At 41.0% G+C, this 270,270-nt stretch overlaps 6 protein-coding genes and 1 long non-coding RNA gene across 10 annotated transcripts in view; 3 read left to right on the forward strand and 4 right to left on the reverse strand.

The window, feature by feature from the left end:
- Positions 1 to 33,229: 33,229 nt before the first annotated feature.
- Positions 33,230 to 37,506, forward strand: LOC307127903. Its single transcript, XR_013816695.1, has 3 exons — positions 33,230 to 33,464; positions 33,542 to 33,673; positions 33,754 to 37,506. It is a non-coding gene; the product is annotated as an uncharacterized lncRNA (long non-coding RNA).
- A 1,419-nt stretch (positions 37,507 to 38,925) lies between these two features.
- LOC307127904 (CD48 antigen-like) lies at positions 38,926 to 57,497 on the forward strand. Of its 3 annotated transcripts, none has more exons than XR_013816696.1 (7): positions 38,926 to 39,079; positions 49,453 to 49,761; positions 49,929 to 50,195; positions 50,370 to 50,486; positions 51,121 to 51,161; positions 53,144 to 53,374; positions 53,592 to 54,909. XR_013816696.1 is itself a non-coding variant. In XM_079819406.1 (7 exons), exons 1-7 carry the CDS (start codon positions 39,025 to 39,027, stop codon positions 53,766 to 53,768), a joined length of 1,023 nt encoding a protein of 340 aa, XP_079675532.1. In that variant the 5' UTR covers positions 38,926 to 39,024; the 3' UTR covers positions 53,769 to 57,497. The 3 variants fall into 3 exon arrangements, 1 of the variants encoding a protein (XP_079675532.1); XM_079819406.1 differs by having other exon boundaries at positions 53,318 to 53,374; positions 53,592 to 57,497; XR_013816697.1 differs by lacking the exon at positions 51,121 to 51,161 and having other exon boundaries at positions 38,938 to 39,079; positions 53,592 to 54,400.
- A 763-nt stretch (positions 57,498 to 58,260) lies between these two features.
- Positions 58,261 to 86,006, forward strand: LOC307127951 (natural killer cell receptor 2B4). Its single transcript, XM_079819449.1, has 7 exons — positions 58,261 to 58,359; positions 60,197 to 60,505; positions 70,737 to 70,991; positions 71,091 to 71,213; positions 84,876 to 84,934; positions 85,014 to 85,160; positions 85,299 to 86,006. Exons 1-7 carry the CDS (start codon positions 58,311 to 58,313, stop codon positions 85,446 to 85,448), a joined length of 1,092 nt encoding a protein of 363 aa, XP_079675575.1. The 5' UTR covers positions 58,261 to 58,310; the 3' UTR covers positions 85,449 to 86,006.
- Positions 86,007 to 105,114: 19,108 nt separating this feature from the next.
- LOC307128228 (NACHT, LRR and PYD domains-containing protein 1 homolog) lies at positions 105,115 to 116,258 on the reverse strand. 2 transcript variants are annotated; one of them, XM_079819929.1, is made up of 7 exons: positions 115,931 to 116,258; positions 115,812 to 115,838; positions 112,575 to 112,721; positions 112,326 to 112,376; positions 107,499 to 109,205; positions 107,067 to 107,153; positions 105,115 to 106,978 (listed from the first exon to the last, which is right to left on the reverse strand). In XM_079819929.1, exons 2-5 carry the CDS (start codon positions 115,825 to 115,827, stop codon positions 107,857 to 107,859), a joined length of 1,563 nt encoding a protein of 520 aa, XP_079676055.1. In that variant the 5' UTR covers positions 115,828 to 115,838; positions 115,931 to 116,258; the 3' UTR covers positions 105,115 to 106,978; positions 107,067 to 107,153; positions 107,499 to 107,856. The 2 variants fall into 2 exon arrangements, with proteins under 2 accessions (XP_079676055.1, XP_079676056.1); XM_079819930.1 differs by lacking the exon at positions 107,067 to 107,153 and having other exon boundaries at positions 106,851 to 106,978; positions 115,812 to 116,242.
- A 1,307-nt stretch (positions 116,259 to 117,565) lies between these two features.
- LOC307128572 (uncharacterized protein) lies at positions 117,566 to 145,696 on the reverse strand. The gene is made up of 28 exons (XM_079820483.1): positions 145,670 to 145,696; positions 143,074 to 143,134; positions 142,782 to 142,922; positions 142,597 to 142,617; positions 140,775 to 142,467; positions 140,483 to 140,566; positions 137,869 to 138,036; positions 137,376 to 137,459; positions 137,101 to 137,268; positions 136,855 to 137,016; positions 136,684 to 136,764; positions 136,527 to 136,601; positions 136,250 to 136,402; positions 134,582 to 134,740; positions 134,327 to 134,395; positions 133,945 to 134,127; positions 133,662 to 133,820; positions 132,085 to 132,156; positions 124,829 to 124,882; positions 124,475 to 124,558; positions 124,284 to 124,364; positions 123,807 to 123,956; positions 123,346 to 123,504; positions 122,682 to 122,765; positions 122,434 to 122,583; positions 122,163 to 122,321; positions 118,398 to 118,496; positions 117,566 to 118,311 (listed from the first exon to the last, which is right to left on the reverse strand). Exons 2-28 carry the CDS (start codon positions 143,090 to 143,092, stop codon positions 118,104 to 118,106), a joined length of 4,719 nt encoding a protein of 1,572 aa, XP_079676609.1. The 5' UTR covers positions 143,093 to 143,134; positions 145,670 to 145,696; the 3' UTR covers positions 117,566 to 118,103.
- Positions 145,697 to 146,251: 555 nt separating this feature from the next.
- Positions 146,252 to 242,882, reverse strand: svilb (supervillin b). The gene is made up of 41 exons (XM_079820575.1): positions 242,387 to 242,882; positions 212,496 to 212,559; positions 207,325 to 207,404; positions 207,174 to 207,231; positions 206,657 to 206,820; positions 201,448 to 202,168; positions 199,310 to 199,393; positions 195,550 to 197,736; positions 194,638 to 194,808; positions 194,454 to 194,488; positions 194,230 to 194,294; positions 193,899 to 194,035; positions 193,231 to 193,326; positions 190,177 to 190,441; positions 189,743 to 189,829; positions 186,967 to 187,552; positions 184,764 to 185,352; positions 180,482 to 180,617; positions 174,622 to 174,666; positions 169,134 to 169,214; positions 167,438 to 167,582; positions 166,571 to 166,666; positions 166,370 to 166,450; positions 165,957 to 166,137; positions 165,541 to 165,713; positions 163,315 to 163,470; positions 162,913 to 163,049; positions 162,669 to 162,816; positions 162,428 to 162,573; positions 161,775 to 161,950; positions 161,532 to 161,679; positions 160,069 to 160,366; positions 158,081 to 158,235; positions 157,890 to 157,995; positions 157,027 to 157,234; positions 156,236 to 156,369; positions 154,873 to 155,028; positions 154,627 to 154,770; positions 154,396 to 154,517; positions 151,030 to 151,185; positions 146,252 to 147,139 (listed from the first exon to the last, which is right to left on the reverse strand). The coding sequence occupies exons 4-41, from the start codon at positions 207,179 to 207,181 to the stop codon at positions 147,053 to 147,055; spliced, it is 8,610 nt and encodes a 2,869-aa protein (XP_079676701.1). The 5' UTR covers positions 207,182 to 207,231; positions 207,325 to 207,404; positions 212,496 to 212,559; positions 242,387 to 242,882; the 3' UTR covers positions 146,252 to 147,052.
- A 13,621-nt stretch (positions 242,883 to 256,503) lies between these two features.
- The window catches only part of jcadb (junctional cadherin 5 associated b), a gene marked incomplete at its 3' end in the record, with an annotated part of 25,968 nt that continues 12,201 nt past the window's right edge, over positions 256,504 to 270,270 (reverse strand). Inside the window, exons 3-4 of the mRNA XM_079820484.1 lie at positions 256,993 to 262,454; positions 256,504 to 256,538 (exon numbers count right to left, since the gene is read on the reverse strand). Of these exons, the coding sequence (XP_079676610.1) occupies positions 256,504 to 256,538; positions 256,993 to 262,454 (5,497 nt within the window). The remainder of the gene's footprint in view (positions 256,539 to 256,992; positions 262,455 to 270,270) is intronic.

The following is a 270,270-nucleotide window of genomic DNA, read 5'->3' on the forward strand; positions in this document are numbered from 1 at the left end:
ACAGTTTTATATTATGTGTGTGTGATTTTAGGGACTAATCTCACCTGAAAGCAGAGACAACAACAGTGAGAGCGTGTCCGTCCGTTACTGTGGTGTTGTTGCTGCCAGTGCGACTCTGCCCGTTTGTTTCCATGGTCACGATGAACGGACACGAGCAAACAGATAAGCGCGGCATCGGCCTCCAGTAGTGTGCCGACCCAAAGCCGACGAGCTGGAAATAAAGCGCTATTCGCCTATGCCTGGCCGATACTTATTAGATGTTATAGATAGGAGGCCGACGTCCCACTCTGCGGCCGACGTCGGCCAGACGTACGTGTGCTATCTGGGGATTTTAACTGACAACAAACAAATCACTGTACAAAACCATGCAGCAGCAAAAGTCGCATTAATGGTAAGTAGTGTTAAATTCACTTGTATTTATGTATATTGATACACCGTTTACTATTTCATGAAACTATCAAAGTTAACAAAACCCAAGTGCCACCGGCACCTACAGGCCTATTATGTATCTCACCACAGTGGCTCTACAATAATTTTACGATGCGACGACAATAGTTTTTGTGCGCAAAAAAAAATCAAAATAACACCTTTAACCAACTTGTTCTCGACTTCCGTGTGTGCCTCCACGACGCATGCGCGAGAATATGACGTAGCGCCGGCGTTTGGGAATCCATGAAATACACACTTTAACCGTCTTCCTCTGCTCGTAAACAAATCGCTTCTGGGTCATATGTCCGAACGCCGGATCTGCGTCATATTCTCGCGCATGCGTCGTGGAGGCATACACGGAAGTCGAGAACAAGTTGGTTAAAGGTGTTATTTTGATTTTTTTTTTTGCGCACAAAAACTATTGTCGTCGCATCGTAAAAGTATTGTAGAGCCACTGTGGTGAGATAGACTTTTTAATGACGTTTTAAGTGCCTTTCATGGATCTTGGAAGTGTCAATGTACTGAATGCCAATGGAGGCCTGTCTGAAGCCTTTCTCAGCCATCAGCTTTCAACTAAAATATCTTCATTTGTGTTCCGAATATGAACGGAGGTCTCACGGGTGTCCAACGACATGAGGGTGAGTAATTAATGACAGAATTTTCATTTTTGGGTGAACTAACCCTTTAAATAAATGCAGGCTTGATGAGCATAAGGATATATATATATATATATATATATATATATATATATATATATATATATATATATATATATATATATATATATATATATATATATATATATATATATATATATATATTGTTGGGGTAACAGCTTAGGACCCAGGACCAGTAGTGAAAAATGAAGACCAGGAGTCAGATTAATTAAAGAAAATTTTACTGAAGAATAGTTTGCAGTTTCATCAGCAGAAGCCAGCTCAAGAGGAGTTCGTAGGCCGCGCTCCCTCTAACAGTCTCCCTGCCTCCGTCTAACGTACATACAATTTTCTGAACAGTTATACTGTTTTCAAGGTCTAGACACGTCATTATTGCCATGTGGAATGATTCTGATTGGTTCTAACAACATGCACTGTAAGCAACTTTCCACACGTAGACAGATAGGAGCATATATCTCTAAAAATGCGTAGACTTGATGTCGCCCAGGCCCAGATTAGTCTCCAGTGACCTCGGAGGTCATAGAAAAGACGCCTCCAAGTCTAGAATCGTCTGCCGAAAGGACCATCTCCAATACTGGATCTGCACAAATCATACAACGCACACACACAATACTCCAGAGAATACCAGTTTCCATCAAGGTCGGGACATCTTAACTAACTATCAACAAAGTCCTTCTCCAAAACATGCTGATACTAACTCTAATTCAGAAGTGACTTTATTCTATTCTATAAAGAAAGAAGATATATCAAAGAGGTACATTTTCCCCTGAGTCCCCAAAGAATCCCATAGATGTTTCGGGGATGACCCCGGGGGGTCACCTCAGGAAGACATATAGTTAACATATGCTGATCTCGTTTGACTCCCTGGAGTGTTATTACTGCACCAAGGACATCTGCCTGCCAGCACGTCTTGACCCAGACATCAGAGCAGCACCTCAATAATAGGAATTCAAAAGCACACAGCAAAAACACTTCAATCATCAAAAACACTCATTGAATACAGAGAGGATTAAATATAAAGAGGTTATATGTAAATTGATTTAGTAAAGGTAGGAAATGGTTATAAATTGATTATCATTAATTCTTATTTTGATATTAGATCATAAAATCGTTCATGAAGGATATGTGTCTGATGAAGAGACAAGTGATGTTTGGCTTGACCCTTGACCCTTCATTCCCCCCTTTTAGACCATATGTGGGGGTCCCATACCGCCACGTCTGGTCTACAAGTGAGGTCACTACGGAAGGTCAAGTGGTGACGCATGTTTCCCTTTAGGGTCACAATTGTCTCTTCACCTCATCACGGACATGCTGGCCACTAAAAAGACCAGTCCCCATTTTGAGGCTCTTTACCCCTTCCACTCACAAACAGGGCCCCAATGTTCTTTTTTTCTCAGAACTCCTGATCAACATGCTGATAACGTGCTTTCTCTCATTTAGAGGGGAACAGACAATATAGTACAATAGTATTCATACAATTCTTTAGGGTTTCAGTAAAAGGAAATATAAAATAACATAAAATAAAATGAAAGACAAATCCATATTTAATCTCTGGAAGCCGGGCTAAATGAGCAATCTCTGTTGCTGCATTCCCATCAAGTTAGAGGTGTGTGATGCCTCTAAAATCTGAACACATGACTGAAATTTGCAAGGTTAAAGTGACCAGAATGATCTCAGCTGACCCTTGAATGCCAATCTTTAAGGTGTTTCCTTGCTCTAAATTTATGCGGTATTTGGTGAGCGGTATAGAGGGGCCAATATTAGGGCAGGGGCTGCTGTGTCCAGTCTTGACCTTGGCCCCTACGAAACACAGCTTCCCCTCCCCACAGTGATGCTGCTGGCCTCACAGACATCTGCCTCACCTCTCATACACACCTCACATAAAAACACCCCCCTTCTTGGAGGTGCCCCAATGGCGGTGACCCCCATTGGCTTAGGTTGTCCTCCGCTGGCCAAAAGAAGAGCTTACCCGTCATCGGGGAATCACCTCATGCTCATTGGTCATCGCTTAAGATCTTTGACCCTCAACAGGATCCGATATTCTCTGGAACCTTTTTGAAAGTGCATTCAAGAGTCAGCAGAGCCCCAGGTCTGATTTCAAATGAGTAAAAACATGGAGACAGGTTAATAATAGTTCCTGATCACACAGTTTTCCTGATACGAGTGTCCTCGTGAGACATCACACACGCCTAGGACAGACCCTCAGTCACCACTCAGAGAGCAAATACAAACTTTAGAAAATATAAACAGAGGTGTCAAGTAACGAAGTACAAATACTTCGTTACCTTACTTAAGTAGAAATGTTGAGTATCTATACTTTACTGGAGTAATTATTTTTCAGCCTACTTTTTACTTCTACTCCTTACATTTTCAAGCAATTATCTGTACTTTCTACTCCTTACATTTTAAAAATAGCCTCGTTACTCCTATTCCATTTCGGCATGTTTTCATTCCGGCTTGTAAAAAAAAAAAAAATATCCAGATAAATCGCGCCATCCGGACAGAGTGAATTTGATTGTGGTTGGATGAGAAGTATAAACACAAACCATTCCGACACCCTATTGGGTTGTACGCGATCAATCACGCCTGCACCTGCACAAATCACACACCATGAGCCAGATAGGGCGGGTTCTCGCCGACGAGCACGCACTTTCAGCCAATCAGCGATCAGCAGGCAGACGTGCTCAGCCGCATTCATGCCTTTAGCCGGGTTTTTAGCGCGATAACTCATAGCTGTATATTCCAGTGATCGCTATGCCAGTGGCATAAATACACAGTAAGTTGTATCTACAGTAAAGAGTGGGAGAGTGACTCAACTCTCAAACGTGAATTACACCTGTGACACGAAGACTCTTTAAATATAACCGTGACTCCTGTCCATCGTCATATACACACTTAGGACATCTGCAACCCCGACAGCTGCTGAAAGAGGTTTAAATCAACGATTAATCCGTGTTGACTGTGCTAAGTGCGTGTGCCATGTACTTCACAAAAGACGTACTGTAGTTTTGTCAAAGCAAAGTGCAACACAAGGGTAAGCGCATTGTTGTTATTTATTTGTTGACGGATTATTGTACAGTATCAATGAATTACACATTTTGACATTGGTGTGTGCATTAACGTGTGAAATGCCTGTTAATTACATTGCTTTTTCCAATCTCTATATTGGGCACTTTTTGCACGTAAATTGGCTTCTTACTGTTGACATTGAAAATCTTGTGTTTTTCTAAGGGATTGCGGTTTTGACAGTTTCTACATGGACATATAGTCATATTTGAACCGTTTTACTGGGATTTTTTTTTTTTTTAATCATCAATGTTATGCTTTAAGGAGATAAAATGGTAACTTACTTATCAACATTGATTGGTATGGCAATACAATAATATCACATTATTTTGGCAGTTAAAGTTTAGGGTTTTTTTCTTGGAGTGACTAGTTGCCTATAAGTATTGTAAGAGGTGCAAAATTGTTATCAATAACCAGGCATGTTATCAATAACCATTTTTTTTAAAATATAAATGTACATTTGGTGAGATTTTTGGGCTGGAAATTGTTGACCCAATCTGGCCACACTGATCACACATTCAAAAAATGGTTATTGATAACATGCCTCTGAATTTTGACTTTTTGCTCCTTTACAATATTTATAGGCAACTAGTCATCAAATCTTCCGCTCCATGAAACACGTTAATGCTCAGTAGTACACAATATGGTTCTTTAATGTATTTGCATTGTCCTAAAATGCGTTCATTTTCAATGGGAATATATGCGGCTGAAACGCGTAGTCAAGTGCATCTAAAAATGTTCAACATTAACTTTTTAATATAACATTATAGTCATTATGGCCTTTAGAAATTTTTTTTTTTGAGGAGGTGGGGTATGCACTGTGGCGCGGCCTAATCTTTTGTCCTTAAAGGGATACTTCACCCAAAAATGAAAATTCTGTCATCATTTACTCACCCTCAAGTTGTTCCAAACCTGTATGAGTTTTTGTTCTGAAGATATTTTGAAGAATGTTTGTAACCAAGCAGATAGAGCAACCATTGACTGCCATAGTAGGGGGAAATGCTATATGGCAGTCAATGGTTGCATATAATCTGCTTGGTTACAAAAATTCTTCAATCTCCAGAACAAAGAAACTCATACAGGTTTGGAACAATTTGAGTAAATTATGACAGAGTTTTCATTTTTGGGTGAACTACCCCTTTAATGGCATTTTTTCCCCTTACATTACTTTTACTTTTATACTTTAAGTAGTTTTGAAACCAGTTACTTTTACACTTTTACTTGAGTAAAAAGCTTGAGTTGATACTTCAACTTCTACAGAAGTCTTTTTAAACCCCAGTATCTATACTTCTACCTGAGTAATGAATGCGAATACTTTTGACACCTCTGAATATAAAGGAAGAAACAAAATCATACCTAGGGAGGATCATTCAATTCATGATAATAATATAGAAAGATAAATATTGACTGAGTCTTTGATTATAAATTTAATTAAGATATATATACAATTATATTGGAGAGGCAGTGGATTCTAGAACCCACCCTTTAAGTTTCTGAGGCTAATGTTGGGGTATTAATGGTTTACCAATTTAGGCTGGTTCCTAATTTCCAATGCAAAAATAGGATTGTAATTACTTTTTTCAAAACCTTTTCAGGTATAAAACTCAATAGTGGCCTGAAATAAAAATAAAAAGTAAATAAATAAAAATAAACAACAGAATAGTCCATCCAATTGCATTCAGTCTTATATAGCATGCACCACCTTAATTGCATAACACTTTATACATTTCTTTCTCAAAAGAATAGAAAATAAAATAAAACAAAATAAAATAAAACATTCATATCATCCATCTCATTATTTCCCCTTAAAACATAAACTTGTTCCTAATTTTTACTCAAGAACCCTTTTGCTAAATTTACTTTTTCCAACAGACTCATTTTCACCCCTCATAGCCCACATAACTGTTGATGAACTTATCATTAAACAGAAAATAGTTAATGTTAACCTTTTCATCAAAATTACTTAATTATCAATTCGTATTCCATTCAATAAGTTTGTTCACATCTTTATCTTGTTGACATTATGCTTAATCATACTAAATACCAAATTATTAATCACCATGTTATTAGTAAAACATTTAAGATCATTCATCAGGGTTTTCCTTAAAGTACCCTTTTTTTAATTTTCTTTTATTCTCAATGTCTTGTTCATTAAAACTCTTCAGGTGTAAGCTCCAAATGACCAAAATATTAAACTTCTTAATTCATGTCACTTGGTAGTGATACTTCATCAAACCTCACTAGCCTTATCTTGCCACTTACACCCAAACGTGTCATAACTTTACAAAGAACTTACAGATTTCATAATTTCCCATATTACTTTAAATTTGGACTAGAAGTCATCATCAATTTCTTTAAAGCTGTTTTTCCATTTAACTTTACGGGTGTTCCTAAATTCTATTTCACATCATTAATCTTTGGGCTGTTTCTCATTATTGTTCTATCAATCTGCAGATGCCACACAATATCGTCATTATGGTTTCTTATCTCTACTGCTCTGCAGAAACCAAAATATTATATTCCTCTTATCTCAATCCCAGTCACACAGAAAGACTTAAAGTCACTTGCTTCTTTAAAATTAATTGTGGTTCTCTATATAAATCAAAATATCATAAAAAAATTAAAATAAAGTAAAAATAAAACTTTTCATTTTTAGAAGTTATCTCTTTGGTCGCCCTCCGGCCTTTCAGAATTTTGAGGGAGTCTCTGGATAATTTAGATAGTGACTTCAGCCAATTTGTCATTTTGTCTCCGCCGTCAAGTCTATAACATTTACACTTACCATTTTTAATCAATTGACATTATTAAATTTAAGCCCTCAGTTGAATTTAGACAATGGTTTTAACCCATGATGGACGGCAATCTTTAACTTTACAATTCCACTTTAACTAATCCAGAGAGTAATTCAAATCAACATCATAAATGACAAAAGTCGTCATAACAGACAGAGCTGGATAACAATCCATTTAAAGCTCGTCCCGTGTTCTGGATCATCTTTTCACCAGATTCCTTCAAAATTATAAGTTTCTCTAAAGTTTGTCGTTTACCTTAACCCATCTGTAATGGTCAAATACTCATTCCAGAGGTTAATGACACCCAATTAGGACAGAACAGTTCTAGGAACACATACAACACATACAAAACATAAAGAGCAGTCACACCCACACACACATTAAACATGAATTGCTCATTCTCAAATTTTACTTTTAGGGTTTACTCAAATTATTATTTAAAGGTCCCATGGCATGGCATTTTTCTATTATTTTATAATGTTTCCTGAGGTGTACTTATATTGTTAGTATGACTTTTACATCATAAAATGTCATAATTTAGAAATAAAAGGCATTTTTTCTATACTGCTGTTTGCCCTGTGGCTGAATGCCCTGCTTCAAGAGGCGTGTCCGCTGTGAGACTTCAGTAAAAACGCCCACTGTTGTGATTGGCTGACATCTTTGCATTTTAAATGAGCGGAGGGGGCGTGGTTTAACGAGGCACGAGCAGGCACGAGCTGCTGCCAGAGAGACGGATGGACCTGAGTTCACTTCACATCAGTTCTCAGCATGTCTGAACTGTAGTAGTTACTGCATATACTTCAGGTTATTAGTCTATTTCTAGTCGGAGGGACTGTCACTCATGTCAGAAAGTTAGTAACTTTAGTAAATTATGGATCAGCGCTGACTGGAGACGCGAACCGTTTAGAACGATTCAGTCCGATTTGGTGAACTGATTCGGTTCACTAAAAAGAACTGGTTCAAAAGAAAGATCGTTCGCGAACAGGACATCACTAATGTACCAGAGACTGAGCTCAGCGATTGCTAACAAAGTTATTTATAGTAACTACTGAGTTATGAGAGCGCTGTCAGTCAGCGCGAGTTTATTGTGTTTGTATCTGAGAGTTCTGAATAAACACGAGTCCCAGTCACACAGAGTCCGTCTTCATCATTATTACCAACTTTGTAACACATGCAAAGTACCATTACAGCTGTCGAGATGAACGAGTTAAAAGTAAGTGTTGATAATAGCATTATTTTTAAAATAAAATAAAAGCGTCAGTGACGCGCGTTGAGGACACAGCGCAAACAAAGACACAACAGCAGTAATCGAATGTAATCCAGTTTATTGTGGGGAAAGCTAGCTAGCCTAGCCGGATACCCTCACGCTTACCCCCCTTCTGCTTAATCTCACGCCGCGTTTGGTGCCTCCGCTGTGGGCCAGATGCAGTACTGGGGGTCGGGGATGTTGAAGGCCGAGCTTCGGCGTGTGTGAGGTTTATCTCTAAAGATGTGCTGATGTTGAGCAGAAACTCATGACTGTATGCACATTTTAGAACCGATAGACGCGACGAGGACGTACAAAAACACTGACTCACAAGATAGAAAACACGAAAACACCGTTCTGTCGGGAGAGAGAGAGAGAAGCCGCTGCGTGTGCACGAATAATAAATAATTAGCTACACATCAGAAATCACTGATCAAAGATCAGAAGGAACTGAAAAAAGACTTCTGTTTTCATTTGTACATCCAAACACTGAGAAACTGCCAGCGTTCACTCGTTCACAAGCAATGATGCAATGATCTCTCGAGCGTTTGCATGGGCGTGCCAGATTCTCTGGGCGGAGGAAAGGGAGGAAACCGTTCCCGCTTGGACGTCAAACCAGGAGACTTCAGGATTGGCTCGTCTGGCCTGTCATTTTCTCAAGGGCAGAGAGAGACAGCCAGAACTCGGGTTTACACCGATCAACATTTCTATCCACTTGGGGACAATATTCAGGCTAGGGGAACTCATATTAATGTTGAAAAACCTCATAAAATGAACATTTCATGCCATGGGACCTTTAAACTCAGTTTTTGCATCTGCTCATTATTAATTTGTCTCTACAAAAGTCAGCTGGATTGTTTTGGTTCTGATATAATTTCTTTGTTTTGTTTCAGCTTTAGCAGGTCGATAACAAATTGCACCATCCCTGCTACCACAAGCAGTCTCTCTCTCTCTCTCTCTCTCTCTATAACCTTTTTAACAGTCTTCTAAGACTTTAACTTCAATGTTAAATTTATTCTCATACCTTTTTAAACACTGTTTTCCCTAAAACATGTCTTATTATTTTCAAGTGATGCCATGTGCTTTTACTCTTCTATCATCTTCTATATCATCTGTGGCACAGGCTTAGATATCAACCGTGAGCTGGTTTTGAAATAGAGAGAGACTTCTATGCATTCAGGACTGGTATTGCATTTTCATAAACTTTTAACTTGTCACTCTAGCACAGCATAAGACTTGGCTAGAGATCACATTTATCTTCCAATAAACATCAGACTTCACACTATCTCAGCGTAAGACCTGGCTAAAAATTAAAATTGTTTTCAAATAAGCGACAGACATTTTCCTTTTAACTCTATCTTTTGCCAGGATTGACGGTTCCAAATAACCATAATTTTATATTTGTCTTTTGCCCAAACAATAAATTTAAACTTCAAACATCTAAATTGAGTCTGAGTTACTCTTCCAATTTTAGCCACAGCACCAGAAATGACATGGTGGGGCCAGATTCAGATAAGCGAATTGTTTTATTACAGCTCAGCAGGAGCTTATCTTTTGAAACCAAAACATCAGCTTCTATGGTTTTTAGCTTTTAACCATATTCTCCTCAGGGCCGGCCCTGACCAATTTGCTGCCCTAGGCAAGATTTTATTTGGTGCCCCTTGTATCAAGGTTTAGCACTACACGTTATCAGTCTAAGTTGTGGAAACACTCGTACAGTTTTATTTTTGTAATGCATTGATGTTTTATTTTTATTGTTGTTGTTTTATATGATGTCCAGTCCATTCTACCCCATCATTATGTTCATGATATTATTATTATTATTTTATTTTTTAAAGGCTGATGATAGTTAAACTATACAAAAATAGCACCTACGCCACATTACAGCCTAAACACAAAGAGCAAGAGTAATAGCATCTAGCATTCATGCACAAACTATTCATTGAGAACTAGCAAAAGTGTTTGTTTTCCAGTAGATGGCAGCAATCTTACACTTGACTATGAGCATTCATGTTTTCACCAGGAATTAAACTGTGAAATTTAGATATTTAATGTGAATTTTACCTAAAATGTTGCTATTTTGTTATTCTGTTGCCTCTGGCTTGGCGTGCTCAGTTGGGGACACTCAATTTTTCAACTAAACATCGAAATAAATCTAAATAATAAACTAAATTAACCATTTAAACTAAATTACTGATCGAATTATTGATCTAAAGCCCACACTGTTACTGTATGATAATTGAAATGAACTGATGACATCAGCGTTTTTTCCAGAATGGCTATACAGCTGTATAAAATTATGTTGCATTATTTTCCTGTTTAACACTGTAAAGCTGCTTTGAAACAATCTACATTGTTAAAAGCGCTGTATAAATAAAGTTGACTTGACTTGACTATTTTAAATGAACCTGTATATAAATATCATTACTAATTTTGGCAAATACATTTTAAAATTGCTATATATCCCCTTAAAACTGCACAACTGCAGAGTAAAAACATTAAGCTATTAAAAAAAGTCATATTACATGCGTATAATATTTATATATAGGTATATAAAAATGTTTTTTTTTTTTGTTTTTTTGTACAAAATCACACTGGCTGTGTGGCCTCTGGAGAACCCAGAACAGCTGCTTGCATAGTTTAAGGTAAAAATAACGAATTAAATTAGCGAACATTAGTATTTTACCACTGTGCAATTAGATACACTGTTCATTCATTAGCCTACATCACTTTACTTCGGTCTTTACACTGCAAAAAAATGCTCTTCTTATTTAGTATTTATTTCTTGTTTCCAGTATAAAATCTAAAAATTCTTAAATCAAGATGCCTTTACTAGATAAGTAAAATAACATTAGATATTTTTTCTTATTTTCTGGGGGAAAAAAATCAAAATGAAGTGAATTTTTTGCTTAAAACAAGCAAAATTATCTGCCAATGGGGTGAGAAAAATAATCTTATTTCTGTTTGGGAAAGAAACAAGATTTCAATCAGGAACAAGATTATTTTTCTCACCCCATTGGCAGATCATTTTGCTTGTTATAAGCAAAAACTCACTTCATTTTGATTTTATTTTCAAGAAAACATATCTTATGCCATTTAACTTATCTAGTAAATGCATCTTTATTTAAGAATTTGTATATATTTAGACTAGAAACAAGACACAAATACTAAGTAAGAAGAGCAGTGTATTCCTTATCTTCCCATCATCAGAGGGCTTCTGTCTTTTTTGACACTAAATGATCAGGTCATAAATGATCAGGCAACTTTCACTGAGTCTACACCTGGCGCGAGCGGCCAAGCACCCTAAAAAATAAAAGCAATCCTGTCTGCTTTGGATGCGGCGAAAGGCGGCGCGACACAACAAATTCCCCTAACGTTAAACTGATTGCACGTTATATTTCTGACGCACTTCAAGTAGCTCGGCGGGGGGAGATTGATGCGGCGGACTGGGAAGAGGCGGGGGACGCTTTTTTTGCGCTTTATTTGGTAATATTTCAAATGAATATTAATAAAATATCGGTAATACATTTTGGCGCCCCCAAGGATGAGTGGCGCCCCTAGCATTTGCCTATTCCGCCTATGCCACGGGCCGGCCCTGGGTGAGACTTCAGAATAAATTATATTTACAACACAGTAAATTCTGAAAAGAAATATTCCAAATTATTATGGATTATTAATTTGCCTCTTCCCTGACATATTTCTTGGAAATAGAGAAATGCAAGAATTAATATATGCACACACGCGCACACACACACACACACACACACACAGAAATGTTAAATTAAATAAAAAAAATATATCATTATTTATTTATTTATACAAATTAGTGTCATTTTTCAGATCAGAACCTCGTCCCCACCCAAACCCCTGCTGCCGTCTCCAAAATCTCACTCTGAACTCAGTTCAAAACTTGAGAGCCCTGATATCGTCTTCATTGCACCTTGAACAAGCAAATAAAACACTATCACACGTAACAGCTATTAAGCTCACTCTGAAATGTCGATCTGCATGAGGAAGACCCCATTAATGACTTCCTTTTACACTGAAATGCCTTCCGTTTGCACTGAAAAGTTCACGCACATCTACATATGAAATCACTCGCATACATATACACAACTAAAGCATGCATCCACGTTTTATTTTGTATGTGTGCGCGAGTGTTTTATGGATGTGTATGCGCGCATCGAGTTTATGTGTGCGAGTGTTTATTGGTGTATATGGAAGTTTATATGTATGTGCGAGTGTGTATAGGTGTATGCATGGAAGTTTATATGTATGTGCGAGTGTTTAGTGTATATGCATGAAAGTTTATGCGAGTATTTATAGGTCTATGCGTGCGTCAAGTTTATATGTATATGCAAGTTATTCACAAGTGTGTATGCATTCATTACTAACATAATATTGGTGTGGATTTCATATTAGTGTGCACGTGGATTTCATATAGGCTATGTATTTTGAACATCCAATAGTATACATGTAAATGCGAGTAATTTATAGGTGTATATGCACGTGTGTTGTATGTATTGATAAGCGAAGTTTGATTTAAATCCTATACGTGACGCCTCATACTTTTTTACATTTGAGCCCCTGCCCCTGAAGAACTCTCTGCACGGCCCTGGTAGGGATACTCTCATGAAGGATAGGCCTACTCCCTTTATGACGACTGGTTTGTATGCACTAACACAAACAAAGATCGAGGAGATGTGGTTCTAATACGTTCAAATGAACCGCACAATGGGTGCATTCCATTCGACAGGGTCCCTACGCACTGTTCACTGCTCCCTACTCCCTGAGCACGGTATATCAGTTGAAATGGACTTCGCTGACAATAATCGCTCATTTGGAACGCCCTGCAACGTCATCAAAGAAAGGCAACGAAGGGTGCAGATTATGATATAGCCTAACATAAATTAATATTGTAATTTACTTTACTTTCAAATTGAAAACCATATAATAAGCATATACATTTACAAAACACACAGTATAGGCTATCTAAAACATATAATCAAAACTTTGTCCATTAGTTTTATTAGTTTACTTATAACCTGTATTGACTATGAACAGATTTGAAGCTGAACCTGTCATTCAATATGAAAATACTTTGATTTGGTTAACTATGTTTGTAGGCTATTCTTAATGGGCTTTGTAGCGTCTCATCTCGTGCGCTTTCTTTCCCAAGTACAGCTGCACAGTAAACATTCCTGAGGTAAATAAAGTAAAATATAAAACATGACAGCCCTCAGGTGCTTCTCAACACTTTTAATTTGTTTACACATTCATAAAATATAATATACAAATGTAACAGTTATTGCCATAACCATTCATACATACTCTAGTTTGTATAATAACTAATATTCAAATGCATATATAAACTCCTCAATCGCAGAGCTGTTTAAAAACTCTTCCAACCAACGGCTCTGCACCATCATTAGTTCAGACAGGTGATGCACGCGACGCGCAAAGACAGTTGGTGATTTTCACTCTCTACTTCCTGTGAAGTGATGTATCGATGTTCCCTTCTTCCCTGCGCCGTTCGCAGTACCCTTCAGACTGAACATGTTCGCTCCCTTTGGATTGGAATCTCACTTGAGATGGCGGAATACCCTCTGATTTCATTTCACCCGTCATTTCACCGTCTAGGCTAACTATAGACCCGATATAGTCCGGCTATGAGTAGCCCACTTTTAGCCAAAATAACCTTGAATTTGGTTACATGTAATTTTTGCCCAAATAACTTGTGAGATGTATGATATTCCATCATGTAAGCAAACTCAACCATGATTACAATGTGTTTGGTTTCATTTCTTTAACATGTTCTATGCGTAGGCTGTGCGTAGCCACGATTTAGCCCCTATACAGACCGGATATTTGTAGCCCACTTTTAGTCAAAAGACAAAACTGATTAATTGTAGTTTTTGGCAATGTAGCGCATGATATTGTTGATATCCTATCATGTTCGCAATGTCAATAATATCTGCAAGATGTGTCATTTCATGACATGGTCTATCTGTAGCCACGATTTAGCTCTGAATTGGACGGGCTACGTGTAGTCTGCTTTTAGCCCACCCATTTGTAAACATTTGAATTAGTATTAGCTTTGCTGTCCCGCATAACATTCACTTAAATTGTAAGACAGACAAATAATATTGTATATATTACTGGTCTCTCTACCATTTTAAGTTAAATAAAAAATGCAATTACAACTCTCAACCGCTAGATGGCAACCGTATCCTGTACTACTGGCAAACGGCAGCTATCGCGAAAAACATTTCTGTCGTGTCAGTTTGATGGGGTTTTTTTTACACCAAAGAAGGAGGAGAACAACAACGGGCAACAGCAAACGTTAAAGGACATTCTTTGGCCTTGTAAGTATGTTTTTTTTTTCTTTCGTTTTGACGTGTTCATTGAGTACATTATTTGTTATCATGTGTAGGAACCGTGAGATTTTAGCTAGTAATTTTAGTATATAAGTCATGTCGTGGTTAGCTTAACATGCTACATGTACCTGTAGGTAGCCTACCTCCAAGGGGATAAACATGAAACATGTGCAACCTATTATAATTTGTTATGAAAGCTACAAATATACTTTTACTCTTTGGATCATTATATGAAAATTTGTGTTTTTAACTTGGCATGGCAAATTTGTATAGCACATTTCAACAAGCCAAAAGTGCTTTACATAAAACATAAAATCAACATTGGGTATTGTAAAAAAACAATATAAGAAGACATTTTAACACTTTAAAATATTCCATCCATCTTCTTCCGCTTATCCGGGGCCGGGTCGCGGGGGCAGCAGTCTAAGCAGAGATGCCCAGACTTCCCTCTCCCTAGACACTTCCTCTAGCTCTTCCGGGGGGACACCGAGGCGTTCCAAGGCCAGCCGGGAGACATAGTCCCTCCAGCGTGTCCTCGGTCTTCCCCGGGGCCTCCTCCCGGTTGGACATGCCCGAAACACCTTCCCGGGAAGGCGTTCAGGAGGCATCCGGAACAGATGCCCGAGCCACCTCAGCTGTCCCCTCTCGATGTGGAGGAGCAGCGGCTCTACTCCGAGTTCCTCCCGAGTGACTGCTCATCTCTAAGGGAGCGCCCAGCCACCCTGCGGAGAAAGCTCATTTCGGCCGCCTGTATCCGGGATCTTGTCCTTTCGGTCATGACCCAAAGCTCATGACCATAGGTGAGAGTAGGAACGTAGATTGACCGGTAAATCGAGAGCTTCGCCTTACGGCTTAGCTCTTTCTTCACCACGACAGACCGGTACATCGACCGCATTACTGCAGAAGCTGCACCGATCCGTCTGTCAATCTCCCGTTCCATCCTCCCCTCACTCGTGAACAAGACCCCTAGATACTTAAACTCCTCCACTTGGGGCAGGAACTCTCCACCAACCTGGAGTGGGCAAGCCACCCTTTTCCGACTGAGGACCATGGCCTCGGATTTGGAGGTGCTGATCCCCATCCCAGCCGCTTCACACTCGGCTGCAAACCGTCCCAATGCATGCTGAAGGTCCTGGTTAGAAGGGGCCAACACGACAACGTCATCTGCAAAGAGCAGAGACGAAACCGTGTGGTCCCCAAACCTGACACCCTCCGGCCCATGGCTGCGCCTAGAAATTCTGTCCATAAAAATTATGAACAGAACCGGCGACAAAGGGCAGCCCTGCCGGAGTCCAACATGCACCGGGAACAAGTCTGACTTACTGCCGGCAATGCGGACCAAACTCCTGCTTCGGTCATACAGGGACCGGACAGCCCTCAGCAAAGGACCCCGGACCCCATATTCCCCCAGCACCCTCCACAGGACGCCGCGAGGGACACAGTTGAATGCCTTCTCCAAATCCACAAAACAAATGTGGACTGGTTGGGCAAACTCCCATGAACCCTCCAGCACCCTGTAGAGGGTATAGAGCTGGTCCAGTGTTCCGCGACCAGGACGAAAACCACACTGTTCCTCCTGAATCCAAGGTTCCACTATCGGCCGGATTCTCCTCTCCAGTACCCTGGCATAGACTTTCCCGGGGAGGCTGAGAAGTGTGATCCCCCTATAGTTGGAACACACCCTCCGGTCCCCCTTCTTAAAAAGAGGGACCACCACCCCGGTCTGCCATCCCAGAGGCACTGTCCCCGACCGCCACGCGATGCTGCAGAGGCGTGTCAGCCAAGACAGCCCCACCACATCCAGAGACTTGAGGTACTCAGGGCGGATCTCATCCACCCCCGGTGCCTTGCCACCGAGGAGTTTCTTGACCACCTCGGTGACTTCAGCCCGGGTGATGGACGAGTCCTCCTCTGAGCCCCCAGCCTCTGCTTCCTCAATGGAAGACGTGACGGCGGGATTGAGGAGATCCTCGAAGTATTCCTTCCACCGTCCGACAACATCCCCAGTCGAGGTCAACAGCCGCCCATCGCCACTGTAAACAGCGTTGGTAGGGCACTGCTTCCCCCTCCTGAGGCGCCGGACGGTTTGCCAGAATCTCTTCGAGGCCAGCCGATAGTCTTTTTCCATGGCCTCACCGAACTCCTCCCAGGCCCGAGTTTTTGCCTCCACGACCACCCGGGCTGCAGTCCGTTTAGCCTGTCGGTACCTGTCAGCTGCCTCAGGAGTCCCACAAGCCAGCCAGGCCCGATAGGACTCCTTCTTCAGCTTGACGGCATCCCTTACTTCCGGTGTCCACCACCGGGTTCGGGGATTGCCGCCTCGACAGGCACCGGAGACCTTGCGTCCACAGCTCCGAGCAGCCGCTTTGACAATGGAGGTGGAGAACATGGTCCACTCGGACTCAATATCTCCAGCCTCCCTCGGGATCCGGTCGAAGCTCTGCCGGAGGCAGGAGTTGAAGATCTCTCTGACAGGAGACTCGGCCAAACGTTCCCAGCAGACCCTCACAGTACGTTTGGGTCTACCGAGTCTATCCAGCTTCCTCCCCCGCCATCGGATCCAACTCACCACCAGGTGGTGATCAGTTGACAGCTCCGCCCCTCTCTTCACCCGAGTGTCCAAGACATACGGCCGCAGATCAGATGAAACGACCACAAAGTCGATCATTGACCTACGACCTAGGGTGTCCTGGTGCCATGTGCACTGATGGACACCCTTATGCTTGAACATGGTGTTCGTTATGGACAAACTGTAACTAGCACAGAAGTCCAATAACTGAACACCACTCGGGTTCAGATCAGGGGGGCCGTTCCTCCCAATCACGCCCCTCCAGGTTTCACTGTCATTGCCCACGTGGGCGTTGAAGTCCCCCAGTAGAACGACGGAGTCCCCAGTCGGAGCACTCTCCAGCACCCCTCCCAGAGACTCCAAGAAGGTCGGGTACTCTGCACTGCCGTTCGGCCCGTAGGCACAAACGACAGTAAGAGACCTATCCCCGAGCCGAAGCCGCAGGGAAACGACCCTCTCGTTCACCGGGGTAAACTCCAACACATGGCAGCAGAGCTGGGGGGCTATAAGCAAACCCACACCAGCCCGCCGCCTCTCACCATGGGCAACTCCAGAGTGGTAAAGAGTCCATCCCCTCTCGAGGAGTGTGGTTCCAGAGCCCAAGCCATGCGTGGAGGTGATTCCGACTATCTCTAGTCGGAACCTCTCAACCTCACGCACAAGCTCAGGCTCTTTCCCCGCCAGCGAGGTGACATTCCATGTCCCAAGAGCCAGTTTCCGTGTCCAGGGATCGGGTCGTCTAGGCCCCCGCCTTCGACTGCTGCCCGATTCGCTTTGCACCGGCCCCTTACGGTCCCTCCCGTGAGTGGTGGGCCCACGGGAAGGTGTCCCCACGTCGCTCCTTCGGGCTGAGCCCGGCCGGACCCCGTGGGGGAAGGCCCGGCCACCAGGCGCTCGCATACGAGCCCCAACCCCAGGCCTGGCTCCAGGGTGGGGCCCCGGCTGCGCCATACCGGGCGACGTCACGGTCCTCCTTCTTTTTGTCATCATAAGGGTTTTTGAACTGCTCTTAGTCTGACCCGTCACCTAGGACCTGTTTGCCTTGGGAGACCCTACCAGGGGCATGTAGCCCCGGACAACATAGCTCCTAGGGTCATTCGGGTACTCAAACCCCTCCACCACGTTAAGGTGTCAGTCCATGGAGGAGCACTTTAAAATAGTTCAATAGAAAATAAAAACATGATAAAATAGGAGAGTAAACGTTACAGTGGAGTGTAAGAAATTTATCATTATTCCTTTTCCAGTTAATAAAAGGCAGCGGCAAACAGTAAAGTCTTAAACCTTTATTTTAAATAATTAAGAGTTGCTGCAGAACTGCAGTTTTCTGTGAGTTTGTTCCAGATAAATTGTGCAAAAAAAAAAAAAAACTGAATTCTGCTTCTCCATGTTTAGTTTTGACTCTGGGGACAGAAAGCAGACCTGTTCCAGATGACCTGAGAGGATGGTTCATAATGCAGCCGAAGATCAGAAATGTACTTTGACCTTAAACCATTCAATGCTTTAAAAACCAGCAATAGTATTTTAAAATAAATTCTTTGACAGACTGGAAGCCAGTGTAAAAACCTCAGAACTAGAGTGATGTGATCCACTTTCTTGGATTTAAAGACAATAGGTTGATTGAAAATTATCCAGCAATCAGTCAACAAAGCACAACAATAAATATACAGAACACTGACATGCACAGCACATTGCACACACACAGGAATAAAATCAGCTTTCCCAATTGTCTATCTCGTTGTGTTAATGCAACTTGGTGGCTAAAACATGTTTTAAACCCAAAAATGAAAATTCTGTCATTTACTCACCTTCGAGTTGTTTCTTTCGTCTGTTGAACACAAAATATATTTTGAAGAATGTGGGTAATCAAACGTATTTATTTTCCTACTATGAAAGTCAATGGCTATCAAATGTCTGGTTACCAACATTCTTCAAAATATATATATATATTTGTGCGTGTTCAACAGAGGAAAGAAACCCATGCAGGTTTTAAACAACTTGGGGTGAGAAAAGGATGGCTCTCTCTTTAAACATGCCACACACATGTATCTAAAGAGAATGACTTTGTCACAATTACTGTAAATAAAGTAAAACATTATGATGTCAACAACGCTTTTCTTGTGCAATATTTTGCAGATGCCGTGATGACCGACTTCCCAGCGGCAACAGAGTTTGGGTTAAGGAATGCAATAAAGCCAACAATGATGTTTTATAAACCAACAAAAGGGTTAACTTTATATTTTGTCATTCTTTATATTTTTTTGTATTATTTTACGTCGTTAATATTCCATATTTCTTATCCTAATTTTATATTTAATTGTATTTTTAACATTTTATTTGGTCATTTTTATGTTTTGATCTTTTTGTATTTTGTTATTTATGAAAACCTGTTATATTTGAGTGAAAAGAATCCTTTAGCCATGTTGTTGTCTTTTAGATGTATATGTACTAGTAGTCACTAGTCATTCGTTGGCCGTCTAATTGATGACTATTCTTGGGCTATGATTAGACGTCTATTAGATTTTCACTGACAGCCCAAATTCAGCCTTGTTTTAGCCTAGACCCATATTTGCTGTCTATTAGACGTATATATGTAGTCGTTCAATAGCCGTCTAAACTTGGGCTATGATTAGACGTCTATTCTTGGGCTATGATTAGACGTCTATTAGATTTTCACTGACAGCCCAAATTTAGCCTTGTTTTAGCCTAGACGTCTGGGCTGTGTTTTGACGGCTATTAGACGTCTTTTAGACGCAAAATTGCTTGCTGGGTACGAAGGGTGTCCCAATGTGAAGGCTGCACCCTCTGAAGGCCACATTTGAAGTGTGATTGCGTCACAGCGGCACTACGAAGGGTGTCCCAATGTGAAAGCTGCACTTCCGAAGGCCACATTTGAAGTGCGATTGCGTCACAGCGGCGCGACGAAGGCTCCCGCAAGTCTAAGCGACTTCAAAATGCGCCCTCCGTTTCTCAGGCAAAGGAAGGGTACAGCAGATGGAACCTTACCACAACTTCGCAGCCTACCCTATCCCAGAATTCATAGCACACTGGTGACTACAGGATTTGACTGGTCCGCATTCCCGCGGCACTCGATCAGATTTCTCGCGGCGCGGGATTAAATTTCCCAGTGAAAGACGGTAGCGGTCGGCAAGTCTAGCCTGCATACTATTGAACACAACATTGCAACCGCTTGAACTTGGAAGTAAACAAAACGTTTAGTGCATTCGCACAGTCCCCAGTTCCCTGCCCTGAGCAACCTGGCAAAACTTTAATTTCCCAATTTTAACTTGCATAAATGTTATTTATTTCTCAACCATTCTCTCAAGAAGAGGAATCAGTCCATTTTCTCCCTTTTCGCTCTTTCTTTATTTTTTCTTTTACCTTTCTTTTTTCTGCACTTTCTTTAAATAGCCTACAAATTACCCCCAAGTTGTAAGTCGCTTTGGATAAAAGCGTCTGCTAAATGCATAAATGTAAATGTAAATGTAAAATTAGATCTGCGCGGGGCTGTTTTTTCGTCCCACTGCCGCAATAGGATCTATTGCGCAACGCACCCTCCCGCTCGCGCTTCAAATTCACTCCGCGCTCACGCGCTATAAATTATTTTATTCCCGACCCGACCGATCCAGTTAAATTTAGATTTCGTTTCCAGGATCTCTCTTTTAAATTTCCCCTACAGAAAGAGAGAGATTGGGGATAACAACAGTAATAGGCTATGTTGGCCATGTAATAATTTCTTTGTTTTTCTTATCATACTGTCAACACCGTAGCTAAAAAATATCACAGACAAAAATAGGCTAAATCAAATGCGACGTCACTCAAAACTATAAGTCAAAATGCAAATAAACGTCTCTTCCAAAGTCTTAATGTAAAGTCGTGGCCGTGATGCACCGAACAATTTCTCTATATTATTATTATTATTATTTTTTAAGCAAGTTATTTGTAAATGAATCAAAGTAATTGCTATCTATTGTTCATTTTCGTTAACTTGAAATGTGTAGGCTATAGGCTAAATAAAAGAGAAGTGGTTGTTCTTTACATTGTTTATTTTTGTAATGCAAGTTATAATTTGTACATTAAACAAATTCATATATGTTCATACATATATTTTCTTGTCATGTAAATTAAAATGTGTAAATTAAAATAAATTGGTCTATACATTACATAAAGAAAGCTACTTTTTACAACTATTCATACATTATATCTTAAGTTTAACATCAGATACAACAGAAGTTTAAACTAACAGCTAAAACAGAAGAAAACATTTGTATGTAGGCCTACATTTTAATTGAGCTGAGCGGGAGACGCTGGTGGAGCTGGACCGGGATGGGGAATAATGCACAATAGAGACCAGGCCTGTGCCAGCGGGCAGAGCCGGCTCTCCCTATAAGCGAACTAAGCGGCTGCTTAGAGCCCCGCCGCCACTAGGGGGCCCCCTAACTACAGATTGCACTCGCCAGCGTCGCCGCAGTTTATCACGCAAGACGCTCTCGCGTCATTCGCACCGCGCGAAAAGCGTATTCCGCGCCGCGGTACCTCCAGACGCTCGTCAACGCGCCTTAACCATTGACTTAACATTGAAATCAAATCACTCGCGCCAGACACTCTATTTGCGTTTGGTGTGAACGCAGCATAACGTTAGCTGTCCGTCAATTATGCTGAATCAACATTGCTTGCGCTATGATCCAGCCGTCGGCCCCAGCTCTGGGCTACAGACCGCGTAGAGACAGACCCACCTCCTATGAATGTATTTTCTTTTTAACAGTTAACGTTACATGACCTACACTAGTTCTGGGAAATCAAAAAACGAAAAATCTTTGTCTCAATAGACGCTCATTACAATAAAAAATAGTTTAGTTATTGAACATTCGAGAGAAAGAAAATAAAAAGGAAGAGAAAGAGCAATCATTTGACAGTCAAAATCAAAATGAAGTTTAAAATAAAGCGGTTAAATACAAGCTTTTTATTATGGTCTTAACTGAATAGGCAATTAAAGATTATTAATAAATATTAATCTATATACTATTATGAAATAATTTATATATTGTTAAGCTAAATCGCCCAGACTATTTAAACCTAAAGAAAACACAGTGTCCTCTATGAAACATTGAATGATGATCGATACAAGACACCTAAAAGCAAAATGGATTTGTGGTAAATTTTAGTAAAGAAAACTGTAAAAAAAAATCAGGTGCCCAATTTAAAATTTTCTAGTGAGCGATCACGTCTAAATTTTTCAGTTGGCCAAATTGAATTAATGTGAATTGATGCAATTTAATTCAATTAAAATTCAAGAAATTAAATTTGGCCAACTGAAAATTTTAGATGTGATCGCTCACTAGAAAATTTTCAATTGGGCACCTGATTTTTTTTTACAGTGAATGTGTAGAATGTAGGCTATGTAATCATAAAAGGTAAAAAATATCTCACTCCATGCTGTGAAGGTTTAAAATATGAACAGTATGTAAGAGTTAATCAACCAATAATTAAATAATATAATTTAACATTGGATTTCTTTTAATTTACCCTTAACATAATTGTAAAAAACAAAATGTCACTTTCTCAGGAGGAGCCATTCTTAAATATTTTGGTGGTCGTGGAGAAACATTTCAGGAGGCTGACACCAGAGATGACACAAGAAAATATTTCCCACTGCCTTTCTTTTGAATAGTTTTGTGCGCAACTTCAACATAGCTAATTTTCCTCTTGCCAATAAAAAAAATCGTTTTATAATCATAATTCACTATGTTGTCTAATTGTACTTTAATATTAATTTAAAATTAATGTGTTTTATCTACTCTGCATACTGTATTTATTATTGTAATCTCAACAGCTGGAGGAGGTGACTCTACTGCTGCTTCAGTATACACTCTAAAAAAAAAAAGGTTCTATATGGCACCAAAAATAGTTCTTGGCTCGTAATCATAGGGGAACCTTTTTTAGTGCTATATAGCACCATTTTTGGTGCTTCAGTGGTTCTTCAGCGGTTCTTCAGTGGTTCTTCACCGGTTCTTCAGAGGTTCTTCACCAGTTCTTTGACTAAGGTGCTATATAGCACCTCTGAAGAACCACTGAAGAACCAAAATTGGTGCTATATAGCACTAAAAAAGGTTCCCTTATGATTACGAGACTTTTTTTTAGAGTGTAGAGCATAGCGAGCCGCATATACCACTATGGCTAATGTTGTAAGTTAGCTATATATTGTTAATGCTAAATTATTAATATTTATTTGTTTACAACAAATTGACCTTATGTATGAAAGAAATTAGCAAATCTGTAATCTTTACTTTTACTGTTTCAGTGAGTGTACTTTAATAAGCAGTAAAATAATTGTAGGCAATCATGTTAAAAGATATACAGATGAAATGTGTAAGTGTTAGATTGTATACAGTTGCTGGTTTGCGGTGCAATACTCCATTATTCACTGCAAGGCAGGGCCCCAAAATGATCCTGCTTAGGGCCCCCAGATTTACAGAGCCGGCCCTGCCAGCGGGACATCATCTTCATCTGGGATGAGTTCATATTTCCACTGTCCGCAGGTTTGCGGGCCTGAATCGGTCGACGGCTGCCATCAGTGCCATAAAAAGTAGCCTACAATGCATCTGAGATGATGTGAGTTGAATAAAAATAAGTACTTAAATAAAGACTTGGACGTAAATGTATAAATGTTTAAATTATATTGTAACAGTTACATTAAACATAATAAACAATAGTTGCAATTTAACGATTAAATATTTCACCATAGGCTACGTGCCTGTGGTCCGGTCTTCCATCACAGGCTTTGAAGCATGATCAAAATCCAATAAAACTTATAAAAAAAAAAATGTTCTGCTCCATTTCTCTTTGTAAAATGTCCTCGCGAACGTCCGCTGTCAGTTGTCACACACCTGCTAGCCCAACCCTATCTCATGGCAATTCGTACATATTTTACGAGGTGGCTAATTCGTACGAATCTGTACGACCTCAGTCGTACGAATTCATACGATTTTTGCTAAATCGTACGTATTTGACGAGTTGCCAAATTCGTACGAATTTGTACGAATGACTTACCTCAAACCCCGCCCCTAAACCTAACCGTCACTGGGGATTAGACAAAACGTACAAATTCGTACGAGTGAGGTCGTACAAATTTGTACGAATTAGCCACATCGTACAAATACATACGAATTGGTTGTGAGATAGCGTTGGCTAGCCCATTCAACAACGCTCGGTTCAGTGTTGCCAAGTCTGGAATTGGGCTGCATTTACTGTTGATGTGGGTTGTTTGTAGCCTATAGCCTAAGCCTACAGGTTTAAGTTGTCTTTACTTTAGCAATATTTCTACCGGGCCCCCGCCGCATTTTGGCATATTTTACCACATTTTGGCCGTGATTCCGCTACTTTTGATTCGCAATTGGAGGGGTTTTGTTGTGCAGACCTGGCAACCCTGTCCCTCGGTTCGCCCTTCGTGCACTTCGAAGATGTGGCCTGGCCTGGCCTTCGAAGTGCACGGCCTTCGAAGTGCGCACCCTTCACTTTGGGACACAGCTCATGACTACTGATATGCGTGAGCATTCTGCCCTTTTTAGAGTCTCAACTTCCTGTTTTTGGTTCGTTCTGTAGTGAAGTGCTGCAGTTGGGTGGCATCTTCTCTGCGGAGTAGTATGAAGCTGCAGACTCGGAGCCTGCTGCATCTACAGTCCCGCACCCAGAGTCCCGCATTCTCAGGCCCCTCGTTTTTCGAGACAGCGCCTTCTATCAAATTGGATCGGGTAAACAATGCAATTGCAATGTGAAGGATTTAGGCCGAAACGTGAGTATCATCAATTTTTATTTAACACATTTATTTTTTAATCAAACCACTTTATAGCTCATCGACACCAACATGAATAGCTCATTTAATATTTGTAAAGATAGTTTTTTCCCGAAAATACTTTTTATAGCTTAGCAGACTTTTTGTAGACAAGCCATTGTAAAATCCGATTAAAATTAAGGTAGACCAATTAAATACATTGAGTGTGAGTGTATTAATATCAAAGAATGTCATCATTCATTATTTAATCAGATTTACAGTTTGACCTTTTTTTATTACCTTTTATCTTAAAACTATAAATTGAATTAATTAATGTCAAATGGAGTAATTTTTTACTTTATATAATTTATGTAGCCTACTTAAATGAGTAGCCTATACTTATAAAACTTACATATTAAAATTAATCCATGTTAATTAAACTGTGATATGAAGTTGTTGATATGAAGGATCCTGCAAATGGTGAAATAACTGTATCTGAATATATAAATATGTGAATATATATATATATATATACACATATATAATGAATATAAATATAAATGTATATAATATGAATATGAAATAATGTATATAAAATAACACTTTTTGTTTACCCCACAGGATGTTCTCAATGGGAAACCAAAGTGGTTCCCCCCAAAGCCACGTGTGCCAGTCTACAAGGACAATAAGCAACAGCAGCCATTCTTTTTGAACCCCTCAAAGCTCTGCTGGTTAAGTCTAAAACTCAACTGAACTTCACAGATGAAGTGGAGTTAATTTGTAGTTCTCTTACGAGAGGTTCTCTCGTATTGCGTAAGTTCCTTACGCTACGGGAAAGTATTCTTTCTTCGAGATTTCTGAAAAACCCAAAATTATCCTTAATTTTGTAACATTGTCAACGCAGTGCGGCAGCCTGGCAGACCATAGCAGGCTATTCCAGCGTGCTATTGGCTGCTCTGCTGGCAACTGCAGCAGCCTATCGGTGAGCCCGCGTGACGTGGCGACCAATGAGGGCGCTTCGCGCCCACCTGGCTTCATTTGCCTACAGGTGGGGCGTGGCCACGTGTATATAAGCGGGGCTCACGGGCTGCATATTCGATTTTCTTTTCTTCAGCGAAGCCCTTCGCATCGCTGGATCTGGAACCCGCCGCCGTTGAACGTGCAGACGAGCAAGCAGAGGACAGCGCCTGAAGAAGCCGGCAGCATCGCGCCACCTTCAGCCATCCGTGCCTGCTCTGCTATCCGGCAGCATTATATCCTTTCATTGCACGTGTTCTCGCCGTTGCGTCACACGTTTCATAAAAGAGCACGAGCGTTTTTATCAAAACGCCTCGTTCCACCTGCGGCTCGTGCCACGTGCAGCTCAGCACCAGAGACCGCCATGTGTCTGCGCTCTCTGTCTGGGCCGTGACCACGCCGCCGCCGCACTCCTCGCGGGCGATTGCCCCGAGTGCGAGGAACTCTCTATGTCGACCCTGCGGGCTCGACTCGAGCAGTTTTATGATGACATCACTCCGCTGTTCCCCCCCTCTGTTCAAGCCGCGCCACCGCGCCGCTTATAAGGGATGGTTGAAATGAACGGTCTCGGAGCGAGCCTCCTCCCCCTCTGTTCAAGCCGCGCCACCGCGCCGCTTGCAAGGGATGGTAGAAATGAACGGTCTCGGAGCGAGCCTCCTCCCCCTCTGTTCAAGCCGCGCCACCGCGCCGCTTGCGAGGGATGGTAGAAATGAACGGTCTCGGAGCGAGCCTCCTCCCCCTCTGTTCAAGCCGCGCCACCGCGCCGCTTGCGAGGGATGGTAGAAATGAACGGTCTCGGAGCGAGCCTCTTCCTCCTCTGTTCAAGCCGCGCCACCGCGCCGCTTGCAAGGGATGGTAGAAATGAACGGTCTCGGAGCGAGCCTCCTCCCCCCTCTGTTCATGCCGCGCTAATGCGCCGCTTACATACAAGGGATGGCAGAAACGGACGGTCCTGCAGCTCTCTTTACGTTACAAGAGAGCTGTTCCACCCTCGCGCACATTTCTCAGTCCCCTCATGAGTTCAGGCGACTGGAATTGTTCATATTGCTGTACACGAGCCTGTTAAGACACGCACGCCAGCGAACAAACGCCGTCATGAGACATGACGCTGACATATGCTCTCCAACGAACCCGCACTCCCCCCTGTTGGACCGCGCAGATTGCGCCGTTCGCAAGGAATGAGAGTGCGCACGGTCACGAGCATGTTCAGCGCGCGTGTGCGCGCCGCACTCACCGGAAAATTAACAGAGGGTGTTTTCGTCCCGCTGTGGCCGGACGAACCGCCTTTCTCTAGCATTTCTCAGCCCCCTCTCCAGTTCAGGCGGCTGGAAATATTACTATTGCAGTAACGAGCCTGTCTTTTATGCACGCACGACTGCCAATAAGCACGAGGACGTACTGCCGTATGCTCGCGCTAACTGAACGCTATTGTGTCCCTTCCGGTAGCACAGCGGCAAAATCAGCGGCTGAAACGCCGGAGACCCGAGTTCGAGCCCAGCTCTCGCGGCAGATAAAAATGTTTACTGTCCGCTTCCCCGGGCTCGCGGCCAGCTTTTCTTACATACAGAAAGCTAACTTGCACCACGTGGCGCTCAAGTATTTTTGGGCGTCTATACATAAGGAGAGAATAGACGGTTAAGTCCCGCTGCGGCCGGACCACCGTTAAAACTCTGTTTTCCTGTCAGTCCCCACTCCTGTGGCTACTGCAGATGTTTTCCACACAGCCTACGAGCCGGCGGACTCGCCCTCTCGCCTGTTTCCAACTGAAGCCCCTCCAAAGTCCTCCTAGCAGAAGGGGGAAGTGACGGTTAAGTCCCGCCGTGGCCGGACCACCGTCAAAACTCTTCTTCCTGTCAGCCCCCACTCCTGTGGCTGCTGCAGATGGCTCTCACGCAGCCAACGAGCCGGCAAAACTGCCCTCTCGCCTGTCTACAACCGCCGTTTTACGACGAACCAGAGAAATCACGAAGTTGCTTTTATTTCTGGTTGCACGGCTCACGCCGTATGTGTTTTCAAATGCAGTAAACGTGCCCACTTTTGTGTTCACCCCTGCACCCAAGCACCACAAATCCCGTGTCTCTCACTCACATAAAGCGGCCACCGGCCGCTCGAGTGCTAGAGTTAGGTCACGTGTCCGCTTATTTGCGCCCACGCCTAATCACCACACGCGCTGTCACACAGCCACTCTTAACCGGTCATGTTCCACGCGTAAGAGTTGTGCCCGCTCAAACGCGCTCACACATTTTCGCGAACATTCTGCCCCCGGCGCCATGCGCCGCGCCACACACCATTTGTTCTCCGCCCAAGGTGGCCGGAACGACGAGTGTAGGGCCACACACAAGCCACTCCCCGCTCGAAGCGGCAGAGATACAGTGTGTAAGGCGGCCAGCCATCGAGAGCGATCGGCTGGCCCACAGCACAGAGAGCGCGCGCACGGCGCCCGCCCCTCCTATACAGGCCGTCAAACCCGCGAAGCGCGGCGTTTTGAGCCCGGAGGCCGTTCTATCCCGTGTGGCACACGCGAGAGCGTGGGAAGCCATTCCAGGTGTATCAGAATGGGTGCTGAAAACAGTGAAGCACGGCTACACTCTGCAGTTCGCTCGCCACCCTCCGCGCTTCTGTGCGCGTACAGAGACGAGAGTGAGCGAGGAAGTAGCACATCTACTTCGAGCAGAAATAGCCACGCTGCTGTGCAAAGGGGCTATAGAACCGGTTCCCCATTCTATGAGCGAGTCAGGCTTTTACAGCCGGTATTTTCTCGTGCCAAAAAGGGATGGGTCGCTCAGACCGATTCTGGATCTGAGGCGTCTGAACAAAGCTCTTATGAGAAGATCGTTCAAGATGCTCACGACCAAGCAGATCCTCGCGCATACTCGCCCGAGAGACTGGCTAATCTCCCTAGATTTGAAAGATGCATATTTTCAAATCAAGATAACGCCACGTCACAGGCCATTCTTACGATTCGCCTTCGACGGCCAGGCTTATCAATACACCGTCCTTCCGTTCGGCCTGTCACTAGCACCCCGTACATTTACGAAGTGCATGGACGCGGCCCTCGCTCCTCTGAGAAAAAGAGGGATGCGAGTGTTGAACTATCTGGACGATTGGCTCATCCTGGTGCAGTCAGAGGCCGAGCTCCTCGCCCACAGGGCAATGCTGCTCAGCCATCTGGACAGCCTGGGGCTCACGGTCAATTGGACCAAGAGCTCATTAGTGCCCACGCAATCAACCTCATTTCTGGGTTTGAATCTGGACACTGTGGCAATGTCAGCCCGCCTGTCACCCCAACGCGCGCGCCAAGTTCAGCGCATGGCTGAGTACTTCCGGCCGGGCAAAATCGCACCTCTCAAGCTCTTTCAGAGGATGCTGGAACGTATGGCCTCAGCTGCAGCTGTGCTCCAGCTGGGCTTAATGCGCATGCGCCCGCTGCAATGCTGGTTAAACGCCCGAGTGCCTCACAGAGCCTGGGCGTCCGGAGGCTTCAGGATCAGAGTGACTCAGAGCTGTGTTTCAGCCTAGAGCCCTGGTTAGTAGCCGACTGGTACCAGAGGGGAGTGACGATGGGAGCCATCTCACACCGCAAGGTCATCTCGACGGACGCCTCCACCACGGGTTGGGGCGCCGTTTTCGAGGGCAGATCAGCCTCGGGCCTCTGGTCGAGCGAGGAAAAACTCCTACACATAAACTGTTTGGAGATGATAGCGGTAGAGAACGCGCTCAAGCAGTTTCTCCCGCTTATACGAGGACACCACGTGTTGGTCCGGTCGGACAATACCACAGTGGTGTCCTACATGAACCGGCAGGGCGGTGTCAGGTCCAGGTGTCTGGGCAATCTGACAGAACGCCTGCTCGTGTGGGCAGACAGCTCGCTGCGCTCGCTGAGAGCTGCGCACATACCGGGCCACCTCAATGTGGGCCCGGACAAGCTGTCCAGGGGCCTCATTCTCTCAGGAGAATGGTCCCTGCACCCCCAGACAGTCCAGCTGGTATGGCGCCTATTCGGCAGAGCGGAGCTTGACCTCTTTGCAACAAAAGAGAACGCCCGCTGCCCGACGTTTCTGTCCAAAAGCGAGGATGCGCTGTCCCAACCTTGGCCCAGCCTCCCGCTGTATGCTTTCCCGCCGATTTCCCTATTGCCCCAGGTCATAGCGAAAATCAGGGAGACGCGCCGCCCGGTGCTCCTTATAGCGCCGCGCTGGGAGAACCAGATTTGGTACCCAGAGCTGGTGAAGCTGTCGCACTCACCCCCCTGGCCAGTTCCGCTGAGAGCAGACCTCCTCTCTCAAGCAGGAGGGTCAGTTTGGCATCCCCATCCAGAGCGATGGTCTCTGCATGTATGGGTGACCAACGGATACCCGTTGACCTGCCCGAAGGGGTTATGAACACGATTTCACACTCTAGAGCCCCCTCGACGAGGCGGTTATATAGTTCTAAGTGGTCGGTGTTCACTGAGTGGTGTGTTTCCAAGGGATTGGACCCACAGCAATGTGGGGTCCAGCGGGTGCTCTCCTTCCTCCAAGAGCTTTTGGAACTGGGCAGGTCCCCTTCCACGCTCAAAGTGTATGTGGCGGCTATAGCAGCGTTCGCTCAGACGACGCTAGGTAGCACGCTAGGAAGGAACGAGCTCATCATCCGTTTCCTCAGAGGAGCCAGACGGATGAATCCCCCGCGGCCCCCTTTGGTTCCTATATGGGATCTGGCCTTGGTCCTAGAGGCCCTGAAGGCGCATCCCTTTGAACCGCTCGAGACTGTGGAACCAAGGTTCCTTTCGCTAAAAACCGCGTTCCTGATAGCTCTGGTTTCAGTGAAACGCGTGGGGGATCTACACGCGCTCTCAGTGAGCCCGACGTGTATGGAGTTCGGTCCTAATGACTCTAAGGTCATTCTCAGACCGAGGCATGGTTATGTCCCCAAAGCGATCGGCACTCCCTTCAGGGCGCAGATTATCTCCCTCTCGGCTCTGCCAGCATCCGACGAGGGGGACGGTGGCAATATCCTCTGCCCTGTCAGGGCATTGAGGGTTTATGTCACACGCTCCGCCACCTTCAGGCGTTCTGAGCAGCTATTTGTTTCGTTTGGAGGGCGCGCTAAAGGTCTCGCCTCCTCGAAACAGACCCTGTCCAGGTGGATAGTGGACGCGATTGCAACTGCATACGCTTCCAAACACCTGCAGTGCCCGCTAGGTGTCAGAGCACACTCCACCAGAGGCATAGCCTCTTCGTGGGCTTGGGCCAGAGGGATTTCCATCCACGATATCTGTATGGCGGCAGGCTGGGCCTCCCCGTCTACGTTCGTGAGATTTTACAATCTGGAAGTTCCTGCCTTACAGGCGAAAGTGTTATCAGTTCAATAGGGCTGTTGGTTCTGCCCAGTGATTCTGCGCAGACATAGCTCACATACTGGTAGTAAGTTCGGTACTAGGCTCATGTGAATTTGAAGGAGACCGGCGGTGCCGTTCCCTCATTTACGAGACGAGCTGTTGTGAGTTTGAAGGTGACCGGCGGTGCCGTTACCTCACTCATATAACAAGATATTGTGAATTTGAAGGCGACTGGCGTTGCCGTTCCCTCATTCATGAGACAAGGTGTGGTGAATTTGAAGGAGACCGGCAGGTGCCGTTCCCTCATTCATGGGACAGGGTGTTGTAACCACCTGTTGTAACCACCCGTCAGTTCAAATGAAGTGTCCGTATATGTGGTGGCCCGTTTCCTTTACCGGCCACCCTGCCCGAGCAGTGTTTTTTCCCCGGTTCCCTGGGATACATATGCTGTATGCGAGGCGCGCACGGCGTTGACAATATGTTCCCGTAGCGTAAGGAACTTACGCAATACGAGAGAACCTCTCGTAAGAGAACGATACTCGGTTACTTAACGTAACCTCGGTTCTCTCTAGAAGAGGGAACGAGTATTGCGTTCCTTGCCGTGCGCCCCGCGGGCTTTTACGCTTCAGAACTACGAAAACCGAATATGCAGCCCGTGAGCCCCGCTTATATACACGTGGCCACGCCCCACCTGTAGGCAAATGAAGCCAGGTGGGCGCGAAGCGCCCTCATTGGTCGCCACGTCACGCGGGCTCACCGATAGGCTGCTGCAGTTGCCAGCAGAGCAGCCAATAGCACGCTGGAATAGCCTGCTATGGTCTGCCAGGCTGCCGCACTGCGTTGACAATGTTACAAAATTAAGGATAATTTTGGGTTTTTCAGAAATCTCGAAGAAAGAATACTTTCCCGTAGCGTAAGGAACTTACGCAATACTCGTTCCCTCTTCTAGAGAGAACCGAGGTTACGTTAAGTAACCGAGTATCGTTTTCTTTTCCTGAGGTGGGCCCAAACATGTTTGTCAATTGAATTGTTTCTATTATTGCCATATATGCAATGTTTTATATGTTAATTAATTAATTACTTTATATGGACAGGCCATCATTCATGGCCTATGTGAGATGCAGGCATTGTCCTGGCAGGAGCTGAGGAGGTGTTCCTCAGTGGCCTTACTTATAACCCTAGGTATGCTTGTAATTTGCATTTGCAAAAAATATATAATTTATTATTACACACTATTTTTGACAATGGCAATTATTTTAGTGAAGTCGAGGAATTTGACAGAGCGATTGCCAAACGAATGAAAAAACAGTCACCTAGCTACCAGAAAGTAAAGTTATTATTTTACCTTATGCAATTGAAGATGAAAAGTAAAGTCACTAACAAAATTCTTTCTTACTTTTTTCTTTTCTTTGTCCTTTTTACAGCAACATGATGTTTAGGTGATCGTTAAATAAAGTACAGAATTGTTTATTATTGGTGTTTTGTCTATTCTTATTTGAGTTTTGAGCTTTGCATTGCATTCAAAATATAAAAAAAAAAACGTTTTTGGCATGGTATATGTTAATTAGACCATTAGGTTGAACTGAAAGAAACATTGGAATTTGAAAAACATTGAGGCAATATAATAATCACACAATATTAATATTGATAATAAGATAGTTCAATCTGTAATTGTATCTCTTCCATCAGTAATTTTCTTTCGATTAGGCTAGCCTACCACCCACACTCAAAAAATAACTACTGGGAAATTTGTTAGTCAGAGAACACAGTGTGTTTTTTGGAACATGCACATATGTTCCAACGCATAACGCAAATATGTTATTTTGTTATTATTTTGTGTTAATTTATGTGAAAAACTTTAAAAGAAGCGAGACCGTTATATTGCATCCGGAGTCTGAGAATGCGGGACTCTGTGTGCAGGTGTTATACAATCTTCCGAACAGCAGGAGGCGCTGTCTCGAAAAACGAGGGGCCTGAGAATGCGGGACTCTGGGTGCGGGACTGTAGATGCAGCAGGCTCCGAGTCTGCAGCTTCATAATGTTGTCTCTGCGTGTGACTCCGCCCTAGCGGCTGCAGTTAATCAGCGTCTCATTCATACGGGTATATTAAGGTGGCTGTATTGTCACCCAAATATGGCGTTAATGTGTGACTGCCTTTCTAGCGCGTCATTTTTCTGCTGTCGTTCTGGTGTTCTGGCTGGAGGTGAGTGTGGTGACTGTTTGGGATTTGTTGCTCAAACTTACGGGACTTTAAACGGTTAACAGTGTTACTCGTGTCAGGTGCTGGGCTGTTTGCGGATAAGCGCACGTTGTGCTGAGTTTTTGCAGCTATTAACAAATGCGCCGTTTGCCGGAAATAACTGTTATACATACCCTGCCTGCACTAAGCATCCCTGGCGTATTGGCTTCCTGGTAGGTCTCTTTTCTGGCTTTCGTAGCCGCATTTATTTGAAGAAATATACATATTAATGGGGTTTATCTGTGTTTTCCAGCTTGCCTTTGTAAACCTTGTTCAGTCTTGCTGCCGGACGAATGGCGCGATCTCTACATGTTTGGTATGTGCGATCATTGTATAAACAGGATGATTTAATACGATGCACATTAGCTTATATTTAGGCTGTTTGCAGGTGAATTAAGTTGCTGGTATAATGCTGCCTTCACGTGCTATCGGAATTATCGTAAATATGAGTTTCCTAGGTAAAAACTGCACATGAACGCCCTCACATTCTGAAACTTGAATGCAATGAGCTCGTAACCACGACTTCAGAAGTCGGAATTATCAAATTTCCGATAGCACGTGAAGGCAGCATAAGAGCACCTGAAGACTGCTGCTCGGATTTGGACGTTATGACTGCTGTTCCTGATATTCTAACCTTTTTTGTTGTTTTGGTTTGTTTTATTAATCAGTTTGAGTGCGTTTATTTTCATGTGAGCAATTGCAGCTTTGCTGGTGTTTGTTTTGCTCGTTTATTTTGAGTTATTTTCCTTTATTATTGTGTGATTTAATTTATCTTTCTTTATTACAAGGTGACTATTGCATTTATTATTTTGCTCGTTTCTTTTGGGTGCTGCCCTTGTATTTTTGTGTTGTGAATATTCCTTTTTATTAATTGAGTGATCCTCGACCTGTCTAAGCGGCTGTGGGTGATAACCGGCCTGTGAAGTTGGTGACCCTGGTCAAAATCTCTGTAACTGAGTGCAGGTTTGAATAGATCGTCTCTTTTTGTCTGTTGATGGTGTCTTGTAAATTGGGTACCCATGTGTAAAAGAGGATCATTATTTCCATTTTCTTTGTAATGGTTTTTTTTTTCTTGTGTTTCAGGCATTGTGAGTCCGGAGCAGGAGGGCTAAGTGCTCTATGGTGGTGGGTTCTGATGCACCGTGTGTGTGGTCCACAACCCATAGTGATTGATCTTGGTTGGCGTGAGTGTGGGTGCTCCTTGACCATCGCTGATGTTGGCGAAGTCTGGCGCTAGCTCGTCCTGCTCCGGGTAGTCACAAGCCCTGATAAGCATTTCTTGTTATTGTGTGGTAGTTATGATTGAGCCAAATTGCCTTGCATTTTAGTATTTTATCTTTGTCTAATAAAGAATATTTTTGTATTTTCATACCCACGTCTCAGTCTCTGTGTAACGGAGAATCGAACCTGTGTCCTTAATAGGATACTTCCCTGGTTTAGTGACCAGGGTGGCGTAGTCGACTCTTTTCCTTTTTTTTTTTTCTTGCTTTCAAAGTTGTCAACGAACCTTCCGTGTGCCACAGTTCACATGTCTTTGGTCCATGTTGCGTTCATATATCATTCAAACCTCACCAGAGTTAATTTGGAAGCGGACCGAGACCCATCTTTTCAGCGGCCTCGGTCCATTTGTTTGCTGCACACCAGGGTTCAGATGTGAGCATTCACACATGTTCAAATGAACCACACTAACAGAGCAATCGTACCAGGGTTCATTTTAATTGAACCAAACATGCCAAGTGTGAACACACCCTAAAACCCTCAAAATAACATCTAATAATATAGCTGCCACTTAGAGATTTATTGAATCATAGGCTGGGAATGAAGAGTGCAACCTTGGTATGACCACTTGGCCAAAAATGATGTTCACAAAATTAGGTATGTTTCATTGCATCATGATAAATGAAACAATTGAAACATGTACATTAGTTTTACACTCACATCATGCATACAAAATATTCAATAGATATTTAATCTAAATATCTAAGTGCAAAAAGTAGTTTAACAAGTGTTTTATTCATACTACAGTAAATAAGTGTCTTTACAGAAATGTTATAATGTTTTAATGTATAGCCTATTAGCCTATAATGTATAGCCTCCATCTGAATTGCAGAATCACTGACAGCATTCAAACGACAGCTGAAAACTGACCTCTTCCGCGAGCACTTAACCTTATCTTAAAAAAAAATTAATTCCTTTTCCTTATTTTTCTTTTTTCCTCTACTTCTTCCCTGCCCTAGTGTGTGATGCTCTGTGCAATGTCCAAACTTAGTACTTCAGGTACTTTCTGTGTTTCGCTGCCTCCTCATGACGGATCGATTCCTGTACTCCTCAGTTGTAAGTCGCTTTGGATAAAAGTGTCTGCTAAATGTAAATGTATTATCTTGAAAAAACACAAAATTGTCTTTTCATTTTAAATGGACAAGAATATATTTAATCATGTCTGGCAACTCTAATTATATAAAAATATATAGTCAGTACACCATAGTAAAATGAACTAAAGCTACATTTATTTTTTGCATTGAAAGGGATGGAAACTGATGAAAAATAAGGCTTAACAGATTCCTCATGTTCTGGTGAAATGGTTGATCAATTCATGAAAATAACTATGTCACGAACTGCCGTGAGACTGGGTTGAAATAACATGTTTGGTCAGACTTGTTCTCCATATGATCAAAGTGAGAACTTTGGACTGTATGCACACAGGATAAAATTAAATAAATGCAGAAGAGGAACCAGCACATAGGCATCTTTACAATTTTGTCTTTTAAAGGTGCAGTATGCGATTTCTCAAAATCGTTGTTGAACACTTGATATTTAAAATCAACTACAGATGTAATTAAATGAAGGTATTTGTAAAAATGTAAGTACAATGTAAAAACATGTATGTACACAATAAGTGCAATTTATCAAATTCTTAATTAAAATGTTAGTACATAGGTTAAGGACACCTAATATAAAGTGGGTCCCATTTTTCTTAAAGAGTGCGTTTGTAATATGCGCCTATATCACAACGCGTGTACACTTTGCTTATTACACACACAAGGACATGCAGCAGCTCACAAACATTTTAAAATATACACGCCATAAGTTTACTTGCGCTTTAGACCATGCGCTTAGACCATTAAAATAGAGCCCATAAATGTCTCTTTATCATAGCTGAGGCAAAGCAAAATAATGCTTCATTAAAAAATAAAGTGAAAATGACAAACAAGCAACAAGGAAGAGCAAAAATTTACATACAGTACAAGAGTATAAGGAAGAATTCACTGTTATTTGCCAGCAGCACAGCAGCTCCAGACAAACAATTACACTCAAAACCAATGTTACTCATGTATGGAGCAGAAACAATGCAACATATGCGTCCATTTTCAACCCTTCCCGCTTAGGTCTCTCCAGCGCTGGAAAGCTGTTCTAATATTAACGCTGGTCCTAAAGCTCTAGCCTGAACATAACCCTTCAGTGATGTTCCTCCGACCTTTTCTCTCTTGTAATGTCTCTCAGCCATCTCTCTTTCTTCATTCTTTAAATTTCCCTCTTGCTCACTCTCTCTCCTCCCCCATCATAAGTGGACATGTCCCCTACTGCTGATTGTCTCACTACCTCTCCTCCCCCATCATGAGTGGACACACCCCCTACTGCTGACTGGCTCACTCTCTCCCCCATCATAACTGGACATGCCCCGTACTGTTGATTGCCTCTCTCCCTCTCCTCCCCAAACATCAGTCGACACGCTACCTACTGCTGATTGTCTCACTACCTCTCCTCCCCCATCATGAGTGGACACACCCCCTACTGCTGACTGGCTCACTCTCTCCCCCATCATAACTGGACATGCCCCGTACTGTTGATTGCCTCTCTCCCTCTCCTCCCCAAACATCAGTCGACACGCTACCTACTGCTGATTGGCTACAAGTTTTGTCCTTCTTTTACCTCAATTACATGTGTTGTACTGAATTGTGGATGGATTTATACAAATTGAGAAATAAAGTTGATCAGAAATAAACATGACTCTAAATAAAGAACAGAAAAAGAAATATTGCATATAAAATTAAACCAAAGTATGAACTAACTTGCGCAATACAGTAAATATGCTTGCTTACACTACCCTAAATGATTGAAAAGATGTGCTGTCCCAATCACCCGAATGTTACCTAAAAAGGGCTTTGGTTCAGTTTACATAAAATTGTATGTCACGCATCCTTTCATTATAGTATAAACTTGTTTCCTGTTCAGATGGATAGGTAACATCTTCAGTATTCAGTACAGAAATGTGGCATGTATTGGGTTATTTTAAATTCATGGCAAGAAAACTTGCACAAGGCAAAAATTCAAAAACTTTCCCAATCACCCTTAAAGGATTAGTTCAGCTCGCCAGTAATTGCGCAATCACGTCGAAAATGTCACACTAGACGTAGGCAGAAGTACCGCCCCGTGTTACAAAGCGCACATGCGAAGACTAATACAAACGCCCTTTAGCAAAAAAAAAAAGGTAAAACAACAATGTCGGACGATTTTGAAGTTGAAGATGGAGTGTTTTTTGGTAAAGGCCGTTTGTATTAGTCCTCGCACATTCACTTGGGGCGGTACTTCTGCCTATGTAGTGTGACGTTTCCGACGTGATTGCGCAATCACTGGCGAGCCGCAGAGCAGCGCAAGATGAGCAATTTAGGTTAAAAATGTCCTCGGCTGGGATCGCGCAGAGCCTCTGAAAGCCCTTCAAAGCACTTTGAAACTGCATTGATTTGGACCTTCAACATTTTGGTTGCCATGGAAGTCAATGGTGTGGAGAAAAATTCTGGAAAAATTTGAGGAAATTGTGTGTGCCATACCAACAGTATATGTTTGCCATACCAACAGTATATAAAAATTCTAGAAAAGTTTGAGGAAATTATGTTTTCCTCAAAAAACGTATTTTCTTTTCGACTGAAGAAAGAAAGTCATGAACATCTTGGATGAGATGGGGTGAGTAAAATATCGAAGTGTTTTAAGTGAACTAATACTTTAATTCACCACTGAAAGTATTTCAACTTTTAAAGTCCTACTTGATGTCACTGCATTAGATAACAAAATATCATAACAAGTGACCTGTTTTTTAAAGAAATATAGAACTTTTAAGCAAAACATTTCACAAAAAAAAGTTTCAATATTTATAAAATAGATACACAGCATTCCTATAGATCAAACATGCTCTACATGTAGGTCATGGGTTTGATTCCCAGGGAATTAATAATCTTATCAAAAGTACAGTATGCCTTCAATGTAATATCACTTTAGAGAAAAGCTTCTGACAAATCCATAAATGTTAAATACATATATTGTTCAAAATACAAGACAAAATGATTTGGCACTTTGTGGTTGTGAAACGTTATAACGTATAATGGGAAGTGAGGGCAACACCCCAACCCTCGCCACCTCTACCGGAAGCATCGCTACCGGAAGTATTAACTGGTTCCCTTTTAAAAAGAAAACCACGCCAGTCTCTTTGCGTTTAGTTTTTTGTTTTTAATCTTTTTAGTTTGTAACAATGGCAGTAAATCACCTACTTGTATTATTATTTTTTCTTCTGACCTTCAAAACAGGTAAAAAAAAAAGACATGTTTGTTATACAACTGTTGATTGTTGATTGTTGATTATTGCGACAGCGATGATTGCGAAGGGCAAGGCTCAGATCTATATTTATTAGCATGTTCTCTAGGCTCTAGGCTCTAGTTCTCTAAATGTACACTTTTGTTTAATGTAGGTTTTTTTAATTATTCATTGTACAAGAATATTCTGAAATAATGTTATACTCTAGTTCTTATTTTAGACTTCTATTACAAGCAGAATAATTTTGTATTTAATCATAACTGATAGGCGTGTAGAGTGTTGTGTAAGTGAGAGCAGAGATGTATAAAGTACTAGACACATTCTTGAGTAAAAGTACAAGTTCCTTATCAAAAAAGTGACTTGAGTAGAAGTTGAAGTGCTCTTTAAGCACCACACTTAAGTAGAAGTACTAAAGTATTCAACATTTTTTGTACTTAAGTATTGCAAGTAGTTTATTTTAAAATGTACTACTCAAGTACTGAAAGTAAAAGTACAAGTATTGTGTTATGTAGTTTTTAAAGAAAGTAGTCAAAAGTTTGAACATCATATTGTTTTTATTATTTCAAATGATTAAGCTAAGGACAATCACAATGTTGGTAGGTAATTTTTCTACATATTGTCATATAAATAACCTGAAAATACTGTAGTTCATTAAGATTAAATCTTACTATAACCACTCTTACTAAAAAAAAATGGGGTAAGCACACTTATATTCTCATTTCAAGAGGTGTTCTGAGTAAATGATTTGTTTGTAACACTTTACAATATGGTTTGATTTGTTAACATTACATTAGTTAATGTATTAGACTAATAACTAACATGAACTAACCATGATCAATACATTTGATACTGTATTTATTAATCTTTGTTAATCTTAGTTAATAAAAATACAGCTGTTCATTGTTTGTATATGTTACTTCACAGTGCACATTAACTATGTAAACAAATAGGGAGCAATTTGAGCGCAAGACGTTCGTGTTGTTTTAAAGGGGTGGTAAAACACATTCTTTTGAAGGCTTGACTGTGTTTGTGGGATGCACTGTGACATGTGTTCATGCTTCGTTTTAAAAAAAATTGCCTTATTTTTCATATATTTGACCTTTATTCTACACTGCTCTGTCCCTCCTTGTAAAACGGTCTGATGCTTTCCGGGTTGTATGAAGCCAGTCCCTCAAAAATATGCAGTGGGCTCAGATTGGTTAGCTGGCCCAGTGTGTTGTGATTCGCTAAACGCCTAGTGCACGTATGTCGGAGACGTCACGCCCCTTACCGGAGGCTGTGCTTTGGTCAGTGTTAGAAACAACGGCGTCAATAAAACCATACCAATCTGAGCCCGAATCAGACCCAGAACATTTGAGTGAAGATGATCGAGCAGAACCTGTTCAGTCCTCAAGAGTAAAGACTGCGGATCTATAATGATCGCTACTGAATGGCACTTTAACTTTTGTATTTTTAGAACGATTATAGCCAAATATCTGTCGCAAGAACTAACCCAAAACAAACACTAAGCACTGGCTTTAACTAGTAAGTTAGCCAAATCACACACAGAACCATGTTTAGCATGCCTGTAGATAAACAATACATAAAAGTTCTAATCAAAGAATCATTTACACTAATGCCAGGTTCGCTGTTGAGATTTTAACGTTAGTGTTTGTAACGTTAGGTGTTCGTCGGATAACGTTAAGTATGAATGAGCATTTAACAGACTGGTTTGCAGAACAGCGCTGTCATCTGTTTACTTCCTTGCTACAACCTATTACAGGAAAACACATCGATGAAATATAAATCAGACTTACAGGTTGTGGCCCGTCAACAGCTTCTGTTTGTAAATCCAGCTTTCAGGACAAGCCGTTGTGCATATCCTGTATTGAACTCGCGAAGTTTGTGGAAGTTTGTGTTGTCCTCCGTGAAATGTGCAGCGCGCGCGTCGTGCATTCACGCACCGGCAGTGTTTTTTTCACGCAGCTGACGTTGTGCAAATCTGGCATTGAAATCGCGAAGACGGTGGATGTTTTCCTCTGTTAGATGTGCTGCAGGAGCCCTGCGCGCGCCTGATTCCCCGCTGACTCAAACACACGTGCATATAACATGCTGTATGTTAAACGCTCTGCAACGCACCCCCGTCCCTATGAAGGCTGAACAGAGCAAGTACCTCAGACCTGCAATCCGGATGAAAATAACAGCGTTTCCTCGGCATCGCGGCAACAACACTCCAGCCTACTATACCACAACAGCGCCGCGATACAAAATGGCCTCACCCCCCCTTATTTAATATTCTCGGAGGAGGGGTTTATGTAAATATTGAGCCTAGTGAGGTCACCAACCCTGGAGGAATGTCTGTAGTCGCCTACTGGCCGTTTGCTGTAGTTCTTAGAAACTGATTTCTTTAAAAGCAAATATCTCCCTTTGCTTTAAACTTTGAACGTTGTAACTTTGCAGATGTTGTTTATGCTCAAGCAGCAACATTACATGCTAGCTAAAGTTAGAATAGTGAAATCGTGGTTTACCACCCCTTTAAAGACAGTGAATGCGCGCTCGCGGGGCTCTCTCGCGCGTTCTCTCTCGCGCGCTCTGTCTCTCTCTCGCACTCTCGCGCGCGCTCTCTCTCTCTCTCATGCGCGGTAATGTGGGTTTGGAATGGAATGATTCGTAACATTTTTATAATTGTAACGAGTAACGATGCAGCACATAAAAAAAATATCGGAGTAAAAGTATTAAACTCATCGAAAATATGTACAGAAGTAAAAGTGGAAGTAGGAGAAAAAAATAATACTCTAGTAAAGTACAGATACTGCCTTTTAGTACTTAAGTACAGTAGTGAAGTAGTTCTACTTCGTTACTATACATCTCTGAGTGAGAGTGGTTAGTCACTAAATGGTTAGTCACTAAATGTTTTGTAGTTCTGATCATAAAAGCAGTTCAGTTTCCAGAAGGATTCTGTTAAAATACAGCAAATAACCATTTCACAAAATTGCATGCATAAAAAAACGTAAAAATACAAAGTAGACTTTAGTCAAAAAAGATTACAATTTTAGTACATTACTGTTAAAAATCCCTTATTAAACTGTGGAAAACTGATAAATTGTGTCGAATTACATGGAAAACAACTAACTTTCAAGATAATCTCTTCAAATTTAAGGCAATGATCTATTTTATAAAACAGCCGATATTTAAAAAATGGGATATGTTGAAAAAAAAAAAAAAATACAATGAGTGTGGTAACAAGCAAGATAAGAAGATAAGAAACATGCAAACAAAAACACGCGTATCTTGTGCCCACTTCACTCGATCAAACGGAATGGGCGGCGATCAAACGGACAAGGCTGCGCTGTCAAGAACGGAGATAGGCACTCCACCATTCATGACAGTTGGTTGTCATAAATTACGCTGCCACAATATAGGCTACTCCATTAATTGACACTATAAATATATTACCAGGTTTATGAAAAAGCTTTTCTATAGCTCAAACAGTAGAGCATGGCGCTAGCAACGCCAAGGTCATGGGTTTGATTCCCAGGGAAAGCAAGAATTGACAAAAATGTGTACTTTGAATGCAATGTAAGTCGCTTTGGATAAAAGTGTAAATGTAAATGTAAAATGTTATGAAATTAAAATAAATCCTATCGAGAGGATAGGTAAGTTAGGGCGTGAGAAACACTGAAGACTTGCTTTTCTTATTTTCTTTTCATCAGTTAGGTTAGAGGTTGAACGTCTCGGTTACGGATGTAACCCTCGTTCCCTGAGGAGGGAACGGAGACGTAACGTTAGTGACTAACGAATGGGGGTTTCGCTTAGAAGCCTATCAACTTCGAGTTTAGAGAAAACGCCCAATGGCGTGCCAATGCCATGGGGCATGCGGAATTTGCATACATAACTCCGCCTCACCGCGTGAGTATATAAGGAAGTACGTGGCAATATCGCATTATGTTACCTGCTTGAGGAGCCAAGACTGAACTCCTGCGTTCCAGGTAGCACAGCTGATGTGGCAACGGGACCTTACGTCTCCGTTCCCTCCTCAGGGAATGAGGGTTACATCCGTAACTGAGACGTTCCCTTTCGTTCAGTCACTAAGACGTAACGTTAGTGACTAACGAATGGGGGTCCCAATATAATCCCGCCACTCAGCTGTCTTCCAGTGCCCTGCGTAAGTGTGAGGCCTCTGCAGAGCACTTAAAACTACTGAGAGATCCCAAGAGGGTAAGAGAGGAGAGCGAGGAGGATTCAGTCTCCTCGCCCCCCTCAGGAACCTGATGATCAGGTCGTGCTGACTTACCTTTTACTCTGCCCTAGCGGAAGTGATGGTGGCGACCACCGTAGGTGGCAGGCCACTCAAACCTGCCGCGTCCCGTCTAGGAGCCACACGTGGAGGTTCCACAGGTCGGGACGCGGGTGCCCCGTCTCTGAGTAAGGAGGTCCGGTCTCAGAGGAATAGGCCAGGGAGGGGCTGTAGCAAGGAGTATGAGTTCGGGGAACCAGGTCCGGCCGTGCCAGTACGGGGCGACCAAAAGGACCTGCTCCTTGTCCTCCCTGATCTTGCACAGGAGCTGTGCGAGTAGGCTCACTGGGGGGAACGCATATTTGCATAGGCCCCGCGGCCAGCTGTGCGCCAGTGCATCCGAGCCGAGCGTGCCCTCGGTCAGGGAAAAGAACAGGCTGCAGTGGGAAGAGTCGTGGGAGGCAAACAGATCTACCTGTGCGTCGCTGAACTGTTCCCAAATCAACTGGACCGTCTGGGGGTGGAGTCTCCATTCTCCCTGGAGAGGCTGAAACCGCGAGACCTCGTCGGCTGCGTGGTTCAGGACCCCCGGAATATGGACAGCACGAAGGGACCTCAGGCGCTTCTGACTCCATAAAACGAGATGGCGGGCGAGTTGAGACATACGGCGGGAGCGTAGACCGCCCTGGTGGTTGATGTACGCTACAGTGGCCGTGTTGTCTGACCTGACAAGCACATGTTGACCCTTCAGCAGCGCTCGGAAGCGGTGCAGGGCGAACCGTACTGCCAGCAACTCGAGGCAATTGACATGCAGGAGGCGCTGGGGTCCTGTCCAGGAGCCCGCGGCTGCTTGTCCATTGCACATGGCACCCCAGCCCGTGGCAGAGGCATCCGTCGATACGACAACATGCCTGGAAACTCGTTCTAAGGGCACACCGGCCCGTAGAAAATTGAGGTTCGACCACGGGGTGAGCGTCTGTAAGCAGGCCCGAGTCACTTGGATCCGGGGCGTGCCAGACAGCCATGCCCATCTCGGGACTCGATCGCGAAGCCAGTGCTGAAGCGGTCTCATATGAAGCAATCCGAGCGGCGTTACCGCGGCTGCAGATGCCATATGCCCCAGGAGCCTCTGAAATAGTTTCAGTGGAACCGCACTCTTGCTCTCGATTTGACGGAGGCAAGCCAGCAGAGACTGCGTGCGCTCGCTCGTAAGCTGCGCGCACATGGCGACCGAGTCGATCTCCATACCGAGAAAAGAGATCCTCTGCACGGGGCAAAGTTTGCTCTTTTCCCAGTTGACCCGAAGGCCCAGACGGGCTAAGTGGTGGAGAACCAGATCTCTGTGTCCGCAAACCTGCTCTCGAGAGTGGCCCAGTATGAGCCAGTCGTCGAGGTAGTTCAGGATGCGGACCCCGTGCTGCCGAAGGGGCGCAAGGGCTGCCTCGGCAATCTTCGTGAAGACGCGAGGGGACAGAGATAGCCCGAATGGGAGAACCGCGTACTGATATGCACGCCCCTCGAAAGCAAACCGTAGGAACGGTCTGTGTCGAGGAAGGATGGAGACATGGAAGTAGGCGTCCTTCAGGTCGATCGCTGCAAACCAATCGTAAGGACGAACGCATTCGAAAAGGCGTTTCGCAGTCAACATCTTGAACGGAAGCCGGTGAAGGGATCGGTTCAAGATGCGAAGGTCTAGGATTGGTCGTAATCCACCGGTTTTCTTGAGTACAATGAAGTAGGGGCTGTAGAACCCCGACTTCATCTCGGCCGGAGGGACAGGCTCGATTGCACCCTTCGCCAGTAGAGTGGCAATCTCCGCACGCACGACGGGGGCATGGGCCCCGGTCACGGTATAGCGGACTCCCCTGTAACGGGGAGGAGCCTGCGCGAACTGAATCGCGTAGCCGAGCCTGACGGTCCGCGCAACCCAGCGGGACAGCCCCGGAAGCTGAAGCCATGCTTCCAGAGACTGCACCAACGGGGTCATACGGACGGCAGACGTACCCAGGGTGGGGCAGCGAGGCAGCGTTACCGGCCCGGACAGGGGAGGCTGTTGGGCGTCCCGGGGTCGGGGCACGGTTAACGGCTGCGTCCTGACAGAGGAGACCAGGGAAGGACGCACGTTCCACTGGGGTCTGCTCTGCCAGGGGGCTGGCGACAGAGAGGGATGCGAGTGGTGAGACCCGAGGGTGGCGCGCACTGTCATCACCGGTCTCTGGGTCCTCAGAGACAGGAACATGAGTTCTTCCCAAGCGCTGCTAGCCCGGGGGCCAGCAGCGGAAGGATTTTCCCCCGGCCCTCCACTGGGGGAAGGAGAGGCCCTGCTACCATCCCCTGGGAAGAACTGGAACCCATCTCTGAGTTGTCCACCTCCAGCCTGGCATTTAACCAGTCTGGGGTGCGGACTGGGCGACATCCTCAACCACCTCCACGGCGCGGCCCAGGTGAAGGCTGCTGCTGGGGCCGGGCGGGAAGAGGGAGGGCGCCCTCAGCGGCGAGCGGACTGAGGCGACTGAGCCGGCGGCTGGTGCAGCAGCTGGCCGCCGGGGCAGTACGTGTTGCAGCCTCAGTCTGCTCTGGGGCGGCCGAGAACTGTTGGGCGCAGTTCTCAGCCGCGCTGCCGAAGAGGCCAGCCTGGGATATGGGTGAGTTGAGGAGGCGGGCCCGCTCAACGTCCTCCACATCACCAGGTAAGGCCAGGTGTTCTCCCGGACCACAGCTGTGGACATCGCCCAACCCAGGGAGCGTGTGGCCACCTTCACCGCCCGGGGGCGGGGTCAGTTGCAGCACGCAGCTCAATGAAGAGCCCTGGGTCGGCTCCACCCTTGTGCATGTGCAAAGGGGCGGCGGCCTGCCCGTAGCTCTGCGGGACCACGCCACCGAAGTAGACGAGCCCACAGGCTTTGGGAGGGTGCTTAGGACAGCCACACCACGCCACGTCAAAGCCCTCTGTGGACACCGTAGTGCGCAACAGAGAGTTCAACAGTGGGGGGGAGGGGGCCCCAGTGTACCCAAGGCCGCGGCCCCATTAAGGGTAGAGAAGGCGGAGGAGGCCACCAAACGGTCGCGGGAAGCACGGGGACTTCCGGGACCGCGTGATCTCCTCATGCACCCCGGGAGCGAAAGGCATTGGGGGCGGGGCCCAACAGCTGTCGGGTGCCGCCCCCAAAAACCAATCGCGCAACCAAGAGCACCCGCGACTGGGCGGAGTTCCACACCAGCGCGAGACTCGCGGCTGCCCGAGATAACATGGCTGTCAACTTTAGGTCAGATCAGGCAGTGCTGACACACCCGGAGGCGGAGCACAGCCTAAATCGTCATCCCCAAAGGACTCCAGCCCACCTTGGGATGCGGCGATCGACATCTCACTGCTATCCGGAGCGTGAACTGAACGAACGGGGCGTCAGAGACGGGCCCTAGATTCAATCCAACACTCGCGGGAGCGATGTATAAGAGGGGGGCGTGGCCCGAGGAATGAACGTCGGGGTTCTTAATACCACAGCACCGCCCTCAGGTCACCCTGGCCACCAGCCAAAGTACCATCTCACTCGGGGACGGTAGATTGGGGTGTGGCAGAGGAGACTCTCTCTCCTCACGGAGATCATTGAGTCTCGACCGCGACATCGCGATGGTCACGCCCCCGCAATGGAAACGTGACACATCCGCAAACACTGCCCGAACGTGCTGAAGCCCAAACACGCTCGAGCAGTGAATGCATCCATAGACAGCAGCGGAAAATCGATCGCACCCGGAAGTGCACGGGCGAGCCGTCTTGAAAAAGACGTGCCACGCGCAAGCTCTTTTTGTGAGAGGAAAGCCTTGCAGTCGATGCCGAAGCGCCCAGGGAAACACACCAGCTGTCAAACGGACCACTGCACAGATCAGCAGGCAGGAAGTATGCGATCACTGGAACGCGCCGTTACACCAACACCGACTGGAAAGCTGCTCGTCTCGAAGAAGCTGACAGAGTCTCAGAAGGCTGTAAGAGTGAAGAGGTAGGTTCTCTTGGCTCCGAAAGCAGAACATAATGCGATATTGCCACGTACTTCCTTATATACTCACGCGGTGAGGCGGAGTTACGTATGCAAATTCCGCATGCCCCATGGCATTGGCACGCCATTGGGCGTTTTCTCTAAACTCGAAGTTGATAGGCTTCTAAGCGAAACCCCCATTCGTTAGTCACTAACGTTACGTCGTAGTGACTGAACGAAAGGGAACTTGAGTTAGATTGGTTTTTGTTTTGTTCTGTTCTGTTCTTTTCTTTGGTGCCACTTTTTGTCCTTTTCCCTAGGTTGACTATTTTTAACATAATTTTGTAAAGTTAGGGCTCTTGCAGTGTAATGTCAAAAAATATGCGTACCTTGCAAAATTTCATGGCAGGGGTGATTTTTTTATTTTTTTTATTTCTGACATCCATGTTAGAAGTGTTGTCGGTTGTGACAAGTGCTGTTGTTTGACACAGTGACATCTAGTGGATTTTTTTTTTTTGCATAACATAGGCCTACCTCAACCAGATGGTAGAGATGGCTCAATCAGCTTGCATTAAGTTAGGTAGCCTACTCCTCTCAATAAACCATTATGATGACTCAAAATCTGTTCAACCATTTGGTCGAACAGGCAGTTAAAGGGTTAAAGTTAATTTCTTTTAAATTAACAAAATGCATTAAAAGGGTTAATTTTTTTTCTCTTCTCCAAAATGAATATATAACATTGTATAAAAATACTATATGAAAAGTCAACGCAGGATTTAAAATGTTTTAAAAAGACATAAGGGCACAAATTTAGTAAATAAAGTGAACGTTTCTTTGACTGTTTAAAAAAAAAACGGCTTTTTTAACATTGCGTCATATTACGTTAAGAAAGGGAGTTGTTTGCCAGGCTCTGCAAGTATAGGTCTCTGCAGGATAGTAATAGGAGTTCAGTGTTCAGTAGGAGTCAGTGTGCTTTCGGTCGTATTTGTATTTCAATTTATCAACGTCATGGTAAATGATTGCGTTTGTTGTGGTTGTATAAACTCCAGCCTGTCAGGACATCAAGTCCACAGGTTTCCTAAGAAGAGAAAAGGACAGCGATATCTTCCGTGCCTGGTGCGTTTTGTGCAGGTGAAGAGACGGGACTTCTGCTTCTGCTTCAAAACACGCCCACCGCGTAGAATGTGTTGCATTCACTTATTTGTTTTTAAATTAAGTTCGAGCAAGACCATCAAAATATTAGGAAAATCTCTTTTTTATATTTTAAAAAACATTTAAAATTTGAATACTAAAAAGACTAAACTTGGTTAAGATATTTATTTCCATCTGCATCTAAATGTTTTATTTTACTATGCAAATAAAAAAAAAAGAAATAAACAAAAAGCTCACAGGAAAACACATACATTGACTTCAGTGTAATCAGTAATTCATATTTTATGTTATGTGCTCGTTTAAATTTAAATTGTTCATTCAATTTATTTGTACAACAGCCTGTGCAAAGATGATGTTGCACAATTTGGCATGTTTCATTGCGTTAATATAACAAATAAAACAATTGACTCCAACCTAAAGTATGCGATATGCGAACAGAATCTTTCACAAATGTTAAATAACATTTGAATAAAGGGTGAAAATTGTATTTTCCTTGGCTGGAAATGTTTTGACCTCCACATAATAACAAGCATAACAATAAATAAGAATAATACAAATAATAGGAATGGCAAAAACAAATAAAACTTAACTAATCCAGGAGTCCTTTAAACCTAATAAAAGAAACTAAGGAAAAGGGCTCTTCCCTTTCTTCCAATCAGTGAGTGAGAAACCTGTTACAATGCTGTTAAATTAAAATTATTTAAATAACATGAACAGCGAGGAAAAAAAAACGAAAAAAAAAAAACTTTTTGAGTGTTGTATTAAATTTAGCATAATATTTAATTTCCATAATTATGTCACCTACATTAATAACCATCATACATAACCAAATACAGTAAATATATATTGGGTAAGCTGCAGTGACAAATAGCTCCAGATACGTGCATTATACCTGTATTACATATTTATTATTCCATTCTTATTAAAACAAATAAAAAAATGAACAAAAGTTTTTAATGCAGAACTTTTAAATGTAAATTAAAAAAATTACCAGCTGCAAAAAAACAGTATCTCTGTCTCTCCTCAGGGTTCAATGCTGAGATCCCTGTGTTTGTGAAGACGGGAGAATCTGTTCAACTGGATATACAGAGACAAGAACTACCAAAGTTTGATGATTTATCCTGGATAAATGATAAATCAGAGAATATAGCTAAATACACAAATGAAACTAAAAAAGTAAAATCCCACTCTTCCTACAAGGACAGAGTGGATTTCAACACTGAAACCTTCTCTCTCACACTGAAGAACATGCAGAAGACAGACAGTGGACTCTACAGAGCAAAAACAATTGAAGAATCAGAGAACATTATTGTTACATACAAAGTATCTGTTATAGGTGAGTGTGATTTTACTTGTTCAGATCATAAGACTCATTAATATCTTTTATTCTGTGCAATGTTCTACAGTGCGTAAAATAACATTCTGTAAACAGTTAAAGGAATTTGACAGCTCACAATAGAGGGAGGATGTTTGATGTTGTTAAAAAACAAATGTGTGTTTCAGATGCTGTGGAGGCTCCTGTCCTGACTGTAAACTCAAACTGGTCCAGCAGTGACTCCTGCACTGTGAACTTCACATGCAGAGCTCAAAACCTCACAATAAACTCTAGCTATCAGAACAACATATGCTCTCCAGAGGAAGTGACATCACATGAGAACTACACTCTCATCCTGAACTGCAGTGAGGAATCCATCGTCTGTAACCATTGCAACCCAGTTAGCAGCAAAAAAGACAGAATAGAGATTAAACCACTTTGTGTTAATAAGAAAGGTATTTGGCCAAACACACACACACAAACAACGCATTCACAGAGCAAATGAACATCTCTCAAATCAAATATCTTGTTTTATTTTAATAAGTGTAGTCTAACTGATGCATTGTTGAGTGAACTCAGAATACATTAATTGACAACTGCAGTTCTTAATGACGTGTCTCATTTTCCAGAGAACGGCTCAGTTGCTCACCAGACTGACTCATCGCACAAGTTATGGGCATGTACAGTGTGTTTTTTGGTGCCAATTACAATAATTATCCTCTTTCTCTACCGCAGGTATAAAACAGGTATGTCCATGTTGCCTCGTACATATTTTCTATATGGAAAATTGATATTTGTTCATCAGTTTGATCTAGTAGTTTTGTACTAAAATAAGTCATTGAAAATTTATTTGAAAATAGATACACAATTTTTCTCTTTTGGTTAATTTTAATTATGTAGAATACTTTTTTCTCCCAAATTTAATTAAGTATAGAGACCTTCTTGTCTCAATATCTTCTGATCACATCATTTGAATATCATAAGCTAGTAACCAACAACAACAAAAACATATATTCATCTTAAAAGGCATTCTATTTGTTCTTTGCTGGTGCCCAAAAAGCAGGAATGGCAAATAATAATGCAAGAATATTCAGAATAAGATATTCAAAGGAAGATCAAATGCAATACAAATGATTACTTCTAAAAACTAATGTAATCATTATCTAATAACCAACATGGTTTACATTACACCTGTTGTTTACAATGAGCACACGAGGAAACCTTTTTCTATACAGTCAGATGCAGAAGGTCCACAAGTTAGGAGAGACTCTGTTTAGAGTAGTTTGGCATTAACAAATTGGCATTTTAAAAATGAATATATTCCCTTTTATTTGATACATGTCAATGTTTATATATTACTGTACATTCTGAATCTTGTAGGTGCCCAAGAGGCCGATAGTACAGTCTATGCTCAAGTTGAGGTAAGCTTCAAAATTCTATTCATCATTTTGCATGCCGACATTATGGATATGTCATGCTGTTCTTTGATGTTGTGTTTTTATTCATGTTATCAACATGAATAATTGGTTTCATATTTCCTTGTTATATTTGATGTCAAAATTGTCTAGCAAACGTATTACTATGCATCATACCATCTAAACAAGAGGCATAACCACATTATTTAACTCATTAACACATTATTTGCCTTAAGGCAATGTTTGACTTTGCATAGCAAAAAGTATTTATACATATTTTGGTTATAAATAAGAACTATTATTGCTGCTTACTTTATAATTAAACCTTCACAAGAAAACACTGATATGCCCAAACCCTGAATCAATCCTGCAACCAAAATCAATCATCTGAATTTATTACAATTTAGCTTTTTTGGCACCAGCAAAGATGATCAATGTGTTTCTCTTGCTAATAGAACAAGAGTAAATCAACATCATGCATACAGGTTCAGTTCACAGTGAAAATAATTGTTGATAAAACTTTCCGATTACTAAAAATGTATGTTCTAGAGCATTAATGTGAGTAGTTTAAATGTAATCCAGACGTTCTGTATTCGCCACATTGTCACTATCATGTGTCCTACCAATAATAAAGTCTACATTGTACGTGCACTTCAGAACCTTGGTGGAAGAATTGAGTCATCTGTGTACTTTTTGTCTACTCTTTTATGAGTACTGTTAATTTTGGATTTACTGTTTTTACCTACTATATAGTTGAGAAGTATGCGATTTTGGACACAGCCGAATAACAGTACCCGTCCCAAACGGGTGTCCTGCCTCCTTGTTTCCCTTTGCTAAGCTCACTCATTTAGTATTTTGCTGAATTTGGAACAGCATACTACAGTCACTATTGCTGCCATAGAAAAATAGTAAGAGTAGTATGCAGTTCCGAATTCAGATGCCCTGTCCAAATACCCACACTTGCGGTCTTTGCACTTGACTGCAGGTCTACTTACATGACGTACTTCCTGTATTTGGCCCAAGTGTTCAAGTAGGCATGGAGACTGCAAGTGTGTGTATAACTTTTGATTACCCAATGGGACACACTAATAAAAATGCAAGTGTTTACAGTTTTAAAATAAAATGTCTGTTCAGTAGTCGCTATGTAACTAACAGAAGACACCATTTTAAAATTGTGGTGCTTCTAATTAAGTGATAAAAAGCAGTTGCAAATACTGTACAAAATACACAGCCTATCTTTGCACTAATAAAACGCGCAACAGTTTATGTTTTACTACCAAATTATATGTAATATATAATTAATTTAACTTACAGTGGAATGTTTTTCTCGACATTTCACATAAAGCATGATGGGATACGCTTAGCCTTGAATACCTCTCCGAAGCGGTATTCGAGATAGTGTGGGTTTACACCCTTAAAAATAAAGGTGCCAGGAAGAACCAAAAAGGGGTTTTCACAGTAATGCCATAGAAGCACCATTTTTGGTTCCCTGACTAACTGTTTTGTGAAAGGTTCTTTAAATAACCATTTTTTTCTAATAATTTTATAGTCTAAAGAACCTTTCTGCACTACAAAGAACCTTTTGTGCAATGGAAAGGTTCTTTGGATATTAAAGGTTCTTTATGGACCCATACACCCCGCCAAAAAAACATTTAAGAACCTTTATTAGTGTGCATTAAGGGCACTGCACTTTAGCATTTTTAAGACATGGGACAGTCTTGCGCATTTACTTCCTGTTGCGTACACACGCTCTCAAGTTGCCAATACCGCAAGTGTGGGTATTTGGACAGGGCAAGAATTTGTCTAGTCCTCGCCTGACTCTGTGCTCATCTGTTTCTCATGTGCTTTTCACCCTATACATTGGGCGTCCTTGCTTCATGTGTTTTCTGGACTGCATTGTGCCTGTTTGTTCTGTGCTTTGCACCTATTTAGTCCTTGCTATAATCTCAGTATTACTCTTCTTGTGTTGTGTTTCCATGGTTTTTCAGCTACCTGCCTTATTCAGTGGAGCCCAACCAGAGAATCGCTTCTCAGCTGGTGTTGCCCTCTTTTCAAGCTGCCTATCACAGCGTGACAAGCCAAAGCCAGTGTCCATGTACTCCATACACATACTATTATTTTAGATAGAACTTTGTAAATAAAGTTTTGTTTACAAATTTCAGCCTCAAGAAATGCAGAAAATCAACAGTGACGCTCATACATATGATGTTCCAGAACGGGTGAGAATAATCTAAAAAGTTAACAAGATTATGAAAAGGGCTTTTATAAAATGCTTGTTCTATAAACTGTAGGTTATTGAATGTTTTATGTCTTTTTTTATGTCGAATTGTTTTGTCTTTCATATTTTAGTAAATGTTCAGCTAATGTTCAGCATGATTATTCAAGGGACTTATATTCAAGGGAATTTAAAAATACCACTTTTCATATGCATTTCAGAAGGCTCAAGACCAGATGCAACAGGAAACGGGAGATAATCTACCCAACACAACCTACTGCACAGTAGGACAACACCAATTACCTGCAGTCCCCATTGAAACAGAACATACAATTTATGCGCAAGTGTGCAAACAACCAACCACGAAACCACCCACCATTTCATCTGATGACACATAAATGAAACTGTGGCTGTTCGTCACATGGGGAAGTTTCACAAGGGCTAATCTCAAAATGGTATCCTAATCTTACCAGCTATGTCTGCATATGGTAGAAATAATAAGAAAAGAATACTATTATAAAATTCAGCCTAATTTTGTCCAACTTAGTTTTATCTAGAATTGGTTTAGTTAGTATGTTGGTTTCAAGCATCAAGTTTGAAACTGTCTTAATTTTTTGTGTGTATTAATATAACTTCCAAAAATAAATAAACATTAACCCCGGTCTGCCCCACATGAAAGTCAGAAACTGCAGATAGATGTAATATTGGCCTCACTTCCCATGTTATATTTAATAATTATGCATTTCGATATAAATAGGTATAATGCGAGACAAGCTAATGCAGTACAAACGCAAATCCTTATCTTTCTTACCTTACGAGTAGCCTAATCACAGTCTTCCTGGTGCATTTTGACTGATAACCACTTGATGGGGACTGTTTCTTATTTCTATGCATAGTTCCTGAAGGGCCACAGCCCTGCAGAGTTTAGCTTCAACCTTAATGAAAAACACCTGATCCAAGTCCTTCAGGCTTATTTGAATTCTAGAGGAATATATGTTGAGGGGCCGTTTACACGACACCATTTTTAACTAAAAACTGAAAAAATGTTATGCGTTCTTGCCATTCATACAACAACGCCGTTTTGGGTGCCTGAAAACACGGGTTTCAAAGTGCACGTTTTTGAAAACGAGACCGTTATTGCCCACAAGTAAACTACAAAAACGTAAATCTGTGCAAACTGTGACGTCATGCATATGCATATTACATGTTTAGTCTATACTATAGGCGTGCGCATTTAGCATAAGTCTGCTCTGTAAAAGAATGCGTATGTGTGCGGACAATCTGCTCCGGTCCAGAGACACGATAGCACAGAGCGGATCATCATATGCTCGAGTCGGCGCAGACCACAAAACGAGGTTCATTTAAAAAAAAATTCAGGTGTGACAGACATGGTCACTTGGAACTGACGTATAGAAAAGCGCAATTCATTCTTCAGAAATAATCAATATTAAGTGACATTGTTAACCGCTGGCCTGGCATTCATAACACACTATGGATCGGTATGAACCGGGATTGTTTCAATAACGTTGTCATCTATACAAAGAAAAAAGTGTGCATTTTTAGTACATCGTTGTCGTGTAAACGTACCCTGAAGCAGGGTTGGGACTAAACTCTGTTAGACTGTGGCTCTCCAGGGGCTGAGTTTGATACCCATGTAAGACAATTATTTATTACTTTATGACCTGGTTTCATAGACAGGTCTTAGATTAAGCCAGGATTATGCCTTAGTACAATTAGGATATTTAAGTAGGAAAAAATATGCATGCTTATGTAATTTATAAAAACATCACTGATGTGCATCTTGAGACAAAACAATGGCATTGACATATTTTAAGATATACCAACCCGATCTCACGGCAATTTGTACATATTTTACGAGGTGGCTAATTCGTACGAATTTGTACGACCTCACTCGTACGAATTTATACGATTTTTGCTAAATCGTACGTATTTGACGAGTTGCCAAATTCGTATGAATTTATACGAATGACCTACCTCAAACCCCGCCCCTAAACCTACCCGTCACTGGGGTTTAGACAAAACGTGCAAATTTGTACGAGGTTGTACAAATTTGTACGAATTAGCCACCTCATAAAATACATACGAATTGGTTGTGAGATAGCATTGGATATGCAAGTTACTTTAAGTTAAAACACCTCAAACATGCATTTTAAACTAGGACTAGCTTAAGCCTTGTCTGTGAAACCAGGGGTATATCTTATTTAAATGAGACTTGTGTTGATGCTTGACAGTCTTGAAGATATCTTTATCTTAGATAAACTTTTAAACAAAGCCTAACTCTCAAGAAAATCAGAAATTCTGACCCGAGTGGATTATGTCAGTATCTTTTCTATGATTGGAATTGACTCGAGTGTCTCGAGTCAACAGCACACATACTTGAACAATTTCCTATTTGCAATAAGCCAGTGGCTGTATTTTGAATAAGTACGTGTTTTACATGTTATATGTAGTAAGATACCAGTAGCCATATCACCCTGTAGCCCAAGACTGGTTTCCCACTGAAGCTAAGCAGGGCTGAGCCTGGTTAGTACCTGGATGGGAGACCAACTGGGAAAACTAGGTTGCTGCTGGTAGAGGTGTTAGTGAGGCCAGCAGGGTCTCACCCTGTGGTCTGTGTGGGTCCTAACACCCCAGTATAGTGATGGGGACACTATACTGTTTCAAGCACCATCCTTCGGATGAGACGTTAAACCGAGTTCCTGACTCTCTGTGGTCATTAAAAATGTGGTCATTATCCCAGGATGTCCATCGATAAAGAGTAGAGGTGTAACCCTGGCATCCTGGCCAAATTTGCCCATTGGCCCCTGTCCATCATGGCCTCCTAATCATCCCCATATATACGATTGGTATCATCACTCTGTCTCCTCTCCACCAATCAGCTGGTGTGTGGTGGGCGTTCTGGCGCAATATGGCTGCCGTCGCATCATCCAGGTGGATGCTGCACATTGGTGGTGGTTGAGGAGATTCCCCCCCTTATATGTAAAGCACTTTGAGTGCCTAGCACTATATAAATGTAACAAATTATTATTATCATTATTATTATTATTGTAAGATTGTGTGTAGTATGAATGTAATCCAGATGTATTCGCCGTTATAATTGTGACCTATACCAGCAACACAAATAATTTTGACCTCTCCACTTCACAAGTGTTGCTGGTATTGTTCATAAAATACTCTTGTTTTTTCCTTCCATGCTCCTTGTTGATTTCGCAAAGTTGCACATGAATAACCATACAAAAATTACAATGTGTCCTGGAGCATCAGTTGCATCGCTTCACTGTCATTCACAAATCCTCTCCCGCCGATTTAGTGTTCCCCCGTGGACACTTCTGAATCTCGATGGAAGTAGTAGGACATACGGGTACATTTGTCTAGGTTACTCTTTTATACTGTGATTTCTGGCATACTTCTATTGTCACATACTGTTTTTTGCCTGCTATATAATAGGGAAGTATGCAATTTCAGACACAGCCAATGAACCGTGTGAAGTATTGGTAGTGAAGCAAGAGTTTGGTTGATCAGTCACTTTAAAAGCCAAAAAGCAGAAATATTGCTCTGAAAATATATTTATCATGACTTGATTTTTGACAGTTATCAAACAATATATGGTTAGTTTTAATAAATAGAATTTTATTAGGAACATTTTATTTAAGCTATTCTCGCAATTTTTCAAACACATCAGTATTTGCCTAAACATGCTTTATTTTAATGTTTTGCCGTATGCCATAGAACGGCATTGTAAAAATAGAAATGTGTGTTGTTTGTAGCCCATTTTAAAACAAGCATTTGTAAAGTGTTGAGCATGAACATAAACATATATATGTATAACACAGCAGCAGCCTATAGCCTTTTGTATGCATGAATATATATTTTATATAATTGTAAAAAATTATGTATTAGCTTACTTGAAAATGTTAAAGGTATATTGACTGAACATGGTAACAATGTTTTCAGTACACGTTATTTCCATTCATTTTCTATTTGTGTTTATGTATGCTCTGCCATTTTTTCATAAAAACAAAAGACTATTTCTGTATTACATGTTGGTTTCAGCTGCTGTCTTTATTAATAAATGCGTTTAATTAATTAAAAATTTTCTCAGATTCATTTCAAATGTGTTTTTATCCCCATTGAAAATCATGACACTGTACATTCCAAAAGAACTTTGTGGGAAAATATTTTTGTGGAACCAGTCATGACTCGTGAGTCAGGGGATTTCTTTAACCAAAGTCAGGAAGTTGGGTTTAGTTGGGTGGATGCTAGGGGTTTACTAAGCTGTTTTAGAAATCCATTGCTAAAAATAGCAACATGTTAGCAGCATAAGGTGCAACTGCCAACACTCTAGGGTTCACATTTAGAATAATGATAGATTTATTATTTTCACGTATATGAGGTGTGGATCTTATCGAGAGTTGTGTGTATTTAGGGTTGTTAGTGTGCAAACAGGATGTGTGAAGGTGTACAGAAGTGAGGGGGAGGGGGAAGTGGAACACTGAAGAAAGACCCTTGGTGAATTCAAAAGAAGTCAGATCGAACCATTCAACCCTTCAATCAAACTACATTTACAGGCTTTAGGAAATGTTATAAACCCTGTGGAACAAAATCAATGTTCATTTATCTAAAATATTACAATAGTTTTGTGTTGTTTGACTTTGCTGTGTTGTTCTGGGCCATCTTTGGCTTTGTGAATATCTTCACCCATGAGCCTCACAATAAACAAAGGTATTTTTTTATACCTGAAAAGTCAGGTATCCTATTTGCACTTTGTCATAGTAGTCACCTTATGGTCATGATTTTAACGAGCACAGACCAAAGCGGAAATGACAATGGGTTACTTCCTATCTGAGGTCCTGAGGCTGAAACATACTTCTCACAGATTTAACTTTATTCATTGAGAGACGCGCACAGAAACGGGCACGATGGCTTTTATGCTGCTCCTGTTATTTTCTCTTCTTACTTACAGCACAGGTACAAAATCCAATCTTTTTACCATGATACCTTTGATTAAGTGAAAGTAGGTTTTAAGAATCTTTCTGAAAATGACTTCTAGTTCTTATTTTAGCTTTGTTTTGTTTAGTTGGCAGTCATGTTTGACAGATTCACTTAGTTTTATTGAAATAATTTTGGCTTCGCTTCAAAAAGGTTTCACTTAAATATTGCCAGAATTTTAACTGATTTGTTGTACAGCAAAAGTCAGTGTTCGGAAATAAGGGTGATTTATAAACAAATTACGTCACATAATGGGATTCTTTGATGGTGGAATACTCATAACCCTTGTACATATGATATGATCATCATTATTATGGTTGTGGTTAGTGTTACTGTTGGTATGGAATATGGATTGGTCTGTATTTGGTCTTAAACTTGGTCTTCAACTCTTCTTTACAGAGAATTTTTTTGGTTACACTTTATTTTCAGGTGACTACATTTACTATAGTAATAACAGTAAATTAAGCATAATTACAAGTATCTAACCCTAAACCAAACCCTAACCCTAACTCTATAGTAAGTACATGTAGTTAATTAATATTATTCAGTACCAAAGATGGACAGTAACTACACTGAACAAAATTATAAACGCAACACTTTTGTTTTCCCCCCATTTTTCATGAGCTGAACTTAAAGATCTAATACTTTTTTCTATGTACACAAAAGGAATTTAAATGTAACATTTACATTTACTTTTTGAGTATCTGTACTTTACTTTAGTACTTTACTGTGTGTATCTAGTATTATTTTTTTCGGGAAGCTTATGACTTTAACTTTTCACTCCACTACATTTCTACATTTCGTTTTGTTTTAAATATTACGTTGTTTGCCTAAAATTAATCATATCACTGCCTTCAAAAACTCACTGAAGTTTCAGTATGAAGCAGTGTTAATTTTGTTGATGAATCATTTTCTTCAATTACTTTTTTTTTTTTTTTGTGGACATAAAACAATTTGGGAAGAGTTCCAGTCAGAATGATTTCCAGCATGAGATGCACACATTTGAATTGTAACATGCTGATCTACCCAGCGGGACATAGCATAAACTTGCACAAAATTTATCTTGAAATGCTAAAACATTTAAATGTCTGGGAGAAAGAGAATAGCAGATATATGGATGAATCTGAAAAAGCATGACAGCGTGAAAGAGAGCTCAGTTCAATCTGTTTTTTTGAGCGCACACAGAGAGCTGCCTCAGACACCCAAGCTCTCTTTCACGTCTTTTGGCACTTGAACAGACCAAAATACATAAAATGATGTCAAAAATGTCTGTTTTGGCAAGTATTTTATTAAACACAGTTTATTGAACGTAAACAGTTGGGAGAATATCAGATGTGTATCAGTGTATTGGATCCGTACATTCGGCCTTAAAGTGACAGCATCTTTGTAAAAAGCTTTGTAACTTCAAGGAGTTCAAGGTAGTTGTATGCTTGCATGTCGGATGAAGCATCACTGACTGGCTATCATGACGGCATAGCGTGTATTCATACAATGAAACAATAATAAAATAATGTGTTTACTTTTACTTGTGAGCAAGTATTCTTTACTTAAGCAAAAATCCGTTTTCACAACTTTCACTTGTAATGGAGTAATATTTGACCAATAGTACTTTTACTTTTACTCAAGTAGTGGAGTTGTGTACTTTGTCCACATCTGGTCAGTACTTATTTGAGTAAGTACAATGTAACTATGTCACCTTAAAATAAAGTGTAACCATTTTGTTGTCCTATTATAGGTGCTGTCTGCTACAACGGCAATTAGCAAACAGTTCCTAAACTTTGTCCTTTAATCAAAGTCTTATTTTCTCTCTCCTCAGGGTTCAGTGCTGAGATCTCTTTGTTTGTGCAGATGGGGAATTATGTTCAGCTTGATATACAGACACAGAAACTACCAGAGTTTGATGACTTGTGCTGGAGGAATGTTAAATTAGAGAATATAGTTAAATATTCAAATGAAACTAAAAAAGTGAAACTTCACCTTTCCTACAAGGACAGAGTGGATTTCAACACTGAAACCTTCTCGCTCACACTGAAGAACATGCAGAAGACAGACAGTGGACTCTACAGAGCAATAGCAAGTGGAGCATCAGAGAAAATTATTATTACATACAGAGTATCTGTTATAGGTGAGTGTGATATGTACTGCTTTATCTATGATATACAGTAACTGCATATAAGACAATGTCATTTATATTCAATTATATTAGTTTGAAAACAATATAGCACAACAAAATGCTTTAACAAAAACATATTTGTAATGTACTGATTTTTTTATTTAACGTAAAAACCCGCTGCACATTTTATAGTATTTTTATGTTCATTTCAGGACATCTGAATAAAATAGTATGAATAAATTATGTTTGGTACTGGTTTGACTTTGAACTGGAAAGTTTTAGCAGAATCTGTGTGTAACGCGGTTCGGAGTTCTCTTGGGCAGGAAGGAAGAAGGCGGGGTCGGCGTGACTGGGACTTGCAACTTTATTAAGCAATCCTTCTCATAAACAAACATAAATAACGCACGAGGGCGTATCAATAGACAATGGTTCACTCTTCTCTTCTTTAGTTGATCACTCTGGTTCAGCACAGTCACTCTCCTCTGGTTTGGCAGCTCACACGGCAAGTCCCAGTCCAACTCTCTCTCTCATCTCTCTCCCAGCAGCCGCTTATATGCGGTCTCTCCACGCCAATTACTGCAATCAGAGACAGGTGTTCGTCATTTGCACTTGACCTACTTACCGACCGCTCGGCTCCGCCCTCTCTCTCCCGCTACAGACCTCGCGGGACCACGCCCACCCCGCCACATACCCCCACCGCCCGTCTCAGGCCGGGGAGCCATCCGGCCTGCAGCCCCCCCTCCTGGAGAGGAAGTCAGCCACAGCCATCTGAGCACCCGGCCTGTGGACCACCTTGAACTTAAAGGGTTGTAACGCCAGATACCAACGGGTGATCCGCGCGTTGGTATCTTTCATGCGGTGGAGCCACTGCAAGGGGGCGTGATCCGAACAGAGGGTGAACTCCCGCCCGAGGAGGTAATAGCGAAGGGTGAGAACGGCCCACCTGATGGCCAAACACTCCTTCTCTATGGTGCTGTACATCGTGTCTCTCTTAGAGAGCTTGCGACTGATGTACAGCACCGGCCGCTCTTCACCCTCCACCTCCTGGGACAGGACTGCGCCCAACCCCCTGTCCGAGGCGTCAGTCTGTAGGGAAAAAGGGAGAGAAAAGTTAGGAGCCTGTAGGAGCGGTCCACCACACAGAGCAGCCTTTATCTGGGTAAAAGCCTGCTGGCACCGCTCCGTCCACTGAACTGTATCTGGTACCTCCTTTTTAGTTAGATCAGTCAGCGGGCTAGCGAGCTCCGAATAATTAGGCACAAACCTCCTGTAATATCCCGCTAGCCCCAGGAACTGTCTAACCTCCTTTTTGGTCTTGGGTCTCGGACAGGTCGCAACAGCTGCGGTCTTATCAATTTGGGGACGCACCTGCCCATGTCCCAAGTGGAAGCCCAGATATCTTACTTCCACCCGCCCAATCGCACACTTCTTTGGGTTGGCCGTGAGCCCCGCCCTTCTCAACGTCTTCAGGACAGCTCGCAAGTGCTGCATATGACGCTGCCAGTCCGCACTATAGATGATGATATCATCTAGATAGGCAGCGGCATATGCAGCATGCGGCCGGAGAATTCTGTCCATCAGACGCTGGAAGGTCGCAGGAGCCCCGAACAAGCCGAAAGGAAGGGTGATAAATTGGTGTAATCCAAACGGCGTGGTGAAAGCTGTTTTTTCTTTGGATATGGGAGACAAGGGGATCTGCCAATATCCCTTTGTTAAGTCCAGCGTCGAATAAAAACGAGCAGTACCTAGCCGATCAAGCAATTCGTCAACCCTTGGCATTGGATAAGCATCGAATTTTGACACCGCGTTTACCTTACGGTAGTCCACACAGAACCGGACCGAGCCGTCAGGTTTAGGGACTAAAACAATCGGGCTCGCCCAGTCACTGTTGGACTCTTCTATTACCCCCATGTCTAGCATAGCTTCTAATTCTGCCTGAACGACTTTTTTCTTGTGTTCAGGTAAGCGATAAGGCCGGCTGCGAACAACCACGCCCGGCTCCGTCTCAACGTGGTGCTGAATGAGGTCGGTCCGGCCGGGTAGGGGCGAGAACACGTCAGCAAATTCTGCTTGTAAACGACTTACGTCAGTGAGCTGCGAGGGTGAGAGGTGGTCTCCTCCCGAGGCCAGAGCGATAGATTGAGGCTTTTGGACCGCCACCGGCCCGAGATCCTCCTCTCCACTCACTACCGTCGCAAGCATCACTGACTCCGCCTCAGACCATTTTTTGAGGAGGTTGAGGTGGTAGATTTGACGTGCCCCGTCCCTATCTGACCGCACAACCTCATAGTTGAGCTCGCCAACTCGCCGTGTGACCTCAAAGGGCCCTTGCCACTTCGCGAGTAATTTAGAACTCGACGTAGGGAGTAATACAAGGACTTTATCTCCCGGTGAAAATTGACGCAGTCTAGTGCCTCTGTTGTAGAGCTGTCGTTGTCTGTCCTGAGCCTGTAACAAATTCTCCATTGACAGCCGCCCCAAAGTGTGGAGTTTTGTTCTCAGGTCCAGGACATACTGAATTTCATTTTTGCTCGCTGAAGGTCCGTCCTCCCAAGCCTCCCTAAGGACATCCAGCACCCCCCGAGGCTGGCGTCCATAGAGAAGCTCGAAGGGGGAAAACCCCGTGGAGGCTTGCGGGACCTCGCGAACAGCGAACAACAGAGGCTCTAGCCACCTATCCCAATTTTTGGCGTCCTCGTGAACGAACTTACGAATCATGGATTTCAACGTGCGATTAAATCGTTCCACCAGACCATCTGTTTGTGGGTGATAGACGCTGGTGCGAACCGATTTAATGCCCAATAATTCATACAGTTCGCGAATCGTTCGTGACATGAACGCCGTGCCCTGATCGGTGAGAATCTCTTTCGGGATTCCCACCCGGGAGATTAAGGAAAACAGTGCGCTCGCCACACTTTTCGCCGAAATAGTGCGGAGCGGAACTGCCTCCGGGTATCGTGTTGCATAGTCCACCAGAACCAATGCAAAGCGATGCCCACGTGCTGACCGTTCTAATGGCCCGTTGAGGTCCATGCCAATTCGTTCGAAGGGGACCTGCATCAAAGGGAGCGGGCACAATGGTGCTTTTGGGGTGGCCGGTGGATTCACCAACTGACATTCACGACAAGACGCACACCACCTGCGTACATTCTCGTGAATGCCCGGCCAGAAAAACCGGGCCATTAGACGGTTAAGTGTAGCCGCTGTTCCTAAATGCCCGGCCATGGGATTCGCGTGAGCCGCCTGGAAAAGCATTTCCCGACGGCTTTTAGGCACTAACAACTGGGTTGTATCTTGTTTTGTCTGAGCGTCTTGGGTCACCCGATACAACCTATCTTTTATAACAGAAAAATAAGGATAAGAGAGCGGCTGGTCAGGGTGGAGGAGATGGCCGTCGATGGAACGGACCTGACTAAACGCATGTTTAAGCGACTCATCCTGGGACTGCTCCAGGGGAAAATCATCGCGGTCTGTGAGGGTGGGTAGCTCCAGACCGCTCTGTTCCCCCGGAAGAGCACCCAGAGGTCCCGAATCCACCTCTCCCAACTGAGCAACCGTCTCTTTCCTTTTTTTACACTTTCCCCAAGAGGCATCCACACACAAGTGCCCCAATAGTTTATTAAATGCTGGCCAATTGGTACCCAAAATTAGTGGATGCCGGAGGTGCGGGTTAACTGCAACCTCAACACTATGCGTTTTACCCCGAAATTGAATATCCACGGGCAACAACGGATAGTTCACCACTTCCCCGTGCACACACCGTACCTTAACCATGCGGCCGTTAACCAACGCCTTAGGTTGAATCAAGCTTTGATGGATGGAGGTCTGGTTACAACCTGAATCCACCAGAGCTTGATAAGTACCCCCCTTGATACTCACGGGTATCTGGTACAGGCCAGCTTGATCGGGGGCAGCTTGCGGCGCGTCGGGGACCCGGATCAATGTCCCCACCTCCATCACCGGACACCGATCGATAAAATGCCCGGGGTCCCCACAACGCCAACAAGCCGGCCCAGACTTCCCCGCCACTCTAGTGGCTGGCAGCGGTTCCCCAAATTGGCGCGGAGAGAGCGCCGACGCGGATGTGGTGGGGAACGGGTCGCTGGTCGCTCCCCCTCCTCTAGCTGCTGGTCGGGGGGCTGCCGGAATCTCCGCGGGCAGCCCTGTCCTCCACCTCGGTGCTGGCCTGGGCAGGAGTCCGCTGCGCGACCTGGGAAGAGGGACAGGCTTGGAGAGAAGAGGGGGGGGAGGAGAAGAGAGAGAGAGAGAGAGAGAAGCCGAAGGAAGGGGCTCGCCGACCCCGTGGCACGCCACCATGTGGTCCTCCGCCAACTGGATGGCCTGGGACAGCGACGTCGGGCGGTGGCACTGGACCCACTGCGCGGTCTTCTGGGGAAGCCGCGCGATGAACTGCTCCAGCACCACACGGTCGATGATTCCCTCGACGTCGCCTCCGCCGGCCATCAGCCACTTGCGGCACGAGTCCCGGAGCTGGTGCGCGAAGGTGAAGGGTCGGCCGGATTCGCCGAGGGTCAGGCTCCGAAAGCGCTGCCGCTGTTGCTCTGGGCTCCGGCCGACCCGCTGCAGGATGGCGCGCTTCAGGTCTTCGTAGTCCAGGAGATTCTGGACTGGCAGTTGGTGTGCGGCTACCTGCGCTTCTCCTGACAACAGCGGCAGGAGCCGCATTGGCCAGTCCGACCGGGGCCACCCCCGGGACTCGGCGGACCTCTCGAAGAGGTCGATGAATGCCTCCGGATCATCCTCGGAGCCCATCTTCGAGAGGTGGATGGTGGCGGCCGAGTCGGTTGTAGACGGGGGGGTGGCCGGAATCTCCCGGGCCATCCAGCTCCGGAACAGCTCGCGGTCTTCATGCTGGGCACGAATGAGGGCCTCAAAACGCTTGTCCTGTTCAGCCCTCACGGCCAGCAGATCGTCATGGGTCTGTTGGTGAAGACCGGCGAGCGATGAAACCAGGTCCGCAAGCGGCGTCTTTGGCGGGGTCTGCATGGCGGCGGCTCTCTTCTTCCTTCCCGGGTTTCGGCACCAGTGTAACGCGGTTCGGAGTTCTCTTGGGCAGGAAGGAAGAAGGCGGGGTCGGCGTGACTGGGACTTGCAACTTTATTAAGCAATCCTTCTCATAAACAAACATAAATAACGCACGAGGGCGTATCAATAGACAATGGTTCACTCTTCTCTTCTTTAGTTGATCACTCTGGTTCAGCACAGTCACTCTCCTCTGGTTTGGCAGCTCACACGGCAAGTCCCAGTCCAACTCTCTCTCTCATCTCTCTCCCAGCAGCCGCTTATATGCGGTCTCTCCACGCCAATTACTGCAATCAGAGACAGGTGTTCGTCATTTGCACTTGACCTACTTACCGACCGCTCGGCTCCGCCCTCTCTCTCCCGCTACAGACCTCGCGGGACCACGCCCACCCCGCCACATACCCCCACCGCCCGTCTCAGGCCGGGGAGCCATCCGGCCTGCAGCCCCCCCCCCCCCCCTCCTGGAGAGGAAGTCAGCCACAGCCATCTGAGCACCCGGCCTGTGGACCACCTTGAACTTAAAGGGTTGTAACGCCAGATACCAACGGGTGATCCGCGCGTTGGTATCTTTCATGCGGTGGAGCCACTGCAAGGGGGCGTGATCCGAACAGAGGGTGAACTCCCGCCCGAGGAGGTAATAGCGAAGGGTGAGAACGGCCCACCTGATGGCCAAACACTCCTTCTCTATGGTGCTGTACATCGTGTCTCTCTTAGAGAGCTTGCGACTGATGTACAGCACCGGCCGCTCTTCACCCTCCACCTCCTGGGACAGGACTGCGCCCAACCCCCTGTCCGAGGCGTCAGTCTGTAGGGAAAAAGGGAGAGAAAAGTTAGGAGCCTGTAGGAGCGGTCCACCACACAGAGCAGCCTTTATCTGGGTAAAAGCCTGCTGGCACCGCTCCGTCCACTGAACTGTATCTGGTACCTCCTTTTTAGTTAGATCAGTCAGCGGGCTAGCGAGCTCCGAATAATTAGGCACAAACCTCCTGTAATATCCCGCTAGCCCCAGGAACTGTCTAACCTCCTTTTTGGTCTTGGGTCTCGGACAGGTCGCAACAGCTGCGGTCTTATCAATTTGGGGACGCACCTGCCCATGTCCCAAGTGGAAGCCCAGATATCTTACTTCCACCCGCCCAATCGCACACTTCTTTGGGTTGGCCGTGAGCCCCGCCCTTCTCAACGTCTTCAGGACAGCTCGCAAGTGCTGCATATGACGCTGCCAGTCCGCACTATAGATGATGATATCATCTAGATAGGCAGCGGCATATGCAGCATGCGGCCGGAGAATTCTGTCCATCAGACGCTGGAAGGTCGCAGGAGCCCCGAACAAGCCGAAAGGAAGGGTGATAAATTGGTGTAATCCAAACGGCGTGGTGAAAGCTGTTTTTTCTTTGGATATGGGAGACAAGGGGATCTGCCAATATCCCTTTGTTAAGTCCAGCGTCGAATAAAAACGAGCAGTACCTAGCCGATCAAGCAATTCGTCAACCCTTGGCATTGGATAAGCATCGAATTTTGACACCGCGTTTACCTTACGGTAGTCCACACAGAACCGGACCGAGCCGTCAGGTTTAGGGACTAAAACAATCGGGCTCGCCCAGTCACTGTTGGACTCTTCTATTACCCCCATGTCTAGCATAGCTTCTAATTCTGCCTGAACGACTTTTTTCTTGTGTTCAGGTAAGCGATAAGGCCGGCTGCGAACAACCACGCCCGGCTCCGTCTCAACGTGGTGCTGAATGAGGTCGGTCCGGCCGGGTAGGGGCGAGAACACGTCAGCAAATTCTGCTTGTAAACGACTTACGTCAGTGAGCTGCGAGGGTGAGAGGTGGTCTCCTCCCGAGGCCAGAGCGATAGATTGAGGCTTTTGGACCGCCACCGGCCCGAGATCCTCCTCTCCACTCACTACCGTCGCAAGCATCACTGACTCCGCCTCAGACCATTTTTTGAGGAGGTTGAGGTGGTAGATTTGACGTGCCCCGTCCCTATCTGACCGCACAACCTCATAGTTGAGCTCGCCAACTCGCCGTGTGACCTCAAAGGGCCCTTGCCACTTCGCGAGTAATTTAGAACTCGACGTAGGGAGTAATACAAGGACTTTATCTCCCGGTGAAAATTGACGCAGTCTAGTGCCTCTGTTGTAGAGCTGTCGTTGTCTGTCCTGAGCCTGTAACAAATTCTCCATTGACAGCCGCCCCAAAGTGTGGAGTTTTGTTCTCAGGTCCAGGACATACTGAATTTCATTTTTGCTCGCTGAAGGTCCGTCCTCCCAAGCCTCCCTAAGGACATCCAGCACCCCCCGAGGCTGGCGTCCATAGAGAAGCTCGAAGGGGGAAAACCCCGTGGAGGCTTGCGGGACCTCGCGAACAGCGAACAACAGAGGCTCTAGCCACCTATCCCAATTTTTGGCGTCCTCGTGAACGAACTTACGAATCATGGATTTCAACGTGCGATTAAATCGTTCCACCAGACCATCTGTTTGTGGGTGATAGACGCTGGTGCGAACCGATTTAATGCCCAATAATTCATACAGTTCGCGAATCGTTCGTGACATGAACGCCGTGCCCTGATCGGTGAGAATCTCTTTCGGGATTCCCACCCGGGAGATTAAGGAAAACAGTGCGCTCGCCACACTTTTCGCCGAAATAGTGCGGAGCGGAACTGCCTCCGGGTATCGTGTTGCATAGTCCACCAGAACCAATGCAAAGCGATGCCCACGTGCTGACCGTTCTAATGGCCCGTTGAGGTCCATGCCAATTCGTTCGAAGGGGACCTGCATCAAAGGGAGCGGGCACAATGGTGCTTTTGGGGTGGCCGGTGGATTCACCAACTGACATTCACGACAAGACGCACACCACCTGCGTACATTCTCGTGAATGCCCGGCCAGAAAAACCGGGCCATTAGACGGTTAAGTGTAGCCGCTGTTCCTAAATGCCCGGCCATGGGATTCGCGTGAGCCGCCTGGAAAAGCATTTCCCGACGGCTTTTAGGCACTAACAACTGGGTTGTATCTTGTTTTGTCTGAGCGTCTTGGGTCACCCGATACAACCTATCTTTTATAACAGAAAAATAAGGATAAGAGAGCGGCTGGTCAGGGTGGAGGAGATGGCCGTCGATGGAACGGACCTGACTAAACGCATGTTTAAGCGACTCATCCTGGGACTGCTCCAGGGGAAAATCATCGCGGTCTGTGAGGGTGGGTAGCTCCAGACCGCTCTGTTCCCCCGGAAGAGCACCCAGAGGTCCCGAATCCACCTCTCCCAACTGAGCAACCGTCTCTTTCCTTTTTTTACACTTTCCCCAAGAGGCATCCACACACAAGTGCCCCAATAGTTTATTAAATGCTGGCCAATTGGTACCCAAAATTAGTGGATGCCGGAGGTGCGGGTTAACTGCAACCTCAACACTATGCGTTTTACCCCGAAATTGAATATCCACGGGCAACAACGGATAGTTCACCACTTCCCCGTGCACACACCGTACCTTAACCATGCGGCCGTTAACCAACGCCTTAGGTTGAATCAAGCTTTGATGGATGGAGGTCTGGTTACAACCTGAATCCACCAGAGCTTGATAAGTACCCCCCTTGATACTCACGGGTATCTGGTACAGGCCAGCTTGATCGGGGGCAGCTTGCGGCGCGTCGGGGACCCGGATCAATGTCCCCACCTCCATCACCGGACACCGATCGATAAAATGCCCGGGGTCCCCACAACGCCAACAAGCCGGCCCAGACTTCCCCGCCACTCTAGTGGCTGGCAGCGGTTCCCCAAATTGGCGCGGAGAGAGCGCCGACGCGGATGTGGTGGGGAACGGGTCGCTGGTCGCTCCCCCTCCTCTAGCTGCTGGTCGGGGGGCTGCCGGAATCTCCGCGGGCAGCCCTGTCCTCCACCTCGGTGCTGGCCTGGGCAGGAGCCCGCTGCGCGACCTGGGAAGAGGGACAGGCTTGGAGAGAAGAGGGGGGGGAGGAGAAGAGAGAGAGAGAGAGAGAGAAGCCGAAGGAAGGGGCTCGCCGACCCCGTGGCACGCCACCATGTGGTCCTCCGCCAACTGGATGGCCTGGGACAGCGACGTCGGGCGGTGGCACTGGACCCACTGCGCGGTCTTCTGGGGAAGCCGCGCGATGAACTGCTCCAGCACCACACGGTCGATGATTCCCTCGACGTCGCCTCCGCCGGCCATCAGCCACTTGCGGCACGAGTCCCGGAGCTGGTGCGCGAAGGTGAAGGGTCGGCCGGATTCGCCGAGGGTCAGGCTCCGAAAGCGCTGCCGCTGTTGCTCTGGGCTCCGGCCGACCCGCTGCAGGATGGCGCGCTTCAGGTCTTCGTAGTCCAGGAGATTCTGGACTGGCATTTGGTGTGCGGCTACCTGCGCTTCTCCTGACAACAGCGGCAGGAGCCGCATTGGCCAGTCCGACCGGGGCCACCCCCGGGACTCGGCGGACCTCTCGAAGAGGTCGATGAATGCCTCCGGATCATCCTCGGAGCCCATCTTCGAGAGGTGGATGGTGGCGGCCGAGTCGGTTGTAGACGGGGGGGTGGCCGGAATCTCCCGGGCCATCCAGCTCCGGAACAGCTCGCGGTCTTCATGCTGGGCACGAATGAGGGCCTCAAAACGCTTGTCCTGTTCAGCCCTCACGGCCAGCAGATCGTCATGGGTCTGTTGGTGAAGACCGGCGAGCGATGAAACCAGGTCCGCAAGCGGCGTCTTTGGCGGGGTCTGCATGGCGGCGGCTCTCTTCTTCCTTCCCGGGTTTCGGCACCAGTGTAACGCGGTTCGGAGTTCTCTTGGGCAGGAAGGAAGAAGGCGGGGTCGGCGTGACTGGGACTTGCAACTTTATTAAGCAATCCTTCTCATAAACAAACATAAATAACGCACGAGGGCGTATCAATAGACAATGGTTCACTCTTCTCTTCTTTAGTTGATCACTCTGGTTCAGCACAGTCACTCTCCTCTGGTTTGGCAGCTCACACGGCAAGTCCCAGTCCAACTCTCTCTCTCATCTCTCTCCCAGCAGCCGCTTATATGCGGTCTCTCCACGCCAATTACTGCAATCAGAGACAGGTGTTCGTCATTTGCACTTGACCTACTTACCGACCGCTCGGCTCCGCCCTCTCTCTCCCGCTACAGACCTCGCGGGACCACGCCCACCCCGCCACACTGTGTATGTAACCTTAAATGTTTTAATATGTGTTTCAGATGCAGTGGAAGCTCCTGTCCTGACTGTAAACTCAAACTGGACCAGCCCTGACCCCTGTAGCTTTACATGTAAAGGAAGTAGCATTACTATCAGCTCAATATATAATAGTAGCTGTTCTCCAGAAGAAGTGACATCATCTGATAACCACACTCTAAAACTGAACTGCAGTGATGACTACATCATGTGTAACCATAGCAACCTAGTGAGCTGGAAGACTGACAGAAAGAAGGTTAATGAACTCTGCACTGTTGAAGGTACATACTGTATCCATGTCAAAAACACTCACATATGAATAAACAGAAAATGAAGGAGAGCGTGTATAACTAAACACTGGTCTTATCTTTCATGTCTAGAAATAACACCCGCTGATTTTTTTCAATCAGTGCGTCGCTCATGGTTTATCCCTCTTATTTGCCTATTGACAACGAGTTTGTTGGCATCAGTGATCGGCTGGTATGTCTACAAGAGAAAGAAAGGTACGAATGTCTAATCTTAAATTCATTTTAAAGCTGGGTTCCTTTTCAAGGGAACTCCCGTTGCATCGAATGACGCTATGGGGAACGCTTGCGTGATGAAGTCATGAAGCACATGTGAAATCAGTCCAATAGTGTGAGGGAACGTCAGAGGCGGATGACGTCATGAACCAGGAAGTATAAAGCCTGCCAAAACAAAGCCGCGCTAGCTTCTGTTGTCTTCAGTAGCGCTTTGTGTGATCAGTGATTTAGTGTTTTTCTAGTTCAGTAAAATAACTTTAAACAACACTATGGCGGATAAGCAGCAGTTTAGAGTGTGTGTTCACCCTTGCCCTCGTTTCATTACGGGTGGGGACACACACATTCTTTGTGTTGCTTGTTTGGGAGAGGAGCTTATTCAGCTTCTGGTCAGGCTGCAGCATGCTTACACACCATGTCGCTGTTGCAGGCCTACCAGGCTGAATTATTGAGTGATATTGATGAGGGTGGGGGAATTGGGCCCGAAGTAGTGTGTGAGCTACGTCGGGCCACAGATTTGTCTCTTAGGGCTACCAAGGAGACGGCTAAATCAATCGGCCGCTCTATGGCAGCCTTGGTGGCTACTGAGAGACATCTCTGGTTGAATCTCAGTTCGATTAAGGAGAAAGATAAGAACTTTCTGATGGACGCGCCCATGTCTCCTTCGGGCCTCTTCGGCAACACAGTTAATGCTGTTGTTGAGAGGTTCCAGGAGGCATCCAAACAGACGGTCGCGTTCCAGAAGCTCCTCCCCCGCCGATCACAGAGAGCAGCCCCAAACATCAAAAGCCAGCTCTTCACACCGTGCCACTCAGAAACAGAGTGTGGCTTCCCGTGCTCCCCCTCAGAAAGATTGGGGACACGGGAAGCGCAATCTGCCGCAGCCTTCGAGGGCTAAGACGGATCTGCGGACCGTCATTACTTCCAAGAAGGCTGCGGGGAAAAGGTCCTGACGCCCGAGGGGTCAGGATTATGGGGGCGTTCCTCCCCGAAGGGAAGCAGTGTACACCTCATTATACGGTGCCTGTCTCCCTTCGGCGCCCTCTGGAGGTCGGTCTGCCAACCCTGCCACCTTTGGTGTTACAGGGCGCAGCAGTCTCCCACGAGTGTGTATCCCAGGGTCCACCCAGAAATGTAGTGGTCCTGGGCTACATGCCCCCTCCAAGGAGGGTCCTAGAGCAGTCAGTTCAGGTGTTCCCTGCCGGTTCGCCGTTACAGGGCACCGTTCTGACAGTTCAACAAAAACCAGAAGCCATTCTTGAGAGGATGGTACCTCTAGAAAACTTCTTGGCAGCGTGGAAGCTACTGCCAAATGTTTCTCGTTGGGTCCTGCACACTATAGAAAAAGGGTATCAAATACAGTTCGGGTCTCGCCCGCCCAGGTTTATGGGGGTCCTACCCACAGTGGTGGGCCCCGAGCAGGTTCTGGTAATGGAACAAGAAGTAAAAGCCCTGTTAGAGAAAGGGGCCATAGATTATGTACCTCACTCAGACAGGGAAGCCGGGTTTTACAGCCGGTACTTCATAGTTCCAAAGAAGGATGGGGGTCTGTGTCCCATTTTAGATCTTCGGGTGCTGAACGAGGCGGTCATGCAACTCAAGTTCAAGATGTTAACCTTGAGACAAATCGTGCCACAGATCAGGTCCGAGGACTGGTTTGTCACGATAGATCTCAAGGACGCATATTTCCACATTTCCATCCTTCCATATCACAGGATGTTGCTTTCGGGGGGAAAGCATACCAATACAGAGTTCTTCCATTCGGTCTAGCACTTTCACCCCGCACTTTCACGAAATGCGTAGATGCAGCCCTGGCGCCTATGCGCCTGCAGGGGATTCGTATTATGAATTACATCGACGATTGGTTGATTCTAGCTCATTCGCATCAGGTAGCGGTTCGGCATCGAGATGTCGTTCTCGCTCACATGAAGGAGTTGGGGTTACGGCTGAACGCCAAAAAGAGTGTGCTTTCTCCACTTCAGAGGACCACTTTTCTAGGCGTGGTATGGGATTCAGTGTCGATGCAGGCGCGCCTGTCACCGGCACGGATAGAGTCTATACTGTCAGCAGTAAAGAGAGTAAAACTAGGCCAGTCACTCACTATAAAACAGTTTCAAAGAATTCTGGGTCTGATGGCAGCAGCATGTGGTGCTACAGTGGTGGCTCAGAACCAAAGGGTTTTCCCTGAGGGGCAACCCCTTTCACATGATCAGGGTCACGCGGCGCTGCTTACGTGCCCTGGTTATGTGGAAGAAACCTTGGTTCCTGTCCCAGGGTCCTGTGTTGGGAGCTTCTGGTCGTCGCAAGATGCTAACGACAGATGCTTCCCTCACGGGCTGGGGAGCGGTCCTGGAGGGTCGCTCAACTCAGGGTCTGTGGGGAGACCACCATCTCTCGTGGCACATCAATCGCCTGGAGATGTTGGCGGTGTTTCTTGCCCTCAAGAATTTCCTCACAGACCTCAGGGGCCAGCATGTGCTGGTTCGTACGGACAACACATCGGTGGTCGCCTATATAAATCACCAGGGGGGTCTGCGTTCACGTCCGCTATGCAAGTTGGCACGCCAGATCCTCCTGTGGTCTCAGGGGAAGTTTCTCTCCCTCAGAGCGGCTTATATCCCTGGGGCCCAGAATATAGGTGCAGACGTCCTGTCGAGGCAGGGGCTGAGGCCCGGGGAATGGAGGCTCCACCCCGAGGTGGTGGAACAGATTTGGAGGGTGTTCGGCCAGGCTCAAGTGGATCTGTTTGCGTCTCGAGAGACGTCTCACTGTCCACTCTGGTTCTCCCTCACGCATCCAGCTCCGCTGGAGCTGGATGCTATGGTTCAGGCATGGCCGAGGCTGCGCCTGTATGCTTTTCCCCCGATCGCTCTGCTCCCGGAAGTTCTGGAGATAGTTCGCAGGGACCAAGTGCGCCTTATTCTGATAGCCCCGCGTTGGCCGGGCAGGGTATGGTTTCCCAATGTAGTGTCGCTCCTCGACGGGCATCCACTCCAGTTGCCGGTCAGGAGGGACCTTCTCTCCCAAGCAGAGGGGTCAATATTCCACCCCCGTCCAGAACTATGGAATCTATGGGCGTGGCCTCTGAGGGGGCCCAGCTCATAAGGTCGGGTCTTTCAACCGAGGTTGTAGATACCATTCTTCACTCCAGAGCTCCATCCACGAGGAAGCTTTACGCTCTGAAATGGACAGTGTTCACTTCTTGGTGTAGTAGCCGTCACCAGGACCCAGTTAACTGCCCGGTTGGTACAGTGCTGGAGTTCCTGAAGGAACGGTTTAATGCAGGTCTATCCCCCTCCACATTGAAAGTGTATGTGGCGGCCATTGGTGCTTACCACACTCTTCTGGGTGGGTTATCTGTGGGTAAAGATCCGTTAGTGTCTCGTTTCCTTCGTGGTACTTTGAGGCTGAGGCCTGTAGTTCGCACCAGGGTGCCGGCGTGGGACCTGGCTACGGTCCTCCAGGGCCTGTCCCAGGCTCCCTTTGAGCCGCTGGAAGAGGTTCAGGCTAAGTTTCTGACTTTAAAAACTCTGTTCCTCCTTGCTATTTCATCTCTTAAGAGGATAGGAGATCTTCAGGCTCTTTCTGTTGCACCCTCGTGCTTGAAGTTTGCACCTGGCATGGTCAAGGCTTTCCTTCATCCTAGGCGAGGTTATATTCCTAAGGTCCCTACTAACGTAGCTAGATCGATTATTCTTCAGGCCTTCTGTCCTCCACCTTTCCTCAATCCGGACCAGGAGAAAAATAATTTGCTTGGCCCTGTGAGGGCTTTAGATGCGTATGTCCACAGAGCTGCCCTGTGGCGTAAAACAGAACAACTGTTCGTGTGCTTCGGGCCCCCCAACAAGGGGTCCCCAGCATCTAAGCAAAGAATGAGCAAGTGGGTGGTTGAGACTATCTCACTGGCTTATGAGTCGGTCGGACGGCCTTCTCCCTCGGCCGTCCGGTCCCACTCTACTAGGAGTATGGCGGCCTCTAAGGCCCTTATTTCAGGAGTGGCTCTGCAGGACGTTTGTGATGCGGCGGGTTGGTCCTCACCGCATACATTCGTCAGGTTCTACTCTTTGGACTTGGACTCTACACCAGGGTCTGGGGTTTTGTCGTCCTAGTGCTGCTTTTTCACACTGGACAGGCACGTCTCGCTATGGTGGCGTTGGTATTAACGTTCCCCATAGCGTCATTCGATGCAATGGGAGTTCCCTTGAAAGGGAATGCCTCGGTTACGACTGTAACCTCGGTTCCCTGAAGAGGGAACGAGCGTTGCATCGTCCTGCCATATCTCCAACATGCCTGTCAAAGCGACTACTTCAGACTTTCGAAGCTAGCGCGGCTTTGTTTTGGCAGGCTTTATACTTCCTGGTTCATGACGTCATCCGCCTCTGACGTTCCCTCACACTATTGGACTGATTTCACATGTGCTTCATGACTTCATCACGCAAGCGTTCCCCATAGCGTCATTCGATGCAACGCTCGTTCCCTCTTCAGGGAACCGAGGTTACAGTCGTAACCGAGGCGTTTCTGACCTTTTTAAGACCAATTAAAGAAAATGTAATGAATAAATTGAAGGGAACATCATCCATATGTTCTCTAAATGTTGTATTAGTGACATTTCAAAGTTTGAAAATACAATTTCCAACAGATCTCTATAACTTTTTAATTAATTAATTTTACAAAAAAATATCTTAAAGTTTGAGATAAGAAATCTTGTGGAAGTGATTTTATGATTAAAACAAGAACAAATATCTGCCAATGTGTTCATAAAAATCAACTTAAGTCAAATTTGAGTAATTGTAATACCCAATGACAGATATTTGTTCTTTTTTAAGTACAAACTCACTTAATTTTGTTCAATTTCTCAGAAAACAAGACTTCATTATTTTATTTTGCATGTCATTAATTGTATCTTGATCTTAGGATGTTTTGAATTTGTATTGGAAAACAAAAATCCTGAGGAAGAACATTTTTTTGCAGTGCATGCAATTTAATTTTAGGGCCCTGTGAAATCAGTTTTTTTGTTTTGTTTTATAGTTTATTCTGTTTATATTTTCTGGAGTCTGCTTTAATGGTTAAATTCAATTTTACTGACTTTGTCATTTTCGGAAAACAAATGAAGATATTTTTAATGAAATCAGAACATTTCTGACAATCTAAGCAACTATCACTTTGAGTCTTTGACGCTTCAAAAAGTTCATAAAGAGATCGTAAAATGAATCAATATGAATCAAGCGGTTTATTCCAAATATTCTGAAGAGACAAGATCGCTTTATATGATGAACAAAAGTCTTACGGGTTTGGAACGACATTAGGGAAAGTAAATGATGACAGAATTTTCATTTATGGTGTAACAGTAATGATTCAATCAGTCATGTGGCAGGATAGACCAAAGTCTGAACACCTCACAGCCCTCGTGACTTGTCTAATCAAATCATACTTAAACAAAGGGCCTGTGTGTTACGCTGATTAGATCCGAACCGCATCATGTAGCCGCAAGAGATTGGAACGTTGAACTCTTTGGGCGTCGGCTTTCCCCTCTATAAAAACTGCAACCGACCATCAGCTCTTTGCATTCTCGCCACCACAAGGAACAGACCTCTTGGCATTTCGCCTTAAAGGGGAAGACCAACCCTGGTCTTCCCAATCCTGAGAGAAGGCCTCCCCGCACGGAGAGAGAAATCGGCAGACTTTTGGAGCGACTTTCCTAAACTTCAAAGAAGTTCACCTGGGACTCGCAAATCCTTAGCGAACTTCCCCGACGATTCGAACTCAGACACTTAGCCTACACAAGAAGCCGTAGTAATGCAAGTATTCTATTTCACAATCAAACTGCTTGGAAAAGGTTGTCTGAATTATGAATTTATATGAATTTCTTGTGGGCTCTTGCGAAAAGACTGTGAAGCTGTCTCTCTCTCTCTGTCTCTCTCTCTCTCTCTCTCTTGTTAATTCTTCTTCCCTTTTTATTATTCGTTAAGTTTCATGTTTCCTTGTTTGTACCATATTGTTTTTTTTCTCCTACATATATATATGCATATTTCCCCCGTATGAATCGCAGCTTTGTAAACTGTAGTTGTTTTATTAAAACCCAATGATTGCATTAAATTGAATCCGTATTGTTTTGTTCACAAATTCAAAGTCAATGAGACGTAAGATTTTAGCTACCCATTTAAGCTTGATTTTCCTGTATTACTACTTCAGTAATACAAAATTGTACAAACATAAGAAATATTATTTGTCCTGATCAAACAGATCAATGTTTCTTAAGGTTTGTAAGATTGATAATTGATGAAGAAATCAATTTGGATAAAGGTTACTTTTAAATGATTAAAGGTTCCGTTATACGTAATATTGTCTGTACAACAAGCAAATCATATTCATAGACTCATGAATATTAATACCATTTGAATTAATTATTCCCCGAAACTCATTGTTGCTACAGTTCTGGTGGAGAATTTTTTGGCACGTTTCAAACTTTGTTTTTGTGAGCAATATTAATATTCATATTCATGTGTATTTTTGGGTATTAATATTATGCACGCGCGTTTTCGTTCGTTTGTTTGAACTGTGAGACAAATCGCGCAAAGCGAACTCACTCACTGACTAGGCACAACGCCGAGCTCAGCTTAAGCATATTAACAGATGCTAATTTAGCAATATTAGATGTCCTGCAGAGATAAAGAAATCTCTGTACAGTCCGTACATGCGTAATATTGTTTTATCCCGCTTGACTTGAACGAAGAAATCATCTTTCAAGCGGAAGATTGAAATAGAGCGAGTTTCCTCTCTTCAATAATAGGCCTAATATAATATTAATTCGTTAAGATAAACGATAACTCCTGGTTGAACATTGGCTTAGCTACCCAAATCGAAGACCTAACACATGACTCATAAATGCTGACTGACCGTCAGCCAGTTTGATAAATGTCTATTGGAGTTCTTTTAAATGTTACGTAAGCAGATGTTTATTCCTGTATCCACATTTTCTTGTGCAGCGAATGAATCCTGCCAATTTGTTTGTGCCAATATAGCACGAAAAGATCCGACGTGGTCTAAAAAAGTAATTGTGATTTGTGTTAATCCTGTGCGCGGCCATCATTTGATTTTTGGTCTTCAGTCACACGAGCAGGTGCAACTCTGCGTGCTAGACACCAGAGGGCGCGACCTAACAGCTCTCGAATTACACTTCACCAAAACTTTATACCGAGCGGGCGTAACAGCGCCATCTGGTGAGCGTTCCTCCTAACTAACTCTAGTCTGGGTGGACTCGACTGCGCCATCTCGTGGGCATTTTTGGATAGTTCTACTCTCCGCTATTAATTTTGTTTTAACAAACTTAATTTCCTTCCTAAGAAGAGCATGTGAATTGTTTATTGATTACTTTTAGAAAGGTTTTCATTTATGCAATTTTACTAGCATTAGGCAGCAACCAGGTCTCCGTTCTCGCTGATTAAACACACTTATTTGAATTTGAGTTTAAAAGGAAAAATTAATTTCCTCTAGCTTAAATTGAAATTAGGTTCTTAAAGTTACTGACAGTCCACTTGGAAGGAAGGACGCCACCGTGTGGCCGTACCCTGCTAAGTCACCTTACAGCTCTCTCTCTCTCTTTTCCCACTTCCTTTTCACCTGCAACCATAAATCACTCGATCCGGTAAACAAGCGAGTCTTAATTCATTTTTTATTTCACCTGTTTACCCTCTTTGTGTATTTATTGTAGGGCTCACAAGCATTGGACGTGACCAGCATCGGCTGTGTGTGAATCTCGGTTTCTTTTACCTCTGTCCGCCGTTGCGGCCCGCAGTGGCGACATCAGCAATTTGACACTCCAAAGCCAGTCAACCAGTTCAGCTGACACACACAAGGCAATGTCTGGCACCTGTACCTAAACCATGGCTTAATAGGAGGCCACTCTTGAAAAAGAGGGTTCTAGGGAATGTGCCAATTTTGCTGTGCTGGCTGGCGGTTGACGGGTAGGTGCTGTCAGGTTGTGCTTAAAGTCTAAACTGTTTGAGTGGGCGTAACGCGATACAGAGTAACGAAGGACCGAGGACACGGCAGTTGGGTGTTTGGGAACGCCCGGAAGGCCGACTGCGCCGCTGGTTTTCCACCTGAGCGACCTCAACTCGCCCCGGATAGACTAAATGTGATAAAATCCACATTGTAAGCCGAATATTAGATACTCCCCGAGTATAGCCTAAACGTTTGGCCCACCTTTCCTCTCTAAGCCGCACCCTCTTCCTAGGTTTCCTAACCCGATAGCCACACATGCTGTAGGCCCCAGAAACTCTCACGAAAGGTAGCAGGCTTAGCCCCTTTAGTGTTTCTCTAACACTCCCAGCGTTCGCGCTTATTTTCCTTTTTATTGCAGACCAATTCATTTTTGTGTTTGTTTCTTTCCTTCACTTTCCGGACTGTTGTAATCTTGTTTCTCTCAGTTCACCAAGAGACCCCAAGGAAAGCTAAGTAATAGAGTGACAACCAAGCAGCCGGCGTCACCAGGTGACCCACAGGGCTACCGCCTGTCAAAGCCTCTATTTCAGGCCGACCCAAAAATTGGCCCGCCTAATTGCCTAAACTGTCTAACTGTCTATATCGAAGGCATAGTCTGTACAAGAGCTCGTTAACCTTAGAACAAACTTGCATTGGCCTCTTTGTGTGTGTGTGTGCTGTGTTTCTCTCGCCCACAGTGAACCAGTATGCCCCGTTCATCCAGTCCCGCTGTCCCTTGGGATTGCCTAGCGGTATGGCTGGAAGCGATGACGAGCACTGTTCCGTCTGAGGACACCAGTGATCTGCAACAGCTGAGCCAGGAGGAACTGGACACAGAGCTAGACAAGCTGACGGCACACGACCCGACGCAGAGTTACTCTCACAAAGAACTGGCCAAGATCCTCGGGAGCCTCGTCCACAACCTTGTCGCCCAGGCACGGCTAAGAGAAAAGAGCCACATCGACCTGGAACAGGAAGCGGCAACATTAAAGCTCCAAGCCGAGGAGGCCCGGAGAAACCAGGCCCTCACCCAGCGTCATCTAGACCAGCTACTGCTAGAGACCAAGAAAAAGGGTGAAACGGACACAGAACGAGAGAAAGAAGTAAAAAGACTTCAAAAGGCCCTAAAAGATCTGCGTCTGGACACAGACCGCAGAGAGCAGTCAGAGAAAGACACCAGGGAAGAACTCAACGAACAGCACCGGCGAGGCGAAGCTCTCCTAGAGAGAGCCAACACTGCACTCAAAGACAGAGATGCTAAAGCCAAAGCCTCCGAAAACCACTTGCAGGCTGCCCGAGCCGAGATCAATGAGCTTGTCCAGCAAAGACATGAGCTCCAAGATGAACTTGACCTTGTTCACAGAGAACTGAAACATTCCTATAAACTGCAAAGTGACCGGGAAGGGGAAACGCACCACACAGAGTTTCCCCCGACCAGCTGGTCCACACCTTTTAGCCAAGAACCAAGAGCTAGAAAGGGGGGTGACAACCCACTGCTAAGACTGTCACCCGCTAGCCTCCACGAACCCCCGCCAGCAGCGGAGGAAGGGAAGCACTTCCAGGAAGTCAGGGCCAGCAGCCACGTAGCTCATAAAGACCTTGACAAGCTGGCCAGAAATATCCCTACGTTCAGCCCAGACCCTGCAGGAGGAGACGACGTTGACGCCTACTTGCAAGACATAGACTTTCACCTGCAGACTGTCGCTAACGCAAACACTTGGGACAGATTGTACCTACTCAGAATCACGTCTAACCGGGACGTACGCAGCTTTCTAGACCGTCAACCAGAGACTGTCAAAGCAGACTACTGGCAGCTACGACGAGTTTTAATTCACGAACACTCTGATCCAGAATCAGACCAGGGGCTAATCGCTGCTGTGGACCTCAGGCAAGGTCGACTTGAAACCCCACTGACTTTACAGCCACACGTTTCCATCAGTCATGACAACCTCATGGCAGGACAGACCATCCCGAAGGTCTGCACCCTAGTCAACGAACAGGGAACGGTGATACCAGCATACACCAAAGGGGTCGCTGTTCAGCTCAACATGCGATGTGGCCAAACCTTAAACCACACGCTGGGTTTCTTCAAACCCTCACCTGAATGTGTGGAACTCGGACTCACACTTGAAGCCACACCCCTCACTGAAATGTCATCTTGTGTAGTCTACATCCTCTTCAACAACTGCACAGCAACTGACATCAACATTCTCAAGGCCTACCGGCTGGGATGGCTAGGAAGCCATGACTTTCATGACTTTGAACTTGAACTACCCATCATTGGGCCCATTCCACCTGCACTGATACCCGAAGGGAGTACAGATAACACGCTGTTCACTGCACCCTTCAAATTCATTGCCATCACGTCTGTCATGCCGATGAACAAAGACCAGGTGTGCCGAACGGAGCTGACTGAGGACAGTCACCTCGCAGTATACACAGTCTCCCACCAGCCTGTCGGTGAGACTGATGAACCTGCTACACCTCTCAAGACCAACCTGATCTATGTAGACGACGTTCTCATGAAGAGCACAACGGTGGCCGACCACCTGAAAGAAAGAGACTATGTTTTGAACCAACTATCCGCAGCCGGTGCCAAGATCGCCCCCCACAAAGGACAGTGGTACCGGGCCAAGGTCAACTACGTGGGACTGCTAATCGGATCCCAAGGCATTGAACCTCAGTCAAACTGTATTCATGCCATTCAAAACATCAAGCCTCCTACTAACACCTCTGAGCTGCGCAGTTTTCTAGGGGTATGCAATTACTCCCAACAGTTCATTGAAAACTACTCAGACATTGCCAGACCTCTAACAGCCCTGCTGAAGAAAGACTGCTCTTTTGTCTGGTCAGACGCTCAAGAATACGCTATGACGGCACTAAAAAGACATTTATGCACAGCTTCATGCCTTGCTTACCCCGATCCACAGAAGGAATTCTACCTGGAAGCCGGGTTTTCTGACCAATGTCTCAGTGCTGGCCTATATCAACGACATGACCAAGACAAGAAGGTGGTCGCATATGCCAGCAAGACGCTTCTCCCACCAGAGTGCAAGTTCTCAGACTGTGAAAAAGTTCTGTTCTGCACGGTGTGGGCCATTCAGCGATTCTACAACTACATTGGGGCACAGAAAGTTATCATAGAGACTTGCCACCAGCCCATAATGTTCCTCAACAGCCAACGCATCCGAGATGGCGTTGTCACTAATTCACGTATAGCCACGTGGTTAATGGCCCTCCAGGGACGCAATGTTGAGGCACGGTACGCACAGAAACACAAGTCTGCACTGGGCAATGGCCTGGCTGCATGCCAAAACTGCTCTGATAACACGCCGGTGGTGGTTGAGGAGATTCCCCCCTTCTATATGTAAAGCGCTTTGAGTGCCTAGAAAAGCGCTATATAAATGTAACAAATTATTAATTATAATTACGCCTGCTGCTGACCTGTCAAAGATACTTTGAACCGAATGCGTTCCAGGGCATGCCCACGGCCTACGTCGATGGGTGCTCCTACAACCACGACCGCGTCCTCAAGGCAGGTGCAGGAGTGCTGTGGGTGAACGATCAGCCGTGCCCACCAAAACACTTCAAGTTGGGTCCTCAGTCATCGCAATATGCAGAGATAGTAGCTATTCTCATAGCCCTACAGATTGCATCAGCACATGACATCAGAGAACTGCTCATCTGCTGAGACTCTAACTATGCCAGACTCAGTTTCGTGTGCCACCTTCCAAGCTGGAAACAGAATGGTTTCAAGACCGCTAACAACAAGCCAGTCAAACACCAACACCTGTTCCAGGATTGTGACAACATCACAAGAACACATGACCTGACAGTGTACTGGAAGAAGGTAAAAGCACACTCGAAGCTACCAGGTCTCGACAAAGACGTAAATGACCAAACTGACGCCCTCGCCAAGACGGGCGCACTACACGGAGACATGTGGGTACCCCCAAACCCCACATCCAGCCCCAAAGTTGCAGTGCTAACCCGCAGCAAGCGACCGGCCCCGGCTACGATGCCCGCCTCGCAGCCGCTATCGCTAACTCCGCAGATGTCCAACAACGACATTGCGGATATGCAAGCCTCTGACACTGCGCTATGTATCTCCATGATCATCAGCAATACCCTAACCCTAGGCATAGCCTTTCTCCTGTACAGGAAGTTCAACAAGATGAGAACCTCTACAGCCAAACTCACGACAGCTGTGTCTGGAGGTCTCTGATGGAAACCCCGGAGGGAGGGTACCACGTCAGAAGCAGATGCGAACCTCATCGAGCTGGCTCCTCAGCCACAACGAACACCTGCTATCCAACCGTCCCGATTCACCTGCCATCCGACCATTGTGATGGGGGTTGTCCGATAATGACCATAGGACATCATCTGACAAAAAGGGGGACTGTAACAGTAATGATTCAATCAGTCATGTGGCAGGTTAGACCAAAGTCTGAACACCTCACAGCCCTCGTGACTTGTCTAATCAAATCATACTTAAACAAAGGGCCTCTGTGTTACGCTGATTAGATCCGAACCGCATCATGTAGCCGCAAGAGATTGGAACGTTGAACTCTTTGGGCGTCGGCTTTCCCCTCTATAAAAACTGCAACTGACCATCAGCTCTTTGCATTCTCGCCACCACAAGGAACAGACCTCTTGGCATTTCGCCTTGAAGGGGAAGACCAACCCTGGTCTTCCCAATCCTGAGAGAAGGCCTCCCCGCACGGAGAGAGAAATCGGCAGACTTTTGGAGCGACTTTCCTAAACTTCAAAGAAGTTCACCTGGGACTCGCAAATCCTTAGCGAACTTCCCCGACGATTCGAACTCAGACACTTAGCCTACACAAGAAGCCGTAGTAATGCAAGTATTCTATTTCACAATCAAACTGCTTGGAAAAGGTTGTCTGAATTATGAATTTATATGAATTTCTTGTGGGCTCTTGCGAAAAGACTGTGAAGCTGTCTCTCTCTCTCTGTCTCTCTCTCTCTCTCTCTCTCTCTCTCTCTTGTTAATTCTTCTTCCCTTTTTATTATTCGTTAAGTTTCATGTTTCCTTGTTTGTACCATATTGTTTTTTTTCTCCTACATATATATATGCATATTTCCCCCGTATGAATCGCAGCTTTGTAAACTGTAGTTGTTTTATTAAAACCCAATGATTGCATTAAATTGAATCCGTATTGTTTTGTTCACAAATTCAAAGTCAATGAGACGTAAGATTTTAGCTACCCATTTAAGCTTGATTTTCCTGTATTACTACTTCAGTAATACAAAATTGTACAAACATAAGAAATATTATTTGTCCTGATCAAACAGATCAATGTTTCTTAAGGTTTGTAAGATTGATAATTGATGAAGAAATCAATTTGGATAAAGGTTACTTTTAAATGATTAAAGGTTCCATTATACGTAATATTGTCTGTACAACAAGCAAATCATATTCATAGACTCATGAATATTAATACCATTTGAATTAATTATTCCCCGAAACTTATTGTTGCTACAATGGGTAAACTATCCCTTAAAGAGTTCATAAAACATGGTCAATACTCAATACACTATATAGACCACACACAGGGTCATACGCAAACAAATAAAGATTTGTAATAAACATTTGTTTTATTTACTGTATTTGAAGAGAGTCTGATGATATTTAGAATATTTCAGATAATTCCTACACCCCTGACCAGAAGAATGATGAACATACCCTCTATGAAACAGTTGGCGTAAGTTTTATATTACTATCCTTCATTAACCACTGATAATAGATGCTTAAGTGTGATATTGATTGGATTTTGTCTGCAGGAGAGTATTAAGCCAAAAAGGCCGCTGGAGATGCTGGAGAAACCAACAAATTCTTCCACAATCTATGATATTGTAAGAGAACATGGACCTCCTGATGTTACGGTGGAAACCAACCAGACCTCACCCAGTCATGACTCTGTGAATCAGGTGAAGATTAAACTGTTACTATAAAAAATCATTTGGATTAAATGTATTGACATTCAGGCTCTTGAGAACCTGTAGATGTTTTAAATGATGTTGGAAAAATGTTTTAATGAACGCAACTGATTTTGTTCTTTATTTCAGAGTGCAACACTAGCAGAGGAGATCAAGCCAAATGCACCAGTCACTCTATACTCTACCATTCAGAAAGAACCAAAATCTGATCATACCATTTATGCTGTGGTCAATAAACCACCAACTGGGGATGAATCTGTACATCCAAAACCAGAATAAAATATAATAAAGGTGACCACTGAACCCTAACACCTGGGTGGATACTAGGGGTTTACTAGTTGGTTGATAGGGTGTTCTGGGTGGATGCTAGGGTTTTACTAGATGGTTGATAGGGTGTTCTGGGTGGATGCTAGGGTTTTACTGGTCTGGACCAAAAAAAACACATTTAGTCATAAAACAAAAACATAAAAATTGTATTCCTGGTCCGCTTATTGCATTCATATTGGCATTTTAACACCAAACCTAAAGATACCAAACCTAAAGACATAGGAAAATGTTCACAACCTGATTGGTCTGCTTTTTTAATGTATATTTGTATAGTATAGTGTATATTGTATAGTTGCATTGTACATATTTTATAATTACACACTTAACTCTTAAAAATGTCACCATGATAACATGGTTTTGTTGAAACTGCAAAATTGATTTGTGATTGTATTCGGGGCATCAGTTATGGGTTGATTGTTTATTAATTAATAGCAATATAAATCAATATCTCTATGGAAACCATTTGCAGAATTAACCGCCGAATAATAAAATAATATTTTCTGATCTCAGTGAGGGCCTGAGTACTCTTTTTCTGTTCTTTTTTGGCTGCGCATGAGCATCAATGTGCAAATAACCTACACTGGCAAACGGCCATAAAATTCCCAATGTTGGCTGATATAATCTGGGCCCCGTTTAACCAGGACCTTTAGAATAGCATGGCAACATCCGATCCTGAATCCATGATGGAAAAGCAGTTTCACATGCCTTTCCTCACTGATTGACATTGCTATGCTAATTGAAAATTTAAGCTTTAAGGATTAGTTCACCCAAAAATGAAAATAATGTAATTTATTACTCACCCTCATGCCGTTCCACACCCGTAAGACCTCCGTTCATCTTCGGAACACAAATTAAGAATTTTGTTGAAATCTGAAGGCTCAGTGAGGCCTCCATAGGCAGCAATGAAATTTACACTCTCAAGATCCATTAATGTACTAAACACCTAGTTAAATCAGTACATGTGAGTACAGTGGTTCAATAATAATATTATAAAGCGACAAGAATATTTTTGGTGCAACAAAAAAAATAAAATAACGACTTATATATAGTGATAAGCGATTTCAAAACACTGCTTCATGAAGCTTTGGAGCCTTTCGAATCAGCGAGTCGATTCAGCGGTTCGGATCGCGTGTCAAACCCAAGCGGCAACCTCCCGCAGTTTCTCTTGAAGCCAATACGGAAGTGACATATACTGCAATTCATCGACTGGCCGCTAGGGACAGGCTCCAGAAGGGAGCAGAATCTCATTGAGCCCCATGTTAAAATGCCCAACTTTACAGCAGAAAAAAAAACATGTTTACAGTTGGTGCAAATTGTGGTTTTGACACCTTCATGACAACTGTGAGGAGGGTGATTTTTTTTTTATAACTCATTCGTTTACATTATATAAAGCATTAAAGTTCTGCATAATTAAGGGTGTGGCCACTTCGAGTGACAGGTGGATAGCCGTTTATCTGCTGTAAGTTAGTCATCTCGTCACTTCAGCTCCGCCCACATCCCGCCTTTTTGCCCATTTTCTTTATCCGGGAGTGACGCGCGATTATGCGCTGCCAAGTTGGCAACGGCCATCTCGTCCATACTTTGTGCTTCAGAGCGGCTCATTAGAATCCTATGGGTGACGTCACGGACACTACGTCCATATTTTTTTACAGTATATAGTCAAACCGCAAAAATGCTGAAATCACGTGACTGATGCTCGACACACTGATTCCTAATGCTCCGAAGCTTCATGAAGCAGTGTTTTGAAATCGGCCATCACTATATAAGTAATTATTTAGTATTTTTGGCGCACCAAAAATATTCTTGTCGCTTTATAATATTAATATTGAACCACTGTACTCACATGAACTGATTTCAATATGTTTTTAGTACATTAATGGATCTTGAGAGAGGAAATGTCATTGCTGCCTATGGAGGACTCACTGAGCCATCGGATTTCAACAAAAATATCTTCATTTGTGTTCCGAAGATGAACGGAGGTCTTACGTGTGTGGAACGGCATTAGGGTGTGTAATAGATTACATTATTTTCATTTTTGGGTGAACTAACCCTTTAACATGAATAAAAGGACAGTTAAGGCATTACAGTTTTTCACCAATCTACATTCACAATAATTATAAAAGAAAGAGCACTGTGGCGAGGTGGACGAGCGACAGACATGGGAGGAGCGAGCGAGGTCAGTGTGCATGATTGAGAATGAGGCACACCAGTCTCGAGTCCTCTCATGAGGGAGCACGGAGGCATATAAGGACGAGTGGCTCCAGTGAAGGACGAGAGAGGACCAGGCCTGGATTGTGTTTTGTTTACGTTTTGTTATGTGTGTGCGTGGCAGTCGTCCATGAGGGGCTGCCGCTTTTTGCCGCGTGTATTATTTTATTAAAGTCTGTAGAACGTTCGCCGGTTCCCGCCTCCTTCTTCCCATACAAACGAACTACGTTACAAGCACAATGCTGTTTAAAATAGAGTCTCACATGTCACAGGACTTGCCAACTTCCTATTTGATGTTGACAACATACAAGTGTAACACTTCTGCTTTTAAATCTGACTCATGATTATACTCCAGGATTATAGGAGCATTTACTGTAATCATTACTCTCATTTCTCTTGCCACAGATGCTGATCATAGACATACTGTAAGGTTGAACATAACACTGAATATTCCTTTGGAAAGTTCCAGATGGAAACACGACACATTTCCATCAGTTTTAGTTGTACAAGAGATAGCTGGTAGAATTTTAAAAAGTGTTTTAGAGCAAAAAGTTCATATAATATGTTCCATTGCTTGTACACTGAAAATTGTGGTCTTGGAAATTGATATTCTATGTTAAACATCATGGTGCTCAGCAGAATGAACAAACAGTGTATGCAGAAGTTGACGCAAGTTTCTGTCAGGGTCATGTTTCGTTTCGTCTTGTTTAGTTTCTAGTCATGGTTTTCTTTGTCACTGTTGTCAGAATTACCGTAATTTCGAGATGACAACCTGTGACGTTCTGCTCTGAGCTGCTGAGCTGATTGGTTCACACGTGTTCCCTATTTTGGGAATTATCATCCTCAGTGTATTTAAGCCCTCAGTTTTTCCTCAGTTCATGTTTCTCTGGTAAATGTCAATGTTAAATGTGCCATAGAATGAAAACCATGTGCAATTTGCTAGATCATTTATGTGTTTGAAATATTTGAATGTTTGTAAATGAAAGCAGCAGTAAATGTATTTTTTTAAGTAAAATTTCTGAACTGTTGTACTTGTGACTTAGACGGGAATGAAAAATCTCATGTGGTTTCTGTAGATTTCTGTTAGAGATCTGTCACTGCCTTTGCAGGCAACACCTGACAAAACCACTTCCTGGAAAGACTATACGTTATTTTGAAGGGACGTTGAAGGTTCACTTGCCCATTTGCACTCATCCCCCTAGTAACAATGAAAGTAATTTTGAGGAGAATTTAAACAAAAATGTAATGTACAGAGCTGTTTGCAATAAATGAAGTATAAATAATATACAAATATATGTAATAAACTAATAAAATAAATGTATCTTTGTTCGGTTTCTTCATGTAGTCTGTCTTTTAAATTTAAATCAAGCTTTTACCAGAATATATATATATATATATATATATATATATATATATATATATATATATATATATATATATATATATATATATATATATATATATATATATATATATATATATATATATAATTTATTTTTTTTTACTCATTTGTGCAGCTGCAAGTGTAAATAATCATATCAATGGAAGAAACTCCAGTAGAGTTCTGTACACGTTGCTTTACCATTTTTGTGCTCTTTTGATAAACAATTTCTATTGCACAAAAGCAAACCTCAAGCATTATTCCCACATATTTAGAGGATTGACTTTTACACTCATCAAAACCCCCTCATGTGTGTTAGCTTGCATGGGGGAAAGGAGATATCAGGTTATAAGATAAATATATGTAGTGTTAGGAGACACCATGTGTTCTTTAACTTTTTTGTTTGCTTTCTTTCTTTGTTTTTTTCTTTTCTTTTTTTTAGGATTTTTTAACTTTCTGTAAGCAGTCATGTTTTAGATAGTAGAGCAATCCGATGTTCAAAATAGCATTATTCAACTGCAATGTAGGCTGACTGCCAGTTATTTGGCCACCTGATGGAGACCTCTTTATCAAATTCATAAAACATATAGTTCACATTTAAAATAATGATAAATCTGTTATTTAAATGTATAGCTTTACAAATGTAGTTGCTTAAAAGTAATGTGAAAATATGTATGCCTGGTTTGATAGGTTGTGAATGAACATTAAAGCTGCTTACTGTTATGTACCAGTGTCTCGTTTTAAAAGCATATTCATATACAGTGCTGATTAGGTTATGATTATGATTAGGTTATGATAGTACACATTGTTTGCGCATATAGGGTCCTTAACCAGTGGTGGATGTTTATAACAATGTGTGTAGGTGTAAAGAAGATGATGGTGGGTGAAGTGGAACACTGCAAAGAAAGACCCTTGATTAATTTAAAAGAAATAAATATCAGATTGAACTGTTCAACCCTTCAATCAAAACAAATTTACATGCTTTAGGACAAGGGTTCTCAAACGTTTTGGGGGCCAGGGACCCCTTAGAACGGATACATTTTTCATAATTATAACAGTGATTAAGCATTGCTTGTTTTACTTTTGTAATCAAAATTATCAGCAAAAGTTTATTTAAAAGTGAACTAATCCTTTAAAAGGTCCCATGGCATGGATTTTTCATTTTATTTTATAATGTATTCTGAGGTGTACTTATATTGTTAGTATGATTTTTACATCATAAAATGTCATAATTTAGAAATAAAAGGCACTTTTTCTATACTGACGTTTGCCCTGTGGCTGAATGCCCTATTTCAAGGGGCGTGTCTGCTGTTAGACTTCAGTAAAAACGCCCACTGTTGTGATTGGCTGACATCTTTGCATTTGAAATGAGCGGAGGGGTTACTTAAGTAAATGATGGATCAGCGCTGACTCGAGACGCGAACAGTTTAGAACGATTCAGTCCGATTTGGTGAACTGGTTCGACCGGTTCAATAAAAAGAACCAGTTCAAAAGAAGGATTAGTTTGCGAACCGGACATCAATGGACCAGAGACAGAGAGATCGCTAACAAAGTTATATATTGTAACTACTGAGTTGTGAGAGAGCTGTCATCGCAAGTTTATTGTGTTTGTATCTGAGAGTTCTGAATAAACACGAGTCCCAGTCACGTTGAGCCCGTCTTCCTCCTTATTCAACCAACTTTGTGACACATGTAATGTACCATTACAGCTGTCGAGATGAACGAGTTATGATTAAGTGTTGATTACAGCATTATTTTTAGATATTTTCCTATCATATGAAAAGCGTCAGTGAGGCATTGAGTACACAGCGCAAACAAAGACAACAACAGCACAGTAATCGAATGTAATCCAGTTTATTGTGGGGATAGTTGGCTAGCCTAGCTCGGATTTGCTCGCGCTTACCCCCCTTCTGCTTAATCTCGCGCCGTGTATCATGGCCCCTCCGCTGTGGGCGAGATGCAGTACTGGGGGTCAGTGATGTTGAAGGCCGACCGGTCAGTGCGTGAGGTTTACCTCTAAAGATGTGGCTCTGCCGATGTTGAGCAGAAACTCACGACTGTATGCACATTTAAGAACAGATAGACGCAACAATGACGTACAAAAACACTGACTCACAAGATAGAAAACACAAAAACACCGTTCTGTCGGGAGAGAGAGAAGCCCCAGCATGTGCACGAATAATAAAGTTCTGTGTGAACTTAAATAATTAGCTACACATCAGAAATCACTGATCACAGATCAGAAGGAACTGAAAAAAGACTTCTGTTTTCATTTGTACATCCAAACACTGAGAAACTGCCAGCATTCACTCGTTCACAAGCCATGATCTCTCGAGGACAAACAAATATGGCGCTCGCATGGGCGTGCCAAATTCTCTGGGCGGAGGAAAGGGAGGTAACCGGTCCTGTTATGACATCATAACAGGAGAATTCAAGATCAGCTCGTCTGAGCTGTCATTTTCTCAAAGGCAGAGAAAGACAGCCAGAACTCAGTTTACACCGATCAAAATTTCTAGCCACTTGGGGACAATATTCAGGCTAGGGGAACTCATATTAATGTTGAAAAACCTTATAAAATGAAAATTTCATGCCATGGGACCTTTAATCAAGAAGCATGCTAATCATTTGAAGTCATAACACATTAACAACTTAGTTAAAAGAAAAGGTTTGCAATAACATGAAATGTTTAATTTGTTTATGTTTTAATACAAATGTATTATCAAAAAAGGCGGTAACGAAATGAAGGCTATTGAAAAATGGAATCAAATGAAAACAACCATTCCTTTTTTTATTTTTAGCAAAGTGCTAAAGAGCAGAGGTTTGCTTTTTAAATGAAAACATGGAAGAAAAATTGTGTGATTATTAAAAAATAAAGTTTTAATAATTTTATTCTTGTCATTATTATTATTATTACAGTGAAAAATACATTCTACTGTACAATAGTAGCCTAACGAATGTCTGTTATAATTTCTTCAAGTTAAACCAAACTATTATTTTGATGTGTCGTCATGAAGACCTTTAAGTTTCTGTGTGCATATGACATGACGATAGTTTTTATGACTGGATTCTGCAACTTTGTCCATGTTTACCTGCATTGTGGAAATAATAGGGCCCTAAATTTATTTTGCGGACCCTCTGGCCAGAGCCGGCTCTCCCTATAAGCGAACTAAGCGGCTGCTTAGAGCCCCGCCGCCACTAGGGGGCCCCCTAACTACAGATTGCACTCGCCAGCGTCGCCGCAGTTTATCACGCAAGACGCTCAATTAACGTCATTCGCACCGCGCGAAAAGCGCCTTCCGCGCCGCGGGACCTCCAGACGCTCGTCAACGCGCCTTTCCATTGACTTAACATTGAAATCAAATCACTCGCGCCAGACACTCTATTTGCGTTTGGTGTGAACCATATACTGTGGTGTGAACGCAGCATAACGTTAGCTGTCCGTCGATTATGCTGAATCAACATTGCTTGCGCTATTGTCCAGCCGTCGGCCCCAGCTCTGGGCTACAGACCGCGTAGAGACAGACCCACCTCCTATGAATGTATTTTCTTTTTAACAGTTAACGTTATATGACCTACACTAGTTCTGGGAAAGAAAAAAACGAAAAATCTTTGTCTCAATAGACGCTTATTACAATAAAAAATAGTTTAATTATTGAACATTTGAGAGAAAGAAAGTAAAAAGGAAGAGAAAGAGCAATCATTTGACAGTCAAAATCAAAATGAAGTTTAAAATAAAGCGGTTAAATACAAGCTTTTTCTTATGGTCTTAACTGAATAGGCAATTAAAGATTATTAATAAATATTAATCTATATACGATTATGAAATATTTTATATATTGTTAAGCTAAATCGCCCAGACCATTTAAACCTAAAGAAAACGTCTCGGTTACGGATGTAACCCTCGTTCCCTGAGGAGGGAACGGAGACGTAACGTTAGTGACTAACGAATGGGGGTTTCGCTTAGAAGCCTATCGACTTCGAGTTTTGAGAAAACGCCCAATGGCGTGCCAATGCCATGGGCATGCGGAATTTGCATACGTAACTCCGCCTCACTGTGTGAGTATATAAGGAAGTACGAGGCAATATCGCATTATGTTACCTGCTTGAGGAGCCAAGACTGAACTCCTGCGTTCCAGGTAGCACAGCTGATGTGGCAAGGGGACGTTACGTCTCCGTTCCCTCCTCAGGGAACGAGGGTTACATCCGTAACCGAGACGTTCCCTTTCGTTCAGTCACTACGATGTAACGTTAGTGACTAACGAATGGGGGTCCCAATATAATCCCGCCACTCAGCTGTCTTCCAGCGTCCTGCGTAAGTGTGAGTACCCTGTCGTAAGACTAGTACGGACGAAGGACTACCACTTAACACAGGAATACCAAGGTACACTGGGAAGCATATCCCAGTGAGGGAATGCCAAAAATGCCTACCCGTGGGGAGGACTTAAGAGACACATATGACCCGCTGAGGGCTGCATATGGAAGATCTCTAGGGTACCAGCCGAAGGTGGATTTTTAACCCTAGGGGTGGCGGGGACACGCCAAGGGAGGAAAAACCCGCTCACTGCGGAGACTTACGGTGAAATACACATGTGGGGGTCGCCGGAGGGAACCATGCACATGGGGCACCTGGCCGGACATGAGGGTCTGGGCTCGAAAGGGCAGACTGAACTGATGTCGGCGTCGACAGTGCTGGAGGAGCTCAGGGCTCTCGGGGAGCTCACCTGAGGAAATATCGCACGTATCCAGTCCGTGGAGTGGAGTGGCGAGCAAGCGAAGACACCTGAGCCTGGCCCATCACCGGCCCCTCGGGGGGGCGAGTACATAGTCGGACACTGGCTCCACTCGGAGATTGTAGAATCTGGCGAATGTGTTGGGTGTCGCCCAGCCTGCAGCTCTGCAGATGTCTGCTAGCGAGGCGCCATGCGCTAGAGCCCAAGAGGAGGCCACACTCCGGGTGGAGTGTGCCTTCACACCAAGGGGACATGGTCGGCCTTGCTGCTGGTAAGCCAAAGCAATGGTGTCCACTATCCAGTGAGACAGCCTTTGCTTTGAGAGAGCACTTCCCTTCCGCTCTCCACCATAACAGACAAAGAGCTGGTCTGAGGTCCTGAAACACTGCGTCATGTCTACGTAGGCACGGAGGGCGCGTACTGGACAGAGCAATGCCAAGGCTGGGTCTGCCTCCTCCAAAGGCAGCGCTTGCAGGTTCACCACCTGGTCCTTAAACGGAGTGGTGGGAACCTTGGGCACATATCCAGGCCGGGGTCTCAGGATCACGTGAGAGTTAGCCGGCCCGAATTCCAGGCACGCTTCGTCAACCGAAAATGCCTGCAGGTCCCCGACCCTCTTAACTGAGGCCAATGCGGTCAGTAGAGCCGTCTTCATAGACAGGAACTTAATATCAACCGACCGCAAAGGCTCAAAGGGAGGTCTCTGCAGAGCAGTTAACACTACTGCGAGGTCCCAAGAGGGTACGAGAGGAGAGCGAGGAGGATTCAGTCTCCTGGCTCCCCTCAGGAACCTGATGACCAGGTCGTGCTGACTTACCTTTTTGTTCTCCAAGAGATCGTGGTGGGCAGATATTGCAGCCACATATACTTTGAGGGAGGAGGGAGACAGCCTTCGCTCCAGCCCCTCTTGGAGAAACTCAAGCACGGACCCGATCGGGCATTTCCAGGGGTCTTCTTGCGGGAAGAGCACCAGGTGACGAAGAGGTTCCACTTCAACGCATAGGCATGCCGAGTGGACTCTGCCCTAGCGGAAGTGATGGTGGCGACCACCGTAGGTGATAGGCCACTCAAACCTGCCGCGTCCCATCTAGGAGCCACACGTGGAGGCTCCAGAGGTCGGGACGTGGGTGCCAAAGGGTGCCCCGTCTCTGAGTAAGGAGGTCCGGTCTCAGAGGAATAGGCCAGGGAGGGGCTGTCGCAAGGAGTACGAGTTCGGGGAACCAGGTCCGGCCGTGCCAGTACGGGGCGACCAAAAGGACCTGCTCCTTGTCCTCCCTGATCTTGCACAGGAGCTGTGCGAGTAGGCTCACTGGGGGGAACGCATATTTGCGTAGGCCCGCGACCAGCTGTGCGCCAGTGCATCCGTGCCGAGCGTGCCCTCGGTCAGGGAATAGTACAGGCTGCAGTGGGAAGAGTTGTGGGAGGCAAACAGATCTACCTGTGCGTCGCCGAACTGTTCCCAAATCAGCTGAACCGTACGGGGATGGAGTCTCCATTCTCCCGGGAGAGGCTGAAACCGCGAGAGCTCGTCCGCTGCGTGGTTCAGGACTCCCGGAATATGGACAGCACGAAGGGACCTCAGGCGCTTCTGACTCCATAGAATGAGATGGCGGGCGAGTTGAGACATACGGTGGGAGCGTAGACCGCCCTGGTGGTTGATGTACGCTACTACGGCCGTGTTGTCTGTCCGGACAAGTACATGTTGGTCCTTCAGCAGCGCTCGGAAGCGGTGCAGGGCGAAACGTACTGCCAGCAACTCGAGGCAATTGACATGCAGGAGGCGCTGGGGTCCTGTCCAGGAGCCCGCGGCTGCTTGTCCATTGCACATGGCACCCCAGCCCGTGGCAGAGGCATCCGTCGATACGACAACATGCCTGGACACTCGTTCTAAGGGCACACCGGCCCGGAGAAAACTGAGGTTCGACCACGGGGTGAGCGTCTGTAGGCAGGCCCGAGTCACTTGGACCCGGAGCGTGCCAGACTGCCATGCCCATCTCGGGACTCGATCGCGAAGCCAGTGCTGAAGCGGTCTCATATGAAGCAATCCGAGCGGCGTTACCGCGGCTGCAGATGTCATATGCCCCAGGAGCCTCTGAAATAGTTTCAGTGGAACCGCACTCTTGCTCTCGATTTGACGGAGGCAAGTCAGCAGAGACTGCGCGCGCTCGCTCGAAAGCTGCGCGTACATGGCGACCGAGTCGATCTCCATACCGAGAAAAGAGATCCTCTGCACGGGGCAAAGTTTGCTCTTTTCCCAGTTGACCCGAAGGCCCAGACGGGCTAAGTGGTGGAGAACCAGATCTCTGTGTCCGCAAAACTGCTCTCGAGAGTGGCCCAGTATGAGCCAGTCGTCGAGGTAGTTCAGGATGCGAACCCCGTGCTGCCGGAGGGGCGCAAGGGCTGCCTCGGCGATCTTCGTGAAGACGCGAGGGGACAGAGATAGCCCGAATGGGAGAACCGCGTACTGGTATGCCCGCCCCTCGAAAGCAAACCGTAGGAACGGTCTGTGTCGAGGAAGAATGGAGACATGGAAGTAGGCGTCCTTCAGGTCGATCGCTGCAAACCAATTTTGAGGACGAACGCATTCGAAAAGGCGTTTCGCAGTCAACATCCCGAACGGAAGCCGGTGAAGGGATCGGTTTAAGATGCGAAGGTCCAGGATTGGCCGTAACCCACCGGTTTTCTTGGGTACAATGAAGTAGGGGCTGTAGAACCCCGACCTCATTTCGGCTGGAGGGACAGGCTCGATCGCACCCTTCGCCAGTAGAGTGGCAATCTCCGCACGCATGACGGGGGCATGGGCCCCGGTCACGGTATAGCGGACTCCCCTGTAACGGGGAGGAGCCTGCGCGAACTGAATCGCGTAGCCGAGTCTGACGGTCCGGGCAACCCAGCGGGACAGCCCCGGAAGCTGAAGCCAGGCTTCCAGAGACTGCACCAACGGGGTCATACGGACGGTAGACGTACCCTGGGTGGGGCAGCGAGGCAGCGTTACCGGCACGGACAGGGGAGGCTGTTGGGCGTCCCGGGGTCGGGGCACGGTTAACGGCTGCGCCCTGACAGAGGAGACCAGGGAAGGACTCGCGTTCCACTGGGGTCTGCTCTGCCAGGGGGCTGGCGACAGAGAGGGACGAGAGTGGCGAGACCCGAGGGTGGCGCGCACTGCCGTCACCGATCTCTGGGGGCTCAGGGATGGGGTTGTCAGTTCTTTCTTTAACCACATTAGGGTGCTGCTGACACGGGGGCCAGCAGCTGAACAAAAGATTCTCCCCCGGCCCTCCACCGGGGGAAGGAGCGGCCCTGCCGCCGTCTCCTGGAAAGAACTGCCCATCCCTGAGCCGTCCGCATCAGGAGCGCCGCTTAGCCTGGCGTTTCTTCGCGGGCTGCGGGGCTGGAGCGGACTGGGATGCCTTCCTGCGGCTGCCTCTGCGCGGCCCGGGTGGAGGCTGCTGCTTGGGTGGCGCAGAGGTAGAGGGAGCCGCAGGAGGGCGCCCTCGGCGGCGAGCGGGCTGAGGCACCTGCGCGGGCGGTAGGGTGGAGGCAGCAGCTGACCGCCGGGGCAGGATATGTTTTATAGCCTCAGTCTGCTTCTGAGCGGCCGAGAACTGTTGGGCGAAGCTCTCGACCGCCCCGCCGAATAGCCCATCCTGTGATATGGGGGCGTTGAGGAAACGGGTTCGCTCAGCGTCACGTATATCAGACAGGTTGAGCCTTCGGTGTCTCTCCTGGACCACGTTTGTGGACATCACCTGACCCAGGGAGCGTGCGGTCACCTTCGTCGCCCGGAGAGCGAGGTCGGTGGCGGCACGCAACTCATTGCTGAGTCCTGGATCAGCCCCTCCCTCGTGCATATCACACAGCAACTTGGCTTGGTAAGCCTGAAGAGTTGCCATGGTATGCAGAGAAGCGGCGGCCTGCCCCGCAGCTCTATAGGACTTCGCCACCAGGGATGACGAAAACCTACAGGCTTTGGAGGGGTGCTTTGGGTCTCCACGCCAGGACGAAGCGCTCTGAGGACACAGTTGCATCGCAACAGAACGTTCGACTGGGGGGACCCCAGTGTACCCATGAGCCGCGGCTCCATCGAGGGAGGTGAAGGCGGAAGAGTTCGCCAAACGTTCACGGGAAGACAACGGGGACTTCCAGGAACGCGCAACCTCTTCATGCACCTCGGGGAAGAAAGGTATTGGAGGAGCGGCCGGACGGGTGTCCGGACGCGCCGCCCCCAAAAACCAATCATCCAACCGCGAACGCTCGGGCTGAGGCGGAGGGTTCCACTCCAGTCCAAGCGCTGCGGCGGCCCGAGACAGCATGGCTGTCAATTCTGGGTCCGACTCGGGCAATGCTAGCGCACCCGAAGGTGGCAGCACAGCCGAATCATCATCCTCAGATGACTCCAGCCCACCTTGTGATGCGGCGATAGACATCACTTCCTCTTCCGCCGCGCCAAACGCCACAGTCTGGACAGCAGGAGCCGGCCCCGATGTAGACGCCTGAGAGCGGACCGGGTCAGGTGCATGAGAGGGGGGTGTGGGCCGAGGAACTAGCGTCGGAGCTTTGTTCCACACCGTCACCCTCAGATCACCCTGGTCACCAGCCAAAGTGCCGCCTCCAGAGAAGACCGCAGATTGGGGGGTGGCGGAGGGGACTCTCGTTCCGGCATCAGCACGGAATTCACGGAGTCTCGATCGAAGCACCGAGATGGCCAGGTTCCCGCAGAGGGAACATGAGTCATCCACGAGCGCTGCCTGAGCGTGCTGAAAGCCCAAACACGTCACGCAGCGCTCGTGCCCGTCAAAAGAAAAAAGCGATCTACCGCACCCAGAAGTGCACGGACGAAACATCCTGAAAAGGACGTGTCACGTGCAAGCTCTTTTATGAGAGGAAACTTTGCAGTCGATGCCGAAGCGCCCAGGGAAACACACACCAGCTGTCAGGCGGACCACTGCACAGATCAGCAGGCAGGAAGTATGCGATCACTGGAACGCGCCGTCACACCAACACCGACTGGAAAGCTGCTCGTCTCGAAGAAGCTGACAGAGTCTCAGAAGGCTGTAGGAGTGAAGAGGTAGGTACTCTTGGCTCCGAAAGCAGAAACATAATGCGATATTGCCTCGTACTTCCTTATATACTCACGCAGTGAGGCGGAGTTACGTATGCAAATTCCGCATGCCCATGGCATTGGCACGCCATCGGGCGTTTTCTCAAAACTCGAAGTTGATAGGCTTCTAAGCGAAACCCCCATTCGTTAGTCACTAACGTTACGTCGTAGTGACTGAACGAAAGGGAACACAGTGTCCTCTATGAAACATTATTGAATGATGATCAATACAAGACACCTAAAAGCAAAATGGATTTGTGGTAAATTTTAGTCAAGAACACTGTAAAAAAAAGCAGTTCCCCAATTGAAAATTTTCTAGTCAGCGATCACATCTAAATTTTTCAGTTGGCCAAATTGAATTAATGTGAATTGATGCAATTTAATTAAATTAAAATTCAAGAAATTAAATTTGGCCAACTGAAAATTTTAGATGTGATCGCTCACTAGAAAATTTTCAATTGGGCACCTGATTTTTTTTACAGTGAATGTATTACTGTATGTAATCATAAAAGGTAAAAAATATCTCACTCCATGCTGTGAAGGTTTAAAATATGAACAGTATGTAAGAGTTAATCAACCAATAATTAAATAATATAATTTAACATTGGATTTCTTTTAATTTACCCTTAACATAATTGTAAAAAACAAAATGTCACTTTCTCAGGAGGAGCCATTCTTAAATATTTTGGTGGTCGTGGAGAAACATTTCAGGAGTCTGACACCAGAGATGACACAAGTAAATATTTCCCACTGCCTTTCTTTTGAATAGTTTTGTGCGCAACTTCAAAATAGCTAATTTTCCTCTTGCCAATAAAAAATTTAGTTTTATAATCATAATTCACTGTTGTCTAATTGTACTTTAATATTAATTTAAAATTAATGTGTTTTATCTACTCTGCATACTGTATTTATTATTAATTATATTGTAATCTCAACAGCTGGAGGAGGTGACTCTACTGCTGCTTCAGTAGAGCTTAGCGAGCCGCATACCACTATGGCTAATGTTGTAAGTTAGCTATATATTGTTAATGCTAAATTATTAATATTTATTTGTTTGCAACAAATTGACCTTATGTATGAAAGAAATTTGCAAATCTGTAATCTTTACTTTTACTGTTTCAGTGAGTGTACTTTAATAAGCAGTGAAATATTTGTAGGCAATCATGTTAAAAGATATACAGATGAAATGTGTAAGTGTTAGATTGTATACAGTTGCTGGTTTGCGGTGCAATACTCCATTATTCACTGCAAGGCAGGGCCCCAAAATTATCCTGCTTAGGGCCCCCAGATTTACATAGCCGGCCCTGCCTCTGGCTATAGAGCACAGACCCCACTTTGAGAACCCTGGCTTTAGGAAAAGCTATAAACCCCATATATTTTATTAATTTATTTTACTTGATAAATTAACCCCCCAAAAATGTTACAATCATTTTGTTTTGTTTGATTTAGCTTAAATTACAGTGCTTAAATGGTCCTGATTTTTGACTAGCACTACAGCAGTGCTTCTCAACTGGTTTGGCCTTGGGACCCACATTTTTCCATGGTCATTAAGCCACGACCAAGCAAATGTAATGGTTGACACACACACAAGTACCATCCAACTTATACACAACTGTAAGAATCTCACTGATGAACAAAGCGGCATACGTCACAAAAGTGCAGACCCACAGGAAGACCGCAAGTGTTTAGGGTGCCATTTGGAACAGGGCCCCACCAGTGGAGAAACTGCGTTAGAGTGTCAGTGTAGTGGAAATGACACAGTTTCTCCCCACATGTGGTTATGAGGCTGAAAGTCACATTACTTCTCACACATATTTAACTTCCTTAAAGACACACAGAAATTGACAAAAAAAATGTTCTACGATTTTCAAGCTACTCCTGTCATTTGCTCTCCAATATATATATATATATATATATATATATATATATATATATATATATATATATATATATATATATATATATATATATATATATATATATATAAATCTTTGATTAAAGTTGCTTACTCTTTGGCAATGCTGATACTTCTTATTTTTGTGCATTTTGACTGCAGAGAATTTTACAATCCTCCTGTATATACAGTATGTCGCTCAATTTGTTTGTAATGTACAGAATTTTAGGGTCATGCGACTCTAGAGAATATTGTTGTGGAAATTCTCAATATTGAACAACCTCCGGTTGTCAATATAATATAATACAATACTCTAGGTACCAATACAATGCTACAGTACCTTCGAGGTAATTCCTGTCCAGAATATAATACAGTACCAATACAGTACTACAGTACCTTGGGGGTAATTCCCTTCCCGAATAGAATACAATATAATACTACAGTATCTGAAGGTAACTGCCTTCTCGAATACTTCTAATACAATTCAATAATTTGAGGCTACATACTGTATGTCAAAAACACTCACATAAAGAAACAAAACATGAATGAGAAAGACTGACTGAAATTTGTATTTATTTTAAGATATACTGATATATTGCCAAAAAAATAAATAAATCAAATGATTGAGCAGTACAAATCTGAAGTACAGGAAAGAATATTACTGAGTATCGACAAGTCTATGGTATGTTTTGATTATGTAAATGTGTTGAACATGGACACCCTGTAACCATCTAATCATGTAAAATCATTAACTGCATTAAAATGAATGCTGTTAAGCATATTTAAATAATATCAGTTTACATACAGTATTAACTTAAAAAATACTTAAAGGTCCCATGGCATGGCATTTTTCTATTATTTTATAATGTTTCCTGAGGTGTACTTATATTGTTAGTATGATTTTTACATCATAAAATGTCATAATTTAGAAATAAAAGGCATTTTTTCTATACTGCTGTTTGCCCTGTGGCTGAATGCCCTGCTTCAAGAGGCGTGTCTGCTGTGAGACTTCAGTAAAAACGCCCACTGTTGTGATTGGCTGACATCTTTGCATTTTAAATGAGCGGAGGGGGCGTGGTTTAACGAGGCACGAGCAGGCACGAGTCTGCCAGAGACGGATGGACCTGAGTTCACTTCTCATCAGTTCTCTCAGCATGTCTCAGTTCAGGGTGAACTGTTACAGCATATACTTCAGGTTATTAGTTTATTTCTAGTCGGAGGGGCTGTCACTCATGTCAGAAAGTTAGTAACTTTAGTAAATTATGGATCAGCGCTGACTCGAGACGCGAACCGTTTAGAACGATTCAGTCCGATTTGGTGAACTGGTTCGGTTCACTAAAAAGAACCGATTCAAAAGAATGATTCGTTCGCGAACCGGACATCACGGAGACCGAGCGATTGCTAACAAAGTTATTTATAGTAACTTACTGAGTTATGAGAGCGCTGTCAGTCAGCGCGAGTTTATTGTGTTTGTATCTGAGAGTTCTGAATAAACCCGAGTCCCAGTCACGCCGACTCCGTCTTCATCATTATTCTACCAACTTTGTAACACATGCAATGTACCATTACAGCGAGATGAACGAGTTAGTAAGTGTTGAGTAAAGCATTATTTCTAGATATGTTCCAATCATATGAATAGCGTCAGTGGCGCGCATTGAGTAACGTTACACAGCGCAAACAAAGACACAACAGCAGTAATCGAATGTAATCCAGTTTATTGTGGGGAAAGCTGGCTAGCCTAGCCGGATACGCTCACGCTTACCCTCCTTCTGCTTAATCTCTGGCCGTGTTTGGCTCCTCCGCTGTGGGCAGATGCAGTACTAGGGGTCGGGGATGTTGAAGGCCGAGCTTCGGCGTGTGTGAGGTTTATCTCTAAAGATGTGGCTCTGCCGGTGTTTTGCAGAAAAGACTGTATGCACATTTTAGAACCGATAGATGCGACGAGGACATACAAAAACACTGACTCACAAGATAGAAAACACGAAAACACCGTTCTGTCGGGAGAGAGAGAAGCCGCAGTGTGTGCACGAATAATACATAATTAGCTACACATAAGAAATCACTGATCACAGATCAGAAGGAACTGAAAAAAGACTTCTGTTTTCATTTGTACATCCAAACACTGAGAAACTGCCAGCGTTCACTCGTTCACAAGTAATGATCTCTCGCGTTTGCATGGGCGTGCCAGATTCTCTGGGTGGAGGAAAGGGAGGTAACCGTTCCTGCTTGGACGTCAAACCAGGAGACTTCAGGATTGGCTCGTCTGGCCTGTCATTTTCTCAAAGGCAGAGAAAGACAGCCAGAACTCGGTTTTACACCGAGTACAAAGATATATAAAAAAAGAAAGACAAGAGCATCTATTCTCTGGAAGCCAGTCAATAAATGTATAAAATAATATGGAAAAATTATTGAGAGCAATAAATGTATTCAACACATTAACAATTCAAAGATAAAGCATAATGTAATAAAATGGACTGCGAATGTAAATCCACGCCTTCGCCCATTTTCTCAGCAAATACATTAATGTTATTCAAAAAACTATAGATTGATAAAGATGAGACCTTTGTTCACTCCCCAACTCACTCGTAGTCATCAGTCTGAAGATCCGTTTCAAAACAACGGGCTTAAGAGAAAGAGCCAGAAGAGAAGATGGTTATCACAGGAAGACCATCTGTGTTGTGATTTAAACAGCAGACTATATTCATATTTCCAACAGGAACAGGATATAATATAACCAAATACATGCTAATAAAAAGATTAGCATAATTCAGAAACGTGTACATTTTAAGTGAAAATGTTCCAAATATTTTTCAGAATATATTACAAAATGACCTATTAGATGTCAAATGTCATAAAACTTGTAAAAACGTACTTTCGCAAAGTCTCCACAGAAAAGCCCCGTTGGTTGAGATGAATCTTCACCCGCTGGTTACAGCTAAGATCCGCTGGCCTATGCGGCAACCCAAGGTCTGCGCACTGGTTAGAAGATTTCTTGCATCTGAACCTTCATTCCAAACCATGCAAAATAGCTACTGAGTTTTTCCACAACTGGGACATTTCACAAAGTTCAATCAGACTGTTACAACATGATACATTTCGTTAATACTTCTTATTATAGTGTCTGGTTAATTTCTTCCACTTAAATATGTAAAATGAGAACATATGGGAATGAATTGTATTGTATGTAACAAGTACAAACCCTTGAAAAGTCAGCGTGCAGCCGGGCCTTGGCTGGGAGTTCTGCAAGACACTGACTGCCTCCTCTCGTAACCAGTGGGCTTCTAAGCTATAGTATAAATACAACATTTTACAGCATATAGTATGGCATAGATTGCTTTCAACATTTATTTGAACATTTCAATCACCACAGTTTTGTGAATGATGGAAATGTACACTATACAGCTGAAAGTGCCTTGTAAAGGCAAATCTAGTCTCAGTTTTGGGTGCTCAACAGACCCAGACGGCTCAAAAATCATAATTACAACATTTATGTGCATTTAGGTGATTTTGGTTAGAATAAAATGGACAAATTTATATTTCAATTTCTCCTTTTTCACTTCCTGAGAGAAGACAGTGTTTGGTAGTACACAAAATGCATTTATAGTGACAACATTCACAATAACAACTTTAGCATAATTTGACATGCAGTAACAAGACGTCTCTTACCTGATATCTGTCAGACTGGGACAGTCTCTGCACTGTAAAAAATGTATAATCTTCCCAACTCAAAATTTTCTAGTGACTGTTTAAATCTAAAGTTTTCAATTGGCCCAAGTGAAATTCTGTAAATGTAATTTTATCAATTGTGGCAAGAGCCTGTTAACATGGGCTCAATTGGAAATAATATGTTGAGCCAATGGAAAAAATTTATAATCTTCCCAACTCAAAATTTTCTAGTGACTGGTCACATCTAAAATTTTCAATTAGCCAAATTGAATTTCTGTGAATTGAATTTTATCCATTGTGGCAACAGCCTGTTAACATGGGCTCAATTAGAAATATGTTGAGCTAATGGAAAAATGTAATTTACCAACACTGTAAAAAATGTCAGACCTCTCCAATTAAAAATTTTCTAGTGACCGATCACATCTAAATTTTTTAGTTGGCCAAATTGAAAAATTTAGATGTGATCAGTCACTGGAAAATTTTGAATTGGAGAAATGTTTTACAGTGAAACTGTGTGGTTGGTCCAATTAAATATTTTAAATTGTAGTAACAATTGTTTATTTCTCACTGTCCCAAAAGACAAAAATGACTAAAAACATAAATATATTAAGCAAAATACAGAAACAGACAACAGGGTTGACATTTTATCACATTACTTTATTAACAAGTAAATTCCAACACAGGATATTTGGGTGAAAATACCTTATTTTCAATAAGGAAAAACTCTGAATACATTCAAGAAGTCTTCTGCATAACAGGATGTGTTGTTGTGGTGAAGAAAACACGGCACGGCAAGCTAAAAACCTGCAAAAAAAATAAAAACTAACATTAATGACAAGCTCCCCTGCATCACATCTGGCAAGAGACAGAACAGAAGTTTCTTCATTATATAATGAGGATGAGACGAATGAATGGACATAAGAAAATCACGAGCTTGACGTGTTTGATATTAAAAGGCAATAACTTAAGCCCAGAAAGAGGCCGACGCCAAACGCACCATGTTCAACAGTCGCATGCCGCACATATCACACAAATGACTTAATTTCCTTATTACCTATTGTTTTAGACATATAAGACATGAGGAAAATAAAACTATTGGCTACCATTAGATAATTATGTGGTAAACGAAAACACACTCATGAAACCAAAGAATGCATGAACTCGTGATTCTACAAAGTGTCTTTTAAACTTCATACCCGGTCATAAAGCAAAACTCTGGAGAATAATTTCAGTGCTAAATACTCACCAAAGTCTTTGTGAGATGAATATCTCTATTCTCTCGGGAATGTGTCTCGGTCTTCAGCACCTGCTGGTTCGGCTCCGCTCGCGCTGCCGCTCCCGCGTCTCCGCGTTTGAAATCTCCACACAAACGGTTTTTTTCAAGCGCATTTTGCGCATGCGTATACCGTTTTTCGGACGGAGGACTTGTTCAGCCAACATGGATTTTTCACTTCGACTTCATAGATTGACTGAGCACAATTAAATATGTTCGGTGAATATACAATTTTAATTTTTAGTGAAGACCTTAAGCTATGATTAGTACAACGCATCTTTTTGCATGGCGATAATTATTTGGAAGTCATTTATTGGGCCAATATGTAATGATCAATTTACACAATTTTTCCCCCCAAATTTTTTTTACAGTGTGGTGAAGGAGAGGATCGAATGAGCCCAGGCCTTTGTAAAAAAATTTAAATTCAGTTCCAACATCTGGACAGACAGCAAACTCAGTAAAAATAGTAGTGTATCTCTGCCCGTTTGTAGAGGCATTCGAAATAAGTTTGTCCAGACGATGCTGATAAGCTCCGAGCGTGGGAATGAGAGGCTGAAGCGAGGAAGATCTTGAGAATTTCTCCCTATGTGAAAACTAAAAATGACAGGCAGAGTTAATATCAACTGTAGCAACAGAAACTCAACATTCATTTATGTTGTTTTCTAAACCACCCGGATTTGATGTCCTATTGGGCAACTTTAACAAAAATCATACAAATTTGTACGACCTCAATCGTATGTATTTTACGAGTTGCCCAATTCGTATGAATTCGTACGAATGACCTACCCCTAACCCGGCCCTTAAACCTACCCGTTACTGGGGTTTACACAAAAAAGTGAGATTAGTCACCTCGTAAAATACGGACGAATTGCCGTGAAATCGAGTTGAAATGAAACAATTATTTTGTGCAGTGAAAAGGATACTTGATTTTGTGTATTGTACTAACACAATTGAAAATATGCTGGACATTTGATGATCTGTTGTGATATTAGTACTAAGAGTTTTGAAAATGTACACCTTCCTTGTGAAAATAGTACCAAAGCGAATTAAAAAAAATATGGTAATTGAACTGGTTAATAATACAACTGGTTATCAACAAGATTTAAAGATGCGAAAATCTGTTACAAGATGTTATACATGTTTGCTTTATTTTCCTTCACCTGGACAGGTCTTTGTCAATCGTCAGATGAAAATCTCGAACGGAACATTGCAAGTCATGGATTTCAACACTGCAAACAAAAGCAGATGAATGCATGGTGATTTTGCAAGCATGCTCGAACTTCCTTTTTTGAGTCCTAGTATTTAAAAAAGTATAACCTCTGTGAGCTCAGGTTCTGTCCTCTTTTGTAAACTTGCATCATCTCCCCCAAATCAGAATCTGATAAATATTGACCTTGTAGAATCCTTCAATATAAACTCCAAAACATTAATGTACAAACTTTATACTGATAATCCCAAATAATTACGTGACAAGTAACTGCAATTTCTGACAAGCATGATCTCAAAAAAGATTTACGAACAGATAGATAGATAGATAGATAGATAGATAGATAGATAGATAGATAGATAGATAGATAGATAGATAGATAGATAGATAGATAGATAGATAGATAGATAGATAGATAGATAGATAGATAGATAGATAGATAGATAGATAGATAGATAGATAGATAGATAGATAGATAGATAGATAGATAGATAGATAGATAGATAGCAACGACTCAGTTCACTGCTGGACAAAGTACTCACCTTACTGAGCAAAATTTGTGAAGTTCAGGCCGGATGATAGCCAGCTTTTCTGATGTAAATTGGCAGAAAGCGAAGAACAGTTCTTTAATACACTCGCAACACTGAGCGCAGTACACCAAGACCCAACAGTCTGTTCTTCTTAGGAGTGTATTGTATATATAAATGCTTGGCCAGGCTTCTGTAACTTCTTTCACAAAGTCTGCTTCATGGAGCTCGTACAGGCAGTGGAAAAAAAACAGAGTCCTCGCAGAATAACAATCAGACATCTCTGCAAAGATCCATTTTTTCAGATGGTCCAGCATGTTTGGTTGGACTAAAAGGCCATGTCTCTCCAAAAGTGTGCGTCTTGTGTTCCCATTCAAAAGAAAAAAATGAAATGCACGACGGCTGCAAAACGCGGCGCTGCATACTGAACAACTTCTGAATCCTTATGAATGGAAAATATTTGCGTGAGTTTCTTCTTTGACTCATATTCATCAAGAATGAGATAGTACAGAGCGGTGAAGAACTCCTGAAAGCTGAGATGCATGAAACTGAACATTGTCTCCTGGCGGATTCTTTTTTTAAAGAGGAACTTGCACAAGAACGGACTGCCAGCAGGATCGGCAACCAGTTCATACACGGTCTTCTCATCAAACAGGACTTGCTGTGCCAGTATCCCTTTCTCTGCCAGCTTACCCAGACTCTTCACCAGGGTGGGAACGGACTGACCCAAACCCTGGCAGTGATGATCTAGTAGAGTGCACAGGAAGTCTACATATATGGACGTGGTCGTCTCCAGTCCGCTGGTTACATCTGCATCCTCGCTAAGCCTCTCTCGGATAACCGTGCAGATGATCCAGCAGATCACTGGGATGGAGCAAGCCGTGAGGAGAGTTTCATTTGCTCTCACATACTCGTAGCCTTTCCTGAAGAGTGTGTCGTCCTGGAAGAACTTTTTGAAGTACTCCTCCACTCCCTTCTCAGAGAAGCCAATAATCTCAGTGAAACTGTGAGGTTCCTTAAGCACGTTCTTCAGGGTGTCAATAGCTGTAGATCTGGTGGTGACCAGAAGGCTTGACTCTCTCAGAATCTTTCCCTTTAACAGGCCGCAAAGTGTGACCTCAGGTGAGGCTTTCTGGTTCGGATCTGTGGGTGGAGACATGTGATAAATGTCTTCTGTGTATTTATGTTCATCGAATCCATCGACGAGGAACAGCACTCGCTCTGGTGACTGCTGCAAAATTGTGGATATCTGATCTGATGTTAAGCAGCAGTTGTACATTAGGAGCTCCACCAAACTCGTTCTGCTAGAAATGTGGCTTATTTCTTTACACTTTAGGTGAAAAACAATATCAAATTTGGTTCTGTAGAGATCAGATGCCCAGTCCATCATCATTTTCTGCACAGTGAAGGATTTTCCATTGCCAGAGTTTCCCTGCAATATGACAGCACCGGGAGTGATTCCACGGTTGTCTGGGTTGAACATAGTGTTCAGACCGATGGATTCTTGAGCACTCCTGGAACTGAGCACCTGCTGGAAAGTCTCTCCTCTGGAGGAAATTTCTTCTTCTCGCTCTTGCTGATCTCTATGTTTCGGAATAATCAGAGGTTGTATGTAGCGATCAGACAGCAGCACGTGCTCCCCAGGCCGAGAGTTGTACTCTGTCACATACTGGTACTCATTGCGTATCTGCTCCTTATATTTAAGAAGCACTGATCTCCTTTCTGTAGAAATCAAATGAACAAAAGATTAGTATGTCTCAAAATGTACTGACTTTTTAATACTGTTTATGTATCTGTGATTCTGTATAATTACATTTTCATGGACAATTGAAAACTGACGTTTTCGTCGCCTTGTGTTGGCTGCATCTAGACATGTGCCGGTACACGGTAATACGATATATCACAATAATGAACATGCACGATATTGTTACCGTGGGCACTTCAAAATACCGTGAATAATTATTTTTTACAAATTATTTAGATTTCTTAGAAAGAATACTTTACCCATCAACTGTTTAAAATGAACAACACGTCGATATAAGAGGAACGTGCACTGATGTAAACAAACCCAACGTGCATGAGCAGCACATGGCGGAACAAGTGAAGGAGACGCGCATTCACTCTCTGACAGCAGAGGGCGCTGACGGAACAGCAGAAATGCAGCCGTTTCCCCGGTATTCCTCGTAAACAAAACAGTTTTCTGTATTCACTACGGTGCCCATCTCATAACCAAATACTTAATACTATTCATTTTCAAACTTAATCTGGATTACATGCCCTAGATATTGTTTGAATATGTTCTGATTTTTTGTTGTTCAGTCACACACTTTACACTTTATTATTTAACATTAGTTCATTTATTATACTTCTAAAACATTTATTAACCCTCTGGGGCTCTTCGATCATTTCTGACCCGAATTTTCTAAAATGTTTAAAATTGTAGCTTCGTTGGAATGGTCCGAAACTTGGTGACTTTATTGGTACTTGGTATATGAACACCCAACATTGGGGACAGGATTTGAAAAGTCTAAGTGCTCGTAAAAAAAATAGTCACACTCAGGACCTTCGGGTCAAAAATGACCCCCATAGGAAATGAATGGGAAATTGGCAAAAATATGAAAATACAAAATACAAAAATATGAAAATACTTAGTTTTTTTGTGCATACAATCTACAAATCAGCCAGGATTCAGAAAAAAAGGACTCAACAGTGAAGGGGTGAATCTCTAAAACATCAAGAGTGCAAAAAACTCACACACACAAAAACACAATTCGCTTTTGTAATGGCACGCGTTAATTTGTGTGTGCGTGTGTTTTTGTGTGTATAAGTGTGTGTGTGTGTGTGTGTGTGTGTGTGTGTGTGTGTGTGTGTGTGTGTGTGTGTGTGTGTGTGTGTGTGTGTGTGTGTGTGTGTGTGTGTGTGTGTGTGAGAGTTTTTTTGTCTGTTTTGCACTCTTGATGTTTTAGAGATTCACCACTTCACTGTTGAGTCCTTTTTTTCTGCATCCTGGCTGATTTGTAGATTGTATGCACAAAAAAACTAATTTCCCATTAATTTCCTATGGGGGTCATTTTTGACCCAAAGGTCCTGAGTGCGACTATTTTTTTTTACGACCACTTAGACTTTTCAAATCCTGTCTCCAATTTTTTGGGGTCTTCATATACCAAGTACCAATAAAGTCACCAAGTTTCGGACCATTCCGATGAAGCTACGATTATTTATTTTTTTTGTATAAAACGCAAGATCCACTATAGTGGTAAAAATGTGCTATTGCGTGATAAAAATGCTCAATGTGTCCACCGGATGGCACCGATCTCATTCAAAAAATTGCTTTCATGAGGCCTAGGCTTGACTCTAAAATGAAATACAGCTTTAATAAAAATAAAAAAAATTATTTATATAATTTTTTTATTATATTCAATGGGAAAAAATGGGTCATAATTATTGCACAAATATGAATAAATCATAAAATTATCTCAAAACACCAAAAAAGAAAATAAAAAATATTATTGAACAAAAATATATTTCAGTGATTTTACTCACTTTGATTTTATCTAAATCCCGCCCTCTGGGTCATTTTTGACCCGAAGGTCTTGAGTATGACCCATAAATGAAGAACCTCAGACGGTTAATCTTAGTTCAATTAAAATTTCAGCATTTAATAACACATTAAAATCAAAAGTTGTAACTGTATTATTTAATGGACTGAGCTAACCCTAACAGTTGCTTTTTTTAGCTAACGCTATCAAAAAAGAATAACTTCTTTAAAAATGTAGCTATTTGCTCTTTGTTAATGTTAACGCATTAACTAGTGAGACCTTATTGTAAAGTGTTACCTATTGTTCTTTATAATTCTTTTGCACTTTAATCTGTTTTAAATATTTGTTTACTTTGTGCATTTTTGTGTATTGCTTTATTGTACTTAAATGTTCGGTTCCTTTGTTATAAGAAAGTTATTAATCCTGTTATAGTATGACGACACTTTTTTTTCAATACCGTGATTATACCGTACACCGTGATAAAAGCTTCACCAATTAATCGCAACATGAAAACTTGATATCGGCACATGCCTAGCTGCATCTGGACCAAAAAGCTGCGCTTGAACACACAGCAGAGACTACAGCATACTGTATACTTCGCTAAACTGAACATCCAATAAGAGTTCCCAGTCTCACTGACAGCCCTGACACTGATTCAACAATGAATCGGGCAAACTGGTGCCGAGGTGTAGAACACATCGCAAAAACTAGTGCGACAGATGGCCGACCGTCAGCTGTGTGTGTCCCAGCCTGTACACTACATGGCCAAAAGTATGTGGACAGCATTCAAGTTCTAACATCTAGGGTAGGGGTTCCTAAACTTTTATGTCAGCCGAACCCCTTAGATGTAAAATATTTTTTATTCCATGAGATTTTAAGTTCTCGTCACAAAGTAATACATTTGTGTCACAATATCATTTCTATCATAAAATAGTCACCAAATATGGAACCTTGAGTCGCAGACCTTTCCAATGATGTGTTTTGTCAAGATTAGGAAAAGTTTTCAGTATAAAATAGTGCAGTAAATTTTGTAATATGAAACAAGACACCGCCCATGGAACAAAATGTCTTTTTTTTTGTATTCTTACCCCAAATGGGGCAATCTGAACACTATAGAATGCTAATTCTTTCATAATCAAAGCCAAAATGGACGCTCTCACAGAAAGTCCACAAGTAAGACCCAAATACAGTAAGTCATAAAATGTATGACGTTCCAGGAAATCCCTTATATGAACATAGGTGTTGTTATAGAGTCTGGTCACAGAGTGTACAAGGGAAATTTTAAATAAAAATCAACATTTACCTGAGGTGTTTGTTCTCTCATTTTGGGTGTTTGGGTGATGCCCAGTGATACCTGTAGAAGATTACACATTCCTTCCTTTATGATATATTTAGATGTATTAGGTTTAGTGTTTATGTTTAGAATTATGGATAGTATAACGAAATATATACAATTATTTATATATAAATAAAAATATGTTGTCACAAAAATCTTAAATTATTGGCATCATACTGTATTGTCAATAGCATACTGTAAATAACACATTTTTACCAGAGTACGCATTATGTATGATCTGAACATTGCCTATGATGTTATTATTAGCGAGCACCGGTGCTGTAATATGGCTTCCACTCTGAGCTGCAATGCTGACATTTAGGCCATCGTGAGATTTGGAATTGTCCTTCTGACCATGAACATCTGGACGACAAGAAGAAACAATGTAGGTTATGTAACAATTTATTTTACTTTACATAAATTAGATTACATTGATACTATTATGTTAAGCTGGACGGTGGCTAGTTCCCTGCCCCTCTGCCCTCATCAGCTGAGGTGCCCCTCTCGCTAGTTACCCTTCCCCTGCTAAAAGTCTTCTGTTTTCCCTCCACTAAAGATCCAAAGATTCCGCTAATCCGCTCCGTGTTTTCCCGCTCTCTCCCCAGAGTCACTCACAGTCAGTGTTGCCAATGTTATTTTGACAATTTAGTAGAATAATCGAATAACTGATGAAGAGGCAATTTTAATTTAACATTGAAAGTATCTTCATGTTTTAAATCATTTCAAATATCAATATTCAATGTTTTATGTTTAAAACAAAAACATTATTTATAGATTTGTAACTGCAGGTTATTCATTTGCCACACTTACATCTGAGCTGCATTAAACAGTGCAAATGCGTCTAAATGCCACTTCAGATTCAGCTTCTGTGTTTCCTCTCCTTTGCAAAGATGAATTTTGTAGGATAGGCCTTATTTAATTTGATTGGTAACAGCCCTGTTGTGTCTTAATATTATAATTACAGAAAGTTACTATGACTGATTTCGAAGCAATTGATGGTAAAATTTTAGAAGAAACAGTACAGCACCTTAAAACATCAACCTGCGCCCTTGACACACTCCCCACTTCTTTTTTCAAAAGTGTGTTTAACTGTTTAGAAGCAGATCTCCTAGAAGTGGTAAACGCCTCACTTCTTTCTGGGACTTTTCCAAACTCCCTTAAAACCGCAGTAGTTAAGCCTCTCCTGAAAAAGAGAAATCTGGATAACTCCATATTGAGCAACTACAGACCAATCTCAAATCTCCCCTTCATAGGCAAGATCATTGAAAAAGTTGTTTTCAGTCAGCTGAACAAATTCTTAAGCTCAAACGGATACTTTGACAATTTTCAATCTGGTTTCCGACCGCATCACAGCACAGAGACGGCCCTCATTAAGATAATAAATGATATTCGCCTCAATACAGATACAGGCAAAACATCAATTCTGGTACTACTGGACCTCAGTGCTGCATTCGACACTGTTGACCACAAAATACTTCTTGACAGGCTAGAAAATTGGGTTGGGCTTTCTGGAATGGTCCTCAAATGGTTCAGGTCATACTTAGAAGGGAGAGGTTATTATGTGAGTATAGGTGACCATAAGTCTGAGTGGACATCCATGACATGCGGAGTCCCACAAGGGTCAATTCTTGCACCACTCCTATTCAACCTGTACATGCTGCCACTCAGCCAAATAATGAAAAATAACAAAATGGCTTACCACAGCTATGCTGACGACACCCAGATCTACTTAGCCCTATCACCTAATGACTACAGCCCCATTGACTCTCAGTCTTCAGTTAAACAAAGACAAAACTGAAATTACTACATTTGGAAACAAAGATGAAATTCTGAAGGTGAATGCATATCTTGAGGCTAAAGGCCTGAAATCAAAAAATCAAGTCAGGAATCTTGGTGTGATTTTGGAGTCAGACCTGAGTTTCAATAGTCATGTCAAAGCAATAACTAAATCCGCTTACTATCATCTCAAAAATATATCAAGAATTAGATGCTTTGTTTCCAGGCAAGACTTAGAGAAACTCGTTCATGCTTTTATTACCAGTAGGGTGGACTATTGTAATGGTCTTCTCACCGGCCTTCCCAAAAAGACCATTAGACAGCTGCAGCTCATACAGAACGCTGCTGCCAGGATCCTGAGCCGAACCAGAAAATATGACCATATCACACCAGTCCTCAGATCTTTACACTGGCTTCCAGTTACATTTAGGATTGATTTTAAAGTGCTATTACTTGTATATAAATCACTCAATGACCTAGGACCTCAATACATTGCAGATATGCTGATTAAATACAAACCCAACAGATCACTCAGATCATCAGGATCAAGTCAATTAGAAATACCAAGGGTTCACTCAAAGCAAGGAGAGTCTGCTTTTAGCTATTATGCCAGCCGTAGCTGGAACCAGCTTCCTGAACAGATCAGATGTGCTCCAACAGTAGCCACTTTCAAATCCAGACTCAAAACACATCTGTTTAGCTGTGCATTTACTGAATGAGCTGTGCCACTGTACGTGCTTTGTCCGAACTGCTTGCATTTTAATTTATATGCTTAAATTTAACCCTGTTTTTATTTTTATTTTTAATTATACTCTTTATTTTTATCTTTCAATATTTTCTTTATTTTTTATTTCTTTAAATTCCTATTATAACTGTAATATTTTTATTTCATTTCTGTGTAAAGCACTTTGAATTGCCACTGTGTATGAAATGTGCTATACAAATAAACTTGCCTTGCCTTGCCTTGCCTTACATTTGATTACATTTATGATTTTGACAAAAGATGCATGTAAATAATTTGGTTTAAAAAATAAATGTATAAAGATAAAAATGCCCATAAAAAGGTAAAAATCAATAAATCAATTGAAACATTGAAAAAAATTATAATTCTGTCAATGCTGTGAACTGCTACCACAAAGGATATGAAGAATATCAAAAACGTTAGGAGTCAGCCATCCATGACAGTCCTAAACCTGCCAAGGTACCGGCACAACAACACACTCAGCAAAATATCTTCTAATTATCGTAATCCAGAAAATCCCAGAAAATATCGAGATATCTTTTTTGTCAATATCGCACACCGCTTTATGCTCCATTCATTAACATTCATTCAGATGTAAACTCTGTAGTGAAAAGATGTTTGACCAACAACATCATGTAAACATCACAGACTCCGCTCTCTCAATACAAAGAATCCAAACCTTCAAATATAATATTTTGCTGTAGTACTGTGGAATTAGGCATTGTATATTTTAACATTTTAAACTATCATTTGTTATTGTCGATTTATTATTTATAAAAATGGGATCACGCCATATCTTGTAACCCCTGTGTTTGAAGTAATTTTGCATGCTCTATCTAAGTGTGACCACACATTTACACCGACATTAATAGAACAAGAACAATAGGCTACTGAGAATCGTTAAACTTTGTTACCCGTATGGAAAGATGACTTACTGACATGGCGGTCCATTTCAGGTCACTCTGTGAGAGAGAGAAAAAGTGATAAAAGATAGAAAATTTAAGTGCACATAATTCACAGTTGGGCTACATGCATAATTATATTTCCCTCTTACCCTGAAATTGCATTAGTAGGTTTTTACGTTTTAAAAGTGAGTAAAATCAAAACAGCTTGTCAGTCACGTGTCGAACAAAACTAGTGCTACCGGGGCGGAAGTCATTTATGCAGTTCAGATAACCGTAAACAAGCCATGCAATGCTTGTGGCTCTGGCTATCACCAGACCAAGCTCAATCTTTTTAATCAAATCACCGGCCTATCGGGCTGGGTTTACCCAGTCTAATGCAATGCCATAGATGACACCATAAACATGACCTATTGCTTGAGGTTCAGACTGAGACAGAAGCTTATGTCAACCAACTCGCAGCTGTTTAGTTTCGCTTTCGTTTGCCATTAACACGTGACCAATATCTGACGCTTCATTTGCAGAAAACCACGTGACTTTCAGAAAAGTCAGAAAAGCGGCAAAACCAACACAGGCTTGATCTTGATATCACGATACACAGAAACAAGTTTCACTCCCACATTTAAATAGAATATCATTAAAGCCCATTATTAAGCATGTATTTCCGAATATGCAGGTTAAAAATCAGCTACTTTCATCGTTCTTTCTTAGTAATTCATGACTCTTGCCTATAAGGTAAGATGGGGGAAGTTCTAAATTGTAACATATTTAGCTATAATTGTATTATGCAGGATGTTGCATCAGTAACACATATAAACAGAAACATTTTCCAAGTTAGTTGTCATAGCACAAAACCTACAATTATTTAAAGAGGCATCTAATAACCCCATGAATATGTAGGCCTAATTAAAATAGTAATAATAATAACACTATTAACAACATGACACTCTGGGCTGTCTGTCCCAACTCTGGGGACCTCTAGGGTCTAATTTTACCTTGTCACTTCAAAAGATAAACAATGTGTCCACAAATCCCTCATTAACATGTAGAGACACAAAAAAAACTTTTATATTCAACAAAATAGTCACAGTTCACTATTTATTTGAAATTCAGTTTTGTTTTGACTGACTAAATCTTACAAATGTTGAAATTCAGAAATGACAAAGAGTGTACTCAACATGAAATGGGAAAAAGAGGGGGGGAAATGAAGGTGCGTGTGTGTTTATCTTACCCCAAACTTACCTTATAAGATTAGTTTATTAATAATATTTTTAGTATTAATACACTAAACTTATTTTATTTATTTATTACAAATTCTGAGTTTAATAAACAGCAAACCTTCAACATACATTTTATTGTTTCCATATCAACATGTTGTCAAAGAACTCGTTGAAGAACCGTAAAGCTAAGTGTGAAAGAAGTGTAAAGCTAGCTTTAATGTAGCGGTAAACAATTACCAGCATAAGGACATGGTCAGATGTGCTCACAACAAGCTATGCTGCTCCTGTCTCACTAGTCTTAATCAAGACCAAGTCAAGACCAAGACCAGACAAGCACTCTTCAAATTCATCTAAAACATCCACATTCACAGCCTGAAAAATGTCTTAGAATCAATAAATACAATTAGAATAGTAAGACATGATACAGAGTTGTTTTTTAAATCAATATATATATTATATATATATATACAGTATATAAAAAAAAAATATATATATATATATATATATATATATATATATATATATATATATATATAATCAATATAACCTTTGCAATTGTGCTAATATTTGTGAAAACTGCTATTTTGCTCGTGTGATATTGCTTAATTATATCTTATAATATAATATAAAAAACGAGATTTCATACAAGTAGCCTACTTTTTTACAATCATATCTTGAATTTTGTAGGCATTTGTATTAACTTTGATGACATTTTTGACACAATCGCCTGTTAATTTCTGACCCGGCACAACTGTAACAAAACATATCAAAGAAATAAGTTCTTGGTTGCATTTGAAGCAGGAAGTTTTACATGCAATCACATTAATGATGTTAACAAATAAATCAAACAATGCACTGGCAACTTAGCGAATTACTTGCTGAAATAAAGACCTGAGTCCTCTTAGTCTAAGACCGAGATGAGAACCCGAGACCAGTCGACAACACTAGGTCACACATTTCTTCCATGACATCCCTCCATTTAGTCTTGTCCTAGTTAATTTCATCTTATTATAAGGTAAAGCCACAGCCAAATTTGCTCTGATACTTTAAAAACTCTGTCATTCAAAATAATAAGATGAATTACTGTGTGTTCATTAAATGTCTATTATTCGGATAAATAGATAAAGTCTTCCTCCTCAGGGTCCTCAGGGTCATCGTCATTAAGGTCTTCTGTCTCAATGTTATCTATTGTGAATAGTCTTGTGAGAGAGTCCCTGCAGAAGGTGACTTTCACTTTCTCATCGCAGGCTGAGGATCTGGATGTGTCCGTCATGATTTTAGTGCACCCATCTGTCGTTTTCCTGCGCTTTATCCTTCAAAGAGATTGAACAACAGTCATTAAACCGTTAATAATGGAGCAATTATTTGATTAATGGTTAAATAAGATTATAAGACAAACCTTGTGATGATAACCCTGCAATCTGAATCCATCTGAGAGCTCTGTAGTATCCTCACAACATCCTCCAGCAACAAGCCTCCACTTTCTATGCAGTCATATCTGAAACATTAAGGGGGGGGGGGGGCTTATTTACACTGTTAGTGTAGGATTCTATAGTGTAGAATATGACGTAGCGCCAGCGTTCGGGAATCCATGAAATGCACACTTAAGCCCCATTTTGAGAACTACGCCGAGACCTAAAGCACGATCAATGTAGAATCCAACAGCTTAGATACGCGCGTCTTCCTCTGTTCGCTTCTGGGTCATGTGTCCGAACGTCGGATCTGCGTCATATTCTCGCGCATGCATCTTGGAGGCACACACGGAAGACAATAACAAGTTGGATAAAGGTGTTATTTTGATTTTTTTTTTGCGCACAAAAACTATTGTCGTCGCATCGTAAAATTATTGTAGAGTCACTGTGGTGAGATGGACTTTGTAACGACGTTTTAAGTGCCTTTTATGCGTCTTGGGAGTGTAAATGTACTGAATGCCAATGGAGGCCTATCTGAAGCCTTTCTCAGCATCAGCTTTCAACAAAAATATCTTCATTTGTGTTCCGAAGATGAACGGAGGTCTTACGGGTGTCGAACGACATGAGGGTGAGTAATTAATGACAGAATTTTCATTTTTGGGTGAACTAACCCTTTCAGGATTCAAACAAGTTTCGGAACGGTTTTTTTTGCCCTGTATGAGGTCATAAAAGGTGGAATTCCTTGTATGGGCACTTCTCCCGGATGAATGCGTGCGCACATCAACCAGAGCGAGTGCAAGAGTATGACGATCAACAAGCTTCACTCGGGTTTAGTGTTAATTTCGTCAGAAGAGACTAAATATCTTCGTCAACGACCTTTTTTTCTATGACGAAGACGAGACGATGACGAGACTGCACCAATGTCCAAAAACGCAGACTAAGACTAAATTAACATGCATTATTGTTGACGAAAAAAGACGAGACTAAAATGTTTTGCATAAAATAAAAACTAAGATAGAATCTCTCTTCATTTTCGTCTACAATCGTCTCTACTTTTTCATCATGAGAGCTGTTTAAATATTCCGAAAGAGTTTGGTAAACAGTACAGCATAGTGTGCATTGATTACTACGTCAACCACATTTACAGTATCATATTATGGAGAGTGGAGATGCAAAATTGTTTACATTAATGTTAATGTTTTTATTGAATTTAGCCCTCAGCTATTCTTTACTAATTGATCACACTTATACTCATAGGTGGTCAAATGAGACCATACACCTTAACTATTTTTTAAAATAAATAGCCTATATTTTAGTTCAATAATATTTATTAAATATTTTGAGGAGATCTTTTAGTCCTAAATACTATTTGTGCAATAATTATGGTCCATTAATGACCACTTAAAACATGTGTCTTTCTGTCATCTAAATTTATATTATTTATATTAAAATTAGTATAGTAATTAAGGTTAAAATAGAGAATTCCAATGCAAAGAGGAGAATTAAAGTCATTTTGTGGCTGGAAAAATAAAATTTTCATTTGAAATGCCATGACCCACTATAGGTGCCTGTATGGCTCTTTAATCAATATACATGTTCAAAAAAAGTATTGCAGATCATAACTGCATTTGTGAAATTTTTAAATGTTAATATAGTGAATAATGAATGCAAGAAAATATAATTTAACCCCAAAAAAGTTTAAAATAGTGCTAAAAGGCAAACTTATTTTCCCTTATGTACAGTAGGCTATATACATATGAATTCATACTGAGTCAAGATCGAAATCGATATTTGTGCCCATCGTCTCATAAGCTAATGCTGATTTTAGGCATCTACTCTGTAAATCAACCAGTTAGCTATGCTGTTGTGGCACATACATTATGCAGGTTATATGTATTTTATATAACTTTTTTTGCTGCACAATATATTGAGTTTTCTTTAAACTAAAACTAGACTAAAATGATGAGACTTTTAATCGACTAAAACTTGACTAAGATACCTTGAGTTGTCTTTTGACTAAAACTAGACTAAAATTATGAAACTTTTAGTCGACTAAAACTTGACTAACAAAAAAGATATGTGAATGACTAAATATTACTAAAACTAACAAGGACATTTGGCACAAGACTAAGACTAAATTAAAAATAGGTGACAAAATGAACACTACTCGAGTTACGGAAGCCGTTGGCAGCGCTGTCATTTTGTTTTAAGACCACAAAATCAACAATGTCAGTAAAGAAGTGTGTTTCTGGTTGTGAGGGAAAGATAACCTTGTTCAGCTTCCCAAATAACCAAGCATTAAAGGGATAGTTCACCCAAAAATGAAAATTCTGTCATCATTTACACACTCACTTCTTACAAAAGAAGATATTTTGAAGAATGTTTGTAATAAAGCAGATAGAGCAACCATTGACTACCATAGTATTTTTTTCCCTACTATAGTAGTCAATGGTTGCTCTATCTGCTTGGTTACACACATTCTTCAAAATATCTTCTTTTGTGTTCAGCAGAACAAAGAAACTCATACAGGTTTGGAACAACTTGAGGGTGAGTAAATGATGACAGAATTTTCCTTTTTGGGTGAACTATCTGTTTAAGGAAACAGTGGGTGCAGTTTGTTTTCCCGGAGCAGCAACAGAGTTCTGCAAGTGTGTTTGTTTGTTCTCAGTCATGAGATGAAACTGCAGGCAGTGAGTGAAACTGCATCAAATGTCTGTGTTTTGTTGGGTAAGTGCATATAATGTCAACAACACCAACGTATAGTGAATCGAAAGTTATCTAGGGATAATGTGATGATGTTTGAGTGTGTGTGTACTCATGATTCTTTAGCTCCACCCACTGCACACCTTCATGTGTTCGGCTGTTTTCAGAAAGAATCGGTACAACGTATCTGTCTTTTATAAATGTGATCAAACTAAAGACTCTTCAGAGATATGAAGGATGCAATACTACTCTATAGTCAAGTCAAGTCAACTTTATTTATATAGCGCTTTTAACAATGCAGATTGTTTCAAAGCAGCTTTACAGTGTTAAACAGGAAAATAATGCAGCATAATTTTATTCAGACGTCTAGCCATTCTGGAGAAAACGGTTATGTTATCAGTTCATTTCAATTATCATACAGTGACAGTGTGGGCTTTAGATCAGTAATTAGATCAGTAATTTAGTTTATATGGTTAATTTAGTTTAATAATTTGATTTATTTGGATATTTAGTTGAAAAAATTTAGAAAAATATAGTGTCCCCAACTGAGCACGCCAAGCCAGAGGCGACAGTGGCAAGGAAACCAAAACCCCATCAGGTGACCTAATGGAGAAAAATAAACCTTGGGAGAAACCAGGCTCAGTCGGGGTGCCAGTTCTCCTCTGGCCAATTAACAAACAGTGTATGATTATTATTCTGGCAACTTTACAGGTCAGAGGTCATAATAGATCAGAATATTCAAAGGATTGGAGGCAACACGCCGGAGACGGATTTATTGAGGATGACATATCGAATTAAGTATTATTAAATTGTAATATTCGAACAATCGGAGTCATCACGCCGGAGACGGGTTTATAGGTACTCAAGACTATTGGTACTCTATAGGTACTCAAGATTAACATGAGACTGTGTGTTATGCCCCCTTTAACACATTTCTATAGAAATACTTCCATTTTTAAAGTTTACCTTTCAAAATATCTTTAGAAAAGATGAACATTTAAGTCTAAATAACAAAAAACTGCATTCAAGGACAAACTGCAATTTCTTACCTGATCTCCTGAAGGCTGGGACAGACTTCTGCTAAGAACAGAATCCTCTTCACCCAGTTCTCCGTTAGACTGCTGATCTCCAGTCCGACTCTCCGCAGACCAGAAATGGAGAGCAAGCTGGACATCAAATAGCCCACAAGCTCTTCATGCTTTGAACAGCTGGATTATGAGCAAAATAATTCGAAATGTCGAGTTCAATGATGGCAAACGATATGGTGCATAATTGCTATGACATATTTTCACGTACATAATCAAATGGCAGAATCATTACTTTTTTTCTAAACCTTTAAGGAGGTCAAGGGTTTCAAAGAGTTCCTGTCCATCGAGTTTAGGAAGCTCTGAACATGGTGATGTGAATGAGATGAATGATGGGGATATTTCATTCATGCCATCGCGGGCCAACCGAATGTCAACTGTCCAGCTTGAAAAGAGATGACAATGTAAGTCACAAGTGCATTTTTGTATGCTCATATTACAAATCTGTGTCATTACAACCAGGACAGTTAGGGATGAACTCACGTGGAGTCTGTGATGTTTTTGGTGAAGTTGAGAGAGGAACACACATTGAGCACACTGTATCTATTATCATACTCCACCTGCAAACTGACAGGCAAGAAAAAAAAAACGTTAGTCTACCATAATATCTGATCCACCTTTTAGTATAAAACAATAAAATAACAACATAATAAAAACTTATATAATGAAATAATATAGACCCACTGATTTCCAATTCTATGGGCTAGATTCCTACAAACAATTGAATTTTTGATTTCAGATATAATGCAATAATACCTGATTTAAAAGAAATAGGTTGCAAAAATACCATCATATTCAGTGTCATTTAAAATGAAATCAAAATTCTTGTTTTTTTTATGGAATATTACAGTATTTATTTGTAAATGATTAACTGTGCACATGATTGTTTTTAAATTCATGTGCCCTCATAATTTTTAACCAAAATAACTTCCCTCCCTCTGCCATCTCTTCTCTGGTGAAGTTCACTGGTGCGAGGGCGGGACCTGTCACTCACATGAAATCGACCAATAGCAAACCACAACCATCCAATCAATTCCCCATGAACAAAGTCCCTCCCTACATTTTTATTTCATGTGAAACAAATATGGTTATCTAACAGAATACTTGGATTGCTTTCATTCCTTCTAGCATTGACAGATCATCATACCAGACGTTCTGGAGGCTGGGACACGTGTGACACAGGGAGAGGATCTTTGGTGCCCAGTTCTTAGTCAGGCTGTCCGTCGTCAACTGCACCTTTTTCAGACCAGACACCGAGTTCAGGGACAACAGCAGAGCGTCCACACTCTCGTCAAAAGCAGGACTTCTGTTGTTGCATGGAAAGGGATTCGTCTTTAGTTAAAGAGAATCTATTAGGCTTTTTTACATTTTCAACTTTCTTTCATGTTGCTGTTTGAGCAAGAAAAAGGTCTGCAAAGTTACAAAACAGTTGCACTCTATATCAGTAACACTGTTTCTGAACTCCCTGAAACGTCCTGATTGTAGTCCTGAGTTTTCTTTTGGGAATGAACAAATCCCAATATTCCACAGATCATCTCGCCCAATGCAAATGAAAAAAATTATTAAACATTTATTTTTTATTTATTTATTAACAATTGTATTGTTTACCTTATAGCGATCCCTTTGCACCGGTTATATGCTCGTAGGAAGGTTTTCCAGTCACTGCTAGTATCTCCTGAGTTTTCAGACAGGGTGAGCTCTATCCGTGAGAGCAGTGACTGTGTGCTGGGACTGGAGCCACTGCACTTCAAAAACAAGCTAAAATAGAAATAGAATATGTATGTAGCAGATGCTTTTATCCAAAATGACTGACATTCAAGATATACTATCAATACATGCATTCCCTGGGTATTGAACCCATGACCATGGCATTGCTAGCACTACTGGTTGAGCATAAAACAGGCTCAACTCCTACTAGTCGTTCTTATAATACAGTTGCATCATAAAATATACAGTAATTTAATATTATTCAAAAAAGACCTTCCAGTATGGTCATATCAAACCACTCATCAACTAGCTCTCAGTGGATATTCATAATTCTGGTTTGTGATCTACAGTATGTTTAAGGAATACAGTGTTCTCTACCTGCATTGTCCAGACAAAGTTTTCCACATCCTGATTTCTGAGCAAAGTATACGTTCCACATCGTCCAGCTCATCAGAATCACTTCAGGTAAAAGACACACAGCCTGTGTTAGTTTTTGTTGCAGATTGAACTCATTACAGTCTTTGAGCAGAAGCAGTGATTCCATTAGTATATATCCAATATATTCTCACTTGATTTCACGGCTGCAGTCACTGAGAGGCGACGACATGCTGTCTTCATCACTGTCACCTGACATCTGTCTTGCAGACTGACACCTGTGAATATTTTCACAAACCATTTCACTGTTAGATGTGTGAATACTTTCCTGCCTCAAATACAACTAGACTCAATAATCTCAAAATATATTGCATATCCTCACCACCAATTACACAAAAAGTCAAACTGGAATAAAAACACTTTTTAATCATATTTTATCACTGAATTTTGTATGTCATTGAATATATTGTTTTACTCTGAAAAGCTATACGTCAGATTACAGAAGTATGGTTTCCAATTAGACTCTTAAGTAAAAACTGTCATCCCACCAGTCGTTTGATCTGTCTGAATCACTGTCCTCTTCACTCTCACTCTTATGGACACTGAAATACAACCACAGAAATTGACAACATTTAACAATATTCAATAAAAGCAGAGTGAAATCTCAAACAGAAAAAACACAGGATAAGTAACCAATCAGCTGTCAAATTCATGATTTTGTTTACATGTTATTAATCTTCATTATCTTTCATTATATAAAGCTTAACAGATCTAGTGGAAATGGCTTGAAATGTCATGAAACCTTGATTCATATATTCCCATATACGTACCTGTAGCAACTCATAATGTAATAACTGCACATAATGTAATAAGTATTACATTATTATTGTAATAAAATGTTCATAATATAATAATTATGAAAAACGTAATAAAATCTTGAGCTCATAATGTAATAACAATTTTTACATTATGATAAATGTACATTATAAACTCACTATATATTGTATAGCTTTTAAAACATAAAAAAATTGTATTCCTTTACAGTACCTTTTTAAAAATTATAAAAGTCTTGAACTACCTGTGAAATACAAAATATTTCAATATTTATGCAGTTATTATTTGTGAGTTTATAATGTAATACATTTCTCATTATGTAAAATTGTTATTACATTATGAGCTCAAGATTTTACATTCTGAGAAAATTATTATGATGAAAATAATTTATAGCAAAAATGAAAAAAAGATAATCAACATGTAAAAAATTTGCTAAACTAAAATTAAAAATTAAAACTGAAAAAAAAAAGTATATAAAATGCTACTACAATAACACTGGTATTGTGTTATGCACTAATAATTGTATTGCTTTAGAGCATCACTAGAGGGCGCTAGGTGACAAGTAATAGGAGTGCAGTTACTGTTAACGTAATGTTAATGAGAAAATTGCTTCAGTTTTAACTCTCTCTCTATTTTCATCGTTAAGTAACGTCTCGGTTACGTATGGTAACCCTCGTTCCCTGAAGGAGGGAACGGAGACGTACGTCGGACATACCGACGAATTGGGATCACTTCTGGGAGCCCCTATCAGCTTCGAGCTATCTAGAACCGGCCAATGAACAATTGGCGTGCGAGATTTGCATCTCGCGCTCCGCCCCGCACTGCGGGTATAAACAGGAAGCGAGAGCGAATGCACGCTGTTTTTCACTGAGGAGCCAAACGTAGTGGCTCAACCTGCAGTGATGGTACAGCAACTGTGGCGACGGGACGTACGTCTCCGTTCCCTCCTTCAGGGAACGAGGGTTACCATACGTAACCGAGACGTTCCCATTCAGTCGGTCACGTTCGACGTACGTACCGACGAATTGGGATCCCCTATGGAAAACGCCATAGTTACTACCACTTCCAGCGCCCAGCGATGAGCCCTTCAGACCCCGATCTGATGCGGGCGGGAATTCACGCAGGGAGAGTCCAAGCTGCTGTTCCGCAAGACCCATTCAGCTGACTGTATTGGATAACGCTGGGAAAGAGTGCCTGTGAAGGCAGCTGCGGAAGCCACATCATGCCCAGAGGGAGTTAACATGTGGAGAATACACGTATGGGCTGACCGTGGGCAGCACAACATACGGAAGTCCCAGGGGTGGCCCCGGCCAATTAGTGGAGGGGGAACAACACGTACCTGGAACAGCAGAGGATGCTCTGCCGAGGGAAAGACACGGGCTCGCCGTAGGGAGCCGTACCCTGGAAGAATACACATATGGGACCGCCGTGGGGGTCACTACATATGGAACCCAGCCTAACAAAAGTTCCACCAATGCATACGAGTGTTAGACCTGGCGTCGAACGCTCCGCCACGTCCGACTGCCGCGGGTTGCGGAGGACTCAACAGGGTTCGCCGTTCCGGGGGACTCGACTGGAGCAGAATAAGCGCACGCATCCGTCTACCATAGGGGAGGGAATGGCGCAGCAAGCCGACACTAGAACAGGCATTTCGGTGTTACTGACTATGGGAAGTGAGCACACAGGAAGATACCGGCTCTACACGGAGGCTATAGAACCCGAGCGGGCAGGGCACGTCTTGGGACTGATAAGCCAAGACGATGGCATCCACTATCCAGTGGGCCATCCTCTGCTTGGAGACAGCCTTTCCCTTCTGCTGTCCTCCGTAACAGACGAAGAGCTGCTCTGAGGTCCTGAAGCTTTGCGTTCTGTCCACGTAAGTCTGGAGAGCACGGACGGGACAGAGAAAAGCTAGGGCTGGGTCTGCCTCCTCCGAAGGCAGCGCTTGCAGGCTCACCACTTGGTCCCGGAAGGGAGTAGTGGGAACCTTGGGCACGTATCCAGGCCGGGGTCTCATGATCACATGAGAGTTACCGGGCCCGAATTCCAGGCACGATTCGTCAACCGAAAATGCCTGCAGGTCCCCTACCCTCTTGATGGAGGCCAACGCAATCAGGAGTATAGTCTTTAACGACAGGATTTTCAACTCAGCTGACTGCAGAGGCTCAAAGGGTTCTCTCTGTAGTGCAGTAAGCACCAGAGCTAAGTCCCAAGAGGGTATAGAGGGAGGACGAGGCGGATTTAATCTCCTCGCTCCCCTAAGGAACCTGACGATCAGATCGTGCTTACCTAGAGATTTTCCATCTACTAGCTCATGGTTAGCGGCGATAGCGGCAACATAGACTTTGAGGGTGGAGGGAGACAGCCTTCGCTCCAACCCATCCTGTAGAAAGGTAAGCACAGATGCGATCGCACATCTTCGGGGGTCTTCTCGGCGAGAAGAGCACCAATCGACGAACAGGTTCCACTTCAACGCATAGAGGCGCCTCGTAGAGGGGGCTCTAGCGGAAGTGATGGTGTCAACTACCGTTTGCGGTAGGTCACCTAGAACCTCCGCGTCCCGTCCAGGGACCAGACATGGAGTTTCCAGAGGTCTGGACGCGGGTGCCATAGGGTGCCCCGTCTCTGAGTCAGGAGGTCCTGTCTCAGAGGAATGGGCCAGGGAGGTGCTGTCGCAAGGAGCACTAGTTCCGGGAACCAGGTCCGGTTGGGCCAATACGGAGCAACCAACAAGACCTGCTCCATGTCCTCCCTGACTTTGCACAGTGTCTGCGCAAGAAGGCTCACTGGGGGAAACGCATACTTGCGTTCTTCCCGGGGCCAGCTGTGGGCCAGGGCATCCGACCCGAGCTTCCCCTGGGTCAAGGAATAAAACCACTGACAGTGGGTCGTCTCTGGGGAGGCAAACAGGTCTACCTGTGCGGCCCCGAAACGACTCCAGATTAGCTGGACCGCCTGGGGATGGAGTCGCCATTCTCCCGGAAGTACCTGCTGACGTGACAGCTCGTCGGCCGCACGATTGAGCAGGCCCGGAATGTGAACAGCACGAAGCGACCTCAGATGCTTCTGACTCCATAAGAGGAGATGGCGGGCGAGTTGCGACATGCGACGGGAGCGTAGACCACCTTGTTTGTTGATGTACGCTACGGCCGCAGTGTTGTCCGTCCGGACCAGAACGTGCTTGCCTCTGAGCGGCACTTTGAAGCGGCTGAGTGCAAGACGAACTGCTAACAACTCGAGGCAATTGATATGCCATTGCAGTTGAGGCCCCGTCCACAGACCCGAAACTGCAAGCCCGTTGTACGTAGCACCCCAACCCGTGGATGAGGCATCCATGGAGACAACGGAGTGCCTGGACACTTGCTCTAGGGGAACTCCCGCCCGGAGAAACAAAGGGTCCGACCACGGGCCGAAGGTTTGGCGGCATCTCGGAGTCACTTGGACACGGAGGAAACCGCTGTGCCACGGCCATCTCGGGACTCGATCGTGTAGCCAGCGTTGAAGCGGTCTCATATGAAGCAATCCGAGCGGCGTTACTGCGGCTGCGGATGCCATATGCCCCAGGAGCCTCTGAAAATGTTTCAGTGGTACCGCTGTCCTGCCTTTGAACGAATTCAAGCAGTTCAACACTGACTGGACGCGCTCCTCTGTGAGGCGCGCTGTCATGGCGACCGAGTCTATCTCCATACCGAGAAAAGAGATCCTCTGTGTGGGACAGAGTTTGCTCTTCTCCCAGTTGACCCGAAGTCCCAACTGGCTGAGGTGACTGAGCACCTTGTCCCTGTGTTCGCACAACTGCTCTCGTGACTGGGCAAGAATCAGCCAGTCGTCGAGGTAGTTGAGGATGCGAACGCCATGCTCTCTCATGGGAACAATGGCCGCCTCCGCAACCTTCGTAAAGACGCGGGGCGACAGGGACAGGCCGAAGGGTAAGACGCGGTACTGATATGCCCGTCCCTCGAACGCGAAGCGCAGAAAGGGCCGGTGTCGAGGGAGAATCGAGACATGAACGTACGCGTCCTTCAGGTCGATCGCTGCAAACCAATCTCGGGGACGGATGCACCTGAAGATGCGTTTCTGCGTTAACATCGTGAACGGCAGCCTGTGAAGGGACCGGTTCAGGAATCGCAGGTCCAAGATCGGTCGTAACCCGCCGCCTTTCTTGGGTACAATGAAGTACGGGCTGTAGAACCCGGACCTCATATCGGCTTGAGGGACCGGCTCTATCGCGTCCTTCGCCAATAGGACAGCGATCTCCGCCCTGAGCACGGGGGCGTTCGCCTCCACTACAGTCGTGAAGTGAACGCCCCTGAACCTGGGGGGACGCCGGGCGAACTGAATCGCATAGCCGAGTCTGATGGTACGGAGGAGCCACCGAGACGGGCTGGGAAGCGCTAGCCAGGTTCCCAGACTCCGCGCAAGGGGGATCAACGGCACCACAGACGTACCCGCAGCGGGGCAGCGAGGCGGAACGCAGGGATCCGGCTCGGACGGCATGGGAGCGGCCCGAAGCGGGATCTGAGTGTGCTGTGCAACACTTACCTGCATCCGCGGAGGGGACGTGCGAGTGTGGGGAGGCCGCTTGTGTGCGTCCCGACAGCCGGCGTCCCCTGCTGGCGAAGGGAGAGGTACTTGAGGGTGGCGAGGCATGGGAGCGTCGACCACCGCCAAGCGCGCTCTCTTGGCACCCAGAGATATTGGAAACTGCTCTTTTATTGAAGTTTTGGGTGCCGCTGGCACTGGGGCCAGCGGTGGAACAGAAAAACAAAAGATTCTCCCCCGGCCCTCCTCTGGGGGAGGGAGTGATGCTGCAGCCATCTCCCTCAGAGCAGTTTCCTCCATCTCTGGGCGGCCCGTCTCAGGGTCGCTTGCGATGGCGCTTGCCACCTGGCTTGGCAGCGGCCTGAGTGGGCTGGACGTCCTTCCCACGGCCGGCCCCACGCCGACGGCCGGTGTTAGGCTGCTGCGGGGCTTTGGCGGGGACGGAGGCGGTGGCGGGTGGACGTCCTCAGCGACGAGTAGCCGGAGGCGCTGCCGCCGGCGGCGGTGTCGGGGCAGCAGCGGGCCGCCGGGGCAGGATGTGCTTGATCGCCTCCGTCTGCTTCTGGGCGGCCGAGAACTGCTGGGCAAAGCTCTCGACCGCGTCGCCGAATAACCCAGCTGACGAGATGGGGGAGTCCAGGAACCGATATTTATCGGTCTCCCTCATATCAGCCAGCTTAAGCCAGAGATGCCGCTCCTGGACCACAAGTGTGGACATCGCCTGACCAATGGAACGGGCGGTGACTTTCGTCGCCCGGAGGGCGAGGTCCGTCGCCGTCTGGAGCTCCCGGAGGAGCTCTGGGTCAGGCCTACCCTCGTGCATGTCAAGGAGCGCTTGGGCCTAGTGGACCTGAAGCAGCGCCATGCCATGCAAGGCGGACGCAGCCTGTCCGCAGGCCTTGTAAGCCTTCCCGGTTAGACCGGAAGAGAACTTACAGGCCCGGGACGGGAGACGTGGGTCACCGCACCAGTTAGAGGCGGTCGCCGGACACAGTTGCATCGCGACGGCGCGCTCCACTGGCGGGATCCCCACGTAACCCTTGGCTGGCCCGCCGTCGAGGGTAGTGAGGGGGGAGGAGTCACTCGGTCGGTTTCTGGCAGAAAAAGGTGCCGTCCACGACCTTGTGAGCTCCTCATGCACCTCCGGGAAGAAAGGTGTCGGGGCGGGACGCTGAGAACCAGCGCGAGCCGCCCCGAGGAACCAATCATCCAACCTAGAGGGTTCGGGACACGGTGGAGGGTTCCACACGAGCCCAACCCTTTCGGCGGCCCGGGCAAGCAGAGCAGTCATCTCGGGGTCCGGGGCAGCCGTTGCCACTCTCCCAGAGGGAGGCAGTACAGCAGACCCTTCATCCTCCGAGGACTGAAACTCCCCCTCCGATGCAGCGATCGACATCTGCTCGTCTACCGGAGCTCCGAAAGACACCACTGGTCTCCCGTGGGAGGGTCCAGCAGTCTCTCTTGGGAGCTCTACCGGCTGCGGAACCGAGGGAATAGGGGCCTGCGGAGTTTCACTCGGCGGGTTTGCCCTAAACGTGATCCTCAGATCACCCTGGCCATCCAAAGAAGCAGGTCCACCCGGGTTAGGGGCAGACCTGGTTCGTGGGATGGGTAAGGGGACTCCCCCAGCCCGGAGGTAGGAGAGTCTCGATCTTAGTTCCGCGATGGTCATGTTCCCGCAGTGGGAACATGAGTCATCCACAAACGCCGCCTCAGCGTGCTGTTTGCCCAAACACGTGAGACAGCGATTGTGACCGTCAGTAGGCGCCAGGGAATGACCGCATCCAGAAACGCACGGGTGGAATGACATCTTGAAAAAGACGCAGCGTCACCCGTGTACTCTTTTGTGAGGAAACGCTCTGTGCTGAAGCGCTCAGGGGGAAACGCGACAGTGCACGGGATTGTAGTGCAGCCCGTGCCTGTACTCAATACAGGAAAACGCCCAACCAGACCAACAGACATTTGTTGCTGTGAAAACAGCAGTTTTCTCTGTAGCACAGAGGCAGCTGATGAGCTTCCGCGGTCCCGCTGGAATGTGCCGTCTCTCCAACACGCGTTTCTCCTCTTCTCCGGTTCTTCAAAACTCTTTGTCTTGCTGACAGCAGCGAACTCAATGTGAGTAGCCTTCGTTCTGCCGTTTGGCTCCGAAGTGAATGACAGCGTGCATTCGCTCTCGCTTCCTGTTTATACCCGCAGTGCGGGGCGGAGCGCGAGATGCAAATCTCGCACGCCAATTGTTCATTGGCCGGTTCTAGATAGCTCGAAGCTGATAGGGGCTCCCAGAAGTAATCCCAATTCGTCGGTACGTCCGACGTACGTCGAACGTGACCGACTGAATGGGAACTTGCTCTTCAATAGAGCATTAGTTGGTGGCACATGTCTTCATGGATGCTAGTTAATTAGAATACAGGAATCCCTCATGCATCACCTGGAGAATTCATTCCTGTAGTCCTTCTTTAAGTTTGCTTCACTTGTCTTGGGCAGCTCGACTGTCAAAAAACTGAGCCAAAAAATTACATTATTAAAGCAATTCAATCATTATTAGTAATTAAATTAGCTTTTCACATCACTGTGTCTGCTCTGAGAGTCTGCACGCACCCATCAGTGTGTACTCTATGGGATGATTTTAGACTCAAAATGATTAAAGGGGGGGTGAAATGCTGTTTCATTCATACTGAGTTTTTACACTGTTAAAGACTTGGATTCCCATGCTAAACATGGACAAAGTTTCAAAAATTAAGTTGTACATTTCTGTGCCAAAAATACTCGTTCCGTTTTCTCACAAGTTTCGGAAAGTTTTTTTCGAATATTGGCCTATGTGACGTCAAATGGGGCGGAATTTCCTTATATGGGTCCTAAGGGTACTTCTCCCTGAAGGGCGCGCACGCACCCGTAAACCAGATCGAGAGAGCGAAAGCAGTACGCCCATCAACGCGCTTTGCTCGGCTGCGCTGCAGTCACATGACTTCACAACATCAACAATGTCACCAAAGATATGTGTTTTTGGTTGTCAGGGCAAGACAACACAGTACAGCTTTCCAAAGAACCCAGCGTTAATGGGACAGTGGATGGAGTTTGTTTTTTCCGGAGCAGCAACGGAGTTGTACAAGTGTTTTGTTTGTTCCCTGCATTTCAGCGACGATGGTTTTATAAGCAAGGCCCAGTTTGACGCCAGATATGTAGCTTGTCTAATGCTGAAAGATGGAGCGGTCCCAGCGATTAAGGTTTGCGGTCATGTGTTGGAAGCAGGCAGTGAGTAAAACTGCTTCAAATGTCTTTGCGTTGTTAGCTATCGACTCGTTCATTCAAATGCGCTACTATTCCATTGTCTTTCTATGTAAACACACTAGTCTGACGTGCAAAACCGTTACGCTTGCTACTGCTAACATTAAATTACATACAGTCCATAAGCAAATGATATCCTCATAAACCATGTGTAAACACACACAAATGTTGTAAAACTCACGCATGACAAGCCGCTAAGCAAGTATACAAGTTAGTTACAGTACATACCATAGAGACGTCCTGCTGTAGTCGTTGCTGCTGCTTCACCTTTTAAATTTCAGCCTCTAGATCTGATTCTGGATCATGTATGTATGGCTAAATCTGATTGATCTCCATGGTTTATTTAGGATAAAGTTTTTTTTTCCACGTTTAAGGATGTCACAGCTTTCAGACGCTCCCAACGCAATAGCTGTGTGCTTGTGACTCTTTAGCTCCGCCCACACAAGACGCGTCCAGGCACTCGTTTTTTTTCGGAAAGACTCTGTACAGCGTATCTTTCTTTTATAAATATAATAAAACTAAAGACTTTTCGGAGATATGAAGGATGCAATACTACTCTATCTTGAGTACCTATAGAGGTACCCCCCCCCCCCCGCTTTAATAAATGCACACACAACTATCCATGAACTTGATAATAATTGTGTGTGCATTTATTAATCATTTTGAGTCTAAAATCATCCCATAGGTACTCATATGAAAAGAAGTGAACTGAATTCTCACTTTAATGCACTCAGACTCGGGTTCATCTGAATGAGATCCAGGACTCTTGACGCTCCATCCACAGTCATGAATCTGAAGATAAGATCAACCTTCTTCAGACCAGAGACCGAGTGCAGGGCAGAGAGTAGATCACTCACACTCTCCTCATACTCTGAAGAACTGTGAAAAACATAGAAATACAGATTTTTGAATCATTGTGAACTAAATAAATGCTTATTTGTCAATCATTCTCCCCATTTCACACATACAGACACTCTCTCTCTGGTGTTGAAATAATAGTTACCACTCAGTCATATTTTTCAGCGTGTTGTAGGCCTGAAAGAATCTCCTCCAGTCAGTATTTGCATGCTTAGAGTCATCTGTCACTGTGATGGAGATGCAGGGAACCACTTTGTGCTCAGGAGGTTTAAACAGGTCGATATCACAGTCATCTAAATAATTCAGATGGTTACAGCCGACAGAGAGCCTGCAAAACAACAGAGGACAAACAGCATAATTCAACTTTAAAGTTAGAATTATAAAATTATATTTTCTGTCTAGACCTGTTGGAAAGTTGGTGATATTTTAGAAAGCATTGCAAGGTAACTGCTAGATGTCAATTCTAAATCTAAGTGAATTTTACTAGAAAGTATATCTGGGGTTAAAGTTTAAAACAGATGTGTTACCTCACTCCATTTTCTCTCATCACACCCAGACTCTCCACATCACTAACAAGAGACATACTGGTATTCAATCTGTCAAAAGAGAACTCATTGTGTTTAGATGTAAGCACAGAAAGAAGACACGAAAATTTCCTTGCAAATGTATTGTGATGATAACACTGATACTTTGATATATGCCATAGTATTGAATGTCTATACAATGGGATTTACACCATGGTGATTCTTTGTACATTTAAAAACACAACAGGTTATTCTTACTGCAAGTGAAGTAAGCTGGAACAAGACAGGAAGAGGGTGAACAGACCAGCCGCCCAGCTCTCAATCAGGCTGTTTAGCCAAACTTTAACCTCCTTCAGACCAGGAACAGAGTGAAGAAATTGCAGAAGAGAATCTGTATGCTCATCCAACTCTGGGCATCTTAAAAAAAAAAATAATAATAATAATCACTCTACTCTTTCATAATTATTATGCATTTACTTTTAAACACATTAATTGAGAGGTAAGATGTGGTATTTGTACTGTAAATGGGCCAATTACTGCAAAAAGGTGAAAATGTTGTGAACTGTTACAGCATCTAAAATACTTTTCTAAAAAAAAAAAAATCCTAAAATACTAATTCACTATATTTATGTACATTATGTAAATGCTTGTAAAGCCATGCAAAAAACAGAGATGAAAACTAAACTTAAGTAAGAAATTTACTTTTGCTACGGTTAAATACATGTTCAGTAATATCTTCCAGAGATTTTTTAATTTTGGCGCTATTTTTTCTCTAAATAATGTATATATGGCAACTAGTAAATGCACTACATTTCGTCATCCTGGCATGTGTGGAAAGGGTTAAAACATGCGCGTTACAACTAACCCCGCCTTATGTTGTGCCCCGCGCTCCCCTAAATACATCAAGGCAACTACGTATTTCTTGTTCAGAAAGTTTTGAATGAACAAATTCAAATTGACAAAATCCAAATGCATCATGTTGCTTTAAATTTGTATTCAACTTGCGCAGAAAGTGTAATGCCTCTCTCAGTTCAAAACGTTTACACTACGTGCTAGTTATATGTAGCGCCAGTTACGTTTTTTCTGTAAGTTGAATACGGAAGGTGGTTTGCTGGAAGTGAGATATTTTACTTTATAAAGTTTTTAAATATGGATATTTTCTGTCCCACTTTATATTAGGTGGCCTTAACTACTATGTACTTGCATCAAAAAATACTTTTCAAAAAACTTTGGCCCCACTTTATATTAAGTGGCCTTAACTACTATGTACTTACATTAAAAATAAGTACAATGTACTTACTGTGATCAAATTCTATTGCAGAACACCTTTGCTGATATTGAGGTGGAATACGGGTAAAATTAGGGACAGGTGTGGTGGTATGGGTAAGTTTAAGGGTAGGGTTTGGTGTAAGGCAATTGTCAACAGTGTAATTACAAATGTAACTACAGAAATTAATTACAGATGTAATTACATGCATGTATTTTACAATGTACAAAAAAGTACAATGTAAAAACATTTATGTACACAATAAGTGCATTGTATCAAATGATTAATTTAAATGTTAGTACATAGTAGTTCAGGCCACCTAATATACAGTGGGTACTATTTTTCTTACAAAACCCCATTGATTCGCTTCAGAAGGCCTGTATTAACCCCCCAGAGCCGTGTGGAGTAAGTTTATTATGGATGGATGCACTTTTTTGAGCTTCAAACTCAATGGACCCCGTCACTCCCATCATAAAGCTTTGAAGCGTCAGGATATTTTTAAATATAACTCCGATTGTGTTAATCAGAAAGAATAAAGTCATATACACTTAGGATGGCTTGAGGGTGAGTAATTCATGGGGTAATTTATATTTTAATGTGAACTACTTCTTTAAGTTCTCTCGACAATTCCTATTTACAGTGCATAAACACAAACTCACAGTTCTGTCAATGGAATGAGTTGGGAAAGCCTTTTGAAAAGAACCTCCCAAATGACACCAGACCCTTTAAGAGGAGGGAAACTGAGTGTGAGCTTCACCAGTGCCGGTTTGTCCAGACAATATGAATGTGCCGGCTCTTTACTGCTACCATATCTGGAAATAAATATTCATATTCATGAATGTGCACACAGTAGGTCTTAAAATGGTTATGAGCTTTGTTCTAAATTTAAAATAAACTTCGTAAAATGGTTAAAGTGTTTCATGCTTGATTTCTTACGCAATATCATGAGCCCATCTGTCCATTGCAAGAGTCAATGATGGATTTTTCTTTTCACTTTCATGCATCTTGTACCTGAAAAAGATTTCGCCAAGAGTTATTTAGCACAAACACAGGCTTGATGGATCAAGCCAACTGAAAAGAAAGGATGACTTACGGTTCAAACGGTTTTCTAAAGACGGAAAATGTTGAACAGACCCTTCCGTCATCACTAATTATGAGGTTGCTCACATGAAACCTAAAAGATCATGAATGAGAATCAAAATTCATTCATCTGTAAATGTATTGAGAGATTATTGCTTAATATATCAACTTTATTTGCTCCTACTTTATGTGATAAATCTTAGGATTGGCTTGAAGGTAGCACAGGATTCTGGAGGTCCAAATATCCGTCAGGTTCTCTGCACGCAAGTCCAGCTCAGTTAAACCAGGAACACAACTCAGGAAAGACAGAAGTGCATCCACATTCACACCAAACTCGACGTTTTTCCTTGGAACAAACATACAAATACCAATGTTATGCATCTAAAAACCCAAAAGGATGGGGATATTAAAGTAAAATGAGAATACCTACAGCTCTGAGAAGCATCTGAGGTTATGGGATGATTTGAAGAATTCAGTCATGGGTATTGCAGAGAAAGGACAGAGCGCGTAGGATATTTTTGAAAACCCCCGATAATAACAAAGACCATGTTTTTCAGAGTTTTCACCCTGATGTCCTTCTGAATGGCCAACAGTAAACCTGCAATTAGAAAAAAATGCATTATTCAAGTCACATAATGTTATGTTCTTATCTGAATAAATGCAAACTGAGAATGTTGGTTGGAACATGTATATGAATGTAATTACCAGACAGAATTATTTTTGCTTGCCATTGTGAACTCCGAGCAAAGACTCTTGTGTATGGTTTCTGCTTGACTGGCAATGCATACGCTGTGAAAATCAAATGAAATGAACATGAATCTACATGTACTGTAAAAAGATTGCATGGATGCTTGTTTCTTGGGCAGCTGACACACATACACTTCATCTGAAAAAATTAAGAATTCTTCTACTCTTTTATAATTATTATGCAAAATAATTGAGATAAGATGTAACATTTGTACTGTAAAAACGGGCCATTTACTGTAAAAAGCTGAAAATGTTGTGAACCATTACAGAATCTAAAATACCTTTCTCTATATGCATGTACATTATGTAATAAATGTATGCATATGTTCCCTATAATTATGCACAATTTTCCCTATAATTACACACATTTAAAACAGAAACCTTGATGTTCATGCCTATGGTATTTTCCAGCTACCTGCTTGTGTTATGTTCATCATTGTGTTTGGTTTACCTGAACCTTTTACCCATCATCTCTTTTACAAGGAAGTTCATGGTCAAATCGACATTGGCATTGTTGATGCTCCTCATCACCAATCGAATGGTACCCACTGATGTTTGCCCACTGAGGGTTTTAAGGATCTTCTGCACACTTTCATCTGATAGGTCTCCATCCTCCATGCTGCAATGCATTTATAACACTGATTTACAAACTCTTCGTTTTAATTAAGAGGTAGCATACAATTTGCATTTTGTTTTCTTTTCCTGTGATTTAAAAGTGGAATTTGTGCTAGATGCATAAATGTAAAGTATTGCCTAAAGAGGAGCATCAGAAGTTTCAGTCACATCATTGCAGAATGAGAATGTACAACATTCTGAACATGGATGTGTATGTGGACAGATGGCTAATATAGTTGATCAGATCATAGTTACACCATGATGATCATGATTTCACCATGTAGAACATGTTTGTTGATCCTGGAACAATAGTCCAATCAACCAATCAGACTTAAGTTTAGGCTTACAACAAGGGTTAGGGGCTTCTAGATCATTCTTATTCACCTATCATTGCCCTCAAATTTTAGGGATAAGTTAAGCATAGGGTTAGGTTTAGGGGTAGGAAGAGGGTTATCTTTTTGACAGGAATGTTGTTCCTGGATCAACAAAGGATATTGTTCCAGGAACATGTCTTGAAGGGATAGTTCACCCAAAAATGAAAATTCTGTCATTAAAGGATTAGTTCACTTTAAAATGAAAATTTTCTGATAATTTACCCCCATCTCATCCGAGATTTTTCATGTCTTTCTTTCTTCAGTCGTAAAGAAATTACGTTTTTGAGGAAAACATTCCAGGATTGGTCTTCAATGGCAACCAAAATGTTAAAAGTCCAAATCAATGCAGTTTCAAAGGGCTTCGAAGGGCCCAGACGAGTAATAGGCTCTTATCTAGCGAAACCATTGGTAATTTTCAAGAAAAAATAAACGTTTATATACTTTTTATCCTACATTGCTCATCTTGCGCTGCTCTGCAACGTGCCATGGATTGCGCAATCCCGTCGGAAAGGTCACGCTAGACGTAGGAGTCAACGGAGTCAACGCAGTTTACGTTCAGTTACGTTCAGCAGTGGCTCAGTGGTTCATGTAGGTTGTCTACAAACTGGAAGGTTGGTGGTTCAATTCCCGGTTCCACCTGACCAAGTGTCGAGGTGTCCATGAGCAAGACACCTAACCCCAGCTGCTCCCGACGAGCTGGATGGCGCCTTGCATGGCTGACACCGCCGTTGGTGTATGAATGGGTGAATGTGAGGCAAGATGTAAAGCGCTTTGGATGGCCATAGGTCTGCTGAAAGCGCTATATAAATGCAGTCCATTTACCATTTGCAGTCCATTTACGCTGTAAAAACAGTGCAACTCCTGCGTCATCATCACACGCACGCGTCCGTGGTGCTCACATGAACAGTATCGCTGCTGTAGAACTCGAAAGCACTGCACTGTTGCGTAAAATGCTTAGGAGACTGACACAGGCTAGACCAAAGTTGTTGAATAAAGTCATTATTTTTGTTTATTTTTGCGCACAAAAAGTATTCTTGTCGCTTCATAAAATTAAGGCTGAACTATTGTAGTCACATGGACTATTTTAACATTGTCTTCACTACCTTTCTGGGCCTTGAAAGTGTTAATTAAATAGCTGTTCCGAAGATGAACGAAGGTCTTAAAGGTTTGGAACTACATGAGTGTGAGTAAATAATGACAAAATTTTCTTTTTTGGGTGAACCAACCCTTTAAGGTGATGATACAACTTTTTTGAGCAATGTTGCCGAGCGATGTTGCTTGGGCTCTTTCTCGTTGAGAATGGGCAACAAGTTTCTATCTGGATACTTTAGATCAAGTCGTGGGCCCTGTGTCTCACCTGGTTGCCTGTTGAGGTTGTTCAGCAACATTGCTCAAAAAGTTACCCCGTGTATCATCACTTTTACTTGGCAAAATGACGGCAACCGTTTGACGATAATTTGCAGGTTACCATGATTTTCCCAAGTAAGACATGTTTCTGGATCAACATATTTAGTTGATCCTGGAACAACATTCCTGTCCAAAAATGTAGCCCTATCCCTAAATCTAACACTACCCATTTATGTATCCCTATAATCAGAGGGAAATTATGGTGAATAACACTGTTTTAGAAACACCTAACCATGGTTGTAAGACTAAACTTGACATAAACTGTAAACGCGTCCTTCAAATCTGATTGGTTGATTGGAAAGTTGTTCCAGGATCAATAAAGAACATCCAGGAATATGTTGTACTTGGTGAAATCGTGAAAATCGAACAACTTGCAAGCCATTTAGGTAGAATATGATTTCACCAAGTACAACATGTTCCTGGATCAACATCTTTGTTGATCCTGGAACAACATTCCAATCATCCAATCAGATTTGAGGGACAAGTTTACAGTTTCTACATCAGTGTTATTCACCTATACATTTCCAGGAAATGTTGACCCAGGAACGCGTCTAACAAAATCAGGACGTGCAGCCATTTAGTGCCTGAAATTCATCCTTGAGGCAATTGTGGAATTGATGTATTTAAACATAAAAAATAGCACATTAATCACAACCAAGAGAACATTACCTCAAATTGTCCACGTCCTTTCTCCTCCCCAGAGCTGATGTCAGGAGGTTAACATCGGTGTCAGATATGGAATCAATATCCAGCCTTCAAAAACACAAATCAGAAGTCTTCACGACATTATCCAAACCTCTCAAATAATAAGAAGAACTATAATACATTTTATACATCATCAAGGTGCATCATTAGAACATGATGAGATAATAAAAGTGTTGTACACTACTGTGATGGCATTGTTCGCAAACCATTGAATATAAACACTTTCCATAAGAGCATATCATTTAAGAACACTTACCATAAAGTCGTACAGCTGCAGAGTGCAGGATGCAGCATCTTTAGATCTCTTGCATTGCACTTGACTTGCATACTGATAATTCGCGAAGAATACTGGAGGCAGTACATCACAACCTGACAGTCGATCCCCTTCAAAGACCAGTGTATGTTGATACCTAAACGTTCCCACAGCTTCATGACGTTCTTCAGTATGTCCCCATCATGGAGCTCATACAAGCAATTAAGAATGAAATCGCTCATGTACGATGTGTCCAGGGGGTTCTTCTTTATAACTTTGCAGATCCATTTTTCCAGCTGGGTGCGAATAACGGTAGACGTCGATCGTGGATTCCCCCCCAGGATTAAACGGCTGACTTTCTTGTTTGAGAGACCAAAAAGGAACTGGATTACAGGGAAGAGATGCTCATTGCGCCTCCCGTTGCCTGCTGATTCCAGTAGCTCCTTGATTTTTATTTCCGCATCCGCCTTGTCTGTTAACACGTAGAACAGAGCGGTGAAGAACTCCTGAAAGCTGAGGTGCATGAAACCAAACATTTCCTTCAGATAAGTTCTCTCTTGCTGGCGAAATGCGCATAGGAAGGGAATGTTCGGTAAATCGGCGATTGCTTTTGGAAGATCGTTTCTGGGAAACAGGACTTGGCGTTTCGGCATTCCACTCTCGGCTAGCTGACCCAGGTTCTTGAGGAGGTCGAGCTTTTCATCCTGACTCATACTACTGTGATGCTCCAAGAGAGTGAGCACAAAATCAACAAATATGGACGTGGTGCTCGTCAACTCTCTAGTTGCAACACCATCTTTTCCTTTTCTTTTGAAAATTGTGCAGATAATCCAGCAGATGACCGGGATGAAGCAAGCGGTGTAGAGCATCTCGTGTATCTTCACCTGCTCAAACACTTGACTTGAAAACTCTTCGTCCTCAAAGAACCTTTGGAAGTATTCACTCACTCCTTTCTCCGAAAATCCCATGATCTCCATGAAGCATTGAGGCTTTTTCAGAATGTTCTCCAGTTTGTCTATGGCATTCGATCTTGTAGTAACCAGCAGGAAGGACTCCCTCATCATACGTCCTTTCAGAAGAGCGCAAACAATGGCCATTGGGTGGGATTTGATGACTGGTTTTGGTGGCAATGCCTCTTTGGGTGCAGAAAGCACGAGTTCATCAAAACCATCAATGATGAACAAGATCCTCTCTGGCATGTCTTTTAAGATCTGACCAATCTCATTAGGAGTTAAACTGCAGTCAAGGAGATCCACCAAGCTCATCTCACTCGAGAGACCGCTGAGCTCTTTGCATCTTAGATGAAATACAACATCAAAGAGTCTAGCGTAGAGCTCTTCAGAAGCCCAGTCCAGAACGATCTTTTGCGCAGTGATTGATTTCCCGCTTCCAGAATCACCCTGGAGAATCACAGCTCTTGGAGACACTTTTTTGGAGCCATTCTCTGGACCGAACAGCTTATCAAGGCTGATGTTTTGGTTTCTCTGGTTACTCTCTCTGGTGCTGAAGAATCGTTCCCCTCTAGAGCACATCTCATCCTCTCGCTCTTTCTTTTCTCTGTGTTTCTGAACTATCAGTGGATCGATGTAGCGGTCATTAAGCAGCACTTGTTCACCGGCACGGGAAGTGTATTCTGTAATGTAGGCATATTCGGACAGCAGGGACTTCTTGTATTCTGTGATCAATGAGCTTGTGTCTGCAAAAAAAAGATGGTTTATTTTAGATATTAGATTTTGTACAAGTACTGATAATTCCCACTATATGGTCCCAATATTGGGTATTTTACATGGTCAAAAATGTTTTACCCAGCGGTACTGTATTTTACCTGTGATTTCAGCCGCAGGTTCTACAGCAGGAATAATAAAACTTTAGATTATTATAAATATTACAAAAAGTATATAATTTAATTCTTTGGACATCTCAGTGCAGTTGTAATTATTGACAACATATTTAAAATAGCTGGGTTCAGCTGTGGCATTTCCACCAACAGAGAACCATACTTCCACTCACCTGGAAAGTAATTATTCGAAATATTAATATTTCCCGCGACTGTTGAGTTTAATATTACAGGTGCTGAAATATTGCTTCCATTTTGGGCAGAGATACTGATTTTAGAGACTCCATGAGGCTCCACCTTTTCTTTTTTGTCTTCTGATAGAAAGGAAAGGAAAGTCATTATTAGTATTTTTAAACCATATTACATGCAAATAGTTTTAAAGGGCATATAACAGAAATATTATTTTATAACTTTATGCAAATCAGCCCTGATCTGACTGGTGTGTTTCATGGGGCTGTATATTACCATAATTTGACATGTCCATCTGCTGTTTTCAGTATGTGCACTCTGAAATGACCAGCTCAACCTGAGAAAAAAGGCAAATATTATGTAGGGGTGAATTCTGGTTAATTGGGACACCTTTTGGCACCGAGATGACTAGGAAAAAAATTTCCCATTTAACCTAAATTCACCCTAAGTGACAATTATGAGGTTGGAATGTATGTTTTGTATGTTTTCAATTAGCAGTAGGCACCAGCTTGTAGCTTAGAAATGTAAATTATTAATTATTTTATCATTTCGTTTTTTAATTGTGTTAGATACTCGACCAATCACAATCATTTATTCATTACTTACCTCCTTCACAAATTTATAATGCAAATAAAATTTCGACAGCTATTTTCATGTCAGGAAACCGTGATAACCTGGCAGTAGCTAGCACTGTTATAAACAATAGCCGAAAGAGTCTAAAAGCTTCTTGAATAGCCTACGATATGTCAAAAATATTATGATTTTATATTAGTGTTTGAACAACTAGATACTTGTGGTAATATGTTAAGGACTGTATCTTTTGGGAACACAAAAATGGGTTGGAGTATGTATATTAAAGAGTAGGGGAGAGTGGGGTAAGATGAGCCAGTGGGTAGTGATATTAACAGTGACACCAAAGCTCCGAAGCGTGTGTCAAAAAAATTAAACGATTTTCAGTGAATCTTTGTATCAATGCTTCATTCGTTCTATCAAAATCACGTGACCAATGACATCCGAAGCTTCGTTTCACACACACCCACGTGACTGCTTCATACTCTGATTCAAAAAGGTTTCAAAATGCGCGACACGAGTTGTTAGAACTAATGTATTGCACTAGTTTATAGAGACTTTGTCATGGTACATGGGGACACTTTCATTTGAGTTCGTCCAATAAGGTTGATAATATATTTGGCTTTTGTTCTGGAGCCCTTATTTTATATTTGTATACATTTGGGTAAAAGCCAGGCTACTTTCCCCCCCCCAATATATATGTGTGTGTGTGTGTGTTTCTTTGTGTGCATGCACCTGCATTTATTTTGTCTACTTCCTTTATTCATGAGTTTTATTTATTCACAAACAGGAAAAATGTCCACATTCACAATACAAAATGTTATCTTTATTGGTTTGAGTTTCTAGGAGTATGCAATGGAACAGATTTAATTTTTAATTTAATTTAATTAAGATTTAATTAAAACATTTTGCGACTCAGTGCTTTCCCTCACTTTTACCAGCAGAGGTCCTCGTCGAGCTCTGATTTGAAAAGCTTCAAGTAATGAACCTTTTTCTGACACAATTGTGCTGAAAGCTTCACTTCGCCATCACTACCCCACTGTAGTAAAGTTAAATATCTAAGTATAAACTGGTATACTTTCAATGTAATGTTACACAACTGGTTTAGTTTATCATTTTCTTAAATGTTTAGTTTGAGTTTATTTGAAAGGAACAATGTACAAGTTCAGCAAATCCTTCTCCGATCATATATATCATTCCACCTGTAGCCTACTCCCTAATGGCCAAACATGTTCGACATTGCAGAAAAAACTACCATGCAAGAACCTTTTGACTAAAATGTGTATTATTTTCAGTGACATTCATTCTTTCAATATTCTAATTCAGTTTTTATTTTATTTAATTTCTATTTACTTTTACTCAAACTCTGTTTAGGCTGTTTTTGGGAAGGTTACAACTTTGGTGTTCAACTTATTGTTTCAGAAATGCAAACAATTAAAGATATTGAATGTCAGCTTAAGACTTTAAGCTTTAAGAACAGAAATGTGAATATTTGTAAAAGGACATTTGATTATTGAAGGTGTTTTTAAAAGAGGTAAATTATCTTTACAATTTCACATAGGTTTGATTCAGATTCAAACGGCCGTTTACACCCAGATGGTGCAACTCACCCACTGACTTGGATCAACTTACCTCTAACCTGGGATAGGCTGCATTGAGCCACATGAACACTTCTTTATATAAGAAGCCATATTTTTAGAACCTTTTGTCTAAATGTATTCTGATCATTATTTAAAATGATAGCAAACATCCTAAAATTACTTTCGTTGCACTTCTGCCTTATTTGATCTCATCTTGAGGACCACATAAGTTAAAAAACACGGCTCACCTTAGGCTCCCTACGTGTTCTTTATAGCATGTTGAGTCATATTTCTGACAGCAAACATTCTTGAACCGAATGAATTGAAAAGAAACGAAAGTAGGCTATTTGCTAACAATAGTTTTGCATTCATGTAATTGGCGCCCTCTGCCGGAAGTAGCCTATACTCATCCTTTTGCTTTAATCTATTCATCACTCAATTTGCAACTTTTAAGTTTAGTTTCGCTTTTTATCTATTTTGAGTAAATGTACATTATTAGGCTAAATGTTATTTTAAATAACTGTTGTATGATAAAACCGAGTCTCAAGTAGCCTATCACTTAAAACAGACGAAAGAAAATCTAATTATAGTCAAAACGTACTTTTCTAAACGTAATAAAAGTACGTATTGTGTTTGTGACTAGATTGTTAATACAGGAAATGCTGAAAAAAGTGATTCGGTTGTTTTATTATTACTTAGTCAAGTCAAAACGACATATTTACCTGGAGCTTGTACATCGCCTTGGATCCTGGGAGCTTGAGCAGATGTAATGATGGCCGGGGAGGAAAATACTTTCACTTTTCGTTTCAAAATGAGACCCGCCTTGAGTTTTACAACACCGTGAGATTCAGACAGTGTGTCTCTGAATCACTGACCCTGTACTCTCAACTTTTAATTTCTTTATTTAGGCTATCTTTCTTTTTAGAAATGTCACGTTGGTTTTCAGTAGCATTGCATATGTTGTAGCTTAATGTTTACTTAAAATGTGCTGGTATAATTTCTTTGTTTCATTGTTTACATCGGTTTTAACAGGAGTTTGTAGACCTTTTTATATCCACTGTAGTTGAATGCTTCTTTCAAAATATTTACATTTATGTGAATATTTGACATGACAGTATTGCTTTAGTCTCTGACGACCTTGACCCACATTGATAAAACATGTGTGTAATTAAATACCTCTGAACATGCTGAACAGATCAATTCAAAACAAAACATATTTTTCCCTACTTCTGTAGCTTGTTTTGTCTCATGTTGTCCCTAAAATCAGTGAAAAGTTATACAAGACATTAGAGGGGGAAAAAAATGGATTTTTGATATGCTTTCTTTATTCACTATTTCTTTTATCACAAAGAAAGTCTCTGAAATGCAGACTAGAGTGTGTTTGGTATAGAAACTGTACACAAAAGCAAGGCACTATACTGTACATTTAAATTAATATCTTTTCTTTCTCTCGTCCATTACTCCATGCTGTCCGAATACAAACATGACGTCCCTCACACCTCAGGAAGAAGAGAGACAATCATTACCACCACAAGCAACAGCCATTCACACGAGAAGAACACACACAAAATACAGACGCGGCATGTAAACTCCTCTTGAATCAAAAAGAAACATCCTAAGACATGACAACATTAAGAGCGATCACAGGATTTTCTGCCGTTGCTACAAAGTTTATACAATTTTCCAACTTTTCAGCAGACTTTTTCGAACGTACATGTAACAACAAAAACACATTGCAGATCAGACCGGATGGGAAGGTGAGCGAACGGTTTGATTCCATGTACTTCAAGAGATAAACAGACTTGTTTTAGATGTTACAGGGACGTACGCACTGCTCACAGACTGCAAATCGTTGTACATGAACGCGGTGAGGAGACACACTGACACACACAGACATCACCTCCACGGACTTAATACATCAAAAACGGACGCCACAGCAGGTGCATCTGTAGATCCTAAAGTGACCTTTGACCTGACCGTTTACCCTGCTCTCAGTGAACAAACGCCACCTTTAACTGAAAGAGGTCAAAATGCAGAGGTGTTCGCAGAACCGGTGGTCAGTGGACAGTAATAATTCTGTCGACGTGATGATTTCCGTCAGGCTTTTAAAAGAGTCCTTTGGCTTTTTTTAGGTTCACTTGCTTCCATCCAGGCAGACCGTCATACTCATCTCTCTTCATGTCTAACACACTCTGAGAACACAGAAAATATTGCAATGAGGGAAGGGAGAGAAACAAACTGGCATATAAATATAAATACACTTACCGTTCAAAATTCTGGGGGTGGTAAGATGTTTGAAATATTTAAGTTTTTCATTTTGGTTGAAAAAATACAGCAAAAACAGTGAAATATTACTACAATTTAAAACAAATGTTTTCTGGTTTAAAGGGTTAGTTTTCCCAAAAAGGAAGAGTGTGTCATCATTTAGCCTCCTCGCCCTCATGTCATTCCAAGCCCGTAAGACAACTTCATCTTTAGAACACAGATCTTTTTGATGAAATCTGAGAGACTTCTGTCCCTCCACTGACAACTACACAACTACCACTTTGACGCTTCAAAAAGTTTATAAAGAGATCGTAAATATGATTTGAGCGGTTTAGTCCAAATTATATCTATTCATATAAACATTCCTCAACTCATACATAAGTTGAGGTAAAAGGGAACCTCAAGCATGTTCGCTTGACGTGCAAGAACCAATGAGGTTCATTCTCGTGTTACGCAGCACGTTTGAGCTTCCGCAAGAACCAATGAGGTTCATTCTTGTGTTACGCAGCATGTTTGAGCTTCTACAAGAACCAATGAGGTTCATTCTCGTGTTACACCGCATGTTTGAGCTTCCGCAAGAACCAATGAGGTTCATTCTCGTGTTACGCAGCACGTTTGAGCTTCCGCAAGAACCAATGAGGTTCATTCTCGTGTTACGCAGCACGTTTGAGCTTCCGCAAGAACCAATGAGGTTCATTCTCGTGTTACGCAGCATGTTTGAGCTTCTACAAGAACCAATGAGGTTCATTCTCGTGTTACGCAGCACGTTTGAGCTTCCGCAAGAACCAATGAGGTTCATTCTCGTGTTACGCAGCACGTTTGAGCTTCCGCAAGAACCAATGAGGTTCATTCTCGTGTTACGCAGCACGTTTGAGCTTCCGCAAGAACCAATGAGGTTCATTCTTGTGTTACGCAGCATGTTTGAGCTTCCGCAAGAACCAATGAGGTTCATTCTCTTGTTACGCAGCATGTTTGAGCTTCCGCAAGAACCAATGAGGTTCAGCACGTTTGAGCTTCTACAAGAGGTTTGTTCTCGCACATCAAGCAGGTTCGGTTGAGCTTCTGTTTATGTTCGCTGATCAATGTTTATATGTGAATAAAAGCATAAATTAAATCTGTTCATCATATAAAGTGATCAAGCCTCTTCAGAAAATCTGGACTAAACCGCTCAACTCATATGGATTAGTTTTTACAATCTCTTTATAAACTTTCTGAAGCGTCAAATTGGTAGTTGCGTAACTGTCAAAGGAGGGACAGAAAGCTCTCAGATTTCATCAAAAAGATCTTCATTTGTGTTCTGAAGATGAATGAAAGTTTTACAGGTTTGGAACGACACGAGGGTGAGTCATTTTTATTTTTGGGTGAACTAACTTTAACCGTTTAACAGTCACCCTTTTTGAGCATAGATTTTAAATGGTTGTAATTTATGAATGATCTGCAATACCTAAGGTTGGTATAGACACTCAGCAGATTATTGCAAAAATGTTTACATTTAAAGTAAAGCAAATGTATTGAACTAAATATTTTTTAAATAATAATCTGCACTCTGAAATTGCTTAAAAATCAAGGCCACATGTCTGTTGCGTTTCAAATTTGAAGTTGATATAAAAATTGAGCATGCTAAGTTACAGTTCTCATGGTAAAGCATTACAAGGATCAGTGTCACATGATCCTTCAGCAATCATTCTAATAATATGCTGATTTAGTGCTCAAGAATATTTATTATTATTATCAATGTTGAAAACGATTGTGCTGCTTAATATTTTAGTGGAAATCATGATTAATTGTTCATGTTTAAGAACAACATTTATTTGAAATAGAAATCTTCTGTATCATCATAAAAAGTCTTTGCTGTCATTTTTGGGCAATGTAATGTCTTTACAAAATAAAAGTATTGATTTATTTCAAAAAACTAAAAAAATCTTACTGACTCCAGTATTTTGAACGGTAGTGTACATGTGCACAAAGAATCATACATTTGCAGAAAAAGCAGAAGAAAAGGGTTACAGTAGAACCGTGTCCTAACTAGACGCATTGTGTTTCCAGCATCAAGTAATATTCTTTTGGGCAAAGTGCAACTTAAAACACAGTCAACTGGAAAAGATTTGACATCCATATACAGATAAAAAAAGAGTGGGACTTTGGACCAATTAAAATTGTGGCACTGTGTGCAGGGCAGGGCTAATCTTCTTGCTGCTTGTGCAAAAATGTAGATCATAAATTATATGATGTCTAAAAATACTTTCTTTTATCGTAGTACAATGTGAAGCAGAGACCAATTATGGACTGAGCAACATACTCAACCAATGGTGTGAGTCAGGGGCAAATGAACTGTGATCATCTATATTCAATTAAGACCACAGAAAGATTTATTACAAACAGTGTGGATAAAATGCAGTCCTATTAAACACACAAAATGTTCCGATTTTTTCAGAGTTGACCGTTTTATTGCTGCATTGGTCCAAAGGTCTAGCTGAATCTCACTGTAAATGAATTACTTCTGGTTGCTTTATCATAGCAAATCACTTTCTGTGTGACACTGACGTGGAAGAGACTATTGATGGCTTGTTTATCTTGTCACGCCTAGTTAGGACACTGTGCTCTCAGAAAAAAACATTCCCAGAAATGTGTAAACTATTGCTGGAAAAAAAGAAATAGCTTGTGAGGAAACCTGTTCACATTGTGTTTGTGTGCATGCATGTGTGCTTGTGTGATTTAATGTGTGTCAAAGATCTCTCTCTGATTCAGCTGGACAAGAAGAGTTGTCCAAAGTGAGCAAGACAAAGCACAAAAGTGAGGCTGTCAGGAAATGGTGCTTGAGTAGTTAGCAAAGAAACAAATCGATCCCTGTGACATCAGTCCATTTCAGATATACTTACCAACTCAGAATTCCCTACAACCCCGCCTAAAACGGCAAAACATTCAATTCTTAGTATCTAGTCATGTCATACTTTAAACAAGCCAATCATAGGCTGAGCAACCTACTCAACCAATTCTATTTACCAATCGAATTGAAAGGATAAACAGAACTGAAAATTCAATATAGAGTCAAACCAAAAATTATTCAGACACCAGATATATATATATTTTACTAGTGGGCGCAGGACACTATAGTTAATTTATGTCAGTGAGGATAGCAAAATAAAGTAATCTGTGACATATTTCACCTCAAAATTCTACAAACATTTTTCAGACACTTTGACCTGACCATGTTTTGCTGAAGTGTTTTTTCTTTAATTGCTAATGCGACCGTTTACACCACAGACTGAACTAAATGAAGCATTGCTTGGTAATTGGTTGACCTAAATTGGTATTATCTAATTGTGTACTTAAATTTAACAGCTGATTGGTTGATTGTAATCCATTACATACATTTCTATCAAAGTTATCTGACATTATCAAGATGAATTTGTTCTCACAGTGTTTCGGAGTTCTTATCATATTTTCTAAACTATAGTGAATAAACTGATAATGTGAGCAAATGTTGAAGGTGTCTGAATACATTTTGGTTTGACTTTAGGTATTCAAATCTGGCTTATACAGAATCAATATTGTGAGCATACATTTTTTTAGGGTTTATATAATTGGTTAATTGGTAACTTGCCATTTTTGTCCCACATATATTGATTTACTGTGTTTTGAATTCTTGCTTTTTGTTAATTTTTTAGTTATGTTTCTTAAGTCTGCAATAAAAGCCTAACCAGGGACAAGTGTTGCAAAGAATAAAAATAAAATAAATAATATATCAATTATATTTTTTTACACAAATCCTAGACTGAACAGGCACTCTCTCTCTCATAGTAGTGTACGGCCTCACCTCAAAGTCCTCATCGGTCAGGTACATCTCGAGTCTCAGAGGGTCGACGCCGTGGGGAAGAGGACGGGTTTGCAGCGTTTCTAGAGGATAAGTGCTCTGACAGAGTCTAGCCAAAACATCCTCCACTAGAATGATCTGGTTACACACCTCTGCCTCCTGCACACACGCACACAGTATATATATTATTATCACACAACTGCAAATCAATGCTTCAGATTTTTAACATGAAAACAAAGGCTTTGTTCCAAACACTTTAAATGGTCATATCCTTCAACTTTTCCGGCCATTTTCAATTAAATTATCATTATCTGCAATTTTAGCCAAACTAAAGCAGCACTGCATTTAATAAGTCAGTGGTTTCCAACCAGGGAGCCGGGCACCACTGGCACCACTGGCACCACTAGGGGGCCAAAAGATGACTTAAAGTTGTTTAAAAATAAGACAAAACAAGCATTAAATAATCCAAACAACTTCAAATCAAGCTATTTCTTATTTGAATTCAACCGTTCAACAACTGTCTTTATAGACCTGTATTTGTGAGGAAGCCAATCCATGAACTTTACAGTAAAAAACAGCCGCTGTGGTTGCCAGAACTTTACCAAAAAAATATGGTAAAATTAAAATATATTAATATACCAGATTATAGATTATCTTTATAATATACTGACAAGCGCCTTAAAAACACAGGTTGTAAAGAGAAAGCCATATGATGAATCAAAGTTAATCACAAGTGTCTTTTTTGCACAAGCTGAGCTAAATACTAATATACTGTAGAAGGTGCACAGTGTTATACACACAAATACAACACACCATCATGGTAACACACAAGACTAATGCAATAAACAATCATTTAAACCAAATGAGATATAACAAAACCCTAATGTACATAACTGATAAGAAAAAGCTAAGAAGAAACAATGAAACAAACAAAAACAAAAAAACAAAAACATAAAATGTGAGCTATCACATTTTCTGGGAAAATACAAAATACTTTTTAAAATCCTTGTAACTAATGAAAGTTGGAAAAGTCGGGAAAGTCGGGAAAGTCACAGGGCCTTTGAATATTGTTGTTGACAATTGGGGGGTTATATCATTTGCCTGTTATAATTTGGGGGTTATTGTATTTCTAGACTAAATGTGAGCATAAATTCAGTATTTTGGATTCAGGATTCAGTATTTCACAAAATGAAAAAGAACTGTGAAATGCAAACTCACGTAAATATATTAAATAATACAAATATACTTTTTTGTATTTAATCTCATTTTTTTAACCAATATGTCTTTGCTGCTGACATTCGATGATCCAATGAATCCATACTAATAAGCAAATATTACTTTAGATAAACAACACATTTGCGTTTCTTTTTTTCGGCTGAACCGTTGAACTTTCTTCTCCGTCTATTTCTTCTGCAATCGAGAATGGCTGCACAGCTGAAACGTTTAGTTGAGTTGTGCTCTTTATGGTACATACATGAATTGGCATTTCATTTTGCATTTGCAGTTTTGGTGTGAAAGGGCCTTTACATTACCCAAAAAATATAAAAAACAAACAAGCTAGCCCAGCCCAGGTGAGAAAACGCAATGCATTACTTTCCATAAAACGTAACTAAGTAACACAATTAGTTCCTTAAGGAGCAACACAATATTGTAACTCTTTATTTTTAAGGGGTCATCAGTTGGTATGATTCTGTAGGGCAGGGGTCGGCAAGTAAATTTGGCCTCGGGCCAAAAAAACATTTTGCCACTATATGGCGGGCCAGAACATAGTCAATGCAACTAGAATTGCCTGTGACATACAGTGTCTTTTGCAACTGGTAATGAGCTGTTACTCTGTTAAAAAATTGGATAAATTAAAGAGGACTTGAATAAGCCCATTACTGGTATGTTTGAGTCATGCTCTTAACAAACTATGTTTTATTTCCTCTTTCCATATTGTGAATAATAAATGTGTATTTTAATTTGCTTGCAACACAATGGAGCCTAACTTATTGTAATAATTATTTGACGTAGACTACTTTTACACTCAGAATTATTCCTTGGCATCCTCATGTAGTAAACTGCATTTTTAAAATTGTTTGCCTGCTGGAGGTACGAGATTACGTCGTGTGCATTGACGTTAACATTTATGCTAGCCGGTGAGAGAAAATGGCACTGTCAAAGAGTCTAAAAAGGAAAGTCGACAGCAAAAATAGGGTATACAAAGAAGAATGGAAAGACAACTGCATTCATCCTACCTGGTTTTGTGAATGCAACGCCGGTGTGTCTTATCTGCAACGTAGCTGTCGCTGTTTGTGAAGAATATATCAGATGCACCACGAGACGAAGCATGGCACCCTTTTTTTGCTGGTTGTGTTGTCAATATTTTTTGATAAAAAATAAGCTGAATTTGACTTGTTATTGTTCACGTGTTGGAGCTGAGGCCCTGCGTTATAAGCAAACGTTTCGGTTCACTGTTCGTTTTTTCATACCACACACATATTTCATGACAGCTATTTGAGAGGCGTGTCTAGCGATCCATTCCACAGACTCTTTTGAATGTCTTTCAGAAAGCTCTCAATTCTTCCCAAAATAAACACATTCCTGCAAAAACGTTCTCGTACTTTTTTGAAGGCAAAATCACTAAAGAAAAATTGATTACGAGCAACTGTTATTGCAATCTGTCCGGTTCGCACCGCCCGCTCGAAGCAGTGCGCGAACCCGGGTCATTCCGCATGGAAGTCGGACGCTCTAATAAAGAGGCTACAGGCTGTGAGATTTACCTGCACAGCTGTCACTAGCTGGCCTTTGTTACACTATCATGACAGATCTTTTACAGAACCAGCCGCTATCAAAATAATCTGGCTGCGGGCCGCCAGTTGCCGACCACTGCTTTAGATTCTTCATGTAAAGTCTGTAACATACTTTGGTTAAATTCCTATGTGTTTGTGTAAAACAATACCCTTTTTACCTCCTCAAAAACAGCTCTGTTCACAGCGACTCGTTTGGGTGCATGTCTCTTTAAATGATAATGAGCTACTGCCATAGACCGTAAAAAAATATGGACGACGCGACTTCATTGGCTTCCGCTGACGAGAGTTGAAGCGGAAATATGCTAATATGGGACAGTCCGTCAGCGGTCGTGGGCGAAGCATGAACTCTTATGGCATCATATTGGTCAGAAAATTAAAACTGCTTGATTATTGAGAGTTTTTAGGCTTTTTGAATGGATTTTTATCATTGTAGGGTGGTTGTGTCCACACACAAAAGTGAATTTTGCATCCAATGGCCCCTTTAAAAGTAACTATCCCCAAAAATGTCTAGTTATAAAGCTTGCCATTTGGAACAGACAAAGAAATACAGAAACACAACATGCGTTCAGTGTCTCACCCTCTCTGTGATTTCAGCAATGTCCTCCCTGTGCTCCCAGCTGGGGAACATGTTTGTGAAGGTCAGAGGCTCCAGTCCAGCATGGATCAGGTACGACTTCTGAGGCTTCTTCTCGTTCTTCTCTGCTAGACAAAAAGCGGCATCAGTTATCGGTGTACACAGCATAAAGAGAACAGAAACTGCATCTGAAGCAGCATAGATATCATTAAAAGGCCTCTGGCTGTCAATCACCTCTGCAGTACTGCAACACGGTTTCCATAGCGCACTTCCTGTCTGAGTCCCAGCGGATGCGGGCAGAGCCGGTACTCTCTGTATCCTGCGGCCACCAGCCCTGCCACAAGTAAACTTCATGATAGTTATCCACTAGGAACAGAGCTAGAAACAGACACAGAGAGAAAAACACATGCATCATTCTTTATGACTCATTGATTCCTGTCTGAGATAAAAGAGTTCAAGTGTTTCATTTCTTTTTTTTACCGGGTTGCGGGGCAGAGTACAGATCCTCCTGTAGGAACGGCAGGGAACAAACAAGGTCTGCAGCTCTGGATGGGTTGAAAAACTCCTGTGCCACAAACTCACCCGAAGAACTACTGAGCTGGAACAGACGGGGCGTGAAGTTAAACTTGCCAGGGTCTACAAAAATAAATAAAAACAGAAAAAGATTATTTGAAGCAGAGAAAAAAAGGTTTTTCTGACAAAATCTGATAGTACTGATAGTAGTCCATGAATTCTTATGATGTGCATTTGCATTAATAGACATGTGAACATATGGAAGGCCATTTCCTCCAAATAAGAAAAAAATAATGCTCTGCAAATTGTAATTATGAGATTAAAAAGTCACAATTATGAAAAAAACATTTTTGTCAATTTGTCATAATTACTTTAAAGCTGCAATATGTCAAATTTTTGCAGTAAAATATCCAAAAACCACTAGGCCAGTGTTATATATTTTGTTCAGTTGAGTACTTACAATATCCCAAATGTTCCTAACTATTTGTAAAACATGAGAAAATTGGTATTTTAACCAAGGAACCGGGACGTGTGAGGGCGTCGCCTGTCGATTGCGTCTTATCTGCGTTACCCTCGGTTTCCGGTTTTAATTTTGCAGAAGTGCTTTACTCTGACTGCAGTGTGAACAAGTGTCATAGCAGCTGCTGAGCGAACGCACAGAGTAACGTCATAACTTCCTTTTCAACACACCCAGATGTATCTCATATGATAAACAGAGCTGCGTTACCTCATACTCATGACCGGAAAAGCAGAAGTGTGCCACAGTAAACTTCTGCACAAGAAGTGAGCCACGGCGACTGTGTCATAATAAAAGTCCCGCTGCTCGCGAGGCGTGTGTTCCGCTCTTCTTATTAACAATCGCTCCAGCGGCCTTGCTCAGCTCCCACAACACTCGGTCCTGCTCTGCTTCATACTACAGTAACGTTAATAATCACATCCATTAACATGATTTCTGCCCGAGTCCTATCCCAATTATTTTCCACCGGCTGTGAGGTGAAGACCACATGTCCAAAGATTCTGCGCTCAAACGTGGCGTCATCAAACTACACCTTTGTTTTGAATAGGCGACCTCTAATGGATGGAAAAGTTACATAATGCACCTTTAAATGTCATAATTTTGACTTTTTATCTGATACGTAACTATGAATTATTAGGTAATAATTATGATTTACCAAAGAATCTGTTCCTAACGCAGTAGTAATGCATTTCAAATTGTATGTGAACATGTTATGCAAGAGATGGATTATTTTAGGAGTGATTTTGGAGCGAGGGAAACATAGATGCACAGCAAACTTGCAAAATCTCCTCCTTGCTCGCCGGTGTGTTTTACCTTGTAGCATGCAGTCGTAGGCCTTACGGTCCTTCCTGCCTAATGCTTCCCAGAATTCCACTGGCTCGCCACCTTCCTCACATTCATGAATGGTCACATTACAGCTGCTGTGAAGTCCAGCCTCCAGCGGTCGTCTTGAAAACACAAATATGAGTCAGATTACACTCATTAAAAACTTACTGTAATGCAAAATATGACATTAAGAAGACATTATATCATTGGTTACTAGATTTAATATGCACCACTGTTCAAAAGTTAGAGGTCAGAAAAACATATATCATTGGTTACTAGATTTAATGTGCACCACTGTTCAAAAGTTAGGGGTCAGTAAAACATTTTGATAGTTTTGAGTCTCTTATGCTCACAGAGGCTGTATTTATTTGATCAAAAATGAAGTAAAACAGTAATATTGTGAAATATCAGTACAATTTAAAATACCTATTTTCTATTTAAATTTATTCTAAAATGTAATTTATTCCTGTGATGCAAAGCTCGATCGTTACGCTAATCTGTCACATGATCTTTTAGCAATCATTCTAATATGCCGATTTGCTGCATATTATCAATGTTGAAAACAGTTGTGCTGCTTAATATTTTTGTGGAAACCGTGATAAAAAAAATTTCCTAGGATTCTTTGATGAATAGATAGACCAAAATATCAGCATTTATTTGAAAGGGAAATCTTTTGTAACACTAAATGTCTTTTCTGTCACTTTTGAACAATTTAATGCATCCATCCTTGCTCATGTGTTGTGTTTTTATCCAATGTTTTTGGTGTGTGAAAGACTCACTGTTCTTTGATCTTGTCTGTGGCGGTTCGAGCTACATGCCGTGCGTGTGTTTGTGTTTTGCAGCCGTGCCACAGGTAGATCAGGGCTTTGTTGATATTCAGAAGAACCATTGAGGTGCGAGATCGCAAACTGCTGGAGTGACACGCCACTTCTAACAGGTGGCCCTCAACAGGTACCTCACCACGAGCACAGTACAGACGCCAATCATCTGAAACAGGGTCAAATATTAACATGCTGGTGTACAGCTTACACAGTATACCATGTTTAATAATAATGCACGGATACAGATTACTATATTGTTCTCACATTTCATGCATGCAAGCAAGGTATACAGTACATGGAAAAAATATGGCAGTTTTTGCATTTATAATCCAATATTGTGTAAAAACATTAACAGTCTGAATAAATGATGCATCAAAAAAGAGTTAACATTTGTTTCTTTGTCGCACATAACATGGGGAAATGGAAGGTCAAATCAAGTGCACTGCATTGTGGGATACCATGTGCTTCACTATGCGCTCTGGTTATAAGTGCACAGTTAATTGGGTAATCCATGTAGGTCAGGGGTGTCCAAAGTCGGTCCTGGAGGGCCACTGTCCTGTAGAGTTTAGCTCCAGCTTGCCTCAACACACCTGTCTGGAAGTTTCTATGCCTAATAAGACCTTGATTATCTGGTACAGGTGTGTTTAATTGGGGTTGGAGCTAAACTATGCAGGACATTGGCCCTCCAGGACCAGGATTGGACACCCCTGATGTAGGCTATACCAAAAATGCACATACTATGAAGAGTATGCATAATGTATTGTACAACTTCAAAAAATATTAGGCATTCTGCCAATCCTAAAATACCCCAAAACTCTTACTCTGAATGTTCTCCTCCTCTTCTTCTCTCTTCCCAGAATGCACGATCATCCCCCCATTGAAACACTGCAGGAAACAGGGCGGCTCCTTCCCCTGCAGGACCTGCATCTGAATATGAGTCACAGCAGCAGTGAGCGAGAGAGGAGAGGAGCAGAAAGCAGTCAACCGCGTTAAGTCCAGCATCTCGTCCTACCTGTGCTCCTCTCTCTTCGTCCAGTTCAACGGTCATGAGCGCAGAAGTTCCCTTCTCACTGACCGTCGAGTTTCTGCCCTGCCAGAAGAAATAGCAGCACTTCTCCCTGCCGGGACCTGCACTGCGCACCTGATCCGGCTTCTGCCTGCTGCCCACTGCACAGTGCACACAGCCGATGACACACATTTAGAGGAGAGCACTGACATTTTTATACCAGTAGATGAGTTTAAAAGAGGCATATTCTATTTTCTGTAACATTTGATTTCCCCCCCCCCTAAAGTTCCCCACTTGCTTTATAATTTCAGTCAAAACAGTGTCCTAACCAAGTGTAATAGCAATTTTCATATACAGATATACTGTATATATACACAAGTCAAACCAAAATGTATTCAGACACATTTTCTCACATAATCAGTTAATTTGCTATAGTTTACAAAATGATAATAAAATATGACAAGAACTCAGAGTTAAACTGTGTCTGATCTTGATAATGTCAGATAACTTTGATAGGAAGGTATGTAATGAATTACAATCAACCAATCAGCTGTAAGCTGTTAAATTTAAGTACACAGTAGGTGCGTTTACATGGAGCACTGTAATCGGTTTAAAAGTCCAATCCGAATAAAAATACTCCATATAAACACCTCAATCAAAATAAAAATGGCCAAACCGAATGAAATTGTAATCGGTTTGAGAGGGGTGGGATAAACCTTTTCATGAACCGATCAAACGAAAAATTCCACCATGTAAACGATCTGATCCGATTACTTTGAGTGCACGTCTTGAGATATAGAGCGCGCGCCTCCTCAACTGAAGAGCGCGCGCCGCGCTCACACCAGGCTAATGTTGACAAGAGAGGAAAGTTCATTTTTCTGAGTTGATTCTTACATTTTACCACAAATAATAAATAGCTTTTATAAAACTGTACAAGTCCTGGTGGCCGTTGAGAGCTGCCATTTCAACGGGGAACATTCAAGCTGCTCTCTGTTTCTCGTTAGTTAAGTTAGCTAAAAAAAAAAAAAATTCAACAACTGCTTCAAATTGGTTAAGTAACGTTACCCACAGTCTACTTTAATTACTTTTGTTAATATTTATACCTTTGTGATTATGGTATCTTTCCTTAATAATCTGAAATATATATGTTTAGTACTAGGCTAATGATGCTGAGCACGTTGATGCTTCATTCATGTTTCACCGTATATCCTATGTTTTTATTAATAATTTGAGTGCATTTTATTGTTAATTTTGTGTTTTTCAAAATAAATGAATTGAATTCATTTTTGATTCCGCATTCATCATTCACAGCTGTTGAAATAGCCATTGTATAGGACATAAATTAGGTTAAACTACTGCATGTCCGCCCACAGAAAAATAAATAAATATACAAATTACCAACACAGAACTATTGATCCACGATACGTAACGAATCTGAGGCGGCAGACAAACTGTGTGCGCACTTCACAAAAGGATTCCTACTGAAAGTCAGCACATGTAAACACCATATCGGTTTAGATAACGTCACATGTAAACAGTCCACCGAATCTTTCAATCGGAATGATTTTAATCGGAATGACAAAAAAGTGCGCATGTAAACGTGGCTAGTTAGATAATACCAATTTAGGTCAACCAATTACCAAGCAATGCTTCATTTAGTTCTGTCTGTGGTGTAAACGGTCGCATTAGCAATTAAAGAAAAAACACTTCAGCAAAACATGGTCAGGTCAAAGTGTATGAATAATTTTGGTCCCAAATTTGTTTCAATTTTACTGGTAGTCCACTGTATGAAGAATTTTTGGGTATAATTTGTCACAGTTTACTTTATTTTGCTATCCTCACTTACATAAATTAACTATAGTGTCCTGCACCCACTAGAAAAAAATTATATCTGGTGTCTGAATAATTTTTTTATTTGACTGCGTATACATATTTCAGTAAATGCAAGAAGAGACACAAAATCACAGCTCATTTGTCCCGGTGCAGTTACTCACCTGCGGCGCTCACCATGTACTTCCATTTCACTACATAAGCATCTCCCTCGTGAAACTGGCCGATGCTCTGCTTGGGAAGTCGGCTGTAGTCGAACTCCAGGATGTGCCAGACGTCAACGGCAACTGTGCTGATCTCTAGGGACCGCAGACAGTCGTCCGAGCCGTTCTCCACCGGACCGTGTCCGCGACCCACGTCCTGACCATCCAGAATTGTGCTGATGGGCGACTGCAGGACTGGCAGCATCAGAGAGGCGCTGTACGCCCGGCATTCGGAACGAGAATCTGTGCCCAGAGACTCCTGAGAGGGGCAACAAGAGAGATTTAACCCTCTGAAGTCTGAGCTGTTTTGGGGCCCTTTAGAAGTTGACATACTCTGACATTTGTGCTTTTTTCAGTTGCTTGTAAACACATTAATGGCAAAAGTGCCATTACACTGTATTCAGCATAAACTGGGCTACCATAATATGCGAGCAACATGTATGTACATGCTTGTATTTTTGAGAGAATAATGTTTATCCTGTCCCCATGTTGAGAGAAATCAGAAATAAGTGCAGGGGTGTTAACAGGATGGTTTTTGTTGGCTAAATGTGAGCATGCATTTACTCATCTCACTACTCATCATCTTTGCTGCTGACATTTGATGATCCAATTCAACCATACCAATAAGCAAAATGCCTTTAGATAAACATCACATTGGTGTTTCAATTTTTGTTTTGTTTTTATTGCTAAAGAAAGAGTGTTGAACTTTCTTCTCCTGCATTCTATTTTTCTGCAATCCAGAATGGCAGCACAACTGAAAGGTTTGCTTGAACTGCACCCTCTACTGTACAAGTGTGAATTTGCATTTCCTTCAGCCTGAGGCTTTTGGTGTGTAAGGGGTTTTAAATGTGCCAAAAATAGAACTAGAAACAGAACTTGTGTTTTATGGCATTAAAAAATAAACACGCAAGCCCATCTGAGGTGAGAATAAGTAATATAACACATTACTTTCCATAAAAAGTAACAGAACGCATTATTGACACATTACTTTTAAAAGTAACTTTGCCCAATGTTTCTTGAGCAGCAAATCAGTGAATGATTTCTGAAGGATTATGTGACACTGAAGATTGGAGTAATGGTGCTGAAAATTCAGCTTTGCATCACAGGAATAAATTACATGTTAAAATATATTAAGTTGGAAAACAATTATTTTAAATTGTAAATAATATTTCACAGTATTAGAGTTTTTACAGTTTTTTTTTTCATCAAGTAAATATAGTTTTGGTCAACATAAAAGACTTTCAACCTCAAACTTTTGAACGATAGTGTAGGTTTAGAGGCAATTATAAAGGGGACAGGACACACAATCATTACATTCCTCTCAATTCCCATAATTAATAATAATGAAGGTGAAAGTATTTTTTGGTTTCCATCTAGCAGCTTTTCTTTGCGCCAAAGGCAGATACTGACACACAGCCACCCACCTTCTGCTGGAATGGGTGTTCGATGACATTTTTAGGTGATAGTCTAGAAGCATCTCTCCAATCCTGGAACTTCTCTTTAAAAAGACTCGTTTCATTATGTTCGGTCAGTCTGCCAAATATGGCCCAGTCTGGACGACCTTGACCTTTCCTAAAAAAATCGACACAAACATTTACTATAAACACACACACAAATTCATATTTGTATTTATATTTAAGCAAACCCACAGGAACGCGTGTACCCACCTTGGTATGAGTGTGTTGTGTCCTCCAGGGTCCAGAGGGTTGATGTCACAGTTGGTATAATCAAAAGTCCCGTTCCAAAGATGCTTGGCCAGCTGAAACGCCACCTTCCTCTGTGCCAGCGTGACCTCTTTACCATGCCATACGTACACTTCACTACCGAAATCAAACACTATCACCTAACGAGAAAAACAAATATAGACATGACGCACATATATTCATATGATAAGTGGTTGAAAAAGTGATATTGTTATTAAAAAAAATAAAACATGCAAAATAACCATAATAATACACATACAGTCAATGCAAACATTAAATAAATGTACAAAGTTGTTAACACACAATATACAATATGTGTCAGATGTGGCTAAACAAAATTTTTTTTGAGAGTTTTAGAGCCAGTCCAAATGCAAATATATATTCAGATGAAAATGCGATTGTACCAAATGGGGAAAAGATTTATTAAGTGCAAAATAGAAGAGTGTAAAACCTTTGGGAATGTGTTAAACGTTTAAATAAATTGCAATGGTAAAAATTCCATTTACCACAAAATGCAAAAGATGTCTTCTTATCATTTCATATTTATGCAACCATAAAATAATGTATGAAGATACTTTAATATCTTAAACCCAAAAGACAAAATATTGTTGTCTGACCTCTTTACATCCCAATATTGTGCTACGAGGCACTTTCCCCCAGAAATCATCATCAGGAAGCAGTTTATCATCCACCAGACGGAAGATACAGTTTGTCTCCACAATGGCACTTTCAAACATCTCATCCTCGTCTGGAGATCCGGCCGCTGTGATCATTGCACACACAGAGGGAAAAATATTATTCATTTCAATTAAGATAATGGCACATACATTGTTTCTATTCTGATTTCAGGGTATGTACATTGGTAGCTGGCTGTTCCTCCCAGGATCTTCCAGAACTCTGCAGCAGTGGGGCTTTGTGCGTTCACTCCTTCTTCAATCGTCTCCACCAGCGCTGCTCGACAGCCAAGGTCATGGTTCAGCTGGATGAAAGTGGCCAGTTCTGATGCCTGGATGTCAAGTGGGACAATATAGCAGTGATGTAGAAAGCTATATGAGTATAGAAAGATTAACGTGGGTTAGATGTCAGAGCATTTAGGTGGTACCTTGGCTCTTTCAATGACATTTGCATACTCTCCAATCCAAACAAAACAATGTTCAGGTGTAACCAGTAGAAAACAGTCACCGCTGTTCAGAGAGGACACTCTAGGCTCCACTAGTCTGGTCTGGACATGTCGTCGACCTGGGGAACATGCATGCACATACAGTTTAACTCGCACAAACAATAAAAACTACTGCAGTAAAATATCACTATATTAATATTTATAACATATGTCATGTCATGGGTGTTTTGCTGCAGTCTAACCAAGAGAAATGCTAATGTTTGGACCAATTAGATTTCGCTGTGGGCGGGGCTATGCAGCTTATACCATGCATCACTTGGTATATCCATTCCATGTATCACTTTGTGCTTGGTTAAACACCGCGTTAGAGTGTTACAGACTGACCTTTGACCTGCATGAGCATGAGTTTCTTGTAGGGAGCTGCGCTGTTATTGGTCATCTGTTCGGAGATGCTGACACTGCGCAGACTCACACTGCTGTAGCTTTCTTTACTGGCCAAACCAGCCAGGGCTGCGTCTGACAAACTGGAGCTCTTGCTCACTGGAAAACACACATAAAAACCACATTACTACAACAGGAAAAACAAAATATATTTTATAAATCTTATATTAAAGTTAACATGAAATCAAAATGAACAACTATTGTGCTTATTATAAACAAATTATCTGTGCACATCATTATTTATTCAAATTCACACGCCCTCATAATATTTAATCAAAAACATTAACCTCCCCTCCCACTCAAAACAACATCTGTTCTTCATGACGCGTGTCTCGCCGGAGGGTGGGACTAAACATCCTCCACATGAGACTGCAAACTGGCATTCAGATCGGCCTCCATTTAGTTAGCAAGATATATCACAATAAAAAAAAAAAAGACTATCACAACTTCCGTATCATGCAGACTTTAACAGCACAATGTTATTTACAGAAATGCAAATTCTTAAGCAGAAGCCATTTTGTATGTTCTGCTTGCTGACAATTTCCAGTTCACTTCATAAGTTGTTAAAAGCTATTCATATTTGCAAGCCCTTAAATCTTTTCCTTTGATATTTCATTAATTTGTATTAGTTATGTACCATAGATTGTAAAAAAAATCTGGATGTGGTGTCCGTGACGTCACCCATTGGTTTCTGAAGAGAGTTTTTGAAGCCTAAAGTCAGCCGTCGCTCCCGGATAAATGAAAATGAGCAAAGAGGCGGGACGTGGCTGGAGCTGAGGTGACGTGATGACTAACAGACAGCAGACAAACAGTCTGTCAATCCCTTAATTATGCAGAACTTTAAGGCTTTATATCAGGGTTCCTCAAACTCGGTCCTGAAGGGCCACTGTCCTGCAGAGTTTAGCTCCAACCCTGATCAAACACACCTGAGCAAGGTAATCAAGGTATTCAGGATCATAGATATACATAATAAAGGCTAGATGTCTTACGGCGGAGTCTCTAACTTCATCACTGGCGGCCATCTTGTCACAGGCAAGCTTTCTGGCGAGCTCTGTGGTACCTGATGTAAGGTGAGTGATCTGCACGAACACAAATACTCTTATCTCGCTGAAATCTTGACGGATTTACAAATGGTTTGGTTTCTTACAAACATTATTAACGTGGCTATAACTCTGGATGCTTGAACAAATTATGAATAATTATTCATAAGTATGCAGTGTCATAACTACATGACGTTTTTAACAAACTAAACAGTTTGAAAATCGGTAGAAAATTTTGCAAGTTATGGTTGTTTAAAAAGTACATGAAACATTAAAACACAATGTTACGAGTGAGCGAGCTGACTGTGACAAGATGGCCACCAGATGCGGACGTCGACCTCCATTGGCCAGCAGCACGGACGAGACATCTAGCCTTTATTATGTATATCTATGTTCAGGATCACTAGAAAATCACAGGAAGGCGTGTTTGGTTGGAGCTAAACTCTGCAGGACTGAGTTAGAGGAACATTGCTTTATATAATGTAAACGAATGAGTTATAAAAATAAATAAAAAATCACCCCCTTCACAGTTGTCATGAAGGGCAAAATTAGCCGTATAGACCAAAACCACAATTTGTACCAGGCTGTAAATGTAAAATGTTTTTTTTCTGCTGTAAAGTTGGGCATTTTAACATGTCTCAATGAGATTCTGCTCCCTTCTGGAGCCTGTCTCTAGTGGCCAGTCGATTAATTGCAGTTTAATTCACTTCCGTATTGGCTTCAAGAGAAACTGGGGGAGGCTGCTGCTTGTTATGTACCAGAACACTTTTTACTTTTTCTATCATTTTTGTGTTATAACTGCCACTTTCATTGTTTATATGTTATTCTCAAAAAAGTATGTACAATCTCACACAATTGAAGCAGTGTTATTTTAGTATTTATACACTATTATAGTGTTTAATTCTATTTTGAATTATCTTTTATTTTTATATTTTGAGTTTTCATTTTATTTTTAATAAAACAATTCTAGTTGCAAAGGCAACATTTCTAAAAAAAAATATATATATATATATATTTAAGTTTTTAATTTAATATTTATTTCAATTGCTGAAAATATTTTTAACAAGTTTTGGTTTACAATAACAACACTGAACGGAGGCACATTTCCATCCATTTCTTGTCGACTCACTTTTCTCCTGTTTAATTCTCTTGCTCTCCATCTGCCCGACGTTCAGTCTCTGCTCTGTGTACTCCTGACGGATGTCGTCTCTTGCAGCGAGAATCTTTAAGGGGTTCCTGGATGCCTGGACGTTACGAGACGGACGAACCGCACGCTTGTGCTGCACCATCGCCGATGTCAACCTGGAAGCCAAGGAGAGGCCAAAATATTTCAATGCCTACACGCTTCTTTTAAAAAGCTTAATGCAACAGAAAAGACACAATATGCTTTGTAAAAAAAAAACTATAAGTACATATGAAATAAATAAATATAAAATGAAATATAAAAAAGAAATTACAATGTATAAAATATTTTTTCTTTTTTTAAATATAAAAATAAATGCACATGCTTGCAGGTATAGCCTATTAAAGAAGCACAAAAATTACATTGGTGTTTGTTTTCCAAAGATGGCATCAAAGTCCTCTTCTAGATGCATTCTGCTGCTCATGCTGCGGGGAATATCTGTCATGTGGCGGTAAAATTTTGAAAAGACCTCATCATCCAATCGCATCACTTCCTTCACTGCCTTTTCTGTCACCGTCAGAGTCGTCTCCTGCAAACCTGATACTGAGAGGGAGGAAGGGAGGGAGAAAATGAGAGAGAAAAAGATGGCTTCAATAAAAGGTACATTATTAGGACACTAAATCAATTTAAATAACAGTGATTACATTTAGATTTTTTTTTCAAAGACACCAAATGACACAATAATCGTTTCTACTCTGACCTCTATAATGGACTCATAACATCCTCCTGCAAAAAGGACAAGCAAGTGAGCAGATCTTGCATCAGTCAAACTGACCTTTACTGTTCAAACGCCCCAGAAAGGTTTCCAGCTTTTCCAGCTTTTTATCAGACTCCATTTCTGCTCTGGCCTCGATTTCTGCAGCACATCAGGATTTATGCCCCAGTTATTATAGCGCAACAACATTTCCTAACTTTGTGACTTTCTAAAGAGAAACATATTCTTTCTTTTCATGTAGCGAGTGTTTGTCTAAAATACCTTCCGGTGGTTTAGAGATAGCCGGCACACTGCTCTTCAGTTTAGCAGAGACTGGAGACAGAATCGGGCTGATCACTGCAGAGGAAGCAGCCAGACCTAACACACACACAGACACACACACACACACACACACGCACAGACACACACACACACACACACACACACACACACACACACACACACACACACACACACACACACACACACACACACACACACACACACACACACACACAGAGAGAGAGAGACATGCACAGACAGACAGTAATCAGGCATTTAATAATAAGAACAGTATTTTTTAAGTTTATTATTTTTTAAATTATTTGTTACTGTCAATTTGTCATATCAATTTAGTTTTAGTTATGCCATATCTGTATTTATGCATGCGTGTGTGTGTGTGTGTGTGTGTGTGTGTGTGTGTGTGTGTGTGTGTGTGTGTGTGTGTGTGTGTGTGTGTGTGTGTGTGTGTGTGTGTGTGTGTGCACACATGTAGACCTCAATTTACAGTTTTAATAAATGTCTCTCTGGAATATTTGCAATTTACCAGCATTATGGAACCAAATATTTTATATAATGGACAATGATTGTCCTTTCTTCTCATGTAATAAAGTAAAAATATATTTTTAAATAAATAGCTTTTTATTTATAAGTAGCCATGTTATAAATTTATTTATTTTTTTAAATCATTGTGGTTTTAAAACATTTAAAATCTTGTAATGCTTCTTTAGTAATTAATTATTTTATTGTTATGGATTTGTTTTTAGTTGGTTTCAGGCCACGAAATTGTACATTTAATAATATTTGAAGCATTTAATAATAAAATAATATAGTATTTCATAACCTGTATGCGCAATTGCACATTCTAACCTTTTTTCACCATCCTGGCAGCCACTGTGTACTGGGTCGAGTCATTGGCCACGCCCTTCCCTGTGCTCTGCCACGCCTCCTCTCGGGTCGAGATCATCTGTTTCCTCTCTTCAATGGACATCTGCCCCTCCCCCTCTTCAAGTTTCTGATTACATGAGACAAAACAGATTTGATAGATATATATCATCTTGATAAATGTACAGCAAGGACAGACCAACGATTTGAGCCAATGACATACAGGACAGACAACATAAGGATAAATCAAACGAGCATTCACCAGGTCATCAGCAAACTGTCCAAAGTACTTAAACATTTTTTGAGTATGACTATCCTCTTTGCTTTACATACAGTGTTGAAATTTGTCAGTCCACAGCAAAAGCCAAAAACACAGTAATCCGCATTTCCATCTAAATTAGATTTATGCTGCTAACACTCATTTAATGAATGCATTTGCCCTGAGTATATCTACAGTAAATTCAACTGAGCTGCCTGTTTCCATCAGAGAAATATAAATGTACTAGCAAACTAATAATAAGAGTCCCTCATAAATTAAATGACAACAGACATTTTTTTACCGCTGGTGTATTAAAGCAGAGATATATAGTACTTTTTTGGAAGGAAGGAAGGAAGGAAGGAAGGAAGGAAGGAAGGAAGGAAGGAAGGAAGGAAGGAAGGAAGGAAGGAAGGAAGGAAGGAAGGAAGGAAGGAAGGAAGGAAGGAAGGAAGGAAGGAAGGAAGGAAGGAAGGAAGGAAGGAAGGAAGGAAGGAAGGAAGGAAGGAAGGAAGGAAGGAAGGAAGGAAGGAAGGAAGGAAGGAAGGAAGGAAGGAAGGAAGGAAGGAAGGAAGGAAGGAAGGAAGGAAGGAAGGAAGGAAGGAAGGAAGGAAGGAAGGAAGGAAGGAAGGAAGGAAGGAAGGAAGGAAGGAAGGAAGGAAGGAAGGAAGGAAGGAAGGAAGGAAGGAAGGAAGGAAGGAAGGAAGGAAGGAAGGAAGGAAGGAAGGAAGGAAGGAAGGAAGGAAGGAAGGAAGGAAGGAAGGAAGGAAGGAAGGAAGGAAGGAAGGAAGGAAGGAAGGAAGGAAGGAAGGAAGGAAGGAAGGAAGGAAGGAAGGAAGGAAGGAAGGAAGGAAGGAAGGAAGGAAGGAAGGAAGGAAGGAAGGAAGGAAGGAAGGAAGGAAGGAAGGAAGGAAGGAAGGAAGGAAGGAAGGAAGGAAGGAAGGAAGGAAGGAAGGAAGGAAGGAAGGAAGGAAGGAAGGAAGGAAGGAAGGAAGGAAGGAAGGAAGGAAGGAAGGAAGGAAGGAAGGAAGGAAGGAAGGAAGGAAGGAAGGAAGGAAGGAAGGAAGGAAGGAAGGAAGGAAGGAAGGAAGGAAGGAAGGAAGGAAGGAAGGAAGGAAGGAAGGAAGGAAGGAAGGAAGGAAGGAAGGAAGGAAGGAAGGAAGGAAGGAAGGAAGGAAGGAAGGAAGGAAGGAAGGAAGGAAGGAAGGAAGGAAGGAAGGAAGGAAGGAAGGAAGGAAGGAAGGATTATGAACTAGACTGACACCAGCAAGAAAAAGCAACTCCTATCTCCGCTGAATAAACACATGATCTAAACCCCCAACCACACACAGATCATCTGCTGGCAGAAGGATGAATGGATATCAAACCTTTTGTAGAGTTATATTAGAAATGAAATGTTTCCAAAATTCACAAGCTCTCTCTTACCTGGCCTTGATGTTCTACATATTGGCATTTGGGGGTTGATGGGAGGGGAGGAGGAGAGTAGGTGGAGGAAAAGACAGGCCCCTACAGACAGAGGAGAAGGACGACACAGGAAGTAGATAGAAAACAAGAGTGAATGAACGAGCAAGAGACAATGAGTACAGGGCGTAGACACAGTGAAGGAAGAGATGGTGGAGAATGAAGGAGGGAGGAAGTCAAAAGATGCAACACCTCTAAGTCTGGACCAGTGGTTCTCAACTGGTTTAGCACCAGGACACAGATTAAGTATCAGCAAACATAGCGCCGGTTATTGTACATTCTCAGAAAAAAGGAACAAAAGCTGTCACTGGGGCAGTTTCCTTTCAAAAGGAAATAATATGTACCTATATGTACCCATTAAGGGTAAATTTACCATGAAATCAAAATATTTATTTTTTATTTTTTATGGAACATTGCTGTATTTATTATGAATAATTTATCCATGTTTTTTTTTTTTTTTAATTCATGTGTCCTCGTAATCTTTAAAGGCCCACTGAAGTGCCTTTAAATGAGCAGCATTATTCAATGTGCTGACGTTACTTCCACCGAAACAGGAAGACATGGCGGGACATATCAGACAGCCCCTCCCCATTTCAAACCACTTCAAATGGGTCCCGATAGGTTTTCTGGTATGTGCCGACTCACACATATGATCGGCTCTGTGCTATCGTGTCTCGGGACAGGAGCAGACAGTGTGCCAACGTGAAACCAGACTTCATTCGCCCCAATGGAAAGCATATTTACACTGTCTGAATCATTCCCTATCCCCTATATAGTGCACTGTGCGCCATTCACCAGGTAGAAAATAGTAAATGTGTGAACAAGTGACCGATTTCAGACGCAGCTTCAGAAGCTAATGTAGGGGGCGGGACACTTCAGATACTAGAGAGCATTTGATTGGACAGAAAATCTGATGAGAAGCTGAAGCGCAGACTGCAGAGTGATGTCATTAAAATCATTGATCAATACTGCCGGAAGTGTAGCCTGGTCCTACCAGACTCTCAGACATTTTATTTGTACAGAGAGTCTGGCGACTATCCATTGACAACCGTTTACTTCCTTGAAGGCGGGTACTCTGTTAAAGTTTAAAACGATTGGATCTGCCCAGAGCCACTCTGGATCTGCCATAACCAATCGCTAACGTTTGTCATCTCAAACTAGCGCACAACATCAACATCATCGTTCTCAGCCACTCCCTCTGTTCGCTGATTGGTTAAAATATATGTTCGGAGAAAACCTAATGGGGCGTTCACACCGGACGCGATTGACACAAATTATTTGCACGAATCGCGCAAAGGTAGACGCTTGAACATTTTAAGTTTACTCGCTTCATTCACGCATTTCGATGTGACATTCACTGCACAACAGATGCGAATTCGCGTCATGGGCGGGGTTTCTGCCAGCCGGCTCGTCTCGTTGAGAAATGGCTGACATGGGCTGTGTTTACGCGTCTGTTTTTGTTCAAATCTACTGTTAATGTGTGACAAAACATAGTTTTAAGACTTTTTCAGTCGATAATGTAGTTGTTTAAAGCTCAAATCTGTGGTTTATTTATATAAAGAGTACCTATTTGAACATTTTATCTTGCGTTTTCGGAGTTGTGAGCTCCAGCGGATCAGCGGCGGTCAGCGCTCGTCAACGCCGGCGAGGGCAACCTTTTCTCGGCCAGTCCTTCTGCCGTCTGCCGCTGGCTCTGATGTCACTGTGGTGTGTCTCGAGCTATAATTCGTCTTGTAACGGGTGATCTTTGGTCTCATGGATCTATAATTTTTTCCCTGGCAAATCGTTTAGGCTGAGGGCAAAGTGAAGTTTCATCATTTTTTTATTTTTAGGCTATAACTGTACGTTACAGTTGTAACGTTAGCCTACTAGCACTGACTTTGAATGTTTGACTGAATTGTTTGCTTTATTTCATAGCTTATTATACCTTTTACTTATACTTTTGTATTATTGATCATACATAAACTTGCATTTACCAAAAAGAGACTGGGTTGTGTTTCATGTCATTTAATGTTATCACAGTGATAATCATATTGTCTGAACCAGATATTAATATACAGATTTTCTCCTCATTGTTGTCACTACTAGAGCAAGCTCCTGATTGGTTAGTGCAGCGCGAAATATCCGCCAAAGTTCAGATTTTTCAACTTGAGCGAATCGCACGTTCAAAACGCTCAATTCGCGTCCTTCGCGCCGCCTCATTCGCGCGAATCGCGCCGCAGAATGCCATTTCGCGTCTCTGCATTGACTTAACATGTAAATCACTTGCGCGAATCGTGTCCGGTGTGAACGCACCATAAGAATATACCGCAGTCCCAGATGGAGTACTGAAGGAAAATGAAAACTGAACGGAAGTACGTAGGAGGGCAGAGCCAGGCTACCGGAAGTGAGAGACTAAGTTTTGAATGCTTACATCTTCTAAAGGCAAATTTTGTCATTGTTTTGGAGCACACTATAGCTTATAGATAACAGTAGGGCTAACAGAGGGGTGTGTCTGTGATGATGAACTTGGAGGTCATCACCACGTGAACATTAGTTCACAGTGTTATCAAGTGTTTGGATTTGTTATTTTTTTCATGATGATTATTTGAAATGGGTATGGAGACCATATCTTGCATTTGAATGGTACTGAGTACAATAATTGAACAGAGGTTTTGAATTGGTTTTCATATATTTTTCATGTTGTATTGTTTACAGCTGATTAATGATAATATGCATGATTTGAATTGTGTCTTGAGGACGAGTGCGTCCTAAATCCGGTTAAGAGGTTAAAGGTTTTCATAGCACTGTTGATTTATTTTTGATTAATTTAGAACTTTCTTTTTGTACACGTGTGCGGGGCAGCTGCCTGAATAAAACACTGGGACCAAATGCTTTGCTACTGTGTCCTCTCGTCATTCCATCTATCCCTGGGCTTGCCGGCAAACAAAAAAGAACTCTTCAACTCAGGTAACCTGTAACACCCGGTTATTCGACACCTCGCAGTCAGGATCCTGCAAATGCAAATTGACTGTGGCGGCGACAGCTTTCCGACAGTGCCATATCATACTGTCCACGATAACACCGGTGTGTCATATCGTGATATCAATGATATTGCGACTTGATGACGTATGGCGCATTTACATTCCCTAGCGCGCACAACAACAACACCTGTAAGAGCAGCATGTCAGCCTCCGATGATGATTTAATACCTAAAAAGGAGGTCAGACCTCTTGACAACTGACAAAACATTGAAAACTTAAAGTTTTTATTGATGTTTTGACCGGAAGGGTAAAATGTACGGTTTTACGGCTCGTTAGATCTAGCATTCTTTCCGCTTTGATTCAGACTCACAGATAAAGTAGTGCGTAAGAATACATTAATTCGAATTAATTAACGAGAGAGAGACAGAGAGAGAGAGAGAGAGAGAGAGAGAGAGAGAGAGAGAGAGAGAGAGAGAGAGAGAGAGAGAGAGAGAGAGAGAGAGAGAGAGATTGACTGCGTCTGTTCAGCGTCTCTCTTAACAACGAAGATGTGCGTTTATTACTTAAAAATAGGGATGTAACCCCATTGTTGCTGAGAAATATAATGTAGTGATCCAGTATCTTAGCTATTTTATTGCTAAAAGTCGCGGGGCGTCGTTGATAAGTTTCTGTGTTCCTGAATGCGCAGCATGACCTCCGCTTTCTCTATGCGAGTGACGTGTGTGTGTGTGTGCGCGCAGCGCGATCTCCGCTCTCTGTACGCGAGTGACGTAGGCCTTTTTGTGTGTGCATCAATGAAAACAGCGCATTGATATAGAACGGTGATTCAACTGACTTGGAACTACATGTACCTGTACATTAAACGATTTTATTGTGCACCTTCCAGCCAATCAGAATCGAATATTCAGACAGACCATGGCATAAATTACTTTAGTTATTGTTAAACTAAAATGTTAAGGAGTCATGTTTTACTTTTACTTAAGATTTCCAGTGAAAACCCTACCAACTTGTACCAAGGCTACTTTGCTTCCATTTGACTCGTGCTGTGTGACTATAAAGCTGCTGCTGCCAACTTATGACAAAAAAAGTACACTTTCGAATTAGGTATTCTGTCATCAACGACAGTGGCTCATTGGAAAAGAATGGAAAATGCCCTTCATTTTGTTTGCACTAATAAATGCTGCTGCCTACCAGCTGCAATCGCCAATAAAAGTTTGTTCCATATTTCCACAATATCATTATTGCAAATATTCTTGAAATATCGTGATATAATTTTGAGGCTATAATGCCCACCCCGATAGCGACATTAATCAAAATAACTTATAGTGACATAATTTCTTCTCTGATGATGCATTTACTGGCTCGGGCAGGACAACCTGTCCCTCACAGGAGATCCACCACCTACATTTTGAAGCCGTTTCACATGGATTTACATCACACTAGGGAGGAAAAGTACATTTAAAGGGAGGAAAAGTACATTTAAAGCCGAAAGGTTTACTTTTTGGGTGACAACACAGTGACAACTTTTGTACATTTTTTCTGAGGGTGTAAAAAAGTAAACAAAAATTTTACATTTAAATCGATCTATATTAATATGAACCAGATAGGCTCCAAAATACACCAAATTATTAACATGATAACATACAGAGACCATTTTGGTATCTATATATAATAAAGTTTTCATGTTCTTAGTCAGCTACTTTTTATCATTCCCGTTTTGCGTTCTTCCTTCTGTCCGTAATGCTGTCAGAGCAGACCTGCCATCCCCGTTTGAGTTGTAACCCATTAGTTGAGAAGCACAGATCTAGTCCATCTAGTACAGCAAGGCGTTTCATCCTAGATTTTAACTTGAATAGACATCTTTTGTGGTGTAAGACAAACAAGAGAAGGAAAAAGTCTAAAATGGCAGTATAATGAGGATTCATTTATAATGTTAGGTGAAATTATTACAGCATGTTCCTAACATTTCAACAGCAGTAACGTTTTAGAGAAAAGCAAATATTAATGTACTATTGCCACCAGAAAACAAACTGAAAGGTATCACTTTACAATAAGGTCTTGTTTGTTAATATTAGTTAATGCTTTAGCTAACATGAACTATTAATAAACAATATATCTTTAATCTAATAAAAAATACAATCGCTCATATTAGTTTACAGTGCAGTAGCATGTTAACAGATGCAACTGTACTAATACAAAATGTATCAGTAAATATTGAAATTTAACAAAAATTAATAAATGCTGTAGTAGTTTGGTTCATTGTTAGTTGATGCTAACTAATGTAGTTAACTGACGTTAACAAATGAAACTTTACTGTAAAGTGTTACCAACTAAAATGGCAAAATAAGGTTAATTTAGAAGATAAAGCAAGCAGCGTGTCAGTCCTTGAGAAACAGCCAATCACATTGGAGTTTGCACTAGCAGGTCAGCCAATCATCTTGCAGCTAAAGCCAAAACTGTCTAGGACAGCCATTGATGCTGTTGCTTACCCAGAGCTGCTCAGATGATGTGAATTCAGTGATAACAGTCTCGTCCTAAACACACAGAAGATGCATTTGTGTGTGTGTGAGGGATAAAACGCTAAGAACTAGAAAATGGTTTATTTTAACCTTTACACTTGCTAAATTGAGAGAATCACAATAACTCAGGAACGCACAAGTTACTATATAAAACTCAGTGAACACCACGCTGTGAAATGACTCATCAGACTGTATAAAGTAGAGGTTTCAGGTCTAGGCAGTCATTTCACAGCTTTGCCTGCGACAGTAGATGAATGTGTTACTATTTACAAATTAGGATAACACATCTGATTCACAGTTTGGATTAGGAATAGCTCACCAAAAATGAAAATTACCATCATTTACTCACAGTCGTCTTTCTTTTGTTCTGTGGAACACAAAGGGTGAATTTTTAAAGAATATCCTAGCCATTTGATAAAAAAAGCCCCATAAAAGTATTCCATGTCCATATGGCACCATTAAAGGGTTAGTTCACCCAAAAATGAAAATTCTGTCATTAATTACTTACCCTCATGTTGTTCGACACCCGTAAGACCTGCGTTCATCTTCGGAACACAAATGAAGATATTTTAGTTGAAATCCGATGGCTCAGAAAGGCCTCCATTGGCACAATGGTCTTTACACTCAAGACCCATAAAAGGTACTAAAGACGTCGTTACAAAGTCCATCACTACAGTGGTTCTACAATAACTTTATGAAGCGACGAGAATAGTTTCTCTGCAAAAAAAACCCTAAATAGCGACTTATATAGTGATGACCGATTTCAAAACACAGCATCATGAAGCTTCGAAGCGTTATGAATCAGTGATACGATTCAGCGGTTTGGATCGCCAAAGTCATATGATTTCAGCAGTTTGGCGGTTTGACACGCGATCTGAATCATGATTCGACTTGCTGATTCATAACGCTTCGAAGCTTCATGATGCAGTGTTTTGAAATCGGTCATCACTATACAAGTCGTTATTTAGGGTTTTTTTGCGCACAAAAACTATTCTCGTCGCTTCATAAAGTTATTGTAGAACCACTGTAGTGAGATGGACTTTGTAACAACGTCTTTAGTAGTTTTTATGGGTCTTGAGAGTGTACAGTGCATTGTGCCAATGGAGGCCTTTCTGAGCCATCGGATTTCAACTAAAATATCTTCATTTGTGTTCCGAAGATGGTCTTAGGGGTGTCGAACGACATGAGGGTAAGTAATTATTGACAGAATTTTTCATTTTTAATTTCATTTTTCATTCACATTTTTAATTAGCCCATGATTTACTCACCCTCAAGTCATCCTAGGTGTATATGAATTTCTTCTTTCAGATGTATACAATCAGAGTTATATTAAAAAATGTCCTGGCTAATCCAAGCTTTAGAGTGGCAGTGAATGGTAGCCCAAAAAAAAGTGCATCCATCCATTATAAAAGTAATCCACACATTTCTGGGGGGTTAATAAAGGCCTTCTGAAGCGAAGAGATGCGTTTGTGTACAAAGTAAAATATCTAGCTTCTGCCAGAGTGTCTTCGTATACAACTTATGGATAAAAAGCGTAACTGGCTTTGATGTCAGTTTGATGTTTTGAAGCGTAAGCGTTTTGAACTGCGAGATGCGCTACACTTTCTTTGTAAGTTGAATATGGAATATGGCGATCTGGTGGAAGCTAGATATTTTACTTTATAACAGTGTTAAATATGGATATTTTCCTTGCAAAAACCCATTGGTTCACTTCAGAAGGCCTTTATTAACCCCCGGAGCCATGTGGATTACTCTTATACTGGATGGTTGCTAGACTGACAAGCCAGACCCACATCAGGATGTTGGGTCTGGGTCCTGGGAACACACCATTGGCAGGGCTCAATCCGAGGGGCGGGATAAACGGTTGTCTTTCAAATTCCCTCGTACGCAATAGGATAGCGCTACAACCAAGCAGAGCAATCAGTGGTGAGACAACGACAATCACAAGCGGGTTGTGGCTGAGTCCCATGCCTTTTCCCACCAGCGGAGCAGGTTGATAGATTGAACTTTTGCCATATCCGGTCGGGAAAACTCCGAACACATCATCTTTTTTTAAAAATGACTTCAGTGTCATTCTTTGTTTGCAGGGAAGTAGAAATCCTAGAAATCTAGATGCACCCTAGCGGCAGCAAATGTAATTTGCAGCCAGGGTCGTCTAGCAACTCTCCGTTGGCTTGTGAGCTGGAAAAAACAAACTCTGGTCAGGCCAATCACATCGTGTAAAGAGTCAGTGGGCGGGCTTAACATAATGATGGCAGAGTTGACGTGGTTCCGCGTGCTACTGGTAAACAAAGAAGCTGGCGAACAGCGGTCTTTCGAAACGGCTTTGGTCCTGACTCTGGAAGACTTGGAGTTAAGCTTTTCTTTGAGAAAAGAACAAAGAACGGGACTGAAGTCATTCTTAAAAAAGGAAGATGTGTTCAGAGGTTTGCCGACCAGATACGCGAAATCTATCAACTAGCTCCGCTTCACATTCTTCGTTGCTCTGGTTGGTTGTAGCGCTATCCTATTGCGTGCAGAGGGAATTTGAAAGACAACCGTTTATCCCCCCACGGATTGAGCCCTGCCAATGGTGTGTTCCCAGACCCAACATCTTGATGTTTTGATCTGGCTTGTCAGGCTAGGGAATTCCCACAGAACCGACGCAATTCTGCCGTCATTATGTTAAGCCCGCCCACCGACGCTGTGTATACACGCTGTGATTGGCCTGACTAGAGTTTGGTTTTTCAAGCTCGCAAGCCAAAGGAGAGTTGCTAGACAACCCTGGCTGCAAATGACATTTGCCACGGCTAGGATGCATCTAGATTTCTAGGCTAGATGGATGCACTTTTTTGGGCTTCGAATTTTGGGATCCCATTCACTGCCATTATAAAGCTTGGATTAGCTAGGACATTTTTTTATATAACTCTGATTGTATTCATCTGAAAGACATATACACCTAGGATGACTTGAGGGTGAGTAAATCATTGGCTAATTTTCCTTTTTGGGTGAACTATCCCTTTAAAGGTGTCGCATTATGTCAATGTAATTTGTTCTTACATCTTCTGAAAAGAAATGTTATACTCATGTCATTTGATATAGCTGAATGAGCAGAACAAATCATTTCTGACACTTTTAAGGTGCTTTTTTGTAATTTGACCAGTCCCAATTCAATGCCATCATATGTGTGAGGTATTTGAGTAATAGTACTTCACTACTATACTTAAAATGTCTATGTAGTGTTTTGAATATACTTTAGGAAGACAAACCATGTGCAAATTCATCAGTCAACGCCATTGCGGAGTATTGTCTCCTCAAAACTGCAGTGAAGCAAAGACAATCTCGAAAATGTGGCTTGAAATCGCTCTTGATCTCTACCATCACAAACAAGTAACCGACCCCGTCAACGTGCTTTTCCACAGTGAGCACAAGAACACCTTTAACAAGGGACAGGAAAAACCGGGTACATATAGCATGAATATTGTATTATGATGTTATGACGAACTATATGCCTTTCTCCACTGAAGATATAAATAGTTTGAGGCTGATTTTTAGAAGCTGTCTGACTCTGAGATGGCTAACTGGAGCATGGTTTGCAACATTAAAAAAACACATTAGCTCTTTAATAACGTAGTCAAGCCAAAGGCTAATCATATAAATTAATTTATGTGTCCAAAATTGTAGAGAGCGGCATAAAATGCATTACCATTTTGATACATCGACTTGTATACTAGCCTGTATAATTCACTCTTCAGTCAGTTTCTGGTTCAAACATATATGGCTAATTTAAACCAATATTTCCACTTGCCATTGTGTATTACTTAATACAGTTGAGTGAGTAGATCTCTGAGCTTGTGTGATTGAGTGGAGGCGAGGACTAATTGTTGACTAAATGCATATTCATGTTTCCACGTGTAATAAATGAAGCAAGGGTGTAGAGTTAAAATGGGTAATTAAAAAAGGAAACAATTTAAATAGGTCATTTTGATTATCAAAGTTTTAAGGGATAACATTATTGACTGCAGTGGGACTTTAAGTATTATTTTGTAGAATATGTATCTTACAGTTCCGTAAAAATTGAATACTTGTACATTTACAAGGGAAAACATTACAATTTAATGTAGACAATTTCATGTACCATACATTTGATACATTTAATTTATCATACGAAATGAGGACATCTCAATGATTTAAAAATTAAAATAGTATTTTTCTTAATCCTAATGTGATTAACAAGCCAATCAACCATGGGCGTCGGAAGCAAAAAATTGTGGGTGGGTCCTCTCCCAGAAAAATTTTACTGGAGTAGATGCCATTTAAGTTAAGTACAAATATACCGCCTTGTTTACTTAACGTCTGGTTGGGACAGACAAAATTAAGGAAAACACTGAATCATTTACAGCGGCAATAGTGTAGGGGTGAGACCAACCTCCCCCAGTTTCTCTAGAAGTCAATACGGATGTGACTTAAACTGCAATTCATCGACTAGCCACTAGAGACAGGCTCCAGAAGGAAGCAGAATCTCATTGAGCTCCATGTTAAAATGCCCAACTTTACAGCAGAAAAAAAAACAGTACAAATTGTGGTTTTGGTCTATACGGCTAATTATGCCCTTCATGACAACTGTGAGGGGGGTGAATTGTTTTAATAACTCATTCGTTTACATTATATAAAGCCTTAAAGTTCTGCATAATTAAGGGCGTGGTCATTGAGTGACAGGTGGATTGCCGTTTGTCTGCTGTCTGTTAGTCATCACGTCACCTCAGCTCCAGCCACGTCCCGCCTCTTTGGGCTGACCTATGGGTGACGTCACGGACACTACATCCATATTTTTTTTACAGTCTATGGGTAAGACGCATGGCAGAAAGTTTTGACGCAATTCGACCCGAGGTTCGAATCCGCCTTTTGCCGAACTTGCTCTACTCCTTTTTCCCCATCACATATCAGATCGGAAAAGCATTTATTTTCCATAAAAACGATTTGCAAAATTTGCTAAATGTGTTTAATAATAAGTGTTTATCGGTTAGGGGTAGGTGGTAGCGGTAGGACATGCGCTGATATAGAGATGATAAAAGTGAGTGGGTCCAAAATCATTGGTCGTAAAAAGTGAGTGGGTCTTGTCCCACCCACATACAATGGTTCCGAAGCCCATGCAATCAACCATGTATCTTGGAAAGTACCTTTCCTTTTATTTATTTAAACAGCCAAGGGAATTTATTTGAGTGTAAATACTTATAAGGCAGAATTTAGTTCACAAAACAAAATAACTGTCATAATTGTCAATGAGAAACCAGCGATTTGACAGGTTTTTTTTTTTACAAAGATTTTGCATCAAAAATAATAAAATGCTAAAATCTCTACTGTCCATTGTCTAAATAGCTTTAAATAAAGTGACAATTACATGTAAATACTTTTTTTGCTAGTTACTTTTACTTGAGTACTTTTAAATGAGTAACATTTCTGACATAGTACTCAAACTTAAGGACAATTTCTTAGCACTTTTACGTTCCATGAATGTCATTTCAAGGAAAACAGCGCCCAGAATATCCATATAAACTGTTTTAGCAAGCCATACATTTCTGTGCAAGTTACTGAGCATTATTTCATGTGAACATAAAACGTTAATTTACTTTAAAAACATTACAAAACTATATTAATGTTTTACATCATTGACACCACAGTCTATTTATATACCTTATACACTAGTTATTACTTGCACCCAGAGATGTAGGAACCATTTGAAAAGTGGGTAGGTGGCGGGGACAGCCAAGACAATTGAAATCCTGTCATGACTTTATTAAAAAAAACAATGTGTTTCCATATTTGATTTTGACAGGCAACATATTCTTACCTTTTTCTTAAAGCTTTGCTCCTCCACTATTTGACTACTCTTCTCGCTTACAGACACCACTTCCTGTACAGCTTCCTGTTTCTTGTTGATCCTGTTTTTCCAATCTTCCTCTCCACTTTTCTTCAACATGGCTAACCTGAGAAAGAAAAGTGTCAAAGCTTTACTCCATCTTGAACGTTGTAGATGCAAAGCTCATGCAGATCTACTGTATAAAATGCAAGAAATGACAAATGGAAAAAAAATTGAAGGGATGCTGGTAGTTGTACAAAACTCATTCAGAAATCACTCCAAGTACTACAAAATTCTTCACAATTCAGCTTCTCATACTACTTTGTCATGGTTGGTTCTCTCTATCTCTCTGTATACACTCATTTCATCCTGCCCTGTGGGGAAGGCTGGAGTACTAAAATAGTGCTGTCCGCATTATCAGCACTCGCTGAGAGCAGAGATGACCCAATTTCATTTATAAGACAAGACAGAAGGAGAACAGCTCCAGTCACCCTGCAAAATCTCCAGCCATGTGCCATTGTCTCTTATACCGCAATATGCCATGAGTGTGCTTCTAACATGCTATTATGCTACCTTTCATAAACTAATCCTGACACACAAAAATCTTGCTTTCTAGCTTGAAAAAATATATACACAACTGTTCAAGAGTTTGGGGATGGTAATATTTTTTTTTTGTTGATAATAATAAATACTTTCTATTCAACAAAGAATCCTGAAAGAAGCATCACGGTTTCCACCAAAATATGCAGCAGCACAACTGTTTTCAACATTGATAATAATAAAAAAATTTTTTTTTCAGATTTCTGAAGGATCATGTGAAACTGAAGACTGGAGTAACAGGGTTTCTGCAGGTTTCACCAAGTCAAATTTAAGACTTTTTAAGACATTTTTAAGACCATTATGAATGAAATTTAAGACCTATAAAGGAAATGCAGTCACAAAATTACTTGCAAAGTAAATTTATTTATACAAATTGAACAATTCGAAAAACTTGTATCGATAAACTTGCACTTCCCCATAGCTCAATCCCACCAGGATATTTTTTGGGTGATTTTTGAGATCAAAAGGACTGAATTTGTGGTGAATTTTCCAGAAATATTTTCACAATAGTCACAATGACAATAGAATAAACAAAATCCATAAATATTGTTTATTTTGGTGTCTTGCCATTATTTTGCGGTGAAATTACGAATTATGCAGGATCGCAAAAAAATGCATTGTTGATTTTTCGTTGTATTTAGTAATCGCGGAAATGCGAAAAACTGGAGGACTATTATCTGAAGTTTTATGTGTCTGTGGTACAATTTGAAAGAGACTCCCGCCAATAACACGAAAGCTGATTGGCTGCAATATAAGATGCATGTTGGTCTCATTTGTAGTCGTAATTCAGCAAATTATATTTGGACTAGCGAAAGAAAGAACTACAAAACCCAGAATAAAAATAAAAAATAAAAAAAACACTCTAAAGCGCTTTGGGAGCATTTCAATGAGCATTAGAGGTAGCGTTACATGGACATAGGAAAATTAAGACCGGTTTAAAATGATTTAAGACCTAGTCCTAGAACTCAATACTTTTACAACTCAATACAACTTAAGACTTTTTAGGGCCTACAATTTTTATTTTGAAATTCTAAACTTTTTAAGACCCCGCGGAAACCCTGAGTAATGATGGTGAAAATTCAGATTTGCCATCACACAAATCAATTTTTATTTGTGTTAAAAAAATATATATATATCAAATTTAATATCAAAATAGAAAACAGTTCTTTTAGATTGTAAAAAAAAAATAAAAAAATAAAAAAATAAAGAAGAAATTCTACTATATTTCTTCAAATAATTCTACTGTATTTTTGATGAATGGCATTGTATTAATTTATATTTTTAATAACATAAGATTTATGACTTTGTGGCCAGTTATAAGTTTGGTAGGGTAAATAAAAATAGGTACCACATGATATTGTCGAGACCTGGAAGGTAATTTTGAATGGTTTATTTGCTTACTAAATTAAAACCCCCAAAATTTATTTATGGGAACAGACAATTTTATGCTAATATGCCATATTTTGTGTGAATTACTTTATAGGATTGTCTGTATGCAAGACCTCAGTGTTGCCAAGTCTGTGGTTTTCACGCGGAATTGGGCTACTTTTACATTGTTGCCAGGGGGTGTTTTTTCTAGTTGAAGCCCCCCAGTACGCAATTTTTATCTGGGAACCCCCCGGAATGTGACTGGGCTAATTTTGGCCACAATTGAGCTGGTTTTGAATAACAATTGGGATCATCCCACTTCTCCTGGAAGATCCGGGAGTATCTCGCATATAGAGGTTAAGCATTGATGTCACTTTCTCGAAGGAACACGCCCCCACAGTCGGACTGAGTGGCAAAAGAGCCTGCAGCATGACTGGATTTAATAGGGGAAACTGCGAAAGCACGAGTCAAACAAACAATTATCAGTTTAAACTAAAGATTGGACTTGATAATGTTCCTTACAACTTCCCAAAGATCCAGTGATCCATGGATATTGACGTGCAGCCAGGAAACGTGTTACCTGACATTTAATATGGGCCTGATTTCGACACCAGGGAAATACATAAAGCAAATTTGCCTGTGAACGCTTTAAATAAATACAATATAGGTAGGTCTTTGTATAGTTTTTGTCAGAGTTTGTTTAAAAACATTCAATTATGCAGAATATAAGATGGTAAATATTTAATTGATGAGTTGTCAATACAAATTAATAACAATCCAATATACAGGGTATGATTTTACCCCAAAATTCAACATATTGACAAAATGATAACTGCAAATCCATGTTTCGCTGCCTGGAGTCCAGTTGTTTCTGTGAATTGCAGTGATCCATTTGCTTCTCTTTTCTGTAGCTTTCGGCTTTCTGTAAAAATATACCTCAGATTTCTTGTCAAATCAAATCTATTTGTACAGTCAGTCGCAAAGCTCTTTCCCGTTTTAGATGTTCTGTGTGTTTTTTGCAGTATTCACATCTTTCTGCCACTCAGTGGCCGTAACCGTAGTCACTCCAGCATTCAGTGACGTCACGTGCATACCCTCTATTGATAATGGCTCCTTGACGGCCACAAATTATATACAATATCCCAGAAATTTGAGCGCGAGAGAAAGAAAGCCTGTTTCCACCTGGTATTAAGATGCATTTTTTGGTGAACCAATTACAAGTGGTCAGACCAAGACGCGTTACCGTTACACCTGGTATTATCATGCGTTTCAATGCGCCTCTTTTTTCGTCACACTCAACTACATGACTGTCGGCACACAAATACTATTGAATAAACTAACCTGTGTTAGGTGGCATATGCGAATGAATATAATAGCATAATATAATTTTTTCATATTATGGGGGGGATTCTCCCAGAAATTAGTTTTTGCAGGGTGGGATGTTTGGTATGCTCACTAGTATTGTGGTCAAGACCACCTAATCTGAGACCAAGACCAATGTGTGTTGAGACCAAGAAAAGACCAAGACTTTGTGGGGTTGAGACCAAGACAAGACCAAAGTAGGACGAGACCGAGTCAAGACCAAGACCAGACCAGCACTCCTTCAATTCATAGAGATTCATATTACCACCTGAGAAATTACTTTTAACTTATAATAAATATAATTAGAATAAGACACTATATAGAGTTGTTACCAATCAAAATAAATCGTTAACAACAAAATTCATCTTTGCGCTACAGAGGTGATAGAAGATGTAAATTACAAATGCATAAATAATGTTAAGGATCATGTTTTTTTTTTTATATTGAATGATTGTTAAAGCAATATCATGTTTGCAGTCATGCTCAAATTTGTGAAAACAGCTCTCTTGCTCTTGTGATATTGCTTAATTATATCACATTTTATAAATCCAGATCTCATACCAGAACTTTTTGCAACAATATCTTGAATTTTGTGAGCATTTGTATTAATTTTTGGTGACATTTTTGACACAATCCCCAATTAATTTCTGAATCGGCACAATAAATAAATCAAATTAGAAATAAGTTATTGATTGCATCTGAAGCAGTAAGTTTTACATCCATTCACATTAATGATGTTAATAAATAAATCAGGCAATGTACTGGCAATTTAGTAATATCCCAGCAGTTGTGGTCTTGACTGGTCTTGAAACAAAATCCAGAGTCCTCTTAGTCTGAGACCAAGACAAGACCAAGACCGTCCAAAAAGGATCTTAAGACCGGTCTCAAGTACTACAACACTAATGCTCACAGCTGACGTACAAGTGAAGTAACCAAAACGCACCTCTCTTTGATTGACATTGATGTCATGGCCTCTGGATCTTCGCGGATCTCTGGCTGTTGGTCTTTGGAGACGATGGGTCCAGATGGGCCGTATTTTCCAAGGATCTCTTCTTGGGGTGGTGTTTGAGGTGGTATGAAGCACTGGGGTTTTGGCTGAGTTTGAGGGGGTATCTTGGGTTGAGAGGGAATGTAGGCATGTGACTGAGGTGGAAGGAAGGATTGTGGTTTCGGCTGCGTCTGCGGCGGTACTCTGGGTTGTGTCTGCCGTTGAGGTTCAGAGTAAACCTGAGTTTTCCATGGAGGAGCCTGAGAGTCAACGTGGGTGTGCGGTTGAAAGTCAGAAACGAGGTGTGTTTGTAGTTTGGCCTGCGTCTGTGGCGGTGTCGGCGGGCTGTAGGGTTGTGTTTGAGGTCGGGTGAGTGTCGGTGTGTAGACTTGAGGGTGCAGCACCGGTTTTGGTTGAGGTTGTGGAGGAGTGTACGACTGGGTCTGCTGGAGGTAAGCGAGCGAGTTTGAGGTGTGTGAAGAACTTCTGGAGGAGACCGCAGCAGTGCTCACCGTCCTCACGGGAACGCTGGGATCAGGGACATCTGGAGAAACACATTGAATGTAGCATGAGAGCAAATACACATACAAAAGAGCCTTAAAGAGTAAAACCTGCCAAGAACAAAAAACAAACAAACACATTTTGCATAAAGAAAGGACAATTAGGTCATTTTAGGAATATTCTTCTTCTTCTTTTTGCATTATGACATTAATTGTATTAATGACAATTAAGTATACCCTAAATCCTCATTACTTTAATGCAAACAAAAAAAATAATCTAAAATTGTAATGCATTTATACATTATGCCAGTATTTGTCACACTACCTTTAAATGTGATTGTTTCATTATTTTTACACTATGTGATTTATTTTATTTAAATAAATAAAAAAATTGTACTTCAATATTTTGTGCTTTAATACAATCAAAATAGTTTTTGCAGATGTGATAATCCAATGAGAATCATGATTTAAATAAGAAAATTCCGATAATGGGAATTTAATAAGAAAAAAAAAACTTTTTTTAATTTTTTTATGGGGATTCATGATGTTGACCCTGTAACCAGAGGCATATGAATTAATCAAAATATACTAACAGTTGATGAAGCACTTTGGACTTCAATATTTTGCACTTTAATGCAGTAAAAAAAGAGAATCTTATTAGAGTTATCAGTGAAAAAAAGAGAATTAGAGGTTGGTTGAATAAATAAAATAAAAGGTTTTTTTTATGGTCAGGGAGGTGAACTGGACATAACACACTTTTATGAGATTGACCCCATAATAAGGCGTAATATCAGTATAAATCAAGCAGTTGATCAAGCAGCCAACACTAATATACTATTCACACATTTACATCCATCCAGTAAAGAATACACAAATATGTGCCATAGCTATTCAGTGCACCAGATACAGAAAAAAAATTCACGCATTAAAACATAGAAACTGCATTACACATCAGCTTACACACACTCCCAAATGTATCATAGGGCGCAATCAATACCTGACACACATGAACAGACAGCAGTATAAAGCACCACTGCCACACACATGCACAAAAACCCATGCACAATGTTTAAAGCATCCTTTATCCTGTAAAACACACTGTCGCATTCTGCCGTCATGGCTGTCCTTTAACATGTAGCTGACGTGAACCTGATAACCTACTGTGTTTTTTTTCTGTGGGGTGACAACATGTCTGTATCAGTGTGTGCATGCGTGCTGAGCACACTTCCATCCGTCTTACCGCTCCAGTCTTTCATTCATCTCTCTCTTTACTACAAAATTCACACATACACGCCTCTTGCTTCCAGACGAATGGATAGTAACAGCTTTGGCGGGGAGCGCAAACAAAAGCCACGGAGGAGAGATTCACTCCACTTTGCCTTCTGCCCGATTCATTTCGGCATCATTAGTTTTGCACGGCTCAGACAAAGAGAGCCACACGCTTGATGTATGATAAATTATGCTAATCACATTCGACTCGAGCAGCATGCAGGCTGGGAGCCCGGTTAACCCGGTTAACCCAATCAGATGCCGGCTGCATCGTGCAGACGTGCAGCATGCATGCATGTGTGTGATTGCAATGACAGAAACAATAGACACAGCTGAGAGCTTTGCACCCCTTTTAAAAGACTTTTCTTTTTTGTTCTATCTAACCTTACCTGAGATGACAGCTCTGGTACCGCTTCCTCTTGCCGTCTGATGAGTGTCTGGTGAAAGGTAACCTCCCTGCGAGACGGGTGTGCTTTCTTTCTCTCGCGGGCCGCTCAGCTCTGCATCTCCCCTGCCGTGAGGGGGTGTGTGACTGAGTGCATGTGTGTGCGGAGGGGAAGTCGCACAGGGGAGCTCTGTGTCTCTCTCCTCTCTCCCTAAATACCCAAGTCTTCCCCTCCGCCCACTTTCGCCCTGCCTCTGGCCATTGGCTGAAATCAGCGCGGCCCCACCCTTGCTGTACGCTGATTGGCCCGGCTGTTCTGTGGGAGGCGGAGACTGAACATCAGGTGTGGGATTTTCCCCACTCTCTGTAAGACTGAAGTATCGAACTCCTCTCTCATAGGCTGGAAGCTGAGTCTGATTGGGCGAGGCCTGAGTGGAGGGCGGAACTGCGGACATCCCCATGCGAACATCTGCGGTCATTGATGGGGAAGCGCTTGTCACCATGGCAACAGAGGCCTGGGAGGTGACCGCGGTAACAGAACGGACCAATGATGCAGATAGAGGCTCCAACTTCACGCTTCCATTTTGCAGCTGGAGAGAAAGAAAGAACAGTTGTATTTTCAGATGTCTTTTTAGATGGCGTTCACTTTTACAGACCCCAGAGAGGTCAGAGGTCATATGCAGGACACACAGGCAGCTTGCAGAGATTGGATGCGTTTTGCATACCAAACAACCTAATCAGTTAACTTCTCAGACATGCGACAAACCAGATTTCTTGTTTACGTCACTATCATCATCAAGGTCTGGGTGTTTTACTATTCTAATTCCACTTTCTTGACAAAAAAAAACTGAATTTCTCTCATAGCAATCACAGATTCAATTATTTAAAGGTGCAGTATGTAAGAATGACTAGAAGCTTGTGGTTGAAATGGGTACTGGATTCCAAAATCAAAATATTGTTTGCCCCGCCACCTCCTCCACGACTCGACGCCAAGCGGCAACCTCCCGCAGTTTCTCTTGAAGCCAATACAGAAGTGACTTAAACTGCATTTCATCAACTGGCCACTAGGGACAGGCTAAAATGCCCAACTTTACAGCAGAAAAACACATGTTTACAGCCTGGTACAAATTGTGGTTTTGGTCTATACGGCTAATTTTGCCCTTCATGACAACTGTGAGGGGGGTGAATTTTTTTGGAACTCATTCGTTTACATTATATAAAGCCTTAAAGTCCTGCATAATTAAGGGCGTGGCCACTTTGAGTGACATTGGACAATGGATAGCCATTTATCTGCTGTCTGTTAGTCATCGCGTCACCTCAGCTCCAGCCATGTCCCACCTCTTTGCCCGTTTTCTATTATCCGTGAGTGACGCGCTGACAAGATGGTAACAGCCAGCTCATCTATACTTTACGCTTCAAAACTGCTCTTCAGAATCCTATGGGTGACGTCACAGACAATACGTTCATATTTGTTTTACAGTCTATTGACAATGGAAGGCAAGGAGACCCGCACACTGTAAGTTGATTTATCCGCGTTTTAACGTGCTTCCGTTCATTGAGATTTTTAGATGGATGCCGAGGCTTTTTAGGTCAGGTAGAATCTGTGATATCTCAGACCCAGTTTGTTTGCTGGCTTCCATGGCTGCAATACGCTGTGTTGTCCGCCAAATGGCAACCTGGGGTGTTGAAATACTACTGGGTAAACTGGCAGCATGCAGTTTCACACAGACCAAAACAAAAACAGATATTCTGGCACAGAACGCACATTTCAAAGTATAAAAACTGCTGTTTTTCAGAGAAACGAGTATGTGAACTCAGCATGTTTCCTAAATATCTGCAAACATATTGTGGTATTTTTATGCTATAGTACAGTCAAAAACTTACATATAGCACCTTTAAAAGGAATAGTTCACCTAAAAATAAAAAAAGCAGCATAAAAGTTGCCCATGTGACTTTTTAATTGTATATACTTAAGTGTGAACTGAATGTAATGTTTTCGGACACACGTTATTTGCAATTAAATTAAAATGTATTATAGTTAAGATTTATACTAAACTCAATAAGTTGAATTTAAGAGTGTTTTTTTGACCTGCCTAAAAGTACGTCATTATGTGTAATTACATAATTGCTTCTATTCTCTTTGAAATAAAGTTAAAGTGTACTGCTGAATGTACTGACTATAAACTAAAGTATACTTTAATGTAATTTCTATTAAAACTTGTATATTATGCATTTATTTAAAAATATTTGTAAATGCACATTTGTAATGATGAAGTTGCAATTTAGTACATTTAGGATACATTAACTATAATATAGAATTACACATTATAGTTCAAATTAGTCCTTTACATGTGCTTTAGTATGTTAGTCAACACATCAAAATGTGTAGATTATTAAAACAATGATTTAAAATGTACTTTAAAAGTAAAATATTTTATGATATTATTATAAAGTGCTTTAAAACTTATGTTATGTACACTTAAGTGGCCACTTTCATTAATATTATATTATTTTCAAGTAGAGTTTTAAAAAATATATACTTTTAGGATTTGTAATATCATGAGGTTGAGTAAATGACAGAATGCAGTGAAATGCAGTTACTAGATTAAGAAATGAAACAGGTCAAAATCAAAGCAGTTATAATGCAACTCAGCAGTAGCAAATATCCAGTTTGAAAATGCAATGTTGTCGAGGCCTCAGCAATTAACCAATCAGCAGCTGCTGCAAGGCAAAGCTCTCACTGCTCAGCCAATCAAAAGTCTCAGTCCAGTGTCTCTTACTTGCTCGCTCTGAGGGGGACCAACAGAATCATTAGTCGCAGCGCGTTGATCTGTGAGACTGGACGGGTCTACGTCTTTTGTAAATTCCTGTGAACGGCACAATGTCTCTTCACTTTCAAGAGAGTATTGACTGAAGTCAACTACAACTGCTATATGGTTCAGAATGAAAGACAAATTGAGCGTTTTCTTTTTAAAATCTCTCTTTAAATCATCTCTCTAGGCCAGTACCGGCACCAACCTGAAATAATTTCCAAATACACGGAAGCACACAGAGACAGTGAAATAATGAATAGTCTTATGTCAAAAATAATAATGCATAATCTCTGTAAACTTGATGTAACTAGCATAAAAACTTCAAATTTAAAGTGCTCAAAGCAAAAATATCCATTTACTGGTGGTTTCCACAAAAAGGGGTAAAAAGAAAGAGGCCTCACCTGATCAACCTCGCCCTGGGTAATAGGTTGGGTCTGAAAGCGGGCGTTGGCCCTACGCTGGCGTGTATCAGAGCGGGGTCCGTTTGCTGATTGGCCAGAAGTTTGCGACAAGCGATTGAATAATGCCATCTTCTCAGCCAGGCTTAGTGCTGATAGGTCTGGTTCATCAGGCCCAAAGCCCACTTTTCCCTCAACCTCCTCCTTTGAAACATCTTCTTTCTCCTGCTCATGGTGGGCTGATCCATGTGCTGATGATGCCTGCAAACTGGGAGGAGAATTACAGGTTGTTTATGCTATAATAAAACACTGTACACAGAGACCAGACCGGCTGCTAAAAGAACTGCACACAAAACGATTCAACAATCGGACCACAAAACCAGTCATAATTCGCAGGGGTATATTTGTGACAATAGCCAACAATACATTGTATGGGTCAAAACTATCGATTTTTCTTTTATGCCAAAAATCATTAGGATATTAAGTAAAGATCATGTTCCATGAAGATATTTTGTAAATTTCCTACCGTAAATATATATATATATTAAAAAAAAAATATTATTAGTAGTAATATGCATTGCTAAGGACTTCATTTGGACAACTTTAAATCGATTTTCTCAATATTTAGATTTAATTTTTGCACCCTCAGATTCCAGATGCTTATTTATTCAGATTTCCGATGATTTATAAAATGTACCTTTATGACCGTTTTTGTGGTCCAGGGTCACAAGTACCCCAGTAACTCCTAGTTTGAGCATTTGTTTTTCCAAACCTGTGCCTTTATGTGAAGCAGAGTAATATGATACATTTTATACAATCAGCTGTCCAAAAAAAAAAAAACTCTTCAAGAAATGTTTCATTATTCTGTTAGACCTAATACGCTACATAATTAAAGGTGGCCATTTCCATAACACCAAAAAGGAGGACACTTTGCGGAATTTAGTGAGGCAAGAAAAAAAGCATAGGACTCTGGTGTACTCGCAACTACAATACAATTTTGTCCATCATATCAATGGTATCGTGATACAGTCTTGCAAAGTGCACAGTGCCTGAAAACATAACATTTCTGGACTTCTGGAAATAACAGAAATACATAAATAAACAAATAATGAATGCAAAAAATAAATAAATACACATTTCAGTTCTTAACAAAGAAGTTCACCCTCTGCAGCAGCTCATTGCTATCTGAAATGTGTATTTATTTTTTTAATTTTTTTTTGCATTCATTATTTGTTTATTTATGTATTTCTGTTATTTACAGAGGTCCAGAAATGTAATGTTTTCTGGCACTGTGCCAGATTATTTGGTTATGTATTTCTGTAGTATGACTGGTGATGCTTGACTGCATGATTATGATCGATTTTACAAAGCTCTGCAGCAGAGATTGTCATCCTGAGGTGATGTTGCTTCTTGAAAAAATGACCTAAGGGAAGACGTAGCCTACCTGCGGCTCGTCTGTTACTTTTATGTTTTTCCGTGCCGGCATGTCAGTCAATGGCGGCTTTCCCTTGACTACTAACGTCCACTTCAAAGCGACACAGTGTGCTTTTTGATATAAATACGTGCTCTTTTGTCCATTCCGGATAAATGAGGTCTGAGCGTCTGACATTTAGGTATGTTAACATTATGATATGTATATATATGTATGTATATGTATGTATGTATATATATATATATATATATATGTATATATATGTATGTATGTATATATATGTATTTATATATGTGTCTAATGCCGTAAGATCTCTGGTCAAACAAACGATTGGCTGAAAGCGGTGTCAAATAAATATGACATATCGTTGGTTAAAAACGTAAACAAGCATCCACGATGTGCTGTTTATTATATCTATAATAATTGTTTTTAATTTCTCCAAGCATAAACCTTACTTAATCTGGTCAATATACTAGCATTTAGATCAAAGCTAACAAATATGGACTAACAACAACAAAAGAGTCATCAAAAAGATTCTTGGGATCTGTAGAAGTGTAACTCTGTAACTGTACAGACAGTGGCAAGAACTTAGTAAACATTAAGTGAACAGGTGTAAGTTTCACCTTATTAAAACACACACAAACAGAGTTCAAATCACTGCCTAGCCAGTGTTTTAGTATATACACAGTTTAAAAAAAGAATGAATCAAATGCATTGGTGTTGTGTTCTTTTACTTAATTTTAGTGAAACTTTATTTTTAGATTTTTTGTTATTAGTTCTAGATATTAACTTAAACTCCCCCTCTGTCACTTTCATAAAAGTCTTGACAGACGGGTGACACCTCTGACATTTGGGTGTGCATGAAGAACGCAGAATGTGTTTTGCTGCTTACCATGTGACTATTTACAGCTAATCTGGGTGACCACGCGCTGATGTAGACACCCAAAACATCTGCACATGCTCTCACACATTAATATACTCATACTTTTTCATACTCTCAGGCACATGCTCACATTTCAAAATTAAGGAAGTGCATAACCCCATAATTTAGGGTGACCAAACGTCCTGTTTTCCCAGGACATGTCCTGTTTTCAAGTCCTGTCCTGGCCCTAATATAACAATTTTCTATCCATACAGAGGGGGCATACTTTAAATGTATTGAAATTAATAAGAAATCTTTGAGTAAACTTTGAGTATCATTTGAGTATCTCATTGCCGGGCCGAGTGTCCTGGTTTTCGGTAATCAAAATATGGTCACCCTACCATAATTGCATGACAGCCCTTAGGTTTTCACACTCCCAACAACAATTTACAACAGCGTGTGGATGTAAAATCCACCAGCAGATGGCGCACTGGCACAAACATTCGGCGGACACATTGTTGAGAATTGAATAATCCAATGCACCAGAATGAATGAACCAGTTAATTACACTCTTTCTCTCAAATATAGTATGAATCCTCTATTAATATGCAATCATGCGGTCAAAGAACACATGTTGTCTCTATAAAAAGACCAAGTCAAGCAATAAACAAATTAGGAAACAGCATGCAGTTCATGACAAGTCCTAAAGTATCCCGTATACGTAGAAAAGTATACAAAATAAAATAAAGCATTCAAATGATACCTGAAGCTAGTCATGGAAGTGCTGACTACGGCAGGACTGGGGATTCTGGGAGCAGTGGTTTGAACAGTGATGACTTGGGAAGGGGGAGCGGGGGAACTTTAGAGGAGGACAAAACAAAAGAAATGGTACAGTGAAGTGAACAAGAATTATTGCAAAAGTAGGGGTGAAGAACAAATCATAGAATCAGGGTCAAAGTGAAAATGTCCAAAAGAAATTGAGCATAAAATGAGTGATTATGGGAATATAAGCGATTAGTATATCTTTTAATGGAACAGTTTACCCACAATGAAAAATTCTGTCATTATTTACCCACCCTAATGTTGTTGTACACCTGTGGTCTGTTGCATGAAGCCGGTTTTAGTTGCTATAGGCCTACAGGTAAATTTGAGATTAGTTTGAGCCTTTTTTTTGGGCTCAAGATGGTCGATTGGTATTTAATGGGTTTCATCCACTGTAGAAGAATTGTTGGGTATAATATGTCACAGTTTACTTTATTTTGCTATCCTCACTTACATAAATGAACTATAGTGTCCTGCACCAACTAGTAAAAAATTATATCTGGTGTCTGAATACTTATTGGTTTGACTGTGTTTCTTTAAAATAGCAGGTTCGATTTAATGATATGAAAACCATATCCTTTACATCACAAAAAGCAGGAAAATACTTACGTAGCAGCAATGACAACTTCCTCTGACGTGACCGGCTGTGTCCGTGAACGATCTTGTACTCGTCTGAGTCTCCGCTCAACCGCAGCGTTACGTGACCGAGGTTTGGGTACACCTCCCTCTGAAGTCCTCTCCAGCTCCTGCGAGATGAGAACAGACGGACCAGGAGAGGTTACAAACAAACATACAAAGTTAATATTCGAATGAATAATCTAATAATCTAGAATATTAACTAACTAAATATATATATATTCAAAATTAATGCTTGTGTAGGTATTAGTTTCATGTGATATTTCATATTCAACAAGTAGTGTATGCTACAGAGAGTTGATACCCTGAAAAGAGACCTCTTGGCTGCCACGCTCATTTTAGCTCGTTCATCCATTTTTTCCTCATCCACTAAACAAAAGAGAGGGTTCAACCAAAGTTACTCAATATAAACTGTTTTATAGAACTGTTGTGTAAAAAGCATGACTATGGCCAAATCTGCCTATGTTATTTGGTACAACAGTTTGATATTTTGAGTGTTCAAAATATGCATATTCAATTTTGACTCACATTCTGTATCTTGAATCTCTGGACTAAGACGGGACCTGAAGATAAAAGTACAAAAAAATAACAAAAATAGCTGACCCTGAGGTTTCAACTGGTGTGGTATGGCTATATAATGTAGCCAAGAACAAATGAACATTACAGATATTGGTGGTTTTAGTGCATCACACAACTTCCTGTTTCACTGTACCTATCAGACTCCAGCCTTTCGGCGGATGTAATTGGCTGGGTTCTAAACCTCTCAGATGATTTCCTGTCATCACCAGGGGAAATATAACGTCTGGGCCGTCGTGCTCCTCTCTCCCGGTCACCGCTGACGATTGGATCAGCCTCCATGGGAACCTGGTCAGCTTTAGACTCCCTTTGGACAGGAAAGATTGTCTTAATAAAAACTTTCAGAATTAGTTAGTTACAGAGCCTCTAAAGTAACATTTGCAGGATAAAAACCCCAAGGCATTTTTTGTGTGCATACAAGAAAACTCATGCACACACAAAAGTCTCAGGGCACTTTAGGGGCTCTGTAGTTAAGGCTACATTTTCTCTGAAATACCAATAGTATGCTGTAACAAAGTTAGTCGAGAGTCACAAATCCAAAACCCACATATTTCAGACAACTCAGACTGAGCACAACAAATCAATCAATAAATCAACAAAATCACACAATCAATTTTATTTAGTAAGGATAATCATGCATTTGATGAAGACGGAAACAAATGTATTTGCATAAGATCAAGGCAAGGTTAAGATCCAACAGTTTGGAACCCTACAAAATCTCATCCTGCTCCAATATAGTTAGAGGAGATGCCAAAATAGATTTAAATTAAGTTCAGGTTAAGAGATTTAAATGCAAAGTCATCACTGAAGCCATTAGTTGAAGCCAACATTCCTCCACTCAGACTTAGTTGATTGAATGTGTGGTAAAGTTTCAGCAATTACAAATTAAACCTCTGAACGAACAGCAGCATTCGGTAAAGTCATTGCATATGATTAAATAAAAGCAGAACTTTACATCCAAAAGTAAGGGTTATTACTTGAAGGTTAGTGGTTTTAATCATCTTTGACAAAATCTTGATTTAGCATGCTGACAGGCCAGTCCACGTACATCTCAGGTCTGCGTCCAGAAGCATTCTCCAAGTAGGAATGTCTCAGCTTTGCCACAGAAACTCTTGTGTCCAAGGTGCCCGTTTCACCATTGGCTACGGCACCTGACTCCTTAGTATGAAGCCCAGCAACCATCACTATGGCAGACTCTCGACTGGCGGGACGCTCAAGACTTCGCAATGCAGCAGACCGCTGAGTTACTCCAATATCTGACATGGAGCGGAGTCGTACCTTTGGCCTGAGGTCACCTGCATCCTGACTCACGCGATGTTGAGCTTGTGGAAGGGATGAACCTTTCTGCAAGTACCCTCCAACTTCCCCCACCTTATTTTGTGGAAACTGCTGTTCATTGGTTAGCTGTACCTGTGTAGGAGCGGTGTCCATACCTACAGGTAGTTGTGGGTTATACCTCTGTTTTGCTTTCTCACGTCCTTCAAACTGATCATCTGGTTGGCCCATTCGATGCACTCCTTGTGCTTCCCATTCATCCAACTGGCCAACTTTACGTACCCTACGTCCCTCCCAATCATCTTCTGATTGGCTTATCCTTCTTCGTCTGACACGCCCTTCCTCGTTCTCCGACAGACTGATCGGTCGTCTTCTACCTTGTCCTTCTGCCACTTCTTTTTGCAGGAACCTTTGGCTTGCTTGCTCCTCTACCTCCTGACTGATTTTCTTATCACCCTGTACCACCCGGTTTCTTTGATCAACTTCCCATTCTCTTTCTTTGAATTTGTCAAACTTCCTGAGACCTCCTTGTTCTATCCCCTCTAACTGGTTAGTGATCCAATTACCTTGACCCTCCTCCTTTTTAATACCACACCTTTGCTTGTTTTCTTCTCTTTGACCAATCTTCCTTACACTACGTCCCACATCTTCACCTGCCCAACTGTTCTTTGTGCCATTATCTACCTCTCTTTCCTCAGATTGTCTGTTCCTTCGGTCAACATGCCCTTCTCTGTCATTTAGTAGACCCGTTTCACCTGTTATTGTGCCCACTTCCATCCGAGTCATACCTCTTCCATCAGGCTCTTCCCTCCCTTCCAAATGGTGCAACTTTCTTCCAACTCTCCCCTCGGTCTCATCAGACTGGCTAATCCTTCTGATTCTCTGACTTTCCAAACCTTCATCAGTTTGTCCACGCATGGGATCATCCACACTTTTTTGTCTGCGGCGAATCTCTGAGGGTAGCACAGCCTTTCTGCTCCTAAGTAGCCCTTCCGAAGGTGGATTCACCCTGGATGCTGATCGACCCTCTCTGTGAACGGGCTGAATATGATCAGCACTGGGATGCTGTCTTGTCTCTTCACCCTCTTTTCCAGTAGATGTTGAACCAGGTGAGGCCAAGCATCCTTTGTGATCCAGCATATCAGACATGCCAAGTGGAGGTCCAGGCACAGGATGAGCTACACGAGGATTTGAAGGAGGGGATAGATGGCTAGATGCATGGGAAGGACCAGAGTGGACAATATGTCCATAGGCTGGAGGTAATGCCTGGGCTGGACCATACTGCAAAGGTTGGCTGTGACCATAATGCCTTTGTGACGGACGTAAATGCGAGGTGTGTTCATATTCATGTAGAGGATTCTGAGTAGTTGCAAGTGCTTGAGCTGGTTGGCGAGTGTCCCGATCCAAAGGCATTGGTTGAAGGATAGCCCGATACTTTTGTACAGGTGGTGGGGCATCTCTGCGACCAGGTAATGGCTGCTGGATGTCTTTGTATGCTGGGCGTGGTTGTGTCAATTGTGACGGTTGTTGAGCATCTTGCCTATCTTGCCTTGGTAGGGATTGCCTGATTTGCCCAAATCCAGGCTGATGACCCATGGTGCTAGGGTGTACACCAGGAATCTGTTCATAGTTTGGGGGCTCTGCACTTTGGGCACGCTGATGATTTCCTATTTCACTTGAAGGTATGTGCTGAAAGGCAGGTGAACCCATACTGTGAGTGCGCTGGAATCGTGGCCGCTCTGCACTATGTGCCCTTTGTTGACGTGTGTCCACTAGCTGACTCAGTTGTTGAATTGGGGGTTCAGTGCTCCGTGTTCGCGGCTGGTTTGCAGACTGAGGTCGTGGAGCCAAATATGGAGGGGCAACTGCTGGATGACGTCTGGTAGAGGATGCATCTGTCCCTGAATCAGAACCCCTTACTGAGATATCTTCCCTTGTCTGTCTCTCTCTTACTCGTATTCTTCGTGAAGGGAGGAAAAAGATAAATTAACATTCATCCAGTTCAAAACATGACCTACTATCATTTTGAGTAGGGATGCACGATATTGGATTTTTGCAGATATCCGATAAGCCAGTATTTTTCAGTACTCATTATTTAGGCGGATAATCAATTCTAATATATTTTCCCTTTTTTTGGAAGTCTCTCTTGTGTGGCGATTATAAACAAAGTAATTGTCATTTCGGTTAGTTTTGAGCAAGAACTAGAAGTAAAACATTATTAGTTTTATATAAACTTATAATTATAAGTTATTATAAGTACATTGAAATCAATTACTGTAACCTTAACATTTTATTTGTGGATTTAACATTTGTAGATGGTCTACAGCAAAAGACAGCAAAAGAAAAAAATGAGAGCTTCTTGGATTCAAGTTACTTTCATAATCCATTTAAAAAATATATATATTACACAATAATGAATAAACCTGTATATGCAAGTGTCATGATTTTTATTCATCATGTAAACTATAGGCTAGCGTCTGACCTTTAAATCAAATCGGATTCATGATTTTATCAATTGCTGCTTCATTTATTCAGAAACACAAGTAATGTTATTGGTGTATTTTACTTTTCAATTTAATAGTCTAACACAGAGACCCAGGAAAGGTTGTTGCTGCTGATGCACGCACTAGTGACAATATTGCACACCAGATGCGTCATTATGTACCTGCATTCTCAAATTCAGTGTGGCGATCTAAAACAGTGAATCTAAATCCCCATTCAGGCAAAAGTTTGCTTCAAAAATGACCACACAGCAGATGTGATCATATTGCTAGCTAGCACTCGTTGAGCACATGTGAGTTACTACAGATGCATATTCAACATGTCAACATCATTTTTCATATCAGGCCGACGTTTACTTTTTAAGCCTTTAAAATCGCCTTTATTTGCAGATAATATCGTGCATCCCTAATTTTGAGAGAAAGTGTCATCAAGATCAAGGATAAGGACCACCTTCTCAAACCTAAAATTATAGTTTTTTTTAATTAATTCTACAGCTAGCTTTTTCCTGAAATCAATATGTTGAACACAGGAAGAAAAACAAACAAACCAACATTTTCTCTTTTCAGATTAAAATCCAGTCCAGTTATATACTACCCTTTTGATAGACTACAATATGACATCATTAACAAGCAATAGTGCCCTGATTTATAGTTACTTGTAACCATTTATTGATAAATTCATAACCAGCAGTCATTCACTGACACACAAATAAGCTTTACCTGATGTAATTTTATGAAGGGAAAAATTGAAAAGGACTGAAGCCAGGGTTCATTGTTAGGAGCTGGTCATATTTTGATGAGGAACAAAGGTCAGTGGTAAAAAAAAAAGGCAATGGATGCAGGGGAGATTAAAAATGGAACGGTTTGCCATCGTCTATGGTGACTGTATATGAAAGGGTCAAGGGGATGATAACTAAGGTGTGGAAATGTATACTTGTGGGCATGGACTATGTAGGATAAGGACAGTAGTAGGAAAATGGAGTTAGCGGGTCAACTGAGGGAATTTAAAGGGTTACACTCCAACTCTGATACCTGGATGGCCAGTTGATTTGTGAGTATGTTTCACTGTCCATGTCTCTCCTGAGGGACCACTCACTCTGAGAAAGAGCTGCCATGCTAAAGAACACAGAGGCCCAGACCCCAGTTATCACAGTAATAACACCATGACATTCACCACTATAACAAAACAAAACAGTGGCTTCACCACTCCTAAATGAGATTCTAGAAGGGGCTATTGTAATGTCACAAAATCCACTTTCCCTGATTGTTTCCTCTCTTCCTTGTTCTATTATTTTGCCTGACTTTGGTTTAAGGTTCCTCAATTAGTCTCTGACATTATTACTTAATTTAAGTGTGATGATCTCATCAGTCTGGACATCTTTCTCCTCAAGGGTAGTTTAGAGTTTCAGTTATGTGACACTTAGGATAGAACACATGCACCTGCACTTGGATATAAAAGATCTCTTTATGAATTATTGTAGGGGTCTCCTATGAATACAATCATATTGAAATAATGAGGGTTATTTTCAGGTTTACTGACAACAGGTTGTTTATTTTAAATGAAATGTATTGCTCTTCTCTGATGGCCAAAATATTACTCTCATACTAAGTAGTGTGCATTTCTTGTCCATGACCATGGAGAGATTAAGCATTGAAACTAGGGGGCAATGCAGTATCTTTGAGCAGAGCTTCAGAGTGAAATTCTTGCTGATATCCAGTGAACAGTTCTACATATTTCACCCCAGCACACCAGCTCTCTGGCATGACTGTGAACCTGACTAAACACAAAAGCTGGTCCATTCAGCATTTTTACCAGGAGTATCTTCAAGAGCTTCAGCTTTATCGGAGTGAGGCGAAAACCCAAAGCATTAGTACTTGTCGAGGTCCACAAGTTTATCGGTATAGATAGAGGATGGCAATTGTTAACACTGTTGCATTTAGCTGCTTTATAGAATGATTTCTAAAACTTAAGCAAGCTGGGATGTCAAATCTCTTGTTTTCTGCAGCTTTTCTTATGAGAATTTGTTGTAAATCCGTCTTTGTAAATATGCAGCCGCTTAAAGGGTTAGTTCACCCAAAAATGAAAAACGAAATTACGTTTGGTTTCATTAATTATTTTCATTTTCGGAACACAAATTAAGATATTTTTTATGAGAAATCAGAGATCTTTCTGAACCACCCATAGGCAGCAACATCATTGCAACTTTCAAGGTCCAGAAAGGTAGTAAAAACAGTGTTAAAATGGTCCATGTGACTACAGTACACGATTCAACCTTAATGTTATGAAGCGATGAGAATACTCCAAAAATAACAAGTTTATTCAACCATTTCTTCTCGTCTGTGTCATTCTCCTACGCTGTTGACGTAGTAAATACAATGCAGCGTTTCTGTGTTCTACGTCAAAACGTCGGCTTACCATTGGCTAAAGATGTCCACGCGTTCGATGCTGACGCAAGAGCTAGCCATTGGCGAGCTGGCATTCTGACGTAGAATGCGGAAGCGCTGCACTGTATTTACTCTGTGAATAGCATAGGCGAATGACCTTGAAAAGAAGAGATTGTTGAATAATGTCGTTATTTTTGTTTGTTTTTTGCATAAAAAAAGTATTCTCACGCTTCATAAAATTAAGGTTGAACCACTGTAGACACATGGACTATTTTAACGATGTCTTTACTACCTTTCTGTGCCTTGAATGTTGCAATGACGTTGTTGCCTATGGGTGGTTCAGAAAGCTCTCCGATTTCATCAAAAATATCTTCATTTGTGTTGGAAGGTGAACGAAGGGTTTTACGGGTTTGGAACGACATGAGGGTGAGTAACTAACCCTTGAAGTTATTCATAATTCATGTATCAATTATTTAACCAATTTGTTTTCTCATAAAACCTCATTCGAAACTAAAACAAAATCTTCTTTTATGGGACTCAACGACCCCATCTTAAAAATCAAATTGCGTTTTGTGCCATTAGTTCATTTAACTTTGAGGCCATCGATATGCTAATATTCATTTAATCCTCTCCGCTTTAAAAAAATAGTCATCGTATAGGTCTTGCACCAACTTGCTGGTTCAAAAGAAAGTATGCCAACACAAGAAGAAAATACCATGTCAATCAAAATCAGGGTCCACGAACACATACATTCTTAAGATCCAGAACTCTGCACACACACTTACCCTTGTCGGTTGAGGATATTTTGAGCTTGTTGCTCAATGAACAGGTCTCCGGGAGAGATGCCATATCGTGTTGTGGGCAAAGAAGCTCTGCGAGCTGTTCTAGGAGAACTTGCCACAGTGACGACAGCAACACCCTTTGTTGGTTGGGCTGCTGTTGTTTCCATGGGAACCGGAGCTTCCTGTGGCCGTGGCTTCGGACTGCGATCAGGTGCTCGTCTATAATTTTCCAAGTTCATTGCCCTCTCTCTCTCTCGCTCGGCATCAAAGCCTGACGGAGGAGCCGAATCGGGGGCGGGGTCAGAAGGCATGAAGACCCGCCCTATCCCTGAACTGCTGTATTTAGACCTGCTGCTGCTTCGATCCCGCCCCTTATCCTGCTCTTGCAATGCCCCGCCCCCTGTTCTGCTTTCACCACGTCCCCTGTCAGGAGGAGCCCCTCTGTCCGACAGGTCAGACTCTCTCCGTGCACGTGTGTAGCGTGGCGTGTAATCCAGATCCACCTCCTGGTCGAGAAGGATTCCGTAACGTTCTGATAATTGTCGTCGACGCTCAGCTTTGTAGCGTGCGATCCGCTCCGCTTTAGAGCTGAGGCTGGCTGCGTCAGACCCTGCTGGTGTAAGGCCTGCTGGGTCAGGATGGGGGGATGACTGTGGATCTGGACGCGTCCGAGCTCTGGGCTGCCGCTCAGGAGCTTCCATCTCATCACGACTGTAGCGCCGCACTGTAGGAGTGGCAAACACAGAGTGAGGAGTAGATCAACAAAATAATTTTATTAAAGGGGGTCATGATATGAGAAAGCAAAATTTCCTTGATCTTTTGGCATATAAGAGGCCTTTGTATCATTAATACATCCTGCAAGTTCCATTTAAAAAGTCCTCGTCATCAATAAAAATGTTTTTGCATAATCAAGACGTAAAAAAAAACTTTGTTTGGATCAGAGGTGGCATGTGACGTCACCGGGGCCAGACAACAATGCCTACTTTTACATCATCGCAACGTTGTCTGCGACCACTGGTGTTCAGTTGTTGAGCAGCGATTGGATCTACAGTAGTTGTTTATGATAAGATTGTGATAACACCAAAATTGCAATGCCACGTAGACTTTGTGCCGTTCCTGGCTGAGGAAAAACCTCATCTTTGCATAAGCTGCCGAAGGATCCCGATGTCAGAGAAAAATGGATTCAGTTTATTTTTAATGAACATCCTAAATCACGTCAGTGCTGACTTGCGTGTTTGTACAGTACATTTTTACCAGCAACAAGTCGCAATATGGTGCTGGCTTTGCCCAAAAACTTCTGCTCAAAGATCAGGCTGTGCCAACTGTTCGAGAACATTTGTAAACCAGTAATTACATTTAATTTCATAATGAATAATCCTAGTATTTGTACTTCAAAGAACACTCTCTTTATAATGGTTGAAACTGTTGATCCCGCAGAGCAAGTTTATCTGGACACTTGCCAAATCTCCTGTTATAGTGACGCTCTTACACTACACTATGAATCTCTTACTGTATTTACATTGTGTTTGCATTGTTAGTTATGGTGAAAGAAATTGTGCAGAAATTGCTGCATTCCTGCGATCAACAGACTGCCTGTCATCTGATCACTTCAACCTTCCATGTGATGGGAATAGATCTAAATATAATGCAATAATCAACACTTTTTACGTTTCATTAATTTCGACAGCTGTAATAGTAAAAAGGTAGTAAAAGTTTTCGAAAGAGTTCCACATGTAATATTTATTTAATATGCAAAGATGTCAGCCAATCACAGCCGTGAGTGTTTATAATGAAGTCTCACAGCAGACATGCCCCTTCAAACCGAGCGTTCAAATCAGAGGGCTAAAATCAGGGTAGGAAAAATGCCTTTTATTTCTAAATTATGAAAATATTTTGTTAAAAAAAATCATATTAACACTACAAGTGCACCTCAGGAAACATTATAAAATAATTTTAAAAATCCAGTTCATGACCCCAGTTCATGTACTTCTGAAGAATGTGTGATTAGATTAGTGTGATCAATGCCAGGGGATTGATAGAGTATTCAGAGTGTTTTTTTATTGTGGTGTTGTGTGGTTTCTAGATTGTTCTGGGTGATTGCTTACTGGACCAAAATTCTATGATACCGTGGTCACTAGATATGACCTGGGATTTTTGTTCAATGCAAGTCTATGGGATTTTTTCAGCCGTTACATTGTCCACCAGGTTTCAGATTGCTAATAAAAGTTATAGCACACCTCTTCTCCTATGTATCAAAGTTTAAAGGAGTTTGTCGAATTAACAGAATAACACATAACAGTAATAGTGTCTCTTGCCTTAGCTGTGCACAGTATATAGTCTGCTAAAGCCTGGGCCACACTAAAATATTGATAACACTTTACAATAAAGTTGTATTAGTTAACATTAGTTAACATGAACTAACCATGAACAACACCTCTGTCTGTTCATGTTAGTTCACAGTGTATTAACTAATGTTAACAAGATTTTAATAATGCATTAGTAAATGTTGAAATTAACATTAACAAAGATAAATAAATGCTTTATAAGTGCAGTTCATTATTAATTCATGTTAACTAATGTAGTTAACTAATGTTAACTAATGAACCTTACTGTAAAGTTTTACTAAAATATTTTTAAATCTTAAAAGATTTTCAAAATGTGAGAGACCACAAACATGATGAGATAGATTTAACCGTTTTGTTCCTCTAGAGTGTGGAAAATCTCACACATCAAACGTGACTTTAAAGTAAAAAAAAAATAGCGGACGACCAGCAATAAGAAATGGCGCTTATAGTGTATGGACTGCTTTTTACAGAAAAGGGAAGGGAAAGAAAAAGGTTTAGATGAAGTCGTGGAGACGGTGTGAACATGGACTTTACATGTTACAGCGCAAGCTGGAGGGGAGACTTCCATCAGCACGCTTTCTGTTTGGGTATTGTTTCACGGGATAAATGTCCAGAGCGTGGGCACTTTTGTCCTCAGGGGTTACCCCCACACGGATTTTGGATCATAAATATTTAGCATGTTAAATATTTAGGAATCGAGATCGGGGTGGCTCAGACGTTCTTTCCGAGCAGATTCAGTCACTCGTAACCAGTTTTGGGGGTAACGAATTACAAGTAACTTGGCTTACGTAATAATATTACTTTTTCCAAGTAACTAGTAAAGTAACGCATTACTTTTCAAATTTACAACAAAATATCTGAGTTACTTTTTCACATTAATTTGACTGACAGCTCTCCTGCCCCCAAGTTGAGAAAAATAAGTGCAGAGGCGTTGTGTGTAAACATGATGGTTATTGTAGTTCCAGACTAAATGTGAGCATTTATTTATTTCACTTGCACAATAAAGATTCTGAACTCCTCAAAATGAACAAAATCAGTCAAATGCAAAATCAGAGTACTATGCAAACCTCCAATAATTAAATGTTAAATAAAACAAATGTTTTTATGTATAATCTACCTTTATATTTAATTTACCAATGTCTTGCTGCTGTCCTTTGATGATGAAAATTACTAGATTTTTTGTTTTTATTGGTAAAAATTCTCTCTCCTGCATCCTATTCCTCCATTATCCAGAATTGCAGCACAGCAGAGCTGCGCCCTCTACTGTTCAAGCGTGAATTAGCATTTTTACCTTATTATTTCAATTTTGGTATGAAGAGGTCTTTACAGTTGCACAAAAATATAACTTTTTTGTTATAAAAAAAAAAAACAAGCCCAGCCCAGGTGAGAAAAAGTAACGCAAAAGTAACGCAATGCATTACTTTTGTTAAAAAGTAAGTAACTCAATTAGTTACTTTTTAAGGGAGTAACGCAATATTGTAATGCATTACTTTTCAAAGTAACTTTCCCCAACACTGCTCGTAACACACCTCACACCAATCTGATTGCATACAAAAAAGTATTCTCGTCGCTTCATAAAATTAAGGTTGAACCACTGTACATGGACTATTTTAACGATGTCTTTGCAACTTTCAAGGCACAGAAAGGTAGTAATAATGTTGCTGCCTATGGGTGGTTCAGAGAGCTCTCCGATTTCATCAAAAATATCTTAAAGGGTAACTACAGTGATTTAGCATTAAGTTTTGTAAGCTTCCCACAGCCATTATTGTATTATTATGAAGATCAAACCGACGCTGGGGGCAGTGTAGGGAGTGGCCTCGTACGGCAGCGAAGCAAGTGCATTCTGGGAGTTGTTGTCTTTAATCCACGTGAGACAAAAATACATCTTTTCTCAGTCTAGAAGGCACCAAATTCAAAAATAATTTAACATTTCTACTACATAAATGACACAGTTTAAATACACATTCATCTTCCCAGCGCTGAAGTGCCCCTTTAATTTGTGTTGGAAGGTTATGAGCCTCTGCTCTTTCTCTTGTTTTCTTTTTCTTAGAGTATAGTTGCCAATTGGATGGGGGCGGAGCCTGATTCCTAACACCTGAGGCCTCTGCCTATTTAAGAGCTGCTGGTGGCACTTCAGTTTGGGGGGCCTACCTGAGGAAACCGGTTGTTTGTGGTTTTGGAGTTTGTGTTTCTCTTTTGTTCAGGATGGTGAGTTTTATTTGTCTAGTTATATTAGGTTAGCGGGAAAGCATAGGAAAGTAAGCTGACCCGGAAGATTCTTTTGTGTATATTCTTTTGTGGTTCTCGGGAGTTAGGAAAGCATTAACTCTGAGTTGTAGTTTAGATTAGTTAGCTCACCAGTCCTTATTTTAAGTTCTGTATGTTTATATCGTTGTTTGTTTTGATACTTTCCATTGCCAATAAATGTTAGATTTATTTTTCTTTTGATTTCTTGTTTTGCTACCTTCCTGAATGGCTCTTATGTTGGTCCCTATTTTGGGTCGTAACAAAGGTGAATGAAGGTCTTACGGGTTTGAAACAACATGAGGGTGAGTAACTAACCCTTTAAGTTATCCATAATTCATGTATCCATTATTTAACATATTTGTATTCTAATAAAACCTCATTCTAAACTAGTCAAAATCTTCTTTTATGGGACCCCATCTTAAAAATCAAGTTGTGTGCCATTAGTTCATTTAACTTTGAGGCCATCGATTTGCCAATCTGATAAGATAATCTATAGAACCATCAATATAATAGGAACTCTATCTAGGATTGTCGGAAGGGGAGAAATCGGTCCCAAATCTCCCCAATACCTTGTAGTGTGTACCCAGCATTAGATAAATAAATAAATTTTGGTGTCTTACCCACAATGCCTGGATCGCTGGGATCTGAAGCACGTGTGTAGCGTGGGGTGTCCTCCTCCAGTAGCCGATTAGTCACAAGGCCAGCTGTGTGTTGCATGCTTGTAGTAAGAGCAGATGGAACATCAGATTCAATCCCCTCCAACCTTCTTGCTATCCTCTCTTTCCTGCATGATTTATGTAGTGTTTGGGTTAACACAACATTCTGGAAGACTGAGAGGCCAAGACTGACGGTGCTTTCCATAAAGTAATGGTGCAACATAAGTGACTTCAATTGTATTTGTAATGGTAACAATTCCTCAACACTGACCATATGAGATTTCAAAAGCACTGTACATCCGATGCTTTTATCCAAAGCAACTTACATTGCATTCAAAATATACATTTTATCAGTTCATGCATTACATGGAAATTGAACCCATGACTATGACATTGCTAACCCTATACTCAACTGTTTGAGATATTGAGATGCCATTTTAATTGTAATATGCATAAAAAACTTTTGGGAGACCAAACGTACCTGTTCATTTCTGGATGGCTTCTGATCGTGGTTTCAAATTGCTTCCTTAGCTCTGAAACTAAAAAGGTAAGTATTTTACTAAATATCCAACTTTAAGAAATGTCACTATTCCCGTCCTTTACCTTTGTAAGCACATTGTTATCTTTCTCACCTTTGGGCAGCACAGCAAGAATGTTTGCATCGATATCTGTAGTACTCCTAACCAGTGATGTCCTGTCATCCACATCAAAGCTGGAAGGCAAAAACAGAAAGTGTGTGATTCAAAACAATCCTGATGTTTCAATAATGCTTTAGTTAATATCATGTAGATATAGGTACAGTAGACTTGATGTGTTTTATTACATTTTTGGCCTTTCTGGTGCTTTTTTGAAAGGGGACTGGACCTAAAATCCGATTGGTTGATAGAAATATTGTTCTAGGACCAACAAGGATGTAACAGTAAGCGCTCTACCTGCTTGACCATGACTCCAACACGATTCAATATGTTAGAACGGATTCGGCACTTGTCTGTCTCCAAAATTCTACACTGGCAGTGGCATGCCATGAGCATGTGGCCAAATCTACCAATGTGTTCCCGTGTGACATTTTAAGCTGAATTAGCATAGAGGATCTTGAACGTTTACTTGAATCTGACCACAGAAATAGATTAGCTGTTAAGGTATTTATACATCTAGAGTTCCCCTTCACCATGGTACCAGTCCTGCCATCCCAAACAGCACACTCCAATTACTCCCGTTTACAGCACACCATTCGCTATGCACAACAATCTCATAAGCATTTCAGCAGAACACTAATTAGAGCATAAACGGGTTTAGATTGCATTCATGGAAACTTTTCAGACACACCCGATATGGAAACGATGCAAGGATGAATAACTGATTGAATCATTGAAAAATAATGCAGAAAAAGGTGTAATGGCCAATGCACCCTTGATGTGCATTATATTTTCAATAACTTGTAATAACAGTAAACAGTTCAGGTCAATTATTCCACTTAAACCATAGTATATACTTCCCTAGACTGAATAGGCTAAGTATCTTGCTTAGAAACAAGCTGTAGTTAACTAGTTTAAAAGTGCCCAGAAAGAATGTGAAGTGATATGGTACTGTAATGTCAACAAACCTGAAACTTCTTCATACCCGTTCAAATATAGAAAATTAAATCAAGACCCTTGTAACATACCAACCAAACAGAATCAAGCGATTCGCCAGTGCCTTAGTTTAATTTTAAATTAACAAAATTATACCTATTTTACAGATATTATAAATAAATTCTGACTAGATTTCTAACTTCTGTTAAAGGAACACTCCACTTTAAAAAAAAAAAAAAAGGCTCATTTTCCAACTCCCCTAGAGTTAAACAGTTGAGTTTTACCGTTTTCAAATCCATTCAGCCGATCTCTGGGTATGGCCGTAGCACTTTTAGCATAGCTTAGCATAGATCATTGAATCTGATTAGACCGTTAGCATCTCGCTCAAAAATGACCAAAGAGTTTTGATATTTTTCCTATTTAAAATTTGACTCTTCTGTAGTTACATCGTGTACTAAGCCCGACGGAAAATGAAAAGTTGCAATTTTCTAGGCCGATATGGCTAGGAACTATACTCTCATTCCTGCGTAATAAATAATCAAGGAACTTTGCTGCCGTACCATGGGTGCAGCGGCGCAATGATATTACGCAGCGCCTGAAAATAGTCCCCAGCACGCTCTGTGCAAGCAGGTTGTCACGTTGGTTATGTTGACCGAAGTTAGTCTATTTCAGAAGAATAGGAAAATGATCTAAACTCTTTGGTCATTTTTGAGCGAGATGCTAACGGTCTAATCAGATTCAATTATCTATGCTAAGCTACGCTATAGGTGCTACCGCCAGACCCGCAGATCGGCTGAAATTTATTTTCCAAAAAAGTGTAGTGTTCCTTTAATTATTTTTTGAACGCAAGTTACCTATTAAAAGCATTATGTTCCTTTACATTTCATGCATTTTCTGATAATTCATATACTGGGTTTACAATTTTCATACCACTTTTGTTCCAAACTCTCACTTCACCCTGCTGCCATCTGGTAAGCGCTTCCGTAGCCTGATGGCAAAGACTGAAAGACTCAGGAGGAGTTTCTTCCCCCAGGCCATCAGACTCCTGAACTCAGTCACGTGACTTCACTTCACCCCCGCACACACATAAACATCCAGTTTAAACATTAACATCCACATACTGCCATTGCACTGCACTTTACTTTCCTATTGTTACTGCGTAACAACCTGTAATAAACCTTGCACATTATACTTCTTTATATATACATATATATATATTTATGTTAACCACTTATTTCTAAGTCTACAGTTTATCTCACTTATCATATCCACTTATTTTTTTATATTTTTATTTTTATCTTATTTCCTATTTTTATCTTTTACTTGATTTATTTATAATTCTACTTATGTTAATACTTTTTATTCTAATTTTATTCTATTTCTATTTTAATTTCTTGTAACTGTTATTTGCACTGTCCATGGAGCGGACCTGTTTACATTTCACTGCCAGTTGTATATTGTGTATATAACTGTGTATGTGACAAATAAAACTCTTGAATCTTGAATCTTGAATCTATGAAACACAGCAACTAAGCTATAAGGCAAAACATTATGATCATTGACAATGACAGCAATTTCATAAGCTTTTTTTCATTAAAGACATTGGCCCTCATTTATCAATCTTGCGTAGAAACGGGCGTATATGTTGGCGTAAGATGATGCTTACACTCCTCTCACCGCCTGATTTATGAAATTCAGGTGTACGCAATACCTGCCCTTGATAAATGCCGCGGCTGAAAACGATCGTCATTAGAATAACACGCCCATATATATTCAAGTCTCTGCCTCCCCCACGCCCTCATTTTACGCCATGGACACACGGAAGACGGCAAAGAAGCAAAACTTCTCCAACGTGGAGATCGAGACCACCACCAGGGAAGTGGAAAAAAACAAAATTGTTTTATTTGAGAGTTTAAAAAGTGGGATTAAAAGCGCCCACAAAAACAAAATATGGACCCAAATTACGAGTACTGTTAATAGTGTAGGGGTTGAGAAGCGCACTCCAGCAGAGGTAATAATGTTTTATTGTTTAATATAGACCAATATTGATCAAGTTAAGTATGAGTTTTCTTGTTTATTGTAGGTGAAAAAAAAAGTGGTCAGATATAAAGATCGCCACAAAGAGGCTCGGCACTGAAGAGGAGCGTTTAAATGGCTGTTTGGATGAGAAATTACCAATCTATTTTTTTATTAATGACGCTTATTGTTATTTAGAAGAAGAATGTCGTTATTATTATTATTTATTTTATTATTATTATTATTTAGAAGAAGAAGAATGTCATTTTTATTATTTTGTCAGTCTGAATTATTTTCAGTCCCAGTCCGTGCTCAGCTGCCGGGCCTAACCCTGAAACGTCAGGTAAAGCGCACAGACTCGCAACTGGAGGAATACATATGCCTACAAATCAAATGCTTTGGTACAGTCACACAAATTAAACATTGAAGTCCATGTTGCACAAAAATAAACACTGAAGTTTATAATTATATAATATATAACTATGTTGTTGTTGTTTTTGTTTTTTTACAGTTGGTCATAATAAAGCATATCTTTGTCAGTGCGTTTTGTGGTGTTAGGAATTGTTTTTCTGCGCATTTGTGCACTAACTCAAAAAGTGCGTACACCACCTCCTGAGCTGGCGTAGGATTTGAGCGTGCCGTACGCCAACGTCCGTATTGATAAATCTCAAAGTCACCGTGGTTTTGGGTGTACGCTGGAAATTTGGTGTACGCACTTTTGATAAATGTGGGCCATTGTGACTACAACATTTTTATGCTCTATATTGTGTTATCGTGCAGGACTCCTTTAGGACTTTTAATTTATTCTGGACACATTAAAGGCATGTCAGGAGCACATTCTTCTCTTTTAACAGCTTAACCAATGGAAGCAACAAAAGATAACACGCACAAACACCCACACATACACACTCTGGGGCGGTGATGATAACAGCAGACTATGCCCCTTCTTCTCCTCTGCAAAAGTCTTTTTAATTGAAGAATCAATATATTGTGCAGTGTCGTGACCAATCACATTTTGTGCCACAGTAACCAAAACATCTAGCCATTACATTTATCTCAAGATACTTAACACAACACACAATCGGTGTCCAGAGGTCCATAATGCAAAAGCTTCATTTCAAACAATCCGTTTCGTATCTGACAGAGGTCCAGCTATGCCGTTCAGAAACAGCAGCAGCAAAGATTTAATTTATTCAAACTACAGAATAAAGATGTAAGAGGGATATGAGTATAGTTTGAAAGAGACACACAATAAATCCTGCAGCACTCTATACTGTAGCTCTGCTCCAAAATCCAGTTGTTTTTTTATACAGCTATCTGGCATTAGCACCTGTTGCTAAGCTAATGAAAAGGTGAGACCTAATCTAAGCACAAAAACGCATAGCACAAACAAATATTGGGTCAAGCAGTCCATTTTAGTTTTTAATTGCATTTGACTTCTATACACACACACACACACGTATTTTTGCCCATTTACATTTATGCATTTAGCAGGTTTGTCCATCATCTAATGCTGCGATCCACTCCAGTTTTAGACACACACTTGCAAACTTCCCTAAGCACTTCCTCACGGGGGAATCCCTTCCACCATTTTGAAGTGCATTCCACTTTGTGAAGTGGACGAGGCAAGTTTAAATGGACAGACCCTCGCTCCCTTGATTTTGACAGAGAGAGCGAGTCTACTTCATATGTACACTTCAGGCAGCTTCATATACCACAATGCATATTGCGTAAAATTTACCCCACCACAAACAACTCTATGATATTTTAATTATTTTTAAAAACATTCAAAACAACCAAAACACACATACATATAGAATGCAGCATTAAACAATTTCGTAAAAGGAAAAAAAATAAAAATAAAATCAACTCCATTGTGGATTCCAAGTGATCAAGGGCTAAGGACGTTCCAGTTCAGTCCATTGCAAAGGTTCCGCAGCATACGATTTAAGTTGTTGCAGGACATGCTGGGATTGCCTTATAAATGCTGTGTAGGTAGGCAGCTCACTGAGGTTTGGAACAGAGCTACTGTAATAAGACAGTTTGGGCAGAAAATCTCTAATCTCTCTTACCAACCCATTTAGAGTTAAGTATTAAAGAACATAAAAGGATTAATTGAGGATTTAATTCAGATATAGAGTAATGGGAAGAGTTTAAAACGGAGATCAGTTAAAACAAAATAGTCTTTAAAAGAGGGAAGATGCATGTATTCTGACCTTATTGCTCTTTTCTTTAGTAGTGCAGGGCTGTAGAGCTTAGAAGAAGCTTCACCGACAAAGCCTGCAAAAAGAAACAAGACAAACTCTTAAAAGCATGTTTAGAAATATATGTCTGAGATTCTGTTAAGTGTTAGCTGGATTTTACAAGACAAATCACAAAATCTATCCAAGAAACAACTGCATTATACTGACGTAAATAAAATGAAACATTTGTGCGCACAAACTGAATTTAACAGCTTAACTTGAATAGTTTTGGGTACTTAAATGTATTTTAATGTTGCTTACAGTGAAGGTAAGCAACTCAAGATTTCATTAGAATCAGGAAAGACAAATTTATGTTGGACACAAATTTTAATAGCATATTTATATCCAGAATGTCTCCACCTGTTGCCAACAACCACATCAATTCTAGTAACATTCCTTCAATTTGAATAACTTCATGTTTTGAATATTTGAAGGGATAAAGGGCAAATTGTGTCATCTTCAAAATATCATCTTCAAATATATATCTTCAAATATATCAAATATATATCTTCAAATATATCAAATATATATATATATATATATATCTTCAACAGAAGAAAGAAACTCATACAGGTTTGGAACAACATGAGGGTGAGTAAATGATGACAAAATGTTAATTTTGGGTGAACTATCTCTTTAAACCTGTGAATTTTTCAATTCAACAGCTTGAGTTACTGTGTTTAACATTCTCCAGTGTTGGTCGACTGATAAATTTACCCCCTCCAAATGGAGCACCTGGGCTGGCGAGGGAGGGTTCACTCCAAGAACAAGCCGAGAAGAACAAAGTCAACGTGGGTGTGAAGACATCCTAATTAGCTTAGATGAAGTCTAGTGGACGAGTTTCCATCCCAGGGTTGCCAGAGAATCGCTTCAGGATGCTGACAGCCACAAATTAGCACAGTGGAGATGAGAACAAGGCATTGTCTAAAAATACTAGTTGGGGAGATCAGGGTAAAAAATAGGCCCTGCTGAAAGGTTCACCCTCCTTGTTAAAACACATGTAGTTCACAGCACAGAAAGACGGACGTCCAGTAAACCACTTTTACACAAGGTTTGCGTGAAGGATTTTATGATCTAATGTGTGGACAGCACAACAGTAATTATCATGTCCTGCCATTAGCACATTTTAACAGTGTTGACACTGAGTCTGGGGTCATTTTTTTTCATGATCAACACATTGCATTCAGGTTTATACACAGAGTGACAGCTGCAGGCACTACAGAGATGCGACTCTGAAACGGAGAGATTTGGCTTAACAAAACATCTTAGACAGACTGAGACAGGCTATTACAGTAACTGTTCCACTTCAACAAGACCTGATTTAAGTTTAGTGGCTGACTGATGAGAAAGGTGTCAACAGCTCAACAAGGCTGCATTTATTTGATCAAAATTATTGTAAAATAGAGAAAAGACAGTGGTTGCACCTACAAAGTACAACAACAAAAAATTGCTGGATTAAAAACAACCCAAGTTGGGTTGAAAATGGACTAACCCAGCAATTGGGTTGTATTAAGCAAACATTTAACCCAACCGCTGGGTTAAAACAACCCATTGACTGGGTTAAAACAACCCAATTGCTGGGTTAGTCCATTTTCAACCCAACTTGGGTTGTTTTTAACCTAGCATTTTTTTTAGTGTACCAAGTAAGTACTGAGTAATATAAGGTAACTACGGGCCAGTTGTTCAAAAGTAATCTGATCGGATCAAATTTTGAAGATGAAAAAGAAAAAAAGGATTCTGAAATCAGATTAGATCACAAAATCCATTTGATTTTGATCTGGATCAAATCATCAGTTTGTGTTGTTCAAAACTTTTTAGTAAGATTGGGACCTTTGATCCAAATAAATCAAGATTATACTGATCCCAACAGAAGGGTGGATTTCAGGAACAAAAATGTAGTAAAACTTTAAAACTACAACAAAAATACTACATTTGTATCATGTAATACACACACACACACACTTGTTTTTATTTTGCTCTTGATTAGTTTAACTGTTACCTTGGAAGTTTTTATCAACTACATTGACACAATCATAAGAGATGACCCAGTCAAAAGTTCTTTGTGAGTGAACACAGTTTCTCGGGTGAACAGAACACTACGCAAAACTTTTCCGCGTGAACGCAAAAGTATATTTTTTCCATCACCACATCCCTTTAGGGGCTCCGTAGAGAACTAGTAATTCAGATTTGGTCATCTGAAAAAGTGTGTATCTGGATCAGGGAGGATGATCCAATCCGATTTTGCTTTGAAGAAAAGATTACCTGATCCTCGATAGCAAAACATGGAATTTCCAAATCGACATCATTCTGATCCAGATTAAACTTTTTGAACTGGCCCTACATGGGTTAAGGTTAGGTTTAGGGGTAGGTTCAGTTATTACACAGTTACTGTAATTACGCTAATAAGTATTTTTGCAGCATTCAGTGATAAATATATAACGCTTTTTTGCCAAGTGCCAGTTCTTATTTTTTTTAAACAGAAATCCTTAAAGGGATAGTTCACCCAAAAATAAACATTCTGTCATTAATTACTCACCCTCATGTCGTTCCAAACCTGTAAGACTTTCGTTCATCTTCGGTACACAAATTAAGATATGTTTGATGAAATCCGAGAGCTCTCTGACCCCTCCATAGATAGACGGCTATTTAATTACTACTTTCAAGGCACAGAAAGGTAGTAAAAACATTGTAAAAATAGTCCATGTGACTCACGTGGTTAAACCTTAATTTTATGAAGCGACGAGAATACTTTTTGTGCGCAAAAACAAACAAAAATAACAACTTTATTCAACAATTTCGTTCTAGCCTGTGTCATTCTCCTACGCATACATGAGGGGGAGTAATTAAAGACAGAATTTTCATTTTTGGGAGAACTATCCTTTTAATGCAACCTTGATGAATATGATTACATTTTAAACAACATTTGAAATTTACTGAAAAAAAGGGAAGATCTCTTTATCAGCCAAATATTGGCTGAATAATATACATCAGTCTATCCAGAATCATTTACTTTAGAGGTGGGTTGTTTTTGCCTGCACATGGATAAAATTATATATGAATTCATAATTGATTAAAAAAAAAAAATTGATACCGTTCTCTGGAGAGCAGATTGGCTGATGGCCAATCTATTTCTTCTTTCTATTTGAAAATCTCCATTAACAGGGCTTTCTGTATCTACACTGACTCCAGGCAAAATGACAACTTCAATCCATTTGGCAACAGTCATCAGCTGATGCAGACTCTCTCCAAATGGTCAAATCGAGGTCCATCACCAATCACATGCGAAGTTTACAGCAACCTTTAGCACACCACAAGTATTCAGACTTCACCTGATCAAATAATCAATAATCATGCTCAACAGAACAAGAGTCATATACTTCTGTTTTGTCCAACTATTGAAAGGAAATATTTGTCCAGGATCAAACAAAGCCATCCATTCTTAAATCAGACAACTGTGCGATCCAACTCAATCAATGACCTGGCAACCGTTTTTACTCAAATCCCCATAAATCAGCCTCCCTGATAACAGTAACCAGGCACAGAGAGTTCCACACTTACCTTGACTGCACTGTGTGACATGGTTGAGATAGTTAGTAATCCACTGGTTGTGGAACATGTTGGAATGAAGAGGAAACAGAAAACAGAGGAAAGCGAGGAAAAAGGACAGACAGACCTAATCACAGGCTCAGACAGACGAAGAAAGAGAGCAAGAGAGAGAGAGGGAGATCGCCACGGACAGACTCAACGTGATGGAAATGCACAGAGGCAAAACTGCAGGGCTAAAGCAAACACATGAGAGGGTGGTAGGTAGAGAGAGAGAGAGAGAGAGAGAGAGAGAGAGAGAGAGAGAGAGAGAGAGAGAGAGAGAGAGAGAGAGAGAGAGAGAGAGAGAGAGAGAGAGAGAGAGAGAGAGAGAGAGAGAGAGAGAGAGAGAGAGAGAGAGAGAGAGAGAGAGAGGGGGGGGGGGGGGGGGGGGGGTGCAAAGGCAGCTCACAGGGAGTAATCTGATTACAGGCAGAAATTAGCCTGGATGATAAAAGTGGATTGTGGGAGCACGGTGGATGGACTTATGACATGAACGCTGCTACATTTACACACACTCACACATGCGTCAGCAATCCAGGAGTCACAAATACTCAGTAGTGATGCAAAGATGAAAGCCTTTAATTAGGTCCGACTTGTTTTTAACATCTTTTAGTCTGAAAAACAAGGCAAATGAATGTGAAGCTTTATAAAAACCAAGCTGTGTTATTAAGACAATGCTATATACTTACAACGCACACACTAAAGACTGCTAAAACAAATATAAACGCTATCTTCCATGTCATTTTGAGCTTCTATGCTAACTGCTACAAGTGCAACAGGACATTTTGTGGATCATCTGGATTCTACTTCTGCTGCACTGCAAAAGTGCAAGATGTTAAGGTCCCCCAATAATGTTATCCCTTCAAACTCATCTTTAATCACCAAAATGCCATATTTAAACAAAAAAAATTGTTTTCCATGCCTTAAAATAGCTTGAATGTAACTCTTAATCGACGTGTGACAACAACGGTAATACCAGTATTACCGGCAGGGGCTTTTAAAGCGCTAATTCTATACCGAAAGTAAAATGTGCACGGCCGCACAGGCTTTCATAATGGTGTGGAGCAGAGCGAGTGTTTCAAATTAATTCCCATCCATAGGAATGAACTGAAAACACTCGCCAGTGGATGCGCACCGCTATGAATGCCCGTGCGCATTTTACTTTCGCTTTAGAATCAGCGCCAATTCGGGGGCGAATTGCTTGAATGGTGTGTTCAATATTATTCTTAACGAAAAACAACTTAAATAGGCGCTTTTACATTTCGTTTGAACCCAAATCTTACGCCATCATCTTGTCAATCAATTCCTCATAACTAGGAGTTATAAGGAGTTCCTCATAACTCAACTCTTTCATGTGATAAATGAAATCTGACACCTGCCACTGGTCTATGCTAGGCCTGTCACGATAAATTTTGCTGGACGATAAATTGCGATAAACGATAATATTGTCGTTATGAGACCATCATCTAAAATAATGATAATGGCATAATAATGCAGGTACACCTTTTCAAAGATCAATAAACTTTTATTTCTATAGACTATTTAACACTGAAAACGGAAAGCATTTTAAATATCCACAATAAATGAACAAAACAACCAAAACAAAAAAAGCAATGGCCTCTCAGTCTTTTAACAAACAAATGCTCTTGAATAAACAGCTGGAAAACTGCAGCGGATGATTGTGTTTTAGGAAGTACTGGGAATCGATAAAAAAAACCTAAAACGAATTAATCGCATTTTTTTCTTTAATTAATGACGATTAATACATTTTTAATGTTTTGATATTATAATAATTTCAGTTACTCTCAAAATTAATGTAGAAACAATTTATTGACAGCATATTTTTAAATTGTGTTGTATTGTCATGTTTTTATGAATGAAGGCCAGTATCACTGATGTCTCTATGAAACATTAATGACGTTACATTACAGTATAACTGAAAGCTCCCAATTTCAACATTTATTAGGCTTTTAAAAAAAACAACTTTTAATTTAAGTGAACTTAAATCAATCTTTACATAAACCCGTTATAATAAATGTTATATTTACCCGTGGCCTTCCCTGTTAGACATATAAAGAATTGTAATAGTTATCAAACACCTTTCTTAACTGCATAAATAATAAATGAAATATAGATTAATCATCATTAAAGCTACAGTTTTCTCTGTTCCCGTTATTCTGTGATGAACATTAATGGCAGGCATCATCAGTGCTCCTGTCACTTTAAGAACAACCGCGGATCTGACGCGCTGTCCCGCGCATCTCATTTCCTCACAACTCTTTAAGTTCATTTAAGACGTTATTTAAAGGGGCTATATGCAACTTTTTCCCCGAAATAAACGTAACAATAGCCTTTTTATTTGACCATTTATGACTCAAACATCTCCTGATGAGCATACTGACACCTTGTCCGCTCACAGTTGGTGCACCTATAAGCCTGTATCCTATTTTTCCTATTTTCTGTCGGGTCGTTTTTTTCCTGCGCTGTCTGCGGATGTGACGTCACCACCGCTGCGAGAGCGAGCAGAAAATAAGAGCAGTTCTGTTTTTTGGCCACAGGTGTCAGTCACGAGTTTAAATTTCAGCAAAACGCATATAGCCCCTTTAACTAATTTAAGACTCCTAATATGAGAATACTCAAAATTCTCTGTGTTGTTGTTATTGTTTGTTAATAAGCAAAAGAGAACTCGATGTGAGCACTGACGCGAGTCTGTCTATGCGAGTGTGTGTGTGTGTGTGTGTGTGTATGTGTGTGTGTCTCAGTGTCCCTCGATTAACTGACAGGAGACGCAGCCACACAGACAGGACATTGAATTGGCATTCTCTTGTCGCGCTTGGAAGCATTTACATGTATAAGAGCGATCATATAAATATAAAAATGGACGCTGGAAATTATCGTGGCCGGAAAAATGATCGAGCTTATTTTTTTTATCGTGCGATTGATTGATTTATTGACTATCGCGACAGGCCTAGTCTATGCTGTGAATCTCGTTGTCAGTGCATGTGACACTACATATCATTTTGGTTTTAATAATATTCCCAATAAATAGGCAAGAATAAACATGTTTCCTTTTAATTCCGATATCAAAGCACCATATGCAACAAGCTCGTAATCAATACTTCTGAAGTGGGAAATATGAAATTTCCGATAGCACGTGAAGGCAGCATTAGACCTTCAGTGGAGAAAGGCATATAGTTCACATCGTAATATACATGATATACTTAATTCACCCGCTATATTGAGAAATGTACCATGTCAATAGAAAAAAATACCGGGATAACCTGGCTTCTCCCCTGCTTCAGAGAACTGTTAATGATATGCTAAAGCCGGCCCACACATTGATGTGATTGGTTACAAGGTAGTTTGTAACGTAGAAAAACTGGCGATTTCAAACCATGTTTTTGAGACCGTCTTTGGCTCACTAGACTTTAAGGAGAAAATACTCAGCCATGGTGTTGACTCATGAATTAGCACATGGTTTGTCTGAAAGCATATTAAAAACACCACATGGACATAATATAAACAACATTAAAAACTTGATTTTTACCACAGGGGGACTAAGTTTTAGCTGGTTAGCAGTTAGCTCTTACTGGTAGATGCTGTAACACACCATCTGTTATATTACGCATAACATCAAGCTTATTTAATCAAATTGATTATTAAAGGGATAGTTCACCCAAAAATGAAAATTAGCCCATCATTTACTCACCCTCAAGTCATCCTAGGTGTATATGACATTCTTCTTTCAGACAAATAAAATCGGAGTTATATTACAAAAATCCAGGCTAATCCAAACATTAGAATTTGATTCGTAGTTGCTCTGTTTTTGAAGTCCATAAAAAGTGCATCTGCCCATCAAATAACATGCTCCACACGGCTCTGGGGTGTTAATAAAGTTTGTGTAAGAAAAATATCCATATTTAAAACTTTATCAAGTAAACTTTCGGCTGACCGCCTTCCCTGTTCAATTTATGGAAAAATTGTTGAAAGTTCCCCTGCCTATCGAAAGACTAACGCGACCAGGTCCGCTCGTCATGACGTCAGGTACGCATCTTGAGTTTCACTTTCAACATTCAACACTTTTCCACGGAAGACGGTCGGCCGAAAGTTTACTTGATAAAGTTTTAAATATGAATATTTTTCTTACACAAACGCGTCGATTCGCTTCAGAAGGCCTTTATTAACACCCCAGAGCCACGTGGAGCATGTTATTTGACGGACAGATGCACTTTTTATGGACTTCAAAAACAGAGCAACTATAAATCCAATTCTAATGCTTGGATTAGTCTGGACTTTTGTAATATAACTCAGATTTTATTCGTCTGAAAGAAGAATGTTATTTACACCTAGGATGACTTGAGGGTGAGTAAATTATGGGCTAATTTTCCTTTTTGGGTGAACTATCCCTTTAATTTTATTGAAAAACTATTATGATTAATTTATTCTAGAAAATTGTAGCCTAGTTGCCAACATTACTGCCAGTGTTATTTTTAACTAAAACAATACACATTTATTTAGGCAACTAAAGTTCAATTTTTCGTATTAAGTATAGACTAAGACTGAAGTATTAGACTAAGACTGAAATAAAAGTAAACTATATAGAAGTATTCTGAGGGGGAAAAAAAACATAGAAATGACAAAAGCACATGACAAAAAAACTGCCACAAAACTAAAAAGTGTAAAAATGAAAGCTAATTCAAAATATTACTAAATAAATACTATAACTATACATTACTAAATTAACACGGATTCCTGCTCGACTGCTGTATCCAGCTGCATCATAATTATGTGAATTTCTTTGTCAGCATTTCCATGCATGAAGTTAACTCTTGTCACATCGCCAAAGTGTCTCTCTCTGTTAATCAAACTGCCTCAAAACTCTCACTGAAAAGTAAATGACTGTTGATTTGTTGCTGCAAATCACTGTTGTGTGTGCAATAGGCCCACACAGGTATGCCAACACAAACTAAGTTGACAATGTCATAGTGTGCACTAGAGGGAGCACCAAGAGCCAAAGGTCCTGCGAGGTTCACTAAACCAGTGTTTCTCAACTCCTGGGGACCCATGCACATACCAGAATGTTTTATATTTCTCACTAATCAGCTTCTTAATATGTTGAATAGGGAAACATCTAAATCATTCTGGGAGAAGAGACACTGCACTAAACAATGTGCAGAACTCATGAGTCAGCTATAGCTAGCCTGAATTAGGGCTGGGTGATGAACGATATCATATTGAGATTGTGGTTTTGCCTGATACAAAAAAAACACACACACACACACATCTACTGCATACTCAAATGTACTTCTCAAAGTAATAATAATAACACTTCTAAGTAATATCATACAACCAAGATATGTTTCATCCATGTTTTAAATGTATACAGTTCTGTTATGCAAAAAATAGATTTGTCTTATTTGACAAAATATAAAAATGCAATGTTCTGTTGTAAAGTAATTGTTATTTTTTTTATTTGATTACATTTTAAAAGCATGATTAAATGGTTAAAGATTATATCAATTTGTATTACATCATAAAACAGAATCTTTAGGGAACAATAATATGGATTTCATGGGGCCCTAAATTAAAGGGTTTAATTGTGAACAAACAAGCTTACATGTTAATATTACTTCTCAAGGTCTAACAATAACAAATATGTGACCCTGGACCATAAAACCAGTCATAAGTAGCACTGGTATATTTGTGGCAATAGCCAAAGCCAACACTACATTGTATGGATTAAAATTATTGATTTTTATTTTATGCCAAAAATCATTAGGATATAAGTAAAGATCATGGATATAATTAAGTAAAGATCATGTTTCCTGCCGTAAATACATTATTATTAGTAATATGCGTTGCTAAGGACTTCATGTGGTGATTTTCTCATTATTTAGACTTTTTTGCACTCTCAGATTCCATATTTTCTAATTGTTGAAATAGAAATAGAAGTATCTCAGTAAAATATTGTCCTATCCTAACAAACCATATCAACGAAAAGGTTATTTATTTATTTGTTTATTCAGCTTTCAGATGTTGTATAAATCTCAATTTAAAAGAAAAATTGACCCTTATGACTGGTTTTGTGGTCCAGGGTCACATATGTGGAAAGCATTTTCTTCCCCATTAATGGTAAATGAATATCGTGATAAATATCAATATTCTATGATATGGAAAAAAAAAATCACCCAGTCCTGAATAACAGCACAGCTGCTTTTACTGGCACATTAATTCTATTGTATGCCACAGTACAATGGACAATTGGAAATTATATGTAAAACAAGACTGCACACAATGTGTATCCATGCAAACGTAATGTTTCTATCCTTAACCCGAGCGATTTCATATATGGGATTGGTGGCATTCATGAAATTCAGATTGTTATCTGATGGGAAAAGTAGTTACACTACAAACAGGTACCACTTAATACAAATAAATCAATAAAATATAGTTTTTTCATGGTTAAATATTCATGTTTTAAATGGTTCATTAACTTAAGGTACCGATGTACTGTGTAAAAGTTCACATTAAGTCATGTTAAACCTGCAAAGTATGCATTTTTATTGGGTTTGCTGGTGATTTACACTGTCTGTATGTTTATATCTTTAAAGGTTTTCACCTACATAGCTTAAATGCTATAACAAATAAATGGATGGAAAAATTCACACAGCCTAATAATTTCAGTGAAATCCTGTTTAATCTTCCAATAGTGAGACCTATCTTCTTCAACTGTGGGAAAGCGCACAGTTAGACAAAACACTTGACACCAAGTATATACACATTTAAGCTCTAAAAAAATCCTAGCCATAGTAATAGTAAAAACTGTGATAGCATAGTAATTGACTGCTGCTTTTTTAAGAAAACCCGGCCCATACTTGCCAGTGTCATAATACTAGCACATGCACGTGCAAACATGTCCATCTCTCTGTCCTCTATCTTACTGGACCACTCAAGCACTGCTGCCCTTAATAAGGCCATGTGTGATGTGATTGGCTGAGAGACCTCAAGGAGGAGTGGCTAACTTATGTTTATCCGGCTCTGCTGTGCATGTGCTCTTCACCGCACTACCTCACTCATCTATCATATTGCTTTCACTCATGGAAGTCATACCTCTTTTCCTTCCCCCTTAGCCAATTCTAGGACAAAAATAAACAAAGCTGTTCAATAAAAACAATTTATACAAGGTTTTTATGCAGTTACGACCAAGTGGTTGATGTTAAGAAGGAGATATCTAATTTACCTGCCCTTACTGCAAAATTAGAGAGTACATTTGAGACCTAAAAACACTCACATAAATAACTAGACTCCGTGCTTCCAGTAAGCCAAGGAGTTATGACACAGTCTATTCTGGTAATTTAGGAGGTTAGCTGGTTACGCAGGACTATGAGTGTGTCAGATGGGTTGTGTTAGGTCAATAACACAGTATATCTGGACAAAATGTATGAAACAAAGTAATATGATAATGTATGCATATGATAGTGCAATAGTAGGAGACTCATTCATTTTTTGCATAGATACCCTGATTTTTTACAATAACTTACAAGCCAGTCACCATACACTCTCACATATATATATTTGTAAACACTATCATTCAAATGTATGGGTCAGGATGTATTTTTAACATTAATACTTTTATTCAGCAACGGTGCATTAAATCGGAGTTCTAAAAGATTTCTATTTCAAATAAATGCTGTTATTTTGAAGTTTACATTTAAAGAATCCTGAATAAAAATGTAAAACATGCAGTTAACAGTAAAACATGATATTAAGCAGTACACATGTTTTCAACCTTAATAATATTGTTTATTGAGCAAGTCAGTGTATTAGAATGATTTCTGAAGGATCATGTGACACTGAAGACTGGAGTAATAATGCTGAAAATTCAGCATTTAAATATATATTAAAATAGAACAGTGATTTTATACTGTAATAATATTTCGCTTTAGTGCATTTCAAATCACTGAATCAAGAGATTCAATATAACTCAATGATTATATCAACAGACTCACATTGAACTGCCAATTACACATGATTGTGTTTTTTACAATACATCTGATTTTCATATACTACTTTTCTGAATGGAGAATTTCATAGGAAAAATAAAAGACTCTGTTGCGTAGTCTATGGCATCACAATTAAATCAGGATTCAAATCTGAGACTGATTTCACATTCATCACTCAAGGAACTGCTAGTGCCATTGCCAAGCAACTATCTTGTTTGTATAAGACAAAGTTGAACGGTGGGCCACATCAAAGCATTGTGGGAAGAACAGACCTCGCACAAAAACAACAAAGTTCAGTCTAAATGCTCTGACCTAAGCTAGAGATCACTAAACGCTCCATGCTCATACATAGATGGCCACTTGCTGTTGTTTACTTGACATTTATTGACACGAGCCCTTGTAATTGCTGTAAAGCTGTGTGCTGTGCAGGTATGCATTAGAAGCAAGTGGGAATTGAAGTACACAGACACCAACACAGGGTGTGACAGGCACTGATGCTTCAGTACAGTGCTAAATGTAATACTCTAAAATACCATTTTGCACGTTACAAAGGTACAAAGGTCAAAGGTCAAGGCTCATCTCAGATGTAGCAACCATTGCAATAACAAATAATGAACAATTACAGGAAGTTGGAAGTTGTGGTTGACTTTTCTTCCCTATTGTGACATACTATATATCAGAAACGGCGTCTGTGAAAAAAAATGTAAAAAAAAAACTGTGGCAGGACTTGATTTTGTCCTTGGCCAGTTTGCAGCCAGTTGCGGAGGATATTTAGTCCCACCCTCTGCAGAAACACATGTCATTAAAAGAACAGACATTGTTTCGAGGGGGAGGTGAACTTTTTTGATTAAAGAATATGAAGGCATCCAGAGAGCGCAGTTGTCATGTACAGGTATGAAATGCTTCACAAACAGTCTTTCCATCCACTCAGTATCATTATTTCGGTCTTACAATAATTAAAATGATCACAGAAGTACTGGGATAAAAGTTTATAGTTCAGTTATAAACACTGATGTCTACAGAAGTGATCAAAATAAGAGTAAATCATCATTTGCTTCAAATAAAGACTGTATCAATTGCATAGTTACACCAGTAGGTGGCGACAAGTGGCTGTTAAAAAAATTGTTTGTCATTGAATTCTGATTCATCTAGTAATGAATCAAGTGGTCTTTATGAGTGAGTCACTGAATCATTCATTCAAGAGATTTGTTCAAAAATGCTGATCCATCCAGTAATGAAGCAAATGAAGTCTTTATGATTTATTGATTTTTTTTAAACATTTTAAATAGACTGCAGCAATCTGCAAGTAACATTTGGTCAGAATCTCTAGTAAATTACCCATGTTGTTTAGTTGTCTGTTCAGAATCGTGATCTTTGCTTGCTCTCAATTTGTCCAGCTCTAGAACCATGTTATTTATGTAGCTCTACATTACTGCTGTACAGTATAACAACTATTGTCTCCATAGTTTTATGCATCTGATGGAATTTTATGAGAAAAAACAATAACAAAGTTGATACTTAACAACGGTGACCACCATTAAATCCCCTGAGCTATGGAAAAGGGAAATTTAAGCAATTTCGTTCAACAAATGTTGAAGCCATTTAGAAACAAATATTTAATATCTAGATGTAGAAGATGGAAGCAGAAAGTCTATAAATCACCTTGTACATGAGCGGTGTGAAACGACTAAAATCATTGATACTGTCTACACTGGATGCGGTACGACACTAGACTGATCCCCTTTTCTTTTTCTGACCCAATTTAATTCAGTCACCCAATTTATTTTTCCCACAGCAGAGACTAATATTTTCATAAAGGTAATAAAAAATATATGGGAATATGAGAGACATCGCAGCGACTGTAGAAATCACTTCTGGAATCTTTTAAAACCCTTTCATACATTTAACCTGTAGTCCCAGCGCAGCTTGGAGGAGGAGTTTGGTCAGACTACATTCTCTAGTCGTTCTGGTCTCCATCTTCTGCCTTTATTAGGACACAGAGAGCTCACTGGCAGGATGAGGTTTGTTTAAATTACTGCTGAACTACAGACTGCACTGTGAGAACAACCATTCGAACATACCTTACAGACAGGAGTCAGGTGTGGATCTCTAACTGCTTCAAACACTAGAGGCTGGATTCCCAGACAGAGATGAAGCCCTGGATTAGAAGTGTTTCTCTGTTGGGATCCCGAGCCTAGACCGTCTTAATATGTCTCATTATCTCTCCTCAAAAGGACTCGTCTTTACCCACCCTTATTCTCATCTCATCCTCCTCCTTCCAACAGTCTTTGCACTCTGTTTTTTCTAATAGAAAACTAACAGTATGCATTTTGTATACAGAATAAATATGCACAGAATATCTGGAGGACCTACTATGCCAAAATGAGAAATATAGAACCAGCAAACAATGCATGATGCAAAACTGTATCCCACAATGCAATGTGCTTGATTTGAACTTCCAGTGTTACAAACAAATCACCTGAAATAAATCAAATAAACAATGCGAAGATAAATGCATACCATTTGCTAAATTAATCATACAATATATTAACAGTATATATATACACATTTATGCATTTATCTCTCTCTATATATATATATATATATATATATACAGGGAGTGCAGAATTATTAGGCACGTTGATTTTCTCATCATATTTTTTTTCCAGGCACATTTGACCGATTCCAAACCACAGTAATCCTAATAGCTACTATTGATTTAGTATTTAATAATGTATAAGTGATATATAATTGTTCATGAAGGCTGAAAATGAAAATCACCTTATATTCAGGTGTGCAGAATTATTAGGCATGTTTTCTTTTACAGATAAATTGAGCCAAAAAAGAGATTTAACTCAGACTGAAAAGTCAAAAAGTATTAAATGCCCATGAGAAGGATGCAATACTAATGCAATACTAGACATTGCAGTTAAGGCGTGACCATTGGACAGTGAAATGCTCGTTGGGTCAGCAGGATCTGACAAAAACAGGTGGTGAAGAAAAGACACCTGTTAACTGCAAAAGAATTAAGAATTAAGGTGAAGAATTAAGGGTGAAACCATCAGGAACCCTTTAGTCTCCAGCGCCACCATTTTCCAGAGCTGCAACCTACCTGGAGTCTCCAGAAGTGCAAGGTGTCAGGATCTCAGAGACTTCAGTTAGGTAAAGAATCCTAAAAAATGACCCCCACTAGATAAGAATCACAAGCTGAAGTGTTGTAAAATACATGAAGAAGGTTTTTTTATAGGCTTTATGGACAGATAGGTTGAGAGGGACTCTTGAAGGACCAGCACCACATCCTCTAGTACCACTGTTTGAAGAATTCATCTTCCAGAATCTGGCAGTACGTTTTGGGAGTTCATTTTTAGTCCATCTCTGCAAAACGGACTTCAGGATGGACTAAAATGAACTCCCAAAACGTACTGCCAGATTCTGGAAGATGAATTCTTCAAACAGTGGTACTAGAGGATGTGGTGCTGGTCCTTCAAGAGTCATTCTCAACCTATAAAACCTATAAAGCCTATAAAAAAGCAGGCTTCATGTATTTTACAACACTTCAGCTTGTGATTCTTATCTAGTGGGGGTCATTTTTTAGGATTCTTTACCTAACTGAAGTCTCTGAGATCCTGACACCTTGCACTTCTGGAGACTCCAGGTAGGTTGCAGCTCTGGAAAATGGTGGCGCTGGAGACTAAAGGGTTCCTGATGGTTTCACCCTTAATTCTTCACCTTAATTCTTAATTCTTTTGCAGTTAATAGGTGTCTTTTCTCCGCCACATGTTTTTGTCTGACCCTGCTGACCCAACGAGCATTTCACTGTCCAATGGTCACGCCTTAACTGCAATGTCTAGTATCGCATTAGTATTGCATCCTTCTCATGGGCATTTAATACTTTTTGACTTTTCAGTCTGAGTTAAATCTCTTTTTTGGCTCAATTTATCTATAAAAGAAAACATGCCTAATAATTCTGCACACCTGAATATAAGGTGATTTTCATTTCCAGCCTTCATGAACAATTATATATCACTTATACATTATTAAATACTAAATCAATAGTAGTTATTAGGATTACTGTGGTTTGGAATTGGTTAAATGTGCCTGGAAAAAAAAATATGATCAGAAAATCAACGTGCCTAATAATTCTGCACTCCCTGTATATATATATATATATATATATATATATATATATATATATATATATATATATATATATATATATATATATATATATATATATATATATATATATATATATATATATATATATATATATATATATATAATTAAAATATCAAAATTAAAATGTCAAAATAATGAAAGTCTCATCTAAAAGACTGTATTAATCATTGATTATCGCCGATTATTTATTTATTTACTTTGATTTATTTATATTTATGCATTTCTTAAATATTAAATGTGTCGTGTGTTACTATACACAGTCCTTCCAGAAAAATGCGGCTTTTTTTTGTGATTGTTGCGGGCAAAAATCCTAGATTATACGGCTTATTTTCTTAAATGCGATGGAAAATGCAGGATATTTATGCAATTTTATGCAATAAAATTGCAGGAACTTGCAAAAACTGCGGTTTGATGAAAAAGAGAAAAAAAGCACTAACGTACATCACAGAAAGTGCTGGGAATATTTAAGTTCTCATCTAGTTTTATTGAAGACCTTAATAAACACATGGCTCAAATTTACAAAACATTGAGTCAAACAAGTTCTGTAGCTTTACAAAAGGAATATGCTACAACTTCTGAAAAAATGAATAACTTCCTGTTTTACAGAGGTAGCTATACAAAACAGACATTTGAGTGCTTCCAATGCACAAAGTGCAATCTCTTAAAGGGTTAGTTCACCCAAAAATGAAAATTCTGTCATTAATGACTTCCCCTCATGTCGTTGGACACCCGCAAGACCTCCGTTCATCTTCGGAACACAAATGAAGATATTTTAGTTGAAATCCGATGGCTCAGAAAGGCCTCCATTGGCACAATGCACTGTACACTCTCAAAAGGTACTAAAGACGTCGTTACAAAGTCCATCTCACTACAGTGGTTTTACAATAACTTTATGAAGCGACAAGAATAGTTTTTGTGAGTAAAAAAAACCTAAATAACGACTTATATAGTGATGACCGATTTCAAAAAACAGCATCATGAAGCTTCAGAGCGTTATGAATCAGCGAGTCGATTCATGATTCGGATCACGTGTCAAACTGCTGAAATACTTTGGCGATCCAAACCGCTGAATCGACTCACTGATTCATAACGCTTCGAAGCTTCATGATGCTGTGTTTTGAAATCGGTCAACACAACGGGAAACTGCTTTGCGCGGTCTTTTGCTGTTATTTTAGTTGGCAAATGGGAATTTGCATGTTTCATCATGGTTTCACCACAGGGTTTGCAGCTTTTCGATGACGTTCACGTCGGGTAATTACGTCACTTCAAAACGTTCCCAATGCAATAGGGGGAAATGGCGGCTCTTGTGTGAAGTAAACAAACATTTTTAAACTTTCTGCTAATATGACTTTTTTGCAACGAAAATGCGAGGATTATGAAATCATGCTAGCCCCGCATATTTTGCACGTGGAAATAGGCAATTTATGTGGCGAAAGTGCGGCGTATTTGAAAAAATGCGGCCCCTGCATAAATATGCGGACTTTGGCTGATTATGCATTAAATCATGCGATCGCGTAATCGCGTTTTTCTGGAGGGACTGCATATAGTATGTTACATTGTGGTCAACAGGCACGAAATCAAGGACATAAGTAAAGAATAAAACGGAAACTAAACAGAGCATTGAAAGTAAGCAGAAGAAAATGTCAAAATAAAGGTCCACATAACAGAATATAAACTTGACAATAAGCTTGTTAGGCTATTGTTATATGAATAACAACTGCTTCCGATCCTCAAACGAAAGTGGACGAGAGACTTTCTGCTGATAATTCACCAGTATTAGCAGCTCTACGTATCTCTGCCTGTTCTAAGACAGGCTGTCTCTCAGCGCAGTTACACTGTTACGCCATTGAGTCATTAAACCGTTCATTCAGCGAACACATAAGAAACCCCCCACCTTTCACAGTTCCTCTTGAACCAAAACAACCAGCCGTTCACGTCATGTCGTAATTACAAGACGGCAACTCGTGGCGTTGTATGCATTTCTCTGGCAACACTATCAACGCCGAAATGAATCTGCAGCAGTCAGGTGGTACAAGTCAGAACTCGAAGTTGTTTACATTCATATTTATTGTAATGTTATGTGCTTTGAGACATGAGGTAATTTATCTTGGTCTCTCATGATGCTTTGCAGGCTCTGGCTGTACGTTCATGTGTTTTGGAGGAGAGGTGGTTTTTGAAAACGCTCTGAAGGGAGGGTGGGATCTTATCCTTTCAAAGCTAGCTTGCTATTGCTAGCCTCTCCGAAACTGCCAACCTGATCTTTAATCATACAATACATTAAAGGGTTAGTTCACCCAAAAATAAAAATTAGCCCATGATTTACTCACCCTCAAGTCATCCTAGGTGTATATATGACATTCTTCTTTCAGACGATAAAATCAGAGTTATATTAAAAAATGTCCTGGCTCTTCCAAACTTTATAACGTTTTTGAAGTCCATAAAAGTGCATCTATCCATCATATAACTGCTCCAAACGGCTCTGGGGGGTTAATAAAGGCCTTCTGAAGCGAAGTGGTGTGTTTGTGTAAGAAAAATATACATATTTAAAACTTTAAAAGTTTAATTATCTAGGTCCACCAGATCGCCTTTCCGGAAAAAGTGTAGTGCCTCTCGCAGTTCAAAATGCTTATGCTGCGTCTGACGAAGCTAGATATTTTACTTTATAAAGTTTAAAATATGGATATTTTTCTTACACAAATGCATCGCTTCACTTGAGAAGGCCTTTATTAACCCCCCGGAGCTGTGTGAAGCAGTTATATGATGGATAGATGCACTTTTATGGACTTCACTGCCATTATAAAGCTTGGATTAGCCAGGACTTTTTAAATATAACTGTGATTTTATTCGTCTGAAAGAAGAATGTCATATACACCTAGGATGACTTGAGGGTGAGTAAATCATTGGCTAATTAAAATTTTAAAACTAACCCTTTAACCACCAGTTTCACAGACAAGGCTTAAGCCCAGTCCTGGACTAAAATGCATGTTTGAGCTATTTAAAATTAAACCAACTTGCACTGATATATCTTAAAATATGTCAGATCCATTTTTTTGTCTCAAGATGCACACCAGTAATATTTTTTTCTAAGGCATGTTTATAAAAGCTAAGGCCTAATCCTGGCTTAATCTAAGCCCTGTATGTGAAACCAGGCCTAATTGTAGTAAAGGGTAAGAAGAAGAAGAAATTAATACAAATCAATCCCAAATTACAAAATAAGTCAAACATTAATCTAAAAAAACAAAAACAAATGCAAAATAGTCTTATTCAAAAGATTATAACTGGATACCATTCACTGAATTAATTATACAATATTAACTGTAGGGTAACTGAAGGGTAATGCACAAATAAATCTCAGAATTAAAAAAAGATTTCAAAGATTACAAGATTACATGTGTATGTTTAACTTTGAAGGGGAAAACACTAAACTGCGTAGTACTCTGTGCAGTAGCAGTACACTAGTATTTCATTCCAAACACAGCACACATCATTCCCTCTGAGGTTTACAAATGGTGAGGACTCACATTCTCTGCTCTTATAAGGTTGTGAAGAGTCTGAATAAGTCACAGGCCTCATCACCCCATGAAATGTATTCAAAAGTTGTTCTTGGCTCAGTTTTGGGAAATAGCTGATCTTGCATCAACAACCATTCTAAACATGAAGCGACGATAAAGATCTACACAAGGAATTAATTCTGAACATCAGTTCATTTGCGCTGTTACTCAAAACCTGTGCTCCTTCATTCCTCTTCTGCGTTACATACTCCTCCATTCTTCAATCTCTCTTGCAATCCAAAATCCACTACAGACAGGAACTCATAAACACTCAAAGCATTGTCAAACACAGCTGACGCATTACAAGAAAGTGCCATCTGAAGTGTGTTCGAGGACTAGAACGAGGTGTGTTCAGGCACATGGTTGGTGCGTTGCAATTTTGAGGCAACTGAAAACTACACCATTGACCAACTGAAACCTGGTCTAAAGTCAATATTGTAGTATTTTTTAAAGAATGTGTTAGTATATGCACCTATACGTGGGTGCACAACGCGTGTACATTCTACTTATTACACACAGGGACGCGCAGCAGCACACAAACATTTTGAAATATTAAAAATAAAAGGATTCCTCTCTGGAGAAACGTTCAGTCTTTCCACTCGCAAATTCCGCCATGTAAATAGTGAATCCGGCATGGTGCGAACACAACTAGCTTTTAAAGGAACACTTCCCTAGAGTTAAACAGTTGAGTTTTACCGCTTTCGAATCCATTCAGCCAATCTCTGGGTCTGGCGATAGTACTTTTAGCATAGCTTAGCATAGATCATTGAATCTGATTAGACCGTTTGCATCTCGCTCAAAAACGACCAAAGTTTCAATATTTTTCCTATTTAAAACTTGACTTTTCTGTTGTTACATCATGAACTAAGGAAAGGACGAAAAAGGAAAAGTTGCGATTTTCTAGACCGATATGTCTAGGAACTATACTCTCATTCTTGCGTAATAATCAAAGAACTTTGCTGCCGTACCATGGGTGCAGCGGCGCAATGATATTACACAGCGCCTGAAAATAGGCTAATTTCCGTCAATATTACCTCCATAACCGTGACAACTTCCTTACACAGGGAGCGTTCTGGGGACTATTTTCAGGCGCTGTGTAATATCATTGCTTTGGTCATTTTTTGAGCGAGATGCTAATGGTCTAATCAGATTCAATGATCTAAAAGTGCTACCGCCAGACCCGGAGATCGGCTGAATGGATTCAAAGACGGTAAAACTCAACTGTTTAACTCTAGGGGAGTTGGAAAATGAGCCTATTTTCAAAAATAGTGGAGTGTTCCTTTAAAGGAAATGGGAGATGAGACTCTGATTGGTTTATTGCACGTTACGTCCAAAACACACCCATGACTCATTACGAGACTAAGTGTACAACCCTTTTGGACCAAGCGTCTGGTGCGCCAAGAGTTTTTATATGTCATTAAACTAGCAAAAGTGGATTTGGACACACCCTAAGTGAACCTGCGCCATGCACTCAGATCGTTAAAATAGGGCCCAGAAAGCATCTTTCTCCATTGACTGCCATTGAGTGTTTAATTCTGGCATTTGCTTTCAGGATATTATTATCCTACTGCCCTATAACATCTCTATCTCCATCCGCCATACTAGCAACAAATTCAACTTCTATTTGGAGAGATGTCAGATGTTTCGGAGAGATGTTTTTCAAACCATAGCAGGGAAAGAGCCACAGCTGAACCTCAAAAGGACAATGACAGACTGCGGTGAGCTGCAAACAATACCAGTGGGAGTGGGAGATTTATGGATGAATTATATTCAGACTCTGTAGCAGTTAAATCAAATGGTGACACATTGCAGAGCTAATGTGATAAGGAACACACATGCGCGCGCACAAACAAAAACAAACACACACACACACAGAGGAGCAAAGCATGGCTTTTATGCAAACCAAAGCACAAATAGTTACAGAGTGCAGAACAGATTCTAAAATAGAATCTTTATTGCCACATAACAGGAATAGAATGGGTCTCAAATTTTGCACAGTGTCAACATAAAACTTTAAAGTCGTCATTAAACGGAAGTTCTGATAGTCCATTGTGACATATATCCTATTGAAAGGGCTTCTCGGACAAGAAAACTTAATTTGAATGGGACTTAATTTTGTCCATGGGGAATTGATTGGATGGTTGTGGTTTGCTATTGGTCGATCTTGTTTGAGTGACAGGTTGTCACGCCCTCTGCACCATTAAACGTGTCATCAGAGAAGAGATATCGCTGCAAGAGGAAGGGAAGTTATTTTGATTTAAGATTATGAGGGCACATTCATTTAAAATAATGATGTGCACAGGTAATTATTTATAATACTGCAATATTCCATAAAAAAAGAAAAATAAATCTATTCCTAAAGTGGCATTCTGCAAAAATGACTGAATTATCCACCCTCACAGGTTTTACATATCAATTCGGTCATGAGATTTAAAATCCAGAATACCCCCACAACATTTATGGCACCAGATCTTCTTCCGCAGATCTTCCTAAAATCCTATCACAATGTATATCACAAAACCCAATGATAAGAGCATGGTCTTAAATATATAGTAATATATAAAATATACAAATTCTATATACACTACTGTTCAAAAGTTTGAAGTCAAGTATGATTTTTCTTTAAAGAAATTAATACTTTTACAGTATTTAGCAACGTGCATTAAAGGTGGGGTAAGTGCTTTCTGGTAACTGATGTTGGTATTTCAAAAATCACCAAAACAAACATGCCCCTACACCAAAAGGGTCTCGCCAGTGTTTTAATAGCTCCGCCCCACACATACGTACGCAACGCAGGCAACGACTATGGCGGAATCCGCCGGCCGAGGGTACGATGATGTCAATAAGTGAAAGCAATGTGTGTAACTATGGTAATCCAGGTCGAATGTTCAGTGAAAAAGTCATCCCTTACATCCCAAAAACACAAAGTTCTCATGAACAGCTCGATAGCACGAGCATAAAAGACCAACTAACGAACATATTACAATTATGACAAGATTAGAGGGTTATATCGATCACGAAAAGAGGAACCAAAGGAAACAAACATATATTACAGCAGTTTATTGTCTTACTTTTCGGACACACTGCGAGCTGACGCTTGAAACAGACAGTGGCTCATAGGATGTGGAAATTAATGGGTCTTTATCGTCGCTGAAGTGAACGACGATACGATTGCAAATCAAGCGAACATGACACGAGCATATTCAAGCAAAAGCCAGCATACATTATGTGAAACAAAACAAAACCAATGTTACTCGCCTATCGAGAAGAAATAAAGCAACCTCGGCGTCTGATTGCAGGCCTTAGCGCTCCTTGATTGCAGGCCTTAGCGCTCCTTGAGTTCTCTCCAGCGCTGGAAAGCTGATAGTTCTTGCCTAATTATAAGCCTTCTTTTGTTCCATAGACATCTGCCATCTCGCTCTTTCTGTCGTCGCTCGGCTAATGTCTGTCCTGTGTGTTGTGTCTTTTGAATAGTGACGTGATTATTATTCAAAATAATCACGTCATTGATGAGCACTCTCTTCTCTCCGTCATTAGTAGACACGCCCCTTACTGCTGATTGGCTACAAGTTTGTTTTGGTCCTCGGCCAAGACACTTTTCTAAAGCAGTTTTGGTAATAACTTACCCCACCTTTAAACTGATCAAAAGGGGCAGTAAAGACTACAGTGTTAAAAAAAATATTTAAAGGGGCAATGAATTGAGAAATCAACTTTCCCTTGAGCTTTTGATATATAAAAGGTCATGGTAATATAAGAATATCCTGTAAGTTTCAGAGCTCAAAAGTTCCTTTTTAGTCAAAGAAAAGCTTTTTTCTTTGACTAAGAAAACCAGGCCCAGAAAACAATCGATCTCAGAATGTGCACGGCTATGACGTGAAGCAACACTCTAATGTGAGTAACACATGTTTTTTATACGTGATATTATTGCATTGTTACAGATCGTTTGATATAGATCTATTGTTTTTGGATTGTGTACGTATCTAACTGAACATACCTTAGCACGCGGTCAAAGGTTGAAGAATCCTTTATTTGTGGTTCTTGATGCGCGTTGTTCACTCTTGATATTTGAAGGAAAAATACAAATCGCAGAAGTTTTGATCATGCAGTCTGCAACGTACTGGTGCGCGTGCGTGTTGCATGGTTCGCACTTATATCCACCGATCGGGCAGGCCAAGTAACATTTCAATCAATCGCGGATGGATGAGAGATAAATTATTGTGTTTGTTTGATAAAGACGTTTTTGCGAGCCCTGTGGGACGAATTATTCCGGTTGCCGTTTTCCCACATGCTTCAAAACAATCCCTCACGGTGTACTAGCGGGGAGCCGAAGCTCATTAAATATGCAAATCTTATCCAATCCTAGCCGTTTACTTCCAAGTCTTCAGTGCGGCACGCCCATAAAACCCGAGAGAGCCTCAAAACCAGGGTATAAAAAAGCCTATTACTTAATTATTGAGGTTTTTGAATGTAAAAACCACGCAAACGTCATAAGTTGACCTCAGACAACAGTATAAAAAGCCTGTTCATGACACCTTTAAAATAAATGCTTTTCTTCTATTCATCAAATGTCTTAATGTTAAGCAGCTATTTTCAACGTTGATAAGAGATGTTACTTGAGCAAAGTGATTTCTGAAGAATCGTGTGACACTGAAGACATCACAGAAAATGTATTGTCAATAATAATGGTAACACTTTACAATAAGGTTGTATTCGTTAACTTTAGGTAATGCATTAGTTAACATGAACTAACCATGAACAACACCTCTGTTCAGCATTAGTAAATCTTTGTTAACGTCAGTTCATAAAAATAAAGCTGTTCATGTTAGTTCACAGTGCATTAACTAATGTTAGCAAGATTTTAATAATGCATTACTAAATGTTGAAATTAACATTAACAAAGATAAATAAATGCTTTATAAGTGCAGTTCATTATTAGTTCATGTTAACTAATGTAGTTAAATAATGTTAACTAATGAACCTTATTGTAAAGTGTTACCATAATATTTCACAATATTACAGTTTTTACTGTTTTTATTAAATAAATGCTGCCTTGGTGAGCATAAGAGACTTTCAAAAAAAAAAATTTAGAATCTAACCAACCCCAAACTTTTGAATAGTAGTGTATATTGTGCAACCCTATAGTTAAATAATGAATCAATCTAGTGGTTAAATATATAACCTATAATAAACATCATCCATCCCAAAAGTTTGTCTCTGCTTTAAAAAATATATAGACAATAACTAAAGAAAATACAAAAAGAAAGCAGAGGGGTTAAGTGTTGACACTAAGTGTTGATATATGATTGTTTGTTTTGACAGAGAGGGCAGGTGCAGCTAATTCAACAGCTGCAATACCACAGTCTGGATCCAGGCCTCAGACACACACGCACACACACACACACACACAATACAAATGGTGCCATGTATGTATGTGGTCTGCTTAGTGCCCTTTCCAACCTCATAACCACAGTGACTGTGCAGACCACCAATTGCATACAATTACCCAACTGGTCCACATTTATGCCCGGTACACATTGTATGTAGCCCGGCGTGGCCATACTCAATTCTAGTCAGAATTTGAGTCTGGTACCGCTCCATTGAGCTTTGATTATGGGGCGTGTTTCAACCGAGCCAGGAAAGACCTCAATTGGATAGACCCACAACCAATCAGAGCAACGGAGCGACGCGTAACGTTAGTTGTCAAATGTCAACAGAACTCAACTGCACTGTGTTGCCAAGTCCGTGTTTTTCTCCATGTCCGCGGGTTGAAGCGACCCCAATTATGTGATTATATAAACCCAGGAATGCGAATTTTAGCAGGCAACCTTGCCAAAATAACATATTTTGCCAACCAAACGCCATTTTTTTTCCCGGAGAACACCCCGGAAAGTTATTGTTTTGGGCTATAGTTTTGAGTAGCAATTGTGCGCGACATTGCAAAAACACTTGGAAACCCTGTCTGCACGCACGCTGGATTAAGTAACGTTACAAGAAAAAGATGAGTGTAAACGATCTTTGCCAGTAATAAAATAATTTAAGGATACACAGAGTACTTACCAACACGATCATCATTTATGAGAGAAATAGTGAAGGTGAATGCATATACGAACAAGTTCTCCGTTTAGGATAAGAGCAAATTCAACCCAAGAGCCTTCGATGACGTGGATGATTACGTTACTGTTGATCATCTGTCCATCATCGTCTAAAGCCCGCCCTGATGATTTCATTGGTCCGAACAGTTTCTGTTCGGGCATAATTACTCCTCTATGGAGCGAGTCCAGACCGAATTGCCCGAGCAAAAAAAATTGTGGGCGGGGCTAAATTCGGCTGGCATCCAGGCTACATTGTATGATTTTGGGCTGTACCAGATGAAAGATGACCAATCTTGGTGATTTCTGTGGTCGTGGCCATTGTCACGGTCTTGCAACCAAAGATAGCCTGCGCTCATTTTCGGACAGTGTCAGAAATGTAGCATGATCATCATAGTGTGTTTGCTGCTACGACCTACGTCCACTAAAAATGCATCACGGACTGGTGTATTGATCAATGCGACATGGCACTAAAACTTAAAACTACTTCCCTCAAGCTCCATTAGCAAAATTGGCATGCCAAGTTGGCCTCTTTTCCCCAGCCATGACCTCGTCCAAATTCTCCTCATTCGCTTCCTCCTCGTTTTCCGGCGCACATAAAAAACACAATTGCCAATGTGCAATTCATCTTGCTCGGTTTACCACTAGCACATGCCCATAAAGTTTTATTCTTCTATACTAACTTGTGTCGTAATGTTAAAAGGCGTCATCATCGTACGGTCTACATACATATCCCAAGTACCCAAGTTTATTACATCCATGTCGTACAGTGTGATTTGTAATGATCTTATAGGTTTGTTGGATTGCATCAACACGTGTGCACTTCAGAGCTCAACTAGTTTGCTAGTTTCCCAGAATTACACCGCTCTTACATACTGTAAATTGTTGTGACAGTTTTACAGTTGTTTCGGATAAAAGCATCTGTTAAATTTGTGTTAAGCATGATTTGTTTTTAATACTTTTATTCAGTAATGATGCATTAAATGGATCAAAAGTTTCAATCAAGACAATTCTATTTCTATCTAAATGCTGTTCTTTTGAACTTTCTATTAATCAAATAATCGTAAAAAAAAGAACTGATTTCAACATTGATAATCAGAAATGCAAATAAGCATTTTAGAACGATTTCTCAAGGAGAAATTATGCTTAAAATTCAGCTTTGCCATCACAGGAATAAATTACATTATATAATAGATTCAAATAGAACACAGTTACTACTGTTTTTACTGTATTTTTTATAAAAAATAAATGCAGCCTTGGTGAAGAGAAAATCTAATTCAAAACATTTTTTTTTTGACATTTCATTCAATCACATTGCCCAACACTGCATGAGCATGCTCTTTTTCATAAGGTAGGAGGTCATCTTCAGGGCAGGGAACGGTTTCAGTCACTGAGGTTATGGGGTTCCAGCCGGTCTCATATTTAAGGTCTGCTAGACCCATCTTTATTCTTCTGAGGCAGTAGCATGTGATATGAAATCACAGATCATGATGCATGTATCCGAGCCCAAAATATTGCAGAACCTCCAAATAATCTGAGAAAGAGGGACTTTTTATCACTCCAAATCATGTACAAGCAGAAATAATCAGTAATTAACGCCTGACCTCAATGACAACGTAATGAAAATACTTTTAAAAAGCAAATACTGCTTGTTATGAACATCTGAGCAGCCACAGGAGCAGGTGATTTTCTTGATGTGGTTGCACGCTCCTCCAGACATCGCAAACATAAACACACATGGGATGCCAGGCTTAGACATACCGGCATATGTTGGCACAGACCTCAGACACACTCCGGTTACAACCCTGCTGTTATCAGCTGATTCTAGATGAGCTTTAGATGACTTGAGGGCACAGCGAGTCCTAAAGTTTATGAGCAAAACCATAGTGCAAAGATATCAAGGTTTCATGACAAATGTCAAGTAAAAAGTCTATTCAACTTCCAGCTGTCTGCCGGAAGTTAGTTATTTTAGTATATAAAGAGAATATTTGTGGGTCATGATAATGCCAAATGTCTTATGATACCAGAAAAAAGTGGCCTACATTAATTTAAATATAAATGTATCTAGTCATTGACAGTGCGCAAGCATATTCGTCTAAAATAATTCTGTATTTTCAGCTTCAGAATCATAAATGTTTATTCTGGTGTCACTATTGCCTATACAAGCCTATTCATTTCCACCCCAATGCAATACCAAATTTCGCATTTTAATCAACAGTACATTTTGTTAACCTTTTACCATGTCTTGGAGTATCGCAATAATATCGTATTTTGAGTTCAGTATCGTGATATGTATTTAAAGGGATAGTTCACCCAAAAATGAAAATTCTGTCATCATTTACTCACCCTCAAGTTGTTTCAAACCTGTATGATTTTCTTTGTTCTGCTGAACACAAAAGAAGATAGAGTGAAGATTGTTTGTAACCAAGCAGATAGAGCAACCATTGACTACCATAGTAGGGGGAAAAAATACTATGGTAGTCAATAGTCGTCAGTTCACTCTCTGTCTGCTGCTTGATCAGCTCTTTAATTCTAACGGTTTTACTGCGTTATTAATCTTTGTTTAAAATTAAGTGGTGCAACAACTTGATCTAAAATAAAACCCATATCAACAAATCCTAGATTAGCATTAAACTCTACTTAATTGAATCCTTATTGGTGCAACTCCCTATAGTGTTTTTCAAGTTAAGCGTTTTAAGCGTTTTTAGTGATTGAAATACTGCAGCAGGTGCTGTATATGGATCATAAGTGCCCAAAACATCTTGTATCTTGTATCTTGCATCTTGTTCAGATATTTTTAGTTTTAAGATGGAAATTTGAGTCTTGTGCTGCAGTTCTTAAGTTATATGGCTGTTTTGCCCTCCAAGGCTCCGCGTCAGTCAAGTGACTGAATTCCACTAACTACCGAACAAACGCTCAGGATTGTGGGATACCATAGAACAGGGGTTTTCGAACTGGGGTCCAGGGACCCCCAGGGGTCCTCCAGAAGGTTCAAAGGGGTCCCCAGAAATTTTCAGAGGATAAAAAGACAAAGCAAAAATGGATAAAGTCTACCGAACATTCTAACTGTTTCGTTTCTAAATGTTCTTTCTTGCCGTACACATACCTTCCAGAATTGTAAATGCTTGCTTTGTATCTTTCTAGTGAGTTTTTCTCACTATAGTCCCCTTTATCTTGCTCACTGGGGTAGTAAAGCGGTATTCTTCATGCAGTATGTAAGCTGCTTGTGTGAAAAATGCTTACACAAATTATTTTTAATTAAAAAAACGTCATCAGGTTTATACATCCACCATTAAGTATAGCCAATTTAAGTTTGGAAACAATATGTTGTATTAACAACGTCACACTTACTATTGATCTAACAGTTTGTTTTTTTTCATACATAAAAATAGATGGATTTTAGGAAGGGGGTCCTTCATAAAAGGTTCACCATATTTGGGGGTCCTTGGCATCATAAAGTTTGAAAACCTCTGCCATAGAAAATGAGTTACATCTATTCTGACTTCCAAACCCAACCAGATGAAGGCATCTTACTAGACAAGATTCAGATGTGCGTTGATGCACCTCTGTATACTTTGGTTTTACACATAGCCAATATCAAATCAAATGAAAATGCATTTACAACGCTGAATAAAAACATGTACAAAACCATGCTAAAAATAGACAAATATAAACCATTTAGACCGCAATGAAATGAGAAGGAGGAGAGTCAAAACTCTAATAATGGAGCCTTATACTTCAACCGGAAGACTATTCCACAGTTTTGCCCAATAGGAGAAGCACGGGTCAGATCCCGTGAATCTTAGAACCATCAACAATCTTTGCTCAGAAGACCTCAGAGATCTAACGGATGCATTTCACAAAGATCACAGAGATATTTAGGAGTCAATCTAGTCAGTCAGAGATTTTAAACTCAACTCTGTAACAGACCGGTAGCCAGTGTAAAGAGCATAACACAGGGGAGACATGGTCAAATTTCCGGGTGCCAGTGGGAAGTCTGGCAGCTGCTTTTGAAACACCTGAAGACAATTTATATTCGATTGACTTACTCCAATATAGAGAGAATTACAATAAATCAAGCCGAAATACATTCACAAACAAATGCTTTCCAATTCCACTGTCGCCAGCTCCAAAGCAAGGAAGGACGGACCACATTTGTTCATCAAACTCAGAAAGTTACGTGGTAGAGAAACTATGCAGCACCATCAGCAGCAGAAGATTCTGTCAAAACATACCTGTTGAGCTGTAAGAGGACGGACGCAGACGAGAATCACTGACACATGCTTCCCAACCTGTCCATTGTCCAGCAGGGAGCGGATCAGGGTGGGTTGGAGTCACAGGGGGATTACGCTATCATGGGGCTTAATAAAGCCGGCTCAGCCCGAGGGCTTACGGCTGCCGCCACACAGAGACGCAGACGGAGAAACAAAAAGGAGGAAGAGGGAAATGGTACTTACTGGTTACTGCCTAGAAAAGCTTTCCCAAGTTCATGTGTAGAGTCCAAACGCAACTCTTCCGAATGCAAACGTTTCTAAAGAGTGTTTTGTATAAAGTGCAGGTCAGTTTGTGAATGATGAGAGGTGAAGAGATGGCAGACGCCCATCATACTCCACCCTAAAAACGAAGGGATGCTGATCCATATGAATAAAGGATGTAAAGGAATAACGGTGTAGATGATAGACAGGAGGAAGGGAAAAGGGGGAGGGAAATGGGAAAAGAGAAGGACAGGAGGGGAGGAAAGGAAAAAAAATAGGATACGGCAGCCAATTAAAGAAAACAACACAACACAGGTAAAGAAATTCGGAAATTCCAATGGTGTCCTAATGCAAAATAAATATTCCAAAGAATCTCTGTGGAGAAGCGGTCACTGAAAATCCGCATGTGCCAATTCTCTGAATATCCTGTTCGGCTAACAACTCCAGAGTGACAGTCTATTGAGAGTCATGCTAGTGCACATGCTCACACACTCGATGAGAGGTAACCTCAACCAGTGGACTCCATGTATGGCCTGACAACTGAGTCCTACAGGGGAATCTGCCATAAATAGACCGGGGGGGATGAGAGACCCGGGGATTGAATCAGCTGTTAGATCAACAACCTCACCAGACTATACCAGAGATAGACACACGCATGGATCAGATGGAGCGCATAGAGTAGGGATGGAGGGATTGATCTTGAAATATCAATACTTCCGATATGATCACATGAAACATTGATCCTTTAAACACGGAAGTGCTTTTTAAAACGGTATTGAATTATTTAGCATTAAAATCAATGTGCATCATCAGTTGCGAGGAGCAAACAGTGTATTCAAATGGAATTGTGCAAGATTTGTTTCACAAAAGTTGTGAAAGCCTACATTTAAAACAGTTATTGAATTTTGTTGGCATTAAAATCAATGTGCATAAGTTGCAAAGTGCAAAAAAGTGTAGTGGTTAAATAAATGTAAACCAGTTAATGAATCATTTAAAATTAAATTAAAATGTGCATCATCAGTGGCAAGGAGCAAATAGTGTAGCACTTATTAATTGTGCAATCCCCCGGTTTCACAGACAATGCTTAAACTAATCCTAGACTAAAATGCATGTTTGAGCTATTTTAACTGAAAGAATCTCGCACTGACAAATCTTAAAATATGTCAGTGGCATTGTTTTGTCTCAAGATGCACACCAGTAATGTTTTTTTTCTTGGGCACGTTTATAAAAGTTACTTAAATGTCCTAATTGAACTAAGGCCTAATCCTGGCTTAGTCTAAGCCCTGTCTGTGAAACCGGGCCAATATGTCTCGCAAGTTCATTTCAATTAAAAGTGGTTAAATGTTTTTAAAAAGTTATTATTTAGCATTAAAATCAATGTGCAACATACGTTTCAAAAAGACAGGTGTAGTAGGGCTGCACAATTCATTGAATTTGTAATCTGGATTACAATTACGGATGCCACAATTATGTAATCGTTCAATAAAATGTAATTGCAATTACAAAATAAAAGTCCACTTATACTATTCTGTGTGCTTCATGTTTTTTTCTTTCTTTGTACAGGTTAAGTTTTTTCCCCTTTGTTTTATTTTTTAGTTTTAGTATAATTATAATACCATGCATATAAAGAAACCAATGTATATTTTACTTTGTGAGGCTTAATGCTATAGAAAAATCAATAAAAGTTTTACAGGAAGAGTGTTTTCATCTTGTTTATTTTGATATAACAATATGGCAGGCAGTCGCTTCAAACAATGGCATAAAGCTATTCAAATCATCATTCAATGTAAATTGTGATAATCGTAATTAATAATCACAATTACAATTTCAAGGGAATAATCGACAATTATGATTTGTCATAATCGTGCAGCCCTACAGAGTAGCATTTATTAACATGGAATTGTACCATATTTCTTGTACATTTATTTCAATTAAAAGTGTTGAGAATGATAAACATGTATGCACATTTGCAATTTAGAAACTATGAAAAAAAATGGATTTCAATTATAATGTTTATAAAATGCTTTTTTATCATCAGAAAAATAAAAAACTGGTATCACTTTACAATAAAGTCAGTATTAACTAACTAACTAACTAACAAGCTAACAATGAGCAATACATTCATTACATTATTTATTAATCTTTGTTAATGTTAGTTCATAAATATCCAGCTGTTCATTGTTTGCTCGTGTTAGTTTACAGTGCATTAATGTTAACAAATACATTTGATTTTTAATAAAATATTAGTAAATGTTGAAATGAATATTAACTAGGATTAATAAACGCTGTAGACGTATTGTTAATTCATTCATGTTAACTAACTAATGTTAATAATTCAATCTTATTGTAAAGTGTTTCCAAAAAAACCTGAATAATAATATTGCATCAACTGGGGAAAAAAGTGGACATGGGGCTATAGCTGTATTAACTCCGTTATATATTAATGTTGTCTGTTTGGCCTTGAGTGTGGCAGTGAATGCCGACTCATTGCCAGGGCAGATCAGGCTGCAGGTGGGCACAGAGCCCCGCTGGGTGATCTGAACCTCAGTGACTGAACTTTTATGACCAATGTGGATCTCTGACCCGCACACGGTCACGCTGCCGCAGTGTCACTTTCGTACACTTACCCTGTTCGAGCTCACGACAAACATTTACGAAACACCCTTGAATGTTTTTCTCGCAACGGATGACATCTGTTTGTGAACTTTATCATTACACAACTTTATACGCAATGATAACAAAAATAGGCTCCAAATCAAGCCTCACACCAGGTGTTTTTCTTTTCTCCAGGGAATTCATCATTTTAGAAGTATATCCCAAAAGCAAACACAAGCATCCTTTTACTGTATATAACCTAACTAAACATAGGTCTGAATAAGGTGTGTTTAGTTAGGTTATATAAAGTCAAACGATGCTTGTGTTTGCCTTTGGGACATACTTCTAAAATTATGAATTATCTCAGGCATAACATTATGACCGGAGAAGTGAATAACACTGAGCACTGTTGGCACTTTCGGTGGTGGACAGGGGTCAGCATGGACACCTTGACTGGTCTGCGGCTACGCAGCCCCATACTCAACAAAACTATGATGCACTGTGTATTCTGACACCTTTCTATCAGAACCAGTATTAACTTCATGAGCAATTTGAGCTACAGTAGCTCGTCTGTTTGATCTGAACACACGGGCCAGGCTTTGCTCCACATGTGCATCAATGAGCCTTGGCCGCTCCCATGACCCTGTCACCGGTTCACCACTGTTCCTTCCTTGGACCACTTTTGCTAGATAGATACTGACCACTGCAGACCGGGAACACCCCACAAGAACTGCAGTTTTGGAGATACTCTGACCCAGTCATCTAGCCATCACAATTTGGCCCACGTCAAACTCGCTCAAATCCTTACACTTGCCCCTTTTCCCTGCTTCTAACTAGTGTTAGACCGATATATCGGCCGGCCGATATATCGGGCCGATATTTGCTATTTTTACGTGTATCGGCATCGGCCGATACAAGGCTGCTGCATTCGTCAATATTTTTTTCCCTGCATTATTTACAGACAGGCTTCCACAGGCAGCTCTCACCGTCTTCAAACGGTCTTGCTCTCCCTCCCTTGTGCATATTAATCAAAATCAATTGAGAATTAACACGATGGTAAAAGGTCGAAAGACTGAAGTTTCACGTGGAGCATTGGGAGATTTTTTCCTGAATTACAGCTGATGTTGCTCTACAAGAGATTAAGTTAAGTGGACCTACACTCTAAAAAATGCTGGGTTAAAAATAACCCAAGTTGGGTTGAAAATGGACTAACCCATCAATTGGGTTGTTTTAAGCAAACATTTAACCCAACCGCTGGGTCAAAATAACCCAATTGCTGGGTTAGTCCATATTCAACCCAACTTGGGTTATTTTTAACCCAGCATTTTTTAGAGTGTAACCATTAAATGACTAGGTTGTAAATAGTTTTAAGTATAGTATAGTCAGTGTGCACTTTATTATGCTGCTTGCTTGTTGATACTGTGTGCAATAGTGTAATTATTTTATTTATGCTTAAATATTTATTTTCAGAATTTATTTTCACCACTGAACTCTTTTTTTTTCTTGTTCTACCTCACCTGTTTTTACTATTTGTTAAATATAATTTTTTTTAGTTCAATAAAAGTTCCTTTTTAAATTGTAAATTTTAAATTATTATCATCATTATCATTGTGTCATTTTTATGTTGTAAATTGAGGCAGTATCAGCTCCAAATATCGGCTCAAGAAAATCGGCAGCCCGTATCGGTCATCGGCACTAAAAAATCCATATCGGTCGACCCCTACTTCTAACACATCAACTTTGAGGACAAAATGTTCACTTGCTGCCTAATATATCACCCCCCACTAACAGGTGCCGCGATGAAGAGATAATCAGAGTTATTCACGTCACCATAATGCTATGCCTGATCGGTGTGTGTGATATACACACACGCACACACTAAATATCTTATAGATTTTTTTGCTGAAATTTGTTTTCTTGAAATTCACCCATACAGAAAAACTTCAACAGCTTAAAAAGTTGCATGGCAACAGAAATAGATGTGGTAACAAGTGAAGTGACTATATCTAGAAAGTCCTATGAAAAAGATATGAAATGATGGAGCAAATCCCTTCCAAACACATTGTGCACTGAGGAAGAGCGCCATCTGCTGGACAAATCATGCTTCGGCAATAAAAATTAAATGCAATTATAATTCATTTCTCAATTAATTTCTTGGGGTGAAGACTGGGTTATTTACATGGAAAGAAAAGGACAGAAATAAAGATATTGTTAATTGTGCAATCAGTACGTTTTCCTAATTAAATTAAATAACAGGTGTCATGTGACTAATTTAATCCATGACCACCAACATGGATTAAATTAGTCACATGACAAATACACCTGTGCAGACATTGTTTTTATTATACTTCTAGGTATATTGAATGCAAAAGCCAACATTTTATTTGCAAACCAAAATCATTATCTTTGGCAGTGAAGCTGCACCTTGTGTTTAAAACAGCAATGCATCAAAGCGTACCACCCAGGGCTGCATTTCTCGAAAGCATCACAAGCCTAACCATAGAACCATTGCCATCAATGGTCTCTACGATCAACTTAGCTCATGATGCTTTTGAGAAACGCAGCCCAATACCAAGAGCACCAGGGTCATGGAGTGTGAACTGAGACACTTCTCCACTTGTCAATGGCCGGGTTCAGTCCCAGGGTCAAGGTGTTAGTCTTCATGAGCTTTATCCATGTCCACACATGCAGCATGGGACCAGGCAGAGGAAAGCTGATTATTGCCTCTATGGGCTTGGAATGGAATGCTAATGTAAACACACTAGAGATAGACCACATACTGCACTCATTCATGGGGTTTAACTTCAGCTGCTTGACCATAGAGCACCAAAACACATGTGCAGTATTCAATTCAATCGCATGCAATTGTTCGGGCCTGGTCATGTGCTCCCAAGCACATACTGTAGGCTACTGTATGTCCACAAGCAATATGGTTGTTTTACTAATGCGCTTAGAAGATTATAAAATAAGGCATTTACAAGCAGAAATATAAGGACGTTTTTGTTTGAATTTAAACAACAGCACATAGGCTACTTAAACAGCATTAGTATAAATCTATAACCTTAAGGAACCTTATACAAGCAAATCAAGATTTATGTACAATGGTACAAATGGTTTTTGTTCCAATGGTCCAATTGCATCCTCAAAGCATAACAATAAGGCCTATATTACGTCAGCTACTGGCTACCCTGCTAAATAGCATATGTAATCATAAAAACTCATATCAGCATCAGTAATTTCCTTGTCTGAAGTGCTGAAATGTCATCACTGGCTGGAAGTTAGTTTTCATAAAGTCCAGAAATAATGCAACTGTAGGGGTGAGCGGGTGATAAACTAACGCGGCAGGGCAAGTGTTAACATGTCAGCATGATGAAACTTAGTGTATTGACTAGGCCTAGTTGCCATATCAAAACTATATAGAGGGGGAAAAAATGTGCCACTGAACATGCGTTTAATCATAGCAAAAGTACATTTCTTACTGAAGTTCATTTTTAATCTCTGTTTTTCGTGTTTATTTAAAATGAGACAAATCTGATATTATTTTATTCTTATATCTGTTATTTAAGAGTTGAGACAGTTCTTTAATGCTGATCTAACCAGCAGAAGACACGAGCCGGGTTTAAATCCCAGTTGTGCAGTGCCCATATTAGATCTACGCTATTCTATTCGATACTTTTATCAATTCTATTGAGAAACCATGAGAAAAAGTGATAAAGACTGAGAGTCAATGTTCAGAAATTATTAATTATTATTATTATGTTTTGAACTATGCTGTATAACTGTTTCGTGGTGTTTGTTGTCAAACTCAAAACTTTGTTAAATTTTTAAATATTACCAAAAACGCCATTATTTTATATGAAAAAGTTGATAATTGTATTGTATTGACAATATTTTAGTTTGTCTTATATAAAAAAAAATATTATATCAGATTAAATGTTAAGCTGTCATTTGGTCATGTGTGCCCCTTACATCTTACAATGTACCCCACCTATGGGGCATGTTGTCACATTTCACTTTTTATTATTTCGGGGTAAGTTAAATAAAGAAAAAAGTATCCACTGTATAAATGAAACAAAACCATACAATTGTACTAGACGTGTAAAATTAATGCGGAGGGAAATAAATACTCTGAACCCCAAGTGGATTTACACAAACTGAGAAGGTCAAAAAGTGCTAGGCTCTCCTATTCACCAACACACAGTCACAAAGCTTATTCACTTGAGCCTAATTCAACAATGAAACATTTTATACAAGATTATCAACACTTGAAATGTATTTCCTGGAGTTTATAACTCACATAAAGAGAAGACTACGCTACCGTGCATAAACTTAAACAATAATAAATAAATATTACATAAACTATCAATTTACACTCAAGTAGCCTACCAAATAACGATACAAAAGCGACAATAAATGCGTATTCTTACCTTTAAACTGATTTTATGAGCGCGAACACTGCTTTACACTTTATATCGTGTTTTTCGGGGATTCTTTTTCCGTTTGTTTCATTCATACCGTCTGAACCAACAAACTTCAGTCCCGCGGGATCACAGCGTTTGTTGGTATTAATGCCGATCAACACGAGCTCGAGATTTCCGGTGATATCAACCAATGACAGAACAACAATATTTCAATAGGTAGAAGCAGAGGCTACAGTACTCGTCAGTCACACAGGGATATGCTAGTCAAAGGTAAAAATTGCTTATTTTTCAAAGGTATACCTTTGACCTTATTTTTCAAAGGCTACGTATGTTGAATCAGGTTGTCATTTTAATTGAAGCAAGTTGTCACATGTGTTATATGATGTTATTTTATAGGCTATATTTTATAAATTGCAGGTTCTGTTGGCCAAAACATTGCCCATTTTTGTTACCCTTTCCAGTTTTGTTGTTTTATATACTGTTTACGTTAGCCTGAAAATCCAATAAATAGTCTAATATACATTTAAACACAGATATATTGTGGGATGTCATCATAATCAGTGCCATAAACCTACTGTGGGAAATATTCACTTACATAAAAAGTGTAAAAGTTTATTCTTTCATTCATTCATGCAAATTAATGTGCTTTCTCTAAAAGGTCATAACGACCCTTGCCATTGTCATTGTTTTTAAAAGTCAAACTGAGTGTAACTGATGTGGAAACTGACATAATGACTACGTGTTTTGATTAATACAGCTTGATTAGTGAGAGAGAACTGAGTCTGCGAAAGTCAAGAGTTTGTGTGTGTCTGTGTAATGTATCTGTTGGTGATTTTAGCACTTTTCTCAAGCCAGACTCCCACAGTGAGCTGCCAGTTGGACCCAAATGCTGGCAAAACGTATTATCAATGGATCACAACGTTGGCTCAACATTTCATGAATGTAGAGCATTTTTACGAATGAAACATAAAATCCTCTCAGCATGCTCTAGGAGACTTGGAGGATGTCCATCTACAATTACTCTCTCTCTTTTTAGTAACACATAAAACACATTAATAGGCTATTGCAGTTTTAAAATACACAAACATTTAATCATTTTCAACACTTGCCTTATGATTTGAAACCCAATCAGTCAAGCATTTGTGAAAGGCATTGCTTGAAAAATGTTTTTGTGCTTAGTTTTTTTATGTTCTCACTCAACACTCAATAGTTATTGGTCATTTATAGTTACTTTTTAAACATATCAGTACACCATTCCTCTTCTCAAAATGTGCAAATTAAAGGGTAGAGAAGAAAAAAACATATTCAGTAAATATTTTAATGTAAAATGTCATATTTAAATTAGATTTCAACCCATGAAATTATCCCAAAAACAAAGAAAAAATGCGATATACTTAAGAAGAGCAATATTAGAAATGAAATTACATTATTTAAAACAGTTATAAATTCAAATATATTAATCGAATACATGCCTTTGGCCTTGTTCAACATATACAAATGATGTACTTCAAAATATGAACTTTAATAAAGAGGGTTAACTCCAAACATAGATATAACAGATATATAATCACAGCAATTAAATTGTAGAAAATGTTTATTAAATTTGATTTTTTTTTTATCCTTATGTCACATATTTACATTTCAAATGCCTAAAACATTTACAAACATGGAACCAAAAAATTATGTATGCAAATGCAAACCATGATATCCAGAAATGTCCAATGATTTAAAAAAAAAATTAAAAGCATTAAAAATGTAACCCATGACACTCTTGGCATGAAAATGCAACATCTTGTGTTTTTCAAAACAGACAGTGTTATCATTACGACTCCCGTTACAAATGAAAATCGAAACAGTACGATTCAGTGGCTTTTTCACATTGAACTTACTCTGAATGCTACAATGGCAAAAATGCTACATAGTTCATGAAAACAGCTTGAAATCATATAACAGTTATGGCCTTTTTCAGTGAAGTAGGGGACAGATCCTGTCAGTGTGCTACACATCTTACTTTCACTCCAAACGTTAGCTTATCGGACTTGCAAAGAAAGAAAGAAATATTTGGCTGTGTGATCTAAAGACTGTTTACTTATTGATTCATTGATCATTTCTTTATAGAAAAACGTTGGTACGAGCTCATGATGATAACAGTACATGATTCTGAATGGAAGACGTACAAATGCTCAAATAAAATAAGGCCACATTTAGCTTTGAACGGAATCAAGATCAAACAAAGTCACTTTTAATGTTGCAATTTTCAACGTTTCTAGGCAGCTGTGAATGGATGCGCTAAATTTATTGATGTTTATATAAACTGAATGAACATTACAACTATACAAAGCGTCAGATATCAGCTGTGGGCCTTTTTTTCACTTTACTGCAGCCTTCACTACAAAGTCAAAAAGCGAAATCCTGTAGTTCAATGTTCACGGCGAGAGCCCCTAAAATTCGAGAAGCCAAAAAAACGGGACATGCTGCAGGTCTCAATCTCTCGGTTAAACTTGCCCTTTAAGCACTAGAAAATTATATCATTTTCTTATCATTCTATACAGCAACATAATACTGCCAACTTGATCCAAGAGCGAAGAAATTAATAATTATGGTTAAATACAAAATATCTTTTAAAATATTTAAAATATACTTTTATTTTATACATTATGCAGACTGGTTAACAATTTCAATGATAACAAAAATAAGTATTCAGTGAAATGCATTTGTTTTTTTTTTGTTTAAATCACATGGATGGCACTATGACAGGGAAAAAGCAAGCAAACACACACACATGCACGCACACACACACACACTCTTTCACACGCTCGCACGCAACTTTAAACGCTTTTCTGTGAGTGGCATTTGGATAGATGACACTTTAACACGATCCCGCTTCCCAGATTTTTCTACAGCCAATGAGCTTTTGCGTTGGACAATATTGCTCAAGCTTTCATGCATTATGATGTCAGAAAGTATCACATCTCTCCATTCCATAGCATATGGTATCTTAGAAGTTTCATTTTTCCTATATTGTTCCGTACATATCACACATTACCATAGAATATCTTTCACCTAAACTAATCCAAATCATTACATATCTAGAGCTGTCCTCTACTTTGCAACCATCTACGTTTAACCATTAAAATTATCTGTACACGTTTAGCTTGTTCATCGAAACACTCGTGAGCATTTATTGCTTCCCGAAGTTACCTGGGGGTTTAGGGTATAGACACGCAACACTACAGTAGCTAAAGTGTGTCTTTGTGTTCGCATTTGGACCCTGTTTTTTTTTTTAAAGTCTACATCGCCTGAAAATAGTTCCCTCATTTAAAGTCGCACCTGCGTGAAACCTGGGTCACACAACATCATTTAAGGTATTTGATATATCAGACAAACATTCAAAACATGATGCACATTTCGACACTTGAGATATCAAACATTTTGGTGGTGTTTCAAAGTAACTCCTTAGGCTTATCGTTACTGGTGTGTGTTTCAAAAAGGCCACTCGATAGCTAAAAATTCTCTTTGAATCCAATCACGATAAAAATATGTTAACAAGGTGCTTTTAAGGTTGATACATCAAATACTGAAACGCTCATCCAACCCAGGTCTCCTTTTGACCTGCAATACATCACTGGTTTTAATCGTTACAAAGCTCTCCACACTCCACAGGGACATACGTTACAGTGTGCTGAAAAGTTCTGGTAATAGGGCACTATGGGTTCGAACCAAGAGCGATACGGTTTCTTTGATCGATTCGTCGGTAAATGAAAACAGTTCAGAGCCATTGAGCGTCTTCCACCACCTCGTGTGGAACTCCTGATTTGGAGCAGAAGAGCTCAGGTGACACATAAACATGAACAAAACAAAATGAATGAGTAAATAGAACAGTTCTCGTAAAACTGCCATACTGGTTTTGGTAAAGTCAAAAAACAATATATACCAAAATTTAAAAAGCGTTTACAAAACATTCATGTCTGCTCAGACAGAACCACATCGGACAGAAGGGTGACCGCACCCCTTGAAATCACTCCACGAACGGACCACATGTTCCAACAAACGACAAGAGAGTTCCAGGATGTCAACAGAGGAAAGGTGGGCGGGACTGGGGAGGATGGGTAGTAGAGGCTGCCCCCATGGACTGGTTTCATGTTGGACTGGTGAATTAGCGAGGAACATCATGCACGGTGCTGCTTGAACATGGGAAGAGTTATTCAACTGTGTTCCAACCAGATGGGATGGGATGAACGAGACATAAAAGGGAGGATTTCACAAAGAAATGCCGGGTTCATATTTCATCCCAAAATAAATGCATTTGCATAAAGAAAATGAAGCCTATGTTTTCAGGACCATAAGATAATATCTACACTCACCTAAAGGATTATTAGGAACACCTTTTCAATTTCTCATTAATGCAATTATCTAATCAACCAATCACATGGCAGTTGCTTCAATGCATTTAGGGGTGTGGCCCTGGTCAAGACAATCGCCTGAACTCCAAACTGAATGTCAGAATGGGAAAGAAAGGTGATTTAATCCATTTTGAGCGTGGCATTGTTGTTGGAGCCAGATGGGCGGTTTCTGAGTATTTTACAATCTGCTCATTTACTAGGAATTTCAATCACAACCATTTCTAGGGTTTACAAAGAATGGTGTGATAAGGGAAAAACATCCAGTATGCGGCAGTCCTGTGGGCGAAAATGCCTTGTTGATGCTAGAGGTCAGAGGAGAATGGGCCGACTGATTCAAGCTGATAGAAGAGCAACTTTGAGTAAAATAACCACTCGTTACAACCAAGGTATGCAGCAAAGCATTTGTGAAGCCACAACACGCACAACCTTGAGGCTGATGGGCTACAACAGCAGAAGACCCCACCGGGTACCACTCATCTCCACTACAAATAGGAAAAAGAGGCTACAATTTGCACGAGCTCACCAAAATTGGACAGTTGAAGACTGGAAAAATGTTGCCTGGTCTGATGAGTCTCGATTTCTGTTGAGACATTCAGATGGTAGAGTCAGAGTTTGGCGTAAACAGAATGATAACATGGATCCATCATGCCTTATTACCACTGTGCAGGCTGGTAGTGGTGGTGTAATGGTGTGGGGGATGTTTTCTTGGCTCACTTAAGGCCCCTTAGTGCCAATTGGGCATCGTTTAAATGCCACGGCCTACCTGAGCATTGTTTCTGACCATGTCCATCCCTTTATGACCACCATGTACCCATCCTCTGATGGCTACTTCCAGCAGGATAATGCACCATGTCACAAAGCTTGAATCATTTCAAATTGGGTTCTTGAACATGACAATGAGTTCACTGTACTAAAATGGCCCCCACAGTCACCAGATCTCAACCCAATAGAGCATCTTTGGGATGTGGTGGAACGGGAGCTTCGTGCCCTGGATGTGCATCCCACAAATCTCCATCAACTGCAAGATGCTATCCTATCAATATGGGCCAACATTTCTAAAGAATGCTTTCAGCACCTTGTTGAATCAATGCCATGTAGAATTAAGGCAGTTCTGAAGGCGAAAGGGGGTCAAACACAGTATTAGTATGGTGTTCCTAATAATCCTTTAGGTGAGTGTATTTACTATTTCATATATAACTGTATAAAATATATAGTTTCAGCATATTTCCACTGAACATATTGAGAATACATCGGGCTACTGAGAAAAATAGTCTTCATTTTCATTATAATTCCTTAAATCTAAAATATATATATATTTTTTTTTATATGAATTTGGGGCGAATATGAAAAAAATAAACAAAAAAATAGGTCACACTTTATTTTAAGGTGCCGCAGTTGTACTCAGATAAGTTCTGTGTAATGTTAATCTACTACATGTACTTACGTTTATGGTTAGGGTTTGGTTTAAGGTTAGTTACTTGTAATTATGCATCATGTAAGTACATGTAGCAACGTGTAACTATGTCACCTTAAATGAAAGTGTTACCAAAATATACAATTACACTGTAAAGACACCTGGTTAGGACATGGTATTATGATGTGGTTTGTTTAAAGTCGGGAATTAAAGCAATGCGGTTCAGCAAGAGTGCTAGGAGTCACACATATGCTAGCTAGGGATGAGTTAGGGGATGTTGTTCAATAAATAAAGAGTGGTTAAGGTGTAAAAGACAATGAAAATCAATTGTGGTCATAGTAATTAAGAAGTGTAGCACAAGACCTTGAATACAGAGACAAGATGTTGTTGATACTGGTGGGATGATATTGTAAGTGTGATGAAGAATTAAACAAATAGCTCTATTGCTAGTTATTAGCAAACATTGGTGCGCAGAGATAACACTGTCTAGACGATGAAGAAAATGAATGAGGTGTACACAAAGTTAGTGAGAAGAAAAAAAACTATACATGGAGCATGCTAAGATGCGAGGAAGGAAATGGTTTGAAGAAAGATAAAGTTGTGAAGATGATAGATAGAAGAGATTGTAGCTGGTTTCAAAATTCACTGATTGTTCTGTCATACTTTTTGAACAGTCAATACGGTGAGTTTTCTGGTCACACAACAACATTTTCATTGTTGCTGAGTAACACACCAGACAACGTCAAATAAACCGATCTTTTTACGGAAATTGCAGGGAAAGAAGAATGATGAGGATGGTGAGAAATGGGCCATGATCAGAAGCGTAACATATGAAGGATGTGGGGCATACTTGGGAACCTCCTTCTGGCAGTGGAACAGCAACACTTAGAAAGCCAGCAAAGCTGGAACTGAGTGGGCGTGGAGTGGAGTTGATACACAATGCTCTTGTCGGAGTAGAAGGCCATTTCAGATGTCTCAGTGTAGTGAGGTGTTTAAATGTGTTCTGAATGCATGTGAGTGTCTGTATACATGACGATGACTTGGAGTGTTTGTATGTCAGTTTGTGTGTGTATGTTTACGCACAGACATGTATTAGAGAGAGACGCATCGCTCAGTGTCTAATGTTGTGTGTGTGTCTGTGTGTGTGTGTGTAATTGTCTGAGGATGTTTCAATAGCATATGAGGATGAAGGCATTTAGCAGACAGCCAGGTCACAGTGCTGGAGGCTGGCCCTTAGTTGGATGACCTCTGACCTCTAGGGTTCAGCTACGACCTCTCCACCTGGCTGGGCTCCTGTGACTCTGAAAATGCCAACAGAGCAGAAATGCATAACGTAAATAACACTATGTTGGATTCAATTCACTGCAAAAATAATAATAAACAATGGTTGCTTAAATTCTGAGTCAAGTTTGGAAGGTAACAACTTTAGGAGTAGGCCTCCCTCTAGTGGCCATTCAGCATAAACACAACCAGGACTTGTAAAAGTTAGATTCTTTTGTTAAAAAAAAAAAAAACATTGAAATCGGCAAACCCTCATAATTGTACTTTCTCAACCAATTTTTCAAATTATATTAGTCTAATTTTTTTGTAATATTAGTCAATATTAGCATATTAAACAGCACATTTCATTTTGACGCTAAAGTAAAGTGTAGGACATTCTAAAACACTTTACTGTACAAATGTCACCATCAGATTCTACTATCAAATGTTTTCCACAGTCTGGTAAACACAAATGCTGCTGTAATAGTTTCTTACCTTTTAGGGTTGCCTGGTCGTCTTTTGTTTCTTTAGGTTCACTGGTGACTGCAGGGAGTGTGCTGCCTTCTTTATCCTCTAATTTTGTGATGTTTGAAGAATCCTGTGGGCCAGGAAGGGGGCATTGTTCCTCCCTTCCACAATCTCCCCACCTTCCCACCCCCTGCAGTCCATCCCAAGAGTCTGAGCTACGGAGGCTAAGGCGTCTCATTCGTGAGACAGTGTCCACCTCCCTCATGCGGGCAAGTCTCTCCTCTGAGCCATGCCCGGGCGGGGCTGTAAAAAGAGCCTCTATTCTTTGGGAAAGTCCACGGCTCCGTCTATCTACACTTGAAACCTGACCTCCATCTGGACCTTGACTATGGTCCTTATCAATGCCTTCACCAGCAGCAACTTGTGTATGCTCAACTTTGTCAGTGCTAGAGGCTAGACTGCTATGATCTTCACCGAGACCCTGTTCATGCTTAAGCGTTTTTTGTTGTGTGTCCGAATCTGCCTCTTTGTCACCAGTGTCTTGGGTATTTTTATCTAACTCCCAGTCTGAATCATCTGTGCCTTGCCCATCAATCCCACACCCACGCCAACCCCCCAGACCCAGTTTTTCACCACCTCCTTCCGGTCTATCATTGTCTAAACCCCACCTCTCCCCACCAATACCCCATCTTTCAGCATCAAGAGACCGTCTCTCTCTGGACCAGAATCCACCTTGGCCCAAACTTTCCCCTTCCCACCCAGCTCTCTCGCAATCTAACCCTAGAGACAATCTACGGTTAGTGCAAGGTAGCACAGAAAGGGGAAGGTGATCTGGTGGAAATTCAGGACGTAGCTCTGAATCCAAATTTAAATGAGTCCACATTGCAGCCTTATTTGCCCTCAAGATCACATTTGGTTCTTTATTTGCCTCTGAGGCTGTGTCACTCTTTTGCTCTGTTTCATCAGTAACAGGGTCTTTCAGCTCACATTTCTCTTGCTCTGTTTCTGTCTTTTCCCTAGAAGTGTCCTCTTCTGTCACTTTCTCTGTCATTTCAGGTTGTTGGCTTTCAGGTGACTCTGTTTGCTCTGTTTCTGTCTCGTTTACTTCTGAATATTTCTGGACAGTATTGGCAGGATTGTCTGTCATTTCAGTGGCTAAAATGTTGTTCGCTTCATTCTCAACTGACTCACTGCCAGGAACGTCTTTATCACCTTCAACCTTGTTTGACTCATCAAAGTCTACTGCTGAACCCTCTCCTGTAATCAGAGTGGCAATATGCTTTTCAGCTAATGAAAGCTGCATCTGCCAGTCAGCAGGAACCTCTGGGTTAGCCTCTAAACCTGCTTTGTCACCAACTGGCTTTCCGGTTGCAAGGCTACAGAGCACACCCCTGTTATTAAGGAACCTGTTAGTGTGGCTTGGTACCCTCCTAAAGCCTGAGCTTCTTTCATCCCTGAATAATGAGATTGGCTCCTGTCTCACTTCTAATGCTGAAGAACAACATGGCTGCTCAGAATCTACGGGAGGCCTACTAGGTATGGGCACATGCTGTGGGGTTTCGATGCTCATGGCACTTCCTGGTTTGGATTTGACAGAAGCTCGGCTAACGGCCCCAGATTCTCGGGCCATTTGGAGGGTTTGACAGATGTGCTCATAGTCTGGGGGGCTGGTTAGAGTGGAGGCATCTTGCATGGGCTGTCTGTCAGCCCATGGGACCTCGGCTGCCATGGAAGAGGTGGAGGAGGTTTGTGCAGTCAAATCGTCATCTCTTTGGGTCTCTTTGGGGGCTGGGATCTCCAGCTTCACTGATCTGCAGGCTTTGCGTTGGGTTATCTGGGACATGACTGTTTTGTAATCTCTGAAACCTGGTTCTGGTGGGGGAGGAGCAGGACAAATCTCCTCTCTTAGCTGTTTGCTGAAGCTCACACTCTTCCCAGTTGATGGTCGGGAAAAGGCACTTTTCACCTCCCGGTATTCTGGGTCGCTTCCAGGCACCAAGCTTGGCCGAAGAGTGGTTGCAGGAATTCCAATTGGATCTGAAGATAGCCTTGATTTGATGCGGTCAGGGATTTGCATGGAGGAACGGTTGGGAAGGTTATTGCTGGCAGTGCTGAGCTCCAGGATATCTTTATAGGCCTCATTAAGATCCTCAATGCACTGGTCTACACTGGGGCGTTTACTTGCTTGGTCTTGGGCTTCTTTATTGATGGTCTCAAGCTCCTCAATGGCATCCCATGGTCGTCGGCACACTGGCTTCAGCAAGAACTGGCCAAATGCCTCTGGGTTTGGCCCTGAAGCTGACTTTGCCTCTTCAGTCAGATCTGATGGTGGGGATTGAGCCGGGGGCTGGGTTGGTGGTGGGGGTGGAGGTTGAGATGGAGGTTGGGTTGGAGGTGGAGGTGGAGGGTGTGGCGGGGGATGTAATGGGGGTCTGTGAGAACCTGTGCTCTTAGAGAAGGTACCTGTCCGTGAAAAAGCACTGTTGCTGGATGGTTTTAGGCTTTTTTGGCCCTTCATGGGATACCCGTAAGGGGTGCTGGGGTCAGGACCTCCTGAAGTCGGTGGAGCTGCTGGAGTCGGTGGAACTGATGGCACTGATGGAACTGATGGAGCCGTCAAAGCCCCAAGAGCCCCTGGGGCAGCCCCTGGAGCCACTGATGTTGTTTCAGCAGTAGCTGTTACCTCTGGGGCAGCAGGAGCATCTTGTGCTTCTGTATTGGCGGGACCTGGATTTGCATTGCTCTTTGTGGGCTCAGGGCTCGTTTGGGTCTCCTGGTCACGGTACTGGTCCCCTGGCCAAGCCCCAGAATACCTTCGAAGCTCATCATGTGGATTTGGCTTAATGATCCTAGAGCGTGAGTTCCTTCTGCGATGAGCTCTTCTTGTGGCTATGCTACTGGAGCCACTGCCAAGTGTGAGTGCTTGTAGCTCCAAGTCAGTGGAGGTGGTGGATGTGCTTTTGAGGCTTTGGTTTGGCAGGGAGCTGAGGGTGTTGCTGTTTTCGCTGGAGGAGCTTGGTGGAGGAGGAGGAGGAATTGGAGGAGAGTCTGGTTCTTTCTCTTCGTTGTTGTTTTGATCTCGAGATTTTGCACTGGACTGCGAAAGTGGCACAGACACGAGGCAGAAGATTGTCTCACTGAGCTTCTTTTTCACACTCTTTTTCTCGGGTTCCTGGACTGGTTCCATCTTTACAGTTGACACACTCTCTGAGGAACCTTTATCCACAGCCTTACCCGACTTGTCAGTGATTTTCTCAGTTTTTGTCTGGTCTGTACTGCTATCTCCTTTTGCCTGCTTTTCAGACTTAATCAACTTGTCAGTGAATTTCTCAGATTTACATTGTTTTTCTAATATTTTATCTGCTTTAAGTTGTTTTTCTAAAATTCTATCGATCTTCAAGTGCTTCTCTAAGAGTCTTTCAGCTTTGCTTTGCTTGTCTGAAATTCTATCTGCTTTTATGGGCTTTTCAGGGATTTTCTCTGCCTTGACTTCAAGCTTAATTTGTTTGTCTGTATATCTGTCAGCCTTGACTTGATCTGGGGTCCTGTCTACCTGTATCTGATCAGTTAATCTTTCCACCTTTATTTGTTTGTCTGTAAACCTGTCTGGCTTTACTTGATCTGTAGGCTTATCCAATTTGATTAGGTCTGTAACTCGATCTGTTTTCACTTGCTCTGTTACTTTGACTTGATCTGTTCTTGTCTGTTCAGCACATCTCTCGACTTTGACCGGCTCTGTTACTCTCTCAACCTTGACTTGGTCAGTGACTCTGTCAGCTCTAATCTGCTGGTCTGTACTTCTGTCTGTTTTAATGATTGGTTGCAGGGGTCTGGGCTGAAACGCTATGGGGTACTTGGCACAGCTCTGGTCAGATGCTACAGTTTCACTGCCCTTGTTCATCCCCTTGTGCCAGCGGTTAGTATTCTCCTGTTCAGTGAGAGCCGGTTTGTTAGTGTCCGTGCTAAGACTCGGTCCCTGTGAAGGGAGAAAGGCACTATCATGTGTGGATTGTCCTAAAGTTGCAGCGCAGGGAAGCTCTTTGTTGACGTGTCGGATCTTGTCCGCGTCTGTGAGCGAGTTTCCACAGGGCCCCCCTGAGACATGCCTGATGCGCGGGTCATCAAATGGGACATACTGCACGAGTCCTGGACGGCTAGGTATGACAGGCCCTGGATGCACAGGCCTTCTCGGAACTACTGCCATGCTCCTGTCTTCACGCCGTTCGGACCACGACAATCCTGAAGTCCTGGAAAACCACTGGCCCATCTCAGCACTCACAGGCTCACGTTTCCAGCGGACAAGAGCAGAATCTGCTCTGTAGTTCTGTCCACTCCTGGGTGGCAGGAATCTCCTGTAAGAGGGGGGTGGGATGTAACCAGGGGGCTCCATGCCAGTCAGTTCATGGTAAAACAGATCTGCCCTATATGCTTCTGGTCTCAGGAGCTCTGCACTTTGGGAGTAACAAATGGACCGGTCTCGTAGCAGTTCTGAGCTCTGAGAGTAACAAAGGGATCGATCCCTTAACAGGTCGGCACTATGCGAGTGGCTGAAAAAACGATCACGCAATAGTTCCGCACTCTGAGAATGTCTGACAAATCTGTCTCTTAGTGGTTCAGCACTTTGTGAGTGGCTCACCAAGCGTTCTCGAATTGGCTCTGCGCTCTGTGAGAAGCAAATGGACCGATCTCTTAGAGGCTCTGCACTTTGAGAATAACAACCAGACCGGTCTCTGAATGGTTCAAAACTCTGAGAGAACAACACTGAACGGTCTCTGGGTTTGGACACAGGTTCAGAGGACAACGTTTCCCAGCTCCCCCTGTTTTGCTGGTGAGTCTCATAAGACGGGGGCTTGACGGGGCGGCTGAACCGTGGCTTTGGTACAACTGCAGAAGGAGTATGACTTTGTGTCTGACCACTCCACCTCTCCCCTGCTTGCCATTCACTATGGTATCGACCATATGGAGCAGAGCTGTTGCTTCTTTGTGTAGGGGGCTGATTTGGGGCACCAGTTTGAGGCAGATCTCCATAGTGAGGATCCTCAGGGGAAAGGACTCGAGGGAGCGACTGGGACTTAGCTCGCACTGTGGTGGACACACTGCCCTCTGCTGGTCGCAGGCGGTGTTGCTGCTCCTGAGACCAATGTTCAGCCTCCCCATCTGACAGCTGCCGGCCCAAGCCCACTGCAGGGCGCCACTCCTCTGTGCCCAGGCTCTGGCATTTTCTCTCTCCAGTCACGCGTAGGGTCTCTGGGCCTGAGTCTATTGGTTCCCGTATCCATGGGGCTTCCTCCCAGCGTACCAGTGGTCTCTCAGCTCTCAACTCCTCAACAGCTAGCACTGGACCTCGCCATAATCCTCCAGACACCCTGAGCTCCCTGGGATCAGCATAGTCCAATAGAGCACTGAAGTCCTGTCCCCTCCTTCTCCAGAATGAAATATCTCGCTCATCTGCATGTTCAGAGTACGTCAGGCTGGGAGCATCATAAAACCTTGCAACAGAGACAAAAACAGATCATTAATTAAAGAAGAACTTTTGTTGTTAAATTTTCAAACACTTTGACAATGACTCCATAAAACTTTGCAATTAATTACTTTCGCTACCACAGCTGCTTTTTAATAATGAAAAAGCCTCACTTTTGTGGCATTTTTACATATTTAAATACAACATGGTGCTATTCTAGGAATCAGAAATTGTATCTTTACTGTTACAAAGGTCACAGAACTGAACAAAATTATATTCATATAGTCAAGAAAACCAGAATGGCTCTAATACTATGGGTTACTTTATGTCAGATATGTCAAAGTTGACAATGGGCTTAGAATAGGCAAATTAGATAGTAAAACAGTTTTACCAATTTGTAATTTTGCAGATATTTTTATATTGGCAATAACAGCCAATAACAAAATTATCTGAAATCTGCCAACAATTAATGCTGCTTAACAACAATGACAGAGATAAACTTTTATATGCATTATCATTTTATGTAGACATAATACAATCAATCAGTCATAAAAGGAAATCTAAACTGAATAAACAATTAAACAATTCGCTAATTTATATTTGCTCCATCAAAAAAAAATATCACTATGGCTGTCAACAACATTGAAAGCATGCTAGTAACAAAATAATAATAGACATAAAAAAGGTTTGAAAAGTTTACATGTTCTGCACTGTGATAAGTTATATTCCAGCTAAAACGATTTTAAACTTGGCTTAAAATGTTTTGCCAAGGCCACTGTCCTGCAGAGTTTAGCTCCACTCCTGATCAAACTCACCTGCCTGCACCCTAAAAAAAAATGGTGCAATATGGCACTAAAAGTGGTTCTTGGCTCGTAATCATAGGGGAACCACTTTTGGTGCTATATAGCACCATATCTTGACAGGTTCTGTATATGGTAGCGGTGCTATATAGAACCGTCATAACTCAGTAATTTAAAGAACCGATGAAGAACCGCTGAAGAACCACTTAATCACCAAGATTTGGTGCTATACAGCACTTAAAGTGGTTCCCCTATGATTACGAGCCAAAGAACCCCTTTTAGTGCTATATATTAATATATAGCACCATTTTTTACAGTATGTAGCCTTCTAGTAATCTTGAAGACATTAATTAGCAGGTTCAGGTGTGTTTGATTAGGGTTGGAGCTAAACTCTGCAGGACAGTGGCCCTCCAGGACTGGAAGTGCCCATCCCATCCCTGCCCTAACCTTACCCACAACTCTATCTACACTTCTAAATGCACCAAGCACTTGGGACAGATTCAATATACATAGATAAATACATAGATAAACCTTGAAAAACAATATTTTATATACAGTACATATAGACTTTTCTACAGACGTTTTCAAGCAAGCATCATCAAGCCAAGCTGACAATATTTAATTTCCTGTTAACTTTTATTCAACATCAACATTAAAGACAAGAAAGAATAGGACCTAAGATGGTTCCTTGGGGGATTCCTATTTTTTTTTCTGGGGGATGGCATTTTACAGTACTATGTGATTTATGCGATGGTTTCTGAGAGTTAAATCAGATACTTATTGACTAGGCTAGTTGACTTATTCATCTAACAATTATAGATTAATCTACACATTAACACAGACTTTTTGTAATAAATAAAACATTCTAGAGATGCACTGGTCGACCGACCGGACATCAATTGGAACCGAACGTTTTTTTGCTCCAAAAACACGTTTTGTTTTGTTTTTTGTTTGGTCTGTAATAAAGCAAATAAACTACAAAAAATAAATTTGCTTAAAGAAAAAAACTGGCAACTAGTATCTGAATCAGCCCATTTGCTTATATAAAAAAAAGCAGAATCGGCCATTAAAAATCATGATCGGTGCATCCCTAATGTTTTCCACTTAAAAAAATCAGTCAGTCAAATTTAGTGATAAACACTGGCAAAAAAATTTAACAAAAAAGAAAAAACCTTATAAAACTTTCTGCAGACCAATCAAAGGAAGTACCAAAGTATTTAATTTAGTCTGTTTAGTATAATGACAAATAAAACACTTTTGCTGACTAAAAAGGTTTGTGTTTTGCATAACTCAGATGTGCATTCACTGTCACATTATGCACACACAAAATGCACCTCTGGGCGAGTTATAGCTGTGATTACATTCACATGGCCGATTCCTTTCAGATTACATCAATGTTGCCAGTCTGGATTTTTGTGATAAATCACAGTGAAATGGATTAGGCAACAACATGAAATGTGAATGAAATCTATTTGAATTCGTTTATATTAGGACAGTCTTCAACAGCAGCACACACGTGGCATGACATCCACTCAGACATACTGTATTTGGGCACATGTCAGCTGGTAATGTGATGAACTACACCCATGTGAACTTGTTGGGAACTGACTGAACATCAACTATACCTACAGTATATCACCACAAGCAAGCACTGGTTAAGATCGATGCAAAGATGGCTCTGAAAAGTAGTTTGCAAATACCACTTGGTTTGATCATTTCTTTAATGCAATGGTGTTCATACATTTTTAATTGTGACCAAAGTGCCCAGATACTTTTACAGCGCCCAGCCACTGTTTATGTTACAGCAGAATATTTGAGCCATATACATGGATGGAACATTGCATAGAAAATAATGATAACCCAAAATAAAGCTGTTAATAATATGCAATATTAGTGTCAACGTAAAATAAATGTTAAATGCTTTGATGTGTCACTTAAGGGCACTTTTGCCAAGATTATTGTTCAAACTGATTCTTATCTTAAAAATGCTACCTTCAGAAGATGCATTGCAAGGAAGGAAGGAATCAAGGTATGTTCTATTCCATGACAGTTAAGCTAAAAAAGAAACATGGAGTCTTGTTGCGCTTGGTGGTCAGTTTGTGTGTAAATGTACGTTTTTGACCGTTTTCCACTTTTGATGTAATTTCTAGTGAGAAATTCCTAATTAAATATTCGCTTAGTTTTCACCAAGGCTCTCTCTATTCTCCTGTAGATCACTAAACCGGTCCTCTACCTCAGAAGTCTGTCCGAAATCAGTTTTGTGAGGTAACTTTGTGTGCAAACGCTGCCTGCAAACTGTCATTTCCTAATAGGGCAGCGAGGCAACAAGTCAGCTGCCTAAGATGACTAGCCTAGACTAAAATACATGTTTGAGCTTTTTTAACTTAAAGCAACTTGCACTGACGTATCTTTAAAAAAAAATCTTGTTTTGTCTCAAGATGCACACCAGTAATTATAAAAGCTACTTAAATGCCCTAATTGAACTAAGGCCTAATTCTGGCTTAATCTAAGCCCTGTCTATGAAACCAGGCCTATATGTTTTATGCACAAAACCAGCCTATATTGGACCGAAATTCCAGAATCGTTAGCAAGCTGACCTAGATAGCACTGTGAATGTTTAATAAGTTGTAAATGGATGGGACACTAAATATCATTCCGGCTTTAATACGATTTCCCCAATAAAAAGGCAAGAACCTGGTGCCCTCTATGATTCCTGTTCTTTCCGGCAACAAAGCGTAAACGATGACAAAAATGTGAATTTGTGAAAACGGTGGTCGTGTCCGAAATCGCCCGTTATACCCTTACATTTATTTGAGGGGACAGCCATTTTTAGTGGTGTCCGAAACCATAGTGGGCATTATCGAGTGCACTCATTCACTCCCACAATACAACCGCTCAATGGCTAGAGAATACCCATAATGCACTGTGAGGGTTGAATGAATTCCCGTCTGACCAGGAGATGGCACCCGCAGCTGAATCATCCATCCATCCATTTTCCAAACCTCTGGTCCAATGTAGGTACAGCGTATAAATCATACAGGTATAAATTCCTTTTTTTCTTGATTATTATATTGTTTAATTAAGGTTTATACATGATAGTTTCCATGAAAGAGTTCAAGATCAATTTATCATTACTACTAGAGCTGCCAACTTTTGCCAACTTTCAAATGACTATTATGCTGCGTTCACACCGAACACGAATAGAGTGTCTGGCGCGAGTGATTTCCATGTTAAGTAAATGGTAAGGTGCGTTGACACGCGTCTGGAGGTCCTGTGGTGCGATAGACGCGTTTCGCGCGGCATGATGGACGCGATTCCGCCTCATTCGAGTGACCTGGGCGCAAATTGAGGGTCTTGCGTGATACGTTATGCGCGAGTGGTGATTTTTGTGCATTCACGCGTTTGAAGCGAATTCGCCTCTGTTCGCGGCAATTTTTTTATATTTATTAAAAAATATATATTAAGCATTAATAGCCACACAAATGTGGTCCAGGCAACTCCTACATTATCTTCACTGCATGTATATTTAAATATCCTTAAAAAATAAAGTTATGAAACTTCTCTTTGCACGTCACTTTACCATGTGACAGCAGCAAGCAGGCTCCTCATTGGTTAACGCGGCGCGAATTGATGCCAAAGTTCAAATTTTTCAACTCGGGCGTCAGACGTAAATTCGCTTCAAATTCGCGTGAATGCACAAAAAGTCCCACTCACGTGTATTGCGCAAGGCGCTCAATTTGCGTCCAATTCACGTCATCGCGAGGCGAAATCGCGTCCATCGCGCCGCACGAAACGCGTCTATCACGCTGCAGGACCTCCAAACGCGCGTCAACGCGCCTTTCCATTGACTTAACATTGAAATCACTCGCTCCTGACGCTCTATTCGCGTTTGGTGTGAACGCAGCATAAGACTTTTTCAGGTGAGAATGTAGTTGTTTAAAGCTCAAATCTGTGGTTTATTTATAAAAAGATAATCTTGTGTTTTTGGAGTTGTGAGATCCAGGCGATCACCGGGCGCTCAGCGCTCATTAACCCGGCGAGAGCAGCCTTTCCTCGGCTAGTCCTTCTGACGTTTGCCGCTGGCTCTGATGTCCTGTAGTGGTTCGTCTTGTGTGGATCTAACAGGCGATCTTTGGTGTCATGAATCTATAATTTGTTGTCTGCCAAATCGTTTTGACTGAGGGAAAAGAGAAGTTTCATAACTTTATTTTTTAAGGTAAAAAATACATGCAGTGAAGATAATGTAGGAGTTGCCTGGACCACATTTGTGTGGCTATTAATGCTTAATATATATTTTTTAATGAAAATGAAAAGAGGCAGCGGGTGTTTTATGACATATTTCTCCTGGAGCGCCTTTAACGCACGTCTATTTAGCTTCAAACACTCAATTTATACGCGTGTCCAATTCGCTGTGTACTCGCGAATGGATTCAAAATGTTCAAGCGTCCAACTAGACGCGGTAGACGCGATTTTGACGCTCTATTCGCGTTTGGTGTGAACACAGCATTAGACCGCAAGCACAAACTATGCAAAAGCGGCAGCCTTTCCGGCACGCTCAGTGTCCAAATTCACTCACTCGTTTTCATTCACTCACTCAAGTGGACTGTATTAGTAATGTAGCGAATAGTGAATGAGGGTATAGAGGGCATTTTAAATGTGTTCATTCTATAGGCGAATAGTGTTTCTTTACAAAGTAACATTGCCAACTACTGGCCTGGCATGCAGTGTTTTTAATCGATTTCACGGATCACGGATCGTTTTGACATTAAAAAACTTTAACTTTACCGTTTTTAGTACAACGTTGTCATGTAAACGTACCCTAAGTGTAAAGAGCCACTCACATTAAGAATGATAATTGGGTTGTTGATGTGGCATGGCATTTTCACATAGGTGTGATATGTGAAATATATATTATATATATATATATATATATATATATATATATATATATATATATATATATATATATATATATATATATATATATATATATATATATATATATATATATATATATATATATATATATATTATATATATATATATATATTATATATATAATACATATATATAATAAGTATATTCATAATTTAAAATGCAGTAAATGGTTAAACATTTCTTTGTTTTACATGGACCTGTTGTTATAAAAACTGCTTTGTCTTTAAAAAATTTAGCCAAATCTACAAAATTGTCCTATGTGTGACTGTCTCAAGCATGGTTCAATAAATTACAACTTATATAAATTAAAAAGAAAAGCATAAAAATGTTAATAAATACCTCAGGCATAATTTTACAAGTGTCTATTTTAGTAAATGACACTTTTTTTTCATCCATATATTTCTAAAAAAGTAGGAACTTGATACATTTTGTCCCTGAAAACCATGTCCAATTTTAAATCGGACAATTCCACTGACAAGTTTAATTAGTTGAAGGACCCCATTCAAGGTCATGTTACTGTGAAGTCCATTGCTGAATCCGAAATCGCCCCCTAAACCCTCACTCACTATTCCCTACGTTAGTCCACTAATATAGTTCACTTGAAGGAGTGAATGAAAACGAGTGTGTGAAGTCGGACAGTCGTTGAGCGTAAATTGGCTGTACACTCGTTATTGCGGTGCAAAAGGGGATTGCATGAGTGCACTCAATAACGTCCACTACGGTTTCAGACACCACTACAAATGGCTGTCCATTTATAGGCGGCGATTTTGGATTCAGCCCATGACGTGCACATGGGAAGATTTTGTCTCAGAATTGTTCAAATATTTAACTTTTTTGGAACCACTATAAAAGTGTAATTTCTGTTGTCCTTTGGATGTGACTCCCCTATATTCTCAATTATTTCTGTCACACCATAGGACACATTTCAGTAAAAATGTTCAAAAAACAGTGAAAGAATTGACAAAGTTAGTGACCCCTTATATTTTCTCAAAACATTAGACTTCACACTACATAACAATATGCATTTTTTTCTTAAAAACTGGTGTTTTACAAAAAACAATTTACAGCTTATTTGTCAAGTACCCAATTATAATAATGATTTAATGTTTTTATCGTTCATCAGCAGAATTTTTTTTAGAAAAAAGTGATTCCAACTTTTGTGTCTGTGACATTTCAATTATAGTTGTGATATGGACTTCCCTGTTCTCAAAGAATTAGAAAGTGTATTAAAAGGTTTTTGGTGAGAACACCCCTAAAACATACGGAGTGTCTATTCACACCAAATGCAAATAGCGTGCCTTGTTGGCAAGTGCTATTCGCTCTAGCTCCGCCTAACAATGCCTGGTTGGGCCAAACAACATTTAAAAATTTTCAGTGGCGCAGTTGGCACAAATATCGATTTCGATCTTGATTCAGTGTCAATTCATATGCATATAGCCCACTGTACATAACAAAAAATACGTTTGCCTTAGCACTATTTTAAACGTTTCTTGGGTTAAATTGTATGCGCTTGAATTCCTTAATATTCACTTGTGTGTGCTTATATAAGCATCATTAAAAATATTAGGATGGAAGTTATTAACGTTTTAAAATGTCACATTTAAAGAAATCTAGTGTTTGATCAAATCTAAATATTTATTAAAATGCAAAACCTAAAAATAAGTAAGCAGTTATGATCTGCAATACTTTTTTGAGCAACTAGACTAGATACATGTATTAAAGAGCCATACAGGCACCTGGTGGGTAATGGCATTACAAATGAAAATTATTAATTTTCTAGCCACAACATGACAATTTGCCTCTTTGAATTGGAATTCTCTATTTTAACCTTAATTACTATACTAATTGTAATATAAATAATAACAAATATTAGAAGAAAAATATTTTAAGTGGTCATTAATTGACAATAATTATTGCACAAATAGTATTTAGTACCAAAAGATCTCCTCAAAACATTCAATAAATATTATTGAACTAAAATATAGAACATTTATTTAATTGAAAAATGTTTAAGGCAGTGTTTCCCAACCTTTTTTCGGTCATGGCACCCTTTGAAAATGTTCTTCATTTTGTGGCACCCCCTCGCATACGTTACGCTAGAGGTGT

The sequence above is a fragment of the Gobio gobio genome (assembly GCF_949357685.1).
Source record: "Gobio gobio genome assembly, chromosome: 6".
In the NCBI taxonomy this organism is placed as follows: Eukaryota; Metazoa; Chordata; class Actinopteri; order Cypriniformes; family Gobionidae; genus Gobio; species Gobio gobio.

Bases quoted from the DNA above. Each gene is read 5' to 3' on its own strand.
- LOC307127904 (XM_079819406.1), top strand. From the start codon at position 39,025: ATGGCAGTAAATCACCTACTTGTATTATTATTTTTTCTTCTGACCTTC. The intron at 39,080-49,452 runs GTAAAAAAAAAA...GTCTCTCCTCAG, and splicing joins TCTTCTGACCTTCAAAACAG to GGTTCAATGCTGAGATCCCT. The intron at 53,375-53,591 runs GTGAGAATAATC...TATGCATTTCAG, and splicing joins CATATGATGTTCCAGAACGG to AAGGCTCAAGACCAGATGCA.
- LOC307127951 (XM_079819449.1), top strand. From the start codon at position 58,311: ATGGCTTTTATGCTGCTCCTGTTATTTTCTCTTCTTACTTACAGCACA. The intron at 60,506-70,736 runs GTGAGTGTGATA...TATGTGTTTCAG, and splicing joins ATACAGAGTATCTGTTATAG to ATGCAGTGGAAGCTCCTGTC. The intron at 84,935-85,013 runs GTAAGTTTTATA...TTTTGTCTGCAG, and splicing joins CCCTCTATGAAACAGTTGGC to GAGAGTATTAAGCCAAAAAG.
- LOC307128228 (XM_079819929.1), bottom strand. The intron at 112,377-112,574 runs GTAAAAATGTGT...AATCTTCTACAG, and splicing joins CATACATAATGCGTACTCTG to GTATCACTGGGCATCACCCA. The intron at 109,206-112,325 runs GTAAATGTTGAT...TGATTTCTACAG, and splicing joins TGAGAGAACAAACACCTCAG to AAAGGAGATCAGTGCTTCTT.
- LOC307128572 (XM_079820483.1), bottom strand. The intron at 142,618-142,781 runs GTGAGTGGAAGT...TTCCTGCTGTAG, and splicing joins TTCGAATAATTACTTTCCAG to AACCTGCGGCTGAAATCACA. The intron at 137,460-137,868 runs GTAAACCAAACA...TGATTTTCACAG, and splicing joins ATGATGGGTAAAAGGTTCAG to CGTATGCATTGCCAGTCAAG.
- svilb (XM_079820575.1), bottom strand. The intron at 194,489-194,637 runs GTACAGTGAAAC...TTTTATCTTCAG, and splicing joins GAAAGGCTGGAGTCTGATAG to GTCCCGTCTTAGTCCAGAGA. The intron at 161,680-161,774 runs GTGGGTACACGC...CGATTTTTTTAG, and splicing joins CACAACACACTCATACCAAG to GAAAGGTCAAGGTCGTCCAG.